At 39.0% G+C, this 229,320-nt stretch overlaps 1 protein-coding gene across 2 annotated transcripts; it reads left to right on the top strand.

Annotated features, from left to right (window-relative positions):
- Positions 1-5,964: 5,964 nt before the first annotated feature.
- LOC5576139 (thyroid receptor-interacting protein 11) lies at positions 5,965-224,813 on the top strand. 2 transcript variants are annotated; one of them, XM_021838431.1, is made up of 8 exons: positions 5,965-6,355; positions 42,212-42,310; positions 193,735-195,786; positions 196,492-197,048; positions 197,322-197,485; positions 210,446-210,649; positions 223,593-223,868; positions 224,149-224,813. In XM_021838431.1, exons 1-8 carry the CDS (start codon positions 6,161-6,163, stop codon positions 224,511-224,513), a joined length of 3,912 nt encoding a protein of 1,303 aa, XP_021694123.1. In that variant the 5' UTR covers positions 5,965-6,160; the 3' UTR covers positions 224,514-224,813. The 2 variants fall into 2 exon arrangements, with proteins under 2 accessions (XP_021694123.1, XP_021694124.1); XM_021838432.1 differs by lacking the exons at positions 5,965-6,355; positions 42,212-42,310 and adding an exon at positions 127,544-128,403.
- Positions 224,814-229,320: the final 4,507 nt, after the last annotated feature.

Below are 229,320 nucleotides of genomic sequence, written 5' to 3'. Positions count from 1 at the left end.
CCACGCATGCTGGCCGGCCATTGCCAATACCTAGCAGTTCATGTAGAACACTAGTGGATGCACCTCAACACCGAGCACGAATGTACTTCTCAAAATCACCGGTTATGTGCCGCATGTAGTCTTTCCGGTACCACCATCGCCGACCAGGACGCACTTAACGTTGGCATCTCGGGAATTGTTTCTGTGGGTTGGTTGTTGCCTCAAATTAAGATGCTATGAATTCCTGCAGCTGTCGCCTCAATGACATCAAATTCCTGAAAGCGGAAGTAAATCCACCGAACAACTGCTCCGTCATGTCGAAGAACTACGATTCATAACATTACTAACGATGGGAAGCCTCATCTCATAATCCACCTCAATCCGAGCTGCTGGTACATTCTCCCCTGTTGTCTTCACTCCTTATACAGGAACTAGAAGCATCTTCCAACGGTACTGTGTGGGAGAATAGCGATTTATTCGGCTACGACGAGGCAATTGAAATTATTTACCATTTATACGCGTAAAGATGGGATGTTCGCGAGAGTACTGGCCGAGAAAGCAAAGATTAAAAATTTTTATATTTACAAATATACTTTGTTTGTTTGTTTTGACGTTTTCAAGAAGTAAACACAGCTGAAAATAGGGTTGAGTTGTTTACTGTTTTACTAGAGTGGTGAATATTATATTCACCACCTTAGAGTTACCATTTTCGTTCCGCATGTCCCAAAAAGTGGTGAAATTGTCAATTTTTGAAAATTAATAAAAAAATCAAGAATGCATAAAAATGAAAAATATTTATGAAAATGGTTGTTTTTAGGTAGAATTTTTCGAAGAAAAATATAAAAAAATAGGGTTAGGTCTGACGGAAATGGTCTATTGACGATGGACATGGTAAAAAGGAAGTTGCTGGATGAAGCCCTCAAGCGAAGCGAGAGATCCGGCCAAGGTGAGTCCATTTTGCGCGTCGAAGCCAACTCCATCACGTGCCACCATTGCAAGCAACCAGGGCACATGAGGAAAAATTGCCCCTCGCTTGGCCGAAAAACCGACGCGAAGCAGAAAAACGACGCCAAGCAAACAAAACCGAAAGCGCGGGTTGCCAAGGGCAACGATGGGGTGGTGATGTTGCCGTTTGCGTTCGCAGCCAACCCGAAGCCTAGGGTAACGGTCGTATTTTGGACCCCCTAAGGAAGTGATTTTGCATTTTTGTCCCAATTAATTAATTGCACAGCGTAACCAAGTCAAAGAACATACCAAAATGTAGAGAAAAACTTCCTCTACGAGTTAAAAATGCCCATACGGTCATGTAGAATCCAAAAGATGACGAAAATAATTGAATTGTGATGCACTGCTTTTCATTATTTTGGACACACCAATACATTTTGGACCCTCAGAGTATATATTTTGGACCCCCGGCATATTTTTGTCGTTTGGCGACAAAGTCCACGGCACTGGTTGTATAATATGCTTGCTCATAGTCTAATCAATCAATTGACAATCGAAAAGCGAAGAAATTCTACGCTTTTAGTTCAGAAATTAGGAAAAAGGTTTTGTTTACATTTGAAAAATTTCTGACATCTTCAATTTTTGTCTGTAACGTGTTGAAACGGTTGCATGGATGAACCGATTTAAATAAATTAATTTCAGATAAAATAAACACATTTTCCATGCACAAACGCTTGATGCAAGTGCGGAATAGTCCTATCTTTCCAAATGGCATGCGGATTGTATTGGTCTTTCGACTTAAACTGGAAAATTTGCAGTAAAATGGCCCAGGTGGTCCAAAATATATAGCGGTCCAAAATATATTGGTTACCCTACTGCGATGCAATCAACAAGCAACTGGATCATCGATTCGGGTGCATCGAGTCACATGTGCAGTGACAAATCGTTCTTCGACCGACTGAAGCCAATCTCGGGAATGTCCGTCACTCTTGCCGATGGTCGCGTGGCATATGTCGCTGGAAAAGGAACCGGCCATCTATTCTGCAAAGACGACAAAGGTAAGAAACAAGAAATAATCTTATCAAATGTGCTCCTCGTTCCAGAGCTCGATGCAAATCTCGTCTCTGTGGGACAACTGACCGATATGGGTGCGTTGGTCACATTCGACGCCAACATGTGTGTCATTCAGCATAACCATCGCGTGGCGGCAGTGGCAAACAAGGGTGGTGGTCTGTACCACCTGAATGTATGCAGCCACGATTCAAAGATCGTTGCGACAAACCACACCAAAAATTGCTTGCACAACTGGCACCGCAAGCTTGGCCACCGTGACATCGAGGCGATCCAACGGCTGGTACGCGAGGGGCTCGCGACTGGCGTTTCCGTACGTGATTGTGGTGTCACCGCAACGTGCGAATGCTGCTTGGAAGGCAAAATGGCGAGGCTCCCCTTTCCGAAGCAATCTGGTCCGCAGTCCACCAAGGTGCTGGATTTGATTCACACCGACATTTGCGGCCCGATGAACACCGTGACGCCAGGAGGAGCTGGTTACTTCATGACGATGATCGACGACCACAGTCGGTTTACGGTGGTGTATTTTTTGAAGCACAAATCCGAAGCCGCCGAGAAAATCGAAGAGTATGTGGAGATGGTGAATACGCGTTTCGGCAGGTATCCAACAGTCATCAGGTCCGACCAAGGAGGCGAATATAAGTCCAAACGCCTTGGACGATTCTACCGCTCGAAAGGAATTTCGCCTCAATTCACGACCGCCTACACACCGGAGCTTGGTGGAAATGGGACGCTGTATGCTGCTCGACAGTGAGATGGGAAACCGATTCTGGGCCGAGGCGGTTAACACCGCTGGTTATCTGCAAAACCTTCTGCCCACGAGAACGACCGAGATGACTCCATACGAAGCCTGGTACGGCAAGAAACCGAATCTCGACCACCTGCACGTTTTCGGCACCCAAGCGTACGTGCATATCCCGTCGGAGAAAAGGTCCAAATTGGAGCCAAAAGCGGTGAAGATGACGCTGGTGGGATACTCCAATCAGCACAAAGCGTACCGTTTCATCGATCCGTCCACCGATAAGGTGGTGTTTAGCCGAGATGCACGTTTTTTAGATGGAGAGAAGCCACCAAAGAAATCGATCAAGCCAACCGATGTTATCGAGATCGATTCACCGCTACCGCGTGATACGCAATCCGTGATTCAAGCTGATGATGAGGATGCTGATTCGTATGCTGAATATGAGTCCGGTGAAGATTCTTTAGACGAGGAGTTTGATGAGCCAGCCACTCCGGTGCGCGTATCGGAGCGCATTACTAAGGGTGTATCTCCTGTTCGGTACCGCGAAACTAGTAGCTTGGTACACAATTTGCCACCTGAACCTAGAACGTACGAAGAAGCACTCAAGGGTCCCGAAAGTGCACTGTGGAAAGTTGCAATTGAGGAGGAGCTGCAATCGCTTCGTGCAAACCGCACGTGGGAGCTGACTCACCTCCCCGCCGATCGTAAAGCTATCGGATCCAAGTGGATATTCAAGCGCAAGCTGGATGAACGTGGCAACGTTGTGCGCTATAAGGCTCGATTGGTGGCACAGGGGTTCACACAGAAGTACGGAACCGATTTCGACGAGGTGTTCGCCCCGGTGGTCAAGCAGGTCACCTTCCGTGTTCTGCTGTCGGTCGCTAGCCAGAAGAAGATGATCGTCAAATACGCCGACGTGAAGACAGCTTACCTGCACGGGGTTCTGGAGGAAACCGTGTACATGCGTAGGCCACCAGGTCTACCTACGAAGGACGAGGGCAAAGTGTGCATGCTTCGAAAAAGCTTGTACGGCCTTAAGCAATCCGCCCGCGTTTGGAATCAAACGTTCGATGCAGTCCTGAAGAAGATGAGTTTCGAGCAATCGAAAAACGATTCGTGCCTCTACGTTCGTCGAGCCGGGAAGAAGTGCACCTACTTGGTGGTGTACGTTGACGACCTGGTCGTTGCCTGCGAAGAAGAAGAAGAGTATGAGCGAATCATTCGAGAGCTAAACCAGCATTTCGAAGTAACGTCGTTGGGAGATATCAAGCATTTCCTGGGCATCGAGGTGAACCGATCCAGTGAAGGCGTAAGCTTGAATCAGTCGACGTACATCCGAAAACTGTTGGAGCGTTTTGGAATGACGGATGCTAAACCATCGAAGTTTCCTCTAAGTCCCGGTCACACACAATCAAAGGAGGAGACAGATGCCGACAAATTGCCAAATAATCACCAATTCGCCAGTTTGATTGGTGGTTTATTGTACGTGGCCGTGAACACGCGTCCGGATATTGCCGCTGCAGTTTCCATTCTGGGGAGGAAGACCAGCTGCCCGACGCAAGCTGACTGGCTGGAAGCAAAACGGGTATTGCGATACCTGAAGCACACGCTGAACGACGAGTTGGTCCTAGGAGTAGATGGATCAGCAATGAAGGTCTACGTCGACGCTGATTGGGCCGGCGACACTAGTGACCGAAAATCGACGTCTGGTTTTCTGTTCCGTTTCGCTGGTGGTTCAATTAGCTGGAGCTCGAAGAAGCAGACTTGTGTCACGCTCAGCAGCATCGAAGCCGAATACGTGGCACTTGCCGAGTGCCTCCAAGAGTTCCGTTGGGTTCGCCGAATATTGAGCGATTTCGACGTTAACTTGACCTCACCAGTGGTGGTATTCGAGGACAACCAAGGGGTGATCAAGCAATCGAATTCACCAACCATTGGCCGCCGTTCGAAGCACATCGAGACGAAACTCCACTTTGTTCGAGATCTGCTGCAGAATGGTGAAATCGACATTCGTTACTGTCCGACTGATGCGATGGTTGCGGATATGATGACGAAGCCTTTGCAGTCCGTAAAACTGAGGGGTTTCCGTGAAGCTGCTGGAGTTCTTCCGTCGAGGAGGAGTGTAGGAGATGACGACGTTGAACGCAGCATGCCTTGAATATTTGAATTGAAGCATGTTGCTATGGTTACGCGAATGTTGCGCTTAGCGTTAAGATTCTAGAAAATAAATTTTCACTTTCCCGTTGTAGTTCATAGACACGTGTTTTTATTAGTCTATCCGACCTACGGCCATTCCAATATACTTTTGTAGGAATTCCGCTGGTTCCATAGCTATCTGTCCACCGGTATGGATTAAGAAGGAAAAGAAATAATTATATGAACAAATAACACAAACGCAAAACACTTAGGGGCGGTCCATTAATTGCGTAAGCCAATTTTGGCGGTTTTTCGACCCCCCTCCCCCCATGGTAAGATTTTTTGTATGAAAATTACAAATAATTTGCATGGCGCGTAAGAAATCTGAAACCCCTCCTCCCCCCATATTCCCTTACGTAATTAATGGACCGCCCCTTACTGTTGTAGACGGATCGGCTGCAACTTTATCAGCAGGCAATGGACGTGCCCTATATCAACTGCAGCGATTTGCAGTAGACAGGATGTCCCGGGCCCGATCTATCTGCCAAGCCAATCGAGCCCTCTGTCACCATAGAAGATGGTGTCTCCATCATGTCGATAGCCTGGTTTTTAGTCCTTGTAGGTAGCACAGGGTTTTTCCATTTACTCCTGGTTGGGCTTTGCCGGGTGTTGCGAGATTCCAGCAATCGGCAAAATACAGTTAAGATTTGCAAAACCAGTATTTTTTGCACCACTCGGATTCTGCTCCCTCGCAAAAATCAGCTAGCCAAAACATAAACAACATTTTTTGACAGAGTAAAAGCTAAGTTCGAAATTCGAACTTACTCTGAGCAAAGTATCGTTTTATTCATACGGTTTCAAGTAAATGCTCAGAAACTTTACTTTGCTCGAATGGGGTTGAGCAGCAAGTACTCGGTTTTATTCATATGACCTATTATACGGAAAACTACTTAAAATAACAAATTGTTAAAATTTTGTCCGGCCACACAACAAGTGTGTACCCACTGTGCGCCGCCTCGTCCAACTGACAGCATTGCGCAAAAAGAAGAAACCGAATCACCGGAGAAACGTCAAAACCGACCGATGATGTTTTTGTTTTGATTTACGTGTCGAATATCGGAATCCGTGCGAGGAAAAATATTTAATATTCGTGTTTTTTGTGAAATATTCCTCGGAATTGTCGGTAAATCGCGTCCAGTTTCGAATCCGTGACCGAGTGATGTGAGGCAGTGTGGTGGGGGGAGATTTTGTAAAGTTTCGACTAGTGAAAAGTGCGTGTAAGGGAAAATGTCGTGGCTCAAGCTGAACGATAGTTTGAATAAAGTCAAAGGTCAGATTACCAGCTTCGCCCAGGAGGTGCTGGCCGAGGGGATCGTCGAGGAACAGGAGGACGATGGCCAGAGCAATCCGGTACGGGATTTGCACGATGCGAGGGAGAAGATCGGCGAGCTGACGGGACTTTGCGCTACGCAGGATCAAGAGGTAAGTCGGCCTCCTTATTGCACTCGATTGAAAACCGGTTCATACATCTGGTAATTCCATTACCTTTAACATCCTCTCAGTATAAGCGCATATTTAAAGAATCATTTCTAAATTTGGTCTACAGTCAAATAGTTATCAAACAAACTTTGACAAGGGTGGAATGAGCTTTTCCAAAAAGGGTAACAAAATGACCATTTTAACATCCTGTAGGGATCTGGATACATTTCTGGATGAATCCCAGAAAGAATCTCTGAAGTTTTTCTTCACGTATTTCCACAATGAAATAGTTAAATGTTAGTATTCTAGACGAAGTTCTGTAGAAATCCTTGAAGACCATTCTGAAGGAATGTCCTTACTGTGTGGAAAATTCTGTGAAAATTCTAATAAAACATGGAAGAATCCCTGCAGTAAATTCTGTTGTTAATCCTAGAGTAATTCGTGGTGAAATGTCTGAAGGATTTTTTTAAGAGTCCCTAGAGAAATTCTTGGAGATGTCCTTAGTTAGTCATTCTTGAAAAATAGGATTGGGAACCCTTGAAAGAAATTGAGGGAAAATTTCTAGTTCAAATCATAAGGATTTCCTGCTTGAATGTTGCTGGAGTCCTCAACAATATTTTCGAGGAACTTCTAAAAAAAGCTTTTTGTAAAGCTCTTTCAAAAATTTCTGAGAGCTTCATCAGAAGCCTCTGGGATGCTCTTTCTGAATTTTTTTTTCCAGAAGGAGCTCTTTCTCTGAAGCTTCTGAGAAGATATTTCTTAGATGTTTCGCGGAAGTTCTTTTTCAGAAGCTTCTAGGAAGGTCTTTCTCAGAAGCTTCAGGGAAACTCTCTCTGAAGCTTCTCGAAAACTCTCTCAGAAGCTTCTGTTAAGCTCCTTCAAAAGCTTGTGGAAAGCTCTTTCAGAAGCTTCTGGGAAGCTTTTTCAGAGGTTTCTAGGAAGCTTCTTTTGACAATCTTCAGGGAAGCTATCTTAGAAGCTTCTGGGAAGCTCTCGCAGAAGTTTCTGGGAAGCTCTTTCAGAAGCTTATGGGAAGCTCGTTTAGAAGCTTCTAGGAAGCTCTTTGAGAAGCTTTTGGGAAGCTTTTTCAGAAGCTTCTGGGAAGCTTTTTGAGCAGCTTGTGGGAAGCACTTTCAGAAGTTTATGAGAAGTTCTTTCAAAAACTTCTTGGACAATCTTTTCTAAGAAGCTCTTTCTGAAGGAAGCTTCTGAGCAGCGCTGTCATAAGCTTCTGAGAATTTCTGTGGGAAGCTGTTTCTGAAGAATCTGAGAAGCTCTTTCTGAAGCTTTTGGGTAGCTCTTTCTGAATGTTCTGTGAAGCTCTTCCAGAAGCTTCTGGGATGCTTTTTAAGAAGTTTTTAAGAAGCTCTTCATGAACTCTTTCTTTGAAGCTTCTGAGAAGCTATTTCTCATAAGCTTCTAGGAAGTACTTTTTCAGAAACTTCAGAGAAGTCCTCTCATAAGCTTCTTGAAAGCTCTCTCAGAAGCTTTTGGGAAGCTCTTCCAGGAGCTTTTGGGAAGCTCTTCCAGGAGCTTCTGAAAAGCTCTTTCTCTGATGTCCAAGGAAATCTATGTTCCAGTAGCTTCTAAGAATCTCTTCCAGATGCTTTTGGGAAGCTTCTGGGAAGCTCTTTCTCAAAAACTAATAGTAAATTCATTCAGAAGCTTCTGACAAGCTCTGTAAATTTTTTTATTATGGGTAAAGCTTATGGTCATACTCCAGTAAACATATGACTTAAATCGTCTCTCAAATCCTATTGGATTTTATCACTCAATCCACTTAATAACAACCTTTCGCAAAAATCGTGTTCACTGAACATCTAGAGCAATCAGATTGTTCGATCCCGAACAACATCCGGAACATGTCAACTGGAAGCATTTAGATCATAACGGAACCGTTTCTAGAAAACTCAAACCTATTTTTATATTTTCCACCAGCTTCGGTGTATGCATGCGCTTATTGCTCCGATAATCGGTATTATTTGCTGACAGAGAGTAATTATCCGGCGCAAAGGTAACGTTGCACGTTTACTGGTGAGATTAGTTGGCGTCCGGTTAGAATGACGGTGATTTCCCTGTCACCGTTTCATGCAGTGATTCATAATGTATAATATAAATACTCATACGTATACTCATAAATTCTAAAATGTTTCATTCGTTTGGATCAAATTACATACAGTGAACAATGATTGCATAGATCTCAATATCTTGAATATTGTATTATGGTATCTAAAATGTCTATTTCAGATATCATAATCGAATACGGACAACTCTCCGTAACTCGAGATTTCATAACTCAATATGGAGCTAAACAATCATAGAATAAGTTGGTTTTCATGACTGCCTTGACGATCCTTTGAACCGCAGTGGCAATGATTCTGTATTCCTACGCGACCAGTGGTTTACAACTGAATTATTACAGAGTTTTTTTTTTACTTAGATAGGACGTTTTTTCATAATATGTTATAATTTTAGCTAGTTAGTAGTTAAAATAACAAAAATTATAACAAAATTTCCTCTATACTAAACAATATTGCAACAAAATATGTTATAATTTAAACAAAAATATAACTCATTATGTTATAAATAAAATAAAATTATAACTCATTGTGTTTTGTTTCATAACTGAATCATAACAATTTTTATTATTTTCTTAACATGAAATAAAACTTCCAGGATCTTTGTACAAATTATGTTATAGTTATAGTTAAAACAGGTTAGGGGCCCAGATAGCCGTAGCGGTAAACGCGCAGCTATTCAGCAAGACCATGCTGAGGGTCGTGGGTTCGAATCCCACCGGTCGAGGATCTTTTCGGGATGGAAATTTTCTCGACTTCCCAGGGCATAGAGTATCTTCGTACCTGCCACACGATATACACATGCAAAAAATCGGTCATTGGCATAGTAAGCTCTCAGTTAATAACTGTGGAAGTGCTCATTAGAACACTAAACTGAGAAGCAGGCTCTGTCCCAGTGGGGACGTAACGCCAGAAAGAAGAAGAAGGTTTAAAACAGCCTCTGCTATTATAACTGATTTTGTTTCAATTGTGTTATAACTTCCTCAACCAACTCAGATGGCTTCTAAGAAAAATAAAACAATAAAATATTCGTAGCAAATTTTGATATAATTGTGATACAATTTTGTTGTAATCCACTGGTCGGGTATGACTTGATATCTCCATAACTCGATATCCTTTCAATATCACCATGATACGCCATTCAAGTATGTACTAAAAGTTGTCCTAGAGCTCCAATGAGAACAGACTTTCAAAGCTACAACTGTAACTATATAGTTTGTTCTCTCAGATCATGATAGCTTTAAAATCGCACAGGCTCATAAAATTACGTTTTACCGAGCTAAACTCCGAGAGTTCACTCGTGACGCTTGTAGACCTTAAGGAAAAATAATATTCGCTGGAGTTCATGGATAAGCTGGATGCGTAATTGTAATCGAAACAAGGCAGAACAAAATTGTATGAGCTTCCATGAGTAGAATCGTTGTTGATCCGAAGTCCTTTACTCAACGGAGTTCTTGTATAAACCAAGACAGCAGTTGGATTCTAAACTTTGTAGATTATGTATGTTCGAGTCTGCTGGAATAGAACCCTTACTCAAGAACCTTAAAGATACTACTAGTTACGCTTGTAGATTTAAAGGCCTCTAATCAAAGCTGTTCAAAGCTAACCTGAAAGGGTAGTCGGGATCAAAACCTAGTTCAACAGAAATGATCTTATTTATTTATCTTCAAAGGATTATCGATTGATTTGTACTCAATGGAGTTCTAGGATAACCTTACACAGTTAGCTTTTGGACTCTAAACTCGTTAGATTATGTTTGTCCGAGTCTCTTTGAGTATTACCTTATTTATAAGCCTCCGTAAGATCTCCGGTAACGCCAGTAGATTCTAAGAAGGCAGCCAGCTAGTGACCAATCGATTAAGTTTTCAGCTTGAACGGATGTTCGGTTCTCCAGATCCGTGCTCTTGAAAATTTGAACTTTGGCTTCGATTCATCCTCACCTTAAAGAAATTTTTGAATAGCCAACTAGGAGAAATGAAAATCCGCGGCAAAATTTTTGAAATTTCGTAAAACACCTTATTTATTAACGTCAAATGATCACTGATTACGCTTGTAGATCTGAATGCCTATATTCGGATGAGTTCTAGCACAATCTTACACAACTGTTTGATTCAAAACTTGTTAGATTATATTTGTTTGAGTTTGCTTGCGTATGAACCTCATTCAAAAACATCCTTGATATGATTGGTTGTATTTGTCGATTAGAAAGTTTGTACTCAACGGAATTTTCGAATAACCGTATGTCGTCGTTCAACTCAAAACTTGATAGATTATGTTAACCCTTACAAAGTCAGCCTTTGGATCTGAATTTTGTATACTGAATTGGGGATTTTTTTTTATTTCCGTACGGGTTTGGGCCGAAAGGTCTCAGATTTTCATGAAACTTTTTCCACAGGCAGGGCTCAAAAAATTCAGGGTCGCCTATTTTCCCGGAACACTCAGTTGGAAGTTTTTTGTTTTCCCCTGACACTACTTACTTTGAAAAATCATAACTCAAGAACGAAGCATCATAGAAACAAAATTTTTTTTATGAAAATGAAAGCAAATTTTCTCAGGAATAAAAAAAATAACTGGAAAAAGTTTTCCACAAAAAAGCCGGAAAAACTATGCTCCAACTCGGGGAAAATTTTCAAAAAAATATTCTTGAGAAGGTAATTTCATAAGCTTTAATCGCTGAAATTTTTGAAATGGTATTTTGTTTTCGTTTTTGAGTTATGGCCAATTTTGTAAAAAATGTGCAAATGTGCCATTTTGAGCCTTTTCTTTTAAAAATCATAGCTCAAGAAAGAAGCATCGTAGAAACAATTTTTTTATGAAAATGATTGCAAATTTTTTAAGAAATAGAAAAAAAATGTTAACTGGAAAAAGTTGCCCACAAAATTTTCCTCCGTTGAGAAAATTCGTAAAGAAAAGCCGGAAAAACTATTTAAATTTATAAAATTCTATTTTCAAAAATATTTCTTTGAAAATCTTACACGAGTTGGAACATAGTTTTATCGGCTTTTCTTTACGAATTTTCTCAACGGTGGAAAATTTTGTGGAATACTTTTTCCAGTTAACATTTTTTCTATTCCTTAGAAAATTTGCTTTCATTTTCATAAAAAAAAACTTTGTTTCTACGATGTTTCTTTCTTGAGTTATGATTTTACAAAGAAAAGGCTCAAAATGGCACATTTGCACATTTTTTACAAAATTGGCCATAACTCAAAAACGAAAAAAAATAGCATTTCAAAAATTTCAGCGATTAAAGCTTATGAAATTACCTTCTCAAAAATATATTTTTGAAAGTTTTCCCCTAATTTGTACATAGTTTTTCCTGCTTTTCTTTGCGAATTTTCTCAACGGTGGAAAATTTTGTGGAAAACTTTTTCCAGTTATTTTTTTTATTCCTTTCATTTTTATAAAAAAAAAACTTTGTTTCTACGATGCTTCGTTCTTGAGTTATGATTTTTCAAAGTAAGTAGTGTCAGGGGAAAACAAAAAAATTCCAACTGAGTTTTCCGGGAAAATAGGTGACCCTGAATTTTTCTCAATATTTTTGACGTTAACTACGTCTTACGGCAATATACTGGGTGTCAATTGAAAATCTAAAATTTTGCGACCGTCACGAAATTATGAAAGATTTTGAACGCTAATAACTCAGTCATTTATCGATAGATTTTCAAAATTTTCGCACCAATCGGTCGGATATGTATACAACACTTTCCTCGAATGGAGAAAACTATTGAATGTCGACAATAAACTTTTGAAATTTTGGAAAATGTCGACCCCTTTCCTACGCAACCAATCACGTGCAAGCAGTTTTCCACGCTTCTTTTGCGTTCCGCTTCGCACTATAAAAGCAGACCGATTCCTGCTTCTTCGCTCATTCTTCTTTTTGCCGTCAGACCGTGAACATGGTCGGCGAGCAAGTCTCGACAGCTCAGTTTTCAATGGAACGCGAATGGAACAACAACACGCCGCCACACTGAAGCCGCTTGTTGAAGCGGCCCTTTTCAGAGCCAACAATTGCGTTTTAAAGAGTTGATTGTGTAATATTCTTTAATTTGTTCGAGATGGCTGAAGAAAATCGACCAAAGTCGCCAAAATGTGTCCGTGTTACGCAAATTCAACAATTCAATCGGCCCTTTTCAGAGCCAACAAATGTGTTTTAAAGAGTTATTTGTTTAATATTCCCTAATGTGTTTACCACATACTTGCTATAATCTCTTAATTCATCTCATAGCATCATACAATAATTGATTTATTACGAATAATTGACAATACGGCAATTTGAGGATGTTTCCGAGGACGCTGCTGCAGTGCCGTCGGGATGCAATAACAGCATAATGCTTATCTTGTACATCCCTTACCTAAACATCAGTTTCATATAGCCTATTTCCCAGATAAGAAAACGAAGAATTTGAAAGGAGGAGCATCACCTGCTATTCTAAGGGTATAAAGCATCCCTTCTTCGTTGAATTCGGTTTCATTCTGTTTTTGCTTTCGAGCTGGTAAGAGCTCTTCCAAACCTGCTCAGCTCCTCGCTACCAGAGGCAAGCTGTTGATCACCAAGCGGCGGCAAGTTTGTACGAGATGGCTGAAGAAAATCGATCAAAGCCGCCAAAATGGGCCGTTCAGACCATTATGATGATATCTGCGCTGTAGAGATAACTATAATGGGCCAGCAACGATTCTGTTTTGCGTGTTCATTGAGCCGAATACCACAACGAAGCAAAAGAAGTTCTTCATGACGCGGAATTTATTCGAGTATCAGAAGGAGAACAGACCAATGATCGTGATAGGAAATTTAAACATCGATCTTACCAACCAGGAAAATATTGAGTTTGTGGATTTCATGGAGAAGTACCTGAAACTCAAACTAGCTTCGGATCCCTCTAAGCCAACCAATCTCAGCGGTTCTTGTGTCGACATGACCTTCACGCGCAACATTCGGGTGGAAAACAAGAGTTATTATTCTTGTTTCTGCTTTCATCGAAGATTCTTTCGGTGCTACAGTGTTAACCAAACAAACGGTCCTTTTCAGGGCCACCGAGTTTTTCAAAAAGAGTTATTAAACATAGATACATTGCATTGAACAAAGAAACAAACCTTCAAACATGTATCTTTTCTAAATTCACAAACCATTACATTCTGGATTATAACTAAAGGAAGGTTGCAATTATGACATTTGACTATAATACAAATGCAGCAAATTACATGGCGTAGTTAACGTCATGCGGTCGTGTCGGTCGTGTCGTGTCCCCATGCCAAAGTGAATCATGTAAGTGCCCAAGTAGCTCTGCACCTACCTATAGGATCTTGTAAAGTCATCCTTATGGAACCATATGATGATCAGACTTTGGAACGATCGCTTCGAAGCAAATTTCCGTAGGGCATACCCGTATAGTGAATTATATGTGATATTTACACACTTCTAACCATCAAATGTTTGGAATGATGCTTCGAAAGCTTTATCTGTACTATGTTTTAACTAGCTTACCCAACGTGGCTAGCTACGTTCCACCGAAATTTGGAAGCGGTGTACTAACGCTTTTGTATACTCCCCACGTGTCTCGGCCCCGCTCAAGTGTCAAAATTCTTGGACCGAGTGAATTTAGTACACCGGTGGATAAGAAAACTCTGCAGAATAGTAAATTATTAAAATAGGAAGAAATTAATTATAGAATTTCTGGAGAAAATTTTGGGTAACTAGCTTACTTAACCTAGAAGCCTAGCCACGTTTTAGAAGCAGAAAACTATTAATGACCTTTCTAAGATTGATTGCATTTATGTTCGAATGCAAAAAGGAAACTTACGCAAGCAAATTTGTTGGTTAGGGAAGGTTCAAATATGATGTCCATCGTTTTTCGGGTTTTCTAGAACCCCATCCCCCCTACTTACTTATTTGGCTTTACATCAATTATCTTGATAAAGCCTCGCCAACAACATTTCGCCAATTCACTCGGTTCATGGCCGCTTCTTTCCATCCTCGACTGCGACCCACGATCCTGGTGCACCTGGTCAATCCACCTAACTCGCTGCGCCCCACGCCTTCTTGTTCCGACCGGATTCGTAGCGAACACCATCTTTACAGGGTTGTTGTCCGGCATACTTGCAACATGCCCTGCCCAGCGTATCCTTCCAACTTTAGCTACCTTCACGATACTGGGTTCGCCGTAGAGTTGAGCGAGCTCGTGGTTCATCCTTCGCCGCCACACGCCGTTCTCCTGCACGCCGCCGAAGATCGTCCTTAGCACTCGGCGTTCGAAAACCCCAAGAGCTTGCAAGTCCTCCTCGAGCATAGTCCACGCCTCATGCCCATAGAGGACTACCGGTCTTATGAGCGTTTTGTACATCGTGCATTTGGTGCGGGGGTGAATCTTTCTTGACCGCAGTTTCTTCTGGAGCCCATAGTAGGCATGACTTCCGCTGATGATGTGCCTTCGTATTTCCAGACTAACATTGTTGTCAGCCGTTAACAAGGATCCGAGGTAGACGAACTCGTCCACCACCTCGAAGGTATCCCCGTCTATCGTAACACTGCTTCCTAGGCGGGTCCTGTCGCGCTCAGTTCCGCCAACCAGCATGTACTTTGTTTTCGACGCATTCACCATTAGCCCGACTCTTGTTGCTTCGCGTTTTAGGCGGGTGAACAAATCTGCCACCGTTTCAAATTTTCTCCCAATAATATCAATGTCGTCCGCGAAGCAAACAAATTGTCCGGATCTCGTGAAAATCGTGCCTCGACTGTTAAGTCCGGCTCTCCGCATGACACCTTCAAGCGCAATATTGAACAACAGGCACGAAAGTCCATCGCCCTGTCGAGACTCGAATGAACTGGAGTGTTCGCCCGAGATCTTCACGCAGTTTTGCACACCGTCCATCGTTGCTCTGATAAATCTTGTGAGCTTCCCGGGAAAGCTGTTCTCGTCCATGATAGTCCATAGCTCTACGCGGTCGATACTATCGTATGCCGCCTTGAAATCGATGAACAAATGGTGCGTAGGGACCTGGTACTCACGGCATTTCTGGAGGATTTGCCGCACGGAAAAGATCTAGTCCGTTGTCGAGCGGCCGTCGATGAAACCTGCTTGATAACTTCCCACGAACTCGTTTGCTATAGGTGATAGACGACGGAAGAGAATTTGGGATAGTGCTGCTTCCACCGTTCGATCACCTCGCGTCCGTCCGTCAAGATGCTTCCATCCTTATCCCGGCACATCTCAGCTCGCGGTACGAAGCCTTTGCGGGATGTGTTGAGCTTCTGATAGAACTTTCGCGATTCTTGAAAACGGTACAGCAACTCCATCTCTTGGCATTCCACCTCTTCCAGGCGGCGCTTTTTGTCCCGGAATAGGCGGGTTTGCTGTTTCCGCTTCAGTCTGTATCGTTCCACGTTTTGCCGCGTACCATGCTGCAGCATTGCAGCCCGCGCTGCATTCTTCTCCTCTAAAACCTGTAGAAGGAGTTGAGTAGGCGACGAAAAACTTGTTCATAGCAACCAACTTGTTAACTTGTTGATCAAGTTAAAACAGACAATGTCATGTATGAGTGTAAATACAGGAGAGCTCAATAAAGTTATTCATTCGTTGTTTGACCATTGAACAGTTAACAAATTGTTTCAATTCGATCTACGACATCTAAACCTACCGAGAGGTTATGGGCCTTTAAGAAACTGAAATTTGGATTTTCAATTCTGAAGAACTCTGAATTTAAAGATTGGTCGGAACTTTGGATCTGTTTTCAAGATGGACGCTAGCAAGGTCATGATGGAACGTCTGAATAACACCAATTATGAAGCTTGGAGATTCAGAATTGAAATGCTCCTGATTCGTGAAGGATTGTGGAAGCACATCTCGGAGGAGATACCCAATCCGGTCACAAGCGAATGGAAGCAAGGGGACGATAAGGCCAGGGCGACTATTGCTTTTTTCGTCGAGGACAACCAATATCCGATTATCTGAGGAATAATCCTCTGAAATAGATATCCGGGATTGCAAGACTTCGAGAGAAACTTGTGAAGTTCTGAAGAAGCATCACCAGAGTGTGTCTCTCACATCTCGGGTTACGTTATTGAAGCGGATTTGCCAGTTACAGTTCCGGGATGGTGACAACATCTCCAAGAAATGGAACGGCTCTTCTCCCACCTATCTAACGCTGGCCAGAAGCTAGATTCTCAGTTGATGGTCGCGATGGTATTGAGAAGTCTACCAGAATCATACGACACTCTCACGACGGCTCTTGAGAGTCGCTCAGATGATGAGTTAACTATAGATTTGGTGAAAGCAAATTGATGGACGAATCCATGAAACGTAGAAAATATCCGTCACGGGTAGAATCTTTATTGCGCGTCGAATCCTCGAAGAAGCAGATTCTTTGCCATAACTGTGGAAAACCTGGTCACGTCAAGAAAGAATGTCGACTGCAATCCTATCAAAAGGTAGATGAATCCCACCGGAAGTTCAAACCTAAAGCAAGAACTGTGAAAGAAGAAGAAAGTTCAATGTTCTGTTTCACGGTACGTAACAAGCCAACTACGATGAACTCCTGGGTCATTGATTCTGGTGCAAGTTCACACATGTGCGCAGAAAAACGTTTTTTTCAAGCAATATAATACATGCTCAGGGATAACCGTCACATTAGCCGATGGCAGTGAAGTTAGTGTTGCTGGTAAGGGCTCTGGAACACTGCAATGTACTGTAGACAACCGTGAAACGCAAGTAACAATCACCGATGCTCTCCACGTTCCGAATTTGGGCGCAAATCTGGTATCAGTCGGTAAGCTAACTGAGAAGAATGCAGAGGTGATTTTCACTGGAGAAACATGCAAAATTTTGAAACATTGACACGTTGCCGCCATTGCAGTGAAGAAGTCAGGCTTATATCAACTGAAAACATTGAACAACAGCAAATCGATAACCGCTATGTCAGCGAAGCATGCCGAAAATTGTATTCATAAATGGCATCGAATCCTAGGGCACCGAGACGAAGGAGCCATTTGTAAACTGGTACGTGATGATCTAGTAACTGGTATTCAGGTTCAGAAATGTGAAGTTGACGCCGACTGCGAGTGTTGCCTGGAGGGTAAGATGACGCGATTGCCTTTCCCAAAACAAGCTGGCCCTTAATCATCGAAAATGTTGGAACTTGTGCATACCGATTTGTGTGGACCTATGAATACCGTCACACCAGGAGGCGCCCGATATTTTATGACGATTATAGACGATTTTACCCGATATTGCACTGTGTATTTTCTTCGAAAGAAATCGGAAGTGACAGAAAGGATGGAGGAATACATCCGGATGGTTGAAACACATTTCGGAAAAACACCTGCTATCATTCGATCCGATTGCGGCGGAGAATATAAATCAAGCAACCTGGACAGATTGTACCGCCAAAAGGGAATCATTCCGCAATATACAACAGCCTACAGTCCTCAGCAAAATGGAGTTGCGGAACGTAAGAATCGAAGTCTAGTCGAAATGGCGCGATGTATGCTCATCGATGCTGGTATGGATTATAAATACTGGGCAGAAGCTATCAACACCGCCTCACACATCCAAAATTTGTTGCCAACTAGATCTACTGCAAGAACACCATATGAAGCCTGGTATAAGAAGAAGCCAAATTTGAAACATTTGCATATATTCGGGAGCAGTGCGTTCGTCCATATTCCTGACCAGAAGAGGACTAAGCTGGAGCCAAAAGGAATCAAGCTTACGTTTGTAGGATATTCTGATAATCAAAAAGCATACCGCTTCGTGGATCTGGCAACCAACAAAGTCTATCACAGTAGAGATGTACGATTTGTGAATGAAGGAAAACCGTTGAAAATTTCTTCGAAGCCTTCCATCTTAGTTAGAGTACGAATCAATTCTAGAGCCAAGTATTTCAAACGATCTGAGTATTGATGAAGGTAATCAAGAATTCGAAACGGAAGATAATCAATCAACGTCAGATGAATCTTATCTAGACTGTAGTCAAGGAATCGATACGGAAGATGACCTAGTAACCCTGCAAACACCACCTGAGAATATAAGACGTTCGGAGAGAAGCACGAAGGGAATACCACCCACACGTTATGGTGAAGTTGCTGATATGATAAAGAAGAATATCCCTGAACCACGCACATACAAAGAAGCGCTAGCGAGTCCGGAAAGCGAACTTTGGAGAGCTGCGGTTGAGGAGGAGTTGCAGTCGCACAAAGAAAACTGCACTTGGAATATTGTATCCCTGCCACATGGACGTAAAACAATCGACTGTAAATGGATTTTTAAAAGGAAGATAGATGAAACTGGCAAAGTTGTTCGTTATAAGGCAAGATTGGTGGCCCAAGGCTTTACGCAAAAATTTGGAACAGATTACGATGAAGTTTTTGCCCCCGTGGTGAAGCAAACTACGTTTAGAACTTTGCTGTATGTAGCTCACCAAAGGAATATGCTAATCAAACACGTGGACGTGAAGACGGCTTACCTAAACGGAGAACTCCAGGAAACTGTCTATATGAAACTACCTCCTGGTTGTGATTATGAAGATCCAAGTCTGGTGTGTCATCTTCAGAAAGGACTATATGGATTGAAGCAAGCCGCAAATATTTGGAACAAGAAGCTCGATTCAGTTTTACGAAAACTTGAATTCAAGCCCTCTGAAAGCGATCTGTGTTTGTATTCGAAGCACAACGATGATGGTACGACGTCTTTCATTGCCGTATATGTGGACGACCTAATCATTGTTTGCGAGTCCGAGAAGGAGCATGAGGCCATTTACAAGAATTTGAATAGTCACTTCAATGTAACATCACTGGGAGATATAACACATTTTCTTGGCATCCATGTAATACGTTCGCAAGATGGTGTGTCATTGAATCAAAAGGCGTACATCCAAAAACTTTTGACAAGATTTGGACTACAAGATGCAAAATCTTCGGGATTCCACTTGATCCCGGCTATATACAGTCAAAGGAGGAGGAAACAGAAAGATTACCAAACAATCATCAGTTCGCCAGCCTGATCGGAGGATTGCTGTACATAGCCGTCAATACCAGACCAGATATAGCTGTGGCAGTGTCTATCCTTGGACGAAAATCTAGTAACCCAAGTCAAGACGACTGGAATGAAGCAAAACGAGTACTTCGCTATCTCAAAGGAACCATCGATCATAGGCTAGTATTGGGCATCGATTCATCACAACTAGAAGTATTTGTTGATGCTGATTGGGCAGGAGATTCCAAGGATCGCAAGTCAACATCTGGTTTCCTATTTCGTTATGCTGGAGGAATGATTGGATGGAATGCAAGAAAGCAAGATAATGTGACACTCAGTAGTACGGAAGCCGAATACGTAGCCATGGCAGATTGCTGTAAAGAACTCACCTGGATACTTCGTTTGTTCAATGATTTGAAGATCGTAACAACATTGCCGGTGAAAATCAATGAGGATAATCAAAGCTGTATCAAGCAATTAAGCGCACCGAACATCAACCGAAAATCCAAGCACATTGAGACAAAATATCATTTCGTCCGACAACTCAAACAAGACGGAATCATCAATCCTCAATACTTGCCGACCGAAGACATGATAGCCGACATGATGACAAAACCATTATATGGAATTAGCGGACTTTGGGGCAAGTGTGCCATAGGGGCAAGTGTGCCACCCCTGCTTTTTATAAAAACTACAATATATATTTTCTCTTTGAGCTTAACAATATGTTTCTTTATAGTTCACAATACAATGATCAAAATATGATGAAAATTGCTCTATTTTTCACGTATTTACATCGACTTGAGCAACGCCAACCAAATTTGAGTGGATTTTTATAAGATTTCGTTGTTTCTAAATAGCATGATGAAGTATAATTTATTAACAGATTTTTATAACGTACTGTACATCGTGAAACTATTCAATTCTGTAACTTATTGTGGCAGTTGAACGAAAAAAGTATTTAGTTTTACACACGAAATCCAGTTTGGTTGAAATGTATACTTATTGGGGCAAGTGTGCCACCTATTTGGTAAACAAGAATTATTGGAGGGAAATTTATAAAAATGTAAACATCATCAACAAAATCATAATAATAAACTAAAATGCGGCGCCAGTAGTAGTTTCTGAAGTAAAGTAGGGGAATAACTGATATTTTTGCCCCCAAAGCGATTTTTTCTCAAAATATTCAATAATAACATGTCTCGGCTTAATAACTAACGTTTTACATATCTACATCAATATTTTACCGTTATTTAGTGCTGATCTAGTTTAATATTATACATATTCGCCATAATATAAGGGTAATACATACATTGTATTGAATGGGGACAAAAATAACCCTTTTTAGTTATTCGAATTGAATAATAGGAAGTTACGCATGTTTCGAACCTTGTTATAAAGCCCCCCCCCCCCCCCCTTGTTACGGTAACCTTAAAATTATTTTTTGAATTATCGTTTAGCGTCTGCTTTGTAAGTGTAATAATAGGAAATAAATAAAATTTCATTACAAGTAGAATTACATGCGATGTTCATTCGGTGGCCGTCTTGCCCCATAGTGTCGAAAAATATGTTATTTTGGATGATATTTGAGAAGCTCCAAAACTAATACTTTTTGAAATTATTTTCTTTTTAAATGGCACAGTGGTTATGAAAAGATGTGAAACTAACCTCATGAGGCTAAATTAGTGGATTTTATAAGCTTTAGGCAAAGTTAGAGAACAATTTGCTTAAGGTGGCACACTTGCCCCAAATTCCGCTAAGCTCTCAAAATTTCGGGACCAAGCAAGAGTAATTTCGTCGAGGAGGAGTGTAGAAGGAGTTGAGTAGGCGACGAAAAACTTGTTCTTAGCAACCAAGTCTTGTTGATCAAGTTAACACAGACAATGTCATGTATGAGTATAAATAGAGGAGAGCTCAATAAAGTTATTCATTCGTTGTTTGACCATTGAACAGTTAACAAGTTGTTTCAATTCGATCTACGACATCTAAACCTACCAAGAAAACCTCCTGGCACTTCTCGTCAAACCAATCGTTTCCTGAGCTCCGTTCCACATATCCGACAATGCTTTCGGCAGCGGCTGCTTTGACTGTCCAGCAGTCCTCAAGAGGGGCCCTATCGAGCTCGCCCTCATCCAGCAACGCTGCCTCAAGATGCTGCGCGTACGCATTGGCGACATCCGGTTGTTTCAGCCGCTCGAGATTGTACCGGGGCGGGCGTCGGTACCGTACATCATTGATGACGGATAGTTGTAAGGTGAGGGTGTTTCTTAGTACCTTTTTCCGGTACTGGCTTTTGCGCCAACCTTGCGTTTAACAAGGATGCCAGTAATGTAGTTGCGTGCCCGACTAACCCGAGAGAAGCACTCAGGGCAGGTTCTCTAGCCTATTAGATTCTCAAATTCAAACCCCTGATACCATTTGTACTAAATCGGAACTTGCACCAACGAAAATACTCAACCGTAGAAATATCAAATCTCTCTCAATCCGATTCCGACCGATCAAGACTAAACAGGCAAATTCTCCTTACTATTAAAACTCAATACACCTCTAAATGTTCAATGTGTGTTTTAGGCCTACATGTATTACAGTGAAACCTCCATGAGTCGATATTGAAGGGACCATCGACTCATGGAAATATCGAGTCATGGAACAGCAATCCTTTGGAAAGCTGCTTCTAGGGACCATCATAGCAACCATGAAATTTTGTTTTTAGTATGGTTCCATGAGTCGATATCGAGTCATGGAACATCGACTCATGGAGGTATCACTGTATCAACTTCTCGCATTTGCACAATTTGGCTTACTATTACTTTTTCCCTAGGGGTGTGGTTGTGGCTTAATACTATCGGTACCTGATGACGTTGCGGCCGTTCGTTGAACTGCTCTCGTTGCTGGGATCTTAGGCGTTTCTGTTGACCGCCGGATCATGGGGTTCGCTCTTCGTGCAGGTGAATCTCAGGTGCTGGCTACACCAACCTCATCTCGTGCCAGAATCGGCTCGTGCCCGTCGATGGCGTCGTCTTCTGTTCACGTCGGATCGCCTGCGACGCCGTATGCTGCGTCGGCACGCCAGGCTCACGATTACCGAGGATGAGTACGATCGGCCACGTGCTTGAGGGTCGTCCACAAATCCCGTCGTGGGAAACGTCTCGATCGTAAAAAGCGATATTCCACCCCCTTCGGTGGATAGGGTTCCAATTCCTGTGGATAAAATCCAGACCAAAGGAAAAGCCACGTGGTGTGGCGAAGCCACACAACAGTTAACACACACCCAACATTTAAAGCCACAAAATACTACCTTTTCTGTTTGCTACCGCTCTCGCTTTCAGCGTAGTCTGCGATTCTGTTCTAAACGTGACGTTTTAAAACCTCAAATCTATAGTTAAAACATTGTACACTTATTTTCACATATTCCATGTACTTTACAAGTTTTACCTGACCGGTGATTATATCACTACACAAATTCACCTTTTATTTTGATAATTCACTTTGAAATACTGTTTTTTTTTATTTGCTTTAAACTTTCATTTACTTTTTAACTTATTTGTATAAGTATAAACTTCAGAGGTTTCAACTAACTTTCTTATGAACGCACTAACTTTTTGGTGAAAATAATTTGGACCAACTTGTCGCTTCTAGATGAAGTTTAGAAATGGACGAGTTTTAAGAATTTGAAGATAGATGTGGTCCATCTGACCATGAAATTTTACTAATACGAACGCGATCGTTGGCGGAAGTTCATCATTTTCCTTTTTTTATCAACAGTTGTCCTTCTTCCTCCAATATGCTATTGAACCTGTTCCCGATTGCCTGTCTCGTTTTAAATTTTAGTTTTTTGTCCAAATCTCGTCGCGAACCCCAATACATTGGTGCCCCATATAAGTTATTTGATCATAGGTAGATTTTTTTAGTATTTTAAAGTGCTCACGCCTACATGTGGGTTATTCGAATGAATCTGTTATACATTCGAGCTGCCCAATTATACATGGTTATTTTCGCTATAAAATTCATCGATTTTTAATTTCGGCGTTTTCTGGCAAACAGTAAACGCCTGATTTTTCAACTGTTACATAGTTTTGGGCGCAGTTTCACCATCACCAGGTAGTGCTCGGAGTCAATGTTGGCGCCACGATAGGTTCTGACGTCGGTTATGTCGGAGAAGTGCCGTCCATCGAACAAAACGTGGTCGATTTGCGATTCTGTCTGCTGAGGTGATCTCCAGGTGTATCGATACGGGAGGCTGTGCTGGAGATAGGTGCTACGAATGGCCATATTCTTGGAGGCGGCAAAATCTATCAGTCGTAGGCCGTTCTCGTTCGTCAGCCGGTGGGCGCTGAACTTTCCAATCGTCGGTCTGAACTCCTCCTCCTGGCCAACCTGAGCGTTCAAATCTCCCATGATGATCTTGACGTCGTGGCTTGGGCAGCGGTCGTACTCGCGTTCGAGCTGCGCGTAAAATGCGTCCTTGTCATCATCAGTGCTTCCGGAGTGTGGGCTATGCACGTTGATTATGCTGAAGTTAAAGAATCGGCCTTTGATTCTTAACTTGCACATTCGTTCATTGATCGGCCACCACCCGATCACGCGCCTTTGCATATCACCCATCACTATGAAAGCTGTTCCCAGCTCGCGTGTGTTTCCGAAGCTCTGGTAGATGATATGATTGATTACCTCTAAACATTCGCACCAATGCTCTTGTCCAGCACACCTCCTGCAGCGCTACGATGTCAAAACCGCGGGTTTTCAGTACATCGGAGAGTATGCGAGTACGTCCAATGAAGTTGAGAGATTTGCAGTTCCACGTACCGAGTTTCCAATCGCTAGTCCATTTCCGTCGCTGTGGTCTTTGCCGATTGTTCCGGTTCGTATTCTCTCGTTGACGTTCCTGTGTTGATGTGTTTTTACGGTTGGCTTGCAGGGCCTGATACCAACCCCCTAGATTTCCGAAGGACCATTCCCCATAAATGTTCGGAGGGCCATAGTGCGCAGTTTAGCTTAGAGTCCTTCTCTGGCACTCGGACGATGATCAGCCGCTCCTAACATGGAGTACAGACGCTCCAGGTTTGCAAAAGCATTGGTTTTCATACACACTCCGAAAAAATCATGTGATTTTACGCCTTTTGGATGCACATAAAAGAAGCGAGCCGAATGACATGAATCTATGTTTAATTTCAAATACCATAGCGTCTGATTTGGGAAATGCCGATTATAGTGACATCGTTTTCGTGTCCATTAACGTGTAAAATTACATTTTTTGTTCAATACATCTTCACATCCACATTTTTGTGTCGTTTTATCATTTACATCATGTTTCATTCAGTCATACTATGAATTACGTCCACAGTAATTTCCATTATTTTTAAGAGTGTACATTTCAAACTTTAGTCATCCCCAATACCTCCACAGTGACACCATTGATCACCTGCAACCTGTATTTAACGATCGCATGCTTCAACGACATTTTCAAACATTGCAGCTTTCAGTTTATTCAGTTGCCATTGATAGCGCTTAACAATCGGAGAAAACCGCGGGGGAGAAAAAGCCACGTCGTTTGGGATTGATTGTAACCTGCAGCAACGAGGGTGGCAACAAAACCTCAACTGTGGGAGGGGACAATGGGGGGAGGGTAAAAATGCCAACCGCGCACAGCCTAATGGAAACAAATCTGTCGCTTTGAAACAACAACCCATCGGCTTTGGCGCAAGTCAGTGAGTGTTGTGTGGAACTTATATTCAACAGCTTTTTTTTTTAATGCGAGGAGACCGTAAAATCGAGTGAATTTGGTCACTTTCGAATGATACTTTTCTTAGAGTGCGACAAAAGTTTCTTTTTGAGATTTCTAACTGAATTCAAAGAAAAATGTTATAACTTTCATGATTGATTGATCCACTTCACCCCGAAATACGGTACTCACAGGTAATATACAGGTCGGTCATAAAGGTAGCATGTTATGCCTTCCGGACGACGATAGCGACTCTCTTGGGTGGAGGGAAATTTTTCGTTATCACAAAAAGCGTTTTTTATTATTACTATATTTGTGACTCTGTGTTCCGTCAAACGGTGCTCCACCCCCCCTGGACCAGCTCCGACACGTTGACGGACGATATCAGCGGAGTTTTGTGTTGTTGTATGCCACGTTTGTTCTGGGCTCTGGGGGTTACAGTAGGCAGCAGCAGAATGGTGTCCGTTGTTGTTGGCTCGTTTAGCGGAGGTAATGTGCCGTTCCCACGTCCCTGGTTCCGATTCGGAGCAGCCCGCCCTCGACTCCGGAGCGGACAGGTACCGAGACCGCTGCTGCTGCCTCCACGTATCGCTTGTGCTATATGGAGGGTGTAATGGCGCGTAGTTATGGCTTCAGGGGCGTAGTGAGGGTCGAATAGATGAAAAATAAGCAATTCCACCGAACATGACGAATTTTTTTAAATTTAATTTTTATATTTTTTGAATCGCCTGAAAATTTGCATACAGATTCTTTATGACCAAAAATTCCATTATGCACCTTCAGACCGCCATTTTGAACCTCGCCTTATTTTTGAGAAGGGCGTATCGGAAAATGCATAGCAAATCTTTAAAAAACTGTAACTCGAAAACGGTTTGTCCGATCGATTTGAGATCTTCTACAAAGTTGTAGGTATTGCTTAGGACTATATGGAGAAAAATATGCACGGTAAAAAAAGTTACAGATTATTTTTTATTGCAAAAACAAAATTTTAAAATCGATTTTCTCGAGAAACGCAGTTTTTTATTTTTGGATATGTTTTAGGGGACAACTTATTGTGATTTATTGCACAATGTTTCAAAATGGAAGAATTATGGACAAAAAAGTTATGATTTTTTTAAAAATTACAGATTTTGAAAAAAAATCGAAATAGAGGAAAACAATAATTTTTTATGTGATTATTTGAAAGTACAGAAAAATTGCAATCGAAAAGTACTCTTTGGCAAGACTGGCTCTGGTAGCCATACGTTTTAGTGTCCCTCCTATGGCATCGCATGGCCCTTTTCCATGTGATGTTGCAAAAAAATGCCATATTTGATTTTAAATTGCCAAAGAGTTGAAAAGTTCTTCCTATTTTTATACTGTGATGCAGCTCCGTCAGACATAAAATATATCTTGTTGACAGTTAATTTGTGATCCAATCGCAAAAAATCTATCATTTTAGATTTGAATAAGTTGACAGATACAGAATTACAGAATCGTGGCGCAAATCTTCTGAAATTACAACAAAACTCAAATGATTGACTTTGCCATCTTGACGATAATATATTACAAACGGATGCAAAGTAGCTTGCTGAGCATTCCAATGATGGCTTTGAACTTCATCTTGAAGGATAAATGTGTAGTTTTCCGAAAAATCACAAATTACCACAAATTCACCTTCTATCAAATTGTTTTTTTGTGTTATTTAAAAATGTAGCTTGCTCTTTTTTGATGAAATCATGAGGTATAATTTTCTCCAATTTACGAGTAAAATATGATACAAATTCATCAGGCTGCTTTAAAAAAGTTTCAATATCACACCTGTCGGTTGTGACCCACTATTCAAATTGTAATTCGTCAATGCCATTCTCTTCGATTTCTGATAACAAGCTTCGTTCAAAGGTAGTAGAATCTGAACATTTTTCACAACAACGTAAGGTGCAATCCATGTCCAAATGTATGGGTATGGGAAAAACGTGCTTGTTCATCATACCTACTAACACAGGCAAAAGTGATGAATACCCTTGTGGAGCCTGTTTAGTAGAATGCCAGTAAATATACAAAAAGATGAGTAGTACTGTTCCTTTGAATTCTACTATTGTATCCTTCGACAGATACGCGTATTTCAACCTCAACTGTAAAGCCGTCTTCAGTGTTGTGTACTTGACTTGACTTGGTTTGTGTTGTTGAAATCAAAATAAAATTTTCCGGAATGGAGAAACACGAAATATGTTTGAAAAGGGCCTATTTTTCTTTTTTTATTTGAAAATTTTATATAAGTATGAGTATATCTCGGAATTTATGCAACCTAGAAAATTTTTACTTAAGTATTCTTCCAATGCATTTTCTGTACTATCAATTAAACGCATAAAATAATATTGTTTTCCTCTATGTCGATTTTTTTTAAAAATTGTATTATTTTATAAAATTATAACTTTTTTGTCCATAATTCTTCCATTATGAAACATTTGCAATAAATCACATAAGTTGTCCCCTAAAACATGTCCAAAAATAATAAAAATCACAGATGCATTTTCATAGAAAATCGATTTTATTTTTTTTTATTAAAAAAATCTATCATTATTTTTTACCGTGCATATTTTTTTCCAAATAGTCCTAAACAATACCTACAACAACCGCAGAATATATCCAAAAATTAAAAACATCAATGTTGCGGTTTTTTAAGAACTATTAGCTTCAAATTTTCATTTGAAAATATCGTTTATATTTTTACCGTGCACTCTTTTTTCAATACTTAAGCATAAATGTTTTGATCAAACGATAAACGATTAAGCTACGATTCGCTCAATCAAAATATTTTTTTCTGGAATGGAGAAACACGAAATATGCTTGAAAAGGGCCTATTTTTCTTTTTTATTTGATAATTTTATATAAATATGAGTATATCTCGAAATTGATGCAACCTAGAAAAAATTTACTTAGGTACTTTTCGATTGCAATTTTTTTGTACTTTCAAATAATCACATAAAAAATTATTGTTTTCCTCTATTTCGATTTTTTTTTTCAAAATCTGTATTTTTTTTAAAAATCATAACTTTTTTGTCCATAATTCTTCCATTTTGAAACATTGAGCAATAAATTACATAAGTTGTCCCCTAAAACATATCCAAAAATAAAAAAAATCAAAACTGCGTTTCTGGAGAAAATCGATTTTAAAATTTTGTTTTTGAAATAAAAAATAATCTGTAACTTTTTTTACCGTGCATATTTTTCTCCATATAGTCCTAAGCAATACCTACAACTTTGTAGAAGATCTCAAATCGATCGAACAAACCGTTTTCGAGTTACAGTTTTTTAAAGATTTACCATGCATTTTCCGATACGCCCTTCTCAAAAATAAGGCGAGGTTCAAAATGGCGGTCTGAAGGTGCATAATGGCATTTTTGGTCATAAAGAATCTGTATGCAAATATTCAGGCGATTCAAAAAATACAAAAATAATCGGGTTTGCGAAACGGCGTGAAACCGCTCAAATGTGAAAATAAAAGAACAGAAGAATAGAAAAAGAGAACAATAGAAAAGTGAAAAATGGAAGAACAGAAGACTAGAAGACTAAAAGAGTAGAAGAATAGAAGTATAGAAGAAAAGTAATATAAAAAAATAGAAGAATAGAAGACTAGAAGACCTGAAAACTAGAAAACTAAAACACTAGTAGAATAGAAGACTAGAATACTAGAAGAATACAAGACTAGAAGTCTAGTACACTAGAAGACTAGTTCATTAGAAAACCAGAAGACTAGACGACTAGCAGATTAGACGACTGAAAGACTAGAAGACTAGAAGACATAAAACTATAAGTCTAAAAGACTGGAAGACTAGAAGAATAGGAGAGTCAAGAGAATCATAGAAGAATAAATAAATAGATGGCTAGAAGAATTAACCTTCTGGGAAGCTCTTTCAAAAGCCTCTGGGAAGCTTTTTCAGAAGCTTCTTGAAAGCTGTTTCAGAAGCTTCTGGGAAGCATTTTCAGTAGTTATTTGAAAGCTCTTTCAGAAGATCTGAGAAACTCTTTCAGAAGCTTCTGGGAAGCTCTTTCAGTAACTCCTGGAAGGCTCCTGGGAAGCTTTGGGAAGCTTCTGGAAAGCTTCTGGAAGGCTCCTGGTAAGCTCTTCCAGAAGCTTCTGAGAAGCTTCTTCAAAAGCTTCTGGGAAGCTCTTGGAGAAGCTTCTTGGGAGCTCTTTCGGAAGCTTTTGGAAAGCTCTTTCAGAAGCTTCTGGGCAAGTTCTTTCAGAAGCTTCTGGGAAGCTCTTTTAGACTAGAAGAGTAGAAGACTGAAAAACTAGAAGACTAAATTTTTGATACTAAAAGACTAGAAGACCACAAGACTAGAAGAAAAGAATACTAGAAAAATAGAAGACTTGAAGACTAGACAACAAAAGGACTGAAAGACTAGAAGATTAGGAGATTAGAAGACTAAAGTACTCGAAAAAGAATAGAAACATTGAAAACAAGAACATTAAAAGATTGAAAGAATCATTGAAGTAAAAATACATAGATGAATAAAACAATAGAAGAATATACGGGATTTCTTCCGGAAAGATATCTTCTGACATCATTCCCAGGGTAAAAAAATCCTTCCAAAACTTGAAACAAATTCCTCCTTTGAATAGTTTGTAAACTATACTAATAAGTCGAAACTATTGAAAATAATCATTTTAAGTTGATCGAATGTTATGTCTTTGACATTTTTTTTTTTTTTTTTTTTTTTTTTTAATTTCTTTATTAGTATCATTCCAAACATTACATTCATTTCTTATATCTAGGTGTTCTGTGTTATTTGACAACACTATCATCCTAATTTGGTAAAACAAATTTATGATTTAATTAACATTTTGTTAACAACATATTACATTTCATTTGCCGTAGCAGTTCAGTTTTTTACAGGTGAGTTATTTCACCTGCTTATAGGAGAAAAAAAAAAACGTTTTTAATATACTTAACCTAACTTAACCTAAACATATAACGCATTAATCGTGGCAATAGAAGATTGTAACGATTTTTGCCTGAAATTATTAATGATTGTATTTGACATTTGTTCCAATGTTTCAACATTGGATATTCTATGTAACTCATTGGTACTATACCAGGGAGGAAGCCTCAGAATCATTTTCAAAATTTTATTTTGAATTCTCTGCAGAGCTTTCTTCCTGGTATTACAACAGCTAGTCGATATTGGTACAGCATACAACATGGCTGGCCTGAAAATTTGTTTGAATATCAAAAGCTTGTTCTTAAGACAAAGTTTTGATTTTCTATTAATAAGGGGATAGAGACATTTTACATATTTATTACATTTGGCTTGAATGCCCTCAATGTGATTTTTGAAAGTTAAATTCTTATCTAGCATGAGCCCTAGATACTTAACTTCATCAGACCAATTTATTGGAACCCCTCTCATCGTGACAACATGTCTACTTGAAGGTTTCAAATAAAGAGCTTTTGGTTTATGTGGGAATATTATTAGTTGAGTTTTGGAAGCATTAGGAGAAATCTTCCATTTTTGCAAGTATGAAGAAAAAATATCCAAACTTTTTTGCAATCGACTACAGATGACACGCAGACTTCGTCCTTTGGCGGAGAGGCCTGTGTCATCCGCAAACAAAGATTTTTGACCCTGAGGTAGCTCAGGTAAGTCAGATGTGAAAATATTGTATAAAATTGGTCCCAAAATGCTGCCTTGAGGAACACCAGCTCTTACAGGAAGTCTTTCAGATCTGGAGTTCTGATAATTAACCTGAAGTGTACGATTTGACAGATAACTTTGAATTATTCTAACAATGTATGTTGGAAAATTAAAGTTTTTTAATTTTACAATCAAACCTTCATGCCAAACACTGTCGAATGCTTTTTCTATGTCTAGAAGAGCAAGACCAGTAGAATAGCCTTCAGATTTGTTGGAACGGATCAAATTTGTTACACGTAAAAGTTGATGAGTGGTCGAATGTCCATGGCGGAATCCGAACTGTTCATTGGCAAAAATTGAATTTTCGTTGATGTGGACCATCATTCTGTTCAAAATAACCTTTTCAAAAAGTTTACTGATGGAGGAAAGCAAACTGATTGGACGATAGCTAGAAGCTTCTGCAGGATTTTTGTCTGGTTTTAAAATTGGAACAACCTTAGCATTTTTCCATTTGTCAGGAAAATATGCTAATTGAAAACATTTGTTAAATATATCAACTAAAAATGATAAGCTACTTTCTGGAAGTTTCTTGATGAGGATGTAGAAAATTCCATCATCGCCAGGAGCTTTCATGTTTTTGAACTTTTTAATAAAAGTTCTCACTTCTTCCAAATCAGTCTCCCAGGCATTTTCGAAAACGTTCTCTTGATTGAGAATATTTTCGAACTCCTGAGTAACTTCATTTTCAATTGGACTTGTAAGTCCTAAATTAAAATTGTGCGCACTTTCAAACTGCATAGCAAGTTTTTGAGCTTTTTCGCAATTAGTTAGTAATAATTTGTTTTCCTCTTTCAATGCCGGTATTGGCTTCTGAGGTTTTTTCAAGATTTTCGATAATTTCCAAAAGGGCTTAGAGCCAGGGTCCAATTGAGAAATTTTATTTTCAAAATTTTTGTTTCTTAATTGAGCAAAACGTTTCTTGATTTTTTTCTGCAAATCCTGCCATATAATTTTCATAACAGGATCGCGAGTGCGTTGAAATTGCCTTCTCCTCACGTTTTTAAGACGGATCAAGAGTTTAAGATCATCGTCTATAATCACGGATTCAAATTTTACTTCACATTTTGGAATTGCAATGCTCCGGGCTTCAACAATGGAATTTGTTAAAGTTTCAAGAGCATTGTCAATATCAAGTTTAGTTTCTAAAGAAATGTTAACATCAAGATTGGAGTCAACATACGTTTTATATATATTCCAGTCGGCTCGTAAATAATTGAAAGTGGAGCTGATAGGATTGAGAATGGCTTCTTGGGATATTTGAAATGTAACAGGGACATGATCAGAATCAAAATCAGCATGAGTAATCATTTGGCTACAAAGATGACTAGAGTCGGTTAAGACCAAATCAATCGTAGATGGATTTCTAGAAGAGGAAAAACATGTGGGGCTATCAGGGTATTGAATTGAGAAATATCCTGAAGAGCACTCATCAAATAAAATTCTGCCGTTGGAATTACTTTGAGAATTATTCCATGACCGATGTTTGGCATTAAAGTCACCAATGACAAAGAATTTTGACTTATTGCGAGTCAATTTACGCAAGTCAGTTTGGAGCAAATTAACTTGTTGCCCAGAGCATTGAAAAGGCAAATAGGCAGCTATGAAAGTATATTTACCAAACTGTTTCAACAGAAACACCTAAAGTTTCAAAAACTTTAGTTTCAAATGATGAAAACAGTTGATGTTTTATACGCCTATGAATGATGATTGCAACTCCCCCACATGCCCCATCAAGTCGATCATTACGATAAACAAAAAAGTTAGGATCTCTTTTGAGTTTAGATCCAGGTTTTAAATACGTTTCGGTAATAACTGCTATATGCACGTTATTAACCGTAAGAAAATTAAACAGCTCGTCCTCTTTACCATTCAGAGAACGAGCATTCCAATTTAAAATATTTAAATTATTATTTGGATCCATTAGAAAAACGTAATCCAATAACAATTTGATTTGTAAATTTTACACCTACTTGGACTGCTTCAGTCATAGTGGTGGCTTTGAACATTGCATCAATCATTAGATTCAATTGTTCAGTTATAAAATTAAAATCAGAGGCAGACATGTCATGTGATTTCCCATTGGAATTTTCGGTAGACGAAGAAGCGGAGTTACCTGTGGCGGTAGGGTTTTTTCCATTTGATTTGAAACTAGTAGAATGGGTACCCATGCAGGGTGGCCACCGAACCGGGAAAAACGGGAAAAGCGGGAAAAAGACGGGAATTTGAATCCACCGGGAAAAAGACGGGAAAAAACGGGAATTTGAGATGGTCACCGGGAAAACAATTTTGAAAGAACATCTTCAAGCTATAAATCTATAAATCATCAAACATAAGTTGTAGAAAGTTGATATAGTTGCCATTAAGGTGAAACAGTTTGGAATCAATTTCTAAGATTGCACTGAAACTTCAAAGGAAAGCATCCAGCAACAGTGAACTTTTTATTCTAGCTTTGTGCACTAGCAGAAAGCTTAAAATAAGAATATTAGAAATATTTGCCAACTATTTCGCCAGTTTAGTGCCTTTGAAAACGCGAGTAGGTGCACTAGTCGGCCATTGTGACGGCCATCTTTGGATTCTGAGATGTTTCACCTTAAGCATCTGTTATCTCGGACAAATAACTTTTAAATTTTCTTGTTGAAACAGTCTAGTTTTCTACACTAAAGTTGGTTGGTTATGTTTTGAAATATTTTATGTTTTTTATCTCTTACTATCAGGGCTATTTTTTTTTATCCTATTTGACTCAAAGTTTTGAATCAGATATTAAAACTTCTTGCATAAAGTAACATATTGGATTCATTATTTTCATAGTTTAGTGTGGCTTTGTTTCATTTTTATGAAGAAAAAAAAGTAAGATTGAAAATTAGGTAATAGGGAACAAAAATGGCATATCTAGTCATGTAAATGGAAATAGAATGGTGTTTGTATGTCACGAGTTGGCTTAAGAACGGGACGATTTTTTTGAATTATTCTTTCACTTTTGTTTTCTTTAGGGTCTCCGACGTGTTTGAGTGAAAATATTTTTGGGAAATCCTTCAAGAAAACAATTTGTCATTCCATACTAATTGTGCGAGAGCCAAAAAATACAAGGCAGTCTTCAACGATTTTTTTTTCTTATTGGACGGAAAAATACCGTTGAAAAGTTTGAAATAAAATTTTTGGTGTATTCAATTGAAAAACCGATCAAAGGAATATCTTTTTACGTTCAGGCTCCTTAATTAAAAACCGGGAAAATTTTGGAAATTATACCGGGAAAACCGGGAAAAAAGCGGGAATTTCAAAATGAACATTTGGTGGCCACCCTGCCATGGATCCAACAGGGGAGGAGTTCGAATTTCCTGCTACGATATCGGCAAAGGATTTACCGTGGGTAGATACATTCGAAATAGAAAGATTCGAACGGCTACCCGACGGATTAAAATTAGTTTGTGAATGAGCATGATTATGATCTTCCTGATGGGTATGATTCATGATCAAGCGATCGTTAACTGAAAAATGAGCATTGTTCGATACTCTACCAGGCAAATTCCGGAAACGACCGTTATCGTAACGGATATTATCTTTCATCTGCCTGGCACGAGCCTCAATGACCTTTTTGCGTGAAGGACAATTCCAAAAATTGGACTTATGGTTAGCCCCGCAATTACAACATATGAATTTGGTGGTATCTTCCTTCACTGGACAGACGTCTTTGGCGTGAGAAGAACCTCCGCAAATCATGCATTTAGCATCCATGCGACAATTTTTTGTACCATGACCCCACTTTTGGCACCGACGGCACTGAGTGGGGTTCTGGTAATTTCCTCCAGGTTTCTGGAAATGTTCCCATGTCACACGGACATCAAACAAAAGTTTTGCTTTTTCTAAAGCTTTAATATTATTTAGTTCTTTTTTGTTAAAGTGAACTAAATAAAATTCTTGAGAAAGCCCTTTCCGAACAATGCCAGATTGGGTTCTCTTTTTCATAATGATTACTTGGACTGGGGAAAATCCAAGTAAATCATTTATTCCATTTTTGATCTCTTCAGGTGATTTATAGTCACTTGAGAGACCTTTCAAGACAACTTTGAACAAACGTTCAGTTTTGTCGTCATAAGTAAAAAATTTGTGCTTCTTCTCTTCAAGATGTTTGAGAAGAAGCTCACGATCTTTAAGAGTTTCCGGCAAAACGCGACAGTCTCCTTTCTTTGCGATTTGGAAGGAAACCTTGATTCCCCTAATGGAGTTCAAGATCTCCTGCCTAAATCCCGCAAATTCGGAACAACTGACCACGATCGGCGGCACTCTTTGCTTCCTCACTTGAATCAAAGAGCCTGGGCTAGAGGCTGCTTCGATTTGGTGTTCGGAAAATTTGTCTAGAGCATCGAACTGATTGCTCATTTCGATACAATTATTAATTTCACCCTTGGAAGAAAGTTCGCATTCCGGGGAAATGTCCTTTCTTCCATTCTTGCCACGTGTAGTGACAGTTTTAAAACCCACTTTTTTGGAAGGAAGTAGTGAATTCAGAGATTCACCCTTCCTTTTTTAGTTGTTGATACCATGTTTAATTAATAAACGAAAGAAGACGTGACCTTCGAAAGGTTTTTTCCCAAGACGGTGTCCAAGAAGGATTACCACCGCTAGCTTTCGCCAACGGGTCCAACGAAAAATCGAAGGCACGGGTCCAAACAAGGATCGTAAAGGGATCAATAGTAGAAAAAATAGTACTGAAAAGTACTGTTTAAGTAGCACTGAAAAGTACCGTTTTTAATTTTAGCACTGAAAAGTACTGTTTTTGTAGCACTGAAAAGTACTGTTTTATTGCTTTAGGTAGTTTTTAAGAAAACTTCCAAGAGCAGAGAGAATTCGTGTACGCACAGCACGAAGGTACGATGCGCACGAGACATATTTTTTTTTAATATTAGTCAATCCTTAATCCAAGTCTAAGTGCTTTCGGAATCTTAATTGGATTTAGGAAAAGAGAGCAATAGATTTAGAGAAAGAAAGCAAAAGATTTAGAGGAAAAAAACAAAAGATTTAGAGGAAGAGAACAAAAGATTTGGGAAAAAAACAAACAAGTGATTTAGATGAAGAGAACGAAAGATATAGAGGAAGAGAACAAAAAATTTAGAGGAAGAGAACAGAAGATTCAGAGGAAGAGAACGAAAGATTTGGAGGAAAAGAACAAGCAGTAAGAGCAGATAGCAGAGAACAAAAGAGAGCAGAGAGCAGAGAACAAAAGAGAGCAAAGAGCAGAAAACAAAAGAAAGCAGAGAACAAAAAAGAGCAGAGAGCAGCTCTTTTCGTCGACAAATTTAATACAGAAACTTGAATGGTTCCTCTAAGATTGTTGAGGTTTTAAAAGTAATGAATATGAAGTATTTATTCTACTTGGCACTAGCCAGCAATTTGGCAAGATTTTGAGCAGAATGCTGTTAACCGGTTAAGAGCAAAATGAAGCAATGCTGAAACCGGTTAAGAGCAAAATGAAGCAATTTAGATAAGATTAGATAGCTATTTAGAGGACCAAAAAGTGATCAACAGTGAGACAGCAAGAGCAAGAAAGCTAGACCGAGCAACAAAAGGAGCGAAAGTGATAGATAGAGAAAGAATAATCTAGAGAGACAACGAAACAGCGAAAGAATCTTAATAAGAGATCTGAAGAAAGCAAGAGATCTGAAGAGAGCAAAAGATTTAGAGAAAAAAACCAAAGGATTTAGAGGAAAAGAGCAATACATGCAGAGAAAGAGAGCAAAAGATTTGGAGTAAGAGAGCGAAAGATTTAGAGTAAGAGAGCAAAAGATTTAGATGAAGAGAGCAAAAGATTAAGAGAAAGAGAGCAAAAGATTTGGAATAAGAGAGCACAAGATTTGAAGACCAAAAGCAAAAGGTTTAGAGTAAGAGAGCAAAGATTGAGAGTAAGAGAACAAAAGGTTTAAAGTAAGAGAGCAAAAGATTTAGATATAGAGAGCAACGAATTTAGAGAAGGAGAGCAATAGATTTGAAGTAAGAGAGCAAATATTGAGAGAAGAAGAGCAATAAATTTAGAGAAAGAGAGCAAAATATTTAGAGTAAAAGAGCAAATGATGTAGCGAAAGAGAGCAATAGATTTAGAGTAAGAGAGCAACAGATTTAGTGAAAGAGAGCAAACGATTAAGAGTAAGAGAGCGAAAGATTTAAAGAGAGAGAGAGCAAGAGATTTAGAGAAAGAGAGCAACGAATTTAGAGAAAGAGAGCAAAAGATTTGAAGTAAGAGATCAAAGATTGAGAGAAAGAGAGCAAAATATTTAGAGAAATAGAGTAAAGAAAACAGAGAAAGAGAGTAAAGATAGAATATAATAGAACAGAATAGAAGTCTAAAAGACTGGAAGCCTAGAAGTCTACAAGACTAGAAGACTAGAAGACTAGAACACTAGAAGACTAGAAGACTAAAAAACTAGAAAACCAGAAGACTAGAGGACTACACGATTAGAAGACTAGAAGACTAGAAGACTAAAAGACTACAACACTTAAAGACTAGACTACTAAAAGACTACAAGAATAGTGTAAGAGGAGAGAGCAAAAGATCCAAAGAAAGCTAGAAATCTAGAGAGGACTAGAGATCTATTAAAAGTAAGAGTTTTAGGATAGGCAAGAGATCTAGGAAATTGAAGAGAACTATGAAATACAAGATCTAATAAAAGACATCTAGGAAAGGCAAGAGACCTACGAAACGAAAGAGATCTATGAAAGGCAAATCAAGGAAATGCAAGAGTTCTAGGATAGGAAAAATATCTAAGATAGACAAAAGAACTAGGAAAAGTAAAAGATCTAGGAAAGACAGAGATCTAGGAAATAAAAAAGTTCTAGGAAAGACAATAGATCTAGAGAACGCTAGTGTTCTAGGATAGGCACGAAATCTAGGGAAGGCAAGAGATCTAGAAAAGGCAAGACAACTATGAAAATTAAAAGTTCTAGGATAAGCAAGCGATCAAGGAAAGGCAAGAGATCTAGCAAATAAAAGAGATCTAGGAATGGCAAGGATCTAGGAAAGATAAAAGTTGTAGGAAAGGCAAGAAAACTAGGAAAAGGCAAGAGATTCAGGAAAGACGTAAGATCTAGGGAGAGCAAGATATCTGAAGAAATGCTAGGAGAAGTAGAGAAACGAAAATCGAGTATCAAAAATCTTGGTTCGCCAATCAATTTCGAGAGAAGGGAATCTCTAAAAACGTGACGATTTATACCAAATTTTTAGAGACTGCTTGGAACCTCTGAGAGAGCATGAGAGAGCAGAGAGAGAGCAGAGACCGAGAGAGCAGAGAGAGCAAATTTAGCAGAGAGAGCAGATTTAGCAGAGAGAGCAGAGGGAACAAAAAGAGCAGAGAGTGCAGAGAGAGCAGAGAGAGAGAGCAGAGAGAGAGAGCAGAGAGAGAGAGCAGAGAGAGAGAGCAGAGAGAGAGAGCAGAGAGAGAGAGCAGAGAGAGAGCAGAGAGAGAGAGCAGAGAGAGAGAGCAGAGAAAGAGCAGAGACAGAGAGCAGATCTAGCAGAGAGAGCAGAAAGAGCAGAGAGTGCAGAGAAAACAGAGAGAGAAGTGAGAGCAGAGAGAGCAGAGATAGCAGAAGGAGTAGAGAGAGCAGAAAGAGAAGAGAGAGAGAGAGTAGAGAGAGCAGAAAGAGAAGAGAGAGAGAGAGTAGAGAGAGCAGAAAGAGAAGAGAGAGCAGAAAGAGAAGAGAGAGCAGAAAGAGAAGAGAGAGCAGAAAGAGAAGAGAGAGCAGAAAGCAGAAAGAGAAGAGAGAGCAAAAGAGAAGAGAGAGCAGAAAGAGAAGAGAGAGCAGAAAGAGAAGAGAGAGCAGAAAGAGAAGAGAGAGCAGAAAGAGAAGAGAGAGCAGAAAGAGAAGAGAGAGCAGAAAGAGAAGAGAGAGCAGAAAGAGAAGAGAGAGCAGAAAGAGAAGAGAGAGCAGAAAGAGAAGAGAGAGCAGAAAGAGAAGAGAGAGCAGAAAGAGAAGAGAGAGCAGAAAGAGAAGAGAGAGCAGAAAGAGAAGAGAGAGCAGAAAGAGAAGAGAGAGCAGAAAGAGAAGAGAGAGCAGAAAGAGAAGAGAGAGCAGAAAGAGAAGAGAGAGCAGAAAGAGAAGAGAGAGCAGAAAGAGAAGAGAGAGCAGAGAGAGAGAGAGAGAGAGAGAGAGAGAGAGAGAGAGAGAGAGAGAGAGAGAGAGAGAGAGAGAGAGAGAGAGAGAGAGAGAGAGAGAGAGAGAGAGCAGAGAGAGAGAGAGAGAGCAGAGAGAGAGAGAGAGCAGAGAGAGAGAGAGAGAGAGAGAGAGAGAGAGCAGAGAGAGAGAGAGAGAGAGAGAGAGAGAGAGAGAGAGAGAGAGAGAGAGAGAGAGAGAGAGAGAGAGAGAGAGAGAGAGAGAGAGAGAGAGAGAGAGAGAGAGAGAGAGAGAGAGAGAGAGAGAGAGAGAGAGAGAGAGAGAGAGAGAGAGAGAGAGAGAGAGAGAGAGAGAGAGAGAGAGAGAGAGAGAGAGAGAGAGAGAGAGAGAGAGAGAGAGAGCAGAGAGAGAGAGAGAGAGAGAGCAGAGAGAGAGAGAGAGAGAGAGAGAGAGCAGAGAGAGAGAGAGAGAGAGCAGAGAGAGAGAGAGAGAGCAGAGAGAGAGAGCAGAGAGAGAGAGAGAGCAGAGAGAGAGAGCAGAGAGAGAGAGCAGAGCAGAGAGAGAGAGCAGAGAGAGAGAGAGAGCAGAGAGAGAGAGCAGAGAGAGAGAGAGAGCAGAGAGAGAGAGCAGAGAGAGAGAGAGAGCAGAGAGAGAGAGCAGAGAGAGAGAGAGAGCAGAGAGAGAGAGCAGAGAGAGAGAGAGAGCAAGAGAGAGCAGAGAGAGAGAGAGCAGAGAGAGAGAGAGAGAGAGAGAGAGAGAGAGAGAGAGAGAGAGAGAGAGAGAGAGAGAGAGAGAGAGAGAGAGAGAGAGAGAGAGAGAGAGAGAGAGAGAGAGAGAGAGAGAGAGAGAGAGAGAGAGAGAGAGAGAGAGAGAGAGAGAGAGAGAGAGAGAGAGAGAGAGAGAGAGAGAGAGAGAGAGAGAGAGAGAGAGAGAGAGAGAGAGAGAGAGAGAGAGAGAGAGAGAGAGAGAGAGAGAGAGAGAGAGAGAGAGAGAGAGAGAGAGAGAGAGAGAGAGAGAGAGAGAGAGAGAGAGAGAGAGAGAGAGAGAGAGAGAGAGAGAGAGAGAGAGAGAGAGAGAGAGAGAGAGAGAGAGAGAGAGAGAGAGAGAGAGAGAGAGAGAGAGAGAGAGAGAGAGAGAGAGAGAGAGAGAGAGAGAGAGAGAGAGAGAGAGAGAGAGAGAGAGAGAGAGAGAGAGAGAGAGAGAGAGAGAGAGAGAGAGAGAGAGAGAGAGAGAGAGAGAGAGCAGAGAGAGAGAGAGAGAGAGAGAGAGAGAGAGAGAGAGAGAGAGAGAGAGAGAGAGAGAGAGAGAGAGAGAGAGAGAGAGAGAGAGAGAGAGAGAGAGAGAGAGAGAGAGAGAGAGAGAGAGGAGAGAGAGAGAGAGAACATAGAGAGCAGAGAGAGAGCACAGAGAGAGAAAAGAGAATTTCAAAGATCTGTAAGACCCATGCTACATTCGTAGACTATTCTTGCTCTTTCTATATCACTTGTTCGCTTTCGCTCCTTCAAGCTTTCCCTCACTTTTTTATCTTCCTCGCTCTCTAGTAATCACTTTATTGTGCTCCATACATCTATCTAGTACTCCAAATCGCTTCACATTTCTTGTATTCAATCTCTGGCTGTCCAAATAGCTTTCAGCTTTAAATCGTGCCAAATCGCGTCATACCAAACAGACAGCTCCGCTTTACAGTTGGAAGACACTATTACAATACGTTATTTGTGGATTATTTTTAGACGATGCAAAACCTCTAGCTCTAACAACAAAGCAACGAAAATAAGGGGTTCTATCATCGTTTTTTTGGGCTCTCGGCGGCTATTTATATCATGCTAGTTACAACTTGCAAACTTTGATAGGATCATTTCTTCGCTTGCTTTGATAATGATTCGCCGTCTAATGGTAATGAGTTCTGCAAGTTCTACCCTGATTGAGAATACAACAGATTTTGAATTTTGTGTTTGGGGCTTTTGAAACCTGCTAACGCCCCTGAAAACTTGCTATCGCGCAACGTTAAATTTGTACAGGTTCACATATAGCATGGTCGGCGAGTGTCGTCGCCATCCGTCTCTCCCCAACCGCCTACAAAGCCATCTATCCATCCATCCAGCTTCCCACTCCGTGCGTAATGGTGGAAAATAGCTTGGCCCCCTGCATTCCTACCTCGCCCCCCCCCCCTCTAACAATGGGTCGTTTGCTATGGGCGTCCTCGATTTGACCAGAATGCGAAATTATGAATAGCGTTGCGCTGTGCAACTCTGAAAACTTTGAAGAATAGCAATTACTGGCACATTATAATAGGAAAATTGCTGGGCTTTCCGCCGATATACGGTTCGGCGTGTCACCCACCGGTGTTCTTCGCATTACTCCTCCCTGCAATCGTTCGACAGTGAAATCTATATGAGGCGATATTGAAAGGGCCATCGAGCGATGGAACAGCAATGCTTAAGAATGCTGTTTCGAGAGATCATCATAGTAACCATGACTTTTTAAGTATGATTTAAACATTACATTCATATGTAGATGCATGGTAGACACAACAAGGTAGGCTATTCCCACGTGTAAACAGATATTTTCCATCAAAACATGTGTCGTCATTCCTATCGTCAAGCATGAGGCCTTGAGGATAGTAAAGAAGAGCAGGCCTTGCTTTCTTTTGCACTCGCTCGAGTTTGCGATAGGAATGACGTCACTGCCAAATGTCATTTTTCGGAGTATAATACCTTGCTTCTTTTTATCGTGATGTAGATGTATGTGATCTGTGTTTGGCATCACTATACTGCTTCGCGACTAAAAATGGGTGAACCAACGTGCGAAGTTCGATTTTTGACCAACTTCGCCGCGTCGCAGCTCGATTCTCAATAGTGCGCATAATGCACACGGCGGAGGGCATAGATGCGCTCTATAGCGAAGCGACTCGCGACGCGGCGAAGTTGGTCAAAAATCGAACTTCGCGCGTTGGTTTACCCATTTTTAGTCGCGAAGCAGTATATCATCGCAAATTCATAAGACTAAATCAAATTACAATCGACATTTCTTGCGTTCAGTATCATAAGGGTGTATCTGATATGATCCATTTCTCTTCGTCGATTTTCTCTTTTGATTATTACTTGGCCGGCTGATTGTTTTCGACAGCTTTTTTTGTTTCAATAGGAAGTACTCATCATCCTTCATTATGTAGCTCCGTAAAATGTTTCTATAATCGAAATATCGACTCATAGAGGTTTCACTGTGATCGTAAAACTAAAGTTGACTGAAAACGATAACGAAACTCATGTCGCATGTTATTTTTTGCTTACCCTCCCTCTCTTCCTGACAGATTGCAACACTGCGCAAACAGATTGCGGAATACCAACAACAGCAACGGAAAGAGTCCAAATCGCCAACGGAGCAGCCTTCGTCATCGGGCTCCAAACTGGTAAGTACTGCCAACCCTCTAGAATTGAACCCGTCCATTTTTCTCGATTTCTCTTATCATTATGGTTATCACTAAGAATAAGAACCGAGTAAACTTACCTATCACGCTCACACACCGGCTGAAACTGGTGTGCGGTGGGAACCAGGATAAGGCCACCATGTTTACCGAAATGGTTCCACAGCCGAATCGACTTCAATGGGTGGATGGGTTTATTTCAGCTGCGACTGTTAGGTGGTGCTGCTTTTCGTCTCAGTTCGGTATCCATCGCAGTGTGTGGCCGGCCCATAACCACCGCGCCTACTTCGATCGGTGCTCGAGGCGCTCTTATCAGCGTGAGAGCGAGTGCCGCGAGTCCGTTGGCTTGGTTTCTTCGTTTTAGTTGGTTAGCTGACGTCGTTTTCCATGTGGACGTGTTTAAAAGGAATGATTCTAGGTTCGGTGGATCGAATATTTTGCAACTTCTACGAAAATGGAAGGGGTGATCCTTGATTCAGCTAGAAGTGCACGTGAATCGCATGCTTTCCAATTCTCGACTAGATTGAATTTTAAAATTTCATCACATGGTATTGGGTTGATATTTCTCGATTTACTCTACACAAACTTAAAGATTCCGTTTAAAATTCAAATGAAGCCTCCCTAATGATCTTAAGATGGTTGGCTGAGATAACGTCGAACGTCAAAACGTCGAAATTCTGTCGAAAGCAGTAAAGTAAAGCGATTTTTACATCATGTTCCTTTGATATGTTTGATATGCTTTTGGAACATGATTAATTATTTATTCTTTCGGAATAGAAACATTCTTTAAAAAAAAACGTTTTCTTCCAATTATCTTGTTTTTGACGTTATGTGTCCCTCCGACGTTTCTTACTTTAGACGTTTTGTCACTTAACCGTCAAAAAGAAAATTGAAAAAAAAACGAAAGATTTTTGGAAGAATGATTTTTTTTCGAAAGAATCTCTAAACATCCTAAGACAGCCATTTTGTTTTTGATCATATCAAATTGGGCCGATTGATTGACATCCTTATTCCATGGTTTCCAGATTACAGAGGTTTCTTCAGATATTCCTCCAGAACGTCGCTCATGAATTGCTCCAGAAGTCTCTTAAGATCCCCTTTAATATCGAGCAAGGGAAAGTTGATTGTTCAAGATCAGGCGGTTGAGTTGAAGGCCATTATGTCTAATGCCGCGAAGCCGAAAAATTGTAATAGTAACAAGTTGTAAGAAAAAAAAATTCCATAATATAGAATGCCGTTTGTCCTGAATGGCCTGAGCTCTCTCGTTTGGATGTATGGGTCAATTAGCAATAGACTTTAGAACTACGTACGCCTAATGAGCTGACACTCCAAAAACCCTTTTTCCTGTTTTTTCGATTTTTTGAAGTCATTTTAGGAATTTTAGCTGACATATTTTCCGATTGTGATTCGCAGCTAATCTTTTGAACTGCACTGTTATATCAATGGTAGTTTATGTGTCTTCAAACATTTTTATCTATAATTTTACCATAGCGTCAATTGTTCTTTCGAACTATATTCGACCAATCTAATCATTCTTGTTAAAGGTCTATTAGGTTTGCATAGATTGTGGTAAATAGACGTTGAAATGCAGTATCAGTATTGTTATAACCAGTACTGTTATTTGAGCTGAACATCTGTTCATCAGTGATTTTGCTTTCCTTTTTCATCGGTTGTTCGTTCATTTTTCTTCTTCTTCTTTTTCTTCTTCTTCTTCTTCTTCTTCTTCTTCTTCTTCTTCTTCTTCTTCTTCTTCTTCTTGGCACTAACGTCCCCACTGGGACAGAGCCTGCTTCTCAGCCTAGTGTTCTTCTGAGCATTTCCACGATTGTACCCCGTTTGGCATAGGGGACGGACCTGGTGTAGTGGTTAGAACACTCGCCTCTCACGCCAAGGACCTGGGATCGAATCCCATCCCCGACATAGTCACTTCTGACGTAAAAAGTTATAGTGACGACTTCCTTCGGAAGGGAAGTAAAGCCGTTGGTCCCGAGATGAACTAGCCCAGGGCTAAAAATCTCGTTAATAAAGTCAAACCAACCAACCAACCGTTTGGCATAAGGTCGTTTGGCATAAAGCCGTTTGGCATAAAGTCGTTTGGCATAATGATGGATTTAGAATAAATATCGGCATTTTTAAGCATTTACCGAGATCAACACCACCGAGCCCATAGCAAAAAATGTTAGTAGGTTCTTAACAAGCGTGGTGTTCGTTCAGAGATTTTCCAAGCTAAGAATTTCAAAAATTGTTGTGTGACATTAGAGAGCATTACTGAATAAAACTCTTGACGGGTCTCTACATCTCAGAACATAGAGTATCTCTGAGCTTGTTGCGTTATACAGTCGACTCTCCACATCTCGATGTTCTACATCTCGATATCTCTCCTTATGTCGATGGTTTCATAAGTCTCTTCAGTCTGCATACATTTTCACTCTCCATATCTCGATATCCTCCTTATCTCGATATCTCCATATCTCGATGTGTTTCTGTTGATTCTTTGTTCTAAATTTTCTTTTCGTATGTCGATATGATCTATATCAAAGGTTACTAGACCAAAGTTTTGGGATTCAAAACAAATTAGGAGCGCAAAATGACGTCTTTTTGTGTATTACTTTCTTGGCAACGGAGTGTTTTTCAATCTAGTATTCATTAAAAATTTGTTCTATGTCTCAATCTCTCCCTATCTCGATGGTTCCTTCGATATCGAGATGTGGAGAGGCGATTGTACATATTTGAAAACAGCAAATTGGCAAAGAAAGTTCGCAGTTATTCATCAAGGGAACGCTCATAGAATATTTCGCTGCAGATCAAGCTCTGTTCCAGTTGGGACGTAACACTCGATGAAAATTACTTGATAAAAGAATGGTTTTTTTTTTTTTTTTGCAAAATATCAAAAGCTCTCATCCAAAGATCTATCAATGCGACTTAATGCAAAAATAGCCTATATACGAGAGCAGATTATTTTTCGTTTAAAATGTTTAAGGCTCTAACGCAAAAAATCTTTTCACAGCATAGCTCAAATGAACAACACATCTTCAAAAGAAAATATTTATGGCAAAACTTTTCAACGGTTCAATTTAAATTCTAATTTTGGAAGTGTACATCAAAAATATCGTCTTTTATCGAGAGGAGAGAAAATTTGTGATTGAAATAATATTTTTTCCAGCATATCTTGGAAGGAGATCACGCGTTTGCCCCAAAAAAAGTATATGTTGAATATTGGCAGATTCTAAGGTAATTATCATTTTAACAACACATCTGGCAAGAATTTATAAAATAGCAAAATATAAAAATGGTTAACATTTAGCTTTACTAAATAATAAAATTTAAAACAGTATAAATATAAAGAACAGCCTATTTTTAAAAGTAGGCAAAATTTAGAATTAAACCAATTGAAGAATGGACGCCAAAAATTATTGCGGCATAATAAAAAAAAGAAGGAGGTATTCTGTCATTCTCGGCTATACACATGTTGGCAAAAATGCTGAGGACGGTAAAAATCGAAAGAACCGCCAATTAAATAAAGAAGGGTGTATATTAGATGGTCAGTTCGTTCACCACCCTGAAATGTATAAAGTTACGACAATTATGAGTGCTTAACCCACTAATACCCAAATTTTTATTTTCGATTTAAGTATTATTTTTCGTTATCTAAAATCGTTCTAAACACGTTTTGGGCGTTTATTTATTTTTATTCGCAAATTTTTAAATTTTGGTTTTTGATTTTTATTATTTTTATTTTTGAACATCCCTAGCTTTTTTCATTTTTTCTTGAAGCCTTTTCTAGTTGTTGATTTTTGGCAACAATAAAAATTTTAAATGTTACGGTATTTTGAAAAATATTAATTTTTTATTTTTTTTTTTCGGAGCGTATTTTATTTACCGTGTAACTAACGGAAAAACAGGTTTGAAATTATTTTAATACCACCAGGCTCTTCGTTTGTGATAGGTTAATCGTAGAAAAATATAAAAGGTACGATTTTTTATATTACACGTTAAATGAAGCCCAGGCATTTGTAGGTTATATAAGAATGCAATTTTTCAAACAATTTCTAAAAATACAAAAAAGTTTCAAAAGTCATAAAAAACTTTTCTTATATGCGTGTTATGAGTCAAGGTATAAGCCAAAAATAAAATCATTTTGATTTCCGAGCTACGAAAAAATACACAAAATTCCCAAGTGTACCCCGTCTAAAGGCGGGGTTGGGTATTAGAGGGTTAAAACTTTTTGGGGGAGTGGGCTAGTCGGGGAAACGGGATATTCGGGGAACTGGCGTTCGCGGAAATGGCATTCGGGGAACCGACATTCGGGGAAAAGTAGCACAACCCATCGAAGTAATTGCAGTAATCGATTTCTCTTTTCGCTGATAATTTGAGCAGATCAATGTTATCGATTGCCGCCCTTTTGTCAGTTAGAAACAAAAAAATATAGCTCCAAAGAACAGCCTATGCATAAAAGAAGGAGAAATTTATTGAAATTTTAAATCAACAGTTTTTATACCCATAATTTTGGTAACGTCTTATTTAGAAAAACAAAAATAGAACAATCAAAAGAAGGGTAAATTTGTGCTTAATATATAAAAATCTTCAGTGCAAAAATGTGTTCCAATAGCGAAACTCAAAATAAGAATTAATACTTGAAAGAAGGGTATTTTCTGGATAAATAATAAAATACTATCGACAATAACTTTCCTAATATGCTTAAATTTACTCGAGAGTGAATAATTGTTGAATAAAGTGTTTTTTTTTTAACTAGTTGACTCCAAAACAAGCCTGATGTCATCAGAAAGATGCAATAGAAACGTAAATACTAAATATTGAGAAATTCTTGGCTTCAGACTCATTATGCCAAACGACTATTATGCCAAACGACTTTATGCCAAATGACCATTATGCCAAACGACCTTATGCCAAACGGCTTTATGCCAAACGACTTTATGCCAAATGACCTACCACCCATTTCCACAGTTATTAACTGAGAGATTTCTTTGACAAAGTTGCCTCTTTCGCATTCGTATATCGTGTGGCAGGTACAATTATACTCTATGCCCAGAGAAGGAAATTTCCATTACGAAAAAAAATCCTGGATCGACCGGGAATCGAACCCAGACACCTTCAGCATGGCTTTGCCGTGGACTCTAACCACTCGGCTAAGGAAGGCCCCCATTCATTTTTATAGTGGTGATTATTGGTATTCTAGTAACAAAGTTTTCAAAATATATATTTTCTACTTTTAAACGTCGGTTTTTATTTGAGTTTAACATTCAATCATTTGTAATGAAGATTTGCTTCTTTTGATATCTTACCATTTGGCCGAATGCCGTTTGACCGAATGCTGTTTCGCTGGATGCCATCTGGCCAAATGAGTCTTTTGTCCGAATTCTATTTGGTTGAATTGGCAACTAAATTTATTGTTTATTCATAAACAATTAGTTTAGTTGCCAATTATACATTAAACTGGCTCCCACAGTAGACCGTATATACCACTGCGTCTACGCCGCTTCATGCGGGAAAGCGTAGGGGTGGTAAATTTATGGCATAGAGGCTTGCTGTTTGGGTATCAGGAGTTTTTTAGGAAATTTTTATATTTTTTCATGTAAAAATTTTGTTTACATATTTTTTAAAAAGTTGAAATCTTAAGCTTTTTTCCATAAAATAAGATTGAAAATCGGTTGGGCTGTTCAAAAGTTATGATTTTTTTTAAATAAAAATATCTAATGCGCTGAGACCTACAGTGTGTGCCGATGAAAAATGACTGAGTTTTTATTTTCAACAAATATTGCGCATTTCTTTCACCACTCGACTATTGCAGAAGTTTTTACAAGTGCGGAAATGCCAATAAAAGTGCGCAGTTGCATCAAATCGAGTCGGTGTCTTCAGCAGGGTTATTCCTGGAAGTCCAAACAACAACCCCGCTGAAGACACCGAAATGATTCAATGGAGTCCCGCACTTTTATTCACATTTTCGCACTTATGTAGCCGCACTTCGCAGTCCAGTAGTGAAAGAAATACACAATATATCTCATAAACTAAAAAAACATACATCGCTGAAAATTGTACAGTAAACATAAAATTTTCTGAGCTTTCAAGAAAAAATGAGAACAGCAATAGCCCCTTTTGTCCCGAGGCTTTCAAAACACAAAAAAACGGAAAATTTTGTTTATTTTTTCATGTAAAAAAAACAATTCTTATGAAATTTTTCGTTTTTTAAGTCAAAATCTTTAGCTTTCATTTCGTACAAGAAATTTGAATATCGGTCAAGCGGTTCAAAAGTTAAATTTTTTTTAAAAAATAACAATTTTGCAATGTCGCGAATTTTCTGGTCACCCTATTTCGGAAATGGTCACCTTAATAAAAAATCCAAAAACACGCGTATCGTTATTTCGGGTAAGGAACAAAATAGCAAATTTTTACAGAACGGGCCAAAAGACTTATATGATTATTCCACTGCTACATTGGTCAAGTGTTCCGACGTGTTTGGGTGAAGGAAATGATTTGAAAAATTCTCTGGAATAACTGGAAAACAACTGAAAATATATCAATCGTTTTGTATGGGAGATTGCATGTCATTTTTCAGCAACCTACTTGTTGGCAAAACAAAGTTTGACGGGACCACCTGTATTTAATATTATTTTCACTTAACAAAAACTAGAACTTTAGGTTAGACTGTAAATAAAGATGTACAGCTAAAAGGCGATAGTGGCGCTTTCAGGAATGTTCTAAAAGATAGAGATTGTTTTAGCTAATCTTTCAACTTCTGTCAGTTTACTCCAGGTAAACCAACCAATGTTTTATACAAGTATTCTATACGGATTCATCCAGAAATAACTGCAGAAGTTCCATTCAGGGATAACTGAAATATTTTTATAGTTTATTCTGCTATTATTTCTGCAGAACTTCCAACTGACATTCGGCAAAATGACATTCGGGGAAAAGTTGCACAATCGGAATTTTCCCAAGAAGTCCGACTCTGCCCCTGTTCGCATAATTGCCTCATGTTCTATAAGATTTCCTATATTCTTGGAGCAGTGAGGCAATTACTGAAATTGTTTCATAAATTTTTGCACATATTGTTCCAAAAAATTCCCCTACTTTTTTTTAGCAACTCCTTCAGGGATTAATACGGGAATTCCACTGGTTTCTCCGACAATAACTCCAGGGATTCCTTCATGAGATCTTTCAAGGGTTCTACGAATACAGTCAACTTTCCATAACTAGATATTCTATGTTTCGATATCAAGTTAGAGAACCATAGTAAAAGTTGGTTTTCATGGTTACCTCAACCGCAATTGTGTTAGTAGTATATTAAAATTGTCTATGATCGCTTCAATGTCGAGTTATGGAGAGTTCACTGTATTCATCCAGCATTCTTCCAAGTTTTCTAAAGTGATCCCTTACATAAGTTTTCCAATGAATCCATAACTTTTGAGAGAACGGGTTTTCGGTCCCTTCAGATATTTCTTTATGAGTTTCTCGCATATTTTCGGTACTATATCCTTGAGTAATCCCTTGAAGCCTCCCTGAAAAAAATTCTTGGAGAACTTCATTAAAGAAATTATAAGAATCTTGAAATCAAGTAATTTCATGAGGATTATCTGCACAAATCGTAAGAGATGGTCATAGAGTGATTTCTAGTCGGATTCTCTAAAGAATTCTTAATATATTTCGGCTGGAAATCTGATTAAATTCTTAATGGTATTTAGAGAAGGTATCGACTGTGATTGTCTTATATGACATTGTTATGGCTATATCGGTCATGCGACTCAAAGGCAAAGGGAGTCTGTAGAAGATTTTTGCAAATGATGAAATGAATAGGTGGATATGCGTATCCTCTGTTCATGGGAAAAAACTTAAATCCCTGAGGAATTTTCTTGAAAATCTCTTGAGAAAGACATGAAGGTTTTCCTGGAGAAATTACTGCGAAAATTGTCAATTCAAATGTTTCTGCAAAAAGTTTAGGCAAGAATTGCAAGAAAATTCGCTGACGTACTTGTTGGGGAAAATTCATAAAGAAGTATAGATCGTCTGGAAGGATTTCAGGAGAAATTGTACTCGATAAGGTCGATTCAAAGATATAAGGATTGTTAGGTTTCAAGATGTAAAACCGCCATTTTTTCTTTTTTTATACTGGTGTTGAACGAAGATTTATCAGTATTAATTTTGCTACTGCATACTACAGTAGCATCTTCAATGTGTTAGTACTAGTGCTCTCATTATTATAACAAACAATAACGACGCCAACTGCATCCGAATGCAAGTCAATTTGAGGATGGGATGGAAATGTTGACGTGTTACTGAGAGCCGAAAAGTCCTCTGCTCTTCCGAACCGTACACGATTGATCCTCATTGCATTGCTCTCTCTTGTAAGAACAAGCGAAACAAATGATGGATGAAACACTACTCTTTTGTTTTTGAATCCACCATATTGTATACAAATATGGCGTCGAACAGTAATTACAGAGTTCTACTTGACGAAGTCAGAAGATTACAATAAAATCTCCAGTTGTGTATACTGAGAGGACCATCTACTCAGCAAAAAAATGAGTTGTGGAACAAAAATGCTTCGAAAAGCTGTTTCATCATGAAATTTTTATAACAACCAGGAAAAAAGAGATGACTGACGAATCCGACAAAATAACAGTCCTGTCACTAAACTGCTAACGTATTCACGTGGAAGTGCAGAGGATTCAACGGCATTCATCAAGCGAGTAACATATCAGCAGGTTGTTTCCCATTTCCTAAATTGACCAGCATTCGGACGCAGTCGGCGTTGCCATGATCATTCTAAGTTGCCAGTGTTTAAAGATATTCGATGCTGAAGCATGTTGCCAGAATCCCATGTCCAACAGAAAGGGTTAATGTTGATCGCAACAGTCGTGAATCATAAAACACCGATCAAGCTTTATCTGTAGCTAACTCTACTGAGGCTGTTAGTTCCTTGAATTCGACAACACAACCATCCTGGTTGCTTAGATTGACGTTGACACTAAAACGTACAAACTCTCACCTCTCATATTGCCCTTCTCGCCGCCAACTTCGATCGCGACGCGCCCTGGATCAAAAAAGGCTTATCTAGACGACGACCATTTAATAACCCCTGCCCCGATAAAGCAGCGTTTTGCTGTCTCACTTGCACGCTCTTATCCGAATCCCCCATCATCGCTGGTGAGTGTGATACACATTTTCTCCGGGTAATCGCATGGGATGTTTGCACAATGATACCGAGAGCCGTTCCTCGAACCACCAGCGCCCATGTGTTTAATTTTAAGGGTGTTTCCATGTACACTTATGGCATTATAGGCGAATGCTGGTTCGGCCGTTTCCCGATCAGAAACGGATAACACAATTATAAAAACCTGAGAGATTATTTCAAAACACATCTCATAACACTTAGCCGAGTGGTGAGAGTTAACCGGCTGAAAAGCAAAGCCATGCTGAAGCTGTCTGGGTTCGATTCCCGATCGGTCCAAGATCTCTTCGTAATGGAAATTTTCTTGACTTCCCAGGGCATAAATTATCATCGTACCTGCCACACGATATATGAATGCAAAAATGGCAACTTTGGCAAAGAAAGCTCTCAGTTAATAACTGTGGAAGTGCTCATAAGAACACTAAACTGAGAATCAGGCTTTGTCCCAGTGAGGCCGTAATGCCAAGAAGAAGAAGAAGAGAAGATGATTTCGAAGCACGATCAAAGCAAGCGAATAAAAGCATCGCATCTGTATCGGTCCATGATCAGCAATGTTTCGCAAGTTGTAATAAGCTTGATAAATAACAGCTGCAAAAGAAAGCCTCATAAAGATAGCGATGAAAAACCCATTTGATTTGATTTGATTTATCATGCACAGACTCTCGTGATGTGTTGCGGATCATGATTGTTACAGAGAGCGACAATGGGGCAGCAGGGACGACAGTCCCTGCTTAACGGACCCCCCCCCCAGGACCTCTGCGAGTTGGGGAGTTGCCCAGGATGTGGTGAAGTTCGCAGTGGGCTCTGATGAACCTTCATAAAAACCACAAAAATCCGAATGCAACTCTGTCACAGCGACCGGTGCCGCTTAAAGTACCCTAGCCCAAACTAACAGGAGTGCCAACCGGCACATCAGGATTGATACCAGTGAGATCCTGATTATGGCATACTGGTCGCGATACAAACGGACAAGGCATGGAATTACGAGTAGGAGTGCTTCGAGCACATTGGGACCAACGCCAGTACGGCCCCAATTATGTATACTGGCAGCGCACGACAAAGGACAAGTAACGGTATATGTACTGGATAATATGCTTTGAGGCTGACAGCGGCGACATTCTACTCCCTTAGTAGGGTCGGGTGACACTGGCCCGAAACGGCGAGTGGGTTAATGGCGCAGGCTGCCCCCGTCCCGTAAAACCGTGGCAGGCCTTAGAGTACGTTCCAAATCCGTCGCCTGGTTGTTCCAACTGGGCGGGAGTAGGCTCAGATGCCATTACCTGACCTGCGCCGATCCGGCTCTGAACATAGTACCCCATAAAGGACTATGTCAACCCTAGCATGGCCTCCCTGCTTGCATAGATAACCATGGGATTATAAAGGCGACTATTCCAGCGGAGATGGATAGCGGCTCTTAGGGGGACCCATAAGAGATGATCAACCAAAACAAACAACTAGCGGAATGTGAAGGAGAGGCTTCTGGACCTATCAGTAACCGGCTAAGGTTCCCGCCAAGGAAGGAGGCGACCAACTTTATTGAAAACAGTGTGGGCAAAAGCCTAGATACTGTGACGACGGCAGGCACTGGCCGCTCCAGTGCAACATGTGTGGTGACCGATGGCCCGGGACTAATCGAGGCCATGGATCGCAATAGGGAGTACCTCCCTAAAATGCAGGTAGCTGCTGAGCAACTTGATGTCATCATCGAATATGTTAAAAGCAAAACAAATATCAGCAAAGACTTGAAAACAAGTCTACTGAAATTGCGACAATCAGTCCTAGCTGCAAAGCAGGACTACGAGAAAGCCAAGGAACAACTGGGCAAGGTAGAAGGCCAAAAAGACACTAGGTCGTGTCAGACCGAAGTGTTTTCCTTCACAGGCAACGCGAATATATCTGATGATATTATTCGATACGCGATGCGGAAGAGGGAAGCTTCCGGGGATGAATACGTGGCGAAAAGACGTATGGTTGCTAAGGGAAAAGTGACCTACGCGGCCGTCCTCCAAAGTGGAAAAGCTGGCACGAGCCAAGCCCCGCGATCAAGAGGACATGGCAACAAAGGAGAGGCCAACACCAATCCTAAGGCCAAGAAAGCCAAGAAAAAGGAGCCACGGGTTAACCGGAACCAGGCAGTGCATCCACAGGAACCACGGGCGCAAGGCAACAGCAACCCGTGGATACGAGTTGGAAATAAGAAAAAAACAGAGGAAACCGAAAACGGAGCCCAAGGAGAGCGCTAAACCGAAAACAGCGAAACGTAGGAATTTAGGCGAAGCCCTCGTTATCAAAACGGAGGAAGCAAAATACGCCGAGGTTCTGAAGGCGATGCGAAGCACAGAGAAGCTATCGCCATTGGGCGCAGACGTGCGAAGCATAAGGCGAACTAGGATTGGTGAAATGATCCTAGTCTTAAAGAAGGACGCCAAGGAAAAGGGTGCAGTCTATGAGCAACTGGCACAAGAAGTACTTGGTGACGAGGTTGATGTAAGATCCCTTACTGCTGAAGCGACTCTCCAGTGTAAAAATCTGGATGAGGTCACCGATGCAGCGGAGGTCTCGGCTGCCCTCAAAGAGCAGTGTGACATCGACGTAGCCAGTAAGGCCATCCACCTTAGAAAGGGCCCGCAGGGCACCCAGGTGGCGGCGATCAGGCTGCCGGTCGCAGAGGCCAACAAAGCGAAGAACTTGGGCATACTCAAGGTAGGCTGGTCGGTTTGCCGGCTGAGCATACAACAGCCTCCTGAAGTTTGCTTCAAGTGTTTCGAGAAGGGCCATAAGTCGTGGAATTGCAATGGTCCCGACAGAAGTAAGATGTGCAGAAAATGCGGCGCTGAAGGCCATAGGGCAAGCGATTGTAAGCAAATCGCTAAGTGCCTAATATGTGTCGACAGAGCAGACAACGGACACTTAACGGGCGGACCCAAATGTCCGGGCACAAGCGGAGTATCAAAGCAGCCAAAACGGAAGTAACACAGTTAAATTTAAACCACTGTGATGCAGCCCAGCAGCTGCTTTGGCAGTCAGTCTCGGAAACCAAGACTGACGTGGTGTTACTATCGGACCCATACCGCATACCAGCCAACAACGGGAACTGGGTGGCGGAAAAATCTCAACAGCTAGCAGCTATAGGGACGACAGGACGATACCCAATCCAAGAAGTAGTCTCTAGCTCAAATGACGGTTTTGCGATAGCAAAAATCAACGGCGTGTTCTATTGCAGTTGTTACGCGCCCCCAAGGTGGTCGATTGAGGAATTTTCCCACATGGTTGACAGGATGATGGCCGAACTAGCTAATCGGCAGCCAGTAGTGATAGCTGGCGACTTTAATGCATGGGCAGTGGAGTGGGGTAGCCGCTGCACCAATCAAAGAGGCCAGCTATTGTTGGAATCCCTGGCCGCATTAAATGTAGAGCTGGCAAATGTGGGTACAGTGAGTACCTTCCGCAGAAATGGTGCAGAATCGATCATCGACGTGACGTTTTGTAGTCCTAACCTTTTAGGTACCATGAACTGGCACGTTGATGACGGTTATACTCATAGCGATCATCAATCGATTCGCTATAGTATAATACCAGGCGGGCAGAAGGCAGCGCGATGTAACTCGACCCAAGCCCGAGGATGGAAAACAGCGCGCTTCGACGGCGAAGTATTCACTGAAGCCCTGAGGCGCGAACGAAACACTCTGGACCTAAACGGTGAAGAGCTAGTTGCTATGATATCACGAGCGTGTGATGCTTCCATGCCGAGAAAAGCCCCTCCTAGAGAGAACAGGCCGCCAGTGTATTGGTGGTGCGAATCAATTGCAAATCTTCGAGCAATCTGCCTTCGGGCTAGACGAAGAATGCAACGCGCACGCACAGAAGCACAAAGAGAGGAACGCGGTGCAGCATTCAGAGAGGCAAAGTTGGCTCTCAAAAAGGAAATCAAGAGTCGAAAACGGGCATGCTTTGAAAGTCTATGCGAGAGTGCCAATTCTAGTCCATGGGGTGACGCCTACAGAGTGGTAATGGCTAAGACCAAAGGAGCCATAGCGCCCCAAGAGAAATCGCCCGAGTTGCTGCGATCGATAATCGATGTACTCTTCCCGCACCATCCCATAAGCCCATGGCCCCCAGCGCCGTATGCGGCAGATGAAGGAGAAGAAGTGGCGAGAGTGACGAACGAAGAGCTGGCAGAAGTCGTGAAATCATTCGCGTCAAACAAGGCACCGGGACCCGATGGTATCCCGAATGTTGCCTTAAAAGCGGCAGTGAACACGGATCCGGACATGTTCAGAACCACGATGCAACGCTGCATTGATCAAGGAATCTTCCCGGATGTATGGAAGCGACAGAAATTGGTGCTACTACCAAAGGCGGGGAAACCACCAGTTGACCCGTCGGCGTATAGACCTATCTGTCTACTAAATACGACGGGCAAGTTATTGGAGAGGTTGATTCTCAACAGACTAGTACCGTATACGGAGAGTGCGGACGGCCTGTCCAACAACCAGTTTGGATTCAGAAAAGGTAAATCTACTCTGGACGCCATCCAGTCGGTCGTTCAAACAGCTGAGGTGGCAATCGAGCATAAAAGGAGCGGCATCCGTTACTGCGCGGTTGTCACTCTGGATGTGAAGAATGCGTTCAACAGCGCAAGCTGGGAAGCAATAGCACACGCGCTTCACCGCCTAAAGATACCGGTGCAGTTGTGTAAGCTTCTAGAAAGCTATTTTGATGGTTGGATTCTACTGTATGACACAGAGGAGGGGCAGAAAAGCGTTCGAATTACCGCGGGAGTACCTCAAGGTTCAATCCTGGGCCCGCTGTTATGGAATGCGATGTACGATGACGTACTGAGGCTGCCCCTTCCGACGGGTGTTAAGATTGTTGGCTTCGCCGACGATATCACTCTAGTGGTCTATGGTGAATCAATGGAGGAAGTAGAGTTGACAGCAGCGCACTCTATTTCCCTGGTTGAGGAATGGATGAAGTCTAGGAAACTAGGACTGGCCCGTCACAAGACTGAGGTGGTGGTGGTCAACAACCGCAAGTCCGAGCAACGGGCGCTTATCTCGGTAGGTGATTGCACCATAGAGTCCAAGCGATCCCTTAGGCATCTTGGGGTAATGATCGATGACAAGCTGAGCTTCGCTAGCCACGTTGAATATGCCTGTAAAAGGGCATCTACGGCTATAGCGGCGCTTTCGAGGATGATGTCTAACAGCTCTGCTGTAATTGCTAGCAAACGCAAGCTGCTGGCAAGCGTGGCGCTATCCATACTAAGGTATGGAGGACCAATCTGGTCAAAAGCGCTTATAACGAGAAGAAACCTAAAGCGGTTGGAAAGCACGTACAGGATAATGTGCTTAAGAGTAGCAAGAGCATACCGGACGGTATCTAAAGAGGCCGTGTGCATCATAGCCGGGATGACGCCCATCGGGCTCATCATCAAGGAAGATGTTCAATGCTTCAACCAAAGGGGTACCAGAGGAGTCCGCGACACGTGTAAAGAGGAAACGCTCAGAAGCTGGCAGCAGGAATGGGATAACTCCACTAAGGGTAGATGGACCCATCGGCTAATACCAAATGTGTCAGATTGGTATGGTAGAAGCCATGGGGAAGTGAACTTCCACCTGACGCAGTTTCTGTCAGGACATGGTTGCTATAGACAGTACCTGCATAGGTTCGGGCACTCAGAATCTCCTGCGTGCCCCAATTGTGCTGGTTTAGAGGAAACAGCGGAGCATGTCGTGTTCGATTGCCCCCGTTTCATTGTTGTGAGAGGTCGCATGCTCACTACACGTCCCCCGACAATATTATAGAGAGAATGTGTGCGGATGCCGAGTGCTGGAATGCAGTAACTACGGCTGTCACTCACATTATGTTAGAATTGCAGCGCCGACCAAGAGTTGGCTGCAGAGGATTAGCCCTGCCGAGGCTGGTCCCTTGTAACATTGTTTAAGTCGGCTAGGAGAAGCAGTTTGCCTAGGCTACTTCTGCTACACGTGTTGTGCTATATGCACTGGTCCCTTCCCGAAGAAATACCGTAAGGTGGTTCCGGGCAGATGAGGGTCTGAGTCCAAGGGTCATGTCGATGCACTGTTCACCACTTGAGCAATTCTAAATGAATTGCTCATGCACAGTGCATAGGCTGGTTTTAGCGGGTCGTCGTTGGTGTGTCATCCCCGCATTCCCTGAGTTATCTTCTCAGGGGATCTGTTTGCAGATTTCCCCCTTGTAAAAAACAAAAAAAAAACAGAGAGCGACAAGTGAGAAATACTCTCAATTTTCTCAGTACTAAATACCTGATAAAATGTTATTATGTAAAATGGCCCCTGTCAGAGCCGTACATTATTCCATAAAAGATTTAACGGTAATCCAACTCAATTCCCAATATGAATAACAGCTTTCGGTATAAATGATTTATTTTCCTGCTACATCTTCCTGATCGGGTTGCCTGACACATGGCCTCCTTCTGGCTTTTGCGCTGGTGTGAAATGGGAGAAATTATGAGGAATATAAAAAACACGCCCGCCCTGCTGCGATGCGATGTTGCTCCCACTTGAAGCTAGACAAATATTGGCAATCGGTCGTGTCGGGAGAGATAAGGGCGAAAATGGAACCGATCGATAAAAAAGTTTCGTCGTTTCTGGTGCGGTAACTGCTTTTTTTCTGTATGCACAACAACGAACTATTCGACGCCGGATTGTTGATCAAGTTTCGAAATATTCTGACTGATCATTGGTTTACGCAGCGATCGTTGGATTTTGCGACTTTTTTGCGAATGTTTTTCAGTGACAGCTGCCTTCCATCAAGTGTAATATAAATAGGGAATCAACTCCGACTTGAATGTTCCGATTTCCCTCGATTGGTTTGTATTTACGATGCATTATTATCGCATAGATAAACATATCGATTTTCATCAATTTTCCACCCACAACGGTAGCCCTGATAAGCGACCATTGATCAGCGAAATTAATGCCGCGAGGGAAAAGTCTTATCATTCCAAAATGGCGGAGATAGTGCGTTGATACCCTCTGACATTTGCCCTCATTTGAAGGGGTTCCCTCTTAACACCTTGGAAAAGGTATAAATAGGCAAAACCACCTGCACTAATTACGCATTCAGTTGACGGTTGATCTGCACAAAAGTGCTGGTTGGTAGTTTTGCATAACGATTTGAATAGTGCACTATCGAAGCGTGAGTGAAGTTTTGTGATCTGTGTCATCGCCAAGCCACTATCGACGGAAAAGCAGTTGGATTGAAGGAAAAAAAAAAAAACATCCAAGGAGCCCGCTCCAATCCAACATCGTGCGCAGTGGGTATCTAATTTTAACACATTTACTGCCTTCTTCCAAGTGTTTCCAAGTGTGTACCAAACCAACTTTGACAGAATGCAATATTAACAAAAAAATAGCAAGCCATGAGGCTTTTAAAACCGTTCGAGCAGTGCGCTACCGATGTCTACTTTGATGGGGCATATTTTGTCACCTCACGACCGAGGAACGCGGCGATAACTCAGTTGTGCTGACTCGATTCCTTCACGTGTTTGAATTTATGTGTTTTACACATAAACCTTCGATGGCTACTATGCATGCATGCTCTATACGCATTGGGGCAATGCAACCAGCAGCAGTTGAACAGAACGACGACTCGCAGCTAAAATAAAATTATGTGTGGTGGCGGTTGTGTGTGACAGACAGCTTGTAAAGAAATTGCTTTTTTTGTGTGCGGTTCAAAGCCTCCAAAGCGTGTATGAACATTAATTTCGTTTTAAAAGGTATAGCAGCCTAATTGCGTCCGTCTTCGAACTCTGGGAATCCAAGGTCTGTTATCGGACGGACGTTTGCCGAGAATTTCGGTTATGGTTGGGTGACACTGGTTCTGATAACTGTGTTTGAGGTCTGGGTTTCAATGAACTGTCTGTATCAATCCAGAAGGTTGATGAACTCTTGTTAAAATTATCGTAACAGTTTTCGAGTCGAAAGAAATGATCACGATTTATGAATCACGTCATTCGAGCTATTTTCTGAATCATGTTATAGTATCCTGCATAGAAAAAAATCCGTTCTCGTATTCGTGAACAGCAGACGTGAACTCGTCAACAAGCAAAAATACACCGTGAACTAGATCATGTTTATGTGAACGTTGGTGGTAGTTCATGGTGTATTTTTGACAGTTCACGTTTTCCAGAACTCTATTTTGAACGTGTATAGCGTATATCATCTTCCAGTTTGTCTTCTAAAGACGTTGGCTATGAGAAGAAGTCTTCACGACTCTTTCATGAAAGTTTCCATCCTATCATCCTTTCTCTTTCCATATTTGCTGCAAGGACGTGGCCAACACTGTACTCGACTATTGAAATATGTGTTAAACATAAGAGCCGAATCTTTGACTTTAGCAACGAACTGTCTAAAATTTCTAAACGGGTTTGAAAAATGCACCAATTATGACATTACCCTAAACTGCGCAAGATGTGTTAAGTATCGAATACTTTCAAAGTTTTCTATCATTTAAAATGTTATAATTTCGGGATACCGGGTACCCCTGCCGGTTTGACCGCTTTTAATCTTAATAATTTTCTAACCCCCGCTACTCTGCACATCGTCGAAATTAAAACAAAATGTTCAAACGTCAATCTACTCACGGAACAGAGTAATGCGAAATAGAACATTGTGAAACAGAGCCCAAAATCGAACCCAAAATTTAAAAAATGAAAGGAGCAAACCTATGAGTTTTTTCGTTATGTGAAAACATTCCAGATTATCGGTTTAAAGCGACCTCAAAAACATATCTACAAATTTAAACTTTTGCATAAAACGTTAAACTTTGAAGGTCGCCTTCTCCTTTCACAGTTAATAAAGTGGAGTTCGAAACGTGAATTGGTTCAATTTGTTGCCTTAGTAATGGGTACATTAACGCTTTGAAAAAATCCAGAATGGAAAATGCTCGAAGATTTGATTGAAGTCAAGCTACGGGATATAAGGATTTCATAAAGTTCATATAAGAATTCCCTAAAATGAAAGATGTAGAAATGTAGAGATTTTTCCAGGATTTTGTTTTGATTTTCCTATTAGGTAATTTGTAGTCTTCAAGAAACTTTTCCAGAAACTCCTCAAATTAATTTATTGAATTGATTGCTTCAAAAACAGAAGGCATGAGTTCATGAGGCAAGTTTTACACCAAAATTTATTAAGAGATTCCTCCGTAAACTATTTTAATGATTTTTCGTGAATTCCACCTAATATTTGTTTAAAATTTAATTAAAGGTTACTACCTATCGATTAAGTTTTCAGCTTAAACGGATGTTTGGTTCTCCAGATCCGTGCTCTTGAAAATTTGAAGTTTCTCTAGATTTCATTCAGGAATTACACTCGAAATTCCACTAAAATTTTATTCAAGCGTATTGTTATTGTACTCCAAGAATCGATTCAAGATTTTCCAAGGAACTCTTTAAAATTTTCCATGAGTTCTATAAAAAAAATCTTTTACCGAGTTGTTTCCAGAGGACTTTCTCTAGAAGCTCTTGATGAAACTCATACAAGGAATTTATTATACTTTCTTTCTAAAGGCTCATACGGCAAAAATATGACCATAGCAGAGCCACAAACTGCAACATGGATCCACTGTTAAAGTATGGGTTGACTTCCAAAACAGGATGAGGGAGAGGGTCTGTCAAAAAAGAATTCATCTTCAAATCTGCAAATAAAAATAAAAAACACGCACAAAGCACGAGTATCAAACAAAATATGAGATTTCATTCAAAAAACTAAATACGAGTTTAAGTATATGATAACATCTTGTACCCAGTATATCCCGTATAGATACAGGAATTGGATGACCATAATTTATTATATTATTAAATAGTTTATTCCTCGGTAAAATGAACCTAGAACATTGAAGTACAATATGATCAATGTCTTCATAAGATTCACCACATTCACATAAATTTGAATCCACAATATCAATATGATATAAATGATTGTTACAAATGTAATGAAATCAATCGCGAAAATGAACAAATAAAGTTTCTGGTTCCTGGTATATTTTTAAACCAAGGAAAATGACTAACTTTTGGGCAAATTGAATGACACCATCTTCCTTTATTACTGGAGTTCCAACAAGATTGCCAATTATCAAGGAAATGTATTTTTTTTTTTTTAGTATAATGTTCAGAACGAAAAATATCACGATCATAAGTTATACCCCGAACAACACCAAGTTTAGCCAATGAATCAGCCTGCTCATTACCGTATATTCTACAATGAGCAAGGATTTACACAAATTTAATGATAAATCCTTGACTATGCAAATTAAATAATATTTTTTTCATCATGAATAAAATATGATTGATTTGAAATTGAAAGAGATGGTACTCAAAGCACGAAGACAACTCAAGCTGTCAGAACATACAATGTAAACATTTGGTGGACAATCCTTTATCAAGTTACAAGTAAAGTATAAAGCAATCAATTCTGCAATGAATATGGAGCAAGGAGATTTTAATTTGAAACAATGAGCCAAAAATTCATTGTATACTCCAAACCCCGCGATACCTTGAGCTGAGGATCCATCAGTGAAATAAAATTGTGAAGAAGTAATTCCATCAAATTTACGCATAAATAAAATATTGGCAAAAGAAGAATACAGATGATTTGGAATTTGTTTCAGTTCATGGAATAGAGAAAAGTCAATCAAAGGTTGAAAAGTGTGAATATTAATTTCAAAATTATAAAAAACTATTATATGAAATTGGTACAATATTTTCAGATGAGCAATCAATGTAAGATTCCAATATTTTGCTCGTTGGGTTAATTTCGAATAAGGACTTCAAAATATTGATAATCGGATGATTATTTGATAAACAATTCATCAAAAATTTACAATTCAGTTTTTGAAAACGAATTTTAAGTGGTACGATACCAGCCAGTATTTCTGTTGATTGAGTATGAGTTGAATTCATAAGTTTCAAACAAATTCTCAAACAACGAAATTGTATTTTTTCAAGTTTGATAAAATGTGTATGTGCAGCACTTTCAAAAATGAAACAACCATATTCCATGACTGAACGAATAGTAGTTTTGTAAAGTGTATTCAAATCTGATGGATTAGCACCCCACCAAGTACCTGTAATAATACGGAGAAAATTGATTCGTTTCGAACATGTTTTTTGAATTTGTTTAATTTGAAAGTTCCAATTTAATTTAGAGTCAAACCATATGCCAAGGTATTTAAATTCATCAACTTGTTCAATTTCGATTCCATTAAGATATAAATTAATGGAAATGTTCGAATGTTTTCTCGAAAAAATTACATATTTAGTTTTTTGAACAGAAAACGAAAATCCGTTCTCATGAGCCCATGAATCAATAATATTCAAAGCACATTGCATAAAATGACTAATGACTTCTCTAGTTTTGCCGCTAATAGAAATAACATTATCATCAGCAAATTGAAGCAAATAACAGCCATTAGGAATTATTGATGCCATATCGCTGGTAAACAAATTATATAAAAATGGACTTAAACATGATCCTTGTGGAAGTCCAAAATAACTATATCTTAATAATTTTGAGTCTCCATTATGGAAGAAATTCATAATTTTGAAAGAAAATAAATTATATAAGAAATTAGAAAACATACTGAGAATTTTGAAATTATTAATATTTTCAAACAATAAGTCAATTATAACAGAATCATAGGCTCCAGAAACATCAAGAAAAGTGGAAACTAAGTCCTGTTTTTTATTAAATGAAAGTTGAATTTGTGAAGCTAAAAGTGAAACACAATCGCGAGTACCACGACCTCTCCTAAATCCAAATTGAGATGAGGAAAAAATTTTATTGTTTTCAGCCCACAATTCAAGACGATTCAAAATCATTCTTTCCAAAAGTTTACGCAAACAAGATAATAAACTAATAGGTCTTCTGCTATCAGCTGAAGATGGATCTCTACCAGGCTTTAGGATACTGATAACTTTGATAAGGCGCCATTCATTAGGAATGATATTTTGAGATAGGAAAGCATTATATATTGAAAGTAAACGAATTTTTCCATCATCAGGTAAATTTTTCAACACAATAAATTTAATGTTATCAATACCTGGGGCAGTATTTTTAATAATTGATAATGCTAAATTGAACACGGGTAATGAAAATGGTCAACAGAGCTCAGGAAAATAATTTAGTGAACTATTTTTAAATTTAACAAATTTTTGAAGCGAACTCATGTATACATTTTTCTGAATATTCTAAAACAGTAGGAACGGCATGATCATAATTTCTTAGATTTCTGGCAACAGTCCACAAGGTAGATAAAGAAGTTTCTCTATCTAAATTTTGAACAAAATTTTTCCAATAATTTCTCTTTTTGGATTTAGTTAGTCTTATGAATTGTGCTTCAGTTTTACGATATGCAAAAAAATAATTTCTGGAGCCTGATTTACGAAATAATTTAAAAGCATCAGATTTAGTTTTCAAAGCAATCATTATCCCACCAGAAAGAAAAGCGATTTTTTTTTAATAAATCGCGAAACATTTTTTTTATTTTGTGATTTGAGTAAACAATCAATTATTAATTTTGAAAAATTCTTGTAATTTTCAATTGGAGATACCGAATCAATAAGATGAATTAATGAAAAGGATACAAGATCAGTAAATTTCGTCCAATTAACATTGTTACATATATCAGGAAATGTGTTAATTACCACGAACAGGATTTTGAATTTCAATTAAAATTGGTAAATGATCACTACCATTAGGATCACCAATAGTTTTCCAAAAAGATTTCAAAGATAAACTATTAAAACATAAAGACAAGTCAATGCATGAATGATGATTTGGTGGTACAACAATCCTGATAAAAGATCCATCATATAGGATATGCAAGTTCAAATCATCGATTAAATCCATAATCAATGAACCTCTACCGTCCGTCTTGTTACTACCCCAAGCAAAATTATGTGCGTTAAAATCGCCTAATATATAAAATGGAGGAGGAACTTCATTCAATATATTTTTAACTTGCGATAAAGAAAACGTAGAATTTGGAGGAATATAAAAGCCAGTAATTGAAAATTCACACTTTTCTTTTTTAATAGAGACAGCAACATACTCAACTTGTGAATGCATTGATAAATCTAAATATTTAAATTCTATATAATCACGAATGCCAATAAGAACTCCTCCAAATGAAGAATCTCTATCTTTTCGAATTATATTAAATTTTGAAATATGAAAGAATTTGGATGAATCTAACCAAGTTTCATTTAAACAAAACAAATCTATATTATAATTGCATATCAAAGCTTTCAATCTATCAAATTTTGGAATAATGCTACGGCAATTCCATTGTGAAATGTTCATTTTATTTAAATTAATTGAAGCCATTACAGAGAGAAAAATGAAGATAAAAGAGGACCAAAAGAATTAAATTTATTTAAAAAGGTAGCCAAAATAGGTATAAATAATTTAATTTTTTTTCCAAAAATCGTTCCAAAAATTACTATTTCTTCTAAGATGTTCAAAATAGAATTGTCAGTATCTTCTTTTGCTTTTTCTTCCGATTAATTGTTTGAATTTTGATTTTTACTGTTAGATGAAGGATCTGTATCTATTTTATGAAATCTGGGAATGTTTTTAGAAGAATTTGAAGGAGGAAAACTAATATCAAAGGAAGTAGACGGTTGAGGTTCAAAAAATTGATTATGATTGTCAGAAGTTTTATTGTTCGATATTTTTCTTTTGCTAGGAGGTTTGTAAACATAGTTGCCAAAATTTTCTTGGTTCACAACACATCATCATCTGACAAAATTTCAAATGTATTTGCGGAAGTAATGTTATCTGTGGATTCATTACTTCTGCATAAAATAAAAGATTTTTATTTTTAATTTTTTTATTGAATTTTCATTGATTTTCAATGTAAACAGCACATTCTTTCAAAGAATTGTGTTTCTGTTTGCAATAAACACACAAATTAGATTGATTTTTACAAGTGGATGAAGAATGAAATTCATCACACTTAGAACATTTTTGTTTATTTGAACAAAAATTTGAAGTGTGACCAAAAAGAAGGCATCGGTCACAATGCATGAGCTTTGGGTAATAAAGTCTCACGCGAAAAATAACATTGTCAACATTTACGTAGTCTGGAAGTACTGATCCAGAAAACGTAATCTTTATGCAATTAGAGTGTACATATTTAGAATTATTACCATCAATAAATAATTTCGATAAACGGACGCAATCCAAAATCTTGACAGGAGAAATAGATTTGTTCCGAAAAAAAAACATGAACCATGATTCCTACTATCATCACAATTCAAGAATTCATCATATATAATTCCATTTATTTCGCATGAGTCGCAAGGCGCATACACACGATAGGAATTAAAAAACAATTTGGATTCCAAGAGAACATTTGCTTCATCTCGTGATCCAAAAACTATTCTTAATTTATCTAAAGAAAGTTTTCTGATTTCCTTCACAGATTTAAACTTTTTATAAATCTCAGAGGAAATCAGCAAAACATTAATGGGTTTCTCCTTTTTTCGGAAATATACGACAAAAGGCCCAGAAAAACTAGAGGGATAAACTTTTACACGGAAAGGCTTGGTCAAGGAAGTGGATTCTGGACAATCAGTGTTTTCTTTAGGATCCCCCTCATCCCCGTCAGTTTCCATAATGAAAACTGATCACAGAAATTAATAACTATGTCTAATGAGAAATACAAGAAACGGAGAAGAAATAAATAAATAAGAAAAAACTATATTCAAGGTTTTGCAGCGAACGAAACTCCAACAGCAAAAGTAACGAAAACTTGAAATCCAAATCCTTAGTTTACAACTCTTGAGCGGCAAATTCGGATAAGGCTTCAATTAACTTCGGCAACACCAGTAACAGTAATCCAAAAAGGCTGAAACACCAAGACCTACGAAGAGTCTTGCTATCCGAAGTTTCCCAACAGAACAGCACGCCAATTACACTTCTTCTTCTTCTTCTTCTTCTTCTTCTTCTTCTTCTCCTTCTTATTCTTCTTTCTGGCGTTACGTCCCAACTGGGACAAAGCCTGCTTCTCAGCGTAGTGTTCTTATGAGCACTTCCACAGTAATTAACTGAGAGCTTTCTTTGCCGATTGACCATGTTTGCATGTGTATATCGTGTGGCAGGTACGAAGATACTCTATGCCCTGGGAAGTCGAGAAAATTTCCTTTACGAAAAGATCCTCGACCAGCGGGATTCGAACCCACGATCCCTCAGCATGGTCATGCTGCATAACTGCGCGTTTACCGCTACGGCTATCTGGGCGCCAATTACACCTTCTCTTCAGATGCTTTACACACAAAATCCAAATTGCAAAACTCCGGGGTGAAAATTTATCTGAAAATAGAAAAAAATTGACAAGCGCAAACTTCTTGGGCTTGAAAATTGTTAATGTTGATAAAGGAATGTCAAAAATTTGCAGTCTTGTTTTAAGGAAATAGGTATCGACAAACTCTAAATTTCCTATTTTATTCTAATGTTCTGATTATTTTAGGTTGGCAAACATCAGTTAATGGTCCGGATTGATGCTTGAGCTGAAATATAAGTAGAGAAAAATTCTTCATAGATCATGTATATGTCATGTATATTTCATTTCTACTGGAAGAACTTAGTGAACCAATAAACGAACTGAAAATTGAAAGGAACTTTGAAGAACGACCTTCGCGTTTCTTGACCGTGTTAGTTTTTCGAATTATTGCTTTTGTTATGTTAGTGCGTAACAACAGAACGTACTAAAACCTATAATCTATGTACCCCCAATACATGAATTGTCGTCCCACAAATGTTGGACATTATGTTAGAATAAGCCCATGCCCAAGCAAGCCGTAGATGGGAATGGTTGAATCAATGCGTCAGCATAACGCTGGCTCTGTTCATTTACGGCGTAGTCCTTTATAAAAAAAATCAATGAACATCTTGTATCATTCCACCTTTTACATGGATTATAAACTGTGGATGGTCTTTATGTGATTCTGCGCTTTCTCTGAAAATACAGAACAGCCGAGCCCCAAATCTACTAAACGATACAATGTTGTTGTCGACCATATTCCTTCAAAAGCTATTGAAATTTCCATTGGTTTGGTGAAGCAGCTGTTTCCATTTATAAATTTGTGGTCCTACTGTTCCTAAAATGGTAGAATAAGAATTAAATTACTAATAATCCATGCAGCACAAAGGAATTGTAGTCGAAAATAGAGATACAGTGAAAATATTTGACAGTTCAATAAACAATTTGAAATCATTGTCTACTAAGACCAAACCATAAAATCTGTAGCAAGAAATGTCAAAATCGAATCACCCCTGCACTTTTATAGCTAGCGTAAAAAGCTGGATAAAAATTTAACATTTTATTTTTTCTTTTGTAAAAGTGAAGTGAACTGTAGGACGGGGTTGGTGGTCTAATGGCTACCGCTTCTGCTTCATAAGCAGGAGGTCATGGGTTCAATCCCAGGCCCGTCCTTTTCCTCGTACTTTGTAGTTGTATCTTTCACTTGCTCCTATCTACCACTCTTAATACATCACAGCTGATGTATCTATCACAGTTCATAGCATTTGCTAGAACTCGAGACGGACAGAAATAAACCGTTTCCCTACGCTTCCATTCGTTCATCATTATAGCATGCCTTCCTTTACGCCTGATACATAGGCAGTCTGCTAACCAAACCAGCAAGCCTCTCTGCCATAAAAATTACCCCACCCTTTCACCCTTCCCGCATGAACCGGCGTTGACGCAGTGGTATATACGGTCAACCGTGGGAGCCAGTTGAATGCATCATCAATTCCTTCCCCTTCCCCTCATTGGTCTGCATTCTGACGTGGCAGGCACCATTGTCGTCTAAAAGTAGAAGATCACCAGCACTTATACACTGAGGGTGCCTGTTAATCCCAAGCAGTCATCTGGTTGGTTCCTTGTGTAAGTGCAGCTGACCTGGCGATACTGGAGTAGCAACCACGGGCGGCCAATCAAGCTCAAGCTCAAGCAAAAGTGAAATGAACTGTAAAAATTAAATTATTATATTTTTCTAAAACATACTCTAATAATCCCTTCCGAAAATTTGATTTATTACGTCATTTTTGGAAAGTAATTGCGAAAACCAGCTTAGTATTTTCCTTACAAACTATGCAGAGTAAGTGATGATACTATTGAGTAGTGGTAGTGCCCCCTTCATACTATTTTCGTAGAGCCGGTCACAGAACCGACACTGCCAATTGACACATTGGCTACAAAGCAAAGCCATGCTGAAGGTGTCTGGGCTCGATTCCCGGTCGGTCCAGGATCTTTCCGTAATGGAAATTTCCTTGACTTCCCTGGGCATAGAGTATCATCGTACCTGCCACACGATGTATGGATGCGAAAATGGCAACTTTGGCAAAGGAAACTCTCAATTATTAATTGGGGAAGTTGGCATAACAACATTAGGCTCAGTCCCAGTGAGGACGTAATGCCAAGAAGAAGAAGAAAAAGAAGAAAAATTGTCGAAATTTATTTTGAAACGGTTTTACAACGCTTCGAACTATTTATGTGAGCATTTCTATTGTCGGCAGCCTCATTTTATTCGGCAATCCTACCCATAAGAACTACAGGTTAATCTATTGTTCTATTATCGGCAACTCGAAATCGACCGCGTTTTGAGCCGTTTTTATTTCACTAGAGATTGTATCCTACGACACATACGCGTATTCCAACCTATACTGAAAGGCCGTTTTCAGAATCGTGTGCTAGACTCGACTTACGGGACAACTGTTGTTTCGTACGAAAATAAAAAAAATTAAGTGACAGAGAAAGCAACTGTTGTTTTCTACGAAATAAAAGTTTGGTCAAAAGCTCCTTTTGCTTCGTCAACAAATTACGTAATGCTGTGTAATTGAAACTTTGTTGTCCATAGTGCTAATTCAACCTCTCTGTGTTTATGAACTCATATGTCACATTTTCATATGATACATTCCCTCCTACACACTCAGAAATTTTCAACCGAACTTGCAACTGAACTGTCGGTAAAAATTGGCATTGTTTGGAATCGAACAGACACATTAACTGAACTTAGCATTATCAAGATATTTAGGTTAAAAAGAACGATATAATTAGCCCTCAATGTTTTACCGAACTGTTCATTTGCTGAAAGTTCAGTAAACATACAGTAAACTGAAAAGATTTTGAAGTTCGTATGTTACACTTTTTAGATGATACATTTAAAAAAATTGCAAAGCAATTTTACTCAGGAAATGTTTGGCACGAATTTATAGCAGAAATTCAATCTGTATGCTAAGCTGCACTCCATTTTACAACACTTTCAGTGCTGAAAAATCCCATTAAGCGAAATGACTTTGACTCATAATGCAATTTAGAATTATGCATTTTCCTTGCTGAAAAGAAACGAATAGAATAAAGAACAAAGCTCTAATCAAGCTCCGGGCACATCAACTCATTAAAGCGTCTAGAGAGCGAAAAAAAAACATATCGACCCTACCATTAGCGAATGCGTCGGCAGCCCAAGACTGCACAATCACCCGGCCAAATCATTCACGCTGCACTTTGTTCCATGAACTCCCCCTCAGATGCAATGTACTGCAACGCGGATTAACCTTGGCGTTAAAAATGAACCCCCGGTCCTCCAAATCTGGTAAAGTACCGACCGGCCAAAAAGTTTATCGTTAATTACGCGAATCGCAGTAGGCTCTTGCTGGCTAACGCGACGCCTCACGCTATTGCATTGAAGCGCGGCGGCGGTGAGTTTGCAATATGCGTCGCATTCGTCGAATTTGAATAATGCACCGTCGTCATCGTCGTCGTCGTTTTCGCTCTTGTTGTTCAATGATGCAAAGTTCATTTTGTGCGGTCATATAAGCACTGAACTGACCGGATAGAAAATATTACACAAAAACGATATAATGCATTGTAACACTTTTATTTTAAACATTAAAAATAGGATATAGTATATTGTTGAAACAATTCACTGTATGTTCTGTTAAATAACATTTAATGGTTTTTGAATTGCATCCATGAACTAAAATAATGTTCAATTTCAGAATTTAAATTATTGTACATTATTGGTTTATTCCATTCTCTGAATGGTACGTTTTTATCCTGGTGACTCAAGCAACTAATTTATTCGAGAGAAGAAATCATGACACATCGGGACACGACGACCTGACGGCCAGATTTGCGTAATTTTGTCCCGCGCGCACTCGCAAGGACCTACCACAAGACGCACTCGCGGTTCCTAAATATGTAGTCGCGACATGTCACGTTGTCGTTGGAAAGAATTCGTTTCGCTTCGGTCGTCGCTTGCTTGGATTTAGTGCTGTTTGAACAGCGCAGGCGAAAATACCTACCTTGACGGAAACAGAAACAAACGAATCGCCACGGCTGCTCAAAGTCAAAGCAAGCTGAGCCAGCGCTTGCAGTTCAGTTCGGTGGAAGAGAAGTTGCATCCGAAAGCTCAGCGCAGCAAGCTTTGACTTGTGGGACGTGGTCGGGTGGGAGGAAGTGAGGCCTGCTGCGACGATGACACGGCGAGTGAGACGGACGAATTGCATATGGGTAGATGGATGACACCGAAATGATGAAACCGTCCGAGTGCAGTATGAAGACATATTATTTTTATTATGTTCTTAATCTGAAAATTATGGAAATGGAAGGTCCACTGCGCTTGCCCGTTGCTTCGTCTCGCGCCTTGGATGTTTTTTTTTCTGGTGTGTTACCTGGGCGAGAAGTTTATAGACCTGCATGCATACACAACCCAGAACCAGAACGTATTGTCACACATAAATTTTCCTATTTACTACCGTTTTTTCTCCTTCTCCTTCGTTTGTGTGTTCATTATTTAGCAGCTATCAGCCTACTACGACGACAACAACGACGACACGGTTCCAGTTGTGTAAGCTGCTGGCTCACATGTTTTTTAATTTATTTTCTTACGATTTGGAACCGTATGCACAGCACATAGATGACGAACAACTCGGACTCGGACTGCTGTTTGTACATCCATCCGAAAGTGAATTTGAACACATCACGTACATCCATAGGTCTACCTTATAACTACAACGAGACCGAGTCAGCAAAACCTCGATCGTTTGACGGCCACATTATAAGCACCATATCGCACCGAGAAGCTTCGTCGTCAGTCGTTGAATTACCTACATACATGTAGAGATACAGTGGACTCACTGAGAACCGCAGTTGGCCATGACTTGCTGACACGTAAAGCCTTAACCGGACCGCCGCCGCTGCACAGCTGATTTTCCCACTGTGCAAAGATAGTGCAGTTAAGTTGTATGTTCTGCTGCGTTCGCGTATCTGAAAAGTTTGTCACCAGAAGCTTCTGCTTCTTTCGATGCTTTGGAAAGATGCAACAGACCTGTCGCAAAAACCATCATCAACCTAAACTTGAAGTAATCGATGACACATTCTGGATCATTGAGTTTATTATCATAATAGGCTGTTTTTTAGCATGCCAATATGTCATAAAACGGCCTACCTTCTTGCACTGAATTATGCAGTGTCGTTATAGTCATTAAGCAACTGAAATCAGTTGCGTAACGACTGTTACGCAACTGTTTTGAGATACGTTATCAATCATTACAGAATAATTTTCTGAAATTTCAAAATAATGGTGATAACAGTTTAAAATGATTTATCCTGTAAAGGTCTAATGCCTTGTTCAGACTACGGAGTTGTATCATGATACAAGCAACGTGATACAACTGTATCACGAAACCCGTTCACACTGAATATTATGGTGATATTGTTTGACAGCTGATATTATCATTTAACTTCTTCTTATTCATAACAAATTTCATTGTTTACTATCTCTGCCAAAATCTCACAGCTGCGGAAGTTCCTCTAGGAAGTTTATTTTTTTCCTAAAATCCTCCACTTCCAGATGTTTTTCGGAAAAGTTCGTACTGGCGGTTCCATCAGGAAGTTCCTCCGGAAGTTCTTCCGTGTAGTTTCTCCAGCCATTTTTTCTGGTAGTGTATCCACAAGATTCTTCCGAAAGCTTTTAAAGGGAATTCCCCCAGGAATTTGGTGAAGGAAGTTCCTTCGGGAAATTGTTTCGGTTTGTTCCTTCGGAATTTTGACTTCCTTTGTTATTTCCTTCGGAGTTGCCTGTGGAGTTTCTTTCGGAATTTTCTTTAGACATTCATTCGTAATTCCCTGTGGGGCGATCCATTAATTACGTAAGACAATTTTCAGGGTTTTTCCACCCCCCCCCCTGGTAAGATTGTTTGTATGAAAATTAAAAATAAATTGTATGGCGCGTAAGAAATTCCAAACCCCCCCTCCCCCCATAAACCCTTACATAATTGATGGACAGCCCCTGTGGAGTTTATTTCAGAATTTCATTTGGAATTCCATTCGAAATTTCCTTTGGAACTTTCTTTGGAATTTCCTTAAGAATTTTCTTTGAAATTTCCTTAAGAATTTTCATTGTAATTTCCTTTAGAATTTACTTTGGAATTTTGTTCAGAATTTAGCTTAAAAATTTCTTTGTAGTTTCCTTCGGAATTCGAATTTAACTGCGTTTTTTACGGAATTGTCATTGTACATGCCTTTGGAATTTCCTTTGGTTTTCCGTTCGGCATTTCCATCGCAATATCATTTGGAATTTTTGTTGAATTAATTTTAATTCCTTCAAAATTTCCTTTGAATTTTCTTTTGGGATTTCCTTCAGCATTTCCATCGAAATTCTTTAGGAATTTTCATCGGATTTATTTTTCGGAATTTTCTTCGAAATATCCTTTGGAATTTCTTTCGTATTTTCCTTCGGAATTTCTATCAATATTCCTTTGAAACATCCTTCGGCATCCTTTTTGGATTTTTTTTTTTCATCATTTCATTTCCATCTGAATTTCCTTGAGAACTTCTATCGGAACTTCCTTCAGAATTTTTTTGGAACTTCCATGATTTCCTTCCGAAATCAGAACTTTCTGGAAAATTTTCTTTGGATTTCCTGTGGGAATGTTCTTCGACATTTCCTTTGAAATTATCTTCGGAATTTCCATTAGAATTTCCATAGCAATATTCTTTGGATTTTTTTACGTCATTTTCATCAGAATTTCTTTTGGAATTGTCTTCGGAATTCGCTTTGGCATTTCAATTGGAATTTACATAGGAACTTTCCTTTGAAATTTTCCTAGGTGTTTTTTTTTTTGAATATTTTTCGGTATTTCTTTGGAACTTCCTACAGAATTCACATTGAAATTTCTTTCCTTTGAAATTTCTCTTTCTTTTGGAACATGCTGTGGAATTTCTTTTAAAATTTCCTGGAGGGAATTTCTTTATGGGCTCTTTGGAAGAACTTCCGAAATAAATCTCAAAGGAATTTCCGAAGAAAATTCCAAACGAAGTTCCAAAAAAAATTCTTAAAGAAATTCTAAAGGATATTCCAAAGAAATTAAAAAAAAAATAGAAATTCTGAAACAAATCCTCAAAGGAAACTCCGAAAAAAAAATCCGTAGGAACTTCCAAAGAGAATTGCAAACGATTTTCCTTACGAAATTTCGAAGCAATTTCAAGATAAATTTCTAGCAGCATCGTGAACAGGATTCTAGCAGAATCCTGACCAGGAATCTAGCAGAATCCTAACCAGGAACCTAGCAGAATCTTGACCAGGATTGTAGCAGAATTCTGAACCGGATTCTAGCAGAATCCTAACCACAATCAGAGACAGGATTCTAGCAAAATTCTCGACAGGATTCCAGCAGAATCCTGAACAGAATTCCAGCAAAATCCTGAACAGGATTCGAGCAGAATCCTAGACAGGATTCGAGCCGAATCCTGAACAAGATTCGAGCCGAATCCTGAACAGAACTCGAGCAGAATCCTGAACAAGATTCCAGCAGAATCCTGAACAGGATTCCAGCAGAATCCTGAACATGATTCCAGCAGAATCCTGAACAGGATTCCAGCAGAATCCTGAACAGAATTCCAGCAGAATCCTGAACAGGATTCCAGCAGAAACCTGAACAGGATTCCAGCAGAAACCTGACCAGAAATCTAGCAGAATGCTAACCACAATCCTAGACAAGATTCTAGCAAAATTCTAGACATGGTTCTTGCAGAATTCTAGCAGAATCTTAAACATGCAGACCAGGAATCTAGCAGAATCCTAACCAGGAACCTAGCAGAATCTTGACCAGGATTGTAGCAGAATTGTGACCTGGATTCTAGCAGAATCCTAACCACAATCCTAGACAGGATTCTAGTAAAATTATAGACAGGATTCTTGCAGAATCCTGAACAGGATTCTAGCAAAATCCTAACCAGGATTCAAGCAGAATCCTGACCAGGATTCGAGCAGAATCCTGACCAGGATTCGAGTAGAATCCTGAACAGGATTCGAGCAGAATCCTGAACACTATTCTAGCAAAATCCTGAGCAGGACTCTAGCAGAATGCTGAACAGGATTCTAGCAGAACCCTAAACAGGATTCTAGCAGAATCCTAAACAGGATTCTAGCAGAATCCTAAACGGGATTCTAGCAGAATCCTAAACAGGATTCTAGCAGAATCCTAAACAGGATTCTAGCAGAATCCTAAACAGGATTCTAGCAGAATCCTGAGCAGGATTCTAGCAGAATCCTGAGCAGGATTTCAGCAGAATCCTGAGCAGGATTCTAGCAGAATCCTGAGCAGGATTCTAGCAGAATCCTGAGCAGGATTCTAGCAGAATCCTGAGCAGGATTCTAGCAAAATCCTGAGCAGGATTCTAGCAGAATCCTGAGCAGGATTCTAGCAGAATCCTGAGCAGCATTCTAGCAGAATCTTGACCAGATTCCTGTAGAATCCTAGACAGGGTTCCTGTAGAAACCTGGACAGGATTTTTTTTAATCTAGAAAGTGAATAGTCATAAATTCAGTAACATATGGAGCTCAAGGGCTGAAGAATCAGAGCTAGGACTATTTAAAGTTAGATCTCATGACTCTAGCTCAGTTTTAGAGTTAGAGAGCTAAAGAGCTCCTGAGTCAGATGGCTCGGCAGATATACAAAGCTAATGAATGTTAAATTTAGAGAGATTGGAGTTCAAGGGCTGCGAATTATGAGAGTTAGGAATATTTAAAGTTAGATTTCATGAGCTAGAGGGTTAGAGATGAGCTCTAGCGCCAGATAGCTGTACGGTCATACGGAGCTAATGAACTCGAGAGCTAGTGATAAATTTAAGAATATATGAAGCTCAAGGGCTGTGAAATTAGAGAGCTTGGTTATTTGAAGTTAGATCTCGTGGGCTAGAGAGTAAGAGAGCAAAAGAGCTCCAGTGCCAGATAGCTTGACAGCTACACAGAGCTGCTGAACTCAACAGCTACACAGTTACAGATCACCCACAGTGATGGATCACTTTGGCGTTCATCATCGGATAACTAGCTCAAAACATAAACGTTGACGTAAAACATATTTTTCCCATGTCATACTATTTGTCTTCTACCATTTGTAATGTTATGCACAACATTCAACCGTAAGGACTGTTCATTTTATAAAGTGGACACCTTGTACATTCTGTATCTTTTTAATTTATCAATGAAATTGCAAACGGTTTTTGGTGCATAGTTCGACTAACATTGAACAATGTTGTGATAATAAAAAATCTTCCAAAATAATTAAACTTCACACGAATATGAAACAACGTTTAGAACGGTCGATTTTAGAAGGTTATCAAAATCAATGATTGTTAGAAATTTTATTTTCAAAAAAGGCTCGTTCTTCAAAAGCATCATCAATCAGAAGTCTGCTGAAAAATATCAAGTTAGTTTTGGAGCAACAATTTTACAGATACAAAATTATTTTTCACCAATTTTCTTAGGAGCTTTTGGGAAAACTATTTAGTTCTTCAACCAAAGGCATTTTGTAAGATATTATATTTTCATAACATTGTAGAATAATAGTTGAACGATGCACAGAAAATCGATTACGATTTTATCAGAAAATAAAAAATATATAGCATAAACAAAGTGTCCACTTTATAAAATGAACAGTCCTTAAATAACGGTGTTTTTGACAAATGTTTAGTTGGTACCACACAGCTATCATTATATGGTCGGTTTCTGTAAGAAGTGTCGTCAGCATTCATAAACTCCCACAGGTGGTAACATTCAACTGTTATAGCATAAAACATTCTCGTTCGCTTCGATTTAGTATGAATTTAAATTTGGAAAACATTTTTCTTGACTGTTGATACAACTCAATACAGATGCATTGAGTTGTAAATCTCTTGATTTTGCGCACTGATCCGTAATATGTCACAATTTGATCCATAATATCAACATTGATCCATAATATGGTTGTCAGAAATCGACACAATTTTTTATTTTTATGCAATCCTTTGTAAATATTACACTCAAAATAGTTCCAATTTAAAACGATTCAATTCGTGCTTTTAAATTACAATTTTACGTTTTCCATGTTGTTTTATTGAATTTAATAGGTTGGACTCCACACTATTTGATCCATAACTGTGGGGTCATGCTCAACATACAGCTCAAGAGCTGCAGAATTGAAGCTAAGGATATTGAAAGTTAGATCTCGTGAGCTAGGAAGTCAGAGAGTTAAAGATCTAAAGAGCTCCAGAGCCAAATAGCTCGACACCTGTATAGAGCTAATGAACTCGAGAGCTAATGATAAATTTAGAGAGATATGGAGCTGAACTGCCCATAACTGCATATTTGTAACATTCGACAAAAGTAGACATTGAGTAAATGGAATACCAAGTGTGCATTTTATGGCAGTATGGGAGGAAACTGAAATTTCTAAAAATTACCAGGAACTCAAAAATGCTTATTTGAGGCTGATATTTTGTACAACTTATATCGCATTCTAAGTGAATGATCAGAAAAAAATTCTGATAGAAATTTTCTTGCTATTACATTACTGGGCTCATTTATGATCTCAATGTGCCTGTTATGCGGTAAAAATTACCAATGTGACAAAACAACTTGATATTTTTTTCGAGTTTTCTAGAACAACCTCACAGATTTCAGTAAGTTGATCGAAAGTATTTATCATTTGATGACTCTCCATGATATTAACTCCAATTTGTCAAAAATGTCGAATGTGACTGTTATGCAGTTATGGACAGTGAAGGGCTGTGTAATTGAAGAGCTAGAAATATTTAAAGTTAAATCTCGTGAGCTAGAGAGTTAGAGAGCAATAGAGTTTGAGAGTTGGATTGCGAGAGTTTAGTTAGATAACTAGAGTGGTTCAGAGTTACAATGTTTGACAGCATGAGAGCTGAATTTCCAATTAGACAAGTACGTAATACTTTAGGGAATCCTAAAGATGCCAGTTTTTTCTTCTTCGGGGATACTCCAGTAGGAGTGATTATAAAATAATTTTGGTTCTGATAATATTTCAATAGAAGTCCAAAACGCTGTACTTACAGATCCCGTTAGGCCGAAAGGGTCAGTAGGCCGAAAATGACCGATAGTTCTAATAACCGTAAGGTTACTAACAGGGATAGGTTGGGATAATTTGCATTACACAGAAGCCCACAATATTCGCTGTAAAATATAACTAGAAAGAACAGCCTTTGATTAAAAGAAAGAAAAAAACACTAATGAATGTGTGAGCCATATGAAATAGCAGTAAATGATCAAATGTTATTTCGGTCTAACGACCCTTTCGGCCTAACAACCCTTTCGGCCTAGTGGCCTTCGGCCTAACGGCATTCGACCTAACGACCTGCACCCTCCTGATGGTAATAGTGAATCTCCTGGAATATATAGTTTTTTGTGGGAAATTTGCATTTTTGTATCAACATTCTACTATAAATTTGAAAATTGGTTTTGGTAATGTATATCTACTGTGCTTGGCAGTGACTTCAAACCTGAAATTTATGAGTTGCTATGGATACTGGGACCAAGTAACATCAGCGGTAAACGCGCAGTTATTCAGCAAGACCAATCTAAGGATCGTGAGTGCGAATCACACCACTCGAAAATCTTTTCGGTTTAGAGTATCATCGTACCTGTCACACCATATTCAAATGTAAGAATGATCAATCGGCAAAAAAAGCTCTCAGTGAATATTTAACTGTGGAAGTACTCATAAGAACATTAAGCTGAGAAGCAGGCTTTGTCCCAGTTGAAACGTATACTGAAAACATTCTACAAGCTCGATCAATGTGTTTCACACGTGATTTTTCACTAATTGTGAAACACATCAAACGATTATGTAAAACCAGTCGCTATCGGCAACCCAAATTCAAAAGTAAAACACGCTAATTTACTAGTCATCGAAAACATTGCTGTTGAATTTATTTGTGAATTTGATTTTTAAATACCAGGCATCTTTAACGGGCGCATGGTTTCCCAAAAATAACATATTGATCAACATGTCACACGTGATTAGCAAATGTGAGTCCTTGTCATGATAGGCAACTAGTTCTACCAGTGATGGATATCGCCATTGTAAAACACGTTCAAATCATGTGAAGAAGTCTTTGCTTTCGAACCAAAGTCAATCCTTAACAAAATCATAGATTTTACACGTTATTTCCCTTGCCAATCGACACAACAGAATCACGTTGAAAAGAATAAGGATCGAACGTGTGAATTATTTTCAGTGTAACGCCAGGAAGAATAAGATGATCTGACATTTTTCGGAAGGGACTGACGTTTGACTTCCAAATCAGTCTGACAACATACATCAGCTTTGAAACCAATTAGGTTATCTATTTTTTTTCCAAAAGTTATCCAAAAGTTAAAGTTAAGGTAGCTTAACGTTTTATAAGTATTTTTAAGATGTTTTGCACATCTAAATTACGAGAAATCAATAAAAATCGCTTATTGAAAGACGGATAACATAACAGACAGCTCACTTTTTACCAAAAATTTGAGTGGTTTTGATTTATCATGCACGGTTTGTTTACAAATTGCAAAGGAGGTCATGGTGCGAATGGTGCGAGAATAAACTTTTCAATCTAATTTGCAGTTCCTCAATGTTATGTCGTAAGGATTCTAATATTTTTTCTGTCAGTTTTAAACGAAGACTATGAAATTGTAATACTTAATCTCAACACCCATCAAAAACCTATGAACATTATTCACATAATCAAAGCAGCCCATGAAAACTCTACATAGAATCTTTTAGGGGCCCATTCCCAAATTTCATAACTCTGTTACAGCTTACACAAAATTCGAAAAACATTCATGCAAAATGCGTTACGAGGAGGTGGGTGGGTATCGAAAATGACTATTTTCGACCTTATGAAATTCGTGAATATCCAGCTTTTTACGCTAGCCATAAAATAACAGGGGGTGATTCAATTTTGACATTTGTTGCCTATAGGTTTTATAGCTAAGTCTAAGTAGGCGCTGATTTGAATTTGTTGATTGAACTGTCTAAAATTTTCACCAGATTTGTTGTTCATTACGTAGTATTCATATTATTTTACATTTTCCAAATTTATTTCATAAACTTTAATTCTTTTCTACGATTCTAGGTGTTCGACTTGAAGTAATTATTCAGGGCCCTATTTTATAAGTTGAGTCGATCAAAATGACTCGACTGGAGTCACTGTCGACTAAAAAATTCGCTCGACACGGCTCTGTCACTCGAGTTTTTCGACAGTTGTCACTCTATGTGACTGGATTACTATGGCAGTCGACGGGTGAAATCTGAAATATGCCTGCTTACTTCGATCGACAGTAATTACAGACGGGTCACATGAATATGCTCGATTTAGGGGGCTATTTTATAAATCGAGCAGATTCATGTGATTCGTCTGTATTCATTGTCGATCAAAGCAAGCATGCATATTTCCCATAGTAATCCAGTCACATAGAGTGACAACTGTCGAAAAACTCGAGTGACAGAGCTGAGTCGAGCGAATTTTTCGGTCGACAGTGACTCCAGTCGAGTCATTTTGATCGACTCGACTTATAAAATAGACCCCTTACAAAATAGACCCCTCAGTCAAATAGAATGAATTGAATAAGCATTTGTTTTGGAAATCAATGGAATAAAAATAAACTGTTGTATGTTACCGATGAGCATCGACTTAGGGGCCTATTTTATAAATCGAGCAGATTCATGTGACTCGTCTGTATTCATTGTCGATCAAAGCAAGCATGCATATTTCAGATGTCACCCGTCGACTTCCATAGTAATCCAGTCACATAGAGTGACAACTGTCGAAAAACTCGAGTGACAGAGCTGAGTCGAGCGAATTTTTCGGTCGACAGTGACTCCAGTCGAGTCATTTTGATCGACTCGACTTATAAAATAGACCCCTTACAAAATAGACCCCTCAGTCAAATAGAATGAATTGAATAAGCATTTGTTTTGGAAATCAATGGAATAAAAATAAACTGTTGTATGTTACCGATGAGCATCGACTTAGGGGCCTATTTTATAAATCGAGCAGATTCATGTGACTCGTCTGTATTCATTGTCGATCAAAGCAAGCATGCATATTTCAGATGTCACCCGTCGACTTCCATAGTAATCCAGTCACATAGAGTGACAACTGTCGAAAAACTCGAGTGACAGAGCTGAGTCGAGCGAATTTTTTGGTCGACAGTGACTCCAGTCGAGTCATTTTGATCGACTCGACTTATAAAATAGACCCCTTATATTCAAATCCTTCACTGTGTAGCCGTTGCTTCATACCAGATCAATGGAGAAGATTCACTTGAGAATTGTTGTCAATGAAGCGTTAGAAGAATATTTGCTTTCTGGTTTTACTTTTCGTCAATGTGCATTTAGTTATGAATAATGGCAGATTTGACACTATCCACCGATTGGAAAACATCCAGTGGACTGTCTATTTGACACTCATTATTCGCCTTGTGTAGGGTAAGCTACAGGGTAAACAGCATTTAATAAGACAAATTCCAAAGCCAATCAAGAGATTGGCAAACCTATTACCAATCCCTGTGGAGTTATTACTTAGGTTTAAAACTAATTGGAATTGAACCGACATCGAAATATTACCGAAATAATGCCTGGAGAACCTGAGGTGTTTCACCTATGATTACTTCAAATATAACATTGAACCAAAACCATAGTTGAAATCGGATTTTGGGAACATTTTTTACAGAAGACAGTGAATGAAAGATTTATAGACATAGATTTCAGTAAAACCACCCAACACTGTTACGGAAAGAATGGTGTTGCTATACCGAAGGGAATCATTCACATTTTGAGTAGGATCATGAATTTGAAAGTCACAATTTGGCATAATTATTTTCTGCAACAAGCATGATTGTTGAGCGGTGTTTGACGTGCTACTTCCAAGTGATAATTTTTTGTTCAAAATTATTCCAATCAAAAAAATTATCGGATATTTGCTACTATAATTATCTGCAGCGCAGCTTGTTCGCCTAAAAAGATAGAATAAGTATTAAAAATATGAGAAATCGTATTGTAAATTTGATTCCCTGTGAACCTAGAGTGAAAAGTTGTGACACAACTTTGTCAACATTGAAAAATTGTTTCAGCATACAGCTTGCTTTGATTGAACTATAAACAATTATAGTACAGGCAAGAAATGTCAAAATGGGGTGATTCAAAATTTATGGCAAGCTAGCGTAAAAAGCTGGATACCCTAAGTTTCGCAGCGCGATGTTTGCCGATAAAGCAAGATGGAGGAAAAAGCGATGACCTTTTCTCAGCACAATAGTTCTGAACCCGACATGACTTCGGATGAGTGCATGGATGCAAGAGCTTGCTGGAAGTGGGATTTCTCGCGCTTGTTGCACATTTACCTTTGGAACGACGATAATTAATAAATATTAATATGCTAATTGCCGGTACAGTACGGCACGGATCATCGGCAGACAGTACCGGTAGATTCTTGAGAGATTTGCATGCGCTAGCAAAATATGTGCAGTGCACTCCACTGAAGTGACTCCAGAACGAAATCAGCGGAGGAAATTTTCGGCTCATTATCGCTGGATAGAAGTACCGTTAGAAGCTGCTGATGATGATACAGTTCCATGGAAAATGTCACTTCCGCCATCACGGAACAACATCATCAACAGCGGCGTTCTGTGAGCTGATCAATCATCGTCAAGTGTCACAAGTCTATTAGCGGGCAGTAATTGCCCGACCGACCGCGCAGCAGTTAGTTAGTAGGCGGTGCGCGACTCATTTTCCGCTTCCATGGAGCCTAAATTCGGGCTACTGTGATCGGGCGAGTCGATGATTATGATTGCGACCGTAGGGGGTTTTCCATCGCTTTGACGATACAGTAAGGCTGCTTATAGGACGCTTCCACCCGCTTTGCGCCCAGTGCAATATCTCAGCTGCGAATTACACTCGACTCTCCCGTACTAGATATTTCGTATCTCGATATCGAGTTAGATAATCATAGTAAAAGTTGGTTTTCATGGCTACCTCGATGGTCCCTTGGATCGCGTTTGCATTGGTTTTGTATTCTATTACTGGATACCTCCCTTACTCGATGGTCCATTCAATATCGAGTTATGGAGAGTTTACTGTAGATAGAAGTATGTCACCGAAAATTATTCTGCTGAACATCTGTTGTAGTGTTCTATAATTTGTTTGTGTTTCGTAATGAAAATTGCAATGTTCCGACATTTAAAAAATAATTTTGCAGTCCAAATTTATATCAATGAAACATTTAGATGAAACATTTAAAAGCGTTACTGACAGACAGACTTTGGAATTTCATAAATATATGATTTCCTACAGAATTTCACTTGAATTGATTTGACGAAAGCTGAGAAATAGCAATGGGCGTCAAGTGGGTAGTAACGTCTAACAGGACACCTGACTGTAATTTGTTACATCAGAGTACAGCTGCATCCGAACCGCAATGTGAAGGCACCTCTTCGTTTTTTGATGCATTTGGGCACTTGAGGGAGGAAGGTTGTGTTTTTTATGAACGGTTTAATGGTTGGGATTCGAAATACACAACATAGTGGCGAAAAAAAAGTGTGTGACGACGAGTGGCATCAAATTAAACTTATTCAAACCACGAGCCAGTAATAAAATTAACTTTAAATGTAATTTTACCTTCCATGCATACACACAAACACTTATGCACAAAACGGCACGCTGCTGTTTTGTTCCGTTGTTACGGACTTTTTTTTTCAAATAAACTTCAAGTCTTTTTTTTCAACCTTCAGGAGCAGTCAAAACGAGCTTGGGCATAATTTGTGTGGAAAACTCATAGAACAGAGTAGAGCATAGTAGGCTCTTAGTTTTTTTTTTATTTTGTTAATGCATCCTCAAATTGAGACAATGCTTCAAAATTCGAAGTGGATGTTCCAATTCAGATTTTGAAATGTCAGCAATAAGAAATATACGAGAGTGACGGATTTTGAACAGTGCAAACTTTTTCAAAATATGTCTCATAAAACTGGTTTATTACACCCAAATAGAATCAATAACTAGGGTATGTAGGGTAGCAAACCACGTGTCATAAAAAAACTCCCATTTATCAGCGCCAACTTGGTTATCGCATGGTTATCGTATTGACGTCTGAAGAATTGATTGAGAACTCGTGTGTTCGCTCACATTAGGGCAAACGCTCCCTTAGTGGAGGTAGCTCCAATAGTGGAGGTAGTGTGTTTTGGCATGTTTCGCGCTAATAAATGATTATGTGATATTTTTGTATTATGTACGATGCGAAAATGATACAAGTAATCGAATAATATTCATGAAATTTAACCGTAAAACTATTTAAAACAATTTTTTTGCTTAATTTTTTTGCTCCTTTGCACCTATAGTGGTGCATCAGTACCCATAGTGGAGGGTCCCATAAGAAATCAATGGTTTGCGCCACTAAAGGAACCATCCTTAAAATATACCTCCACTAAAGGAACAGTGTTCCTATTATTGGTGCAAGGCTTTTTGCAGGGAAATTTCAAATGAATCGTGATTTTTATACATTTGAATGATAGAAGGATTTGAGATCTATCGAATGATACGTTAAAATCATATATTTCATGATCTTAACACCGTGTTTTAGCAGTTTTCCCTTAGGTGCACCACTAATGGTACACTTGCCCTACTTAATTAAACAGTGCTATTTTTTCTGTAGCATGACAGATTATAGATTTTCCCCCCTGACGAGCTGTGTAAACATTCTTCTAATGTTTATGTGCTGGTCAATGCAAGCTGACCATCCGATCAATTGACAGCAGCAAGGAACTTCTACTCGCACCACGTTTGCAACGACGCGACGTCGAAGGCGATCAAAGCAATCCAACGACTTCAGCCAACACTGCAAACAGCATCGACACACTTTTCCTATTAATAGTTGTCGTCATCGTAGCAGAAGCAGCAAGCAGCCTCATCAAGCAAATGTGTGCTCTGTTTGAACAAGTGCAGCACATGTATATTAAAAACAAAACTGAAACTGTTACATGGCCTCCCTCGGTTGAAGTCGGAGTGAATTACTGGTAGCTAAGTAAGCGACGAACGTTCTTAAAACGGTTTTATTGCCTGCTGCGTCTCTGCGACATCTACACAATTACCTATAGCTAGCTTTGCCAACTAAGCAGGCCGAGAAATCGTTTTGCACCAGCACCAGACCGGACAAATCACGGAACGGATAGATTGATTTGAGTTTTTGCCAACCAACGCCGCCGCTAACAGGCGGAGGACAGATAATAGTCCATAGACGGTAATCAACTTGACGTTTTTTTTTGCTTTTACATTTCCACGAAGATTTGCATTCTGCTTGTCATTGAGGCGATTGTCGCTGGATGGATATTGGCTTGCACTTGCAGCACAAACCACCTGTCGTACGGATGACGGCCCGGGAATTAGTTTCATATTCAGTTTAATTGTCCATTTATCTTCCTCGACGGAGTTGGCGAGGGAGGTTAAACTGACAGCCCATAAAAGTGCTACATATTTGCAAACATTGAGGAGTGGATGATCATTTGTCTGATCAAGCGATTGACGGCAGTGTTGCCAGTAGGCAACATCCTAAACTAAGAGCCAATCAAGTTGGCAGAATCTATGTAGGAATTTTAGAGCATTCTATGTACGAATCTCTGGAGGAACTTCTGAGAAAGAATGACAAAAAGCATACCTGAAATAATTTCCTAAAGAATCTCTGGAAGAAATTCTAGAGTAATATCTGAAGGAGTTTTTGGAGTGATCCCTGGAGGAATTCTTGATGGAGTCTTATAAGAAATTGTTTAAGGAATATTCGGAGAAATTCAGAAGTAATCCCAGGATGGCTGCAACAAATGAAACCCAAACGGAATACGTGGACATTTTTTCGGAAGACTTCATAAAGAAATACCGGATGTAACGACTGAAGAAGTCCCATGAGCAAGCCCTGAGAAATAACTTGAAGAATTCCTGACAAAAACCCTGAAAGAGTGACTTGAGCTCTCTTTAAATTGTGGAGGAATTTTTAGAGGAACTTCTTGAGGAGGCATCCCTGAAGAAATTTCAGTAAATCCATGGAAGCATCCCTGGTAGAGTTTCTGAATTAATATCTGGTGGAATACCAAGAGGATTCTCTGTTGCAATTTTTGGATAAATCATTGGAAATATCTTTGGTGAAATTCCAAGAGGAACTCGTGGTGAAATTCCTGGACGAATCCCTAGTGGATTACCATGAGGAATCTCTGGTAGACTATCTAAAGAAATCTCTGATAGAATTCTTGGAGGCATCTATGGTGGAATCCCTGCTAGAATACATGGAGACATTTCTTGGAGGAAACCGTGGTGCAAGGTTTACTGGAATAATTGTAGATATCTCTGATTAAATTGCTAACGAAAATTCTTTTAGAATCCCTGATGGAATTCTTGTGAAAATCCCTGAAAGCTCACTAAGAATAATGAGAAGATTCCTACAAAAACTTATTGTAGCAAATTGTCAAATTTATGCACCGAAGTACAATTCAAGATTTGTTCGAGAACCATCGCAAAAGATTTTAATTGTGTATTTCCAAGGGTTCCACCAGAATCTGCGAAGCTCTCTTCAAGAAATCTGCCAAAAATAGGACACCAAGCATGCTCTGTAAGCTGTTAGGACTCAACTGAAGGCCGTTGGAATAGTAGTTTACGGAACGAGATGCCGATTTATGATTTTTACAGCACGAGTCGTAAATTTATCCTACGAGGCTTGCCAGGTAGGATAATTACGACGAGTGCTGTAACAGTCGAGTTCTGCAACGAGTTACGTACAACATTTTTTTGCAATTTCCTAGAAGATCACTTGAGGGTATCAGAAATTATATCGGAATGCATTCACCATCATTTTAGAATTTCTGAAAAATTGTTGTATAATGATTAATTACGCAACTCAAAACAGTTGCGTAATAAGAAAGCGTTGCGTAATGGATCATTACAGCACTGGTTTCAGTTGCGTGATGACTATTCCCGCACTGCATACTTCAGTGCAGGAAAGTAGGCCGATTCATGACAGATTGGCGTGATGTATAGTGTCCATCCCGGGACATCCCGGGGCAAAAAGTCCCGGGATTTGAAAAATTTCGGGACTTCCCGTTTCCGGGATATAAATAATGCCGTCCCGGGAATCCCGAGATTCTCGAAATGTATGTAAAATTAGTTAGAAATCGGTAAATTTTAATGCGAAACAATGACACTTTGCCTCAGATTCAAACTTGTTTCAACAAAATACACCAAAACATGCGTTGAAGTAATGAGAACCATGAACTAGTTTCTAATTTCATCACGCACGATTGAGCTTTCATGAACGCTTTTTATTTGCGTTTTGATCTCTTTTCAATCCATCCACATCGATAGCCGTACGGTAGACGTTCGCGCTTGACAATCGCAAGATCCCCGGTTCGATTCTGGCCTGATACATGTTTTAACCATGAAAGTATCATAAAGGGAATAAAGGGGTAATTATTTCCATGTAAAAGCTAAATTACTAAATGAGAAAACATGTTTTCATTGATGAAAATCACTGAAGTGCATGCGAATAACTGACACTAAAGAAGACTAGAAGTGGTAGTCGAAATACGCGTATCTGTCAAAGATAAGCAATTAGGGCGGAATTAATAGGTACAACGTACTCAAATCTCCTTTTTTAGTTCTCTATTGAGAATCGTCTCAGAGGGTTCGATTACATTAAACAGACTTTAATCTTTGTTCAGTAATTTCATTTGAATAAATTTGTTGTAATTTATTTTATACTTCAAATATTTATCAAGATAAAAATTATTCAATTTAAATTTAATTGAGGTGGTTAGAAATCTTTAAATTCATTTTACAGTAGCCAAGCAAATCAAGTCACAGTCAGCGAAGCCAGTGAAACTCTCGCCTTGAAAAGAGCAAAACACCCGAAAAATTACTGTAAAAAATGTTCCATTTCTCGCATTTAGAGCCTTCAATTACACTAATGATTTAGAAAATTCATGCACCCAAAATAGGCTACTTGATGAAATTCATGTTTTTAAACTACTGTACTGGGAAGAGCCACGTGAGTTTCTCGAAATTCAAGCCTGCTACTATTATCATTCCCAGCACTGGTTAGAAGCAAAGGGATGGTAGTGACAAAAACCTAGTTTTGAAAAAACGATTTTGAAGTTTTTTCATAAATTGAGAAATTACATTCCATACAAATTGTATGGGAGCTAGGAAAACAAGTCAATCTTCTACAAATTATGTTATTGGATCGAAAAATCACCTAAAAATACCATTGCAAAGCTTGAAAACTGTGGATTTTTTTTGCATACATAACTTGAAACCGACTAAAATGTCACTTGCACCCCTTTGCGTTTGGGATCCTAAATTGTTAAAATATTATAGAGTTGAAATTTTACTTAAATTTCAACAAAAATACAAGTTTTATTGAAATTTTAGAAATTCCGGGATTTCCCGGGATAAGCATCAATTTTTGTCCCGAATCCCGGGACAAGCAAAATGGTCGGGAAATGAACACTCTAGCGTGATGAAAAACAGCCTATGGACCTATGCACGGGTTCACTATTTGACGTTTGAGCGGTGTCGTGTTATTTAAGCGACCATGGCAACGAGTGAATTCGGCACCGCTCAAACGTCAAATTAGTGAACTCGTGCATTGGTCCATTACGATGAGAAATTCAAAAAAAAAAAATGCTGTCTGCATTTGAGATGCAAACCTTGACTAAAAGTTGGAGGACGGTAACAGTAACACAAAACAATCAAAGGACACCTAACAACGATTATATAGATCACCGCCGCCCTAGCAAAAAAGTATTTCTTTGATACCGCATTTCTTATAAAAAATCTCACCGCGTTAGTGTTCCCGCATTTGATATTTGCATTTCAAACGCACACAAGAATCCAAGAGCTCTTCAAAAACCATGTCAGATGTTCATAAAAAATCATCGCTTATATGTATGTTCGAAGTAAAGCCAGAATGTTACTAACGATTGTTAATTATTTCAGGAATATGAATTTGTTCAATCCTATGAATAGTTCACCAATGAGCTTCCTAGAAATTATTCGAAGATCTCGCCAAAAATCAGTCAAATTTTTCAAAAGATTAAGCCCAAAATATTAAAGATTTGCTTCGCGTTTATTCATAAATCAATAAAAAACGATCATTATTGATAATGGTTTCTCGGACCCCTTGATAACTCGTCACGTTCCCCTAGTGGTCCATGGATCACAGGTTGGGAAACCCTGTAATAGAAGTTCAGGCCATTGTTTATACCTATGGGGCTCTGCACAAAAATCATCCTCTCTCTTTTACTCTACTATGAAATAAGTAAACAACAAGGCCAGTAAACGTCAAAATCCCATACACAATCAAAACAGTGCAGAGCCCCATACGCTTTGAAAGCAAAATTTAATTCCCATATAAATATTCAAGATGCTTTGAATTGGCTTCTTATTCTTCTTTGCATTACATCCTCACTGGGACAACGCCTGCTTTTCAGCTTAGTGTTCAATGAGCACTCAACTGAGGTTATTAACTGAGAGCTTTCTTTGTCAAAGTTGCCATTTTTCGTATCTGCATTGATCGATTTCTCTTCGTCGATTTTCTCTTTTACAAATTATATGGCCTGGCCCATGTTTCCTTCTACTGTTTTTGTTTTAGTAGAAAGTAATCATCGTCCTTCGTCATGCAGTATCGTAAAATGTCCCGAAAATCGATTAAGTTTCGTGTATTGTAGGTTGATTTCCTAATCAAACACGACCGTTGGTAACAGTCGTGTTTGGAATACACTGAACGAAATCTTCCGCCATGAATTGAATGATTTTTGCCTCATCTGAGCCCCATACCTATTTTCAGACACATTCAGGATGATTTTCATCTTCGTTGAAATCATCTGTTTACACATCTCACCGAATGAAAATCTTCCAATCTTGCAATGATTTCAATCCCTCTAAAAGCTGAATAGAATTGAATGATTATCATACATGAAAGTAAACAACCCATGCTAATTGTTATTTATGATTCAGAAGGATTCGATTTCACAAATAAATAAGTCTCAACACTTGACAATTCTACGTAAGGCGTATTTAATTCAATGTATGATTATTTAACTTGATTTGGGAAAGTATCCAGAACATTGATATCGCCAAGAACAGTTGCCTCATGTTTGACTCCAGGAACTCCACGATCCCATTCGGATTATGTGCATATCAGTGATTTAAGTAGCCTTTAGAATAGAAGAAACATGCTAAAAGTAAAGATTATCCTGAATCATTTTACCGCAACACACAACTACCTGTTAAATTCAATCAGGAGTTCCGGAGTCACCACGCTGCTGCCGCCATATTTACACTACTATTCAGAAGAATAATTTGACAACTATCATCGTACGCTTTCTGTATGTTTTGTCAGACGGCAATTGAATGATTTTCGATTTGGGACATGGTAGAAACTAAAATCCGTCATAAGTTGGATGTTTTTTATTTGTGTTCGCATAATTCAAATGTCTACTTAATGTCATACGGATGTATAACAAAAGTCATCACAGAATTGGATGATTTAGCGTTAGCGTAGTTACGGTATACTTCGTAGATTGGATACTAGCAACATTCATGTTTCTTTTTAATAATCTCATCCTGACTACTTTCAGGAACAAGGCAGGGGAGTATACCTTGTTCAAATCATAAACAAGAATATTAAAAGCATGAATATCACTATTCCCGGCCACGCCCATCTTTACCGTAACTTGGGATAGTGGAAGGAAATGTTGATGTAGCACACAGAATTGGATGGAAAAATGGCGCCTTCAGCAAAATTGTTCAGTAGCTTAAGCGCTTTCATTATAAAAGTTATGAGATTCGAAATTTTGCCACCAGGCGGCGCTAGCGAGCATAGAATTTTTGTTTTGCGGATAGCTCAGGATCCTGGCCACTTAGAAAGATGGCGTCTTCGGCAAAGTTATTCAGTAGCTCAAGGACTATCATTATTCTTCGGCAAAGTTGTTCAGTAGCTCAAGGACTAACATTATTCTAGTCAAGAGATTCGAGATTTTGCCACCAGGCGGCGCTTGTGAGCATAGAATTTTTGTTTTGCGGATAGCTCAGGATCCTGACCACTTAGAAAGATGGCGCCTTCGGCAAAGTTGTTCAGTAGCTCAAGCGCTATCATTATAAAAGCTATGAGATTCAAAATTTTGCCACCATGGGGCGCTAGTGAGGATGAAACTTTTGTTTTGTGGTTGTCTAAGGATCCTAGCCACTTAGAAAGATGGCGCCTTCGGCAAAGTTTTTCAGTAGCTCAAGCGCTATCATTAAAGAAGCTATAAGATTTAAAATTCCGCCACCAGGCGGCACTAGTGACCATATAACTTTTGTTTTGCGGATAGCTCCGGATCCAGACCACTTAGAAAGATAGCGTCTTCGGCAGAACTGTTCAGTAGCTCAAGGACTATCATTATAAAAGCTATGAGATTCAAAATTTTGTCACCAGGCGGCGCTAGTGAGCATGAAACTTTTGTTTTTTAGGTATATCAAGATCCGCTCACTAGCGCCGCCTGGTGGCAATATCTCGAATCTCTTGGCTAGAATAATGATAGTCCTTGAGCTACTGAACAACTTTGCCGAAGATGCCATCTTTCTAAGTGGTCAGGATCCTGAGCTATCCGCAAAACAAAAATTCTATGCTCACTAGCGTCGCCTGGTGGCAAAATTTCGAATCTTATGACTTTTATAATGATAGCGCTTGAGCTACTGAACAACTTTGCCGAAGACGCCATCTCTCTAAGTGGTCAGGATCCTGAGCTATCCGCAAAACAAAAATTCTATGCTTACTAGCGCCGCCTGGTGGTCAAATCTTGAATCTCTTGGCTAGAATAATGATAGTCCTTGAGCTACTGAACAACTTTGCCGAAGACGCCATCTCTCTAAGTGGTCAGGATCCTGAGCTATCCGCAAAACAAAAATTCTATGCTTACTAGCGCCGCCTGGTGGTCAAATCTTGAATCTCTTGGCTAGAATAATGACAGTCCTTGAGCTACTGAACAACTTTGCCGAAGACGCCATCTTTCTAAGTGGCCAGGATCCTGAGCTATCCGCAAAACAAAAATTCTATGCTTACTAGCGCCGCCTGGTGGCAAAATTTCGAATCTCATAACCTTATTAATGATAGTCCTTGAGCTACTGATCAACTTTGCCGAAGACGCCATCTCTCTAAGTGGTCAGGATCCTGAGCTATCCGCAAAACAAAAATTCTATGCTTACTAGCGCCGCCTGGTGGTCAAATCTTGAATCTCTTGGCTAGAATAATGACAGTCCTTGAGCTACTGAACAACTTTGCCGAAGACGCCATCTTTCTAAGTGGCCAGGATCCTGAGCTATCCGCAAAACAAAAATTTTATGCTTACTAGCGCCGCCTGGTGGCAAAATTTCGAATCTCATAACTTTTATAATGATAGCGCTTAAGCTACTGAACAATTTTGCTGAAGGCACCATTTTTCTAAGTAGCTAGGATCCTAAGATAACCGCAAAACAAAAGTTTCATGCTCACTAGCGCCGCCTGGTGGCAAAACTTTGAATCTCATAGCTTTGATAATAATAGTCCTTGAGCTACTGAACAACTTTGCCGAAGACACCATCTCTCTAAGTGGTCAGGATGCTGAGATATCCGCAACTGCCTGGTGGCGCAATTTCACTTAAGCAGTGTTGCCAGCTACGAAAAAAATTTTGAACCCTTCATGAAAAACTGGATTACAGATGAAGAGTATTGCTATATTGCAAAGCATTATATTTTTCTGTTCCGCTCAAGTTTGATGGTTTTGATCTTTGCTCTATTCTTCCTAAACAGTGTTGCCAGCCACATGAACATTTGTGATTCGGCCGACTGTATGGCACGCAACACTTCCTTCAACTTTGGTGAACATTCGGTATCGTTATCTCTAATTTTTTTTTTGGTATTTGCATATCACACCCCCATAAAATTGGCTCTTTTGATAACAATCGAGCAGTGTTGCCATCTATTACCAAAATATGAAAACTTGAACGGCCATTTTGGAAAGTTCTCAACCCATGCTTCAACTTTGCCGAATATGTCGAATCAGTATTTCCGCATTTAGACGTTGCATTTTTCAAAAACATAATTATAACCCTGATTTTTTTTACGACCCCCCGATAACGGTCGTAAAAAGAGGTTGGGGTGTACCATTGTTTATATGGGTATTACTTTCTCGGATTATCACGGACGCAGTTGTCAACGCTCTATCAGAAATGTAAATCAACGATAAGTTCGTGGATTATTGATTATGAGCGAGACGGAACCCTGAATTCCAGCAAGCGACAAGTTGTTTTTCGGAAATTCAATCAAGAAAAACAGAACTGGTTAGTGGAACTGTACCTGAAGCATCCTTTTTTGTACCTTGAAGAGGCCCGACAGCAGTTTGCCATCCACTTTGGAACTTCAATCATTGCTTCCTCTATCTGTAAAATTCTCCATGCGCATGGCTTATCCTGGAAATCTTTGGAAAGAAAGGCCATGCAGATACGTAAATCCGACATTGAACGATATGTTGAAGAGCTGAAAAGTTTTCCATGGGATCTTCATCAACTGATTTTTTTAGATGAAGTTGCGTTTGCCAATCGTTAGCTAACGAGAAACCGGGGTTATGCACGGGTAGAAATCAGAATCCAAAAACAAGATTATGACTCATGATATCATGATTCCAGCGTGTTTTCGTCTTATGAAAATACACCATGATTTGGACTCATGATATCATGAGCCAGAATGCCGTAACGCAACACACGTGTTAGGTTTTTGTAGCTGATTGCTCGGAAGCATGATTCAAATGCCAAAAATGCTGAGTCGCGCATCCGTTCATGATCGACAAAATAAAAAAAAAAAGTTAAAAATAGCATACATTGAGATTCGAGCCAAGAACCTTCCGATTGTGAGCCACGTGCTCTACCACTCAACCACTTCGTCATCTTGAATTTAGAGTGATCGATACGAATGAGATGAAGCAAAGTGCGCCGCTTAGTGTTTTCACACTGGATGTTACGCTTATCATGAATCATGATTATAACTCCAGGAACCATGATTTGTGATCCTGATATTATGACCCAACCAATTTATGAATTTCATGATTTGTAAATCATGGTGTGGGGATCAGATTTTTATCCGTGTGGAATCAGAGGACAAAGGCTTGTTTTTAGAGGGGAGTTTTGTCGGAAACCAAGGGTTTCTTGTCTATGTTTTCTAGGGCAAAAAAGGGCTTGTCGAGTGCTTTGAAACCGATGGAACATTCACCCGGCAAAAGTTTTTTGAATGTTGCATAAAAATGGCCCTTTCAAACGGTAACGTTCGGTCTTTTCCGGGAAGGTACTCAATTTGGATAATGGATGGCGCCAAAATTCACTGCGACTCCAACATAATTCAATATTTACGATCCTTGGGTATATTACCCGTTTTCTTGCCAGCATATTGTCCATTTTATAACCCAATCGAAGTGGCATTTGGACTCGTAAAAAGATACTTGAAAAAAAAAAACTTACAAATAAAAGGATAAAATGCGATAAATTCACATTTGTTTTGTTTTTGATTTCACTGACGTTTGATTTCGAGCGTAACATTTAGAAATGGTCCAAGCAATTTTTCAGCAATGACTCCAATGACTGGTAAAGAAAATAACATCAAGTTTTTTTTACTTATTTGGAAGAAGATTGACATTGATTTTTTATTAAAAGATATAATAAACCAAAGTGACGACGATATTCATAATCCATTTATTGATGTTAATCAAAGGTAAATTATTTATTCGTGGAAAGAAAATAAACCTCAATGAAATGTTAAGCAAGGTTCTTTTACCGTTATACTTTGGAAAAGGTAGGGCAATCGACCTTAGACTCCATAAATTAAGGAAACGTACAATACTAAGCCAAAGAGAAAATCGACGAAGATAAATTAACCACTGCAGATTCGCCTGTATGATAGGGTAACGGTCGTATTTTGGACCCCCTAAGGAAGTGATTTTAGATTGCCGAATTGTAGAGGAAAACTTCCTCTACGATGTGCCCAAACGGTCTTGAAGGATCCAACAAAAAGCGTCGAAAATAATTGAATTGTGAAGCATTTTTTTCAATTTTGGAAGGGTCCAAGCATATTTTGGAACTTCAAAGTATACATTTTGGACGCCCGGCATTTTTATTGATTGGCGACAAAGTTGTATAATATGCTTGCCCATTAGACTGATGCAAATTTTGAAGTTTTTGCTCCCCTATGCTTAAACGGTGTCAATTATGATGAAAATCATTCTCCCCAAATTTGAAGTGATTTGGAAGAAATTTGGTTGAGCACACGCCATTTGAAGTTTGTATGGAAATTACTATGGAAAAGGCAAACCTTTTGTGTTCAGTCCTCTATATGCTCGTCATAATAATATATGAAAAATTGAACACACTCTTCCCATGTAAAACCCTCCCAGCTACAACTTTGTTATTCTTGATTCCAAAGTCTCAATCATGCTGAGATGATCATTCAATTACTTTCAGAGCAACACTGCTTTTTTGCTGTAGAACATAGTAGCCTGGATTACTATGATCTATGGATCAGTGCACGAGTTCACTAATTTGACGTTTGAGTGGTGCCGAGTTCACTAGTTTCCATGGTCACATAAATAACACGGCACCGCTAAAACGTCAAATAGTAAACCATTCTTCCCGCCAGGAACACCACTGTTGCCTGCCGAACAGTTGGTGAAGCTTACTACATGCAAACCCTTATTATGATGATGAATAACAATTTTTCCTGACGTCCAATCAAAATGTGGTCTTCAGCAAAGTTGTAGCTGGAAGAATTTCACATGAGAGGAGTTTGTTCAGATTCCCACGAAATAAACGACGAAGAGATAGAGGGCTGAACACAAAAGGTTGACGTTTTTCTTAGTAATCTCCATATAAACTTCAAATGGCGTGTGCACAGTCAAATTTCTACCGAATAACTTCAAGCTTTCGGAGGCTGCTTTTTACCATAATTAAAATCGTTTAAGCATAGGGGAGCCAAATTTCAAAATTTGCATCACTCTATTGCCCATAGTATAATCAATCGATTGAGGATGGAAAACCGAAGAAATTTTTCGCTTTTGATCCACAAATTTGAAAAAAGTTTTTGTTTACATTTGAAAAATTTCTGACGGCTTCAATTTCTGTGTGTGACGTGTTCTAACGATTACATGAATAAATCGATTGAATTAAATTAATTTCAGATAAAATAAATACATTTTCTATTTATGTACAAACGGTTGATGCAAATGCGGAATAATAGTCCCATCTTTCCAAATGACATGCGAATTGAGTTGGTCTTTTGATTTACACCTGGAAATTTGCAGTAAAATTGCCCAGGGTGTCCAAAATATATTGGTTACCCTACTCGCCTATTCTAGCACACGCATGCTGAGTGGGTCCAAAATACGACCGTTACCCTAAGCGATATGAACGATTTCGCTTCGCCGATGCGCTCTTCTGCGAATGACGTTGACAAGATGCAAGTTTGATTGAACTTTTTCGTCTCAGAACGCTTGGCAACGAAGCAATCTTGCGTCATGGTGTGCAAAAATGCCATAAAACATGCCCCCTTTATTCACGGAAGAGAGAATCGACGAAGAGAAATTGATCATGTTACTTACGCCCTTATTTTGGCACACGTTTGACAGGTCGTTTTATTTCGCATATCAAACAGCTGTGTGTTTCCATTTCCTTCGATTTGTCGATTGTTACGGTGAAATATGTTTTTATGTTTTGACATTGCTCATACTTAACTAGGATCTTAATAAATTGATAAAGCTAGGATATGCTGTTCCGTTCAAGAAAAGTAAAAATTTCTACGGTAGAAATGGTTATAAAAACTTCTACAGTGAGCTCCATTTGAATTCACATTTCTTTTCAACTGCGAACTGCAATCAAGAAAAATGGTTTTCTTGAGCGTTTCTCCTCATAGTCCTTATAAGGACTCAATGCTCGGGAAATCTGGCATCGCTGGCGCTAACCGATCTGATTGAATGCACTGATGGACATCAACGCCTACTATCTGTGCGGTCGACCGCACAGATCGGTTTGCTACTTTGTAGATTAGATTTTATTCCCAACAGAGAAAACAACAGAATGGCAAGTGGCACATTCATGTGGACCAACGTTGCATAATAATACACGCCGAGCGGAAAACCGACCCTTCTCACGAGGGGGAGGGCTGTCCTCGCGTGCAGCAGTGATTAATGAAGGCGGATCGATACCTTGAAAATAAAAACCCATCTGTTTACAGATGGGTTGGGGGGCGAATATGGCACTGGGTAAAAATCACACCGTTTATTACCGAGGCACTTAAAAGAAGCCTCAAACGTTTCGAAACCATTTTGCAATAGCAGTTGTGGCTTCCGCTTGGCCTTCGGTGGGTGGTGACACCCTCTTAACAACGACAACTGCGACGACGACGATAAAATGTGCGCAGGCATTTTTCTGCCGCAATAATATGGTGGACGCGGACAATATTTAGTGTCCCCCTGGTGAAACGGTATAATTACCATTCATGTGTGGCCATTTTGTAAAGGTGCATGTGAACACAGAGAGTGTGCGCGCATTTGTCCCCCCCGGTAGGTACTGATCGCAATCGCAGCAGGCCGTTGTTGCATTGCAACAGTCCGCCATCCATCCATCCATCCATCCAAGGAGGTGGCAAATTAGTTCCGCTGATTGGGTAACTGGGAAAATAGGTTATCTCGAAAACCACAGTCCGCACACATGTGTCACCGCGGCCATCGCAGCAGTTGGTTTGTTCTGACGACCAGGGCTGGTAGCGGCTGGGTGGCTTGAAAATGAGAACATTACAGACTTCATACCGTTTTGCTCCGACATCAGGATCAGGGTTGGGAAAAAATCTGAAACTCACTCTACAGTAGCCAAACAAAGCCAATCACAGTCAGCGAAGCCAGTGAAACTCACGCCCATCGCTGCTGTAGGCAAATGCCTTGAAAATTGCAAAACACCCGTTGCTAAGGGCACCCGAAATTACTGTAGAAAAATGTTCTATTTCCCGCTGCATTTCCCGCATTTAGAGCCTTCAATGACACTCATGATTTAGAAAATTCGTGCACCCATCAGAGGCTACTTGATGAGATTCACGTTTTTGAACTACTGTACTGGGAGAGCCACGTGATTTTCGCGAAAAGTCAAGCCTACTACTATTACCATTCCCAGCACTGATCAGGATACCTAAGCACTTGAAATATTTGAAGTTGATGTTATCAATGAAATTTGACGAATATTTAATTTTTTTTCCGTTGCTATTTCAATACATGTTGGTTTCAGGTTAATTAGGTTGTAAAGTGAAGAAAAATTCACAGTTTGTTGCAGCTTGATCGAAAGAGCACATCATTCTAAGTATAACACGATTTTATTGCACTCCAATATCTCAATGTTGATATTATAAATGATAAACAAAAATGTCAATCCGTTGACTCAATGACGTTTCAATTTACACAATGACAGTTCGTCCCGAAGTAAAATTTGCCGAGGGGTGATTCAAAATTGATTTCCATACTAATTTCAAACGTGTTTTAAAAATAGTTCCAGGTAACGGAAAATTGTGAAACTTTGGATTCTAGTTCAATTTTTAGCGTAGATTCGGAATATGAAAGAAAATTGATACCCCTAAACAAGCCAATTATCAGAACTCCAAGTCTTCCTGTAGGAGCTGGTGTGGGACCAATATTATACAATATTTTCACATCTGGCTCACCTGAGTTACCTCAGGGATGTCAACAATATTTGTTTGCGGATGACACAGACCTTTCCACAAAAAGACGAAGCATGCATGTCATCTGTAGTGGATTGCCAAAAAGTTTGGATATTTTTTCTTCGTACTTGCAAATATGGATGATTTCTCCTAATGCTTCCAAAACTCAACTTATAATATTCCCACATAAACCAAAAGCTTTTTATTTGAAACCTTCAAGTAGACATGTTGTCGCGATGAGAGGGGTTCCAATGAATTGGTCATTTGAAGTTAAGTATCATGGGCTCATGCTAGATATAAATTTAACTTTAAAAAATCCTATTGAGATTTTCGACAGATATCTGCAGTAAATAGCGTTGTCTTTGAAAGAGTTTCTGGTGTATTTTAAATGTATTCTTCCAATGCAAGTAAGTTGGTTGGGCGAAGATAATGCTGGATAGATAACTTATCTTTGGAAAATTTCGTGGTAAGAACTTCGCGGATTCTGGTGAAACCCAAAGAAATCTTTTCATTCTTTATCGCACTCCTGGAAATATGTTTGACACATTTCTGTAGTTTTTGTTGGAATCTTCTCAAATACTTGACTTTCGTTTTTAATTATGTAAAAATCTGATCTGTTTTAAGTGTGATTTGGCAAGATCTTTTTCTACCATTTTTATCAGACTCTTGGAAACACTTTCAGTAGACTTAGTGAACTTAAGATCAGTGATGGAAAGAGGAGAGCATGTCTGCTGATCTGGAACAAAAACAAAACAAAATGCTCGCGACCATCAGAGTGCTGATTTACTCGCATCTGTCTTGGTCGCGAGTAAACGAAGCTTAAGTGATTCGTAAACGTGTTCGGACCTGTTCAGATTCAACTGCGCTTAACGCTTTTTCTCGTCCGATATTTCTGGTTTTCAAGGGTTTTTTACTTAAAACTGAATTCTTATCTGTTGTGAATCACAGACGTAACTTTTGGGTATGTCTGCCAAGCAGTGTTGGGAAATCCTCAAAGTCTCATATATCACCCTTGAGAATATTCATACAAGAGTTGTCACTATTATGCAACTTAAGACTCAAATGATCATGGATGAATTGGCTCATCCGTTTGACTCATTGTATAATATTTTTTATTTGTCTTTTCTAACGCAAACGACACCATTAAGTTTTAACGAAGATGCGACTGGTTTTATGACAGAATCATATTTGACAACATGAACAAGATTTGATCTTTCATTTGAGTTGATCTTAAAACAGTCTGCTCTTGTGGGAAATGAGGATTGATTAAGACTTCTGTGAATCTACCGATACTGCTGTCAAGAGTTTATTGATAATGCGATCTTTGGAAAGCTATCATAATCGGTCGTTTCGGAAACACCCATTAAAAAGAATACGCGGAATGTTTTCAGAACTTTTAACATGGTCGCACCTTCAAAAAGGTTGGGAACCACCGCTCCTTGTATTTTCGCATTTGTTTTTTCAGGAAATTCATCAGAAGCTTATCCAGGAGTTTGCCCGAAGTTTCCTTTTACGGAGTTTTCGAAGAATTCCTTCATGAACTTCGTTCAACATTCCTTAAAGAATTCAACCAATCAATTTCATCCATAATTTCCGGTTAAGACATATTCACGAATTCAACCAATAATTTCCCCAGAGATACTTCCACTGATTTCTTACGATTTCCTCCGGGAGGTATTGCTCAAAGAAATAAAATTGAAAAACAAATTGATGAAAATCCTATTTAAATGCCTGATGGATTCCTGCAAGCATCTTTGAAATGACTCCTGAATTTCTGAAGAAATCTAGGAGGATATTCTAGATGAATGCCTAATAAAAAAGGTAATTATTTAAAAAATAATCAATCAAAAACATCAAACGGAAATCCCAAAAGAAATTTTCAAAGGAATGATTGCTATATTTAGTTGCTGTAAAATTCGATGATATGAAACATTACAATAAAATTTTAGAAATCCATGGTATTACTTGATAAGTTACTCGAGAAATGTTTGAAATAATTGCAGCAGTAATCTCTGACTGAATATTGGAATATTGGAGAAACCCATGTTTCTAGCCCATATGACATAAAGCCATTTGACATAGTGCCGTGTGGCACAATGGCCGTTCGGCATAAATTAAAAAAAAAATATACACACCTAATTTAGAAAGCCGAATCTCTGCTAATTTTAAACGAGATCCGCACAGCCGAGTAGTCGGCAAACAAATTACCTGGGATCTCAGGAAATAAAAGCCGAGTATCAGTTGATCGTGCTTCGTTGCTAAGCAACCGAACAATTTGTTAGCTGAGTCTCGGTTTAAATCGGAAAACGAGATTTGCACAGCCGAGCTCGTGAAAAAATCTAAGTGTGTATAATTTTCCTTTAATATTTCAAAACGTTCATTTGAAATGTTAGTCTTAGACAAATAAAGTTTACTGGAAGAAGATGCTAAAATTGGGTATGATTTTTAATATAAAAAAGTTGATGTAAAGTACAAGGAAACACTTAAAGAGACACTCGTTGTGTATTTTAAAAGTATATTACGGGGAAATTCAAAAAAGACCTACAATCACACAGAAAAAAAAGTAATAAAGTATGCCTTTGAGACTGATAATAAAAAACATCAGTAGTTACTACTTGTCACATCTACGATTGAGCATAGCGCTGGAGAGTAAATAAATAATTTTTCTTGGTAGACGAACAAATGTGAAGCATCTCTTAGTTTTCTTGTTCAGCATGTTGCAAATATTTTTATACATTTTTTTAATATGAAATGTAGGTTTTCAAATTTAACTTATTGTGTGTTATATGCTTATACAAATACAAAAAAAATACTTAAATTTTCATTAGGCAGCGTCCATTTATTACATAACGCTAAAATTGGAAATTTTTGATAAAATATTAAATTCCGCACTGTTTCTACTATTCGCGAAATTCTTTTGAATCTATTAGCAATGTTTCCTAAGACTGAAAGTTATAGTATAACCCTGGAATGATTTCTACGAATATTTTTGAAGGGTCCATCAATGTTTCCAAGATTCGCAGGCTATATTTGTGACAAATTGTACCAAATACCGTTAGTTGCCTCTTAAAACCTCAACAGCAAGTTTCTTGAAATATTCAAATCGGTTGTTTTCGGTGATGTTTTTGAAAAAAATCTTGTCGAGAACTTCACTTATTCTGGAGTTACCTAAGGAAATCTTCCTTCTTCGTTTCCTTCTTCTTGGCATCTTCACTGGCTGAGAAAAGCCCCTGTCTTCCATATCCTATAAATATGTTTTGTTATTTTTCTCGAGGAAACCTTCATCAAACGCCTATGAATATATTTAGCATATTACTGTCGGGAGTTGGAATCTTCCCAACACCGATCTGTAAAATTTTGTGTTGAATTTTTGTATGATCCTTTTTCAGAAGATTCCAATCGAACTCATGGAAATATGTTTGACAGTTTCTTTGGTAGATTCTTAGTGAATCATGCAATTTTTTGCATTATTTGTGATGAAATATGAACGTGACTTCCAATTTTAGGTACCTGTTAAGGATATTTATTGATTCATTATAAGTTTTTTTCAAAAAATTATGTTTGTCAGAACATCCATTTTAGGGGTTCGCGAGGTGTTTCTAGAGCTTCGAAGGGGAGCACAGCTTCAAAAAGATTGTGAACCGCTGTACATTGGTCCACGGAACGAACTTAAGTGGAATAAATTAATAACTTGAAAAGTATAAGATATAGCGTTTTGGTGTCTTCTGAACATTTGTTTGTCTGGTCAAGGCACGTTATATGCAAAAGTGTCCAAAGTGCCAAATTTCATAGCTATAAAAATTTCCTCTCAAACTTTGTCATTTCAAAAGTGATATCTATAAAAAAAAACGTTCTACAATATTGTAGATTATTGAAAATATCAAAACTTTCTTGAACACTATTTTTTTCTGGGAGATATAGGTCACTTTAGAATGTTATGGTTAAAAATAGGGTTTTCCTTGTTACTAACGAAAATTTCATTTATACACTACTATGTTCTGAAGACTTTTAGATATGAGCAAAATACACATTTTTTCCGAAGACGTCATACCTATAAATTTACCCTATAACAAGATATAAGAGTTTTAGTAGTTTTTTCACCCACTTTTTCAAGCATAACATTTTAAAATGGCGCAAGTGACATCAATAACTATTTACGCTACTTGAATAAGCATATCCCAAAGTGTGTTTTAAGAAACTTTGGTGAAGGTATTTTTTTATTTTACCATTATAAGATTGATTTATGTGTGCTCACTCTATGGCGCCAACCTTCATACTCCTTCATGAAGCAATGCGAATAAGTACTCAGCAAGCAGCAAGGTGCCATTCCGAATTCGGAAGTGATCCAGTTCTATTGTCTAGAGCCGAAGATGACACACATTTGATTTGGGCAGAGCATTATCGAGTCCAAAGTGCAAAAAAAATATTTGGAAATGTATTCCAAATGGCCGTAATGCTAAATGTGGGAGAGCAGAAATCCACAGAAAAATTCTAGAGGAACTCAATAAGCAATCCCTTCCAGGAAGAATTCTCAATTAATTTGCTGGAATAATCCCGGGAAACTTTTTGTAGTTATTCCAGGGAAAAATCGAGGATGATTCCTTGAAGAAAACTTCATGAGTATAGCGGACTTTGGGGCAAGTAAGCCACCCCTGATTTTATGTAAAAAGTACAGAATATATTTTCACTTTGAGCTTGACAATATGTCCCCTCATAGTTCACAATACAATGATCAAAATATGATGAAAATTGCACTAATATTCACGTTTTTACATCGACTATTGTAAAAAACAGTCAAATTTCAGTGGATTTGTATAAGATCTGATGATACGATGTATAAGATAGATAGTTTCTAAATATCATGGTAAAAGGTAAATTATTACCAGATTTTTCTAACATACTGGACATCGTGACCTAAGACAAGACTTGACAGGTCAAAGTACACAAACGAAAACAATTGCCTGTCAAAAAAGACCACTTCTCCTTGGTCGTTTTGGCAAAGGTCTACTTTCACATCGTTGAGTTGGATTTCAACAGGGCACTTTGTTGCTAGCCCGGCCGTGTTGCTAGTTCAAAGATTAGAGTTTTTATCAAAAGTTTGGAAAATTTCCATTTATATTCGATGTTAAGGTCACATCATGTGCTCATACATTGCAAAAATGAATGAAAATACCTTATTGTAACCAATATAATAGAAATTGTATCAATCCTCTCTAGAAATATCGCCTGTTTTTAATTTTAACCTGAATTTTAAAAAAAATATATACACAGTTCGAACGAAACGTGTAAATTTCTGAGACATATACTGCCGTGAATCGCAAGTCAGTCCCATCTGTAAAAAGTAGGCATTGAGATAATGGACTGCGAAGTTTTCAAACTCGTTTTCCATACGAATATTCAAAAAATTCCAGAGGATTGGAAGATGTTCCAATCTTAATTAAACTTTCACAATTTGCTTTTCTTTACGATATCTTTCCGAGAAAAATATAAAGATGATCAAAACAAGTTACATTTTTGTGTTCCACGGTGCAAAAGTCTGTAGTGAGACTGATATGCGGTTACTTTTCATTATGGGACAATTTGACTTGCTGTTTTTTCCTATTTTTTCCGAACAAATTATATTATTTCATTAGTGTAGCTGAAAGAGCGTTGGAAGAGATGTTGAAAACTGAACTCAACTCAATTTTGACGAAAATGCAGATGGGACTGACTTGCGATTCACGGCAGTATAATGCACATAATTGGAGCGTGGTATATAATAGATATTTACATGATATGTCATGTAAACTTCAATTATATGTCATGTAAACCAGCAGGGTCCTGTGTGATAACGTGACATATGACACAAATTTACATGATTCCAGACTTAATTTTACATGACATCATGTTTACATCGCATGAATGAAGTTTACATGACGTCTAATCTTCATTATTTTTAACTGTGTAGCATCCTCTGTTGTGCTAAATGAATGAACCGTGCAAGAAACAATCAAATTATGAGCCTCGATATTTAAATTTTTTAACAAGATTTGCTTAAAAAGGTTACTGTTAACACTGAATTTAGTATCGTCAAGGTTATGGACTGAAAAACAACGGGGCAGTCTTAATTAAGCTATCACGTCCTGTTCTAGATCGTGACACTAATCAAATCTCGGAAACTTATTCAAATAGTCTCAAATCAGAAAAGTGAACAAACGTACTTTATCGATCCTACGTGTTTCGCAGACGAAATTCCACACGGTCCGCTCTTACCCAACTAGATTTTTCACTTTTAGAATGTTTAATTCCGGAATTACAAAACGGCGTAAGTAAGAATTTAAACTTTCGCAACACAACTGCTACTTTCACCGCTCCGTTGTATGGAGAGACAAAGTAACTTAAGGCTCAAGAATCTATCATTTAGTCATCAGCAATCATGACAAATGGAAAACCAGTTTTTTCGTTCAAATTTAAAGAAATCCTCATGAACATTTATCCCTGTATTACAGATAGCTAGTGTAATGCAAGGATAGATTTTCATAAAAATTGCTTCGATTTTGAGCAAAAAAACTGGGTTTGAAAATGTGTAAAACGATTATGGTTGTTTTCCTCTTAACCACGAATCAAAACAAAGCACTACTTGAGCCGATTTTACACTGGTACAAAAACGTCAGAAGTAACTGAATGAAACGGCTTATCATTTTGTTATACTTTTTTTTGTGGGAAATAATAGAAACTACCTGGTTTTTTGATGCGATCTGATTGTAAGCAAAATTTAAGCGATGTACACGGTGAAAAAATGTTAGAAAGGTGATTCATTTTAAAACAGTTTTAGAAGACAGGTTGTGATTTTTCCTAATTAATTATCTCAAAACCGTATGAAAGTTACTTACGTTAATTTGAAAAAGTAATCGAGAAATGTGTTTTGAATTGTGGCATTTGAACGAAAAAAGTATTTAGTTTTACCAAAGACATACGAAATCCTGTTTGCTTGAAATCTATACCGATTGGGGCAAGTGTGCCACCTATTTGGTAACGAAATTTCTTGAAGTAAAATTTATAAAAATGTAAACATTATCAACAAAATCATAATAATGAACCAAAATAAGGCATCAGGAGTGCTTTCTAAAGTATTGTAGGGGGATAGCTGACATTTTTGCTCCCAAAGTTATTGTTTCTCCACATATACATATGTGTTAAGTATTATTTTACTTGTCTACATCAAGATTTTACCGATATTTAGTGTTTAGTGCTTATCTAGTTTAATATAGTGCATATCCGCCATAAAGGTGTCTGGGTTCGATTCCCGGTCGGTCCAGGATCATTTCGGAAAGGAAATTTCCTTGACTTCCCTGGGCATAGTGTATCATCTTACCTGCCACACGATATACGAATGCGAAAATGGCAACTTTGACAAAAGAAAGCTCTCAGTTGATAACTGTGAAAGTGCTCATAAGAACACTAAGCTGAGAAGCCGGCTCTGTCCCAGTGAGGACGTAATGTCTAGAAGAAGAAGAAGAAGAAGGCGCACACTGGGGCAGATCGCTGTTTTCGACGGCCAAAACCTCTAGTACTCTAGATCTGCACCCTAGAGGTTTGGTGTCTTCGACAAAGTATTTTGGAATAACTTGTACTACATTTTGACACATTCAGATTTGATCTAGATAAGTGAAAACTGATCTAGATCAGTTTTATCTTTTGATTGGAGCGTCCTAGCAAAAAAAACTGTCTTCTGCAAAGTAGTTCATTGAGGCATTTTTGACATTTCTTCGGAAGACACTCACACTCTATCACTGACGTGGATTACGATATATGACAATTTAGTAAAAACAGTCAAAAAATTGATTTTGACCATTTTTTCATACAAAACAAATGTTAAAAAATATTTTGTCATCAAGTATGAGAAGCTTAACTTTAACAAAGTAAATATACATCATTTACTAGCAAAATTTTCAGATTTAATTATATTTTTGGTAAAAACAGTCTAAAAATAGACTTTCACAAAATCTAGGATAACTCATGAAGCGGCAGATGGCGGCAGCTAATTTTTTGTATACGACTAGTCAAGATCATAAATTTCATTGTCCTGAAGAAAGAAAAGTGGCGCCACGTAGGGCTTTTTTGTTGTGGTGGTTTGAAAATTTGATGAAAATATGTTAAAAAATGCTTATACATGAGAAACTTTTCATGAATATATATATTTTTAAATGTATTACTAAAACATATTGCATATTGACGAAGTGTTTTGAAAAGTCATTACCAAACTTTTATCGTTTAATATGACTTTCATTAAACACAATACTATTACTCTAATAAAAATCAAAGGATAGATAGATAGGTAGATATACATATGGGACAAATTATCTTGAATTCCGTTTGAAAGTTTATTGGAACACCAGTCATCTCTAAACATCTTCAAAACACTTCGTCAACATGCAATATGTTTCAGAAATACATTTACATACATCGCTTCATATATTCATGGAAAGTATTTCAATTATAAGCATTTTTTAACATATTTTCATCAAATTTTCAAACCACCACAACAAAAAAGCCCCACGTGGCCCCACTTTTCTTTCTTCGGGACAATGAAACTTATGTTCTTGACTAGTTGTATACAAAAAATTAGCTGCCGCCATCTGCCGCTTCATGAATTATCCTGGATTTTGTAAAACACCATTTTTAGACTGTTTTTACCAAAAATATAATTAAATCTGAAAATTTTGCTAGTAAATGATGTATATTTACTTTTTTATAGTTAAGCTTCCAATACTTGATAACAAAATATTTATTAACAATTTTTTTTTGTATGAAAAAATGGTCAAAATCGATTTTTTGACTGTTTTTACTAAATTGTCATATATTGTAATCCACGTCAGTGATAGAGTGTAAGTATCTTCCGAAGAAACGTCAAAAATGCCTCAATGAACAACTTTGCAGAAGAAAGTTTTTTGCTAGGACGCTCCTATTAAAATATAAAACTGCTCTAGATCAGTTTTTACTTATCTAGATCAAATCTGAATGTGTCAAAACATAGTACAAGTTATTCCAAAAAACTTTGTCGAAGACACCAAACCTCTAGGGTGCATATCCAGAGTACTAGAGGTTTTTGCCGTCGAAAACAGTGATCTGCCCCAGTGTGAGGCGGATCTTCGCCATAATAAAAATGGTATAACATTGAATTAAGGATTGAAAATTGAATGATGAAAATAATAACCATTTTAGTTATTCGAATTCACTAGTAGAGAATTTGATGACCTTTGTTATAAAGCATCCCATTATGACGGTAAACTCAAAAATATTTTTTTAAATTATCAATAAGTCTCTGCTTTGTAATAATATTAAAATATTAAATAAAAAAAATTTCATTAAAAGTAGAATAACATGCTATGTTCATTCGGTGGGTAACCAATAGAGGAAATTCTGGGGGGTGCCCGAACTTGCTCTGAAAGTATTTCAGAAGAAATCTCATCAGAAATCCCAAGAAGAATTTCTGAATTTTTTCCTCTAGGAATTTGAAAATAAATTCGTGAAGAACCTGTCAAATGTTCTCGTAAGATTCTTTGAATGTTTTTCTGGAGCTTCTAGAATTTCGCATTAGCACACTGCAAGAACAATACGGGAAAAGTGTTAGTTAGAGACCTTCCATTAAAAAGTAGATTTTTAGGGGCTTGCATTGAAATAGTAACCAAGTCTCTAAAGCGAGACCTGCTACCAGCCCTGTGACGCTCGATAGTTGGTCACCCAGGTCGTGGGAGTAAAAGGCATCCATCCAGGCAGGGGGGGGCGGCGGCAAAAGCGAAGGGTGATGATTACTATGGCATGCCAAGCTGCACTAATCGCACCAATCTGGGACGGTAATCGAGCGTGATGCGGGGCCAAACGGATTGTTTTCAAAACTTCGATTAGGACTTTTCCGGTGCTCGGTGTTCGGAGTTGCGCAATGTGCCGCCCTAGTGGGAGCTTCTAGAGTCCGATCCTGAGGGACACATGTACGTTGCCAAGTATGACGCTCAGGTGAAGACAAAGATGAGTCACCTTCTAGATGGAAAATACCGGACACGACGGAGGTGTCATAAGTACTTCCTGTCAAACAAGTTCGATGAATAGTAGGGTCGGTTATACCGAACGGGTCATTCGAATTCATTACAGCTTGTAGCACATATTCGAGGGATCGACAGCAAAAGTGTTAACTGTTGTTTCTTTGACTCACGTAATCATCTGCATGTAGATTACAGACTTAGAAGAGGTCCCAGTTGTCGAAATTTTGGCCCACTGCGATCGTCACATACCGCCAAAACACTTCATTTGGTAAGGTATGGATCACATCCAAGAAGGCGCATTCAACAACATTCAATGCTCGAAACGAATTTTTATAAAGGTTTAACGGGCACTTCATCGATACAGTAATCCTGGGTGAAATTGATTAGTTTTTTTTCATATTTCTTCAAAATTAAACTAAAAATGCACCTGTTGCAAGTTTAAAACAACTAGTGAAATGCCTTGAAAAAATCTTAAAATAATCTCAGAAAGAATCCCAGAAGGCTATCCCTGATGAAGATGAAATTTAAATTACCTTTCAAGTCTATTCATACCAATTCTAACATTCTCTTTTTGTTGTTCTTTTCTTTTCAGGTGAGTGTTGAATGCGTGTTACATGGACTACCCCCCTTATGAATTGTCCACGTGGTATATGGACAGCCCCTTATTAGAATAGAGAATACAAATGGCAAATAATAGGAAAAACTTTTCAGCAATTTCCACGAAAAATTGAAAAGCATAATCATTTATTATACAGTAAACTCTGCATAACTCGATATCGAAGAGACAATCGAAAACCAACTTCTACATGGCTCTCTAACTCTATATCGAGATACTGAATATCGATGTAAGGGAGAGTTGACTGTAGCATAACAAATGTGTGAAAAGAAACAAGAAATGAAGGTCAAATACGACGAAAATGATATATTTATGGCCAATCAGATTGTGGAATCCTGAGTGAAAACGCTTGTAGAGCACTATCGTATAATACTACGGATGTGCACAATGAAGTCTCCCAGAGGCAGTGCCAAGCAGGATGCAAAACAATTGATCAAATATAAATTGAAAGCCCCACTCTGCCATCATTCCTGCCTGCTAACCGTCGTACCACCTTGAAGGTGATGATAATTAATCTTGGCATCCCGCAAAGTACCCAAGTAGGCGCAGAGAGATGTATCGATGGGCTAAATACGCAAGACAACAGCCGCCTCCTAGATGGAGATTACGCCACCCAGCCTACTGTGTTCTTCGGAGGCGGACTTGTTGAGGCTGCACAGGTGTCGGCTAACATCGCGCCGATGGGGATAAATATGCGCCTGCTCCTCCGTTCGAGAATGACAAATCGCACAGCCACCTGCGATGGATTCCTTGCGGCTCTGAATTGCGCTTGCTGACGTGGCCCATCAAATCGAGGCGAGAACTCGCATCCATGTTTTGAGGAAGGCTTATCCCTCGGGGCTCGAAGATGGTGCCGAGCATAACTAAACACACTAATTGAATGTTGTGTTGAGTGATTTTGATTTAATTTACGCTTCTTACAAGCAGCAACTATAAAGCTACATGTAGCCTCGAGGGTGCCGTCATCGTCATCGGGCTCAGAGAATCTTATGCGCGGCCGATTAAGCCATTCACTTTGTGCGATAAGTTGAAAACGATGCTGCACTGGACGTGCCAATCGCTGCTGCAGCGCGCTGCACTGTGGTTCAATTGTCATACGAGACGATCATAAGTTGTCTTATATAACATTTGATAAGAAATATCATCAGAACTGGCCAAGTCAAATCATTGCGGAACACATTTTTGTCCCAAGCACCGCTAGTTACTTAATTGAGGGTTGCTGAATCCATTGCCGTTTTCAATCATAGCACGTCTAGTTTCTGAGATATTGACTGTTAAAAATATAGAATTTGACTATTTCATCCATCTTGCATACAAGTTTGCCATCTGGTATTTACACGTTACACACGATTAACACGTTATTTAACAATGCTATGATGAAGAGGAGATGCTTGTCTATCTCCCAGTGGTGATAGTTTCTAGTTTTAGGATGAGATCATATGTTATGCTAGAATTGATCCACGAAAACGTATGGGAGTGAAAAACTAGACACTAGATTTCTCGATTTTTGCCCTTTGGGTGGTACCACTGTGCGTCGCTTCGACTGATATGGCCGAGCTGAGCCGTCGTCATGTACATAATCCAGCAAACGTATTTAGCGTGCAAGGTTTTACCTCCCCGATGCATATCCGTTAACCGGCCGTTTCCATGGTGAGGTGAGGGCTGTTAGTCAATTAGATGTTATTGATGGTGAGGCATTCATCAGGCACCTCATCGATCGGGCTCCGAGCGAGAAGATGCAACTTGCTCCTGTCTGTCTGTGTGTCTGTCCGCAACTGCCAATGAGCGTGTCCTCTGGCCTTTCCGAGGAACTCACTTAACACCTAATTAAGTGATTTATCGGGTGTTCAAATTCAATAGCCCGGTACGCCATTTTTATACTGCGCTGCCACGGGTGATGCATTTCGTCAGGACCAGGCCTGCTGCGATTGGTCAACACACTTGACCTGCGAGCATAGAGTTTCCATGCGTGAAAAGTCATGAGAGGGTGGAAAATTTCTCTAATACATTGACCTCATTGAGAACCTTCCCAGTTAGAGTGCGCCGCCATTCATCATCACGAGGAACGAACCTGTTGTAGGTCCGATGAAGCCATGCCGTTGCGTTTTCGGCACTTTTCAAACAATTTCCAATATTTTACAACCAAATTCCACACTTAATTTAGCCGCTTTGCTGCGTCTAATTGTACACGACGGGTCTTCCATACGACGACGGTAATGCACAGTGGCGCGGTCTTGTACAAATGCCGGACAAAACATTAAAAGAGCATCAATTTAATTGAAAACGATAATTTACCAACTTTACTCGATGCTTAAGGCTAAGTAACCTGTCATTCATTTTGGCAGTCATTATGGAATTGAAGTTTTAAATATATTATATAAAGGTGCAAGTAAAAATGAAGCAAATGTTAAAAATTAAAAAGCAGTTTTCGCCCAAGGGGAATGCCTCTCGCCAGTTTTCAAAAAAAATGTCAACGCTTTTCAATCGATACACACAGTTTTTTCATCTTAAGAAATCTTTCAGTGTCTTAGCATGGGATGATGACGGTTAGAAAATCTTTCCGATGGTTAGGAACGGTTAGAATCGGTTTTTTATGGGAATTTCGTGGAAATGAAAAAAGAAAATGAAGATACCAACGGATCACCTCGCATTTTGTTTTGGTTTGGTTTCTTTCAATCTGTATTAGCGAAATGAAATGAGAATATAATCGTCTACAAATCCTTGGACAAATCAGGCCTATGCAAGAAAAAATTGAAGCTGTCGTGAATATTGAATTTCTTCGGAAATCCAAATCCCAATGAATGTAAATATAGAGATATTCATTGCCACAAAACGTCTAGAACCTCTAAAGTTTTCTCTTTCGTGTCTCCTGCACTCCAATCAGCAAGTCGATCCATGCGAATGAGAATATTTCTGGATCGATTATCCGCTTGATTATCTCATATTTTTATGGTGATGCTTAGGATGAGGAGAAACTCAGTGCACATCCCGCTTGTTGATCTATATGTAGGATTAGATACATACGTGGTCATCTCAAACGAAGCAGATGTTTCCCACGATTGCTTTCTTCGATTTTTGCTTTGATTGGAAGTTTTGTTTTTGTTTCGAAAGAAAATCAATTTCTTCTTATTTCTCGCGGAACATTATTGAAGGACCTATCTAACATTGAGAGGTTCTCTTTGTTTACTTTCTCTTTCATTAATAACTGAGTCACATTAACCTCTTCTGTTGCGTTTTTTGTATGAAACGCTAGTCAAGGAAATTGACTTTCGATCTATAGTGAAAAACTTCCCAAAATCTTTAGTATTCCACTGTTATAATCGAAAGAGACCGAGAGAGAAGAGAATCTCTCATTTGTACATAGGTCCTTTAGTAATGTTCCGCGAGATTTCTATCTTTTTCACTGTTCATACCAGTTCCGATTGCGTTCACGATGAAAAAAGCAGTGAACGCTTCCGAAATACAAAGCGCTTAGAAACGGATAGATGCGCTTAGAGACGGTTAGATCGGGTTGGGTAAAGCTGGAAAGGACATTGTGGGATAAACGATATTCTGTAGCGGTTAGAAGAAGGTTTTCTGCCAAATCCGTCAGTGCCGTCCCCCTTGGTTTTTCCATTGAAAAAATAAAAGAAACTGCTAGCAGCGATACAATTTTAGCTTTCTAAAGAAAGCTAAACTAAAATTTTGCCACAAAAGGGTTCTAAAATTTTTGATAAAATCTAGTTTTTATTCTTTTACGATAGCGTGTTTTTACTACTACTTAGGCAAATTTCTCCCCTAAAATACCAGCTATATCAAATTTGAATTTAAAAAAATTGGGTTATCCTTGACACTTTTGACCATGTTTGACGTTCACAGGGTATCCATCCATTCGGGAAATCCGGGAAAAACCCGGGAATTACAAATGAGCGGGAAAAATACGGGAAATATCCGGGAACTTGGAGAACACCCCTGGAAAATATGTATTGCAAACATAAGACTACACAGAAAAAAAAAATTAATTTTCAATGTGATGTAAACTGAAGTCTAATGTAAAAATAAATCAAATTCGTGTGTTATTACAGCATCATGTAAACTTGAATGAATATACATTTAACTTTCAATTAGAAATGATTGAATATTACATGATCGTGTAAATTTAGAGTGAATTTGATTGAAAAATAATGGATAAGTCGTTGAAATTTAGGTTTATTTTGATGCTCCAAATTTGTGCATGAAAATAAACTTAAATTTACAACATTTTTTTAGCTGTGTACCGGTTTGTTTAAATTTCAAGTACTATGGGGTAAAACATGAATTTTTCCCAAGAAGTGGACCACGGTCTGTTATTCGTACTTTGCATTATGATATTTTTTTGTGAGATAATTGTGGGATAGGTAACGATTAGGATCTTTGAAACATTTCTAGAAGGGAACTTAGTGATTTCTGGAAAGATTCTGGTTAAAATGCATGTTAGATTTTCATTTAAATTTATGATCACTTTTTAATAAAATCTTTGCTAGATCCTAACGGGAACCGAACCGATAATTGACCTCCAGTTTTTATTATCTTTCTGAGAGATCACTGAAATGGTTATTATTAGATTTTTGGCGGACTCTTAAAAACATCCTTGGCTGATTTTGCTTGAAATTCTTGATAGATTGGTAGAGGTTGGTAAAAAGCTAAGTTAAAAAATGGCATTTCTTGGGCGATCTTCTGAAATCCTGGACAGATTTATTAAGAGTTCCGTTCGGCGGATTTCTAGGATTGTTGATAATACTGATTATTGATGAAGCCTTGTCGGGGTTACTACCCGAGGAGGAGAGAATAACTCGCAATAACTTATGCATACCATATTTTGGTATCATACCATAATTAGGTATTGTTCAGTTGTCAATACCTCATTTTGGTATTATAATGGTATTTAAAAAAAATGTTTAAAACAATTGAAAATACTTCATTTTGGTATTCGATAGGTATTGAGGACTGCTGGAGGTATTGAACTATTATTGGAAAAAATCACTTTTGTATGAAAATCCATCATGTATTACAATACCTGATCTAATTATCAGCTTGGTATTTGTAGAATATGCAGAAGGTATTATTTAAGGTATTTTACCTCTTATGCAGGGCTCATTCATACCTCATTCAGGTTGTAAGTATTGGAAATTATCTGGTATGGAATACCTCAATTTGGTATTCAGTAGTTATTTTCTTCTGCTTGGGTAGTTTTACTAGTCCTTGATCTATGACAAAAGGGGTATTCACTTAAACTCGCGTAAAGCAAATTTTTGCGTATCTTGAGCAATGTATTATGTCAAATGAAAAATTTACCTTGTAATGTCATATGAGAGAATAATAATCTAGTGAGCGGCTATAAACGTCAGTCATTCATAGCAAAAGCTTTTGTTTGAGCTAAAAATTGCTCGTTTTAGGATTTATTTAAATTCGATTTGACAGTATATATTTTGTAATGTCACACATCTTTTAAATTACCAACGGAAACAATTATTCAAAATTAAATTAATTAACAAATAGATATTGTCAGGGTGTCCATCCATCCGGGAAAACCGGGAAAAGCGGGAAAAACCCAGGAATTCCAAATGAGCGGGAAAAATACGGGAAATACCCGGGAAATTGTAGAACACACCGGGAAAAGAACTATGGGCGAAACTAGAACTAATAATTTACTTTTTATATCATAACTGACATTATGACTTTTTGTGAGTCGACAGAGTTAGTTTTTCTAGCAAAATCCTGTAAAAGAATCATTGGTTTTCGGTAGATATCTGGGAAAATTTTTCTCACAATTTCAACCGGTTTCTTGTTAGATCTTTTGTGAATTTCTGGCTGAAGATATTGAGCAGATTCATAAAAAATCTTATGGAATATACTCAGATCCTTAAAAAATTTGTAGAAAGTTACTTAAAGATTTCTGGCAAGATTTTTGGTAGGATGGATGATAAATTTCCATTGAGGTTCATGGCTGATTCTTGATAATATTTCTGCAACAATCCTAACGGAAATCAAGATGAATAATTAGCGGAAATTCTCTAAAAGATTTTATTTTTCATTGAATTCTTAAAAAATCCTAACCGTTGGTAAAAAACTGAATTGTTCTTTCTTGGGAAATTTCTTAGGAGATCTGGACTTTCCTGGGTTTCCTGATTGGTGGATTCCTAGAGACACCAATACTGATTTTTAGTGATGCCTTGTTTCGATTACTAGCTTAATTAATCTACAGTCCTTATGAGGTCCCTGACGAGATTTCTTATGGTTTTCTGTAGATTTACCAAATTATTACTGTTTTTCAAAACGAATTGCTTATGAGATCCAGTATGTATTGATGGCGAGATCATTGATGGATTCAGAGGCGCGTCCGCGTTCGAAACCATGAGTAGGACAAACTGTGGCAAACAATTAGTGCACAGTGAAGCTGAGAAATAAAAAATACCCATGGACTGGAAATTGAAAGTTACTGTATTTGAGGGTTTCAAACGCAAAGTGGTGTAAGTGACATTTAGGTCGATTTTAAGTTGAGTTGAGTTGAGGAAATTCTGTTTGTGAGCACTCTAACGATATTTTCTGTTGATTTTTCCGCTCAACAGAAAACTTTCTTTGCAGACTGGTTTGTTTATTTTCTTGACTCCCATATAATTTGTATAGAATGAACAACTTCAAAGTAGATTTTCTTCAACTAGGTTTTCGTCACTGACACCCCTTTAAGGGCTTCCCATTAATTACGTAAGACAATTATGGCGGTTTTGTGACTCCACTCCCCACATGGTATGATTTTTTCTATGAAAATTGAAAATGATTTGTATGGCGCGTATTCCCGGTCAAAAAGTCTTCTAAAATTCAATCAATAACTTCTCCAGAAATTTCTAGGGATTTTCCTTTAAAATTGTCTCTTAGGATTTACACAAGATTTCAAACAAGGAATTTAGCTAAATATAAGTTCAGAAATTGTTCCAGAGATTCCTTTTAAGATGTTTACAGAAATTCTTTCAGTAATTCTTTGTGTTTATCTCAAGTAAGTCCTGAAGGTTTTTTCACGAATTTTTTCAGGAATGTTCCATTTCGCCAAGAAATTTTATCTAAACAAATAAATCCATGAGGTATTTTTAAAGAAAATGTTAAAGTAACCGCTGATTAATATTGTGTAAGTTTTAAACATAATCCGTAATGAACAACGATCTCTGAAATAACTCTTGGGCTCTTGGGCAGTTCAAGAAGATTTCCTAGATAATTGGCTAAGATAATAAAAAAAAATCAATTGTATTTCGGGATAGTATTCCGCAGGATTTTCTGAAAAAATTTCTCGAAAAAAATTGTACACTTTCTCTATAGAAATTTGTGTATTGATGATCGGAGTATTTAAAAGTATTGTAGTATAAACTGGTGTGATTTTTTTGAGAAACTTTTCAAGAAATAATTGGTAAAACTGTAGTAGTAATACTTGGAAGAAATTCTAGAAACAATCCTTCAGAAAAAAATTGATTTGTTCGAATAACCCCTCAAGGATTTTGGATTTCTGGGTGTAAACCTAGATGAATTCTTAAAGGAATCCACATGAACAGGTGTAGGAATTCTTGCAAGGTTTCTTAAAAAAAAACCCTTTAAGCTATTTTTTTTTTCAAACACTCTGGAATAAACTTTTAGGGATTTCCTCGAAAGAAATTCTGTAGAAATATTTGGAAGATCTTCTAGAGTAACAACTGGAAGTTTCGATTGGAAGATTAGTAAAACAAATATCTGGAGGAGGTTCTATGATAGTTTTCAAAACAAAAGTTAAAATACCTGAGGAAGTTACTGAAGGTAGTAGCTTTGGATATCTCAAGCATTTGCTTGGAGAAATTCTTCTGAGCATTCTATGACAAATCACTGGAAAAATTGGTAGAGAACTCTCTAGAAGAATATTTGGAAAGCTCTTTGGAAGAGACCCTGTAAGTATTCTAAATAAAATCATTATGATAATTCCTTAAGCTTTTCCTCGAGGAATCTGAGACGAAATTCTGAAAGAGTTTGTTGAACCCAGTGCTGTAAACATTTGACACTTTGCGCGACGTTCGTTTCGTTGCCATGGTCAGCAGTCACAGCACGAGCGTTAGAATGAACGTCGACAAACCCAAAAAAGTGTCAATTGAATGTCGTCTGATACGATGAAATTTGCATAAATCATAAGTTTTACATAGAAGTCAGACAACGGATCATAATCAACATGAATAGTTTTATCTTGTCTGTTATGTCGAATGTGACACACATACAGTGAAAGCAGAACAGAAACAAACAAAACCGTAACGCTTCCTAGCGAAGCTGTCGTGGTCAGTGGCATTCAATTGACATTTTTCTTTTCGACATTCGTTTGATCGCTCGTGTTGTGAATGTTTAAGGGAAGCGCTGCTGAATTTCAGCGAAAACGTGTATATCCCTTTAGCGATCGCACGTTCATATATCGCTTCACCATCAATTCTCTATGGATGTTCCAGAATCTTCTCAAGAACTACTTCCAGGAATACTCATGGCAATTTGGCCCAGAACATATACAGAGTTGACCGTAGATATTTTATAGAAACCATCCATTGATTCATTAAGAAATGCAGAGGATTGCTCCATTTGTTTTTCTAACGGTTAAAGAAGTTTCTTGCAGCAATCATTACAGTAAGCTTCTCAGGATCTGCGCTACATTCTCAACTGTTTTTCTCACGAGCCAGAACTGTTGAGGGTCATTCATAAACCACGTCACGCTTCACTAGACATTAGAAAACCTTGAAAAACCTTATCGCGTCTTTCATCTTCCATAAGAAGATATACGACGTTGATCGAGCTTGTATGTATATTGAACATATATTGAATAACTTAATTTATTTTTCAAGCTTTCTGTTGATTTTTTTTTCTGTTGAATAGTGGGTTGGACAATGCTTTGAGTGTCCTTCCCAGGTAGTTTAGTAAATTACTATTCGTGGGACTGCAATAGTGTTTCTAATGTTTTTGAACATTTGACTATTTTTAGCACAAAAATGAAATGGTGTTCTGATGTATCAAACTACATAGAGTTTTTGATCGGTGAAAGAACTTGTTTTTTGAAGACATTGCTTCGAAAGCCATGGTAGGATATTTTTTCTTTTTAATCAAATTTAATATTAAAACTTTCTGTTAAAAATATCTAAAACTATGAAATCGCAGAACCATGATGTCGGTCGGTTTTAATCTTTTAGGCATCTTTCACTGTCAGATCATTCCGTTCAAATTCTTAGGATTCTTCTGGAAATTCCAATAAAATACTAGCGGAAATCATGTTCAAATTCTTTCAGATATCTCTTGGGGATTTATTTGACAATCTTTTTTTATGAAAATCCAAAATAACAAAATTACTATGGAAAAATTTTGCAAGAATTCAGAAATTCTTCCGAAAACTCCTTTTTCGGAAGAGAAGCAAAGCCTTTTGTCTCGAGATGAAAGGTTAAGTTAAAAAGGTTAAAAATCTTGTTAATAAAAAAAAAAAAAAAAAAAGAGCATGCGCCACTGTGCGGACGGCAAAGGAGACGCTAACGCACATAAATGTCCATTCTCCGCTTCTTGGCCAGGTCGGTGTATACGCGAATGGTACCACCTCTATATATGTAGGAAATATGTTTCTTAATAAATATGATTTTAGTGTTTTCTGCCACTCTGTTTGCTTACACCATTTTTTCGGGTGATAGCAACTGGCAGAAGCAACAGCCTACTTTGCTGCGATCGCGCAAGCAAGCGCTACCCGGAAAGGAAACAAATGTCTGTCTGTGTTGTCGTCGAGGTTCCCGGTAAAAAGTATGACGAAAATATGGAGATAAAAATGTAGCAATGTGGTCACGGTTCGTATTAATATAATGTCTTACGAGAGTTGTTGTTGACGAGGGTGAAATTGGACCAGTCGGATTTCCTTTCGTGTCGTTTCGTTACTCGCACACAGAGGACACCACACCTCGTCCGGGAAGAAGCGGAAAAGGAAGAGCAAACATCAGTCGCTTCAAAGTTTGCGTCAGAGTAGGCTGTGGCTGCGATGGAAAGTGTCATGCGAGTTGCTGTCATTGTCGATAAAACCTATAAATAATTGGTTTTAAAGGTTTCATAGCCGACTGCGATCATGATCACGCGCATTGATCTTTTGAAAAGTTCCTCTTGAACATATTTCGGGGATTCTTTCAAGATCTTCTCAAAGAAGTAGACCATATTGTCATTAGAAAAAGTATTCACACTAGACAACGAACTAGCATTAAACGACCTGTTGAATTGTCGGAAAATCTTCCTCCAGAAAAGTTTTCTGGACTGAAGCGGAAAACGAACCCACACTCCTTGACACGATGCGGCTTAATGTCTGACGACACGGCAACTAAGCCTCCATATGTTTTGACATAATTTTCGTAGGAATCACTAAATCAACTGCTCCGTTATCGAGCATAAGTACAAGTTCAGCGAATTCTGATTGTGATGTCAGTTTTTGTACTGGCCTGAAATTATAGGCACACGTTCACTACTATCACCTGATTAAGTTACGTCATTTTCAAGGAATTTGTTTCATAAATTCGTAGAACGACTTATGAAATTTAGTAACCCAATTCTCCACTGAAATCACAAGTCCGACTTACAAGTCTCAATAACAACCGTTGTGAAGCCAAATCATAATTATTTCTTCTTAAATTGGTAAGTATTTTTTGCTCCAGTGTATTGTATTTTGGCTACTTAAAAGTTGTACAAATTTGAATCAAATTTCTAGTTTTCTACCTGTAATTTTCACTGTTATTTTTTCCTTGACCTGAAAAATGGTAAACCGCCGTTGTTACTAAATAAATTACAAATTACAAATTAAGATTGAGCAGGAAAAGCCATTCGAAGGAGAATTGAAATTGATTATACAGTGTTTGAAGAAAAAACAATCAAACAGTATCATTGCGGTATAATGATCATCATTCGAACAACTTAGTAGCCACAGACCTTTCGATAATAACTGTCGTGTCACAGAGTGACAATAATAGCTGGGGAAAGTGGTACCAAATGCGTCGCACTATTTGTCAAATATTCACTGAATTACCCTAGTAAAGAGCGAAATTTCAATTCCTATTCATTTCTGAAACATTCCTATTGTTAACTTTGTGTAAAGCACTCAGAGATATCGATTGAGGCTCTCATAAAATGCACTTTATCCCACACTTCCCAAGGTGGAATATAGTTGTGTTCCTCATACTGGACGGACGCACACGACGACGGTGCCTCAGCAGTTGATTGGGCAAGTTCATAAAGTGCACCCCATCGCAAGTCATTAGAAGACAACACATGTAACTCCAGTTATCAGCACTATTACCCGAAACAGTTCTCGCGCGGCGATATCCAGTTCCAATCGTTCGTTCGTTTGTTCGGGTGCCATCGCAGCAACCATCGGAACCATTCATTCCGAGCGCAAATATGGCGCACACAGCGATATGGGAAGAGGCTCAAGGGGATGCCAAGTTGTGTTTTAAAAAATCTGAATGATTTAATAAAATTTGTCTGAAAAAAGACCAGATTTTTTAAATATTGACCCTCAAAAATTTGGAAAATCTTGGATCTTGGAAGTTTGGCATCGCTGCTGCTTAAAGCGTTAAAACAGAGGCATCGCATCGCAGTAAGCGACGAAACTGCATCAAACTAACCTATGGATCTAGCGCGCAAAGTGTGCGATGACGATCGCGCTTCATCGAGGAGGTCTCTCTTTTCTCTCGGGCAAACATCAGAACCCGCGCGCGTGATAATGATATACACAAACACAGGCCGTCGTCGTCGTCGTCGGTTGGCCGGACCGGGTCGGAACAGAGCGGAGCGGAGCCGGGCACCATCATCGTTGTCGTCGTCGGTCGGAAGAACACATTCAACGGAACGAGAAGGAGAACCGTACCAGTAGGGCAAAGTGGTTCAAAATGCTCTCAGGTTATAAAATGACGTAGTTTACATATTAATGAAATTGATACATTTTTCGCAATTTCTCATCGTAATAGACTTTTTTTCATCACGCCGATCTGTCATGAAACGACCTATTTTCCTGCACTGAATGATGCAGTATTGTAAGAGCCATTATGCAACTGATTTGAATTGCGCAACAACTCATTCCGCAAGCTTTTTAACAACGCAACTCTTTTGAGCTGCGTAATGAATTATATACAACAATTTTCACAAAACGAAATCATACTGATGCCCTCAAGTGTTTTTCACGAAATTGCAACGTTTTTCCTTTGCGTAACTGTTTTGAGTTATGTAACGAACCATTGCACAACAATTTTCCGAAATTGCAAAATAATGATGAATGCATCCCGATATGATGTTTGATACCCTTAAGTGGTCTTCTACGAAATTAAGAAAAATATTGTACGCAACAGCAACTCGATGCAGAACTCGCTCTTTTCAGCACTAGCAATAATTATCCAACTCGACAAGCCGCGTTTCATAAATGTATGACTCGCACTGTAAAAATCATACACATACTATTTCTGGGCTGCTCATCGTACAAAATGCCCGTAGTTTCATTTTGAACGGCCCGCGAAGAGTTTGAAGCTACTTCTCATATATGGCCTGTTAATTGTTCTACTAACTTGAAGTCATTCCAAGTCCAAATTTTTCCTCTTTCCTTTTATAACATTTTCAAGTTTACAACTTAACTTAGTACTTATACTTTGAAGCAAGCGAATATTTAGTAGCTGGATTCTACGCACTATTTCTGCAGATCAGAATTCAATTAACCGTTAAAACAGTTCATAAAAATGTATTTTTAAGTTTAAGTTCGTATCGTGAGAGCTCATTTTTCACTACTGAATTTCCATTGAACTTTAACAAACATTGTAGAACGCATTGATCAAGCAAAATCTCACTGGATTTTTACAAAATCCTGTACATTGATTTCACACAATTTTGAGAATGATTCAAACAAAATCCTGGCCTTTTTTTTTGCTGTAGATGCGACTGCCTGTCACTCGTTCTTCGCATTATTAATAACTTTTGCTGACTCAATAGAGAGATGGTTAACGGGTAAGATCTTTGAAAATTTTCTATTAATACCTTAGGAATCCTTGGCTAACTTCTTTGCAAGATGCTTGTTATATTTCAAAAATATCAATGGAATCTTAGCTGGAATCCTACCGGGAATCGATCCGAAAATTGCCCAGTTCCTCAATAGTTCTTTCAGAAAGAACTGAAATGGTTATTGGTAGATTGTTAATATGGTTTTTAGTGGATCCTAGAAAAGTTCCTAATTGATTTTGCTTGAAATTCTTAGTAGATTAGTAGAAGTTAGCGAAAATATTTGGCATTTTTCTTGGGAGATCTACTAAAATTCTGGACAGATTCATGAGGAACTTCGTTTGGTGGATTTCTGGGGTTGTTCATGATAATGATTCTTGGTGAAGCTTTGTCTGGATTACTAGTTTGACTTTTTCTGCAGAATCACTGTGAATTCTTCCAATCATCCCCACCAAATTACATGGCTAGATCTTTGATGAATAAATATATAGCGAGGTCCTTTAGATATTCTTGGCCAGATTGTTGTTAAGGTTCTGTTTCTGTTCGGGATGAACCACTGCGATCAGTTTTCGTTGATCTTTTGTGGTATACCCGTGCCCTTTGTATAGTGCATGTCGTTCTACTCCATTGCTTTTAAGAAAAAAAGAAGTAGGGTCGATATACCAATAGCCGCATAGCTAAGAACAAAAAATCGTATAAAATCAAAAAATAACTCTAGCGGCATTTTTTTACATTATTCGAAAGCTTTTTATCTTGGTTTTGTGGGAAAAATATGAAAACTACGAAAACTCATATGTTTATATTTATTATCGCTTGTGCCACTATAGGGATACATGTGCCTATAGTAGCACTATTTCTAATATATGTTCCTATAGTAGCACTAGCATCACGGCGTTGGCAAAATACTAATCAAAACCGTACTTTTACAAAACGTTTATGTTTTTCTTTCTAAAAGTGGATCAAAAGCTTTTGTTTGATGTAAAAAAAGTTCCTAATTCGTTAATTATTTTGTATAATAAAAAAATAGTTTCTCTGAGTAGTGCTACTATAGAAACAATAGGTTAACTATAGGCGCAAGGGAGCTCAAATTTTAAGCAAAACTAATTATTTCAATCATTTTTTGAACAAAACCAAGCTGTGGATCAATGGTACTTAGATAAATAGCTCCTGACCTTCATGTCAAAAAATATTTTGAAAAGATTTATATCAAAACGGTCGTGAAAAGCCACTAGTGCGACTATAGGAGACTGTCCACTAAGGGAACACTGACCCTAGTCGTTTTTTATACAATTAGCATTCTCTACCATTTTGCATAGAGCCTCCTTAGAAAGAGATTCCACTATTTATACCTTTTGGAGAAAACAGTTTGTCACCATTAAACTCGAAAAAGCGCGCCCCTCATTCAAGTTCGGCCACTAAGCTGGTTGAATGACACTGATTTTGACCATGCATGCATCAAATTATAGCTTTTACTTATAAGTTTTGCGTAACTGTGAACAGGTTTAATGCGATGACACTTAAATTCCTTAAAACAAGAAGCTTAATTGAAGAAAGTAGGAGGTCCGCTACTCCCCTGGTTCGAAATCGTTTACCTCCTAGATATCGAAAGCTAAGCACCTGAACTAGGAAAGAACTTGTCTCATGAATTGAAACCAGCCTCAGATGCTGATTGAGCGAACTAGTTATCAACAAGCAGCCAGGCTGCTGTAGAGCTCAAATTTCCGTCAAAATGATCCGAGTATGCCTTGAAGTGAGCGGTCATTATTGCGTCACGCTAAAAATGTGATACATTTGATGTGACACAGAAACAATCAACTGTTGAAGAAACGTTTTACTTGGTCTTATTGATGCGATATATTTTCAAAACTTTTGTGAAATATATTTATACTAACATACGGTCAGGAACTATTTGTTACAACTGATTCATTGGACTTATTGCCCTCATCAAATTGCAGAAGCTTAATGTGAAGCATTTTAAGTGTGCACCTTGAAAACGGTTTCCTGCGATACAAGCAAACAAACAACGGTTAGCACTGGTGGAAAACTGTGCTTTATTTGAATGATTAAACTGTTCGAGACCGCACCCTTCAGATACCGTGCACCCCCGCTAATTTGAACGGTACCTCATACAAACCATCGGGGTTCATTTTTAATTTGAACATGTTCCATGAGCTAAATGACGTTTGAACCATTTTTAATCTGAACGATGTGCAAATTAGCGTATGTGTATAACAATACTTATTAGCACAGTTTATAATACTATCGACGTTTAAAAGTTATTTTTTGGTGTTTTAGAAAAGTATTGTATTTCGCCATATAAGATAAACGGAGAGTTTGGTATGGAGACTGCAAGCATGTTGAAAAAAACGATTTAACCTTAATTTTATCGTGCGATTTCAAAAACTTTTCATCTGAAATGAAAGCTGAGGACCTATTTTGCATGCTTGCTGGATTAGACCACAGAAAAGTTTGATAAATCATACTTTAAATTTCGTGTAAACATCAATTAAACTAGTGTTATATACAACTTTGGCGACCTGTAGCTAAAAATTGTGACATGCAGGGACATTTCTGAAAACGGCATCTGATTCAGCGACCCAAAATCTACTAGAGACACATAATTTGATCCTTGAGACACGCAAAAATGTCATTTTTGTTACGCTGTGTAACGGTTGCATCGGGTTGCTTCGTCTTCAACCAGGCTATTATTAAGTTCAGAAGTCCAAAGTGTGTTGCTGATCACTTGCTTAATTTCCTTCAAATTTGATGAATAGTGCCAGAACAAAAATCATTGCCAAAAGGCTGAATTTTGTAGCATAATTTCACTGAATCATACTCTAATATTCTCTGAGAATCCAGTTAGTGAAGCTTGCGGGTATCTTTGGCTGCGACTAAATTTAGTCGGCAAAGTAGCTTCTTATGTGAGCGTCATAATATTTCTCTGTAAAATGCGATTAAGCTTAAGCTGGCGTTTTGAACCTCCTTACCCTAGGCACAAAACAGTCGCGATCGAGATCGCGTGCGGCCCACTATGGGCCAGAAAACAAAATTTCGCGACAAAATTCCAAACACCTTCAAAATCAACAAAAATGAACCTAAAAGTAAAACAAAGTTGAGGAAGCATGGAAATGTCATGTTTGGGATGACTTAGATGCATTTTGAATTGATTTGAGAATATTTGTAAGGAACATGAGTATTTGGGAAAATATGTTAATTAAGGCATTATTAATTCAAATTCGCTCATATATCATTTTACAAAATATATAGTACATTTTCAATTATATGTTTCCAACATTTCAAAGTATTTTGAAGATACACTGTTAAGTTTCTCAGAATAGTTAAAAAATGCATGAAAAATGTGATCATAGTTATCATAGTTGTTTGGAATGCATTGGCAACTGTTAATTTGATGTATTTATTGGTGTTCCACCGTACATTTGCATTTAATACACTATTGAAATTTTATAACGCAATATAGTTACTGTGCCTAACCTATGGAAAAGCCATACAATCATCAGAAAGTTATATAGACTTGGTCCAAAATGGAACATCAGAACATCTGGTTTACCCAAGCTTATGATACCCATTATATGATTACGTGCAGCAAGTTCTTATATAAGAAACGTGAATTTTTGTCTAGATCTCGTATAAAATTGATTTTAAATTGATATAAATCAAGTAGAATTAAAAATCTTCATTTCCTTTCGCCGGAATAAGATGATTGCTTTATGTACAAATGAATAATTCATCTGATTAAACTAGTAACATTCTCCCGACAACATTTCTAGAAGGAATTTAAAAGGATTTGAAATGATTTTTTTAATGTTCTTCGTTGATGGCCATTAACCTGGTCATTTGGTGCTGTCTTTTTTATTTTTATTTTCTTTCAATCTTTTATACTGTATTTTTTGATATTTCAACGTAGCTTAGGAAGATAGTACAGGAGGTCGCCTAGTTATTTTATAATCTATAAGGGAAAATCAATTCACTCTATGTGAACCATCAAACTTAAAAACGGACAAATTTTCGATGTTTCTACTTTTTTTTTAAATATTTTGTAAAATATTATACCAATGATTTAATCCTGGTTGAAAAATAATCAACAGGGTTTGTATGATATTTTTTAGAAAATTTCTACTATATGTCTATATTAAATTGAAGCCTTCGATTTGAACAAAAAATCATAGACACATAACAATCTCAGCCGTTTCATATTTCTTCAAAAATCTATTATTTTTACCTGGATGTTGTCCAGAAGCCACGCATTAGTCCCTATATCGCAAACCTCAAATAGATTCCTCTGTTGTGGTCTTATCATATCATTCAAATCATGGCCTCGAAGAAAATTAGCAAAATTATTATTTTTTGTAATTTTTCAACTGATTCAACCCAGATTTCTGGATGTCACCTAGCTCATGAACGGAAACTTGCTCAAAAGTAGTGGATTATGATTGCTTTAGTTATGTTATACCAGTCAAACTTATTTAATTTGTGATTGTATGAACAGCATTGAAGTTAAAAATATGGGGTTTAAAAAAATCGACTAAATTATCGCATGTACTTAAACCGATGTATCTCGGCCATCCGCAAATATATGCAGAAACTTTTGGTAGCCCATGAAAGAGTGGAGTCTAGGCTTCCACCTCATACTGGTTGCAAGCCGAATACGGTGGAATACCTTAACTTTTATGGTGAAATAGTAAAAATATAGTGAATATTACTGGTACATTGTAAAATCAATGCTAAAATTTGAAATGAACTTTATTTTCATACCAGACATGTAAAATGCACTTAATTTGCTTTCCAAAAATGTACTCACAATAATTTTTCTTGCCATTTTCTTCTCAAACCAAATTTTTTTAAGATAGGGTGAAATTCAAGTTTTACAGTTTAGACAATATTGAGCCCCATGAAGTGCAATGAAATTATGTAATTAATCAAATAAGATAGTTGGTATACAATCACACATGTTCTCAATAAAGAGAAATTCATCTCAATAATTCATTTTATTGAAAAAAGGTTTTTGGACTTTTGTCGCGGAATTTTTATTTGTGGCCCATAGTGCGGCCATGTGGGGTGGATCGCAGTTGGCTGCGGAGGCGGACGGACGGACGAACGGAAAGACGGGCGATATGTGCGCGAGTATGTAAAAGGTATTGTTGTTTAGTATCGAAGTTTGTCACTTGGAGGCGCCTTCCACCACCGACCGAACAAACGACCGACCGACCGACCGGTGACGACCTGTGTGTGCCCGAATGCACATATAGAAGGCGGCATACACACCTGGGAGAGACCCGGACCCGGAGGTTGGCGGAGTGCAGGCAAAGCACAGCAGAGCACACTGAACGAACAACGACGTATCGTGCAGGCAACCAACCAGCGTTTTGGAGGAGACTTAGTAGCCGTGTCAGCGCAACTCAACTCATTAGTGACCGAGCGTACGTGCAGGGCGACGGTTGGTTCTTCCTTCCCTGAGGGAACTTCCCTTCCGAGCGAAAAAAAAAACTCAAGCCCCGGGAAGGCACGATTCTGGTGTTCAGTTATAACAAGTGTGCAAAACTCAGCAGAACTCTTCGGTGCACAGAAGAACAGATCTCGAAAGTTTTTGATTTATGGAAATAGAAGTTAGATCATCGAAGCAGGCCAAGATATTGCGTACCGTTGCGCTTCGTTTGACGAAAAATAAACGTGTCGATGATAACAAAACATAACATCCCAAAAAACAGGAACAAACAACACGCCTACGCAGTAAAGATAAGATCCGTTGAAGAACACTTACTCCGGGTCGGTCCCTATCTATCTGTCTTCGGTGTTCGGTGTTCCGCGCGATAGAGATCCGACAACAAACGACCATCAAAAAAGTGCTCGGTGATGATCACACACAGTCGGCGGTGACATTTTTTCCAGAACATTTCGCGAGTGTTTCCTCCAAACCAGTGCAGCCGCCGCCTACTGGTGAGCTGCGATGAAAAAGTGCTGAAAACGGCGGAAAAATAAAAGTTTGCTCGATCAACAATCACCGGAGCCACCCGGCAACAGTTTTTCGCCGTATAGCTGGAAGTGCAAAGTCGAACCCGGGGACGATGGTTTCAAGTCTCGGGGCGGTGGCGGCGACATCAGCCAACGACAGGTAATTAGCTTTTATTCTTTGCTCCGCGAGCTGTGCGAAATTCGAATCCGAAGAGTTGTGAGGAGAGGAGAGATTCTGGTGTAGATTTTTCCGCTGAGATCTTTCCACGGCCTACTCGCGTGTTGCTGCCACGTGGGGAAGTGATTCAGAATAGGGGGGACTTTTTATTTTTTCAGTGCAGTTGCAAAAGTTTGCGATCTCTCGATTGGCAGTGCCTTCAATGTGAAATGAGTGATGTAAGTTAGATTACGGACACTTGAACGTACTTCAAATTCAAAAATCTTGACCGAGAAAGATAACATACTGAAGAATCTTGGCTCGAGTTGAGTGATCAGCTTAGCTTTGCACTCGTATCAATGGAAACCACTGCTGGTATTTCCAGGAAAGTGCAAGGTAAATGCCAGGCAACTAGACAGCGTCTAAATATGCAAACGCTGCTGGGGATCACATGCACATAAATATTGATTGGGAAAAAATGTCGCCTACTTTGTCAAATGCAGATTATTCTGGGAAGTGCGATTGAATATGACCGAGCGCTGTCGAGTGAGTGTTTTTGCTTACTGAGCGCCAAAGAATCCTCTGTATTTTTTAGTCAGATGAGTATACCTCTGAATGTACTTCTGTGAGCTTCTTCTAATCCTGCTGCATCAGATTTATCTCTCTGTGTTCTACTGCTGCTTCTTGACATTAAAATTCCCATTGGGGTCGATTCTGTTTTTCAACTTCGAGTTCTAAGTGCACATTTCCCGTAATAAGAGCTTTCTTTGGCAAAGGTGTCACGTTTGCATTCAAAATTAAAATTTGAAACTTGAAAGTTTTGTAAGACGCCAGATTACTGTCGGTCCTAAGTCTTGCTTACTTCATGTTGAATAACCCTCTGCATTTCTGTATATCAGAAAATTTCTAAAATTATCAAGAACTCAACAGTGCTTATTTGAGGTTGAAATTGTGTACAGCTAATTTTGCATATTGAGGGAATAGTCAGAAAATAATTCTAACACAAATTTCATTGCTACTACATTACAAGTCTCATGTATAATCTCAATGTGACTGTTATGCGATTATATTTAGCAATATGACAAAACAACTTGGTATTTTTTCGAATTATCTAGAACATCGTTTCCCAAACTTGGATTTCGCGACCCCCAACGCCTCGCCACATCAGATTGCCAGTTTGTTCTGCACCTTGAAACTTATAAAAATATGAGTGCCAAAAACTTTTCGGTGAAATTTCTAATATTTTTCCCATTAACTTGTAGCTAATACCGCTTTTAATTCGAATTCTTTGACTATTTTCTGATGAACTTGAGTCAACGAAAGCTGCTGTTCCTTCTAGGGTTTGTACCTGAGAACAAAATTCTCAACAACAATACTGTTGAGATTATCAGGTATCAGAAGGCCGGCTCCAAAGGCACGTTCCCCACCAGTTGGGAGATTTGTGCCATCGCCATATTTGAGCCTATTTCATCATCTACCCGATGGGAGAGGAAAGGGAAGGGAAAGATGGGAGGAAATAGGAGTGGGGTCCCTTGAAGAGGGAAGATCGCATAAGCGAAATGAGAGCATGTAGCTCCATACCACAATGGGTTCGAACAGTGCCCTAAAAAGGGCACTGCAAAACGCATGAGCGTAAAGAGAGCCTATAGCTCAACTTGAGTCAACGAAAGCTGCTGTTCCTTCTAGGGTTTGTACCTGTGAACAAAATTCTCAACAACAATACTGTTGAGATTAAGTTTTATGGTTCGTCCCCTCGATATGTACAAGAAATCCTTTAAAAATCCTAGCAAAACATTTTAAGGACGAACACGAGATTATTGCGACACCGAAAATGTCATGCCAATTTTCTTATAATGATTAGAATCAAACCAAAATTTTAGGGTAGTTTTATACATATATTTACTTCAAAAATAAAAAGTAAAGGTAATCGATGGAGCTTTAATGTAAAATTGAAGGCATTTTCGCTTGATGCCCTCCATGAAAATCTTTACAGTGTTATCCGGTTCCAGTTTCTCAGTTTTTTTTTTCATTTTCTTAACATGTCCTTCGCGTCTTAGACTGTCTTCTTGCTCTTCCGAAGTTCCCGCTTCATTATTGCCCAGTACTATTCCACCGGGCGCAGCTCCAGACAATTTGGCGGATTCATGTCCTTTGGAACAAAATGGACAGAATTGGCCTCATACCACTCCAGGATACTTTTAGAATAGGGGCATGATGTCAAATCTGGCCAAAGTAGCGGAGCTTTGTCGTGCTGCTGCAAGAACGGCAAAAGGCGCTTCTCGAGGCACTCAGATTTGTAGATCTCGCCATTTACTGTGCCCTTTGTCACGAAAGGCTCACTCCTCAGTCCGCAAGAGCAGATGGCCTGCCAAATGAGATATTTGGAGGCGAATTTCGACATTTTCTTCTTCTTTAATTTGTCGTCCACATCGAACTTGCTCTTGCCGGTGAAAAACTCCAACTCCGGAATTTGCTTAAATGCGCTCATCGCGGTTTGGGAAGTTCTGTACCTTGTATGTGTGTAGTCCAGCTCTCTTCTCTAAATTCTGGACGTAGCTCTGCGACATGCCGATCTTTTTAGCCAAATCACGGCTTGAGACGTTGGGATTTGCTTTAATCATCCGCTTCACTTCTCCCTCCGTCTTTTTGTTGTCCGGTCCCGGTTTTCTTCCAGCTTCTTTGCCGTAGTCCAACGTCAACCACTCCTGGAACCGCTTTAACACTCTGGAGACGGTTGAATGGTGAATGTTCAACATTTTTCCCAACTGCCGGTGCGACAGGTCAGCAAATTCCAGATGTTTGGAAAGAATTTGTTCTCTCGACTCGCGTTGGTTCACCTCTATTTTCATTGAATCGAAAAACACGACTTCGAGTTTGACAGCATGTAAACAAACACATCAATGAGAAAGTGTGCAAAATTTGGTTGATTTTTACCCAATGGTAGGAAAGTTATGCCCTGTTGAATGTGTCGCAATAATTTCGTGTTCGCCCTTTAGCCTATGGCTTAAAATCTGGTTAATGAAGATTATCTTCTGCATTTGTGTAAGTCAAAATACAGCTTGCTATAGCAGATACCCATAATATGACGTATGGAGCTTCTAGACAGTCCAAATTTCTAGAACATGTTGGTTTTTGTTTAACATTAGAATATTTAATATTATATTTAAACTATTAGCCGAAGAATCTTCTACATACTTCTGAACGTACAACTCTCTTACCAAGAAAGTCAAAAACATCCTGTTACAAAACGATTCCGTTCGTAGCCCGTAGTTGTACTTTGGCAAGACGTCAGGTTACTGTGAGAATGTTAGTGTAAGTCGCTTTAAAGGAATTATAATCTGTGGGAAAATTCTGACCTTGCTTACTGCATGTCGAAGAATCCTCTGCGTTCCCGAGATCAACTAACCTAGGTCTAAAAATCTCATTGATTTAGATAAAAAAATTCCTCTGCATTTTTGTAAATCAGATTTCAGCTTTACAGCAAGCTATTATATGACCTATGATATGACGCATGGAGCTTCTAGAAAGTCCAGCTTTCTAGAACATGCTAACTTTCATTTAATCTTTGATGTTTTGCTATAAATTTGAGGTCTAAACTGATCAAAATGCTAGGAGCTTCTGCCCAAGTCCATTAGTTGTAGTTTTGTCGTAATGTAAGAATCTAGCATGTGAAGTAAAACAAACATAATTTAAAACATTACTAACAGGTTAAGTTTCAAGCGAAATCTTGCATTTTTAAAACATACTAGTGGTCCCGGCAAACGTCGTCTTGACATCAAATAGGCTGTTTAAAAATGGCATGCAATCCCTTATACAAAATGACAGATTAGTTATCTCCAGTTTTTCCGACTATGTATTCCGGAGACTTCCCCAAACTTTTTTTATTATACTAACACGTCGCATCCCTGGTCAAGTGAAAAACTAAACTCAAACTGTTCATCCGCACTCAAGCTGTTTCGTGACATACAAACAACACTCCATTTTTATTTATATAGATTTCACGTCGACAAATGTGAACAAAAAAAGGCTGCAAAGTATTGTCATTCTCGTCTAATCAAAGTACAAAGTTAGTCGTTATCGTCTAATCACTTGATACCAATAATGTCAGGAACAGTATAACTCGTAATAATTGCCAATCATTTGAAGAAAAATGGCCGATCAGATTGCCGGTATGTTCTGCACCTTGAAATTTATAAAATTATGAGTGCTAAAAACATGTTTGTTAAATTGGGCTATTCGGGGCATTCGAGAAAGTGGCGTTTGGGAGAAAACAGCAAAACTCATTATCTTTAAGTCAATACAGCTTTTCATTGGATTCTCCCCTCAATATATACATGAAATTCCATAAGAACCCTTGGAAGCATTGTTAAAGCTAATCTAGATGCATAGTTTTCTAGCATTTTCGACTGCGAGCCTTAGAAACCTCTGCATTTTTTACAAACTCGGGAAATTGTACTAAAGGCACATTTCAATCTAATTCACAGTGAAGCAAAGAAAAATGTTAACCCTATGGATTCCGAAACTGAAAACCTAATGTTACTATATTGAAGGGACTCAAACGCAATGGGTTCCAGCCGTTAACACAAAACTAAGAAAGCTTTACGTCTCTGGAGAGCTGTGACAGAGTACCTTAAAAATAGGATATTAAAGACTTGTTGCCTGAAAAAAAAAACCTAAAAGGAATCAAAAAGAGACTAAACGGGAGGCAAGAAAGCAAAGCGAAACCTAATAAGAGCCAGGAAACAAGAGTTTGATTTTGATTCTTTATACCATCAGAGTAGATATTTTTCTAAGACCTAAGTTTTTTTTTCAGAATTCCTAGTGATATTACGACAAGTATTACTACTCGTATTACTGTATTTATATTTTCATGATTGTCTCTAGGACTTTTATCAGAAATTATGTCAGGTATGTACAGATATTACTTCGGAGATTTCTAAAGGGGTATATTTAGCTATTATTTCTCAAGGAATATTCCTAGAGATTTTCTCCAAGAATTTGGCTTAGGATGCCTCCGATTACAGCCTAGTTTTCTCAAGGAGTACTAAAGAAAGGGGCATTTCTGCAAAGTTTATTTCGGAAAATCATAAAATATCCTCAAAAACTTTTTTTTTTTTATTATTTCACAAAAATCATAATTCTTCTAGGATTTTATCCAAAGACTCATCCATAAATTTCCCTGGGAAATTTATCAACCAAGAACTTCTTGACACTCTGGGAGTTCTATAGGAACTTCTCCAAGAAACTTCAAGATGTTCAGCGATGCTTTGATAGATTGTATCAAGAGTGATGGCATGTTCAGAAATCGCTAGCACCACCACACTCGTGCTTTGTACAACACGATGCGACTGGTCTTAGATTAATTTATGACATCTTCCTAAGATTTTTCAAGAAACTTCTGATTATTCTCTATGGATGTTTCAAAAACTTCTCACGAATTACCTCCTTTCGATAACTTAAAGATTCCTTTTGATACGTTATAACTAAAATCTCTACATTTATTGAAGGTATCCAGTTAACGTCCAGATACGTCTCGGATTCCAGTCTTCCTCTCAGAGCTTGTAATACAAGTTCGAAGTTCTACGCGAGGCTTGATCGATTTTTGAAGATTCTACTTTAGAACTCTCGCGTAACTATTTAAAAGGAGCTATCTAACGTTGAGAGGCTCTTTTTGTATACTTTCTCTTTAATCAATAACTGAGCCACGTTAACCTCTTCTGTTGCGTTTTTTGTATGAAATGCTATCCAAGGACATTGCCTTTCGATCTACAGTGAGAAACTTCCCAAAAGCTTCAGGATTCAATCAGGATTCAATCCTGAGAAAATTGAGAACATCTCTCACTTATCGCTCTCTGTAACAATCATGACCCGCAACACATCATGAGAACCTGTTTATAATCTTCTGCCACAGCTATGATTGAATTTGGGGATAAATGCTGAATGATAAAACCCATACAAACAAGCTCCGCTCCAAACCTGGGGGACACTATTGCTATCAGCTGTTTGGGGATTACTTATCATGTCAGTGAAATAGAACACCTACCCCAACGGTAAATGAACCCGAATAATGGGTTCTATCATCGCTCTCTCTTTGGGGCTCTCGTTACAACTTGCGAAACATTGCCGATCACGGACCGATACAGATGCGATGTTTTTCTTCGCTTACTTTGATCGTTCTTCGAAATCAATTGAGAACGAATTGTGCAATGCCTGGCAGTACCTCTATCTATTCTTGAAAATGTTTGCCACCGAAATAGCTAAATGGGATTGTTGCGTATTATAAAAGACAAGAAATTTCATAAGTCAAGAACATTTCAATAACAAGCTCCGTTCAAAATGACATTTATCCTCGAGTGGGACATATGGACAACGAATTTTTATTGAGTGAAGTAATTTCCATATAATCAAGATAGGCCATGACTTTTCAGATGCAACCCGTATGCACCTGAAAAGTCATAGCCTATCTCGATGTATGGGGAACAACTTATCTGAATTGAAATTCGATTGAAAGGAATTACAGGTCCAGAGACACTAGATTAGGCTTTAGATGCACAGTAACGAATCTGCTTATCCACAGCTAGAACCTTTGAGCTGTCATCCAGTCAACCAACCAAATCAGTTCAACAATGTATCCCTGGTTTTCTGTCAAATAATAATGGGACCACTAGCGTGATTCGTGATGCGACCTTAGCGGAAAGCGACACACGAACATCATGCGTCAGAGTCGTAAAACCAGTATTCTTCCCCAAACAGTGCATCCGTCGGGGACGTATCGCCTATGTGCACTTCGTGAGCACAAGCAAATTGGCACTTCGCGCAAACCAACCGTGTCCGCTCTTTGAAGCCCATATCAGCGGTAATACATCCCCTCAGGTCTCGAATCGAGTGGATGCTCAAACCCGGCCGAATGGCACATTTTATTATTATTTATATATATTATTTCCTATCAATTGAACTCACGTATGAAGGGCCAAAAATGGATGGGCTTTGTGAAGTTGTCATAGTCACTTAGGCGGAAATGTGAGGATGTGGGCGGAATTTGAATAAGTATCGATAATTTCGCACGTTTGGGACATATTTTTGTCTCTTACACGAAATTGACGCATCCTTCAACAGTCGAAAGTTGTTCTGGCCACGTCTTTGTGACAGGAAAGGATAATTGATTGGATATCTACTTATATCCAACTGAAATCTCGCCTGATTGGTAAACCGAATCTGCGTTTGCAGTTATTGTTTACCGATCTGTCATTTTCTAATCCGGTACATGGGAGACCTCTACATTTTCTCATAGGTATCACGGGACGTTGGGTGTTCAAATGGACAGAGCTTTGGCTTGTGTAGCTATCGCAGAACACCACCGTTTATCGCAGTAAGCTATCCTATCTCTTAACTTAATCTTTGCTTTAGAAAGTTTACTATTATCACTGCACAACACACTTTTTTTACTAGATCATTTGCCAAGCGGTATCGCTCATCAGCTGATTCTATTTTTCATCTACCGAATAGAAAATTATGCGGAACCGGAGGAAACGTGACACATCTTGAACGCAGCCGCTTGCGCACACAGCTTGCTGCGATCAATGAAAGATATTTCGTCGTGTTTAACCTTACAAATTCGTTTAACCCTTAAAGGCGTGGACGAAATTGTTTGCACGCTTTTGCTAATATCTTTTGACCAGTTTTCAAAATTTAAACGGTTTTGTGCAGGCCCTTAATTGTATCTCCAAATGCATCTACAAAGCTTTGCATACCGATGGTCATTTCGGATGCACGGCTGGAAATGTAGTGTACGCATCCAGTTTCGCCATTTGACATGTTCAAATACAGGAGGTCGGAACTCTCAGTATGCGATTCCAATGTTGATTTCCATACAATAACATATCAAATCATTATCCGACAGGAGATGACCATCGGATGCTAACCTAATCATTTTCAATACATGTGACCGTTTCAGGTCCAGTTTCAGATCGCCGATATTAGTTAGAAAAGACCATGTTTTATCATTGTTAATAAAAACCCAAAAATCAAACAACTCGAATTCAAATTTATTGTTAGGGATTAATAATCTTGTGTCACATAAATACCAGTTTTAAGAAAATTCTCATCATGAGAAATATTAGTTCCCGCTGTTTCGTAAAGGTAAAATAATCGGAAGCTAAATTGGATTATTTAGGATTGTTCGATAATTATGTCGAAATTCTAGTGCAGTAACAAAGTTTCCCTTCTTGATTTCGGGAGACCATTGCTTTATTTTTGAAATTTTCATTCTAATCATAATCCTCAGAGGATTCTCATGAGAACCCTCGAAGGTTTCCCTGGATTCTCATCAGAATCCTCTAAGGATTATCATTAGAGTTTCTTCTCCGCTCATCAGAATCCTATCAAAATTCTCATCAGAAACGTCTCTGGATGCTTTTCAGAATAATCTTAGGGTTCTCATCATATGAGGATTCTCATTGGAAGCCTATCAGATATCTCATCAGAGTCCGCTAAGGATTCTTATTAGAATTCTCATTTGAATCCTTCCCGGATTCTCATCAGAATCTTCTCAGAATTCTCATCATAATCCTTTAAGAGTTCTCATCAGAATTCTCCCTGGATTTTTTTTTCTCCACCGCATCGTAACGCTTATGGTATGAGTCGCAACGCTTGAGCCTTCTATTTATCCCTCTATCTTCGAGCGTTACGTAAGCTGTAGACGGCGCCTTATTGGAGTAGAGAAAAGCCCATAGTAGTAGTCCAGTATGCTCAGAATCTTTTAAAATTTCTCATCTGATTTTTTCCAGAATTTTGATCATAATCTTCTCAGTAGAATCAACTCTGCATTTTCATCGAAATTCTTTCAGAATTATCATCAAAATATTCTCGGGATTCTCATCGAAATTTTCCAGGATTCTTATTAGAATCTTCCCAGGATTTTTTTTCTTTATACAAGATTTTTGGTCCTGGGCTAGTTTTTCTCGGTGGTAGGTCATTTGGCATAAAGTCGTTTGGCATAAAGCCGTTTGGCATAAAGTCGTTTGGCATAATGAGTCTGAAACCAAGAATTTCTCCATTTTTCGTTTTTACGTTTCTGTTGAATCTTTCTGACGACATCAGGCTTGTTTTGGAGTCAATTGATACAAAATGACACTTTATTCAACAATCTTACGCTTTTAATTAAATTTAAGCATATTAGGAAAGTTATTGCCAGTAGTATTTTATTATTTATCCAGAAATTACCCTTCTTTCAAATATTAATTCTTCTTTTGAGTTTCGCTATTGGAACAAATTTTTGCTCTGAAGATTTTTATATATTTAACACAAATTTACCCTTCTTTAAACTGTTGTATTTTTTTTTTCTAAATATGATGTAACCATAATTATAGGTATGAAAACTGGTGATTTAAAATTTCAATAAATTTCTCTTTCTTGTATGCATAGGCTGTTCTTTGGAGCTATATTTTTTAAGTATTTTTTTGTTTCCAACTGACAAAAGAGCGGCATTGATCTGCTCAAATTGTCAGCAAAAAGAGAAATAGAATACTGCAGTTACTTCGATGGGTTGTGCTACTTTTCCTCGAATGTCGTTTTTTCGAACGCCAGTTCCCCGAATATCCCGTTTCCTCGACTAGCCCACTTCCTCGAAAAGTTTTTAGCACTCATAATTGTCGTGACTTTATACATTTCAGGGTGGTGAACGAATTGACCATCTATTATGCACCCTTCTTTATTTAATTGGTGGTTCTTTCGAGTTTAAGCATCCTCAGCTTTTTTGCTAACATGTGTATAGCCGAGAATGACAGAATACTTCCTTCTTTTGACTGTTTATCGTTCTTTCTCGTCACCACTTTTCTGGGAAACCAGTCATTCGGGGAAATGGCATTCGGGGAAAAGTAGCACAATCACTTCGATGATACTGAACGCACTTTTTAATGTCTTTTTGTTTTATTATGCCGCAATAGTTTTTGGCGTCCATTCCTCTATTGGTGTAATTATAAATTTTGCCTTCTTTTGAAAATAGGCTGTTCTTTATATTTATACTGTTTTAAATTTTACTATTTAGTAAAGCTAAATGTTAACCATTTTTATATTTTGCTGTTTAATCCATTCTTGCCAGATGAGTTGTTAGAATGATAATTACTTTAGAACATGCCAACATTTACTTTTTTTAGGACAAACGCGTGATCTCCTCCCAAATATGCTGGAAAAACTATTATTTCAATCACAAATTTTCCCTTCTTTTGAAAATAGACGGTGTTTTTTGATGTACACTTCCAAAATTAGAACTTATATTGAACCGTTGTAAAGTTTTGTCACAAATATTTTCTTTTAAAGATGTGTTGTTCACTTGAGCTATGCTGTGAAAAGATTTTTTTGCGTTAGAGCCTTAAACATTTTAACCGAAAAATTATCTGCTCTCGTATATAGGCTATTTTTGCATTAAGCCACATTGGTAGATCTTTGGATTAGACCTTTGATATTGAAAAACATTCTTCTATCAAGTAATTTTCATCGAGTGTTACGTCCAAACTGGGACAGAGCTTGATCTGCAGCGAAATATTCTATGAGCATTTCCTTGATGAATAACTGCGACCTTTTTTCACCAATTTACTGTTTTCAAATATGTACAGTGCTGTTCTGAATAATAGCAGCGCATGTCGATTTTCATACAAAATGCTCAACTTTGACATGCTGTAGTTTTGTTCCCTTTCAAGCAATCGAGTTGAAATTTTCTCCACAGAACTACAAATATGCCCAATTTTGTAAACACAAAATTTCAAAATTTTCTAAGCCCCTGCCGGAAAGTGAGATACTAGGTGAAATTGTTCGAAAAAATAGCAGTTTTAAAAATTTGAATTTCGGCTTGACATTATAGTTTTAAATTGTATATCACTTGCCATTGGAACAATCTCCTCCTACTTATCAAACCTACACCTAAACCGAAAATGTTTAAAATATTTGTAGAAGAAAAATTTTAAAATGAAGAACTGCTATTTTTTCGAAAAATTTCACCTAGTGTCTCACTTTTCGGCAGGGACTCAGAAAAAACTGAAATTTTGTAGTTACAAAATTGATTATATTTGTAGTTCTGTGGAGAAAATTTCAGCTCGATTGCTTGAAAGGGAACAAAACTACAGAATGTCAAAGTTGAGCATTTTGTATGAAAATCGACATGCGCTGCTATTATTCAGAACAGCACTGTATATCGCAACAAGCTCAAAGATACTCTATGTTCTGAGATGTAGAGACCCGTCACGAGTTTTATTTAGTAATGCTCTCTAATGTCACAACAATTTTTTGAATTCTTAACTTCTTCTTTTTGTCAGAAAACTTACAGGATTCTTATCAGAAACCTTCTTGGATTCTCTACAGAATCTTTCCAGGAATATTATTGGATTGATTGACAATATAAATATATTGTCATAATTGAAAGCGAAACTGTCATTTGATTAATGCTCTCTATAGGCAGTTCCGTCTTATAGGGTCGGTGTACCAATATATGCAGAGCTAAGAACAAATATTCATATAAAATCGAAAAATAAAGCCAGCGACATTGGTTTTACGTCATCTGCAAAAATGCAAACTACGAAAAACATGCTTTTGTATTCAAAATCGCTTGTGCCATTATAGGTACACATGCTTTTAAAGTACCGTAAAATGGGGTGAAGTTGATCTCTTTCGAGCGATTCTGTTCTGTAACTCCTAGTAGAATACATGTATTATTATCCAAATATTTTTAAAACATGTACTGGTTGGATGTCTATCGAATTATATAAACGAAATTTCGACGAAATGTTCACTTAATAACAAAAACATTAAAATAAAATCGAAAAGTGAAGTTGTTGATTCCGGGGTGAAGTTGATCAATTATTGCGATAAGTTTCCTAAAATAAAGAGATACCGTTTTGATTCATATTACGGACAGCTTCAAATTCCGGACACTCTACTTTGTATGGGAAACATTTCACCCGAAATGTTTCAATTTTTGCCGTTCAAAATTTCTCAATTTCGAGGCTCGTTTTAGTAAGCTTTTTCCACTAATATCTTTGAAAATTTATAATGTCCAACTACCTTAGATGTCTCTTTAGTGGTTTGACGATTTCAATTGATGATTTGACTGTTCCATTTATGATTATCATGAGCTGTCCGGAGTTCGAATCAAAGTGTCCGGAATATGAGGCAAAAGTAAGGAAGCGTCCGGAATAAGAATCATGAAAAGGCCAAACGTTTTGATTTATTTAAAATTTTTCAAGTTGCGGAAGCGTATTCTTTACCCACCATTCGAAAGTTAAGGGCTTCCGACGCTCGATAAGCTAAGGAATCATACAGAATGATTTATTTTGTATGCTCTATGCTGGGTTATACTTCACTGAGGCCTTAAGTGTCTGTAATATGAATCAAAACGGTATGCTATTCACTAAATTTGGGGTCACTGAATCTGGACCAAGTCTAAAAAATCTTACAACTTAATGATTTATCGGTCAATTTTAAATTTTAATGTTGTAAATTACAGAACACCCCACATTAAACGCCTAAAGGTATGCAATATTATTTGAACTTAGCAACTCGCGCACAAAAATATACATTTTTTACTCAGAAAATGATTGTTTATCCACTAAACAATTTCAAAACTGAATTCACAGAACATATCTGGAATGTATGAAACAGTTTATTTATATGGCGTCTTTATATAGGCTTGATAATAGTCGATTGTTTGGAGAAGAACCCTTTAACAGTTCATCAAACATTTCATAAAAAATATGTTTTTCCATGGTATTATTATCTTGAATGTCAAACGGAACTAAGGAACATTAAGAGCAGCCATCAGGTAATACGACGTCACAGAAATTGTGCTAATTGAAATCGAGTCATAGCTCTCTTGACAGTTTAAACATGTGGGTACGCGAATGATCAACTTCTCCCCACTGATCAACTGGTGTCCGGCCATTTGGCCGAACGCCATTTGGCCGAATGTCGTTTGGCCGAAAGGGTCATTTGGCCGAATGCCGTTTGGCCGAATCATGAACAAAAAAAAAATCAAATAGCTACAACGCTGATGTGTAGGATTGATAAGTGTGACCCAATGACTAATAAGCTAATTTATTTTTATGGTTTTTATGGTGACAGGACGTCATGTTTGCCACTATATGAGCTCCAATAGAATGATAACATCGACCTTTTAATTCAAGACAAAGCTGTGAACTCCACACTTCGCGTCAATGCTCTGAGGTGATGATTGATTCGCCACTGGATTACCAACGGTGTAATAAGGTTTCAAGTGTTTTTAATAATTTCATCAGATTTTTTTCCTTCTTTTTAACATAGGCTATTGTTTCGAGTTATACTGGTTCCATTACTATCGGAAATAGTTTAGCTTATATTTTAATTGGGAATTGATTTTTCCTTCTTTTGAATCATAGGCTGTTCTTTCAAGATAGAAGTATTTTTCATAGTTATTGGAATTAAAGCTTATAATACGTTTTATTCAAAACACATTTTTTTTAGCTCAAGGGTTAACTTAGGTGAGATGTCATTCTCCTCCAAGATTAAGATTACAACATGAGAACTGAACACTGCACCGTTGCTTGCGTATGGACCAATGCACTATTTCATTAATTTGACGTTTGAGCGGTGCCGAATTCACTCGTTGCCATGGTCACGTAAATAACACGACACCGCTCAAACGTCAAATAGTGAACTCGTGCACTGGTCCATAGCAATAAATGACTCGATGAACACTTACGTCTAAGATGCACACTGTTTCTCCGTTGTGAAAAGAAGAAGCCAAGACTTGTTGATGTCAGAACCACAGACAAACAGACGTAACACTTAACGAACAAATCGCGATCCACGATCAAAATCATAGTCGAGAGACCATGTACGCCCAATGCTAAAATCGGTCTGTTTAGCCGATGGGCGAACATATGGCAGTATATGTAAACGTCAAATGCGAACAAAAACGATGCGAGCGCTACGGGTGGTGGATTGATCACCTACAATATATTTGAATCGACCGTTTGAAAGGTACTCGATGGACAATGACGAGAGTGTGACGTCTGTTTGTCTGTGTCAGAACTATGACATACATTACTTAGTACGGTTCGAGGGATCGAAGTAAGCCGATCCAGCAGAAGAACGAATAAGTGTTAAACCGTTTTAGTTACTGTCAAAAGCTAACTACAAACGCAATTCCAAAACATCTGCTGGTGGCTATTACCGCTAGCATCGAAGTGAACAACTGTTTGCATTTAGGATGTTCTTCTTTCAGCACTGACTGTTTCTTCAACTAACACTAAAAAGCTTTTGTTTTCAATTTCGGCCAAACGGCATTCGGCCAAATGACCCTTTCGGCCAAATGGCGTTCGGCCAAACGGTATTCGGCCAAATGACCCGGAACCGATCAACTACACCCCGAATTACGGTAGCACTAGCTTTACGGCGCAGGCAAAACACGAATCAAAACCGTAGTTTTTTGAAACCTTAATATATTTTCTCTGAATAATGAATTCAAAGCTTACGCGATTTAATGTAAAAAAAAGCTCTTAATTCTTTCTTTGCTCTTAGTAGTGCTATTATAGGTACCTACAATGGGTCCATTATAGCTGCAAGGGAGCTTAAATTATACTCGTAACTATTTATTATTTTTTAACAAAATCGAGCTATGAATCAATGGTACTTAGATAAATCGCTCATGATCCTTTAGTTTACTTCTAACACTATCGTCGAAACCAAATTTTAGCCTGGGCCGAGTTTCCAAACTCGTTTTCCACACGAATATTCAAAAAATTCCAGAGGTTTGGAACATGTTCAAATCCTAATGAAACCTTCACGATTTGCTTTTCACTCCGATATCTTTCCGAGAAAAATATAAATTTTTTTATTCATTTTTATTCACAGTTCATTTAGGCGTTACAGGGTGCGGAAATCTTTAGTGAGACTGATATGCGGTTACTTTTCAGCTTTATTTTTACAGCAAAACTATATTCAAATCACGATAACTTTTTGTTTTTTAATTTTTTTGCACCATTTTCTCAAAAAACTTCTAGTTTTTTAATCTGTGTCGATATTGATCATATAGGTCATCTGGATCCGGAGATACTCCAAAATTCCTAGGGGTACTGATGCGTAACCACCGTTATTTTGTCAGGCTACCGAATTTCTATCGTACTCGGACATTCACGCTTCGGACCAATGGAGAGTATGTTGTGAAAAAAATGAAGCATGCGTCTTTGAGTAATATAGCATATAGTCTACATTTTATTCAATTTTTTGACAAATTTACCAAAAACAACATGGCCGCCAAAGGCATTTTTTATGAAGAATGTCGGTCTTCCAAGGAACTTCGGAATACCTTCAAAACCAGATCATCAATGATTAATATCGATGTCCTTAAACTAGAAGAGTTTTTTGAGAACGTGTGAAAAAATGATGCAAAAATATTGAGAAACAAAAAAGTTATCGCGATTTGATTTTGTTTGCGGTAAAAATGTTGCTGCTGGTAGAGGGATTAATAGTGAGCGCTATAGTTGAAATTGTGGTCACTTTCTATGAAAATATTTCTGATTTCGAATATACTCCTGATTCCTTCAATTGCTTGCTTGCTCTATCGCACTAATTGAGTTATACGCGAGAAATGGAATATCTTGAATACGTTACAATTCTTCAACGTTTAAACATTAAAATGTTTGGCATTACCGTCAACTGTTCGTAAGTTGTGCGAAGTTCACTATTTTAATTGTGCGTGAATCAATAAAATCGGGCCAATGATTCTCGAACCAATTCATGCTATACAAACACCATTCCATTTTTATTTGTGTAGAAGTTTTGTAAGGTTTTCATGCAGAATTGGCTTAAGATCTTGCGACTGTTATGAAAGTAAATTAGTTACTTGACAAAGGAGTGCAAAGTTCTCCGATTCACAGAATTCTTCAACATTCGTCAGCTCGTTCGCTTCAGCTACATAGTATTGGCAGACATTCCCTACTCAGTTGAACATCAAAAACATAGTATTGAAAACTTACGTGTGTAGTAGCTTACTAGACACGTAAGGCGTACTACTTTTTCGACACTATGTTTTTGATGTTCAACTGAGTAGGGAATGGAATTACTAATACACTTATTCCACAACGTGGAGGTGTATGTAAATTCGATTGAAATCTCAGAAAAAAGGCGTAGTCATCTGAAATAATATTCGTTTAACGGAATGTACAAAAATCAAGGTTATTGCATTCGTGAGGAATGTTCTCCCGTTCCCTTGAAACCGTTCTCGACAAAAATGCTCACTCAACTAGTAGGATTCCTTCGCAGTATCTTCCGCACACAAAATCTCATAACAAAAGTGCAGTGCACATAAAAATGAAACACTTTGTGTTGAGGCTTCCTTCTACAAGCAAAGCAAAGCATCTCATAAACCGCACACTAAAAACATGAACCAGCAAAAATGACAGACAAATTAAATTAGCATGCACTTTTGCTGCGGCAGCTCCGCACAATTATATAAGCTTACGTTTACAGCCTAAAAGAAAAAAATGCATTTGAAGTAGCTCATACAGACAACGATCGTCGTCAGGTCGCGGTTCTAAGCGATCACCCGATGCGACGACCGCAAAAATGTCTATCATAAATATGACGAAGTGGAAGAGCGTTTGGTTTCGAGGAAGCTTTTCGCGATAGGCGGCGCCACCGCATAGGTACCTGTGTTTCACAGCTTTCGCAAGAATTTTCATTCCGTATCAATTTTTATTGTTTCGTTACAATGCGCGCACGCACAGCATATCAATTCAGCGTGCGCAGGCGTAATTTTCCAAATTGCATGTTTCCACATTCATCAAATTAACGACAAATTGAAGCAGGCTGTGCGCGGAGCAACAACGTTGGTTGACGTTCGGGTCGCAGTAAGCCGCGCGCGTCGCGACACATCAATTCATGGCCTGCCTCGTTGGCTTGCGACGGACGGTTTAGACTTCCAGAGTATAGGTACGAGGTGGGTATGCATTTTTGTTTTCCGACAAAATATCACATAAATAGTTGCTGAGTTGCACACACAGGCGTGTAAGGCTGGGTGGAGGAGTAGGAAGACCCAGGGCCAAGAGAACAATATTTATATGGACAGCTTAATGTTCGCACGTCTGCATTGGCTGGCTGGCCGCCGGGGCCTCGGGGGTCGTAAACCGAAAAGAAAACACCGGTAGAGTTCATACCGTCGAATGCGCGCTCACATGTGCATTTTTTCCGAATGGGAGAACTGGGGGTAGTTTGCTCATAGGGGGGTCAAAACGCGTCACCCTCGATTTGGACAAACGACGTGTTTTAGAATGTACCGTAAATGTTCTTTTCTAAAAAAAAATCGTAAAAAACTATAAAAACGCATTTTTATGGTTTTGTTGCGATTTTGTGTGTTGTTCTAGAAGTGATTTTTCAGATTAATAAAAACCAAATTTAAGTCTAAAAGCCACCTAGTGCACTGCCAAATTGTTCAAATTGGCCTTAAAAATGACATGGGCACCGTCTTCAGCCATTTAGTTACGAAGACAACCGTTTGAATTCGTATTCTACCAAACGTACCGCCACGTTGAAGTTACGTGCAAATTGGAACCTTACAAATGCGCAACCAGTTTCTTCCTTAACACGACCGCCATGCCCCCAGTTCCCCATTACACGGGGAACTGTCATCGTTCCAATCCGTTCCGTTCGGTGGTGTGCTTTGTTGGTGGAGCTTTTTTTTCCGCTGATACGACTTTTTTGTAGACCCACGTTACGAAAACAAAATATGGTAATGTACACGGAATGACACTAATGGTGGCGCGAGGCCTTAGGTCTGCGCGCCGTCACCTTCAGTTCCGTTGCGTGTAACTAAACCCCCCTTCCCCCTCAAACTGACATGGAAACTGAAGGTCTCTCCAATCAGTCCTCGTCAACGAAATTGATTGGAGGAATGAACATCCCTCATTTTTTTTTGCTTTCATCACCCCCAAACCATGGCCTACTGCTGCTGTTGGACTATTTCCATTTGTGTCGAAACCTCCTAACAACCTTCCTCCCAACTCGACAGCAGGGCTGTGACAGAGGGAGACAAGGGGTGGGCAAATTACTGTCATCATTATCATCGTCAATTTTCCGTTTCGGTGCCCGATTGCTCATTGCTGTGAAAGCAGAAGCAACAACACAAAAAAATCGGAACCGAATAGAAACTCGATGGATAATTTCCCGGCTACCGAATATGACATTGTGGATTGTGCAGCCCTGGAATGAGCGGGGAGGAAAGGGAGTTGGACATACGCCAGATATGAGGCAACCTTGATGGGGTTTGGTGAGTGTAGCATTCAATTAGAAACTCATTAGTTGTAAACGGATCGTATGTGATGACGGTTCTTATCGAGTGCCATGTGTCACTTGAACTGACGTTGCGATCAATCGGGTGACCTTCGTAAGGGACATCCGATTTTACACGTAAGTTACATATGTCTATAACTACTCTGGATTTCTAACATTTGCAAGCGCAATTTCTACTTGAAGTCTTTCTTAATGTCTACTCTATTCAAAATCCTTCCGGATTGCTATTCGAAATCCTTCCGGATTTTTCTATTCGAAATCCTTTAGGATTTCTACTCGAAATCCTTTGGAATACTCGAAATCCATTGGGATTTCTACTCCAAATCCTTCTGGATTTCTACTCGAAGTCTTTCTAAATTTCTACTCAAAATCCTTCCATATTTCTACTCGAAATCCTTCTGGATTTCTACTCAAAATTCACTTGGATTTCTACTCGAAATTCTCTTAAATTACTACTCGAAATTCACTTGAACATCTACTCGAAATCCTTCTGTATTCCTACTCGAAATCCTTCTGGATTTCTACTCGCTCGCAATCTACTTGGATTTCTACTCGAAATCCTTCTAGATTTCTGCTCAAAATCCTTCTGGATTTCTACTTAAAATCTTTTTGGATTTCTCAAAATCCATTTGGACTTCTATTCGAAGTCATTCTAAAATTCTACTCGAAATCGTATCGCATTTCTACTCGAAATCCTTCTGGTTTTCTACTTAAAATCTTTTTGTATTTCTACTCGCTATCCTTCTGGATTTCTACTCGAAGTCCTTTTGGGTTTCTACTCGAAATACTTCTGGTTTGCTTCTCGAAATCCTTTTGGATTTCTTCTCGAAATCTTTCCGAAGTTCTACTTGATATCCTTCTGAAGTTCTATTCGAAATCGTTTTGAAGTTCTATTCGAAATGCTTCTAGATTGCTACTCAAAATCCTTCTTAATTTTTACTCGAAATTCTCCTGGATTTTTTCTCGAAATTCTTCTGGATAGAAATCCTTTTTGATTTCTACTCAAAGTCGTTCTAGATTTCTACTCAAAACCCTTCTGGATTTCTGCTCAACATCTTCTGGATTCTACTTGAAAACCTTCTAGATTGGTATTAAAAGTCATTCTCGATGTTTACTCGTAATCCTTCTAGATTTCTACTCGAAATCCATCTGGATTTGTACTCGGCATCCTTCTGGATTTCAACTCGCATTCCTTCTGGATTTCATCTCGAATTTCTTCTGGATTTCTACTCGAAATCCTTCTGGATTTCTACTCAGAATCCTTCTAGACTTCAACTCAAATTTCTCCTGGATTTCTACTTGAAATCCTTCTGGATTTCCACTCAGAATCCACCTGGATTTCGACTCGAAATATTTCTAGATTTTTTTTGAAATTCTCCTGGATTTCTACTCGAAATCCTTCTGGAATTCTACTCGAAACACATCTCGATTTCTACTCAAAATCCTTCTAGATTTCATTCCAAATTTCTTCTGGATTTCTACTTGAAACCCTTCTGGATATCTACTCGAAATCCACCTGGATTTCTACTTGAAGTTCACCTGGATTTCTACTCGAAATATTTCTAGATTTTTACTCGAAACTCTCCTGGATTTCTTCTCGAAATCTTTCTGGAATTCTACACGAAAACCATCTGGATTTCTATTCGAAATCCTTTTAGATTTAAACTCGAATTTCTTCTGGATTTATACTCAAAATCTATCATGATTCGAGTAGAAATCCTTCTGGATTTATAGTCGAACTCTTCTGGATTTCTACTCGAAATAATTTTCGATTTCTTCTCGAAATCCTTCTGGATTTGTACTCGAATTCCTACTGGATTTCTACTCCCTTTTGGATTTCTACTCAAAATCTATTCAAATTTCTACTTGAAATCCTTTTGCATTTCTTCTCGAAATCCTTCTGGATTTCTACTTGAAACCCTTCTAGATTTGTACTCGAAGTCCTTCTGGATATCTTCTCGAAATCCATCCCAAGTTCTACTCAAAAACCTTCTCGATTTTTACTCGTAATCCTTCCAGATTTCAGCTCAAAATCCATCTGGATTTGTACTCGCCATCCTTCTGGATTTCATCCCGCATTCCTTCTGGATTTCAACTCGAATTTCTTCTGGATTTCTCCTCGAAACCCTTCTCGCTTTCTACTCGAAATACTTCTGGATTTTTACTCGAAATTCTCCTGAATTTCTACTCGAAATTCTTCTGGAATACTACTCGAAAACCATCTGGATTTCTACTCAGAATTCTTCTGGTTTTCTATTCGAAATTCTTCTGCATTTCTACTCGAAATTTTTCCAGATTTCTACTCGAAATTTGGATTCCTACTTGAAATCCATCATGATTTCTACTCGAAATCCTTCTTGATTTCCACTCTAAACTCTTCTGGAATTGTGTTTGATATCGTTCTGGATTTCTACTCGAAATTCTTCTTGAGTACTACTCGAAAACCTTTTGGATTTCTTCTCGAAATCTTTCTTGATTTCTGTTTTTTTTTCGATCATCTCGAAATCTATCTTGATTCCTGCTCGAATTCTTCTGAATTTCTGCTCGAAATTCTTTTGGATTTCCGCTCGAAACCACCTTTCTTGGATTTCTACTCGAAATCCTTTGTTGATTTCTATTCGGAATCTTTCAGAATTTCTATTCGAAATCACTTTGGTTTTCAACTCAATTTTTTCTAAATTTCTACTCGAAATCGTTTTGGGTTTGTACTTGGAATACTTCTAGATTTCTACTTGAAATACCTTTGAATATCTACTCGAAATTCTTTTAGATTTCTATTTGATATCCTTTTGGAGTCCTATGTTGAGCTTAATAAAAGAAGATATCCAAACGATCGGAAGCGGTTTTTGCCATGTCAACGGCAATCTTACCGCGTTGCCTTCGCGTCTACCGGTGTTCATCTAAGTGGTGATTCCACCTTTCAATCGAAGAACTTAATCTCCAAAAGTCTTAAGCAATGCTTTTGGAGACACTCCGTACATACTCGTAGTTTTCCATGCCTCGAACTGGTTTCCTGCTGAATATTTTCTTTCGGCATTCGCTGTAGGCAACCAGCCTGCTTGAGTCTGTCGTGTTTCGAACTTTTAATGATACTCGTTTTTTCGTACGTCTTGTACAATTCGCAATTCAAGGTCTGTACAAACACCTTTTTCAAATTTCAGGCTCTCTGCGCAGCTTTGGCTCTGGTAGAATTGATGACCGAGCCTTCTTCTGGTGAACGAAAAGATTGCTGAAGAATATTTTCGTATTTGCGAAAACAATTTTTCCTGATTCCTGAAGAGAATCTTCAGGTTCCAGAAAAAAATCTCCAGATTCGCGAAGAGAATTTTCAGGTTCCGCAATAGATTCTTATTTATGATTACAATTAGATTCGGAAAATGAATTTTCAGGTACAAGAAGAGAGTCTAATTTTCATGTTGCTGTAGTTAATAATCAGATTGCTTGAAAATATCATCAGATTGCTGAAGAGAATCTTTGGATTGCGTGGGCTTTGTGGCCTGGCGGTTAGTGTCGTCAGGCAGTTACGCGCATCGTGTCATGGGGGTTCGATTCCCGTCACGAGTTTTCGTAAGAAGTATTTCGATGTAGGGGAAGGGGTGGTAAAATGAACACCTTAAGGAAATCATCTTGTTTCTGATACAAAAACGAGAAATTTGTTAGGTTCTATCGCATAACATCAAAAATAGGGATGTAATCTATAGCAGCGACATAGATTCAGACTAAAATAGCTGAATTTTCACATATTTTCATCGCTATCAAAAAGCGATGCAAATGTTCATTTTACCTGCACTATGTGGGTAAAATGAACAGCGGTTGGTGGTAAAACGAACACCATGCAAAAAACGTGAGCAAAACAAATATTTCTGAAAATTTTTGTTGCTCTACCGAAAATACATCCATTAATGATTGTAACCCATTCAAAAAAAAATTCTTAAGGTATCAGATTTGACATCATATCATAACGATATTCACCTCACTGAAAAACCTCAAGTCTTCCGAGCTAAAAGTTACGTCAGTTCTAATTTTCAAGCGTGGTTTTCTAAAATCTTAATTTTCGTTGATATTTTCACTTCAATTGACCTACGTATCAACTAGAACGCTCAGATTTATGTTTTAAATCGTCCGTGTGTGATAAAAATTCATCGAAATTTGTTTTTTCTCGGTAGAAGGCACGGTGTTCATTTTACCACCCCTGTTCATTTTACCACCACTTCCCCTACTATTGGAGCATGCTTGTCCGTTGTCTACTGTTTAAGTTGCAGTCTTAGCAGCTAAATGGCAGAAGACAGTGTCCGTGTCTCTTGGAATCTTCAGTTTGCTGAAGAAAATTTACTCTTCAAATTTTTGAAGAAAACTTCAAATTTTAATTGAGAATCTTCTAATTTCCGACGAGAATTTGAAGAGTAGCGACGAGAATCTTTCGATTCCGGAAGAGAATCTGCAGATTAGCGGAGAGAGATAATAAGTTATAAAATACATTTCTTGATATTCCGGCAAACTCTCAATCAGAAAACAGCCTACTACAGCTAACTGAGATTGATTTCTGTATGGTGACCAGGGATTGAGTTCTGAGAAAATTGAGAGGATGTTTTTCTTCGCTTGCTTTGATCAGGCTTCAAAATCAAACGAGAACGTATTCTGCAAAATGCCACATTAACAAAGAGCAACGAAATATTCTTTAGTGAATGCACTCACTAACACAGTTCCCTATAGAAAGACCCAAAGTGAGCCAAGGATGTTGGTTAGTGGAAAAGAACCTTTGTCATCATCTTTAAAGGCATGACAGGAACCTGGTAAACATCTCAACAGGAATCCTTGAAAACAGTTTCGCCCAAAGGTTTGTAGTTGACTTTACAGTACTGTTTCCAAGACTTTGGAGATTTCTAACACCACACCGGTTCCGAATGATTTAAAAATCAAATCTAACTCTCTGTGCTCATATAGTGATTGACTAATGATTCTAACATCCCCGGTTGACTGCTAGGTGGTTTTCTTCCCATGCAAAATGATTCGGTTCTCACCGCTCAGACGCATACTCGTTAGGTACTGGAATTGCACCTCAATTTATGCCGTCAAGTCGCTTCGATTAGCCACACTGCGTTGCTGCAACAGCTGCAATCGTTTCCACCGCAGATTGAGATCTCAATCCAATTAGACTGTCAAATGGCTCATTTGAATGCTGTCCTCTCTGCTCATAGCGTCATCGTCGGTCGAAGTCACCCAATCATAGTGTGCGGCGACGACGCGGGCAGTGCCAGCGAGATGAGTTAACCTACTTTTCAGCGCCTGCTTTGCTTTGGCGCCGATCTTCGATCGCCCATTCATCCGCTTCAGACGCCGCGCCCAATCAACCAACCGCCAAAGATCCAAGACACCCGATGGTGCCGTATGACGTTTTGCATCCATCCGCCACATCTGCCTACCGGATCAGTGGTTCACTCGGACGCGGACACTTTGTGCAATGGTGAATTTCAATAACCACAGCAGGGCTGGTAGCGAGCAAGTTTCTTGAAACTTGAGAGACCGCATGCCTGAAAACAGAGACCAAACGGGAACAGAGAGAACGAAAAGAAACTATTCAACAGCAACAAAAAATGATTCTCCATAACTCGATATTGGAGGGACCATCGAGTTAGGGAGGTATCAAGTTACATAATACTAAACCAGTGCAAATGCGATTCAATGGACCGTCGAATTTGCCAACTTCTACTATGGTTCTCTAACTTGATATCAGGCCTGTTAAACCTTTTTGAATCGCGGGCCAAATATCAGAAACTACATTTTACGGCGGGCCAAACTTTTTTTAATGCAACAATTTTATTTTTTTCGGAAAAATCAAATAAAAGTGATAAACATTTCTATTGAAGAAATTGAAAATAGATATTCGCATCTATGATAATCTTGCCGAAAATTCTGTGAGAATTGTGCTCATGATGACGTCCAGCCCAACATTCTTTAAAAAATGTCCTGACCCTGTGAGAATATTGTCCAGGATCATTCTCAGAATTCTAACAAAAAAATAGGATTCTGTCAGAATCTCATCTAGTATTATTTGATAATCCTCTTCAGAGTTTTCTAAGAATGAAATCCCAAATGTGAAAAATGTCCTTAGGATTCCTTCAGAACCCCAACCATAACTTTACATAAAATCCTGTTTTAGAATCTGAAGATGTCTGTCCTGCTCAGAATTCAGTTAGAAATTCACTAAGGATTGTGTGAGAAACTTTCACAGAATGATGTCCTGGATTCGGTAATAAACCTCCCTAGGATTTTGTGTAATCATTCGAAAAACTTTGTGAAATTTCGCTTTACAGTTGGTAAGAATCCTACCCAAGTTTGCCGTTAATATGAAGATGCATAAATCTAGAGAACTAGACAACCGTTTGCACTGAAAACTATATTTGATTTCTATATTTGTGTGCTTTCGAGGTTTGGCTTCGATTCATCTTCACCTTAAATTTATGTGAGAACTCTGTATTGAATTTTATAATCTAATAATCTGCCTTTAGACATACTTCATATTTGTTATGATCGTTCTTCTGTATAGTTTGCGACAATCCCCCTATTGATTCAGCGAGATTGTGTTTGTCCTTAAACTTTTTGTCCATTTGTTCGAACTTGATATAAATTTAGTTTTGTTCATTTATTGATGAAAAAGTTATTGACTAGATTTATTGTATTGTATAATGTTGGCTAAATGTTTGACAATGAAGCTGTTTTACACATTTAAGAAAGCAAGCACATTTTGAACGTTCAATAAACTTTGGTGAAGAATCTTCAAAATAAAATAGTTGAAAATCGAAAAATCTAGTTGTAATAATTAGCCTTGGAATGCTGAAACATCTAGTTGGTTGTGCTAAAAATTGCCAGATACGAGATGGAGCTTGAAACTCTTTGCGGGCCGCACAAAATAGGGCAGCGGGCCGGATGCGGCCGTATTGATATCAAAATATGAAGTATCGAGCAAAGGATGGTTAAATGTAGTTTCTATAAGAATTCAGAGTACTTTACGGTACTTCATTCTCTTCGGTACATTATAGTGCGTTACGGGTTAAGATCTAATCAATTGGAACCCTAGTCTCATCTTGTTTGTCGGCCCAAGGTAATATGTTCTGGTAATGCAAGGATTCGCGGTAACACACATGTGTCAAATATACAAATTAGAGTTGAAAGAAACCTCGAGCTCCGGTGAGAATCAAACCCACGACTCCCTACTCGCTAGATGGGCGCTTAAACTTAAAAGCCCTGCGAAGCCCCACGAGAGACCCCGACATCCGAAGGAGGTTTAGACTGCGAAATGATGGTATCATGTGCTTTGGGATAATCGAATCGAAAGGGAACCGTAGCTTGTAGGTTGAAGCGCCCATCTAGCGAACAGAAAGTCATGGATTCGATCCCCACCGGAGCATGTGGTTTCTTTTCGCAATTTCTACTTCAATTTGTACATTTGACACAAGCATTTAGAACATTATACTCGCGTAACTTTTAAAAAAGAACCTATCCAACATTGAGAGGCTCGCTTTGTTTACTTGCTCTTTAATCAATAAGTAAGACACATTATGCTCATCTATTGCGTTTTTTGTATGAAACGTTAGTCAAGGACCAATGTCGTACTTTCGATCTCTAGTGAAAACCCTCCCAAAAGCTTTAGTATTGCAGTGTTATGATCGTAAGAGGAGAGAATCGCTCATTGTTACAGGTCTTTTGAAAAGTTACGCGAAAATTCAATGGGCTGGAATAGGCTAGAACTAGACAATTTAAATGTGCAAATATTTTATCTTGATTCGGTTTTGCTGCCAGTAAAAAGCACCCTTTTCAAGTATTTTTTCTGGGACTAATTTCAAAACGAAACAAGAATAAGGCTAGTGGGCGCCATCGCTGAGATGTAAATAGCGGTACCTTTTCATCATATTAAATTTTTCCTTCAATCTCTGAGGAATCAAAACTAAAACTGTACTGAAATCGATACTTCATTACATACCTATCAATGGAAATGGAGTAATGCGACATGCCCCGTATTTCATGAGAATTTCATCATAAACTAACTCAGGTGTTTGTCCAAAGTTTCCTGCATATATTAATCCGCAGATGTTTTCAGGAGTTCCTTCAGTGGATATTTTAGGGTCTTCCTCAGGAATTTACAAGATTTAGACCCGAATTTGTTTTCAGACCCAATAATAATTCAGAGAATTCACCGGTAAACCCTCCAAAGATTTCTACGGCAGTTTCTCAAGCAAGTCCAACAGGAATTCTTCCAACGATACTACCGTTACTTCGAGGACAACTCTTTTGGGACATTTATGAGAATGAAACCAGCTAATTCTCCGGAGATGTCTCCAGGAATTTCTCAGGATTTCCTCAAAAATCCTCGTTCAGGATTTCTCTAAGATTTAAACCCAGGATTTTCCCTAAGGCTACCTTCAGAAATAATTCCGGAGGTTATTTCTGAAATTCTTTCCGAAATTTCCCAAAAAAAATCTTGTTTCTGGACAATTTTTCAGTATTTTTTGGAAGAATTCCTGAAAGGAGGTGTTTCTAAAGGAAATATTAAAGGAATCTCTAATGAAACTTCTGCAGATATTATTGATGAACTTCTGCAAGGATTTCTGACTAAAACTCAGGGACTCTTGTGGAAGTGTATGAGTATTGTCTAGAATCATGGCTGCCCAACGTACGGCCGGCGAACTCATTTCGTGTGGCCACGTTGGGCACCTTCTCAACCCGATTTTTTTTTCGATCTTCTCAAATACCTGATTTTATAAGTGATTCAAATTCCGAATCATAAAATTCCAAGCGTTTTGCAGCTAGTTTTTAAACACTGTCGAATTCAATACGAAATTGTCTGAAATCATGGGCAAACAGGGTTACAGTAACCCTACGTAAGATTTTGACAGAGACTTAAGCAAATTAATAATGGAATTTTCAGCAGGTTTTTTCAACACTGGTTAGAATACTCAAAGATTTCAAGGTATGATTTCGCAATGGTTATGATGCTAAGATTCTGAAGGAATCCTGAAACGATTCTTGCAAAATCCTGGAAATTCTGACCAAAAGCTTTATCAGAATTTTAAAACATTCTGGGTCATTCTAATACTACTGGGTCGGATTCTGACAGAATTCGGAGTATGATTTTATAACATTTTTCTCACAGACTCCAAACTTTGTGGGGCAGGTTCTTCAAAGGGTATGGGTCATTTGGCATAACGCCGTTTGTCATAAAGGACATTTGGCATAACGGTCATTTGGCTTAATGGTCATTTGGCATATCCATTTTTCATCAAAAACAGCCGTCTTTTGAAAGGAGGGAAAATATTTTTGGTTATGCCAAATGACCTTATGCGAAACGGTTCCTATCCCATTACCCCGAACGCCACTACCCCGAACGCCACTACCCCGAAAACCATTACCCCGAATAGTATGAGGTATAATGTTTCGCGTCCCAAAAATGACCAGCTATTCATGTATATATCTCTAATGTAAACTGGTAATTAATTGTGCGTAAAATTTGGTAATTGTAGGTAAAATTTTCAACGTTTATTTTCCCTTCATCCATATGTCAGATTTTCTCTTGCGAAGTATCTCCTTCTTCTTTCTGGGACAAGGCCTGTTTCTCAACTCAATGAGCACTTTCACAGTTATTGTCTGAAAGGTTTCCTTGTCAATCGACTAGTGTTGTATGTGTGCTTCTATGCTCAGGGAAGTCAAGGAAACTGTTAATTTCATTAAAATCACCAACCAGAGGAATTCGAAACCATTTCCCTCACCGCACGCTCACCGCTATTTGGGCCCCTTGATGGTGACCATATATAGCTTTTGTTGCTTTGAAAAATAGGTTTCTTTCCTACGAACAAAGGCCATAGAACTACACTGTTATTGCGGTTATTCACGTCACACTTGCAGCTATTTTAGCAGATATTTGCCCTTCTTTCTTAAATAGGTTGTTCTTTCATATGGAACAGCATATTTGTGTGGAAACGGGATATCCTTACAGCTTTCATTAAAGTTAATCCTGCTATAATTTTAATCGAAAATTGTTATTACTTCTATCATCTCGTGTTAAAACAGGCAGGTTTCTTATGGATTTGCTTTTTCTACCATCATCATTTCTCCATTGTATTGATTCCAACACAGCCAATTTTTGTCGAAATTCTTCTGAATCATCCCATAAACCAACGAAAGTTTTCATCCTTGAAAAACAAAATCTTTTGGAAAATCCTAATCCCGGTAGACCGGCAATTAAGATCATCAAAAAAAATATGATTGAAGAAAGTAATTTGCAGCCTAAGACAAGACGTGTCAGGTCAAAGTACACAAATGAAACCAATTTATCTGTCAAAATAGACCACTTCTCATTGGTCGTTTTGGCAAAGGCCTACTTTCACAGCGTCTGGTTGGATTGCAACAGGGCACATTGTTGCTAGCCCAGCCGTGTTGCTAGTTTATAAATAAGAGTATCAATCAAAAGTTTGTACATTTTTCATGAACTCTTTTTGTTTCAATTCTATTTATATTGGATGTCAAGTTTTCGGCATGTACTCCTACAATGCTAAAAAAAAGTAATTGAAAGAACAATACAGGAAATTGTGACAATTTTCTCTAAAAATTCGCTGGTTTCTAATATAAGCCTGGTTTTTTTAAAAAGTTAACATCCTCTATTGCACTAAATTAATGAAGCGTTCAAGAAACAACCAAATTATGAGGCTTGATATTAAGATACTGGTAGCACTGGCTTTCGTATCGTCAAGTCCTAAGTAGCAGCGTCCAAAAGGAAACTTTACTACATTGTAATTTTGCGCATAATATAGCTATACTTTTCATAATAAATTCACCCTTCTTTTTGAAAAAGGGCGTTCTTCAGAGCAAAGCATTATGTCTGTGTGAATCTCACCAAAATTAAAGGACAAAGCCAAACGAATTATTCACTGAAAGTCTAATTCCTATTTTGTCTTCTGATCTTTGAAAAATACATTGTATAAGCCAAAGTCGTTTAACGCTCATAAGGAACCATACAATTGGGTCCTAAAATTTTTAATGAAATCTTGTTTTTTTTTTCAATAACACGAAAGAGCATGTTACTGCAACTACTTTAGCAAATTTTATCGCTCAAATAACGGCTATATCATGCTTAAACTTTAATTTAAAAATTGGGATCATAAATGAACCTTGACACTTTTGATCATGTTTGACGTTCGCTTAGTCGACAAAAACACCACAGGAATTTTAGTTTTAGCACTGGGGTTGTTCCTATCTGACATTACGAAAGGGACACAGAAAACAAAATACACCTAAAATATGAGTTTAAGCCAAGGAGTGTGACAAAATCTAAAAAAACGTAAAAAAATGTTTTGGGCTCAAACCAACGGAAAACAATAGAAAATTGAGTAAACATGTGTTATTAGCCTAAACTTAAGCGTTTGGCATTGAAATTGGGACAGGGCTTTAGGCTCTTCTAATCAGAATTAATCTCAAAATGTTATTCATTCAGGGTAATGGCGTTCGGGGTAGTGACCCATTCGGAGAAGTGGCATTCGTGATAGTGTTCGGGGTAGTGTCATAGAGTCACCAAACGACCTTATGCCAAATGACCCGCTCCCATTTTGAAAGGCACTATCACAATATTTTGCAGGATGCTAAGCAGCAATTATCTGTTTTTTTTTATTTCTTCAAATTAAATTTGCTTTATGCATTGATACTTGTCAGATTTCAAAAACTTAATTTACTAACTTTTGTCAGACCGGCGGTTCAAATAGGTTCGGCAGGCCTGGTCTAGATAAATATGCTAAGATAATTATTAAGGATTTTCAGAACCGATTGCTTGAAAAACATAAGAAGACATTAAAGGTTCTGCTGAATAATAGCTATAGAATTTTCAGGTGTGATTTTAAAGAATAATCCTTGGAGGATTTTATTGGAGCGTAGAAACTCCCTTATGAATTTTTGTGAGGTGTTCTGGGAAAATCCCTTAAAAAACTCTTAGGGACTATCCAAATATGACGTCCATTGTTTTTCGAGATTTTTAGACTTTAGACACTTTCATAGAGTCTCGAAAAATTTCTCTGGAACCGCTAGAATTTTGGCCCAAAATTCACTTTAAGCATACAGTGATTCTAATTAATATTCGTACAGGAAACTGTTTTCACATGGTAAACAATTAAGGGACCGTTCAAATATTACGTAACGCAACAGGGGGAGAGAGGTGGTCTAACATAATGTTACGGTCCATACAAAAATTCAAAATTTTTCATACAAAAGATGTTACGTGAGGGTGGGAGGGGCTCTAAAATTCACAAATTTTGCGTATGTAATATTTGAATGAACCCTTATCAAATGATAAATTAACTTCGAAACACTTTATCAATAATGAAGTTCATAGGCATCATCTACAGTCAACTCTTCACAACTCCATAACTTCATATTGAAGGGATCATCGAGTTAGGGAGCTATCGAGTTACAGAACACAAAACCAGTGCAAATCCGATCTAAGGGACCATCAAGTTAGCCATGAAAACCGACTTTTACTATGGTTCTCTAGCGCGATATCGAGATACAAAATATAGAGCAAGTTCGAGTTGATTGTAGTTAAATGTTCTCTGAAAAGAGCTCCGCTACTAGCCCTGCGCCATCGTAGCAACCACTGACCTTCCGGAGATCTGCGCTCGGTTTCGACGCAATCCGACCGGGAACCGCATAATGCGACGAAGTGCAAATTTATGTTAAAACCACACTAGGTATACTGACTGGTCTGCGTCTCGCTCTCTCGGGGTCAAAGCATTGAAGTCTTCTGTGCGTCGTCGTCGCCGTCGTCGACGAAAAAACGGTTCTTAACTCGTGGTGGACCCCGTCTTTTAGTAAGTACATGTTAATTAAAATGCATCACGAGTTCATACGGTTATATAAATTTTAATAAACATACATTTTTAAATTCTTCACCTCTTATTCACACGACTGAGGAACTCCTGTGCGCCCCCATCGAAGGAGGCCGAGCCGAGAAGTCACACTTTTGAGCCGCGCGCGGCCCGGAGATCTGAACCCAGCAGTTGGTAGCCGGATTTTAATAATTCATAAAAATCTGCGCCGGTATCTCGGTGGTTCTCCGAAAGTCGTGCTCAATTATTGCGCCCGTTGTGTCTCTCGGGCTCGGCAATACTTACGGGATGTGTAAATTGAACTGGTTCGGAGTTCCAGTGAACCGGAGCGGTATAGCGTCTGGCTCACGGGTTGATCTAATGATGTCGAAGACGTAGGGAGGCCCGACTCGAGCGGATCGTTGTTTGTCTTCTTGATTTTCACATTTCCTTGGTCCATTTGTGCTAGGAAGGGCTCACAGGGACCTTATCGACGGCGGGGTTGATGAACGCTGCGGTTATTTGAGTCTCATGTTTGGCTTACTTTGATCGGGTTCACTTGAACAGATGAAAACGTGATCAATCGAAGTAGGCAGCGCTCGTCTTGTGGACGGAAATTTGAAAAATCTTGAGTTTTTCGCGATTAGTATCCCTCTTTCAATACCGAAATTGGTCTCTGGATTATTTTTCAAAATTTATCTTTTTTTTTTTAATTTCCAAAAGGGCTTAGAGCCAGGGTCTAATAGAGCCTTTGGGTACTAACTTTTGTCAATGACTATACACATGTTTCATTAGCATTAGCATAAAGCATTTCGCACAAATTCGTAGGTGGTACAGTCCTAGACCATTGTATGAGGGTTGCCTCCTTCCCGTCCGTTACCAAAGTCAGAAATTTGGAACTAACCTCTAAGTCTTAGACAAGATTGATGCATCTTCCAATAATCGAAAGCTGTCCTGGCCACGTCCTTGCGAAAGCTGGAGAATGGGAAAGGATGATTGATTAAACACCTACTTAAGAAAGATGCAGAGAACTCTACGATCCCTCATAGGTGTTACGGGATATTGTGGAATGTTGATGGAGAGGGTAGTGCCATGACATACGTTTGGTAGACGTTCTGGCCGACGCATTGTGATCATGCGCTGCTGATTAGAACACCACCAAATTACTCTTTCGAAGCTCCTCTGCAATCCGCCGCTCCTCTACAGTGAACACTACTTAACATAAACGAACATACTTGTTTGAGCCGTATAGCACCATCCGCTGAATCTAATTTTCACCAGCCAAATTGAAAAAAAAAAATGCGGAGCAAGGTGAACGTGACACAAAATTCAAAACGCTGCCGCTCGCGCGCATAGCTTGCTGTGATTACTCCACTGACTAGAAAAACATGTTTCATCATTGTTCCAGAAAGCGGCAATAAACGAGCCGTGCGGTTTAGTGAGAAGAAAGGATTTTCTACAGTCAAACCGCCATGAGTTGGTGTTCCATTACATGATATCGTCTCATGGATCTAATACTAAAACAAGATTCCATGGTTACTATGATGGTCCCTTGGATAAGCTTTGCAAAGCATTTCTGTTCCATAACGCATTATTTTTATGACTCAATGGTTCTCTACACTTTTTTATATTAAATTTAGGGGAGGGATTATGAGAGTATGTTTAAAACTACAAATTGAACTTTAACACTTCACTTTTTGCAAAAAAATAAAGTACTAAAATCAAAAAAAAAAACTTAAATCCACTGTAGTGGATTGTTAAAGTTCAATTTGCAGTTTCAATGGTTCTTCCAATATCGACTCATGGAGGATCGACTGTATATCGCATCTTGGAAGCTTGTACGGCAATTCACGACACACACACGCCCTCAATAGTTAGGTGCACATTTTTACGACTCTCTTATACATGATGTTCGTGTCAGCTTGCTTTACGGTAAGGTCAGATCACGAATCACGTCTGTTGCCTTATTTTTATTTATCAGCTCTACGTAGCTGAGTTGTACATTGTTGCACAGCTTACTAACTTGTGAATTGCTGATGGTTCTTTTGCCAAAGATGGTTCTTTTGCCCTATTCAGGTCTTCTAGGCTTTTCCGGGCACGATTTCAGTACCAAACGCTGAAGTTTAAGGACTGTTCATTTTATAAAGTGGACACTTTGGACATGCAATATCTTTTTAATTTATCAATGAAATCGAAATCGGTTTTCTGTACATCGTTCGACTAATATTGTACAATGCTGTGGTAATAAAAAAGTAACCAAAATAATATGATTTCACACTAATAAGGCACAACGTTTAGAACGGTCGATTTTTGGAGGTTATCAAAATCAAGGATTATTAAAAATTATTTATTTTCAAAAAATGGTTGTACTTAGAAAGCATCATCAATTAGAAGCTTGCTAAAAAATATCAAGTTATTTTTGAGGAAGCAATTTTGCAGATATCATAAAATCATTTTTTATCAATTTTTTTTAAAGAAAAATATCTTAAATTTAAATGGAACTGATATGAGTAGAATTTTAAGGTTTAAAGTACGTCCAGACGGAAGTAATAATATAGTATTGATAATAAAAATAACTTACGCCTTCATAGAGTTGCTGATTTAGTCCCCACGTCATATTTTAAGCACAATAGAAAAACAAATAATTTATTTTCAGAAGACCACTCAAAGCACAATGACAATCATCAAGATTGGGAACACTGCTTGAATTAAATCAAATTTATTTTGCATGTATTATTTTCAGAATGTGTTATTCTGAGACTACCTATCAAAATATTTTGAGAAAAACGCTTACAGTTTGCTCTAGATCGATAAACATGCGTATAAAATTTTAAAAGTATGGGATTTTTCAATAAAACGACCATAAAGAGTAAATTTGGTACCCAAGAATGCGGTTAAAACTTAAGATTTTGCTTTTTTTTTTGTACATATATAGTTTCTTTAGAAATCTAAACCAGTTTTGAACACGCTTATTACTTTACTTTTTTGCTGGTAGTAAAAAGATGGTGTATCAGCAAATTTGACCATAAGGAATAGATCACTAAAGTGACTCAGCGTCAGGAACTGATGGAATATTATTGATGTTTTTAAAAGCTCTACCTTAAGTTGAATAGTAAAGGATACCAACATACAATTTGTTCATTAAATTAAGGATTTTTTTCATGCGAAAAATAATGCTTAAACTTGACGAACAGTTTTTCTTAGGAGTTTTTGCAAAAACTATTTAGTTCTTCAACCGAAAGCATTTTGTAAGTTTCTGTATTTTTATAACATTGTAGAATAATAGTTGAACGATACACAGAAAACCGTTTACGATTTCATCAATAAATAAAAAAGATATAGCATAAACAAGGTGTCCACTTTATAAAATGAACAGTCCTTAGGTCAGAAACACATATTTACTCAATTATTAAACGTTTTTTGTAGGTTTAAGTCCACAAAACATTTTTTTTTTTTGGTTTTAAGCATTTTTTCACACCCCTTGGTTGAAACTCAAGTTTCGGGCGTATTTCGTTTTCCGTGTCCGAAATGTCAGAAAGGAATAACCCCAGTGTTAAAGAGGTGACACCACGGGGATTCTTTGTCGACTAAGTGAACATCAAACATGATCAAAAGTGTCAAAGTTCAATTTTGGATCCATTTTTAAATTAAAGTTTAAAGATCATTTAGCCGTTATTTGTGCGGGAGAATTTGCCAAAGTAGTAGTAAATACCAAAAACGTCACAATAAGTAATTGAATGAAACGGTGTATCAATTTGTCATCAAATTTTTGTGATAAAATAGAATAAAATCCCTTGATTTTGAACGTGAGCTGATTGTATGCAAAATTTAAGTGATGTACACGGCGAAAAATTGTTCAAAAGGGTGTTCATTTCAAAGCAGTTTCAGAACAAAGGTTTAAATTCTCCTGAATTAATTTTCTCGTATGAAAGTTACGTCGATTTGAAAAATTAATCGAGACATGATTAAATGCCTCAAAGAACACACTAAACGCTTTTAAGTGTGTCATTAATGATTTATACAATAGAAACAGAAAACAATCTATCCCGCAATGAGCTCAATAAACTGATTCAAATCTAATCTAAATGGTCAATAAACATTTTCAGAGCCAATAATCCGATCGGTCGATCATCAAAACAGTAGTAATCTTCTCACCAATTGATACACGCGTGGACACGAATACTTCATACCCCTACCTAGTGAGCCATAATTCACATCGACACATTTACGGAGTCGATAACACTGTTCGACAAAAAAAAAAATTTGGCTGGATCAGGGACGCGGTTATATGGGTCTTGAAGTGCAAGAAAAATGTAGAAAGAGGCCGTTTTCAAATGATTTGCAGCACCCCTGGATTAGTTTTTGACAAAGTTTGAAAATTTTGCATTTTTCATCAAAAAAAGCGTAATAAGTAGAATATCAATACATTTTCAAATTCAATTATTGAACCATTGAATTGGTCAAATCAATATTTTTTAGCCCTAGATCGCTTCAGGGAAACGAGCACCATTTCAGAAGAATATTGGCATCATTTTTATATATGAATTTGGAATGTTAACGATCATTAAACAAGCATACGAGGATGTGCACCATATAAATACTACTCATTTTTCTATTCCACACATCTGGTTCATTATATAATAATTATTATAGGTTCAAGAAGACGCTTGATTATGATTTAATTTTTTGCTCCATTTTATAAAGCAATGAGCAATGCAATCCAGTAACATTTGAGTTCAACAAGGATACGACTACGGAAAATTGATGTGTCTGTGATGTGATGTGATGTGAATATATAGGCTGGTTGGTCTAATAAACTCTCAGCAGAAATACAAAATTTATATAGGTTGGACACTGACATGTAAGTGGTCTTACATGCGCTAGTCGGTTTATCGGGAGACGATGTCTGTAAAAAAATGTGATAACATTGTTATTTGAAATTTCTAAATATTTCGATAGGTACTCATTAATAATTGTTTACTTATCGTGACATTCATTTTCCTCGGAATACCCCTAGGAAAATTACAGAATAACATAAAATAGCAACAAATAATTTAGTAATCATCATTATCACATTTTTTGCGAAAGCCGCTCAGGCAGGCATGAGCTCTTTTTGATTCAGTCTGTGCACAATACTAATCATTTGTGAAAATTGATTTAGTGGTAACATGCCTGCTTCTTACTTGTAAGATGAAACAATTTCTGGTTAAACCATTTCCGATATTTTTTTATTTTTCGGTTCTAAATTTCACATGTTTTTTTGGCAATTTTAATCAAACTTTCAGTTTTGAGATTTGGAATGAATTTCACAAATAATTGCGATATATTCAAAATGAGTAAAACACATGTTTTTCTATGTCTTCTTGTTTAAAGAAAGAAAAATAGAAATTACGTGAAGTTTCGCAAAATTGTTCATCACAAATGTATGGATAAATTGTTTCTTCACTTAATTGAAAAGCATTTTTACTCGTTTCGAGGCTATAGGAATGGGGGCTCATAAATGGACACGTTTGTCCTTATATGGGAGACGAGTTTAAATTTAACCTTAATGGTCGACTTCTTTATGTTTCCAATATGCTTACAACTAAACCCATTTGAAGAAAACATCCCATTGAACAAGAAACTAACGCTCCATTTGAAAATTTGATTAAAATTGCCGAAAAATATGTAAAATGTCGAACCAACAAAAAAAAATGGGAAATGGTTTAACCAGAAATTGTATCATCTTACAAGTAAGAAGTAGGCATGTTACCACTAAATCAGTTTTCACAAATGATTAATATTTTGCGCAAACTGAATCAAAAAGATCTCATGCCTACCTGAGTGGCTATCAAATGTTGTCACAAAAAATGTGGAAATGTTGATTACTGAATTATTGGTTGCTATTTTACGTTAGTCCGTAATTTCTAAGGATATTCTGATAACAAATGGACCTCACGATAGGTAATCTATTCTTAATGAGTACCTTTAAAAATCTTTGGAAATCGCAAATAACATTATTATGACATTTTTCACAGACTTCGCCATCGGCTCCTGATAAACCGACTAGCTCATGTAAGACCACTTACATGTCAGTGTCCAACCTAATTTTGTTTTACTGCCAAGAGTTTATTAGACCAACCAGCCCATATAAACATAACAGACACATCAATATTCCGTATTCGTATCCTTGTTGAAATCAACTGTTACTGGATTGCATTGCTCATTGCTTTATAAAATGGAGCAAAAAATTAAATCTTAATCAAGCGTCTTCTTGTACCTATAATAATTATTATATAATGAAACAGATGTGTGGAATCGGAAAATGAGTAGTATTTATATGGTGCACATCCTCATATGCTTGTTTAATGATCGTTAACATTCCAAATTCATATATAAAAATGATGCCAATATTCTTCTGAAATGGTGCACGTTTCCCTGAAGCGATCTAGGGCTAAAAAATATTGATTTGACTAATTCAATGGTTGAATAATTGAATTTGAAAATATATTGATATTCTGCTTATTACGCTTTTTTTGATGAAAAATGCAAAATTTTCAAACTTTGTTAAAAACTAATCCAGGGGTGCTGCAAATCATTTGAAAACGGCCTCTTTCTACACTTTTCTTGCACTTCAAGACCCATATAACCGCGTCCCTGATCCAGCCAAAAAATTTTTTTTGTCGAACAGTGTAATATTTCGAAATTTTACGATCTCACAACCTTCGGACGGAACGACCTAAGATGAGGCGAGGGTTGCTTCGATCGATCTGTGGTGGTTATTGGTCGTAAAAAAAGATCACACCGAGAAACTGTCGCCATAAAATCGCTGCTCTGAATGCGCATCATAGTCCCTTCCACGATGATGGGGGTGATTTGACAGGTGGCCCGAAGCTCTTGGTTACTTTGTTGACGTACCAGGAAGTGGCCATCGCAGTAGGCCGAGTCACCGAGCGAACGAGTAAAATGTGAAGTGCATCCGAACTCACGAGTGAGTTAGTGAATGAGTGAGATCACGCTGCGCTGACCTTGAACGCGGTGGGAACCCTGAATTATTACATCTAGTCATAAATGATTGTGCATCAGCCGGTGATCAGGTGAGAGGTCTGGGATTTACTGTAGTAGTGTTATTGGGCCTACTTAGATCCCAATCGTTTGAATGGAAAGTAATATCTAACCCGCAGGGAGCTCTAATCCGCGCCAGCGATCATTACTTATTACCGTCATCTCCAGCAGTGGAGATCGCCGTTTTGACCGCCTCACCTGGACCGCCTCCGCTCTTTAACAGTTCACTGCCGATGTTTATGGTTCCAATCGGAATTAATTATATAATCAGCTGATGCTCAGTTCGCGTCTCGCTCCCTTCGGTATGGATTCTCACTATTCAAACTATTTATATGTAAAGAGAGGTGCCGATGATGAGTTGTGTTGATGGCGCACATATTATAACGAAGCGGGGCCGTTTGGTGGATATATGAGTAATTACTATTCATTGTGCATAAATATGCATTCGCTAAGTAGCTTCTCACGGTGTGCCATGGCGTTCGATAGCTGCGGTCGAAGTGCGGCACAGGTGCGCGCGCGGGTTCCCCTTGAAAGAGGCTGTCCGTCCGGGTGTGTATGTGTGTACAGTCAACTCTCAATAATTCTAATTCCGTAGCTCGATATCCAATTGGGTCCTAAAGCCCATTTCATTTGTTTAAGTACAAAAAACATTTTTTTATGTTTTTATAGATTTTGTCACACTCCTTGGCTTAAACTCAAATTTTGGGTGTATTTTGCTTTCCGTGTCCTATAACTTGATACCGCCCTAACTCGATGGTCGTTTCAATATCGAGTTATAAAGACTCGCCTGTATATAGCACCGCCGCCCAGCTGTCAGATTCGCTTAACCAAGTCAGAATCGAGAAAGAGAATGAATTGATTTGTTTCCGATCGTGTAATTTCCAACGAGATTTGCTCAGCGTTATGGTGGTGCCAACCGTGCAACTGCACTGCCGGTGGCATTTATTCTCGATTCCGAGGAATCGAGTTGCGTTACAGCATCCATACCCGGGTAGATGAGAATTGCAAAACGATATCAAATTTTATCAATGTCAAAACTTGTTATTTATTTGAATTAATAGTTAAAAAAAAAAACAAAAATGATAACTCAGTTTGTATGGTACAAAAACGAAACAAAATCTTGTTTTGCTATTGGGCATTTTTTTTAATTATCGGACAGGTTTGGGCCGGAGGTTCTCCGATTTGCATGAAATTTTCACCAGAGGTAGAACTCGTGGATACATGACCAAAAGTGAAATTCAAAAAAAATATAGTGGCCTATTTTCCCGGAAAACTCTAGATGAATTTTCACGATTTCTCTATATACCTCAATTTTTGAAAATTCATATCTCCTGAACTATGCATCGTAGAACAAAAGTTTTTTAGTAAAATCGAAAGGAAATTTTCTCAGCAATCTATCAAAAATATAAAAAGAAAAACATTTCTCGGAAAATTTTTCACCATCGAGAAAATTGTCGGAAAAATAGCGAAAAAACTATCGTCTGTATCATGAAAAATTTTCAAAAAAATATTATTTGTTTCTTTAATCCATACTCTAACTTTCGTCCATAGACGCCAAAGTGGTATCTTTTACCGTTTAGGCGACATAACTGAAAAACCGATGACCACCAGCACGCTTCCCATAGGAAAATGTGTTCTATTGTGGGCCTCATAACCGTGCGCTAACGGCGGCAGTAATTTACACGCATTGTGAGTGTAACACAGTAAACCATCCTTTACTTTCCAGTCAGAAGAAGCTTTTCGTCAATCGGACCACTCTCTATTGGTCAGTTGGGTGTTTTGTGTGCCCTTCATCAGCAACGTTATTTAGTATTAAAGCTAACAGCCTCTATGAAAGCCGCACGGGAAGTTCTTGTTACAATCAATCATTATGGTAACGTTTGAAGGATCAACTCTCAAGATCCACATTCTTTGAAAACCTATCAATATATTGTAAATATGTTGTTTCAGCCAGGACGTATTTCCTACGTTGTGTCTTTTACGATACAACGGACGGCAGACAAGGCTTCACTTTAACAGATTTATTACCACTGAGAGGCAGCATGCCTACTCGGTGGAGAAACGAAAGCAACTACATTCTTACAAATTCAATGGGTGCGCCTTATATAGGTGCACGATACGGCCAGACAAAACATACAATAATTATTCATTACGCGCGTACGCTTCTCAATACAGTTTGGCGCGCTGTTGGGTTGGCGCCAACTGTAGAGGCTGCACGCTGACTGGCAGTGGAATATTCCACAGCAGCCATCAATGGAACAATAGATAGCGTCCCTGAGTGTTATACAGTTGATTGATATTATATACATGCAAATACTATACTATATTCTTCCAAGGAACAATCAGAATTTATATCAAATGTATCACTTTGTATAGAAAACAAAACTGAAAATTTATTCGCGCGCTTTTAGTTAATAATCTTATCATTTGATAAATTGAACAAAATTTGAAAAAAGCAAGAAAATTACAAATAGCACTTTATGTATGCATAAATATTCTTTTTGCATGGTAACTATATGATACTGAGGGTCAAGCATGGGAAACACTCACTCAGTAATTGTGTTTCCCTCAATCGCTTCCACACACAGTCGGGAGCGAGAAAGCCGTTTTTTTAACCAATTTCCAGTGCCCATTCTGCTTCTTTGGCGAGCACTAAGCGAAACAAAAAACGGCATCTGATCAGTCGAATGCAATACCGAAATTCGGACAAAGGACAAACATTTGAAAAGGGCCCAAGAGGTCTTGAGCCTTTTTTCAGAAACGTTGCTGTTGAGCCCTTTTTAGCCCGCCCACGCAAACTAACCCCACTATCAGAAAGATTGGTGTTAGCTCTTCCTGATAGTGGTATTGGTGAGCGTGATCGAGTTGAATTGAGTTCAACAATGTTTACCAATGGCGATGTGCCCTTTTGAAATGTTTGTCCAGGAATGATTGTTTACATTCTGATTCCGTTCGATTGGCATTCGGGTTTGAGTGCTAATGAGCGTTCACTGACTGGCAGTCCACACCACGGCATGATTCAGTGAGTAGGAATCCTCTCAGTCAGTTCAATGCATTCGGCAAATGGATGCTAAGTGCATTAAATCGTGCCTCGCAGATACAAGTGTATTGGTATTCACTTCTCTTCGCGTTCCTTCCGATTGTCGCTTTTACACAATCGATTTCGACGCTTTCATGATACACTCCGCCTAGGACGGTTCAGCTATCACTGAATGTTCGATAGCAGCATATTTTTTGCTATTTTTCATCGGTGGCGTTCGGGTGAGTGAATGAATTTTCCCATGCTTGCTGAGGGTCAGTTCCTATTACCTATATTATTAAATGTTTGGATCGTTTTCAATTAAAGACTGTTGGTCTCAATAGTAAAGGTTACGAATAAAGGACATACAAAACACCCAACAGGCCAAAACAGAGTGCTCCGATTGACGAAAAGCTTCTTCTGACTGGAAAGGAAAGGATGGTTTAGTGTGTTACACTTACAATGCGTGTAAATTACTGCCGCCGTTAGCGCACGGTTATGAGGCCCACAATAGAACACATTTTCCTATGGGAAGCGTGCGGGTGGTCATCGGTTTTTCAGTTCTGTCGCCTAAACGGTAAAAGATACCACTTTGGCGTCTATGGACGAAAGTTAGAGTATGGATTAATGAAACAAAAAATATTTTTTTGAAAATTTTTCATGATACAGACGATAGTTTTTTTGCTATTTTTCCGACAATTTTCTCCATAGTGAAAAATTTTCCGAGAAATGTTTTTCTTTTTATATTTTTAGTAGATTGCTGAGAAAATTTCCTTTCGATTTCACTAAAAAACTTTTGTTCTACGATGCATAGTTCAGGAGATATGAATTTTCAGAGTTTGAGATATATAGAGAAATCGTGAAAATTCATCTAGAGTTTTCCGGGAAAATAGGCCACTATAATTTTTTTGAATTTCACTTTTGGTCATGTATCCACGAGTTCTACCTCTGGTGAAAATTTCATGCAAATCGGAGAACCTCCGGCCCAAATTGTCCGATAATAAAAAAAAATCCCCTATTGTAATAACAAACCAATTACAAAAATATAAACATAAGGAAATAACATAATAAGTATTAATTGAGATATTGTATACAAAATATCAGCCAAATGAGCCTTCACATCGAAATAGTGCTAAATTTAGCGGTTAAAATTATTTTTCTGCATTTTGATATTAGATTGTCATTACAATGGCAAAATAAGATACAGTAAAATCTCCATTACTGGTTGTATCGTATCTTGATATCGAGTTAGAGAACCACAGTAAAAATTGATTTTCATGGCTACCTCGATGGTTCCTTGGATCGCAGTTGCACTGATTTTGGGTTCTCTGTGAATCGATAGCTCCCTGACTTGATGGTCTCTTGCTTGTGGGCTTTGTAGCCATGCGGTAGCGCCGTCAGTTCGTATTGTGCTACTGAGTGTGGGTTCAATTCCCGCCCCAGTCGGAGAAAACTTTTCGTCAAACGAAAAACTCTTCACTGGTCCACTGGTCGTTCCGTGTGTCCGTTGTCTAATGTTAGTTATGTTCAGTCTGTGCAGCCTATGGCTGAAGACGGTGTAAATTGTCTTTAATATCGAGTTATGATTTTTTTTTTGGTATTCACATTTACTCGGGTAGCAGCTCTCCAAGAGGTGTTTTCAGCAGTGCTAATAATATTTTTTACACTTCCTACCGAAGGTGGGGAGAGTTCTAAGAGGTGTATAGGGGCGGTCAAGGTTAAGCCACGCGTGCGTTTCGATTTCTATTGGAAAGAATACTGATCTCCCTCGGGATTGAATCATTCCGCTAACCGGTTCGTAACTTGCTGATGCATTGAAGTCTTTCTGCGGGATTCTCGTTGCAATTGGTTGGAGATAGGTATTTTTCAATGACAATGAGTTCCATACACACTAGACAGTAAGCAAGAATCCCAATGTTGCTTTAGAATCGTCAGGAACATCGACAGATGCATTCCGAATCGAAGTAGGCTTCTCCGAATGAGCTTAAAGTATGGTTTGAACCTAGGGGGTGCGGATTCGAACATTTTGGTTGCTCAAATCGAACACAAAATTTTCCAAGAGTGCAATTCCAATTAATCCAATAAATATACTAAATCAGAAAGTTGCCAGCCGTATGTTAGTTAGAAACATATTTTAGAAAAGTTGGAAAATACTCATGCATAATTTAGGCCAAGTACAACTTTTCTTAACAGTTGGTGGTCTTTGTGTTACATAAATTATGAAACTTTTTTTAGCGTGACGAAATCACGACCGTGCATTTCTAGGCGTGCCAGTAAGGGAATCTGGGATAATATGCACCCTTGATGCAAAACGGTGCTCTTTTGGGCTATTTGCGTAGTAATTGGAAACAACTGATAGTAAGGATTCCCTACGTACGATTTGACAAGGAAAAGTTTATGGAAAATGTCTCAATTTTTTTCAAAATATTCGAAGAAACCCCAAAAAGTCGTTTTGCCCCGAGGGTGAATCTTACCCCAGATACCCTTAATATTTCTTCAAATCACCCAAGCAGTTTTGGCAGTAGATCTAGTATGTGCGAAATAGTTATTTATGCAACAAGTTGCATTTTTTCAGCACGAGTTGTACATTTACTAGTGCTGAAAAAAATCGAGTATTGCAACTGCAACTCAACTCATGTATTCAACAGGTCCAAATATTTTGTATAATAACCAAGCGCAAATCTAAGAAATAAGTAAAAAAACACCGTCTGATTTAGACATTTTATTGAAAAAATGGCAGACAGGGTAGACAATGGTACTGTGCAAGAATTTTTGGGTGGAATTCGGCAAAAGTTTAAAAATTCAACTTTTATTTTTTCTTATATTTTTTCCTTGAGTTTAATTAAAATGCTATAAAATGATTCGCCAACATTTTCTGTACCTTTTTTCTTCTTGGAGAAATCACCCATTTTGTGAGGCCCAATTCTAAGTGGAACAGACTTTAACAGAATCACTTGTAATAGAGCCGTTAATTCCTCGGGAGCAATGGAAACCTCTCGATAGCAGCTTCAAGATTGTAAATGTAATTCAATTATTTCGTTAGAAACTGTTTTACAGTACGGTACCCATACATACATTAAAATTTCGCGGGTATCTCTGTCCGAGACACGGCTCGTCTAACCTTGCTTCATGAAGGAGTAACGATTTTGGCATATTATTTACCTAAAAGAAAATTTACAATTAATATGATGTGTTATATAACACTGCAAAATATAAATGAACTGCAGATTTTTACTTACATCTAAATTATGACAGTAGGCACTAATTCAAGTATTAGTGGACAAACGAAACATAGAAGTCTGGAGTCACTAAATACGATAGGAAATTCAGTTTTTTCTCAACAACTTAACTGTACCTTGTCTTATCTTTTTGCACAATGTTTTTCATGTCCTTACTACTGGCATTTCGATGAATAAGTGTCATATTTAGGAATCCCGGGATATTTTCGAAAATCCCGTGATTTCCCGAAATTGCATGTTGAACCAGAAAATACTATTGTATTATTTTCAAATAATGACACAACACAAGTGGCATGTTTTTTTGGTGACTGTTGATGCAAGAATGTATTTTAATTATTACATTTAGCTTACTCAATAAGCGGTTTTATTGAGGTTCAAGACCACTTATGGTGAACTTAAAATTTTCAATAAAATATAGCAGGTTTCTTTACGCTTTGTTCCATTTCTCGCATTCAGTATCATAAGGGCGTAGCTGCAATGATCGATTTCTCTTCGTCGATTTTCTGTTTAGTCAATCTCTTAGCCGGGCGACTGTTCTCGATTGCTATTTTCGATTCAGTCGATTGTCCTTCATCAAGTTGTATCGTAAAATGTTACCAAAATGGATTGAACTTCGTATACTAATTAAGAGAGAGAATCAACGAAGAGAAATCGATCACTGCAGATAGGCCTGTATGATACTCAACGCGAGATTTGCCAACAAATGCCGGATGGTAGGTTAATTTTTCATCATATAATATTTTATCGATGCCATTTTATCGTCCCGTAGTCGTTTTAATTTTCCCGGCCTGTAGCTGTCATTTATTATCTTTGTCTTATGCATGGGGGACCAGGTGTAGGTGTTAGAACCAGGAACAGATGTAGGTATTAGAACACGCACCTCTCACACCGAAGACCTGGGATCGAATCCCATCCCCAAGATAGTCACTTATGGCATTTGAAGTTATAATGACGACTTTCTTCGTAAGGCTCAAAATCTCGTTAATAGAGATAAAAAAATCCTATTCATCACGATTGATTTTCGTTTCAAATTAACTGTAATAAATACCCATTTACTTTTACTGTAGTTAGTTGAAATATTGATGAATGAAATCCAAGATAACTTGTTTTTTTTTATTATTATAATTCAACTTATCAATCTAAAACAGGTTTGGTTATTTTGAAACTGCTCTATAAAACTAAATATTGCTTCAAAACCCGCTCTAATAGTTCTATAGTCGTTTTTAAAGCATTTCATTTTTATCCCGGGATCCCGGGAAATCCCGGGATTTTTAAAAATAAAATCCCGAATCCCGGGATTTTTTCGAGTCCGGGAAACAAGACCCTCTAGTCATATCATCCTTTCCTTGTGAAGGAGGGGGAAAAGGGAGAAAACTGCTTCCAGATTCCTTAGAAGAAAACTCAGGCAGTGTGGGGATGTTGCACCATCGACGACCCATCAAATCCAGCCCAACTAGGAGAAGGTGGGAGTGGCCGGCAATGGCGGTTATCTTGCTTTCCATCTCTGACCTCGAATTGGAACGTTGTTTCTGTTCAAAACAGTTTTCCATAAGTAATCAAACTAATAGTGATAAAGGTTTCTGTAGTATGTACAGCTTACGAGATACTATTGTAATGCAGTTAGGGGGTCGTCTATTAATTACGTAAGTTGTTATGGTTGATGTTAATCTCGATTTCTACCGCGCCACACAAATTTTCATACAAAAAATCTTACAAAAAACGGCCTAAACTGTCTTACGAAATCAATGAACTAAATAAGCTTTCTGAATATCCCGAAATTATAACAATTCGATTACCGTTTTGTCTCAAATTCCGAACAGTGGCGATTTTAAAGGCACATATTGATATTTTCACATTTTTCAAATGCAGAGAACTTGAATCATAGAAGAATAGATCATCCTGAGAAGAAATGTGAGTGGTTTTCTTGAAAAACCGCTATAAAATGTCGAGTATTCGAAATATGAGCCATGCTCGGAATTTGAGACAAAATGGTATGCTGTGTACTTTCTAAATAATCTATCAAAGAAGATGTCAAGTATTGGCTAATACCAAATGCTGCCATTACATTTCGCAAAAACTCTGTAGAGTAAAGTGGGGCAAAAGTACGAGTGGGGTAAGAGTTTCTTTTTAAGATTTCTAGCTCAATTCAAAACAAATCTTATAAATGTCATTGTGGTTCGAATGCTATTCAAGTAAGAGACTTTTACTCCAAATATCATGAAAATCGATTGAGATTTGGAAAAGTTATTGCTATTTGTTGTTTTTCGACGTGAATATTGTAATTTTTGGTCAAACTTTCGTTGCATGAAACCAATTGAAGATAAAATCTTTTTCAATATTTTATGTAAGGGCGTTTCTAGGCCTATCGTAAGATTGCTTTGACGTGTATTAGATTTTGCATAAATGCTTCAAAACCATTTTTGGCCCATAGTGGGGCAAAAGTTCGAATCAGCGGGGCAAAAGTTCGATCCATGTATAAAATCACGGAAAAATTTTCAAATTGTCTAAAATCCACATATTATCTTCAAATTCAGTTAAATTTGTCTGATCGTGTGAAAACTGTCACCAAAACATTACATTTCCACTCAGTTTTGCGAAAAACTGCTATTTTTGAGTATATTACAATTAACCCGGTTTTGGGCAATTTTTTGATGAAAATTTAGTGTGTATTTTTCGGAAAACTTAAGTTTGCGGCTGGTGTAAAGTATGCCTGTCATAAAAGGATCGATATTTAGTGTATTAGCCAGCGAACTTTTGCCCCACACTATATTCGAACTCTTGCCCCACCGGTGGGGCAAAAGTTCGAATACGACAATAAATTTTGAAACTGTTATAACTAAAAATAGGTAAATATTTGGACACAAGTTTGTTCAGCAAAATTATAGCCAATATGTTGAAGGTCCACTGTATGGTATTTGTTTTGTTTAAACTGCTATCGTTTTTCTGGAAACTTTGATTATACCACTAAGGTCGAACTTTTGCCCCACCTTACTCTATTGTTTCCAAGATATCCATTCATAAGACACGTATATCGTGCACCCCCGCTTATTTGAACGGTACCTCATACAAACCATCATTTTCATTTTTAATTTGAACATCTAGTCACCCTAGAAACGTGCAAATGTTAATTCGATAAAACATGAAACCTTCAGTGGTGCACTGGCTTGTCCATTTGCCAAATGACAATTAAGTTCGGTAACCTTTAAACACGATGCTCTAGAGTGTTTCATTTATATTTGCTAAAATATCAAGTTCTGCAACAACAACGGCGCGGCATAGTGGTAGCGTATCTGAAAAGTGATCTAATATGGTCAGAGGTTCGAGGCTTGCCTCGTGATATTTTATTTGTTTTTATTTTATTTGTTTGTAAAAATGAGGTCATACATGAAGTTATCGTGAACGCCTAATCAAATTGCCTGAAGTTGTATTGATCATGATAAATTCTCTAAAATGTACGTATATGGCCTCCAGATTTGTGCGAATAGAGGGAATTCATGCATTTTATACAATCTGTTTTCACCGAAGAAGTGTTTACTTTATTGAGTTACAGTCTCACTTATGTGAACATTTTTGTTGGTTGGGTTGCCTAATAGCAGTAATAAGGGCACATTCAATAATTACGTAAGCACATTTTTATACAAAATTTTGAGATAAAAATCCTTAGAACCTATTTGCAGCTCTCGAAAACCGCCATATTCCATTGAATATCGTCAATGAATCGAATGGTGACAGATTCACCCATAGGAATCGTGTGGAAATGCCCGTTTTACCTCATTATGCGCTGGAAACACTATTTTTTAAATAAAAACAGCTGTAACTGATTACGGCTAACTAAATTTATGTTTTATAGTGTAGAATAATCTGTGTTATATGATGAATAACACTCCATTTTAGTGTCTTTGGCTAGAAAAGCCCGTTTTGTTCCATTTTGTCCTGTAAATTGATTTTTTTAGTATTACAGCGTATTTCTAATTGATTGCGGCAGTTCAAGTAATTATTCCCTTACACAAAATCAAATATCTCCTGATCTAAAATCATTTCAATCGGTTACAGTGGCTGTCGGTGACCATTTGTCCCCATGTTACCCTGAAATTGCTATTTTTCTGGGATGAACAACAATTCTCGCTAAACATTACTGAAGGACCTATGTACATGTATGTCTCTCTCGCTCTCTTTCGATTATAACAGTGGAATACTAAAGGTTTTGGGGAGTTTTTCTCTGTAGATCGAAAGACATTTATCTTGACTAACCTTTCATACAACAAACGCAACTGAAGAGGATAATGTGACTCAGTTATTGATTAAAGCGAAAGTAAACAAAGAGAGCCTCTCAATGTTAGATAGGTCCTTTAGAAACGTTGCGCGAGAATTCGAGAGAGATTCGCGTTTTGGGTGTTACTGACAAAATGTACATAATTCAAGAAAATATAGCTATGAAATTGTTGCTTCATTGTCTATTCACCGTTCTTTAACTGCTTTTTTTCCCCCTATCGATAATTCAACTTTTCAAAAACGCACATTTGTAGAAGACGTAACTTCACCTCATGCAAAACAACACTTTTCATTTATTACGCCTGTGTATTTGTTTGTCAAAGTGATGGACTAATCTAAAAACCGAAATCACAACACGGCGACACTGCGAAACCAAACTTAACAAGGCGAACATGGTGGGCTTGATTGAAATCAAAATGTAAGCACGGCGCAAAAGTATAGGCCTATTCACATGACGTTCCAAATCAGCTGATCGGGAAGCACTTTGACAGTTCTTCTATGGAAATGACAGCCTCGTGTTTGCACCGGTCCGCCACCGATGTAAACAAATGCATAGACGGACCTGTCACATGAAAAAGCCTATTGCGCAGTTCCCAACTTATTGGACCCCGCACTTCAGAAGTACGGAAACGTCAAACCCTTTGTTTTCGCCGTTGCCGGGCAGGAAAAAGCAGTGAATCGGTTTTTTTGTTTACATTTTAGCAAAACCATGTGCTCTCTGCAGGGTTGCTAGTCTGTTTGTTTTACTTGTTTCACGAAAAGCTTGCTTTAAACCATTTGTAAAAGTATTGTGTATTTCTTTCACTACTGGACTGCGAAGTGCGGCTTCATAAGTGCGAAAGTGTGAATAAAAGTGCGGGATTGCATTGAATCCTGTAGGTGTCATCAGATCACTTATTCTTTGATTTACAAAGAATAAGTCCCCCGAAGACACCTACACGATATGATGCAATGCGCACTTTTATTAGCGTTTCCGCACTTGTAAAAACTTCTGCGATTGTCCAGTGGTGAAAGAAATGCGCAATATGTCAGCCACTCATTTTTGAAAATATTTGGAATTACTGCTTGGTGACCTTCGAAGTGCGATACACAACTTTCCCAATAATCCATCTATCAAAGCAAAGCACTATAATAGGCGATATTGAAAATGATATCGATGATAGGCTCATAACATTGGGCGATACTGACATTCGCGAGTACGTTTTAGGGGAAGCCACAGGCAAACAGACGTCACACTCTCATTATTGTCCATCGACCAAATGTTTAACAGTTCATTCGAACATATTGCCACCTGCAGCGGTGGCATCGTTTTTGTTCGTGTTTGACGTGTTACAGTGTTACGTCTGTTAGTCTTTGGCAAAACCTCATAAGATTTTTTAGAACGAAATAGCAAGGTAAATTGTAGGAGAAACTCAGAAAATGTCAAAAAATAAAATTGATTTTTACATTTTCTATTGGAGATTTCACTTTAGAAAGCATTGCTAACTAATCGAGCATCAGAATGATATGGTCAGGCTCACCAAAAACGTTTTCTTTAGGGGGCGATGAAATTCACAAATTTCAAATCTCATTTGAATTGAAATTCACTGACATTTTAAGGCCCTGGTAGGAGGTATGTGGGGTATTCATATGGGTTTTAAAACTAGGTTTATGAAATGTGAAATATAGTGAAGAGGTTTAAGTTTGAGTATATTTTCTCCAACTGGGATTCAAAATTGCACATGAGAATTTCATTGATTATATACTCATCGTTATTGATTTGTCAGATAGGCCCTTATCGCGAATCCCTCTCGAATTGTAACGGATTGGGGCCAACCAAATAAATAATGCCAGGTGTAAAATAATCTGGGTAATGACATTGAGCACACTTCATTAAGTGTAAATGACTTTGAAAACCCGTTTTGACCCATTTTGCCCTAGGATTGATATTTATGAATATTTATAACTGATTCTGGCAGTGCAAGTAATTCTTTTGTGATCAGAATCTTCTGAAGAATGTATAAATCGGTCTTAGTTAGCTCCGAAACTTTTAATTCTTGAGAAAAACGTTCTATGAAGAAGTTGCAGAGAATCGTTTGGGCCACATGAAAATATGCACTGAAAAAATATGTAATTTTTATAATGAAAAATTCTAAAATAAAACTTAAATTTTAAATTACACAAAAATCCAATTTTTATTTTTTTTTCACCATATATAATCTTGAGAGCTGGGTTAGATGGTTGGGACAAATTTCTAAGATGGAGACTTTTTTTAATAGAAAAGTTTTTTTAAAGAATCGCTGTTGGTCGACTACAGATTTTTTTTTTATTCAATCAATACGATGCAAGTGAATTCAATAAAATCGTTAAATTATTCTGGACCATGGTGATTATCATGATTACTTTTCTAGAAGTAGCTATTCTCGCGTTATTTGAAGTTGAATGCAAAAATGAATAAATTAAATACTTGTTTCATTCTTTAATTTCCCAAAGTTATTTGCGATTTTCCATCAAGAACAAACCCTATACTCTCTAAAACTTTTTTTTCTATATGAATAATCTCGAATAACTTATAAAAATGGCTAATTTCACTATTTAAATAATATGTTTTTGCATTAAACTTCAAATAACATGTCTACTTATAGAGAAGTAATCATGATAATCATTATATCAATGCTAGTTCGGAAAGAGTTTTCCAGGCTCATAACGTCAAAATAAGGGATCAAAAATTTCTTAAACTTCAACAGCAGAAAATGCTTTAAATATTCTCATTCTATTTAATAGGCTATCTATATTCTCAAAATGCTACTTTGAAAAGCATTTTTCAGGCTCATAATATAAAAGTGAGCGTAAGAGATTGAATTTTTCCAAAACTTCAACGGTAGAAAACGCTTTAAGCATTCCAATTGTGTTAAACTGGCTCTCGGTTTTTTGTTTTAATAGTACATCGGAAAAATCTTTCTAGGCTCATAATTTTAAAATGAACAGAAAAGATTGGAATGTTCCAAAATTTCTACAGCACAAAACGTTGTACAGATTCCAATTCTATGTTCCTAAAATCTCTATTTGAGTTTTCTAAGCTCATAACGTGAAAGCAAGCTTTAGTTATCAACACCTTCTAAATTTTCAAAGTGCTTAATTTTGTAGTAGCTACCTTCTCGCTAATTGAAGTCTATCCTTTAAGGTGTTCTATTCAGATCAGGGACGAAAAAAATCATGCTCACTATACTCAATTCACTGACATTTATGCCACCATCAAAGTAACCGCACCACCACCAATATGATTGCACCAATGAAGATGGCACAAAAGTAGATGAAAAAACAAACAACGATGCCCGTACGTCGCTGGTGTTTTTGATTATCAGGAGCAGAAGAGTGTCAGTTTTAGAAAATTGATTATCATTGAGGTTCATACTAATTAAAAAATATGCTGCTTTACGGGTAATGAACGATCCGATGCACGGAATCGATGATGTTGACGCGTCTTTACTGTGCTTTGTGCAAAAATTACAACTTCCCGAAGCGGAATGTAAAAAAGTCAAGCTGTCCAGAATGAATATCATTTTTTGCTTCCGATGATCATAAAGCGGTTGAGTATCAGCAGGGTAAAAGGAAACTGACAATCTTGCGGCAAGCGCTTTGCCAATCTTTGTTGTGTTGTCAAGGCGAGGATAAAAACAAATAAAAATCAACGAAGATTCTACCCAGCAAGTATCAATGTAGGCGAGGGTAGATTGAGTATTTTCGTCCCTGATTCAGATACCTTCTTGCAAGGGCTCCATCCCATTACCCCGAAAGCCATTACCCCGAATGGGTCATTACCCCGAACGCCACTACCCCGAATGAGCCATTACCCCGAATAGTATGAGATACAGAGCGATATCTTGTTTGGCGGGCAAAAATGCATCTCTTATGAAAACTGGTAATTAATGGAACGTAAAATTCATCAGTAAAATGCTCATCACATATTTTCCCTTATTTTTTATGTCAGCTATTCTTTCGAAATATCTTGTTGGTTACTATCTTCTCCTCATTCTTTCTGAGACAGTGCCTGTTTGTCAGCTCAGTAGATACTTTCGCAGCTTTAGGGTTCATTCCCAAATGTCATATCGCTAAAAATATCCTTTTTTGACACCTACCCACCCCTTCATACCATTTTTTGTATGGAAATTCTACATATTGTGTATGGGCTGTAACATTTAAGGCCCACCACCCACAACACTTGTTTGTCCCCTTCAGCGTTACGAAATTTGTGAATGGGCTTTTAATAAAATTAGGGTGGCTGATCCAGTGGTAGTGTGTGTACCAATAATAGTGGTAGTGCGGTTTCGAGCGTGTTATAGTCAATTTTTATTTTTATGTGTATTTTTCTAACATGGCCCTTGTTAAATTGAAATGAATGTGTAAAAAATTTGGTTGAAAATTAGTAAGGAAATAGTAGAAAACAATTAAAAGCCTTAACTTTTTTGCTCCTTTGCACCAGTGATAGTGGGACGTTCCTATAATAGTGGGTTTCAATGGAAAATCAATGTAAACCACTATTATAGGAACAGACGTTAGCAAATGCTGCTATTACTGGAACATGTTCCAGTAATGGAGGAAGTGCTTTTTTGAAAGATTCGGTGATTTTATTATTCTTCGATTATTTTTTTACATAAAATAGAATAGAAAAGCTTTCATATAACGTATTCAGATATGAAAAAAAGAGCATCCGTTATTTTCTGGCGATTTTTTATTCCTCAACCCGTCACTATTGCCACTATGACTGGTACAGACGCCCTACTCTTTTATTGACTAAAAGCTTTCCTTGTCAACTTTCCATTCTTGTACATGTGCCTCTATGCCCAGGGACTACAATAAAATGTTAAATGCATAAGATCAGCCACCGGAGGAATTCGAACCCATAACCCTCAATATGGTCTTGCTGAATAACTGCGTGATCACCGATATTTGGACTTCTTAGTGGTGTTCAAATTTCAATTTTGTGATTAAACAAATATTTTCCTTTCTTATGAATGTACGTTGTGCTATAGCATCACGTTGTAACAGTGATCATTCACGTCATAGCTGAAAACATTTCACCAGAAATTTGGCCTTCTTCCTTAAATAAGCTGTTCTTTCAAGTTTTCGTTGGAAAAGCTAGTCACTAATATTTCCATATAGAACAGTTTTTTTTAAGGATGCACTAAAGTGAATACTGCTATAATTCTAATCAGAAATTTTCCCTTTCTTTTATCTTCTTGTATTTAAACAGACAGGTATCTTATGGATATGCTCACCACTTTCTGCCATAATAATTTTTTCATTGTCTTGAATTAAATAAAAAAGTTTTTTTAGTGATTATCTCAACGAAATCCAAATTAATGATCCCACAAACCAACGAAAGTTTTTACTGTAGCAAAAATCAGAGGCTGCTGGTTTTTCTAACATGTACAAGTGTATTAAGGTTTCCTTGCTATAGCGGAGCGGTTGTCTAACAGGCTGGTCTTCAAGCGGATTCCATAGGACAACACTTGCGACGACTATCTCAGGGTGATCTTCCATTACCATTGTTTACGAAACAAAATCTTTAGGAAGAACCTAATGCTAGTAGCCCGACACCTACAAAAATGAGTAAAGGAAGTGGGTACTGACGTCCAACAAGAGACTTTACTACATCCTATTTTTTGCATATTATAGCTATCCTTATCATAATAAATTCACCCTTCTTTTCGAAATAGGCTGTCTTCAGAGTATTGCGATGTGGCTGTGTGAATCTCACCAAAATTAGAGGATAAATCCAAACGAAACTTAGTATGTAAAAATTATTTGCTGAAAATATAGTTGCTTTTTTATCTTCTTATCTTTGAAAAATACATTGTTGAGCCAAACTCGGTAAATACTCATAAAGAATCGTGCAATTGTCTCCTCACTCTCTAACTAGAATAAACCTAAGAATGTCATGCATTCGGGGTAATGGCGTTCGGGGTAGTGACCCATTCGGGGTAGTGGCGTTCGGGGTAATGACCCATTCGGGGTAATGGCTTTCGGGGTAATGGCGTTCGGGGTAGTGGCATTCGGGGTAGTGGCGTTCGGGGTAGTGTCATAGAATCTCTTGCAAGACTTGCCTTTTCAGCTACCCTTCAACGAGATTTGCTTTATCTCAACTACCCTCTCAAAGGATTCTATGACACTACCCCGAACGCCACTACCCCGAATTCCACTACCCCGAACGCCACTACCCCGAAAGCTATTACCCCGAATGGGTCATTACCCCGAACGCCATTACCCTGAATGGATAACATTTTGAGACATATTATAGTTAAAGAGTGAGGAGATAATTGTACGATTCCTTTTGAGTATTTCACGAGTTTGGCTCAAAAATGTATTTTTCAAATATTAGAAGATAAAAAAGCAGCTAGTTGTTCAGCAAATAATTTTTACACACTAATGTAGTATCGTACTGTTAAGAGTAGGCCATGGATGTTGAGAGTGACATAAGAGGTTTGGAATAAATTATTGTTATTTAGAACACCATTGAAATCAGACGTGTTTTGGTGTCTCTACATTGGCGAGTCGCCAATGGCGCCAATGGCGACGAGAGTAAAATAGTATCAAAAAAGAGGAAAAGAACAGTAAGATATGCCCGGTTAAGACTCTGTATTGATACAAATGCAACGTGGAGTCAGATTCAAATCTTTCACAGTACCGGCAAGGCGCATCAGACAGGAACCAAGTTGGATGAAGGGCACGATTTGGAATGGTAAATATGAAAATACTTTGGATATACATTGCAAGTTGACGCCATGAAGGTAGCGTGTTTATAAGAATTGTTTGCAAAGATTTAAATTTACGAGAATAATTCTCAAAACTGGTTTTTGTACTGATTGATTGTACTATAAAATGGTTATTGAAAGATTGTTTGCAAGTGGATTTTAAATATTATCAATAATATTTTCTAACAAGTATTATTTTCAACCGGAGTTTACTAATTGAGTTTTATTTTAGCAAAATTCTAAAACTATAAAAAAATACACTAAACTGTCAGAAAAGGACGTTATCGAGATTGTTTCAATATATTTAGAAAAAAAAGGAGGAGAAAAAAACAATTAAAGCTTCCGGTAAAAGTCATTAAATGTTTAATTCAAAATTAAGACAAGTGACAACCATGTTCCAGCCCGTATAAATAAACGAGAATCAATTGGAATGAACCGATTAAATGCATTGAACTCTAGTTGGTACTTATTTGGAGAACTTCTTAATGAGTCGATAAAAAAAATAGCGAGCTTTTCATGATTTTAATATGAAGGTGCAAAATAACAGTAAATAACAGATACTACCCGTATATCAACATTTTACATAACTGTAATTGCAATCATTTTGCGGCTGTTAGTGAAGGATAGGGAAGCCATATTTCCAATATTGAATACACTACTTTTCATCACATGTTGGATACATTAACCACACTGCTTAGTGAATGAAACAATATCCACATTCATATCCAGCACAAGCACTACAGGTCTGAACTTTGGTAGCCTGAGTATTTCTTATTAGGATGCATACAATGCTGTATAAACACAGTAATAAATTAATAAGCATTGGTTTGTTGAACGGATTGTAAATATAGCGATTTTGTGTAAATTTGAATTTAGGAAATTCATATTATGATTATCAACTGCTGTTTATTCTATGAAAAAATAAAATTAATTTTTGAAAAACACATATTTATATTGAAAACTAAGAATGAAAAACAAATATACCAGACTTAGCTCATAGAAATTTGTCGTAAGTATAGAAATGAAAAGATTGGTAACGGTGAGGTTATTTATGTTATACTATTAACATTGACATGCTTTTAATATTTATGATGATTCGGAGAGTTGATATAAGGGTGTAATAAAAACAATATATTTCTGATTTGAATATTAAATGAATTATAAGAAATCTACCATAATTGTATATTACCGCATAACTATAAAAACAAGAAAAGATAGAGCAATCAAAACATTAAATTAAATTTTGAATGAGATCATTTGTGACATTTTAGTCTTCGAGGCGTAATATTGATGCCAAGACATTTGAATTCGATTCCCACTCCAGTCAAAAGTTTCTAGCCTAAGTCGGAAGAAATTGCCTGTGTATCTTGATAATTAATAATTGTCATATTTATTGTTTTAACGTTACTATTATATGGTTATTCCCATTCGAAACTTTGATCGGTACAAAACTTCCTATAATTCATGTTTCATAGATCAGATGTACAATTTTCAATGCAGTAATAAACAATTTATTTAATTGTTAGCATACGCAGAAAATATATGTGGTATTTTAATTTTAAAGCAGGATTCCAAAGATTGAAATTTTATTTGGAAATAGGTGTTAAAATGCATGTTAAATCCCAGCTTAATAAAAAAACAGCTCAAAGATGAAAGATATGTAAACCATAATCATATAAAAAAAAATAACTTGGAGCTAGTACAGATGCGAGTATAGATTGAAAATTATAATGAATAATGCTTCCTTGACCTTGTAAAAAGTTTAAAATTAATAGGTTATCATTAAAAATAAATAAACATACATAAATTAATCAAATATAGATGAAAAGAACTCGTAAAGTAATCGCGGTCTACAAAGGTACTAGAGCCCTTGTTAGTATCTGCAAATGAGAGGATGGCAGATGAAACAATTCTGTCCATTTCTAGTGTGATATGAAAGGATTTCCAGATTAGTAATATATAGTAGAGAGTAAAGGGAATACTAAAAGTAATTCCGGTCTACTTCTCCAAAAGAAACGAAGAGGATAGAAAACCTGGTCCGTTTCTGTAACAAGAACGAAGGGAGTTTATGAAAATTCGGTCCGTTTCTAGAAAGAAATGAAGGAATAACATAAATCGTCCGGCCCGCTCTTAGTCAATATGTAGAGAGTAAAGAGAACATCTAGAATGATTCTGGTCTACTTCTCCCAGGTTTCTTCCTTACTCTTGACTTATCCTCTTTCTCCCCCTTTTAATGATCAACTACAAAAGAGAAGCAATTTTACCCACACACAAACTGAGCGTACGAGCTCTGCGGGATGAAGAGTTCACATGTTTGTGTTTTGTTATTTTCATTCCCACAGTGGTGAAGAGTTTGTTTTGACAACCTCAGTGCTTAAAAGAGAAAGAGATTATTTTCTCCCTTTCTCAGTTAGGGGAAGAGCATGTTTTCCCATTTCTCAGTTCGGGGAAGAGCATTTCCAGACAGCTCTTCGTTGTCTCTTTGTAGCTCTTTGCAAAGAGGAAAGCGAAATCATGCTCTTGCGTTGACGGAGAAACCAACCTCAGTTCATCCCAAAAGCAATGATGATGTGTTTGCAGAGCCTCGCAGTAAGTTAGAGCTGTCAAATGGAAGATGTGCGTTTGGATAGAGCCAACGTTTCTCTCCACTCTCTCAGCCACGGATTATTCAACCAACAGCGAATGCTGGCTCATAATTGTTGTGAGCGTACGAGGTCGCTTCATCTATCAGATCAAGGTGAGCAGAATAAAGCCTGACTTCTCCATAAGAAATGAAGAGAAAAAGATAATCCTGGTCCATTTCTGGAAAAAGAACGTAGGGAGAATGTGAAAATTCGGTCCTGTTAAAATCTATACAGTAGGAATAACACATATCATCCGGTCCGTTTCTTGAAAAAAAAAATAATGTTCGAGAGAACATGGAAAACTTCTCCATTTGAAACGAAGAGGAAACAAAATCCTGGTCCGTTTCGGTGAAAAAAAAAAACATAGAAGTGGAGCGATTCGAAATGATCATAATAATATATATAAAGAAAAATAATACCAAATTTCCAATTCACTATTAGTCAACTAGCAGAGAGTAAAGAGAACATTTTTAATGATTCTGGTCTACTTCTCCTTAAGAAATGAAGAGGATTAAATAATTCTGGTCCATTTCTGGAAAAGAACTTGAAAACGTATCATTTGGTTAATTTCTTGGAAAAATAGAAATTTGTAAATTTATGCAAAGGAAATACAAAGTTTCAGTCTGCAGACTAAGATTCATATCAGTCCTTCTGGCTGTCCTGTTGTTCATGAGATATAAAATGTACGATAAGTACATCTAAATTTTCCATAAAAAAGTAAAATATTCAGTTGTAGGTTAACTGGTGGTCAAACCCACAACTAGAGTTCATTGGTATTAAATTTGATCCTTTCCCCTCATGCAAAAGGGAACTTCACATAAAATGCGTTTAAACTTTAATTTTATATGTTTTATACATTTCTCGTAGTTTAGGTGCAGCACGAAATATTTGAATAAATTTTGGAAAATACTGTTATACGACAAACGATTTTCAAGAATGAAAAATGGGCAAGAAAAATGTTTATTTCAATGGAAACAAAAGTACACTCGGTAATGATTGAAAAAAGGGCACATCATTTAGCGATTAAAGAGGAGAGAAAGGTATCTGAATGAAGCTAAGTATAAATGATGACGTATCGGTACTGTAAATATTGATGATATGGTTTTACTAATTGATTTCCTTTTATTTAGAGACAAGAGATCGTGTGGCGGGTTACTTACATTAGCATAGAGACAACAACAGTACAAGAATGAAGACCTCTTGGATGATTTGCTCAACACGGTCGTACCATCAAACATCCGTAATAAGTTTTATATCAAAGAAAAAAAGTTCACCTTATTCTCTAGTTTATAATCTCAGGTGTATGCATTAGATTAAATTATTTTAAAATTATAGAAAAAAGAAGAGATGTAGTATCGTACTGTTAAGAGTAGGCCATGGATGTTGAGAGTGACATAAGAGGTTTGGAATAAATTATTGTTATTTAGAACACCATTGAAATCAGTCGTGTTTTGGTGTCTCTACAACTAAGTTTTGTCCTCTAATTTTGGGAAGATTCACACAGCCACATTGCAATGCTCTGAAGAACAGCCTATTTCGAAAAGAAGGGTAAATTTATTATGAGAAGGATAGCTATAATATGTACCAAATTAGGATGTAGTAAAGTCTCTTATTGGATGTCGGTAGCCACTTCCTCTACTCATTTTATAGGTGTCGGGCATTAAGATTAAGATCTTCTTAAAGATTTTGTTTCGTAAACGATGGTAATGGAAGTTCACCCTGAGATAGTCGCTGCAAAAGTTATTCTATGGAACCCGCCTAGAAACCAACCTAATAGACGACCGTTCCGCTATCGCACTTGTACACTTGTACATGTTAAAAAAAATCGGCGGAATTTCTGTGAGATAACCACAAAAAAAATATTTTTGATTCAAGATAATGATTCAAGATAATGCAGAAAAGTGGTGAGTAAATCCATAAGAGACCTGTCTGTTTAATACAAGAAGATAAAAGAAAGGGAAAATTTCTGATTAGAATTATAGCATGAATCACTTTAGTGAATGCCTTCAAGATATATTCCTTTATATAAAGCTGTTCTATATGGAAATATTAGTGACTAGCTTATCCAACAAAAACGTGAAAGAACAGCCTATTTAAAAAAGAAGGGCAAATTTCTGGTGAAATGTTTGCAGCTATAGGCCGGTTTGCTACTGACAAGAAAAGGAATCGCCTATCTCTGGAAAATTTCTCCCAAGAAATGGTCAAGAAAATCAACTTTTTTCTGATCGCAGTACGCAGTTGAGAAGAAATGTCACTTCAAAGGGGGCTATCTGTAGGAAATTTCTTGACCCTTTCAGTCAAGGAATTTCATTACTTTTCTTGAGCGAAACAGCATACTTAGCTTATGACGTGAATGATCACTGTAATAACGTGATGCTATGACACAACCTATATTCATAAGAAAGACAAATATTTGTTCAAAAACAAAATTGAAATATGAACACCACCAACAAGTCCAAATACCAGTGATTACGCATCTGTTAAGCAACACCATATTGAGGGTTATGGATTCGAATTCCTTTCAGTCAATAAAAGGCTTATTTTATTAAAGCCCATTCACAAATTTCGTAACGCTGAAGGGAGCAAAAAAGGTTTTGGAGGGTTGTCCTCAAAATATTACAGCTTATTCACAATATGTAGAATTTCCATACAAAAAAAGTACGAGGGGGTGGGTAGGTGTTAAAAATGGCAATTGTTGGCGAAATTAAATTTGTGAATGAACCCTTGAATTGCGAAGGTGCCCACTGAGCTGATAAACAGGCACAGTCTCAGAAAGAATGAGAAGAATATAGTTGCCATCAAGATATTTCGAAAGAATAAATATATGATGAACATTTTACCGACGAATTTTTCGTGCCATTAATTACCAGCCTTCATTAGAGACGCATTTTTGCACGCAAAACAAGATACTGTACTGTATCTCATACTATTCGGGGTAATGGTTCATTCGGCGTAGTGGCGTTCGGGGTAATGGCGTTCGGGGTAATGGGATGGAGCCCTCTCAAAGTGTTCATTTTTTTAGACTCGCTTCATTTCATATTTAATCTTTTAATTGCTTTTCATAGCCACTTTTTTTTTAAAATCCGCCTTTTACAGTTACAGGACTCACTTTTTTATCATTTACGATCTCAGGAAACTCGTTTTGAGCTAAAACAGTTACCCTTGAGGGGCACTCACTTTGTGCAGCTTTCCTCACATAAAACTTGCTTTGTGTTAACTACCCTCGCAGTGGACTCACATTTTTGGAGCTTACCCTCTTAAGGTACTCGCATTTTTGTCACTTACCCTCTCAGGGTACTCACTTTCAGTTAACTACCCTCTCAGGGGACTTGCTTTTCTGTTAGCTATCCTCTCAGAAGATTCGCTCATAGCTCACTCGCTCTTTTGTAAAATACCCTCTCGGGGGACTCGATATTTTCGTAGCTCACTCGCTCAGTGGACTCGCTTTTCTACCTCACTCACTTTTCTGTAACATACCCTCTCAGGGGATATTGTTGTAGCTTACCCTTTCAGGGAACTTGTTTTTTTTTTTGTAGCTTGCCCTATCAGGAAGCTCGTTTTTTTTTAGTTTACCCTCTCAGGGAGCTTGCTTTCTGTTAGCTACCCTCTCGGGGGACTCGCATTTTTTCAGCTTACCCTCTCAGGGGACTTGTTTTAATTCAGCTACTTATTTCTAAAAGTTTTTAAATTCACTCAAATTTAACCGGGCATAGCAAACTAAGCAAAAAATTGGCCTACTTACTTAGGAGACTCGTTTTGTGTTAGCTAGTCTCTCAGAATTCTCGCTTTTTACATAGTCACTGTAAACACACTCTATTGTACATACCATTTCTGGGATTCGCATTATTTCTGATACCTTTTAGCAAATCTCGCTTTTTTATGTTGTTTTAACTATACTCTGTTTTGAGCCTCTCATAATCCCTACACCGAGGTTTTGCAGAAGAATTGGTGGAGCTTATAGATAAATTCGTTGAATATTTATTGCAGATTCTTCGCCAACTGTCCCAGCAGGTGTACTATAGAGTTGAATTTTTGATATTGCAGAACTCTTTGGATGTGTTCTGAGAAGCTTACACTAGAATTTACGACTGACGATCTAAGATTCATATCATTTCCTGAAATTATTGCACGAAAAAGCTCTAGAGATATTCAAAAGAAGCTTCTAAGAGAAATTCACTTAATGACTGGAAAAAAAATCCGTGGATTACTGATTGAGTATTTACGCCCAGTGTCGTCAAATTTGTTCACATCTAGTCAAGACTATCAATCGAACAAATCTCAACCACGAAAACACAAATCTATGACGTATTTTACACGATAAAATCTCTTCCGAAGTAGGATCCTAATCGATCTTGACGTCTGTACAAATTACCAACCTCGCGGCAATCGCGCGGCTATCCGCAGCGAAGAAAAAAACCCATTTCAAACTGCATCGAAGCAACCATCTTCTTCTCTTCTCTCTGGCGTTACGTCCCCACTGGGACAGAGCCTGCTTCTCAGCTTAGTATTCTTATGAGCACTTCCACAGTTATTCACTGAGAGCTTACTATGCCAATTACCATTTTTGCATGTGTATATCGCGTGGCAGGTACGAAGATACTCTATGCCCTGGGAAGTCGAGAACATTTCCAACCCGAAAAGATCCTCGACCGGTGGGATTCGAACCCACGACCCTCAGCTTGGTCATGCTGAATAGCTGCGCGTTTACCGCTACGGCTATCTGGGCCCCTCAACCATCGAAGCAACCATATGCGCGACGATTCATTCATTTGCATACCATGACGACGAGGAACGTGCTCATCGCAGCCGTCCTTCCCCATCCGTCTCGTCGAATCGCGTCATTTTAATTCTATTAGGTACATGCTGCCCAACCGAGTAGGTTTCGTTGCGCGCATCGCAGCAATCCATTCTGTGCGGCGAACATCAGAGAACGGCGAGCATAACCAACCAACAGGCAATAACGATCAAAGTACTCTCATTGACAACTGGTGTCTTGTTTTCGCGCAGGGCGACTCTAATCTCGCACTGTGCGGAGTCAATTTGAAGCCGATTTGTGACAATTAGAAGCTGCTGTCACGTATTGTGTTTATGGCTGCGCTCTTCCTCCTCCTCCATTACGGAGGAGTCTAATCGCCCGTTGAAGTACAGCTTCAAGGGTCTTGCTGACACGTGCGGAGATAACTTCAGGATCCAAGTTGCCTGCGATGACAAACGCAGCCAGAAATCCGTTGTCGTTGTCGCAGCGTACTAAAGCAGCGAAGAATAATTATTATGCAATCGCACTTGAACGAGAACGCTTGCTGAGATGATGCGGTCGGTATCAAGTGCGCTGAACATGTGACTGCGCGACTGTATTCTTCAATGATGACGATGATGACAACGTCGCATACACACACACACACATAAGGCTGTCCATCGAGGAAGGTCAGGTTGCGCGGTGATTTATGAAATCTAGCATGCGACCGCCGGCGACGACTTCGGACGATCGTCGTGCGTTCCTCCAATGCAATGGCCGCAACGCTCGACGAATTCAGATGATTATAAGGTTATAGATGCTGAGTAGGATTAAATCGGCCGGGCTCCGTCAACTCCAGCTGCATCAGCGCAACTATCCGTTGCGCCTATGCTTTGTAGTTATTCAATTTCGAAATAGGTTGTCATTAATCATACACAAACGATTTTCGCTTGCTGTTGTCCATTGTTGTGCGCTCTCACGGAACGAAAGCTCCCAGAGAGACATGCAATTTTGTGCAGCAGCAGCAGCAGCAGCAGTAGGCCGTGCGAACTTCCGAAGGGGACGACAAATGTGCCCGTCATCCAAGATGGCTGCGCGGGAAGCACACCTCGAACAAATTGACAAATTACCGACCGATTGACGTAAGCAGGCGATGAGCAGGGATAGAGGGAATCGCTTCGACAGGTGAAGGTTGCGGGATTATACTAAACGACGACGTGACTTGGACTTTGAGATCTGTATATTGGGCTGACTTGGTGCTAAAGGTGGGACTTGGCAAAAATCCCCTTACTGCGGCCCTTGCATAATTACATCGTTTGCTGATTCATGGCTCTTATCTGCATAAACTACAAATATTTGTCGCGTGAATGGCTTTCCTCTGTTTGCTCTGAGCGGCGATAAGCTTGCAGTGCAAAAATGTGGCATAGCGCAATGGTTCTTTTTCCGCTGGATATGTGTCATCGTTTAAATATGGTTGCTCCAGTATTTTGCAAGCGATGATGATCGCCGCCTAAGTCAAGCACGTTTTCCGGTAGAAATCGTACGATTCGATTTTTGGTTGACAGAAGGCAAACGATCAAAGAAGGCCTCTTCGAATAATCCCCAAATTCGCCGCCTACTATTCTGGTACATCTTTTCTAACAGTATCTTCAATAACAAAGCCATAAGGTTTTGTCACATTTTTTTATTTGAATTTCTTCTGAATAAAACTGTTAGTGACTTGATTCACTATTTTGCCCTGGAGGGCTTTCTGGAGCAATCCCTGGAGGGCTTCCTGAAGCCATCCCTCGAAGGCTTCCTGAAGCCATTCCAGGAGCGCTTCCTGTAGTCATCCCTGGAGGCTTTCTGAAACAATCTCTGGAGGGCTTGCTGAAGCAATCCATGTAGGGCTTCCTGAACCAATCCTTCAAGGGCTTCCAAAGCAATACCTGGAGAGCTTTCTAAAGCGGTCCCTGGATGGCTTTCTAAAGCAATTCTTGGAGGGCTTCCTGAAGCCATCCCTTGAAAGCTTCTTAAAGCAAATCTTAGAGGGCATTCTGAAGCAAACCCTGTAGAGCTTCCTGAAGCTTTTCCTAGAGGGCTTCCTAAAACCATCCTAGGATCTTCCTGAAGCCATCCCTGGTGAGCTTTCTAAAGCAATTCTTGAAGTGCTTCCTGAAGCCATCCCAGGAGGACTTCCTGAAGCCATCCCTGGAGAGCTTCCTGAAGCCATCCCTGTAGGGCTTGCTGAAGCCATCCCTGGAGGGCTTCCTGAAGCATTCCCTGGAGGGCTTCCTGAAGCCATCCTTGGAGGACGTCCTGAAGAAATTCCTGAAGGGCTTCCTGAAGCAATCCCTGGAGGGCTTCCTGAAGCAATTCCTGGTAGGCTTCCTGAAGCAATCCCTGGAGGGCTTCCAGCAATCTCTTGAAAGTTTCTTGAAGCAGTTCCTGACCATTTCGAATAATGGCCGCCTACTATCCTATTACATATTTTCTAACATAGTCTTCCTTTTCTTCTCTTCTTCCAGGTCGATCACCACCATGGCCCCAGCACATCAACAGCCATGCCCGGAGCAGCTCCGGCTCCCACGGCGTCCGCCCTCGAGGACAGCTGGTTCTGGGACCCGGAGCAGAACGTCTCATCCACATCGTCCTCGTCCAAAAAGGACGACGACAACGACTCGCCCCGGTCCGGGACGGATCTTACCACGATTCCCCTGGAAGCGCCGGCATCCGAGGGCGAGATCATCGAGCGGCTGCACCGTCAGCTCGGCGACATTCGCCATCAGCTGAAGAAGCAACAGCTGGAGAATGCTCTTCTGAACGAAAAGCTCACGCAGGTTAGTAACGAAAATCGGGAATTGAACGAGAATATCGAGGAACTCGATCGACAGCATGAAGTGGTGGTAGAGAACCTGTTGACCGCCAAGAAGGGACTGCTGGAGAAATGCAACCGACTGGAGGAGGATTTAAGGGTAATGCATGGCGAAGCCGCTGTGACGAAGGAGCTAGATGAGCTCAAAGTCAGATACAACAAACTGGAGCAAAGCTATGTAGGATCGTGCCAGGAAAGCGTTCGACTGAAGGCCGAACTGGAGAAGGTTGTCGTTGAAAACGTAGAAACCGTAGCGGCATTGGAAAGGAAACTAGAAGATCTACAACAGAAGTTGGATCAATCAGAGCAACGGCTCCGAACGGAGACGATGGAAGCTCAACAGCGAGCCAACGTCGCCGTCACGGAAACGATAGAACTGGAACAGTTCCTGGCGGCGCTAAAAGACGACAACGAGTACATCAAAACCGAACTGGAAGAAACCCGGACCCGGTGTGAGCAGCTCGAGTCGGAAAACATCCACCAGAAAGCCGAGCTAGACGAACTGAGGCAGAAAGCCGAAGAGGAAGCCTTCGTGGCATTGGCGCCTAAGGAGGACGACCAAGCGGAGATCGAAGAGCTGCGCCGGACGATCGAACAGCTGCGATCGGAATCGGACCGATGGAAAACCGATTGCGACCGGCTCCAGGAGGATAATCTTGCTTTGCAGAAGCTCGAGAAGAACCTCCAGGCGCAACTTGGCGAACAGAAGCAACTGCTCAAGCGATCCGAACAACAAACTCTCCACGAAGCGCAAATTCAGCAGCTACAGCAAGAAGTAAGCGAACTGCAGAATGAGCTCAAGAGCGTCATCATCGACAACTCGGTACAACTGGACGCCAAGGAAAGAGAATGGCAGGACAAGCTCAACTTCCTGAAAGCGGAGAACAACCGCATCCAGCACGGCAAGGATACGCTCGAAGCCGACCTGCTGGAGTACGAGAAGGAGTGCTCCAATCTGATGAAGAACAACGACGTGCTGATTGCGGAGATCGACCAGCTGAAGTGCAAGAAGCTTGAGACGATCAACGAGAATGCCGAGGACAGCATCGTGATCCTGGAGAAGCAACTGGAGGATTGCAGCCGGTTGAACAAAAGTCTGGACGATGAGTACAAGGAGATGAACAAGAAACTCGAGGAGGTTCTCGAGGAGCGGGAAGAACTCGAGATGAAGGTTGAAAGCTTACAGAAAGCGTTGGACGAAAAGAGTAAAACTGTGAAGGATCTTCAGCTGTCGGTGGAAACACTGGAAAGCGAAAAGAGCAGTCTACTGTTTGAGATTAACGAGACACAATCGCGGGAACCGCCTTCAGAGCTATCCAGCGAACTCGAGAAGTACAAGTCGAAAACGGAGAGTCTGCAAGCGCAGCTGACCACCATCAACGAGGATCACGCGAGTCTGGTGTTGAAGTTGCAGCAACTGCAGCAGAAGTCGGTGGAGAATGTGAAGACATCGGAGGGCAGGATAGCCGAGCTGGGCAAGTCGCTGGAGGCGAAGGAAGCTGTGATCGTGCAACTACAACAGGAGTTGGAGCGGCGAAGTGAAGAGGTGGAAACGTTGAAAATTACCAGTGAGAACGAAGTTCAAGAGGAGTTGAAAGTTTTGCGGGAGCGATTGGAAGCTGAGTCGACGAAGTCTACGGCGTTGGCCGTGGAGAAAGATGAGCTTGAACAACAGTTGACGAGGAAGCTGGAGGAGATGGATGAGGTAAGAGGTTGTGAAGATTTTGACGAAAATACAATACCTGGGGATTGACAATCTCAATAGAGAAGAGACTTCATAAGCTAAATTAAATTGAAATCAAGATCAAATCGAAATTGCAACGAAATCGAAATCAAAACGAAATCGAATTGAAATCTTATTGAAATTGAATCGACATCGAATCGAAATCGAGTCAACATCTTATCGAAATCGAATTGAAATCGAATCGAAATCAAATCGAAATCGAATCGAAATCGAATCGAAATCGAATGGAAATCCAATAGAAATCAAATTCTAATTGAAAACTAGTCGAATTAGAATCGAAATCGAATCGAAATTGATTCGAAATCGAATCGAAATTAAATCGAAATCGAATCAAAATCGAATCGAAATCGAATCGAAATCGAATGGAAATCCAATAGAAATCAAATTCTAATTGAAAACTAGTCGAATTAGAATCGAAATCGAATCGAAATTGAATCGAAATTGAATCGAAATCGAATCGAAATCGAATCGAAATTGAATCGAAATCGAATCAAAATCGAATCGAAATCGAATCGAAATCGAATCGAATTGAAACCGAATCGAAATTTTAATCGAAATCGAATCGAAATGGAATTGAAGTCGGATTGAAATCGAATCGAAATCGAATTGATATTGAATCGAAATCCAATGAAAATCGACTAATTTGCAACAAAATCCTTCTATTAGATGAACCGTGTGAAGCAGGCAGAACTCAGCCAAACGGTCGAAACGCTGACCCAACAGAAGGATAATCTGGTTCAGCTGATCACCGCCAAGCACAACGAGAATGTCCAATACCACGGGGAGATTCAACGGCTCAGTCAACTACTACAAGCAGAGCTTGCAGCAAAGACAGAAGCCAAAGCACCTGCGGAATGTACAGATTGTCCAACTCTACGAGAGAAGCTCGCATCCCTCGAGCAGCAAACCAAGAAGCTGGAAGACTTCGACAAGATGGCCGATCAGATCCAATTCCTGCGGGAAAAGTCCGAAATTCTCACAAACAACCTGCTGATCGAGCAGAACAACCAGAAGGTGCTGCAGCAGGAGAAGCAGGAGGCGATCGAGCAGAAGAACAACCTGGCCAAAGACTTGGACCGGCTGCGGCAGCACTTGCTGGAAACGGAGGAAGCTCACACCCAGGAAACGGTCGAACTGCAGCAGCGCTACGAGGAAACCAAGCGGAAGCTGCAAGCCCTGGAGGATGACGTGAAGAAGTCGACCAATGCGCTTACGTCGGCGAGGTGAGTTGTGCGATTTTTTTTTATTTGTTCGATTCTAACCTCAATTTTTTGAGCAGTGCGCGCGAGCGCCCGTCAATCCAAGCTAGCCTTGAAAACGCCTTCGGCGCTTTGTCATGGCTACTTTGATTGCGTTTCCATGCACACATGGGAAACTGATTGCGGGACTGGCAGCAGCATTGTTTGTACTTCGTCTCTCCCGGTTCTATGAGCTAATCATTCGTCTTTGCTCACGAATAATTGTTTTTTATTCTGTTTTCGCCTTCTTGGACGCAGCATTCGGGCCAATCAGCACGCCGAAACGCTGCAGGCGCAGTATCACCTGTTGCAGCAGCAGCGGGACGAGCTGGTGGCGAAGCTGAACACGGCCGACGACCGCGACCACAAGAATCAGGCCTCGCTGACGAATCTGCAGTGCGCGCTGGAGCAGTTCCAGATAAGTGAGTATACAAACATTTTGTGATTATCATTTTTGAATACGTCTGGTATAATAGGTTATGGGCCCAGACGGTAGGGTTTTGTGGGGCTTCGCTTCTTCATAGTATGTATCGTTGTCATTGATAGAAGGTGAGCATACACGGAAGAAAAATCTGTGGTAAAAATTACTTTTTTAGCTGACTATGCCCATTCTTAAAACTATCATGGAATTTCAGAGAAAATTACTATGTTTGTAGTACATCCCACCCACCTTTCTGGAACATTTGACAGAAATCTTTTTATGCGCATTTGTGGTCTGCTTAAAAATGGTCGGTGCGAGCGCTTAAGTTAACCCCCTAAAATGGTAATTTCTACGCAATCTATGAAAGGCTTCCTGAAGTAATCTCTGGAGGGCTTTCTGAAGGAATCACAGAAGGGTTTCTTGGATGAATCCATAAAAGGCTTCCTGGAGGAATCCCAAAAGGGCTTCTTGGAGAAATCCCGGAAAGGCTTCCTGGAGGGATTCCAGAAAGGCTTCATGGAGAGGTTTCAGAAGGGATTCCTTGAGGGATTCCAGAAGAGCTACCTGAAGGAATCTCAAAAGGACTCCTGGAAGAATCCCAGGAGGGTTTCCTAGAGAAATCCCAAAAGGTTTTCTGGAGGAATCTCAGAGGGTTTCTTGAAGCATCCCCAGAAGTGCTTCCTGGAGGAATTCTAGAAGGGTCTCCTGGAACAATCCCAGAAGAGCTTCCTGGATAGAACTCAGAAGGGCTACTCGGAGGAATCTCAGAAAGGCTGCTTGAAGCTTCGTAAAGCAATCTCTGGAGGGTCCTGAAACAATTCCTGAACAGCTTTCTGAAACACTTTCTGGAGAGCTTCCTGAAGCAATCCTTGGAGGGCTTCCTTATCCGTGGAGGGCTTCCTGAAGCAATCCTTGAAGGGCTTTCTGAAGCAATTCCTAGAGAAATCCCTGGAGGGCTCCGACGCGGAAGTTCGGACTAGATTGCTGAGCAGGGTCAAAGAGCGAACCGACATCACCTTGGAGCAAATATCGGATGACGTCTCCTCAGCATCAAACACGACACAGCAATGATTGAGGCAGGGCAACATTCAGCAGTAGTGCAAGCAGTCAAGAGCAAGCATCACGTCGGGAAGGCGTGCGTCTCGATACGAACGGCGTTCTCTTGTTTCGGAAATTTTTCCGGGTCAAATAAAGCCACCGGAACAGGTCCAGGTTCGCCATGTTGGAGCTGTGGTCCCATACACTACTCCAAGGATTGTCCCTTCAAGAAGCATCAATGTCGGGAGTGCAGACAAGTCGGTCACAAAGACGGATACTGCTCTAGCGAAAGGAAGGCAAGAAGTCAACGATCTCCGAACAAGCGATTTTCTCCAAGGAAAACCAAGAGTGTCGTGATGTAGAACGTGAAGAAGAGAAGCAGATTTGTGAGTGCGCTGGTCGGCAGATCAATCTTCAACTAGATACGACATCGGACATCAGCATAATCTCCGAGAAGACTTGGCGTAGGATCGGCCGTCCCACGTCCAGTCCATGTGGCTTGTACGACGCCCTACAGCCGCACCAGTATCCTCTCCCGCTGCCACAGGACATCTTCGCGAAACTGGCCAATTGTAAGGTTGCGAAACCATTCAAGCATTCGAAGCTCAAAGAGAGCGTTAAGACGAGAAGCATCCACACGGTTCGCACCATCGGAAGCAAGCGGAAGTTCATCCCGGTCGAGCTCAACGGTGTAGCCAGTCAAGCTTCAGAACGACTCGGCGTCCGACATCACCATCGTATCGAGAGATACTTGGATCAACATCGGACAGCCAGCCGCTCAACCGACGGAAGAATCTGCTACCACGGCTTCTGGTGGCAACCTCAATCTTCTCGCCGAGTTCCAAGCCAAGATGACCATCAAGAATGTTACTCAAAGCGGTCTCCAACAGCGCAGGACTCAACGTTCTTGGAATCTAGACTATGGATCTGTTCGATCTATGGTCCGTACCGATCACCAGATTGGTCAACGCAGTGCACCATCGTCCCGACCAACATTCCGATCAGTACGTCAGTCAACTCAAGCAGCACTTCCCGGAGGTATTCCGAAATACGCTGGGTAAGTGCACCAAAGCGCAAGTAAAACTATACTTGGAGCCTGACGCACGTCTTTCCTATTGCCCGATGCGACCAGTGGCGTACGCTGCACTCCTCAATGTAGATGCAGAACTCGAAAGGCTCCAGAAGAACGGTATCATTTCTCCGGTTCAACTCTCGAACTGGGCAGCTCCAATAGTCGTCGTGCGCAAGACGGATGACATATAAGTCCCCGTGTGTGGTGATTATTCGACGAGGTTGAACAACGCGCTAGAATGTGATCGCCATCCACTGCCTCATCCTGATGACCTCTTTGCGGAACTAGCTGGGGCACGTTACTTCACACATCTCGACTTATCCGACGCTTACCTGCAGGTCGAGGTGGAGGAGGAATCGCGAAAACTGCTCACCGTGAACACTCATCGTGGCCTTTTCCTTCATAACCGACTGCTAAAGAAGCTACGGGCACTCTTGGACAATCTGCTCAAGAAGGATGCCCGCTGGAATTGAACCAACGATTGCCAGCAATCCTTCGATCAGTTCAAGGCAATTCTCCTCTCCGATCTGCTGCTTACCCACAACGACCCTTCCGAGGAGATCATTGTCACAGCAGATGTATGTCGAAGTACGGTCTTGGCGCAGTCATCATGCAGCGGTTCCCGACCGCTGAGGTGAAGGCAATCGCTCATGCCTCTCGTTCACTGACACCAGCAGAGATGAACTACGGCCAAGCGGAAGAGGAAGCATTGGCCCTGATTTTCGCAGTCACTCGGACGCCACTTTCCCCTTCAGACCGACAGGTTTTCGGTTCAAAGAAGGGGATTCCGGTATGCTGTAAGACTTCGACATCAAGCACAACGAACTTCAGCTACGCTGTCGTACCCGATTGATGTCAGCGCAACATAGATTAGATGAAGATTACGTGATAGCGCCCGTGCACGTCGAATCTGAAACAAAAGCAATTCTCGACGACACCATCAGCAACCTTCCAGTCACGCACCAGATGATAGTGGTTGAAACGCGAAACGCAGGTGGTGAACTTTCTTCAAGAAGGTTGGCCGGGCCATGTGAAGCAAATTGAAGATCCTGACGTCAAGAAGTACTTCGCTAGACGAGATAGACTTCAAATCCTCTACCACTGGCGAACGAATCGTCGTGCCACTCGAATTCCGCAAACGGAATATTCGATAGCTACATCGTGGACACCAAGTAATGGACCGGATCATGGATGCCTACTCCAAGTGGCCCGAAATTTTCCGTACGCGATCCATCACCACAACTGCGACGTTGGATATGCTACGTGAGACGTTTTCCCGTTTCGTCAACGCGGATAATTTAGTCTCGGACAACGGCACACAATTCACCAGTCTGCAGTTTCAGCAGCATTGCAGCAAAAATGGTATTGCTAACCTTCGCACTGTTCCTTACTACCTGTAGGGATTGAGAGGGGTATCAGAGAAGATATAAATTAAGCAAAAGGGCATATAGTTTCAGTAACAAGGAAAAACTAAGCTAACGAGAAGAGACGAATGACACGTCAGTCTTGTAAAGTGTTTTGAGCGATGAGGTTGTGCTGGGCTTGCTCCTGCTGCAATTCGGCTGATCGAGGCATTAGCTTTGCATGTACCGGTTCCTCCCTCCGGACACTACAATGGCACAGTTGGTAAGTGTATTGTGCGCATTTGAAGCCTCGGCCTGGAACGGAAGACAAAAGGATTTGAGTCGATGCTGATTGTTTTTTTTTTTCGTTTAGTTTGAGTCGGAAGTTTACTGGATGGCAAGCGGTGAAAATTGAAATGTTCTCGGTTTTGTTTGGCGTTGCCGTGTGATGTGAAGATATGTTGATATAGTAAGAAGAAATAGTGACGTCATATTGTTGATTGTTTTGATGGAGTTTGGAGGATACGATTAATGTACTTTTAGATTTGTTTTTCTTGTTGCTTATAACGAATTTAAATGTTGGATAAGATATTAATTTGTTTATGTGTATGAATGAGACCAGTATTAATCAGTGTGATATAAATAACCAACTTGGAACATGGTCGGAAAATAGTATTGTGCGAAACCTCCAGATAAAATCCCGGGATCTAAAAAATCCCGAATCCCGGGATATTTTCGAAAATCCCGGGATTTCCCGAAATTGCATGTTGAACTAGAAAATACTGTTGATTTTTTTTTCAAATAATGGCACAGAACAAGCCGCATGTTTTTCCGGTGACTCTTGATACAGGAATGTATTTTAGTTATTGCATTTAGCTTACTCAATCAGCGTTTTTATTGAGGTTTATGGCCACTTATGCTTGAACTTGTTTGTTTTTCTGGTATGTTAGTTACGTAATGTCCAATAAACTATAGTTTATTGACATTACGTAATAGTTTGTTCCATAAGCCAATAAATTCTTTGGTGCTTTAATAATTCATCATATTAAAATTTTATTGATGCCATTTTATCTTTCCGCACCCGTTTTAGTTTACCCGGTGTACCTTACAATTTTCCAGGACGAACATGCCTGTGTTTGTCATGCCAATTTCAAATCATGAAGATTCCATTTGACACAACAATGTAAATAAGTGGCATAATGAGAGTAGATTTTAAAAAATATGATAAAATTTCAGAGTGATTGGTATCACCTATACTATACCTTATGCATCACAATTGATTTTCGTTTCAAATTAACTATAATAAATGTCCGTTGAGTTCAACTGCAGATAGGTGAAATATTGATGAATGAAATCTAAGACAGCATTGTTTTTGTCTTTTATATTGCGGTTATTTTGAAAAATGTCCGTTCTGCGGTAGCCGTCAAGTTTTACCGCATCTGTCAGAGTTCTACCGCAGGCTTGAAAATCATTGTATCATTGAACGAAACCATCTAATCAAAGTCTGCTTTGATCAAAGTCAAAGTCATCAAAGTCAGAAATCAAAGTCTCCAAAGCTTTGGAGAACAGCAGAAAACAACAGTCATTAGCGTGGTTTCCAAGGTTCATCGTTGCCGGTCAATGATGCTTTTTGAAAATTAGCAATTTGACAGCTGCGGTAGCTTTCTGTTCAACCGTAGAACGGAAAGTTATCTATGAAATTGCAATATATCAACTTAACCTTCGAAAACAGGTTCGGGTATTGTGAAACTGCTTTAAAAAACTAAACAAAGCTTCAAAACGCGCTCTGCTCGTTCTATAGTCGTTTTGGAAGCATTTGTCCCGGGATCCCGGGAAATCCCGGGATTTTTAAAAATAAAATCCCGAATCCCGGGATTTTTTCGAGTCCGGGAAACAAGACCCTCTAGGTGAAATACATCAAGGCAGTGCATGAACTTCCCTGAGAGGATAAATCAATTCCCCCGAGAGGGTAAGTCAATTCCCCCGAGAGGGTAAATCAATTCCCCCGAGAGGGTAAAGCAATTCCCCCGAGAGGATAAATTAATTCCCCCGAGAGGGTAAAGTAATTCCCCTGAGAGGGTAAGTCAATTCCCCCGAGAGGGTAAAGTTATCCCCCCGAGAGGGTAAAGCAATTCCCCTGAGAGGGTAAGTCAATTCCCCCGAGAGGGTAAAGAATGAGGAATGAGGTGTAAGGAATTAGGAGTAAGGAATAAGGAGTGAGAAATGAGGTGTGATGAATGTGAAATGAGGAGTGAGGAATGAGTATTGAGATATGAGGAACGAGGTATGAGGCAGTGACAAGTGAGGAATGATGAATAAGGAATGAGAAGTAAGGAGTGATAAATGGGGAGTACGAAATGAAGAATGAGAAGTGAAGAATGAGGAGTGAAAAGGAAGGAATGAGAAATGGGGAGTGAGGAATAAGGATTGAGAAGTGAGGAATGAGGAATAAGGAATGATAAGTAAGGATTGTGATATGAAGAGTGAAAATGAGAAGTAAATACAGAGGAATGAGGAGTGATTAGTCAGGAATGAGGAATAAGGAGTGGTAAGTGAAGAATGAGGAATGAGGAGTGACGAATTAGGAGTGAGGAATGAAGTGTGAGGAGTGAGGTACGAGGAGTGAGGAGTGACGAATAAGAAATTAGGAATGAGGAGTGAGGAATAAGGAGTAAATAATGAGGCATGAGGAGTGAGAAGTGATGAATGATGAACGAGATGTAAAGAGTGAGATGTGAGAAATGAGCAGACGAGTGAGCACTAGAAGATGAGGAATGGGGAGTACGAAATGAAGAATGAGAAGTGAGGAATGAGAAATGGGGAGTAATGAATCAGGATTTAGAAGTGAGGAATGAGGAATAAGGGTAAAGAATGAGGAATAAAGAGTGATCAGTAAGGATTGTGATATGAGGAGTGAGAAATGAGAAGTAAATACAGAGGAATGAGGAGTGATTAGTCAGGATTGAGGAATAAGAAGTGAGAAGTGAAGAATGAGGAATGAGGAGTGAGGAATGAAGTGTGAAGAGTGAGGGGTGACGATGAAGAAATTAGGAATGAGGAGTGAGGAATGAGGAGTAAAAAATGAGGAATGAGGAGTGAGAAGTGATGAATGATGAACGAGGAGTAAAGAGTGAGATGTGAGAAATTAGCAAAGACGAGTGAGCACTAGAAGATGAGGAATGAGGAGTGAAAAGTGAGGAATGAGAAATGGGGAGTAAGGAATAAGGATTGAGAAATGAGGAATGAGGAATAAGGGTAAAGAATGAGAAATAAGGAGTGAAAAGTAAGGATTGTGATATGAGGAGTGAGAAATGAGAAAAAAATACAGGGGAATGAGGAGGGATTAGTCAGGAATGAGGAATAAGGAGTGAGAAGTGAAGAATGAGGAATGAGGAGTCAGGATTTAGTAGTGAGGAATGAAGTGTGAGGAGTGAGATACGAGGAGTGAGGAGTGTAGAATTATAAATTAGGAATGAGGAGTAAAGAATGAGGAATAAGGAGTGAGAAGTGATGAATTATGAACGAGGAGTAAAGAGTGAGATGTGAGAAATGAGCAAAGACGAGTGAGCACTAGAAGATGAGGAATGAGGAGTGAAAAGTAAGAAACAAGGAATGAGGAGTAAAGAATGAGGAATGATGATTATGATGAATGAGGAACAAGGAGTGAGTGTAGAGTAGAATATGAGAAATGACGAGTGAGAAGCAAGGAATGTGAAATAAGAAGTAAGGAATGTGAAATGAGGAGTGAGGATTGAAGAGTGAGAAGTGAGGAATAAGGAGTGAGGAATGAGGAATTAGAAGTGAAGAGTGAGGATGAGGAATGAGGAATAAGAAGTAAAGAGCGAGGAGTGAGGAATGACGAACAAGAATTTAGGAATGAGGAACGAGGAATGAGGAGTGAGAAGTGAGGAATGAGGAGTGAGAAATGAGGAATAAGAAAAGAGTAGTGAAGAATGAGAAGTAAGGCATAAGGAATGCAGAATGAGGAGTTGGGAATGAAAAGTCAGGACCAAGGAATGAAAAATGAGCAGTAAGTCATAAGAAGTGAGGAGTTAAAAGTGAGAAGTGAGAAATGAGAAACGAGGAATGAGGAAAGAAGAATAAGGAACCAGAATTGAGGAGTAAGGAATTAGGAGTAAAAAATGAGGAATGATGAATGAGGAGTAAGGGTTCATTCAAATATTACGTAACGCAAAATTTGCTAATTTTAGACCCCCTCCCTCCCCCACGTAACAGCTTTTGTATGGACAATTTTAAATTTTTGTATGGACCGTAACACTATGCTAGACTCCCTCCCTCCCCCTGTTGCGTTACGTAATATTTGAACGATCCCTAAGGAGTGAGCAGTAAAGACTGAAGAATGAGCAAAGAGAAGTAGTAATGAGGAAAGGGTGAGGAGTGAAAAGTGAGAAATAAGGAATGAGAAGTAAGGAATTAGGAATGCGGAATGAGGAGTGAGAAGTGAGATATGATGAATGAGGATTAAGGAATGATGAATGAGGATTGAAGAATGAGGAGTTAGGAATAAGAAATGAGTAGCGAGAGATGAGTAATGAGAAGTGAGGATTGAACAGTGAAAAGTGAGGAATGAGGCGTAATAAGGAATGCGAAACGAGGAGTGAGAAATGAGGAATAAGGAGTGAGGAGCAAGAAATGAGGAGTGAGGAATTAGAAGTGAGGAATAATAAATGATGATGAGTGAGAAACAAGGAACGAGGCATGAGGAGTGAAGAGTGATGTATGATGCGTGAGGAGTTATGAGTGAGAAATATGGAATGATTAGTGAGGAATGATGATACATAATGAAAGATCTTTTTACAGGTCACACTCGATTATCCGGAGACTCGATTATCCGGCGACTCGAATATCCGGGATTCGATTATCCGGAATTTTAGACTCGATTATCCGGAATTTGTTTTTTAATATTTTTATTTTTCAGATTTTATGCATACAATTGATATAGTTTGGTATTGCAATATACAATATGAGTGGTTTTGCACTTTTAGACGTAGGTAAGAGAAGTGAGGTTTGAAAAAGGTTTTTTGTGTATGCTGGTCAAAAAATATTTTTCTTCTCAAGACCCCTAATGTTTCTAGAAATAATTCTAGCTAAGCCACTGCATCATATAAATTAAACAGCGAAAAAAAAGATAATATTTAAGTTCTTTTATCACAGATTGTAATTTTTCTCATAGTGATTCGATTATCCGGAGTGAAAAAAATCGATACTCCGGATAATCCGTGTATTATAAGAGAAGATCAGGAGGAGAATGTAGGGATTGAGAGGGGTATCAGAGAAGATATAAATTAAGCAAAAGGGCATATAGTTTCAGTAACAAGGAAAAACTAAGCTAACGAGAAGAGACGAATGACCCGTCAGTCTCGTAAAGTGTTTTGAGTGATGAAGTTGTGCTGGGCTTGCTCCTGCTGCAATTCGGCTGATCGAGGCATTAGCTTTGCATGTACCGGTTCCTCCCTCCGGACACTACACTACCCACAGTCCAACAGCCAAACGGAGCGATTCGTCGACTCCCTCAAGCGTGGTCTGAAGAAGCTCAGTAAGGGGGAAGACTCTGTAGCTCACTAGAGCACTTGCAGACATTCCTTTCCGTGTACCGTTCAGCGCCAAACCGAAACACATCACAGTCGGTGTCTCCGACAGAATCGTCTATCGTACGACAGGTACGTACTACGTTGGACCTTTTGGAGAAGCCTGATCCTGTAGCCTCGGCAGTCAATAACCACAAGCAGAATGCGGTTTCTTAGGCAGTCGAATATAACATGGTCCGATGTCTCCTCGATATTTGGACAGGCCGGACAGAGAATCTGCGTGTCCGAATCTGTGCAGATATTTCCGGAAGCATCTACGGCCTGACAAAAACTGGGTCAGGAAGATGTTAACTTCTCCATGTTTTCTCGTCGTCCACACCGACAAGAAATGAGCCTGTGGGTCCAACTTGCTTTCTCCTCTTATTCCACTCTTGCTGCCACCTCGCCATTGTATCCATTCTGATGGTATTCCTCACCTTCATTGTATAGTGGTAGCATGCGATGTCCTCAACCAGAGTGATGCAGATGGGGATCATTCCGGCGATAACGCACACTGCCTCCGACGATATAGTGCGGTAGGCACTCGCTACCCGTATAGCCATGAGCCGCAACCTACCTCCGTACCTCAGTTAGACGATGATACGGTCACCAGAAGACGCCTCGTACTGCTTCTTGGTCGTCCAATGTTGGGCATGATCCTAGCTACAGTGTTAGCTGCTTTCGCAGTCATAGTCTACGTGGCTGTTGAAGTTTAGCCTGTCGTCGACCATTATTTCAAGGTAGCTTAGAGAACGCTTAGATGAGATTGCGTGTCCTCCTACGTTGATCTCGAACCGCTGAACCGCCTTGCAGTTGCTGATCAGCACCACCTCCGTTTTGTGATGAGCCAACTGCAGCTTGAGTTCAGTCATCCACGGTTCAATGGTGTCTAGCGATTCCGCCGTCAGCATCTCCATCTCGCTAGTTATCGCAAGAACGACGTCATCTGCGAACCCGACGATCTCGACTCCATTCGACAATTGTAAGGTTAGCACTCCATCATACATCATATTCCATAGTGTTGGACCAAGTATGGATCCCTGTGGAACTCCTGCCGTTACTTCAATAGACATCCGTCCCTGGTTTGTGTCGTAAACCAGTACCTGGTTCAGAAAGTAACTTTGCATACACAGATATTCGGGAACACGCATTCTGTGTAGGACTGCAGCGATAGCCTCCCAACTGGCACTATTCAACGCGTTCTTGACGTCTATTGTTACCACTGCGCAGTATCGAATGCCTCTCCTCTTCTGCATGGACGCTTCCTCTGCGCACGTGATGACTGCCCGAATAGCATCCACCGTCGAAGTCTTTTACGGAATCCAAGCTGCCTTTTCGACAATCCGTTCTCGCCTTCCGTGTAGATCGTCAGCCTGCCGAGGATGACCTTCTCCAGTAGTTTACCAAGAGTATCCAGCACGCATATTGGACTATATGAAGCAGGATCTCCTAACGTTTTTTCCGGTTTTGGCAGCAACACCAGCTTCTGCACCTTCCATCTGTCTGGAAAGCAGCCTTCCGCTGGACACTTCTGCAACGCTGTCCTGAATATGTCTGGAAACGCCAGGATTGCTGCCCTTAGCGCTACGCTAGGAAAACCATTTGGTTAGAACGCGGCTCTGGCCAGCCGGTAGGTCACCTTACGCTCTTCCATGCTGGTTTCCGATCTAGCTCTCTGCACGCGTCTTCTGGCTCTCAAGCAGGCTGCACGGAGGGTGCTGAATCTGTCGTTCCACCAGTACGCAGGACGCCGCTGATTCCTTGGCTCCAATTTTCTCGGCATAGTTGCGTCACACGCGTCAGCTGTCAGCTCTCCTGCATTCATGTTTGGAGCGTCGCTTACCGCTCGGAGTGCTTCGACGAAAAGATCCTTGTCGAAATGCTTCTTCTTCCACCTACGTTCTCCATTCCTCCTCTGTCATACTGCACAACTTCTCTGGCCAACGCAGTAGTGGATCGCTTGATGGTAACTGTGGCGTATTCTTCACTAACTCTTCAGTTCATATTGGTGATCATCGACGGGCTGTAAAAGGTCACCCTACCGTCTTTGTGAAATGTGCTAGCGAGACCGTCGTTGCACAGCCTTACGTCGAGCTTCGCTAAAGCGTCCAGCAAACTGTATCCTCTTGCGTTTGATGCCCGGTGGCCGAAAACCATGCATCTGAATCATCTCTCCACCGAATTTGTCTCCCGGAAGATCAGTTTCAGCGGGCAGACCGATCATCCCTCCTTGATCTTACCAGCCTCGACGAGTTTTTTGGCTGCTGTGACTGGTATTCGGATCGTCGCTATTTGCATACCCCCGTACGCTCTCCTCAGCCGGATGGATGGTTGCATTGAGACAACAGTGCACCCCTCACGTCGTCTTCTGTTGTGATCTCGCCCAGTTCTCTACATTCGATCACTGCCTCCTGGGATAAGGCTCTCACACTTGTCTCGTTGCCCAGCAACTTCGCGACGAGCTCCCGACAAGCCGAACTCTTGATCGACGGATCTTTTTTGAGCTCAAAGAGCATATCACCTTTCTGGGTACGCCTGGTTCTCACCACGTTTTCACCCAGCTTTTTCAGCTCTGGAATCTTTCTCACTCTCCTGAGAATCGCCGCGTAGGTTGTCCTGTTACTTGCCTCAATGACAAGAGCATCGCCCTTGAACCACTCACGAGGTGACCGTCGCTTTTTTTTCTTCTTCGGTTTCTTTCTCTTTCTATTCTTCTCCTTATGTGCCGCATTCTTCTCCTTCTGGCTTTTCACGGTGCGCCATTCACTGCCGTTATTCTGCTCGCTGACGCACTCATTGTCGCTTCACTGCTTTTTAGGATCTTCCTGTTCTCTTGGTGTATCCTTCGATCGGATTGCTTCTAGGCGTCTCCTGTGAAACGGCTTTGTATTCACCGAAATCAATGCCTTTTCGGCTTTCTCCGCTCTAATCCGCAATCCCTTCGGTCCGGGTTCTGCGGCTGTAACGGTGGACTTGATGCTCGTCATCAGCTGCTTGATCCTGAAGTGGACATTGTTTTTGGTCTTGACGAATTCATAGAGTTCGTTGACCTTCCTCTTAACTTCCGACAACTCCGACTTCTCCTGCAGTCGGTCGTCTTGAACGGTGCTACATTCGGCTTCCTGAAGCCATTCCTGGAGGGTTTCCTGAAGCAATCTCTGGAGGGCTTTCTGAAACAATCTCTAGAGGGCTTTTTGAAGCAATCCCTGGAAAGCTTCCTGAAGCCATCCCTGGAGGGCTTCCTGAAACCATTCCTTAAGGGCTTCCTGAAGCAATCCCTGGAGGGTTTCCTGAAGCAACCCCTGAAAGGCTTCGTGAAGCAATCCTTGAAAGTTTTCCTGAAGCAATCTCTGTAGGGCTTCCTGAAGCAATCACTGGGGAGCTTCCTGATGCAATCCTTGGAGGGCTTCCTTAAGCAATCCCTGAAGGGTGTCCTGAAGCAATCCCTGAATGACTTTCTGGAGAAATTCCTGGAGGGCTTCCTGAAGCCATCCATGGAAGGCTTCCTGCAGTCATCTCTGGAGACATTCCTGAAGCAATCTCTGTAGGGCTTCCTGAAGCAATCCCTGAAGGGTGTCCTTAAGTAATCCCTTTCTGGAGAAATCCCTGGAGGGCTTCCTGAAACAATTCTTGGGGGGCTTCCTCAAGAAATCCTTAGAGGGCATCCAGTATTTGACTAGTCGTTCTGAAATGTGATACAGAATTAGTGAACTCGATTTGTAGAATCGTGTTGCTGCTCGTCTGACACATGAAGCCGATAGAACCAAGATTGCTTCATTGAAACAATGACAAGCAAAGCAGACCCAATCGATCACGACAAAGCCTACTATAATTCTATCAAACATAATTTCGAAACGCCTACTACGATTCCCATCATTCATATTAACCAACGCTTCCATTCTTCTTTCCCCTTCAAACAGATCGCGATCGGGACATCGAACTGGCCACGGCCACCATCCGCCGGGAGCTGGAACAGGCCCAAACCCGGGAAGCGAACCTTCGGGCGGAGATCCGCCAGCTGCAGCAACAACTAGCCGATGCCAAGAATGGCCTACTGGCAGCAGCTCGCATTTCCGACCAGCTGGAGATCGCCCAAGTTACCGTCGCTTCGCTCAAGGAAGAATGTAAGTATTGTTCCTAGTAGTTCGTTAGCAATGCATGAGGCGTGTTTTACTTCTCTAATCTTAACCTAATTAGGTATTTTCTGTAATGGGCATGTAGTTCCTTGATACTAATCGCACTTCCCGAACCAATCAATCTAATAGAGAGCTCGCATTTATCAGTTACTTTATATAGCGTTATCGTTCCTCCAGTATCACTTGGCATTATAAAACACAGAAAATCTGATTACCTATTTAGACAATCACTCAAATTAAGGAAGTGCCAAGTCGCTCGCGATAACGGCTGTTTGAAGATAACCGAAGTACGTGAGGGGTCCCTCAATGGCCGGCACCACTAACCATCACAATCATCATCGCGCAAAAATCAATTAACAGCGGTAACGTTCGCCGGAGCGATCGCAGGACGTCATGAGAATTGAGTCGCCATTTTCTAATAACCAAAATCGCACTTTCACCCCTAGCAAAAAACATACGCACATCCAACCACCCACCCACGCATCGCATCGCAACCTGGGATCACCTGGAGAGTTCAAAGCAAAAAAAAGGTTCGACTGAAAGGTCAATATCAGCTGGTAATTCTGGGCTTACCCCACCGTTATACGCTTCCCGGAATTCCAACTGATATCCACTTTTTAGTCGAGATGGTCAAAATTGTTCACCATTAATATCCGTTTTTGTTTTCTTATGATTTTGTTTGTGAGTTTTTTTTCTGTGTTTGAGAGTGTAGAGTTATGCCAGTGAAAAACAAAATCGATTGAAAGTGCTTTTTGAACCGACTAAAAAACAAGTGACGCATCACGCAATAAAAAAAACGAAAATTTGGAAGGTGTTATTTTGGAATTCATCATAGTAGGCTTGGCAATTCGCGCGCACATTATCAGTTGGTCATTTTCATCGCACGACGGTAGATGGCAGTAGGCGGGCAGGAGGAGGTGACGACGTCGATCGTCGAAGGTTTCCAAAGCACAATGTCGGGGGGCATTTGAAATTCACACCTACGCACACCAATGCACGCTACGCACATTTTATTTGTCCTCGCACTTTTACGCACCTTTTGTTTACCCGAAAATAATTGAAGACACACGACGACGCACCGCTTTGGGTCATTTGGTTGGGTAGATGGAACGGTTGGTGGAGTTTATGTAAACGAGTTTAACCTTAAACCTGGCATTTTCGGCGCAACGGTTGCTGCGACTCGCAATCGCAGACAGCCATGATCGGTTATTTCTAGTACCCGAATTGGAATGTGTCAAAAATCCAACATGCGTGGAAGGCATCCAGTAGAAAGTGACTCATTCCGACCGATATAGAGTTGGAGACTTTTTTTTAAAGCAATAAGGAATTCACCAGAATCAATGACGAATCGAACGAATTAGGCATTCTAGTCACCCTTTTGCTTCTTGCTCTTTCGCGACGCGACGACCAGCAATCGGATCCATTGAATCGCGCGTAACTACTTATACTTGTACACATATATTGCACTGTTTGCACTGATTGTTTGACGTTTACCTTCATACACTTCATTAGGTGCACGTTCGATCCATTTTTAGCCGACTAATTTGTAATTCATCAAGTTGAAAGCCATCGCGGTGTCAGCAATTCCTCCTCTTTCATATCTTGATACGCCATAGTTTACTTTAATTTCATTATGAGAATTTTCCTATTGAGATTACGAAGTAGTTTTCGATCAGTGTTTTTTTGGAAAAATCTAATTCAGTCCGTTGTATTTCACCGTTAATTGTACAGTCTCGTAACGCATCCGTTGATTTTTAATACGTGTGTAGTACTAGAATAGTATCACTAGAAAATCCCGTTCAGTGGCCTTGTATGTACTCGGCAATACGCGCAAGGGCGTACGTGATTGGAATAGAACATCGGTCATTTGGTGGAGATCGAGAGCAGTAGATTAAAGTAGGCTATTTGGAGCGATGCAAACGTGATTGCGGACGTGACTGAAATGAGGAGTAGGCGCAGAACTAAAACTAACTAAAACAGCTCGTGCCTGAACGGATTCACGCAATTGGTATATCTTTAGCGACGGTCACCATTAGGGCAACCTTATTGGTGGTGTGTTGTTTAGGCTATATTTATACCACATTTCATTCAATATCTGAATGCCGCTGCCGTAAATTTAAAATTTGTTTCGGAATTTTGGAGAAGCCTCAAAGGTCTTGGAAGACTTTCCAGCCGAAGCTTGGAAGTACTTCCAGCAAAAGGCAAAAGCTAGATAGAATTTCGAGAGCTTCGAGCAGAATCATGAGAAGCTTCCATCTGAAGCTCGAGAAGCATTAACTGAAGCTTATCTCTGAAGCTTGAGAAGCTTCTATCAGAAGCTTGAGAAATTTTCATTGGAAGCTTGAGAAACATCTATCAGATGCTTGAGAAGTTTCTATCAGAAGCTTAAGAAGCTTCTATTAGAAGCTTGAGAAGTTTATTTTCTATCAGAAGCTTGAGAAACTTCTAGCAGATGCTTGAGAAGTTTCTATCAGAAGCTTAAGAAGCTTCTATTAGAAGCTTGAGAAGTTTCTATCAGAAGCTTGAGAAGCTTCTATCAGAAGCTTGAGAAGCTTCTATCAGAAGCTTGAGAAGCTTCTATCAGAAGCTTAAGAAGCTTCTAGAAGAAACTTGAGAAGTTTCTATCAGAAGCTTAAGAAGCTTCTATTAGAAGCTTGAGAAGTTAAGTTTCTATCAGAAGCTTGAGAAACTTCTAGCAGAAGCTTGGAAGCGTCTAGCAGAAGCTTAAGAAGCTTCGAGCAGAAGCTTGAGAAGCTTCTAGCAGATAGCTTAAGAAGCTTCTATTAGAAGCTTGAGAAGTTAAGTTTCTATCAGAAGCTTGAGAAACTTCTAGCAGAAGCTTGGAAGCGTCTAGCAGAAGCTTAAGAAGCTTCTAGAAGAAACTTGAGAAGTTTCTATCAGAAGCTTAAGAAGCTTCTATTAGAAGCTTGAGAATCAGTGCGCATCGTACCTTCGTGCTGTGCGTACACGAATTCTCTCTGCTCTTGGAAGTTTTCTTAAAAACTACCTAAAGCAATAAATCAGTACTTTTCAGTGCTACATAAACAGTACTTTTCAGTGCTAAAATTAAAAACGGTACTTTTCAGTGCTACTAAAACAGTACTTTTCAGTACTATTTTTTCTACTATTGATCCCTTTACGATCCTTGTTTGGACCCGTGCCTTCGATTTTTCGTTGGACCCGTTGGCGAAAGCTAGCGGTGGTAATCCTTCTTGGACACCGTCTCGGGAAAAAACCTCTCGAAGGTCACGTCTTCTTTCGTTTATTAACTAAACATGGTATCAACCAGGGACGAAAATACTCAATCTACCCTCGCCTACATTGATACTTGCTGGGCAGAATCTTCGTTGATTTTTATTTGTTTTTATCCTCGCCTTGACAACACAACAAAGATTGGCAAAGCGCTTGCCGTAAGATTGTCAGTTTCCTTTTACCCTGCTGATACTCAACCGCTTTATGATCATCGGAAGCAAAAAATGATATTCATTCTGGACAGCTTAACTTTTTTACATTCCGCTTCGGGAAGTTGTAATTTTTGCACAAAGCACAGTAAAGACGCGTCAACATCATCGATTCCGTGCATCGGATCGTTCATTACCCGTAAAGCAGCATATTTTTTAATTAGTATGAACCTCAATGATAATCAATTTTCTAAAACTGACACTCTTCTGCTACTGATATTCAAAAACACCAGCGACGTACGGGCATCGTTGTTTGTTTTTTCATCTACTTTTGTGCCATCTTCATTGGTGCAATCATATTGGTGGTGGTGCGGTTACTTTGATGGTGGCATAAATGTCAGTGAATTGAGTATAGTGAGCATGATTTTTTTCGTCCCTGGTATCAACAACTAACAAAAGGAAGGGTGAATCTCTGAATTCACTACTTCCTTCCAAAAAAGTGGGTTTAAAAACTGTCACTACACATGGCAAGAATGGAAGAAAGGACGCTTCCCCGGAATGCGAAGTTTCTTCCAAGGGTGAAATGAATAATTGTATCGAAATGAGCAATCAGTTCGATGCTCTAGACAAATTTTCCGAACACCAAATCGAAGCAGCCTCTAGCCCAGGCTCTTTGATTCAAGTGAGGAAGCAAAGAGTGCCGCCTATCGTGGTCAGTTGTTCCGAATTTGCGGGATTTAGGCAGGAGATCTTGAACTCCATTAGGAGAATCAAGGTTTCCTTCCAAATCGCAAAGAAAGGAGACTGTCGCGTTTTGCCGGAAACTCTTAAAGATCGTGAACTTTTTCTCAGACATCTTGAAGAGAAGAAGCACAAATTTTTTACTTATGACGACAAAACTGAACGTTTGTTCAAAGTTGTCTTGAAAGGTCTCTCAAGTGACTATAAGTCACCTGAAGAGATCAAAAATGAAATAAATGATTTACTTGGATTTTCCCCAGTCCAAGTAATCATTATGAAAAAGAGAACCCAATCTGGCATTGTTCGGAAAGGGCTTTCTCAAGAATATTATTTAGTTCACTTTAACAAAAAAGAACTAAATAATATCAAAGCTTTAGAAAAAGCTAAACTTATGTTCGATGTCCGTGTGACATGGGAACACTTCCAGAAACCTGGAGGAAATTACCAGAACCCCACTCAGTGCCGTCGGTGCCAAAAGTGGGGTCATGGTACAAAAAATTGTCGCATGGATGCTAAATGCATGATTTGCGGAGGTTCTTCTCACGCTAAGGACGTCTGTCCAGTGAAGGAAGATACCACCAAAGATACCAAGTAATTGCGGGGCTAACCATAAGTCCAATTTTTGGAATTGTCCTTCACGCAAAAAGGTCATTGAGGCTCGTGCCAGGCAGATGAAAGATAATATCCGTTACGATAACGGTCGTTTCCGGAATTTGCCTGGTAGAGTATCGAACAATGCTCATTTTTCAGTTAACGATCGCTTGATCATGAATCATACCCATCAGGAAGATCATAATCATGCTCATTCACAAACTAATTTTAATCCGTCGGGTAGCCGTTCGAATCTTTCTATTTCGAATGTATCTACCCACGGTAAATCCTTTGCCGATATCGTAGCAGGAAATTTGAACTCCTCCCCTGTTCGATCCATGGGTACCCAATCTACTTGTTTCAAATCAAATGGAAAAAACCCTACCGCCACAGGTAATTCCGCTTCTTCGTCTACCGGAAATTCTAATGGGAAATCACATGACATGTCAGCCTCTGATTTTAATTTTCTAACTGAACAATTGAATCTAATGATTGATGCAATGTTCAAAGCCACCACTATGACTGAAGCAGTCCAAGTAGGTGTAAAATTTACAAATCAAATTGTTATTGGATTACGTTTTTCTAATGGATCCAAATAATAATTTAAATATTTTAAATTGGAATGCTCGTTCTCTGAATGGTAAAGAGGACGAGCTGTTTAATTTTCTTACGGTTAATAACGTGCATATAGCAGTTATTAACGAAACGTATTTAAAACCTGGATCTAAACTCAAAAGAGATCCTAACTTTTTTGTTTATCGTAATGATCGACTTGATGGGGCATGTGGGGGAGTTGCAAGCATCATTCATAGGCGTATAAAACATCAACTGTTTTCATTATTTGAAACTAAAGTTTTTGAAACTTTAGGTGTTTCTGTTGAAACACAGTTTGGTAAATATACTTTCATAGCTGCCTATTTGCCTTTTCAATGCTCTGGACAGCAAGTTGATTGGCTTCAAACTGACTTGCGAAAATTAACTCGCAATAAGTCAAAATTTTTTGTCATTGGTGACTTTAATGCCAAACATCGGTCATGGAATAATTCTCAAAGTAATTCCAACGGCAGAATTTTATTTGATGAGTGCTCTTTAGGATATTTCTCAATTCAATACCCTGATAGCCCTACATGTTTTTCCTCTTCTAGAAATCCATCTACGATTGATTTGGTCTTAACCGACTCTAGTCATCTTTGTAGCCAATTAGTTACTCATGCTGATTTTGATTCTGATCATGTCCCTGTTACATTTCAAATATCCCAAGAAGCGATTCTAAATCCTATCAGCTCCACTTTCAATTATTTACGAGCCGACTGGAATATATATGAAACGTATGTTGACTCTAATCTTGATGTTAACATTTCTTTAGAAACTAAACTTGATATTGACAATGCTCTTGAAACTTTAACAAATTCCATTGTTGAAGCCAGAAGCATTGCAATTCCAAAATGTGAAGTAAAATTTGAATCCGTGATTATAGACGATGATCTTAAACTCTTGATCCGTCTTAAAAACGTGAGGAGAAGGCAATTTCAACGCACTCGCGATCCTGCTATGAAAATTATATGGCAGAATTTGCAGAAAGAAATCAAAAAGCGTTTTGCTCAATTAAGAAACAAAAATTTTGAAAATAAAATTTTTCAATTGGACCCTGGCTCTAAGCCCTTTTGGAAATTATCTAAAATCTTGAAAAAACCTCAGAAGCCTATACCGGCATTGAAAGAGGAAAACAAATTATTACTAACTAATTGCGAAAAAGCTCAAAAACTTGCTATGCAGTTTGAAAGTGCGCACAATTTTAATTTAGGACTTACTAGTCCAATTGAAAATGAAGTTACTCAGGAGTTCGAAAATATTCTCAATCAAGAGAACGTTTTCGAAAATGCCTGGGAGACTGATTTGGATGAAGTGAGAACTATTATTAAAAAATTCAAAAATATGAAAGCTCCTGGCGATGATGGAATTTTCTACATCCTCATCAAGAAACTTCCAGAAAGTAGCTTATCATTTCTAGTTGATATATTTAACAAATGTTTTCAATTAGCATATTTTCCTGACAAATGGAAAAATGCTAAGGTTGTTCCAATTTTAAAACCAGACAAAAATCCTGCAGAAGCTTCTAGCTATCGTCCAATCAGTTTGCTTTCCTCCATCAGTAAACTTTTTGAAAAGGTTATTTTGAACAGAATGATGGCCCACATCAACGAAAATTCAATTTTTGCCAATGAACAGTTCGGATTCCGCCATGGACATTCGACCACTCATCAACTTTTACGTGTAACAAATTTGATCCGTTCCAACAAATCTGAAGGCTACTCTACTGGTCTTGCTCTTCTAGACATAGAAAAAGCATTCGACAGTGTTTGGCATGAAGGTTTGATTGTAAAATTGAAAAACTTTAATTTTCCAACATACATTGTTAGAATAATTCAAAGTTATCTGTCAAATCGTACACTTCAGGTTAATTATCAGAACTCCAGATCTGAAAGACTTCCTGTAAGAGCTGGTGTTCCCCAAGGCAGCATTTTGGGACCAATATTATACAATATTTTCACATCTGACTTACCTGAGTTACCTCAGGGATGTCAAAAATCTTTGTTTGCGGATGACACAGGCCTCTCCGCCAAAGGTCGAAGCCTGCGTGTCATCTGTAGTCGATTGCAAAAAAGTTTGGATATTTTTTCTTCATACTTGCAAAAATGGAAGATTTCTCCTAATGCTTCCAAAACTCAACTAATAATATTCCCACATAAACCAAAAGCTCTTTATTTGAAACCTTCAAGTAGACATGTTGTCACGATGAGAGGGATTCCAATAAATTGGTCAGATGAAGTTAAGTATCTAGGGCTCATGCTTGATAAGAATTTAACTTTCAAAAATCACATTGAGGGCATTCAAGCCAAATGTAATAAATATGTAAAATGTCTTTATCCCCTTATTAGTAGAAAATCAAAACTTTGTCTTAAGAACAAGCTTTTGATATTCAAACAAATTTTCAGGCCAGCCATGTTGTATGCTGTACCAATATGGACTAGCTGTTGTAATACCAGGAAGAAAGCTCTGCAGAGAATTCAAAATAAAATTTTGAAAATGATTCTGAGGCTTCCTCCCTGGTATAGTACCAATGAGTTACATAGAATATCCAATGTTGAAACATTGGAACAAATGTCAAATAAAATAATAAATAATTTCAGGCAAAAATCGTTACAATCTTCTATTGTCACGATTAATGCGTTATATGTTTAGGTTAAGTTAGGTTAAGTATATTTAAAGCGTTTTTTTTTTCTCTTATAAGCAGGTGAAATCAACTCACCTGTAAAAAATCTGAACTGCTACGGCAAATGAAATGTTATATGTTGTTAACAAAATGTTAATAAAATCTTAAATTTGTTTTACCAAATTAGGATGATAGTGTTGTCTAATAACACAGAACACCTAGATATAAGAAATGAATGTAATGTTTGGAATGATACTAATAAAGAAATTTAAAAAAAAAAAAAAAGAAGCTTGAGAAGTTAAGTTTCTATCAGAAGCTTGAGAAACTTCTAGCAGAAGCTTGGAAGCGTCTAGCAGAAGCTTAAGAAGCTTCGAGCAGAAGCTTGAGAAGCTTCTAGCAGAAGCTTGAGAAGCTTCTAGCAGAAGCTTGAGAAGCTTCTAGCAGAAGCTTGAGAAGCTTCTAGCAGAAGCTTGAGAAGCTTCTAGCAGAAGCTTGAGAAGCTTCTAGCAGAAGCTTGAGAAGCTTCTAGCAGAAGCTTGAGAAGCTTCTAGCAGAAGCTTGAGAAGCTTCTACCAGAAGCTTCTAGCAGAAGCTTGAGAAGCTTCGAGCAGAAGCTTGAGAAGCTTCGAGCAGAAGCTTGAGAAGCTTCGAGCAGAAGCTTGAGAAGCTTCGAGCAGAAGCTTGAGAAGCTTCTAGCAGAAGCTTGGGAAGCTTCGAGGAGAAGCTTGAGAAGCTTCGAGCAGAAGCTTGAGAAGCTTCGAGCAGAAGCTTGGGAAGCTTCGAGCAGAAGCTTGAGAAGCTTCTAGCAAAAGCTTGAGAAGCTTCTAGCAAAAGCTTGAGAAGCTTCTAGCAGAAGCTTGAGAAGCTTCTAGCAGAAGCTTGAGAAGCTTCTAGCAGAAGCTTGAGAAGCTTCTAGCAGAAGCTTGAGAAGCTTCTAGCAGAAGCTTGAGAAGCTTCTAGCAGAAGCTTGAGAAGCTTCTAGCAGAAGCTTGGAAGCTTCTAACAGGAGCTTGGAAAATTCTAGCAGTAGCTTTAGAATCTTTCAGCACAAGCTTAAAAAGCTTCCAGCAAAAGTTTGAGAATTTTCCAGCTGAAGCTTGCAATGCTTCTAGCAGAAGCTTTTAACAGAAGCTTGAGTAGCTTCTTGCAAAAGCTTAAGAAGCTTCTAGCAGAAGTTTCGAGCAGAAGGTTGAGAAGCTTCGCGCAGAAGCTTGAGAAGCTTCGAGCAGAAGCTTGAGAATCTTTCAGCAGAAGCTTGAGAGGCTACTAGCAGAAGCTTGAGAAGCTTCGAGCAGAAGCTTGAGAAGAATCCAGCAGAAGTTTGAGAAGCTTCCAGTAGAAGCTTGAGAAGCTTCCAACAGAAGCTTAAGAAGCTTCCAGCAGAAGCTTGAGAAGCTTCTAGCAGAAGCTTAAAATCTTCTAACAGAAGCTTAAAATCTTCTATCAGAAGCTTGCAAGCTTCTATCAGTAGCTTAAGAAGCTTCTAGTAGAAGCTTGAGGAGATTCTTGCTGAAGCTTGAGAAACTTCGAGCTGAAGCTTGAGAAGCTTCGAGCAGAAGCTTGAGAAACTTCGAGCAGAATCATGAGAAGCTTCGAGCTGAAGCATGAGAAGCTTCGAGTAGAAGCTTAAAAACTTCGAGCAGGAGCTTGAAAACTTCGAGCAGAAGCTTGGAAGCTTCGAGCAGAAGCTTGGAAGCTTCGAGCAGAAGCTTGGAAGCTTCGAGCAGAAGCTTGGAAGCTTCGAGCAGAAGCTTGGAAGCTTCGAGCAGAAGCTTGGCAGCTTCGAGCAGAAGCTTGAGAAACTTCGAGCAGAAGCATGAGAAGCTTCGAGCTGAAGCATGAAAACTTCGAGTAGAAGCTTAAAAACTTCGAGCAGGAGCTTGAAAACTTCGAGTAGAATCTTGGAAGCTTCGAGCAGAAGCTTGGAAGCTTCGAGCAGAAGCTTGGAAGCTTCAAGCAGAAGCTTGGAAGCTTCAAGCAGAAGCTTGGCAGCTTCGAGCAGAAGCTTGGAAGCTTCAAGCAGAAGCTTGGCAGCTTCGAGCAGAAGCTTGGCAGCTTCGAGCAGAAGCTTGGCAGCTTCGAGCAGAAGCTTGGCAGCTTCGAGCAGAAGCTTGGCAGCTTCGAGCAGAAGCTTGGCAGCTTCGAGCAGAAGCTTGGCAGCTTCGAGTAGAAGCTTAAAAACTTCGAGCAGAAGCTTGGAAACTTCGAGCAGAAGCTTGGAAGCTTCGAGCAGAAGCTTGAAAAGCTTCCAACAGAAGCTTGAAAAGCTTCCAACAGAAGCTTGAAAAGCTTCCAACAGAAGCTTGAAAAGCTTCCAACAGAAGCTTGAAAAGCTTCCAACAGAAGCTTGAAAAGCTTCCAACAGAAGCTTGAAAAGCTTCCAACAGAAGCTTGAAAAGCTTCCAACAGAAGCTTGAGAAGCTTCCAACAGAAGCTTGAGATGCTTCCAACAGAAGCTTGAAAAGCTTCCAACAGAAGCTTGAGATGCTTCCAACAGAAGCTTGAAAAGCTTCCAACAGAAGCTTGAAAAGCTTCCAACAGAAGCTTGAAAAGCTTCCAACAGAAGCTTGAAAAGCTTCCAACAGAAGCTTGAAAAGCTTCCAACAGAAGCTTGAAAAGCTTCCAACAGAAGCTTGAAAGGCTTCCAACAGAAGCTTGAGATGCTTCGAGCAGAAGCTTAGAAGCTTCGAGCAGAAGCTTGAGAAACTTCGAGCAGAAGCTTGGAAGCTTCGAGCAGAAGCTTGGAAGCTTCGAGCAGAAGCTTGGAAGCTTCGAGCAGAAGCTTGGAAGCTTCGAGCAGAAGCTTGGAAGCTTCGAGCAGAAGCTTGGGAGCTGCGAGCAAAAGCTTGAGAAGCTTCCAACAGAAGCTTGAGAAGCTTCCAACAGAAGCTTGAGATGCTTCCAACAGAAGCTTGAAAAGCTTCCAACAGAAGCTTGAAAAGCTTCGAGCAGAAGCTTGAAAAGCTTCCAACAGAAGCTTGAAAAGCTTCCAACAGAAGCTTGAAAAGCATCCAACAGAAGCTTGAAAAACTTCCAACAGAAGCTTGAAAAGCTTCCAACAGAAGCTTGAAAAGCTTCCAACAGAAGCTTGAAAAGCTTCCAACAGAAGCTTGAAAGGCTTCCAACAGAAGCTTGAGATGCTTCGAGCAGAAGCTTAGAAGCTTCGAGCAGAAGCTTGAGAAACTTCGAGCAGAAGCTTGGAAGCTTCGAGCAGAAGCTTGGAAGCTTCGAGCAGAAGCTTGGAAGCTTCGAGCAGAAGCTTGGAAGCTTCGAGCAGAAGCTTGGAAGCTTCGAGCAGAAGCTTGGGAGCTGCGAGCAAAAGCTTGAGAAGCTTCCAACAGAAGCTTGAGAAGCTTCCAACAGAAGCTTGAGAAGCTTCCAACAGAAGCTTGAGATGCTTCCAACAGAAGCTTGAAAAGCTTCCAACAGAAGCTTGAAAAGCTTCCAACAGAAGCTTGAAAAGCTTCGAGCAGAAGCTTGAAAAGCTTCCAACAGAAGCTTGAAAAGCTTCCAACAGAAGCTTGAAAAGCATCCAACAGAAGCTTGAAAAACTTCCAACAGAAGCTTGAAAAGCTTTCAGCAGAAGCTTGAAAAGCTTTCAGCAGAAGCTTGAAAAGCTTTCAACTTGAAAATCTTGAGCAACTTCCAGCAGAAGCTTGATAAGATTCCATCTCAATCTTGAGAAGCTTCCAGCTGAAGCTTGAGAAGCTTCTAGCTGGAGCTTGAGAAGCTTCTAACTGAAGCTTGAGATGTTTTTAGCTGTAGCTTGAGAAGCTTCTAGCTGAATTGTTTAGACTTATTGCTGTTTCCAACAGCGATACATCATTTAATGCATGTAACGAGCGAAATTTGCGCTTTATTTTCTTCTTATTCTTTCTGACTTTACGTCCTTAAAATAGACAGAGACTGCTTTTCAGCATAGTTGAACAGTTCCACAATACTGATTCCCTAAAATCGCATAGCCTACTTGGCGATAAAAACAGTCATCCAGCAAACCATGAAACGCCACGCCTCGCTTCGCCTACTGCTCTCGGACTATTGTTCACGCGTATTTCCGCTCAAGCCTGCTACGATGTGTTTGCCAAAGTGACCGAAAAGTGCGTAAGTATCGATCGAAGCTAGCGCTTGTGTGCCTATTTTCTGTGTGTGTTAGAGCTAATAAGATATAATTTGAACAAAACCTTAGAGTCAAAATATAAGCAGAGTTCGCATGACATTCCCCGAGGTAATCTCAAATTGTAACAGTGGGTTGATTTTCCTGGTGAATCCCGGCCTTGTCTCGAAAACGTGTTCGCTATACCCACGTTACAGATTGGGGTTTCCCCGGGTCATGCCGTAGTCATCGTTGTGCCTCTTTTTTTTTAGTTTTCTTCGATGTGTTTGTGTTATTTTTTTTCCTTCTTACATGATTTTAGTTTTTTTTCTGTGCATAGCAATGTGAATGTATTTCGTTGTTTTCGATGTGAGTTGTTGTCCATCTACTATTGCTCATTTGAATGTACATAATCATAAGACGCATCGGCTGCCATTTGCCAAGCAGGCTGTTTGAAAATTCGAATGAAGCATGAAAAGTGTTGAGTTGTTAAGTGCCCTTCCCGTGGAACCCTAATCCTGGCCCTGTTCGGACTGAGTATTACATCAGGTACTGGTGTCGATATTCGAATCACCAACGAATCGGGTTCCTTTGATTAACTTACCAGTACTTATGTTATGCTCTCTCCGCGGTCAGTGCATGCTGCGATCGGAACAAAAAAAATCAGTGAAGAATGAAGATCGTGTTCTAGGAAGATTGGATTTATGCGTTGCGTTGTGAAGGACTTCTTCGAGAATGTGAGCATGCGTTTTTTGAAGCCTAATGGAATCCCGTAAGATTACTTGAAAACCTACTTATACACTGAACCAAATGATCTTCTCCAAAGCATATGAAAAATCTTCTAGGTAAAAATTTCACAAATATTCCCAATTCTTCCATTTTAATCCCCAGTGGCGAAGAGCAACGAAAAGTACGAAACCCTCGAGGGTCGTCTCCAGGCCACCGAAGCTAGTCAGGCGGACAAGGTCGAGAAGTCGTTGGTCAAAAATCTGGTCATTGGGTACGTCGTGGCCCCCAATCAGAACGACAAGCACCAGATTCTGAAGCTCATCTCGGCCGTGCTCACCATGGACCAGGCTGAGTGCATCAAGGTCGGACTGAACCGGACCGGCGGCGGTTGGTTCAACAGCATTTTGGGCAGTGGAAGTGCTCCGTCTACTCCGGGAGGTATGTTCAATTATACTATAACAAGGATTGAGTTCAACGACTGTTTATGGTTACCCAAAAACTACTTGGAGAATAGGTCATCAAATGATCTTCCGAAGGGTTGTATCCATACTGACTTATATAGTTAGGTTGTATCAAGTTTTGAGTTCAACGATTATTGAATGTTATCCAAAACCTCTTTTGAGTACCGGTCTTCAGATCTACAAACGTAACTTGTGCTCTCTCGATCTCTCGAAGGTTCAAGAATCTAACCTCCATCTCACTTCTTCCCCTTCCCCAGCCAACTACAACAAGGAAAGCCTGACGGAGGCGTTCGTCAAGTTCCTGGAAAAGGAATCGGCACCCCGACCGCCGGGAACCGCCGGTGGAGGCCTCCTGAACATAATGGCCCATCCAAGTCACTCGCAGCAGTCCGCACCGACGACGGCCTCCCGGACCGCCACGCCAACCCCACAGCAAGCTCCAACCGTAGATCAAAATCAGAATCCGGCGTCGGCGACGGCGCAGGCCGCGACTGCATCTGCACCTGCACCGGTTCCGGTGAAACCGATTGTACTCGGGGAGTTCCTGAAGCAGTCGACGACGACCTTCCAGGCGCCGCGCAGTTCCAGCTCGATACTGAAGGACATCCTCAGCGATTCCTGATTCGAGCTGTAAGGGACGAGACGTGACTACGTCCCGGAATGTCGGAGTACTGCATTGAGGTAGGTCCCCTACTTGACACCGTAGACCGGCGGTTGTGTATATATAACCTTTATGGACCTTTTTGTCTGTTTTGTTCGACCTAATTTTTACTCTTTGTGCAATTGAGAAGAGATGTACTAGATGTAACATGCATTGTCATATAGATCTATATCTATTAATGTAAGACTGGCTTTTCAATATGTGTACAGCCCAATTTGAAGCAGATAGCACGCGTTTAGCTAATATAATCAAACGAATGTATACAGATTGGGGTGTCAATTATCTAAGACAATCCGAAGGCCGACGGTATTCAAGCACATTGCTCTATCAGGGCTTAACAGCAAAATTCTATATAAAGATTTGATTACTGTTTCAATGCAAGTCTATAAAAAGTTTAAGCTTATAGTGGAAGATTTTTAGATACTTTTTAACCAAAATGGTCTCCTAAATTCACTTTTTTCTTAGCAAAATTCTAAATGCTGCGGAGAATACTTTAGAAGCATTTAGCATTTAATCCACTGATTCTGTAGGGATTACTTTCAGGGACTCATCCACTAATCCCTCCAGAAGTTCCTCTAGAGATTCCCCATTAATTCTCCGAGGGTCAACTCGAAAGATACTTAGCAATCTGCTCCAGGAGTTTCAAAACAATCACTTTCAGTAACTTTCACAAAGGTTACTCTGAAAATGTTTACCAAAGACCCAGGATTTTCTTTGAAGATTTCTCCATTATTACATCCACTGATTTCATATTTAAAAAAAATATACAGAAGTTCTTCCCAAAAGCTTCTTCTGGGACAAAGCCTGATTCTCAGCGCAGTGATTTTTGAACACTTCCACAGTTATTGAGAGCTTTCTTTGCCGGTATGGCAGGTACGATGATACTTGAAAAGTCGAGAAAATCTCCAACCCGAAATGATCCTTGGCGGAATTCGAACCCACGACCCTCAGCTTGGTTTTGCTGAATAGCAGCGCGTTTATCGCTACGGATATCTTGGTCAAACTCAAAGGTTTATTCCACAGTTTTGGCAAAAAAAGGTTAGGGATTTTCCTAAGAAATCTTACAAACACACTTCACCTGGAGTGTGTTTGTTAGATTTCTTTTGAAAATCAGTCATTTTTTATGTCCAGTTTCTCTCAGGAATTGCTCCGAAAATTCTTCCAGGAAGTCTATTGGGAACTTTTTTTAGCGACATCCTTGGGTTTATTCTACGACTGGCGTGAGGTGACAATTGTCGGTGTCGTATAGCGAGGTGACAATTCTCGACTCGAGTGAAGTGACTCTCCATTTGATTTACACGGCGGGTCACTTCACTCGAGTCGAGAATTGGGTCCTAAAATGTTTAATGAATTCTCGTGTTTATTCAATAATACGAAAGAGCATGTTCTTGCAACTACTTTAGCAAGTTTTTCCGCTCAAATAACGGCTATATCATTTTTTAACTTCAATTTTAAAAATGATTCCAAATATCAACCTTGACACTTGTGATCTTGTTTGACATTCACTTTTTCGGCAAAAATGCCACAGGGCATATAGTTTTAACACTGGGGTTGTTCCTATCTGACATTTCGGAAGGGACACGAAAAACAAAATATACCCAAAATTCGAGTTTAAACCAAGGGGTGTGACAAAATCTCAAAAATCATAAAAAAAATGTATTTTGTACTTAAACCAATGAAAATCATTTAAAAATTGAGTAAACATGTGTTTCTGCCCTAAACTTAAGCGTTTGGTAATAAAGTTGAGACAGGGCTTTAGGACCCTATTGTCACCTCGCTATACGACAACGACAATTGTCACCTCACGCCACTCGTAGAATTAACCCACCTTATTAAACTCCTTAAGAAATTCAAAAAATATCATCAGTATTTTATTCAACTCCTGCAATCCTTCTAACTACAGTCGACTCTCCACAACTCGATGTTCTATAACTCGATGTATTTTTCAGTCCCTTCAAATTCCCATACATCGTGCTCTCCATAACTCGATATTTCTATAACTCGATATCTCCACTAGTCGATGTCACGTGAGAGGTAACTTTCTCTCTATAACTCGATATATATTTTAAAATTGTTCTCATTTTGGGAAACTTGGTCTAATTCTTGTTTAGAGGTGAATAAATATTAACTAGTTGTAATTAGAATTGAAAAACATGAAAATAATTAAAAATATTGTCAGTGAAAATAAGGTGATTCTCGAGCATTTCGAAAAAGTTTTTAAACTATAATTTGTTTAATACTATCAACAAAATAATATTGCTTTCTTACAGAAGAGATCATGTATGTATTGGAAATACGGAAGTTTGTTTATTCGATTTTGTGTTTTTTTTTTGTGTCGGCATATTCCATAACTCGATAATTCTGTAAGTCGATGGTCCCTTGAATATCGAGTTATGGAGAGTCATATTTCATATTTTTTAAGTAATTTCTCTAATGGAATAATCAAATTCAATTCAAAGTTTCACCCCTGCCAATACTAGTATGATTTATTTTATTTATTACTAGTGGTCCCGGCAAACTTCGTCTTTCCATCAAGTAGGCTGTTGAAAAGTGTCATAAAAACCACATACAAAATGGTATATTCATTTTTTCCCGCTCTACCAAATTTTCCAAAAACCTTTGTATTTTGTTCCTTGACCCGAACACGTCGGAACCCTTAAAGAAGACAGAAGTGAAAGAATTGTGCATATGCCATTTCGTGACATACAAACACCAATCCATTTTTATTTATATAGATTTTCATTTTAAGAATTCCTCCGATTATTCATATACAAAATTCATTCAAGGGGTTTTTTTTTTTTCTTTATTATTGAGATTTTCAGCCCTAGGCTGGTTCATCTCATGTGCATAAAAAGAGGGGGAGGTTGTTTAGGAAAAAAGGAAACCTGGCTATAAACCAGGGGGATGGGAACTGGCAGTTTTCGACAATACATAATTGTTTTTCTGTTATGACGAATTTCAAATTTGTGCTGTTGTATCGATTTCCGTCTCATATCCGGGTACTTGCGAGGTCTGTGTCTATTTGTTTCCGTGTTGCTTTTTCGGCATTCATTGTTGCAGTTGAGGATATCTCTCGGGGCTCAGCGTCCTGCAGATTTTGAAAGTAGGTTCTATAGGTAGCAGAGCCGCTGATTTAAGGTTCCGCGTGCTTGGTTGGTGCCTATATTGCGTCATAAATGTTCGCTTGTTTTAAAAATTTAAGCAGCTTGGCTTGTCTTTCTTTATCTCCACTTAGTGCTGTTTGAACACACGCAATGTCGTGTTCTCTTCGTAAGAACTCCAGAGTAGGGCAACGCACAATAAAATGTTCGACGGAGTTGTGGGTGTGGCAGGTTTCGCAAGATATTCTGAATCCGTCCCCATTGGCTCCCATATTATGGGAGAGTCTGGTATGTCCCGTGCGTAATCGGGAAAGGACAATTTGGTCCCTCCGTGATGCTAGGTCGTCCCATCGTTCAACATTAGGTTTGATTTTCCATGCAAAAGTTGTTTGGTCTTGATGCCAACGAAGAGACCATGAGTCCCAGACCACATTCTTAACCCAAAGCCTTACGTCGTCTGCCGGTGCTTTAGGTGTTAGTAGACGGCCTTGTCGACTCCGATTTGCCAGCAGGTCCGCCTGTTCATTACCGTGTATTCCACAGTGGCCTGGTACCCACATAAAGGATACGTCAATTTCTTGCTCGTCCAGGGTACGTTGTATCCGTTGTATAAAAGGGTGCTTGTTCATCGGGGATTCAATGGCCTGTAGTGCACTGGCTGAGTCGGTAACTACCAAGATCGATGTTGTGCTCGGTTGGGTCACCGCCCGGAGGATCGCTGCTGCTTCCGCCGAGAAGACAGAACAGATCTTCGGCAATTTATGGGATTCACTAATATTCTTTCCAAAAATGCCAGCGCCCACTGAGTTGCTCTTCTTGGAACCATCTGTGAACCTGACGTCCGCGTGTTGGTACTTTTTTCCGATCAGCTCATTGAAGTGGCCCTGCACTTCGTATGGAGTAGCATTTCTTCTGAATTTTTGTTTAATATGATTGTCAACAGTTGGATTTTTTGCCAACCAGCTTCTTGGCCCAACGCGGTGGAGCCCAGCCACCGGGGGAAGCCGGTAATTGGCCACGCTTTGCAGGGTACGGTTGGCTTGATCGGGAAGGAAGCCAGCAGACCCGTTACCTCTGGTACGTTCTAGGAAGCCAATAGCTCGGTTGCAGAGTGCAGATGCTATTTTGTACTCAAGTGGCAATATTCCGGCTTCCGAACAGGCTGCGAGAGCAGGTGTGGACGGCAACAGACCTGAGATAATTCTAATTGCTTTATTGAAAGTTGGCTCAAGCATGCTTAAAAGGGAGTCGAGAGCACGGCTGGTGATTTCGATACCGTACAGAATCTTGCTAACGATAACGGCGTCAGCGACACGGAATCTAGTGGTCCGATCACTGCGTGTTCTTCGCCCAGATATCGCCCTTATAAGGTTCAGTCGGTTTAAACAGCTGTCTTTTAAATTTTTAAAATGTTTTTAGAAGTTAAGTTTTCGATCTAGGGTCACGCCTAATATTTTAATGGCCATCCGCATTGGAATTGCATTTCCATTGATTGTCACTGGTCTTTTTGGTGGTAGGTGATTGGACCCACAGATATGCAATCTAGCACACTTCTCAGCTGCTATATCAAAACCGTTTCGAGTCGCCCACTTAACGACGGCAGTTACGGCTGCTTGTAGCTTCCTTCGGATTAGCTTTGGGTGCTTACCCGCTACCAATAATAGTAC

The sequence above is a fragment of the Aedes aegypti genome, chromosome 1, assembly GCF_002204515.2.
Source record: "Aedes aegypti strain LVP_AGWG chromosome 1, AaegL5.0 Primary Assembly, whole genome shotgun sequence".
Taxonomy (NCBI): Eukaryota; Metazoa; Arthropoda; class Insecta; order Diptera; family Culicidae; genus Aedes; species Aedes aegypti.
The sequence above is the reverse complement of the archived record's forward strand: the minus strand, read 5'-3'. Positions and strand labels throughout refer to the sequence as shown.

What these genes read in the sequence shown, in the direction of transcription:
- LOC5576139 (XM_021838431.1), top strand. Translation starts at nt 6,161, where the DNA reads ATGTCGTGGCTCAAGCTGAACGATAGTTTGAATAAAGTCAAAGGTCAG. An exon ending in GCGCTACGCAGGATCAAGAG is followed by an intron (nt 6,356 to 42,211) that starts GTAAGTCGGCCT and finishes TCTTCCTGACAG; the next exon opens with ATTGCAACACTGCGCAAACA. An exon ending in AGCTGGAGGAGATGGATGAG is followed by an intron (nt 195,787 to 196,491) that starts GTAAGAGGTTGT and finishes TCCTTCTATTAG; the next exon opens with ATGAACCGTGTGAAGCAGGC.